Source organism: Lepus europaeus, chromosome 7 (assembly GCF_033115175.1).
Source record: "Lepus europaeus isolate LE1 chromosome 7, mLepTim1.pri, whole genome shotgun sequence".
Lineage (NCBI taxonomy): Eukaryota > Metazoa > Chordata > Mammalia > Lagomorpha > Leporidae > Lepus > Lepus europaeus.
In genome coordinates, this window is record NC_084833.1 from 55,533,173 (window position 1) to 55,741,142 (window position 207,970).

General features: G+C 44.7%; 4 protein-coding genes and 3 non-coding genes across 13 annotated transcripts; 1 reads left to right on the forward strand and 6 right to left on the reverse strand.

Moving 5' to 3' along the window:
- Positions 1 to 17,948: 17,948 nt before the first annotated feature.
- Positions 17,949 to 48,933, reverse strand: WEE1 (WEE1 G2 checkpoint kinase). Its single transcript, XM_062196518.1, has 11 exons — positions 48,326 to 48,933; positions 46,880 to 47,085; positions 46,065 to 46,128; positions 45,467 to 45,639; positions 43,576 to 43,697; positions 32,607 to 32,753; positions 29,085 to 29,180; positions 28,908 to 28,993; positions 24,167 to 24,337; positions 23,929 to 24,074; positions 17,949 to 22,649 (listed from the first exon to the last, which is right to left on the reverse strand). The coding sequence occupies exons 1-11, from the start codon at positions 48,905 to 48,907 to the stop codon at positions 22,496 to 22,498; spliced, it is 1,947 nt and encodes a 648-aa protein (XP_062052502.1). The 5' UTR covers positions 48,908 to 48,933; the 3' UTR covers positions 17,949 to 22,495.
- Positions 48,934 to 68,459: 19,526 nt separating this feature from the next.
- Positions 68,460 to 122,613, reverse strand: ZNF143 (zinc finger protein 143). 7 transcript variants are annotated; one of them, XM_062196524.1, is made up of 17 exons: positions 121,778 to 121,864; positions 111,342 to 111,514; positions 109,390 to 109,508; positions 108,972 to 109,064; positions 106,832 to 106,915; positions 106,229 to 106,312; positions 104,904 to 105,100; positions 103,635 to 103,709; positions 101,584 to 101,703; positions 98,883 to 98,958; positions 98,099 to 98,224; positions 96,445 to 96,624; positions 89,333 to 89,560; positions 86,883 to 87,031; positions 82,261 to 82,422; positions 71,136 to 71,282; positions 68,460 to 69,465 (listed from the first exon to the last, which is right to left on the reverse strand). In XM_062196524.1, the coding sequence occupies exons 3-17, from the start codon at positions 109,499 to 109,501 to the stop codon at positions 69,382 to 69,384; spliced, it is 1,917 nt and encodes a 638-aa protein (XP_062052508.1). In that variant the 5' UTR covers positions 109,502 to 109,508; positions 111,342 to 111,514; positions 121,778 to 121,864; the 3' UTR covers positions 68,460 to 69,381. The 7 variants fall into 7 exon arrangements, with proteins under 7 accessions (XP_062052508.1, XP_062052507.1, XP_062052506.1 ...); XM_062196523.1 differs by having other exon boundaries at positions 109,390 to 109,504; positions 111,221 to 111,514; XM_062196522.1 differs by having other exon boundaries at positions 111,221 to 111,514.
- Positions 122,614 to 128,503: 5,890 nt separating this feature from the next.
- IPO7 (importin 7) lies at positions 128,504 to 198,837 on the reverse strand. Its single transcript, XM_062196526.1, is given in 27 exon segments — positions 128,504 to 130,641; positions 131,772 to 131,888; positions 133,200 to 133,406; positions 135,400 to 135,605; positions 135,697 to 135,917; positions 136,022 to 136,117; positions 139,257 to 139,354; positions 141,111 to 141,236; positions 141,323 to 141,389; positions 144,406 to 144,534; positions 145,982 to 146,142; positions 146,295 to 146,460; positions 147,186 to 147,275; positions 150,666 to 150,782; positions 150,939 to 151,015; positions 151,740 to 151,839; positions 152,423 to 152,557; positions 155,258 to 155,342; positions 155,997 to 156,091; positions 157,855 to 157,867; positions 158,333 to 158,397; positions 158,399 to 158,413; positions 160,853 to 161,009; positions 165,139 to 165,297; positions 167,469 to 167,622; positions 171,134 to 171,215; positions 198,609 to 198,837. Coding segments are annotated over 27 exon segments (3,120 nt in total). The 5' UTR covers positions 198,693 to 198,837; the 3' UTR covers positions 128,504 to 130,543.
- LOC133764952 (small nucleolar RNA SNORA23) lies at positions 143,704 to 143,888 on the reverse strand. The gene has a single exon (XR_009866519.1). It is a non-coding gene; the product is annotated as a small nucleolar RNA SNORA23 (small nucleolar RNA).
- Positions 146,865 to 147,049, reverse strand: LOC133764953 (small nucleolar RNA SNORA23). The gene has a single exon (XR_009866520.1). It is a non-coding gene; the product is annotated as a small nucleolar RNA SNORA23 (small nucleolar RNA).
- LOC133764970 (small nucleolar RNA SNORA30/SNORA37 family) lies at positions 156,975 to 157,100 on the reverse strand. The gene has a single exon (XR_009866535.1). It is a non-coding gene; the product is annotated as a small nucleolar RNA SNORA30/SNORA37 family (small nucleolar RNA).
- Positions 182,333 to 182,856, forward strand: LOC133764439 (phosphatidylinositol N-acetylglucosaminyltransferase subunit P-like). Its single transcript, XM_062198116.1, has one exon. The coding sequence runs from the start codon at positions 182,379 to 182,381 to the stop codon at positions 182,781 to 182,783; it is 405 nt and encodes a 134-aa protein (XP_062054100.1). The 5' UTR covers positions 182,333 to 182,378; the 3' UTR covers positions 182,784 to 182,856.
- Positions 198,838 to 207,970: the final 9,133 nt, after the last annotated feature.

The window sequence follows — 207,970 nt, forward strand, 5'->3', positions numbered from 1 at the left end:
TTTTCAGGGTCTGGAATCACGAATCTGCACGGTCAGCCTGCTCTGGCAATTTTCCTTAAGCAACGCCCAGCTCCTTGGTTGCGGAGCTGCGTATAACCAGTGGTTCTCCACGTATGATCCCCACTCAGCAGCACCAGAATCACTGAAAGACGAGAAATGCTCATGCCCAGGCCCTACCCAGGACTCCTGAGCAGACCCTCTGGGGGTGGGGCCCAGCAGGCATTCAACAAGCATTCCAGGTGATTCCGATGCCCTGCCTGGTCACGTGTGGGCAGCATAGCAAGAGAGGAGAGCCAAAGAGCTGAGTGTGGGACAGAGGCAGACCAGAGAATCTCAACCGGGGAACAAGGGAAGTAAGGACCCAAAGAAGCTGAGCAAGAGTAATAAAGACGGGGGTCAATGTCCTAGAATGTGCTCGGGTCAAATCGGTTCCCTTTGCTGGAGACAACGCCCGGGGATTAGCCCGTGGCTCTGGAGGTCAGAAGTCCAGGTGCGGCCTGGCTCAGCACAGACCTCAGTTTGGAGTCCCACAGAGGCTGAAATCTATGTGCCACTGGCACCTCATTCCTTTCTGGAAACTCAGGGATGATAAAGCTGCTTCCGAGCCCACTCCAGTTGTTGGCAGGATTCAGTTCCTTGAGGTGGGGTTGAGGGCCATTCCTTCGCTGATGGCCAGCCGGGAGCCTCTATCAGCATCTTCAACCTGTGTCCCTTCCTTACTAATGCCCCCTCCATCTTCCAATCAGTGGCCACGGGTAGAATCCTCTGTCACCTCAAATCTCTCTGTTCCCCCTTGGGCCACATCACTTCTACTTTACTCTTCTGTTGCATCTCTGATTCCAGCCAGAGAGAGTTCTCTGGTTTCAGGGACTCACAGGATCAGACTGAGCCCACCTGTGCTAACCCAGGATGACCGACCTATTTTGTTTTTTCAAGATTTATTGGTTTATTTGAAAGGCAGAGTGACAGAAAGAGAGGGAGAGACAGAGAAAGCTCTTCCATCCCCTGGTTCAAAATGGCCTCAATGGCTGGGACTAGGCCAGGCTGAAGCCAAGAGCCCAGAATTCCATCCAGATCTCCCACATGGGTACAGGGATCCAAGTACTTGGGCCATCTTCAGCTGCTTCCCCAGGCATTTTAGCAGAGAGCTGGATTGGAAACACAGCAGCCAGGACTCAGACTGGTGCTCATATGGGATGCCAGCATCACAGGAGGCGGCTTAACCAGCTGCACCCCAACGCCAGCCTCCAGTCGATCTGCTTTAGAGTCCATAACCTTAAATCCATCTGAAAAGTCCATTTTGCTTTGTAAGATAATAGTCATGGTTGTCTGAGGTCCAAATATGAATTTCTTTAGGAGACCTCTGTTCTGCCAATCACAGCAAGGAGTAAGCTCAAGACAGGGGAGGTGGCGATGTCAGAGGAGGTAGCGATTCCCGTGGGAAGGTCTAGGGTGTGTCCTTTGCAGTGAGGAGGGTTGTGGGCAATGTCACTGGGGCCTGGAAGGCCAAGGATTGAGAGGCTGCGTGTCTGGAGGTCAGCCACCTGGACGTTGGAGTTACTGATGGCAACTATGCCGCAGAGGTGGAAGGAAAGGATGTGAATGAACTCAAGTCCTCAGCACCTGACTTTCTCCTCATTGGCCATTAGAATTGCCTGGGGAACCTTGCTAGCATGCCTGTTCTGAAGTCTCTAACAATCCCGAATTCCCTTGTTTGGGGATGGGACCCACACTTTTTTTTTTTTTAATAGAAAGGCAGAGTTGCAGAGATAGGGAGAAACAGAGAGAAAGAGAGCGAGAGAGCGAGCGAGAGAGCGAGAGATCGCTTCCATCCACTGATACACTCCCCTAATGGCTACAATGGTCAGAGCTGGGCTGATCCGAAGCCAGAGGTCTTTTCTGGGTCTCCCACATGGGTACAGGGCCCAAGGACTTGGGGCGTGTTCCGCTGCTTCCCAGGCTCATTAGCAGGGAGCGGGATCGGAAGTGGAGCAGCTGGGACTCAAACTGGCGCCCCTGTGGGATGGTGGTGCCTCAGGCAGCAGCTTTACCCACTACGCCACAGCACTGGCCCCGTGACCCTCACTTCTGATGATAATCAGATCAGGAGCTACCACTGCAGGCAGTGAGAAGCCATTGAACTCTTTCTTGGTTGCAAAGCTGGTGATCAGAACTGTGCTTTGGGGCCAGCGCTGTGGCACAGGCCACGTGGGAGACCTGGAAGGAGCTCCTGGCTCCTGGCTTTGGATCAGCACGGCTGCAGCCGCTGCAGCCATTGTGGCCATCTGGGGAGTGAACCAGCAGATGGAAGACCGACCTCTCTGTCTCTACCTTTCTGCAACTCTTTCAAATAAATAAAATTAAAAATAAATCTTAAAAAAAGAACTGTGCTTTGAATTAAGCTGGGAATGCAATTGCAGTTACGGACAGTTTGAGGGGGTTCACTGAAGCAGACACTGACTTCCATATGTGCTCTTCCTAACATGGATCTGAGGATGCCCCTGTGGTGTCCACCACCCCGCCTGTGCTCTCTTTCCCCCTCCCCTTTCCTACTCCCTCTTCTCTTCACGGAAGAAAGCTACAGGGGCAGATGTTGGGTGCTGGTGCAGCTGTTAAAGTTATCACTTGGGTTGTCTGCATCCCATATCAGAACCAAGGTGTCTGGTTCAATTCTCAGCTATTTTGCTTCTAAGCCAGCCTCCTGCTAATGCACACCCTGGGAGCCAGCACTCTGGCATAGCAGGTAAAGCTACTGCCTGCAGTGCCAGCATCCTGTATGGAAATGCTGATTTGTGTCCCGGGTTCTCCACTTCCAATCCAGCTCTCTGCTAATGTTCCTGGGAAAAGTAGCAGAAGATAGCCCAAGTACTTGGACCCCTACACCTACGTGGGAAACCTGGATGAAGTTCTTGGCTCCTGGCTTCAGTCTGACTCGGCCCTGGCTGATGCAGCCACTTGGGGAGTGATGAAAGATATCACCAGTGGATGAAAGATCTCTCTCTCTCTCTCTCTCCCTCACTCCCTCCCCCTCTCTCTCTCTTTCCTCTTCTCTGTCTGTAACTCTGAACGTCAAATAAATAAAACTAAAAAAAAAAAAAAAAAAAACAAACTTGAAAATTGAGGGAATGGTATTTGACATAGCAGTTAAGACGCCACTTGGGTGGCCCATATCCCAAATCAGAATGCCCAGGTTTGATTCTCAACTCTATTTCAGGTTCCGGTTTCCCTTAGTGTGCACCCTGGGAGCCAGCAGTGATGATTCAAGGACTTGGGTTCCTACCACCCATGTGGGAGATCCAGATTTGAGTTCTGGGCTCTTGGCTTCAGCTTGGCCCAGCCCTGGCTGTTGTTGGCATTTGGGGGAATAAACCAGCAGATGGAAGATCTCCCAGTCTGGCTGGCAGGCTCTGTTTGTGTTGCTCTGCCTTTAAAATAAAATTAAAAATAAACAAATAAATAAATTTTAAAAGCTGAAAACTGAGTTGTCAGCTGATACAACACTAAAACTAATTTTTGAAATTTTGCTATGTGATTTTTGGCATATTACCCAGAAATGGTTCAAATTAAAAATGTCAGCAACAACCAAGTTCCTTCCAATCTCATCTGCTTATTTATACAATGTAATGTTTAACTCCAAGACAACAGACTAATAAAAACATAGGTCCACCAGCTCCAGATGAGAGACATTTTCAGAGCTGGCATTATGGTGCATTGGGCTGAGCTGCTACCTTGTGTGATGCTGGCGTCCCATATCAGAGTATAGATTCAAGTTCTGGCTGCTCTGGGTCCAATCCCACTCCCTGCTAATGCATCTGGGAAAGCAGCAGAAGATCCAAGTGCTTGGGTCCCTGCACCCATGTGGGAGACCAAGATGGAATTCTGGGCTCCTGGCTCTGTCCCTGGCCCAGCCCTACTTGTTGCCACCATTTGGGGAGCAAACCAGCAGATGGAAGATACATGTCTCATCTCTTTCTCTTCTGTCACTCTGCCTTTCAAATAAACAAATAAATATTTATTTTTATTTTTTTATTTTTATTTTATTTTATTATTTTTTTTTTTGACAGGCAGAGTGGACAGTGAGAGAGAGAGACAGAGAGAAAGGTCTTCCTTTGCCGTTGGTTCACCCTCCAATGGCCGCCGTGGCTGGCACGCTGCGGCCGGCGCACCACGCTGATCCGATGGCAGGAGCCAGGTGCTTCTCCTGGTCTCCCATGGGGTGCAGGGCCCAAGCACTTGGGCCATCCTCTACTGCACTGCCAGACCATAGTAGAGAGCTGGCCTGGAAGAGGGGCAACTGAGACAGAATCCGGCTCCCTGACCGGGACTAGAACCTGGGGTGCTGGCGCCGCAAGGCGGAGGATTAGCCTGTTGAGCTGTGGCGCAGGACTAAAATAAACAAATAAATCTTTAAATAAAATCTGTTTTTTAAAGAGGTCTTCCAGGGTGGGTATTTGAACCAGTGGTTAAGATGCCAGTTAAAAAAAAAAAAATGCCAGTTAGGGGGCCAGTGCTGTGGTGTAGTAGGTTAACCCTCCACCTGCAGTGTCAGCTCCCATACGGGCGCTGGTTTTTGTCCCAGCTGCTCCACTTCTGATCCAGCTCCCTCCTGATGTGCCCAGGAAAGCAGCCAAAGATGGCCCAAGTGCTTGGGTCCCTGCACCCAGATGGGAGACAGAAGAAGCTCCTGGCTCCTGGCTTTGGATCGGCTCAGCTGTGGCTATTGTGGCCATTTGGGGAGTGAACTAGCGGATGGAAGACCTCTCTCTCTCTCTCTCTTTTTCTGCCTTCCACATATATAAATAAATTTAAAAAAAAAAAAGATGCCAGTTAGAACTAAATGCCACACCCAAGTGCCTAGGTTCATGTATGGCTCTGCTCCCAATCCTGCACCCTGGGGAGCCATCAGGTGATGGCTCAAGTACTTGGGTCTCTGCCACCCACACAGGAGACCCAGATAGATTTCCTGGCTTCCAGCTTCCTCCTGGCCCAGCCCTGGCTGTTGTGAACATTTTGAGAGTGAACCAGCAGATGTGAGCTTTCTCTCTTTCTCTCTCTTGCTTCCTCTCAAATAAACAAACAAAAAAAAGCATTTTTTAAAAAGATCTTCCCTGACCATTGTACCAAAATAAGTGCACCTGGCCTCTCTGCTCGCTTCACCTGCCATGCTTTCATTCCTGACCTGTAATACACTCGCATCTGCTTGTTGTCTGGCCCTCCTGGCTAGAGCACAAGCTTCATTGTGGTAGAGGTTTTGCCCTGTTCACTTCTGTATCCTCAATACTAGCATATAGCAGGCATTCATTAAATATTTACTGGATGAATGAATGAATGAATGAATGGCTTCTATGGAGCTGCAGTGTCCATTGTGATGGCAGAAATCAGCTGGCGGGGAAAAGAGACCTCAGTGAAACTCTGAACACAGCGTTCATGACACAACGTTCGCTCACTCACTCTCACACACACTGACCTGGGACATATGCAAATGTACAGCAAAGGGAAATGATAATTGTGCTTGTAGAATGAAAAGTACACAACATTAAAGACACTATGCTGGCCGGCGCCACGGCTCACTAGGCTAATCCTCCGCCTTGCGGCGCCAGCACACCAGATTCTAGTCCCGGTCGGGGCACCGGTCCTGTCCCGGATGCCCCTCTTCCAGGCCAGCTCTCTGCTGTGGCCACGGAGTGCAGTGGAGGATGGCCCAAGTGCTTGGGCCCTGCACCCCATGGGAGACCAGGAGAAGCACCTGGTTCCTGCCATCGGATCAGCGCGGTGTGCCGGCCGCAGCGGCCATTGGAGGGTGAACCAACGTCAAAGGAAGACCTTTCCCTCTGTCTCTCTCTCTCTCACTGTCCACTCTGCCTGTCAAAAAAATAAAATAAATAAATAAATAAAGACACTATGTAATGATTTGTTAAGGAAAAGTAGCAGATTGTAAAATGGGACAGTTCCTTTTTAAAAAAAAATATATTTGAGAGGTAGAGTTACAGATAGTGAGAGGGAGAGAAAGAGAAAGATCTTCCATCCATTGGTTCACTCCCTAAATGGCTGCAACACAGGTGGCAGCTTAACCTGCCCCGCCAAATGCCAGGCCCAATGATTCTTTTTTTTTTTTTTTTTTTTTTTTTGGACAGGAAGAGTTAGACAGTGAGAGAGAGAGAGAAAGACAGAGAGAAAGGTCTTCTTTCCATTGGTTCACCCCCCAAATGCCCGCTACGGCCGGCGCACTGCACCGATCTGAAGCCAGGAGCCAGGTGCTTCTTCCTGGTCTCCCATGCAGGTGCAGGGCCCAAGCACTTGGGCCATCCTCCACTGCCCCCCCTGGCCACAGCAGAGAGCTGGACTGGAAGAGGAGCAACCAGGACAGAACTGGCACCCCAACCGGGACTAGAACCCGGGGTGCCAGCACCGCAGGCGGAGGATTAGCCTAGTGGGCTGCAGTGCCGGCCATGGCCCAATGATCCTTAACATACAGTTAGCATCCTGCTATAATCATAGCAATCTCAAATGTATATACGTAGGGCTGATATTAAAAACAAAACTATTTAGTAGGCTGTAAGTGGAATTAAGGGTGGTTTTATAATATTTTTTTCTTCTCTATAAAAAAAAATCTTGTAGTCTTTGTCTTTTTTTTTCCATAAAAGGAACATGTCTGAAGGCCCCAGGCACATTGGCTGAGAAAAATCCGAGCGCAGTGAAGTCAGCGGTAAAGTTCCCCAGAGACTCCCGTGCACAGCAGCTCCCATGGCGCAAGGGGCTGAGCGGGCCTGTGCAGAGGCCGCCCAGAGGCTGAAACCCAGCGGGGAGGGAGGCATGCTGGATTCGCATGACTAATCCCCGAAAAACCCACCAGACTGCCCGTTCTATTTAAGCCCAGGGAAATGCAGAAGTAAATCTACTTGAACCTAACTTGGCTTTAAAAGGAAACCAACTGGGCCCCTGCAGTTTTTGCGGGTGGGGGTGGGGCTTCCGTCACAGTAAGCGGGGAGAGCCCTGCTTCTCCCTCCTGCAGGGTCCATCATCAGGGGCTTCCCACACTTGGGGTTAGCGCCAAATTCTGAATCCATAAACTCACTGAGCAGAGAGTTAGACCAGCTTCTGAAAAAATGTTTATTTATTTATTTGAAATTCAGAGTCACAGAGAACTTCCATCTGCTGGTTCACTCCTCAAATGGCCACAACAGCTGGAGCTGGGCTGGTGTGAAGCCAGGAGCCTGGATCTTCAACCAGGTCTCCTACCTGAGTGCAGGGGTCCAAGGACTTGGGCCATCCGCTGCTGTCTTCCCAGGAGCTGGATTGGAAGTGGAGCAGCTGGGACTTGAACCAGCACCGTATGGGAGGCCAGCGTTGTAGGCAGTGGCTTTACCACAGTGCCAGTCCCTAGACCAGCATTTCTTAATGAACTAAAGCTAGGAACTTTTTAGTAAACATACAAGCCACAGAGCTGTTTATTTATTTGTATGTATTTGACCGAGCGAAAGAGATGTCTACTTCTTCACTCCCCAAGTGCCTGCAACGGCCAGGGCTGGGCCATGGTGAAGCCAGGAGCCCAGAACGCCACCCAGGTCCCCCATGTGGTTGGCAGGACCCAAATACTTGAGCCATCACCTGCTGCCTCCCAGGGTGTGCAGAGTACAGGGGACATGATGCAGGCCCTGAGACATGGGATGCGGGAGTCCTGACGCAGGGACTTAACTGTAGCGCCAAACACCTGCGCACTGCGGAACTTCTTGCCAAGAAAACTGCACATCAGCCTCCAATTCCGAAATCATTTTAGGGGCTCCATGCGCCCTTGAGTCCTATGCACTCCTAGTCCTCCCTGTACTGCAGATTAAGATCCCCGAGGGACCTGAATAAATAGAATGCCTTCCATACAACGTGTGCCACAAGGCCGCTACTTTTCAAGTTTTTGTTAGAATTGTGAAAAAAACCGAACCCATCAGAAGAAATGTTCCCAGAGGGGCAGTGAAGTTCAAGGAATGTACTAAAAAGGTCCTGAGCTCCACAGCCAGGCTGCCCTCCAAATAGCCCCGGAGGGTCCCTGCCGCGCTTGGCTACCCCGGGGACCAGGCACCAGAGGGCGCAGGACTCTGGGGTGCGACGTCCAAGAATCAGGAGCCCCGGGAGCTGGCCCAGCATTTGGGCACCTGCTGGTAGCCTCACGTGCTTTTACGTTTTATTCCCCGGTTATGCCTGGGGTTTCCAGACACGGACTGTCGGCGCGTGTCCGGGTAGTCACCAGTGTGCACCCAGGTGCCGGGGAGGCACTAGGGTACTGCAGGTGCGCGCCCGCGAGCCGCCCCCCAGGGACCCCAGCGTGGGTGGCCGCGCCCACCGGGGCTCCCCGCCCAGTGCCCTGCCCGCGAGCTCCCTCTCCTGGGCACCAGCCCGAAGCGGGGCGGGCGCAGGGCCCTGAACCCCAGCGCTCCGGCCTTGCGCGCCTGCGGACTCCCCACACTCTCGGGACGCGCGCGGTGGTTGGGCCGGGAGACCGCAGAGGGAGGCGGAAGTCGCCAGTCTCCTGGGCTCACGGCCAGCCGCCTCCCCATCCCGGACGGCCCCCACAGCGCCCTCCTCCTCGCGGTGCCCTCCATCCCTGAGATGCACGACACCTGGTCCCGACTTTGGCATCCAAGCCTGGCGCAGGCCGCGCCTCTTCAGACCCGGTGTCCGGCACCCCGTGGGAGCGTGCGCATCTGTGGAACGCACCAACGATTTTGCTTTTCCTGTTTGCCCCGTGTGGGCCTCAACCACACTTGCAGCCGTGCGCCGCGCAGCAGAAAGGGGAGCAGTCCGCAGGCTGCCGGGAGGGAATGGAGGGAAGCGGGCGTCCCAGAGAGCAGCTGGGGAGTGAGCGAGAAAACCGGCGCCCAGAGCCGGCCCCCGCGCGGCCAGAGCCCCTCAAGGGGGAGCCCCCACATCCCCGCAGGGTGAGCGCTCGGCTCCGCCGGGTACTGGAGACGTGGGCCCCGGAGAACCGCAGAGACGGAGCCGATCCACGGCAGGCACAGAGCGACACGTCCCCCAGAGCTCGGAGAACGCGGCCCTGCCCCCGGCTTCTCAGAGCTCGGGGGCCACGGCCGCCTGCAGGGGGCGACATGTTCCTTTGGCACTGCTGGGCTGGAGCGAAGACCAGAGCTGAGGTCATCGGAAAGGAGTGAGCCTGCACAGAAAGAATGCGGGTGGGACACGGAGAGAAGGAACGTTCCCAAACACGGCAGTGAGCAAGGATTAACCATGTAAGGGATGCCCGGGAAAGTGAGTGAAAAGTCGCAGGAAAGACCTTACATTCCAAATACAAACACGTGAATTAAAATGCTGGATATTTTAAAGAAGTCACCGGAACAAGACATTAAGCAAGATAAAACAGCTGTGTTTATGGATATGTGTCAGCGTCCTTGAAGCTTTGAAACAACAGAATAAACGGCAAAGGAAATCCACAGGGGATCCTATACAGAGTACCTCGCTGGAGTCCTGGCTTCCAGTCCAGCTCCCTGCAAATGCACCTGGGGGCGCAGCAGAGGATGTCTCAAGTGCTTGGTCCCTGCCACCCCTGTGGGATCCTGGATGGAGCTCCTGGCTCCCGGGTTCCTCCTGGCCCAGCCTTGACTGTTTGGGCATTGGGGTGCGAACCAATGAATGGATGATCTCTCTTTCTGTCTCTCAGTCTTTTTCTCTGTCACTCTGAGTCTCTCTTTTGCTCTGCCTTTCAAGTAAATAAATAATAAATATGTATTTTAAATTTTTAAATGACCCTTGGTATATCTAGGTGTGGTAAGATCCTCCTATCCCTCTGTATATAGCCTATTGAGTGTGTTTCTCTGGAGAACCCCAATTAATCCAAGCTGTTCCATCTCATAGAGCAGAAATGGCTGCAGTTTCTTCAGAGTACACACCCTCGTGGCCAGCGCTGTGACGTACCGGGTAAAGCCGCCAGCTGCGACACCGGCATCCCATATGGGTGCCACTTTGAGTCCCGACTGCTCTACTTCCAATCCAGCTCCCTGATAGTGCACCTGGGAAAGCAGTGGAAGGTGGCCCAAGTGCTTGGGCCCTGAACCCATGGAGGAGACCCCGAAGCAGCTCTGGGCTGCTGGCTTCAGCCTGGCACAGCTCCGGCACAGCTCCACCACCTACTTGAAGAGCCACCGCCTGCTGCCTCCAAGGGTGTGCCTTAGCAGGAAGCTAGAATCCGCAGCGAGCCAGGACTCAAGCCCAGACACTCGGCTATGGGGTGCAGGCATCCTAACCAGTGACTGAACTGCTACAACAGTATCTCAGTCTCTGACCTCCTTGTCTCCAGTGACCCAGTGACCTTTGCCCTTCTTCCTGCTGGAGCCGCCCCTTCCCTGTTCACCTGCCGAGCCTGTGCTCTCCAGCACCCCCGTCCTCCAACCACAGCCACCGGCGCTTGCCACCCTCCCTTCCTCTCCTCCCTGCCTCCTGTTTGCCTGTGCGCTTCCATCTGAACACACGCTGCACAGCAGCGGGGCGGGGCTGCCCTTGTCCGGTGAGCTGGTGCCAGGACCTTCAGCTTTGCGACTTCTGGATTCTCTGTTACACCACTGAAGTCACTCTCTCCCGGTGTCACCAGACTTCCTTGTTGCTAAACCAGAGGCAACTTCCGTCTGTATCTTCTCAGTCCTCTCTTCTGGGGTGAGTGTCTTCACTCCTGGAAGTCCCTCCTCCTGGTGTCCTCAGACGCCGGTCGCCACTCATTTTACCTTCTTGGATGCCCTTTCTCCAGCTCAGCTCCCTCACTAATTTCTTCCTCCCATCACTCCTGTAAGCGTTGCCACTGCTGGGCCTCTGTCCTAAGTTTACTTTCTCTCTCTCTCTTTAAAAAAAAAAAAAATTATTTATTTGAAAAGCAGAATTACAGAGAGATAGGAGGAGACACAGAGAAGGATCTTCATCTGCTGGTTCACTCCCCAGATAGCTGCAGCCGTCTGGACTGAGCCAGGCCAAAGCCAGCAGCTGGGACTTGAGCCTGCACTCACATGGAATGTGGGCATTGCAGGCAGCGGCTTAGCTGGCTGTGCCACAGTGCCGGGCCCCTAGGTTTACTGCTCTTGTCATTTTAGAAATTATTCTCATACCCCAGGTTTCAACAATCACTCAAATGCCAGCGATGCCCAAGTCTAAACCTCAGGCCTTGATTGCCCATTGGATATCGCCACCAGTCTGCCTCTCAGGGGCCTGGAAGTCGACGCGCCCAGAACTGAAACTTCTCTTCTCTCGCCTGACCTGCCCTTTCTCCTCACGAAAGCACCACACTCTGAGTAAAAACCTGGAAAAACACACAGCAAGACCAGCAGATGTTATCTCTTCCCAAAGCCAGGAGCCTAGAACTCCATCCAGGTTTCCCATTTGTGAGGCAGGGACTCAGGAACTGAGCTATCACCTGCTGCCCCCCTGGTGTACATTAGTAATGAAGTAACACCTTGACAGCAGAGACTCCATTTTAGAGCGCCCGAGACTCCATCTTGAGAAAGCACAAAGCACCCCCCACTGTGAGACTCTGGTCTGAAACTATGATCTAACCGTACACTGCATCCCACTTGGCAGAACACAGAACCTCCCTAGCATGATCGCTCAAGCTTAAAACAGAGGCTGCACCTGGACTAATGTTAAGACTGTAATTTGTCTATTGTCAAGATTGTAATTGATATTAGTTTCACACAGGCCTTAGGTCAGCTTGACCCTAGTAACCAAGTATTCTCCCCAATCCAAGCAACCATGTAGTCCCCCTCCCTCCTGTGGTTTGGCCTTTATAAACCTTGTTGCTTTGAGCTTCTGGGTTGAGAGAGTTCTTTAGGACATGAGCAGGCTCTCCTTTTATTGGTGTGTGGTGTTCCTCTATTTGCACTCGCTCAGGCACAACAGCAGGAAGCTGGACTGGATACGAAGGTGGCACTGGAAGCCAGGCTCTGTGATATGGGTTGCAAGTATCCCCAGGGGTAGCTGAACCCACTGAACTACCACACTTGCCCCAGGAAAGGATATATGAACAGTACTCATTATTACCAATTGAAGAGATATTAAAATGTCTTAGACTTTAATACATTCCATTTTTTTAAAAAAAGTTTATTTATTTATTTATTTATTTATTTATTTGAAAGAGTTACACAGAGAAAGGAGAGGCAGAGAAAGGTCTTCCATCCGATGGCTCACTCCCCAATTGGTCACAATGGCCAGAGCTGTGCCGACCTGAAGCCAGGAGCCAAGAGCTTCTTTTGGGTCTCCCATGCAGGTGCAGGGGCCTAAGGACTTGGGCCATCTTCCACTGCTTTCCCAGGCCAAAGCAAAGAGCTGGATCAGAAGTGGAGCAGCCAGGTCTCAAACCGGCACCCATATGGGATGCCAGCACTTCAGTCCAGGGCGTTAACCCGCTGCACCACAGCGCCGGCCCCAGTACTTTCCATTTTAAAGACTTTGTTTCATTTAAGAGGTAGAAAGAGAGAGAGCTGTCATCTGCTGGGTCACTCCTTAAAGAGCCAAAGCTGAGCTAGGGCCAAAGCTGGGTGGCAGGAATGCAATCCACATCTCCCGTGTGGGTGACAGGAACCCCGTGACTTGAGCCATCACTGCTGCCTACCAAGGTCTGCATTAGCAAGAAGCTGGAGCAGCTATCAAATCCTGGCACTGCAATGTGGCTCTGAGGCATCTGACCTGGGTCTTAACCACTGGGCTCCGTGCCTGCTCCCTGAGCCTTCCTTTTGTTGAGCAAGTTGGTGAATGGAAACGCATTAGAACCTAGTTTCCCCCTAAGGTCCTGAGTCTCTCACCTGTGGCTTCTCCTCCACAGGTGACTTGGAGAGGAAGGGTTGTGCCTGGGCCAGCTGCCCAGCTTGCACCGGCGATGGACACGGCTCATACAGCAGGGAGCAGAGTTGGGTGAGTGGAAACTGCGTTTGCCTGCACATTGAGGAATGGTTTTTGGCTTCATCGCAGCTAGCTTTTTTTTTTTTTTTTTTTTTTTTTTTTTCTGACAGGCAGAGTGGATAGTGAGAGAGAGAGAGAGACAGAGAGAAAGGTCTTCCTTTACCGTTGGTTCACCCTCCAATGGCCGCCGCGGCCGGCGCACCACGCTGATCCGAAGGCAGGAGCCAGGTGCTTCTCCTGGTCTCCCATGGGGTGCAGGGCCAAAGCACTTGGGCCATCCTCCACTGCACTCCCTGGCCACAGCAGAGAGCTGGCCTGGAAGAGGGGCAACCGGGACAGAATCCGGCGCCCCGACCGGGACTAGAACCCAGTGTGCCTGCGCCGCAAGGCGGAGGATTAGCCTGTGGAGCCACGGCGCCGGCCGCAGCTAGCTCTTAAGCTTACTGTAAGAGGCTGGCTCACACGTAAGGCTGGACGTAGGTGTCCTCCTAGCACACTCCAGTAAAATGCCCCAGATCACCTCCGAGCTGTGGGCCCCCAGAGGCAGGTGCCAGGTGTTAGGTAAGTGGACTGGGAGCTTCCTAGGAAGGGAGCAGCCAGCTCTGGTTGCAGAGTTTCCACAACGGGCCCACAGCAAAGCAGTGCCAAGAGGTGCGGCGCTTCTGGGGCACCGCTGTCACTGAGAATGCAGAGCAATCCCAGGTCTCCGAGCCAACGAGGCTTCGGCTGTCATTCATTTAACCTACTCCTTGTGTCATCTGTGCAAGAGAGAATCTTGGAGTGTCGTGCAAGAAAGCCCAAAACTCACCAACTGCTTCGAGAAAGAAAATCAGGGACTGGGATTTTTTGGAAATATTGAGTGTTTCAAGTAGCAGCTGAAGTGTCAGGATTCCGTGTCAGGCTCTCCGCGTGTTGCTTCAGCTGTCCCTGCTACAGCCCAGACGCCCCAGCGCGGCAGTGCCAGGAGCTGCCTGGCCTCACTCCCACCTCACCTGCCCCCAGCAGAGATGGCTGGGTCTCTTCTCCCTCTGCTCCGACCTGGCCTGGCCTGGCTCAGGGGCAGATAGCACTCTCAGAGGTGGGGCTATGCAAAGATCTGAAGACCACTCTTGATTCAATCAGATGTATCACAGGGACCGATTCACATAGCACAGATCTGGCTATTGGGCTCCTAGCTGGGTGACAAGACAATTTCCAGGGTGGAAGAAATATTCTAATTATAATTACAATTAGAAAGTTCAAATTAGAATATGGGTGACTAACCCTCATAAGGATTGCTACATCATTGCTAAGTAAATGCTTTTCTTTGAAAATTTTTTAAAAGTTTTACTTATTTATTTGAAAAGCAGAGAGAGAGAGAGAGAGAGATCTTCCATCCGCTGGTTCACTCCCCAGATGTCTGCAATAGCCTAGGCTGGGTCAGGCTGAAGCCAAGAACTAAGGGCTTCATATGGATCTCCCGCGTGGGTGGCAGAGGCCCAAGCACATGGACCATCTTCTGCCTTCCTAGACCAAGAGCAGGGAACTGGATCAGAAGTAGAGCAGCTGGGACACAAACCAGCACCCACATGGGATCCCGACATTGCAGCCAACAGCTTTACCTGCTTCGCCCCAGCCCCAGCCCCAAGTGTTTTTCAACCTTTCTGCAAAGTACACATAACTCCAGCACTCTGCCTGTGCTAAGTCCACGTACTAGAGTACACAGGAACCCAGCCGTGCCCTCTGCCCTTGCTTTGTCACTGCCTCCAAGGCCCCTCAGCAGTCCACTCTCTGTTGACAATTTTTTCTTTTATCTGAGAGGAAGAGAGAGAGAGAGAGAGTGTGCTAGCGAGCCAGCATCCAGCTGTTGGTTCATTCCCCAAATACCCCAACATCCAGGGCTGGACTGCGGCTGAAGCCAGGAGCTGGGTACTCAGATCCAGGTCTCCCACATGGGTGGGAACAACTTGAGCCTTCACCAATATCTCCCAAGGTCTGCATTAACAGGAGGCTGGGGTTAGGGGCTGGACCTGGGCATTGAACCCAGGCTCTCCAATATGGGACTTGAGTGTCTTAACTGTAGGCCTATCACCTGTGCCTCACCCCACCCCCTGCTGACTTCTAAGGCCTCAGCTGCCTCCTGTGACACCAGTATCCCATCTGGGTGCCAGTTTGAGTCCCAGCTGCTCCACTCCCCATCGAGTTCCCTGCGAATGGCCTAGGAAAGCAATGGAAGATGGCCCAAGTGCTTGGGCCCCTGCACCCATGTGGGAGACCCAGAAGAACTCCTGGCTCCTAGCTTTGGACTGGCCCAGCCCTGGCCATTGAGGCCATCTGGGGAGTGAACCAGCAGGTGGAGGATCTCTCTCTGTAACTCTGACTTTCAAATAAATAATCTTTTAAAAAGAAAAACAAATCAAACCCTTCCCTCTGCGTTCACTCCCTCTTATCATCTCCTGTCCTATTGCTTTCTTCTTCATTTTGCCCAAGGGAGAGCTGGGAAGTGCTGGAGTTGGGAACAGATCCAGCTGCAGTTTCAGGGAAGGGCCCTGGTGGCTGAGAAGGGATTTCCTCCCAAGACCTGTTGCAGAGGAGAGGAGAGGAGAGAAGAAGGAACATGTGTGTTGCAGACTCCACCCACGGGTCCTGGGTCTCATCCTGGGTGAAGCCAGGGCACTCTCTCCCGCCCACCACCATGGGTCACCTGGCTTGTGCGTCACTTCTGTGTGGGCCAGTATGACACCAACCCCACGGCCATGACAAGCAGTGAGGCAGCCCAAGACAGATGGGGGTTCTCACCCCTCTCCATTCACTCTCATCCAAGGAAGGATCCAAAGCTTCTGCCTCTGAGTTGCAGTTGAACTTGACTTTGTGCGTTAGTCCTTGCTGCTGCCTCAGATTTCTGCCATTTCTTGCCTTCTGGGCACTTTGCTGAGGATGGCCTCCTCTGGTTTCGGGGTTCACGTTACACCCCAGCCTCAGCTCACAGCAGCAGTGCTCTTGGGGCTCAGCGGCACACCTGCACGCTGTTGAGGTAGGTGGGGGAGCAGGCATCTACCTGGTCCTCTCTGAACACCAAGGACGAAGAAGAGAACAGCTGCCCTGCCGTGAGGGAAGAGGTGCTCAGCTTCAAGGTCCAGGCCTGCCCTCCTCCCCCGGCCCCCGTTCTCTCTCTAGCGGGCCTCTGGGCATTCAGTGCTGGGAGCCAGGAAAGGACACAAGAGCCGCAGTGTCCGAGTCCCAGGCACTGAGGAGACAGAACCAGGAACACTGTGGGCAAGAGGCTGGTACAGGGGACAAGTGAGCCTGGTGCTCAAGGCAGGGCCGTGAGGCGGCGGTGGCAGCTACTCCAGGCGCTTTATGAGGCTCCAAGGGGGCAGCATCCGGGTGGAGAAAGCCATCCTTCTCTCCTCTTCCTCCAGGGAAAGCCGAAGACCTCTTGCATACCTATTTCATTCGCTTACTCATCATTATTCTGTTTTTTGTTTTTATTTGAGAGACAGAGTGAGTTGGTGTAGTCTTGGCTGAAGCCAGGAGCCCAGAACTCCAACCAAGTCGCTCATGTGGGTGGCAGGGATCCAAGTACTCGAGTCAGCATCTGCTGCCTTCCAAGGTGTGCAGCAGCAGGAAGCTGGATCAGCAGGTGGAGTGGGGACTCAGTCCCAGGCACTTCGCCATGGTTCGCAGGTATCCCAAGCGGCTGTCTTAACCACTGTGCCAAACGCATGCCCCTGAACTTACCTTTTAATTCCATTTTCCATAAATTTCTTGAAGTCCCCTCATATACTCTGAACTTTGAACATTCCAGTCGGAAGGCACAGGGCAGTGGAGTGACACAGCATTCCTCAGGGCGTCACAGCATTCAGGTTCGTGGGACTCAGTTCTAGCCTCCAGCACAGAGGCCATCTGGAAGTTTCTGCACTCCCTAGAACACTTCCAAATATGCCTCACCCACTCCTTCCTCTTCTGCTTCAGACTCAGAGGACTTGCTCTGAATGGGCTGGTGTGTCAGCCAAATGCTTTAGGTTGAGTGCTGACACTGCAGCTGTGTCACATACTTTACCTAAGTATGTGCCGCATGAAGTTTCGGCCGGCACCGTGGCTCACTTGGCTAATCCTCCACCTGCGGCGCCGGCACACCGGGTTCTAGTCCCAGTTACTCCTCTTTCAGTCCAGCTCTCTGCTGTGGCCCAGGAAGGCAGTGGAGGATGGCCCACGTCCTTGGGCCCTCCACCTGAATGGGAGGCCAGGAGGAAGCACCTGGCCCCTGGCTTTGGATCGGTGCAGCGCCAGCCGTAGTGACCATTAGGGGAGTGAACCAACGGAAGGAAGACCTTTCTGTCTCTCTCTCTCTCACTGTCTAACTCTACCTGTCAAATTAAAAAAAAAAAAATGAAGTTTTGACTTCGAGTTCTTATGTGGACCAAATGTCAGCACGTATGTGAAACACTTAGCACACAGTGGGTGATAATAAATGGTAGGAAGAAATCAAAGCCCAAAGAAGATTCCCATCTAGCTGTATCTCTTTCCTCCTTTCCCCTTCCTTTTCTGCCATGTTTCTTTTCTTTTTTTTAAATAGCGATGGTTTTTTAAAAATATTTATTTATTTGAGAGGTGGAGTTACAGACAAAGAGAGGGAGAGACAGAGAGAGAGGAAGAGACAGAGAGAGAGGTCTTCAACCCACTGGTTCACTCCCCAAATGGCAGTACCAGCTGGAGCTGGACCACTCCGAAGCCAAGTGCCAGGAGCTTCCTCCAGATCTTCCATGCAGATGCAGGGGCCCAAGCACTTGGGCCATCTTCTAATACTTTCCCAGGCCATAGCAGAGAGCTGGATTGGAAGTGGAGCAGCCAGGACACAAACTGGTGCCCATATGGAATGCTGGCACTGCAGAAGGCAGCTTTACCAGAGCACTGGCCCCTTTTTACCATGTTTCTTGGAAATGACTCATTGGATGTGCGTTTGGCATAGCAATTAAAACACCGTTGATCTAATGGATGAGTAGGCATAGGCTGGAATTCCAGGCCTGGAAATCCACTTCATACCACAAGAATGTCAAAACTCAAAACACATGCCTGCTCTTCAAGATATTTTATTATGCATATAAAACTAAACAATATGAACTATGATATAATGTCCTTTGAGGTAATTTTCTTCATGGGCTGGACTGGCCGAGGTTTCTTACTCTTAGTTTAAGGATGCTTGGACTCAACATGCCGTCCTTTCCTCGTAACTCTTCCTAGTGCATACATAGATATTTTTCCTTATCCAGAGACTTTTGAACTGCATTGAAAATTAGGGTCATCTGCCACAAAGAAGAAAAAAGTTCAATGTTCAGATGAATGCCTCACCAAGTTTCTGAAAGGGAAATATTGGGAGGGGGACAGTTCCAATGATGTCTTACCCTTCCATTTTTTTTTTTTAAATAAAACTCTATTTCACTCAGCTTCTGAGAAATTGCTAATAAAACCTGGTCTGCAAGAGAAGCTTCTAGATCTACACACTGCAGTGTCAGTGTCAGTGATGCTTTTTTGCAGTTACCCAAATGCCCTCGAGTATACTCTATGAGGCAGTCTACTCTAAATTCCTAGCTCCTGGCTTAAGATTTTCACAATATCCTAAACATTTCTAGAATGCTTTTTTGGCTCATTGTTGATTGCTTTGATTGGCCTTTGAAAATTTCACAAATAAAAATACTCCAAGGACACAACTTACTTGATTTTTGCGATTAAAGTCAGTGAGGTGCTCTGTGGAGAACTGGGTTAGAAAAACCAGCTAGTAAAAAAAAAAAAAAAAAAAAAAAAAACAACACCATAGCTAGTGTCAGAATGACGCCACCCAGGAATGGTGAGGCCACCTAAAGCGTTACCCAAACCCAGCTGCGAGGAATGTGTTTAAACGCCATCATTTCTTGACCTCTGGATCAAAGCAGAGTGACACCCAAAGCTTGAGAACTGGCTCTTCAAGACATCAGCTGGGGCTGGCATTGTGGCATAGCAGGTATAGCCGCCACCTGTGATGCTGGCATCCCACATGGGCACTGGTCCAATCAGCTCCCTGCCTGGGAAAACAGATGGCCCATGCACTTGGGCCCCTGCCACCCATGTGGGAGACTGGGAGGAAGCTCCTGGCTTCAGTCTGGGCTGGCTCTGGCCATTGTGGCCATTTTGGGAGTGAACCAGTAGATAGAAGATCTCTCTGTCTCTGCCTGTCCCTCTCTTTTAAGTAAATAAATGAATCTTAAAAAAAAAAAAAAAGACATTAGTTCACTAAAGGGGCACTGCTTTTGGGTTCTTGGTAGGAAGGAGCTCAGGCATCTGGTTCCTACCTCAGCACAGTCAGTACTGACAATTTTTCTTCTTTACCAAAGTCAACTTGTCAAAAACAAGACAGCCTTGTCAATGGTAAGTAATGGTCTCAAACAGTAACATATGTCTACATTTTAATTAAAATTTCTGGAAAGTTCTTCAGTCTTATTATTAGGACTTATAGCTTGCCCAAACTGTTATGCTACAGATTTTCATTCTGTTACACAAGTAAAACGTGTTCAAAGTGCAGCACTCCACTTCATTAAATTCCCATCCTCTTTCTATCCCCAGCAGGGTCCTGGGCCAGGCCTTGCTCTTACCTGCTTCACTACCATAGTGGCCTTGAAACCAGTCTGAATGTGATCTCCTGCTACCACTATCTTCCTCCAGGGATATCCTGTCTTCTGAACCGTCACTCTACCTTGCACAATCCTAACACAAGCACTTAACACACTTTGCCACTGTCTGTTTAGAATGGTCTCTTCTGTTTTATCCTGCATCCCTAGTTCTATGTTCTACTACCACAGTTAGCAAACAAAAGGCACTTCATTGTTATGTTGAACACAAGGCCAACTCTCCTCTCAGCTTTCATCACTTAAGAATTCCATCTTTGAATACCAAACACCAGATCTTGTTCTTAAATATAGTATGTGAAAAATTTAGTCAATCTTGATGAAAAACATCCCAATTTTTCTTTGAAGCTAGTGCACTAGAAAAATGAGCCTTAGTAACTTGAAGTTAACATACAAACACCAATTACCGTACTCTATAGCTTGGTCTTCGGTGGCTACTGAACTGTGTTACTTTGATTTTGTCACCCACAACCACCAGCTTTCATATCTAACTGCCCCATCTGCACCAATTCCTCTGATGTTCTGCTTTTCTAACATACCATAGGATAACACGTTAAAATAATCAAGCTTGTTAGAAACGTTTGAAGTAGAAATAGACCCTCATTAAGAGCCTGATAATGTAGCCGTGACCAAAGCATCATGATCTTGCAACATTCACTTTTAGCTGCTCATTGCCCTCAGTGATCACTCTATGGTTTAAACTGTCAGCACTTGTTTTTCACTGCAATTTGCACTCTCAATTCCTAAAACCCAGCCTATTTTAGTGAATTCAATTTAATTTAGTGAATTCCTCCCCACCTTAAAGTTCTGTGATGGGGGCAGTGCTATGGCATAGGTTAACCCTCAGCCTGTAGCGTTGGCATCCCATATGGGTGCCAGTTCGAGTCCTGGCTGCCCCTCTTCCAATCGAGCTCCCTGATGCACCTGGGAAAGCAGCAGCAGATGGCCCAAGTCCTTGGGCCCCTGCACCACTGTAGGAGACGCAGATGCTCCTGGCTCCTGGCATAGGCTGTTGCTGCCATTTGGGGAGTGAACCGATGGATGCAAGATGTCTCTCTGCCTCTCTTTCTCAGTAACTCTTTTGAATAAATAAATCTTTAAAAAAAAAGTTCTGTGACAGGCCAAATTAGAAAGTTGAGTTGTAGCTATTATATTCACCCAATGTGAGGTTACTCTGAATTATATTCTATCACATTCCTGGCAAGTCAATATGTAATATGCAATGTGATATAAAAACATTAGGTGTTTGTAATGAAAAGAAAATTCAAAATTGAGGGGTAAATTTTTCTTGAAACCAAAATTTAACTAATATAGGTTAAGGTCCACCAATAAAAAGCCAGTAAGTTTTACATTCCATCAAAATGTGCCCTCTAGGGGCCCATGCTGCGGCACAGCAGATTAGAGCCCTGGCCTGCAGCCCCGGCATATATGGGCACTAGTTCCAGTCCCAGCTGCTCCACTTCCAGTCCAGTTCCCTGCTAATGCATCTGGGAAAGCAGCAGAGGCTCCTGCACCCACGTGGGAGACCTGGAAGAAGCTCCTGGCTCCTGATCAGCTCAGCTCCAGCTGTTGTGGCCATTTGGGAAATGAAAGAGCAGATGGAAGACCTCTCTCTCTGTCTCTACCTCTCTCTAACTCTTTCAAATAAATAAATCTTAAAAAAAGAGTTGTGCCCTTTGCTTTTAGTATTTGATGTACATCATACTCTACATTATAATGTGGCAATAATGGAGGTAAAACAGTAGAAAACAGGCACCACAAAAATTTAGACACTTAAGCTCAGAGTGACTTTTAATATGCCAATCATTGCTTATAAAACACAAGTCAGACAGACAAGTGCAAACATGTTTTAAACCAAAATTAATGAGAAAAGAAGCAGACAAAGAGACAAAGCTTTTCCCCAACATCTGTTAGCCAGTATTATTAGTCAAATGGCTAATTACAGATAAAATATATTTTGTGAAAGACTTGGAACAGTCAGAAGTCGTCTGGCATATCAAACAGCTATATACAGTATCATCAAGATCACTTTATATACACAAATATTGAAGGGCAAAACATTTAAAAACAGACTAATAATACACTCAAGTACAAAACTTGGGAAGAGGAGGAAGGAGACATTTTTTAAAAAAGTCAGGGAAGGAAGTTACCAGAAAAAATTACAAAATAGTAATGATTACACTACATCAATACAGAATTCCGGGGGGAGAGGGGAAGGAGAAAGGTGCATTTTTTCAATGCACTAGCTTCAAAGTTCAAAGAAAAAAAAAAACACAAATAGCTGCTTTTCATCAAGAGCAACTACGTATTTCACATAATTGTTTCAAAGAAGCCTATTAACAACGATGATTGTTTAATGCTACAACTTTACAGCAAAGAAAAACTAAAATAGCAGCAAATTCACAAGGCAATACTTCCACAGAATCATTCCATGGTTCATGCAATGCCTACAAAGTGCTCCCAGTTGGATATACAAGTATAATTCACAATTTTAAAAAGACATATAAGAATAAAAAAAGGAATATAAGAGTGACACACAGGTACACTGAAGGCTGAGCAGTACAGAGTCTCTTAGCATTCTCCCTTTCAAAGGAGGAATGTGTGTAACAAAGCCCTTGAGTCCATTTTTACAGTCACTACAAGGAAAGACACCTTTTATTACAATGCAACAGCAAGCTGTTAGCAGCGCACCACCACAGTGGTTAACCCCGGGAGGATGGTGTAACACCCAACAGTGACTGCCAGCCTACACGAGACACACTGGTGGGTAACACTAATCGAAAGCCTGATAAAGCCATGGTCTAAATACAGCCATTCAGCTGTAATTCACAAATGAAAGTCCCAAAAGGTATTTCAGTAAAACAACTACTGACACCAATCGAGAGAGTAATTGTAAAGTGGGTTCTAGCAGTGATTTCAACCTAGCTTCCTCTTATCACAGTTTTTGGGGGAGGTGGGAAATGAGTAGTTCAGTATATGGTGAGGCTGACAGAGCGGTTCATTTTCTTTCCAATAAGCCGAGATGTTCTATTACTCTGGGTGGTGGACCTAGTGGCCATCCGGTCAGTGAAGAGTGCTCTTTCCTCAGCTGCAGCTTTTGCCATCTGGGCTTTCTTCAGTTCTCTAAGAACATAAAAATAGGACACAAGACTTCACCTACTGTATTAATCCTAGGAGAGATTCTAAGAAGCCAAACACAAACTTTTTTAACAATTGGGAGATGGTCATATGCCATTCATTATCCTAAGATGCAACTGAGGAAAGAAAAAATACATGAAACTTCAGCTTCTACTCAAACAATATAAATTTATGAAATTATTTTGTGCCTGAATTAAATTATCACATATAGGGGCCAGCACAGTGACATAGCAGGTAAAGCTGCTGCCTGTGATGCAGCATCCCACATGGGCACTGATTTGAATCCCAGCTGCTCCACTTCCAATCCAGCTCCCTGCTGATAGTCTGGGAAAGCAGTGGAGGATGGCCCAAGAGCTTGGGCCCCTGCATCCACGTGGGAGACCGGGAAGAAGCTTCAGGCTCCTGGCTTCCACCTGGCCCAGCCCCAGCTGTTGTGGCCATCTGAGGAGGGAACCTGCAGATGCAAGATCTCTCTCTCTAACAAATAAACAAATCTTTTAAAAACAAAACAAAACATACATTTGAACAAAAGGACATAATTAATAAAGATGCTCATAACTACTTTTGGCCTAAACCATATTTGAAATAGAACTCCAATTCATACTTCAAATCTATTTTTACAGAAATAGAGACTCAAAGAAAACTTTACTTCCTACCTGTATGACCTATGACAAGATACCAAACTAGTGACAAGCTTTAATATTTGGTATAAAATGTCTATAATCTAATCTTAATAGTCTAGAATCAAAATGGTATCAATGAATTAAAAAAATTTCAAGTGCAATCTGTGGTTACTGATACTGTCCAATAGTTTTGTCCTTTTCATGAACTTTGTCATTACAACCAGCCTTCTGAAAATGTCAAGTTACTCAGGCCAAATATAGGAAACATTTACTAGCCTAAATGATATTAATTTCACCATTTCATAATATAGGCAGAAGAGAATGCTGCAAGGAAAGCAATTTTGGGTTTGAGTTTGGAAAAAAAACTAACAGTTTCACTTAGTTTTTCCTATAATTTAGGGCCTGGGGACTTTTATCATTTGCAAACATGCTAGTCTTAACATTTTTAAAACTCAAAATTGCAAAGTTTAGAAACAAAACAATTTTAATAGGTCAATATTAATTTAAGGCATAGTCTCTAAACCATCACTAACAGCGTACAAACGACCACATCCTTTACTGACAGCCCAACTCATCTTAATAAAACCTGAGAAGTAATGAGAATAGGAAGTCAAAGAATAAACCAAAAACGCCTCACTTACTTCTGCAACAGTGAATTTTTGAACTTTTCAGCATTCAATTCTATTCGCAACTGTTCTGCACTCTTTCTAGAAGCAGACAGCAGTACGGAATGCTTTACCAGCGCCATTGCTGAAGGTCTTCTCTCTGGATCTGGATGAATCATAACCTTAAAAAGAACAGTAAAATTCAGCTAAAAACATGCAGTTCAATAAAATACTGAACTGTTTTTATAAAGTGCTTCATTTATACAATGCTCACTTTCAGCAATTCCGTAAATTCTTGTGAAAGCACTTGGGGTATCCGAGGCAATCTTCCCTGTCTGATTTCATGCCATTGGTCTCCATTCCTTGGAAGAGGTTCAGCACCAGCAGCACATACCACTGTGAGGGCAAGGGCAAAAATATCTGCTTTTGGTAGATGGGTGTAGTTCTGTAAAATTAAAAAAAAAAATAAGGGAACATAAAAAATAATCAAAATAAGATAAGATTATATCTCAACAATGACTTAGGTGAAAAATAGGACTAAATTAAAATTTCAATGCCACACTTAAGAACCTACTCAGAAAATACATTGTTAAGTTTCATAAAGTAATACACACCCTGGAGGGGGAATTTAACTACCTATCTAAAAGTAAAGACCTCTTTAAAAATTTTTTCATCTACTTGGAAGGCAGAGACAAACAGAAATTATTTCCATTTGCGACTTCACTCCCCAAATACCCACAACAGCCAGGGCTGAGCCAGCTGGAGCCCAAAAGCCTGAACTCCATCTAGGTCTCCCACGTGGATTGGTGGCAGGGGCCTAAGAACTTGAAGTAGCACCTGCTGCTTCCAGGATGCATTAGTAGGAAGCTGGATCAAAAGTAGAGTAGCCAGGACTCCAACTGGCACGCGGACATGGGTGCAGGGGTCACAAACAGCAGCTGAACTCACTGTACCACAATGCTTATCCTGTCTGTCCTTTTATCAAGAGCCTAATTTAACACTCAGAACAAACGCCTGTCTCTCTAGAGATTCAAATGAAGGCTCACTTGCAGGGCTCATTGTGGCACAACAGGTTAAGCCTGTTTACAATGTTGGCATCCAACAGTGGAGGGCCAGCTGGGAGTCTTGCTGTTCCACTTCCCATCCAGCTCCCTTCCTGTATGGTGCCTGGGAAGCTGTGGATGATGGCCCAATACTTGAGCCCATGTTACTCATGTGAATGGAGATACCAACTCCTGGCTTTGGCCTGGCCTAGCCCTGGCTGTGCAGCCATTTGGGGAGTGAACCAACAGATGGAAGATATATCTCTCCCTCCATCACTCTGCATTTTCAAGATATAAATCTTAAAAAGGGAAAAAAAAAAAGAAAAAGAAAAAGAAAAAAGCCACCACATTCCATATCAGAGTGCCTGGGTTTGATTCCCAGCTCCAGTTCCTGATTCCAGCTTCCTGCTAACGCAGACCCTGCAAAGCAGCAGCAATGCTCAATTTTATTTGTTGGCATCCAAGACTCAGGTTGCGGTTGGCTTGGTTTTTTGTTGTTGTTTTCTTTTTTAAAGATTTATTTCTAGCCGGCGCCGCGGCTCACTAGGCTAATCCTCCGCCTTGCGGCGCCGGCACACCAGGTTCTAGTCCCGGTCAGGGCACCGATCCTGTCCCGGTTGCCCCTCTTCCAGGCCAGCTCTCTGCTGTGGCCAGGGAGTGCAGTGGAGGATGGCCCAAGTTCTTGGGCCCTGCACCCCATGGGAGACCAGGAGTAGCACCTGGCTCCTGCCATCGGATCAGCGCGGTGCGCCAGCCGCAGCGTGCCTACTGCGGCGGCCATTGAAGGGTGAACCAATGGCAAAAGGAAGACCTTTCTCTCTGTCTCTCTCTCACTGTCCACTCTGCCTGTCAAAAAAAAAAAAAAAAAAAAAAAAGATTTATTTCTTTATTTGAAAAGAGTTACACAGAGAGGGAGAGACTTAAAGAGATCTTCCATCTGCTGGTTTGCTCCCCAGATGGCCACAATGGGCAGGGCTGGGCCAAGCTTAAGCCGGAGGCCAGGAGCCAGGAGCTTTATCTGGGTCTCCCACATGGGTGGCAGGGGTCCAAGCACTTGGGACATCTTTCGTTGCTTTTCCCAGGCTGTTGGCAGAAAGCTGGATCAGAAGTAGAGCAGCTGGGACCCAAACCAGCACCATTATGGGGTGCCAATGTTGCAGGTGGCATCGCCACAATGCCAGCCCCATTGCTTGGTTTCAAAAAGGAACAGAGATGCTTACAGATTGCTGCTTATTCTAATCAGGATCCACTGTAAGGAACAAGAGACCTTATTTCACTGCTAGGGACTCATGTGTAGGAGCACACTTACTACCTTCAGTATAAAAATGTTAGATCTTGGGGCTGGTGCTGTGGTGCAACGGGTTAACGCCCTGGCCTGAAGCACCAGTATCAAGTGGGCACCGGTTCAAGACCTGGCTGCTCCACTTCCTATCTCTGCTATGGCCTGGGAAGGCAGTAGAACATAGCCTAACTCCTTGGGCCCCTGCACCCACGTGGGAGACCCGGAGGAAGCTCCTGGCTTCTGATCGGCCATTGCGGCCAACTGGAGAGTGAACCAGTGGATGGAAGACCTCTCTCTTTCTCTCTTTCTCACTCTCTCTCTCTGCCTCTGCCTTTCTGTAACTCTGCCTTTCAAATAAATAAATAAATCTTAAAAACAAACATATAAAAAAATGTTAGATCTGATTATCTAAATGCTGTTTGGAAAATAATTGAGAAAATGTAACTAATAGGTACTTGGCCTGCAAAAAGTAAAACATTAGGATTATACTAAGTTCAAACTCTATGACTTTGTGGTAATTACAGTCCTACAATATACTAGTAAGTTGCTCTATTGTAGCATTTATTGATGCTGCTTTTTCTATATTGCTAAACATATTTTGACGAATAATTTATTTAAAAATTTTGTTAATGGGTAATGATTTAAAAATCGTAAACACTTTGTATAATTTCTTTTTTTTTTTTTTTAATTTGAGAGGAAGAGAGACACAGAGATTGTTCCCATCTACTGGTTCACTGCCCAAAATGTCTGTAAGAGATAAGACTGGGCCAAGCCAAAGCCAGGAACTCAATCCACGTCTGCCATGGGGTCGGCAGAGACCCAACTACTGGAGCTATTTATTATATCTGCCTCCTAAGGCCTGCACTGGTAGGAAGCTGGAATCAGGAGCCAGAGCCAGGAATCAAACCCAGACCCTCCGATATGGGATGTGGGTATCTTAACCTGTAGGCCAAATGCCCAACCAATTTAATGTTTTGATGGGGCACTTTCTTCAGAGTGCTAAAACAGCTAGAAAGTATAACTGTCATCATATAATCATCAAAAATATTCCATGCCTATTATTGTTCAGCCTGTAAGGAAGCCTTTTTTTTTTTTTTTAATTAGGCAGAGTTAGACAATGAGAGAGAGACACACAAAGGTTTTTCTTCCGTTGGTTCAACCCCCCGAAATGGCCACTACAGCTGGCGCGCTGTGCTGATCCGAAGCCAGGTGCTTCCTCCTGGTCTCCCACGCAGGTGCAGGGCCAAAGCACTTGGGCCATCCTCCACTGCCTTCCTGGGCCACAGCAGAGAGCTGGACTGGAAGAGGGGCAGCCGGGACCAGAATCCGGCACCCATATGGGATGCCGGTGCTGCAGGCGGAGGATTAACCAAGTAAGCCATGGTGCCGGCACCAGGAAGCCTTTCTAATCTTTGTCTATTATAGTTACAGAAAATCTAGTCTTTTGCCCCAGTTGCACAATAAAATAGAAAACTGAAACAAAAAGGAAATACGTTATATATTCTGAAATTATATTCCCTTCTATCAACAATGTGGTCATAATTTACTTAACCACCCTCCTATTAAGAACTTATTCACACTGTTCTCAGTTTTTGTTTTTGTAGGAGTATTTCTATAAGAGAAATTCTCAAAAATGAAATTTCCAAATCACAGGGTACAAGATTTAAATGTCAACAGATATTAATACTTCAATCTCCAAAAAGGATGTGCCATTTCAAAGTCCCACAAGAGGGCCGGCACTGTGGCATTGTGGGTAAAGCTGTCACTTTTGCAGTGCAGGCATACCATGAGTGCTGGCTGAGTCCTGGCTGTTCCACTTCCAATGCGGTTCCCTTCTAATACACCTGGGAGGGGCCGGCGTCTTGGCTCATTTGGTTAATCCTCCACTGCCTTCCCGGGCCACAGCAGGGAGCTGGACTGGAAGAGGAGCAACCGGGACTAGAACCCGGCGCCCATATGGGATGCCGGTGCCGCAGGCAGAGGATTAACCAAATGAGTTTGGTATCCTGTTACCTTACAGCATTTCTCAAATTATCACTGAAGAAAAGTCACTAAGACTTCAGTTAGGGGCCAGCGCCGTGGCTTACTTGGAATAATCGCATGGGAGACCTGGTAGAAGCTCCTGGCACCCAGCTTCGGATCGGTGCAGCTCTGGCCGTTGTGGCCATTTGGGGAGTGAACCAGCGGATGGAAGACCTCTCTCTCTCTGCCTCTCCTCTCTCTGTGTAACTCTGACTTTCAAACAAATAAATAAACCTTTAAAAAAAAAAAAAAGCTTCTTCCAGGTCCCCCATGTGGGTGCAGGGGCCCAAATACTTAGGGCATCTGCTGCTGCTTTCCCAGATGTATTGCAGGGAGATGGGTCAGAAGTGGAGCTGCCAGGACTCGAATCAGCACCCATACAGGATGCTGGCACTGCAGGTGGAAGTTTAACCTCCTTGCCACAGTGCTGGCCCCAATAAATAAATCTTAAATCCTACCAGCAGTGTATAGAACATCTCTTCTATCACAACTCCATAATAATCTTTGTTTTCATGAACTTTTGCTAGATTAAATATTCTCACCTGTAGATTTAGACTTTCTATTTTATACTTCCATTCCACTAATTATTAGTTTTTATATACCTAGATGTATATTCTTCTATTGACTGATAAATATTACAAAGAAAACAAAATTGTTAAAAGTTTTACCTCCTGTAAAACTTCATTTGCAAGAAAACGACTATCACCTTCTTCCACCTGCGGACTAGAGATCCTTGTTACATGGCCAAGATCACCTGTAGGTATTAAAAAAGTTAACTGTCAGGAGTTAAAAACAAAACAGTCTGTCTATTTTAACACAGTAATGTAGTTACTTTTCTTTCTTACCTATTTTAAACATAACTTTGTTAGATGACCAGTCATCTTCATCTCCTTCTTCAGAGGCAGCATTTGGGATTGAGGTTCGAGATATAAAAATATTACCTGACAAAGAGTTTACAAACAAGGTCATATGTCTATCAGAATCATCCAGAAAGCTTTTTTTTTTTTTTTTTTTGGACAGGCAGAGTTAGACAGTGAGAAAGAGAGACAGAGAGAAAGGCCTTGCTTCCGTTGGTTCACCCCCCAAATAGCTGCTATAGCCGGCGTGCTGCGCCGATCCAAAGCCAGGAGCCAGGTGCTTCCTCCTGGTCTCCCATGCAGGTGCAGGGCCCAAGCACTTAGGCCATCCTCCACTGCCCTCCCGGGCCACAGCAGAGAGCTGGACTGGAAGAGGAGCAACCGGGACAGAATCCGGCACCCCAACCCGGACTAGAAACCAGGGTGCCAACGTCACAGGTGGAGGATTAGCTAAGTCAGCCATGGTGCTGGCACAGAAAGCTTTTAAAAATGCAGATTCAGGGGCCAGCGCTGTGGCGCAGCGGGTTAACACCCTGGCCTGAAGTGCCGGCATCCCATATGGGCGCCGGTTCGAGTCCCAGCTGCTCCACTTCTGATCCAGCTCTCTGCTATGGTCTGGGAAAGCAATTAAGATGGCCCAAGTCCTTGGGCCCCTGTACCCATGTGGGAGACCAGAAGAAGCTCCTGGTTCCAGATCGGTGCAGCTCTGGCCGTTGCGGCCAATTGGGGAGTGAACCAGCGAATGGATGTCCCCACCCACCCTCCCCCCACCCCGGCCTCTCTGTGTAACTCTGACTTTCAAATAAATAAATAAATCTTTAAAAAAAAAAAAAAAGTGCAGATTCTCACATTCTAACCCAAACCCATGGAGTAAAAATCAGGCTGCATTTTCTGGGAATATATTTTGCATCCTGGCACTGATTCCTTGAACATCTAGCAACCTTGTCATCTGCATATTAATCTTTGGGAGTTTTATTAACTTAGAAACAATACAGGACAGTAACATAGTAATTTGTAATGCTGTCAAAAAACAAATTGTAATCTAGTGCTACCTGGCGAGTGTGGGAAAAAAAATGAATCATTTAGCCAGTGAGTTTATTTAACACAATATCCACATCCAAACAGGGCTTTATGGTTCACTGTATTTCCTACTGTATATACACTAATATTTTCTTCAAATCCAAGTATGCTCATGACAAATGTTAGGTTTCACAGGCATATTTCACTTTAACAGTTTTATCAATGTAATACTGAATTACAGGGGCTGGTGCTATGGTGTAGTGGTTGAAGCCGCCACCTGCAGAGCCAGCATCCCATACTTCCGATCTAGGTCCCTGCTAGTGTGCCTGAGAAAGCAATTAAGATGGCCCAAGTACTTGGGCCCCTGCACCCATGTGGGAGACCTGGAAGAAGCTCCTGCCTCCTGGCTTCCAATCAGCTCAGCGCCAGTTGTTGCGGCCATGCTGGGGAGTGAACTAGCAAATGGAAGATCAAGATCTCTATCTCTATCTCTCTCTCTCCCCCGTACTCTTTCAATTAAAATAAATAAATCTTTAAAAAAATACTGAATTACAAACGTTATATTTATTGGATTCATCTACTCAGTTTCACTCAATTTATGACCACTTATTTTATTATGGAATTTGTGAAACTGAAGATTTTTTTTTTTTGACAGGCAGAGAAGACAGTGAGAGAGAGACAGAGAGAAAGGTCTTCCTTTTGCCGTTGGTTCACCACTCAAGTGGCCATTACGGCCGGCGCATTGCAGCCAGCATGCTGCGCCGATCCGAAGCCAGGAGCCAAGTGCTTCTCCTGGTCTCCCATGCGGGTGCAGGGCCCAAGGACCTGGGCCATCCTTCACTGCACTCCCGGGCTACAGAAGAGAGCTGGACTGGAAGAGGGGCAACCGGGACAGAATCTGGCACCCTGACTGGGACTAGAACCCGGGGTGCTGGCACCACAGGCGGAGGATAAGCCTAGTGATCTGTGGCGCTGGCCAAAATTGAAGATTCTAAAACTTCACATCCTTTAACATTTTAAACTTTTGCACCTTGGTCTACTAGTTGTCTGACACTTAATACAGTAACATATAAGTGAGTATAGCTACATCTTACTAATTCACATTTACTGCTATCAGACCAAATATATTTTTCCTTTTGAAAATAAAAATTGTAATGTTAACAGATAAGAAATTCTAAAATTGGGCCGGCGCCGTGGCTTAACAGGCTAATCCTCCGCCTTGCGGCGCCGGCACACCGGGTTCTAATCCCAGTTGGGGCGCCGGATTCTATCCCGGTTGCCCCTCTTCCAGGCCAGCTCTCTGCTATGGCCCGGGAAGGCAGTGGAGGATGGCCCAAGTCCTTGGGCCCTGCACCCGCGTGGGAGACCAGGAGAAGCACCTGGCTCCTGGATTCGGATCAGCGAGATGCACCGGCCGCAGCGGCCATTGGAAAGTGAACCAACGGCAAAAAGGAAAACCTTTCTCTCTGTCTCTCTCTCACTATCCACTCTGCCTGTCAAAAAAAAAAAAAAAAAAAAAAAAAAAAGAAATTCTAAAATTAAAGTTGTATAAAATTAGTTCCTATGAATTAACACATATTTTCACAAATTAAAAAAAAGAAACTCATTAATTTCAACTGAAAACCACCTATCTAAAATGTTGACCCTGAATGAATCAACCGTCAATTACAATTTCTAATTTATAGGAAATATAGGAGAGGAAGGAACAAGACAAATATACAAGGAAGTAACCAGTCAAATCCAGAAGAGTCATCTTGTAAGAAAAGTTTCTATCATTTTTTTAGAAGTGCAGGGGGCAGTGGGGACAGCCCTGTGGCGTAAAGGGTAAAGCTGCCACCTGTGATGCTGGAAACCTATGGGCACCAGTTCAAGTCCGAGCTGCTCCAACTCAGATCTAGCTCTTTACTAATGGCCTGAGAAAGCAGCAGAGAATGGCCCAATCTTGGGCCCCTGCCAACCACTTGGGAGACCTAGATGATGCTCCTGGCTCCTGGCTTCAGCCCAGCCCAGCCCAGGCCTGGCTGTTGCAGTCATCTGGGAAATGAACCAGTGGATCAAGATCTCTCTCTCTCTCTTAACTCTTTCAAAATAAATAAATAAATCTTGAGAAGCAGGTGAGGGGAAAACCTGAAAAAGGAAAATGGATATAGCCAGATGCAATAATTTACACAAATCAACTGTCCACTGGGGAAAACTGTAATGTAGTCGTGCTGAGGTTTTTAGTCTCTCCATCAGACTTCCACTGGACACTATGTCATTCCTGTAAGATGCAGCAATTTTTTTTCCAGCTTTTAATAGGAGTTTGGTTATCTAATTCTGGGGGGTAAAAGGGAAGCTGTAAAGGAAAATCATAAAACAATACTGATAAGTGGGTCAAAGGCCCTTAAGAACCAACAATGAAAAAAACAAAATATACTTTAGTATTCTTATAATGAAACAATTTATTCTCTATAAAGCCCAAAGAACATAATCAGGATCTGTAATACTTACTAGGTTTTATATCCATATGAACCAAGGACATTGAATGAATGTATCTCAAGCCCCGGCCAACCTGCAGGAGGAGGTCCTTCAACTCTACTTCTGTAAAGTAACTCATGATTCTGTAGTTTTCACTTATAGCATCAGCTAAACTTCCACCTAGCAAAGACAGCAAAAATTAATATTATTTTATTTTTCTGAAGCATTCTTATTTTCTTCATTCCATCTTTGAACGACCATAGTCTCAACCAAGAAAGTGATATTTTATAGGGCTTCCTGCCTTCAATCTATTTGTGAAATCAAATTTTTTTTTCTTTTAATAGGAAATTTATTCACATGGGTACAAAATCAAGTTAAAGTCTTTTTCCTTCAGGGTAGGATGTGGCACAGTAGTTAAGACATGTAGGATGACTCCATCCCAGTTCAGTCTGCCTGGGTTTGAGTCCCAACTCCACTTCTGATCCCAGCTTCCTGCTAATGCACACCCTGGGAGGCAACAAGTGAGGGCTCAAATGCTTGGGTCTCAGCCACTCAGGTGAGAGACCAAGATTAAGTTCCCAGCTCCCGGCTTTGGCCAGCTGTTGTGGGCATCTGGGGAGTGAGCCATGAGATGGAAGATTTTTATCTGTCTGCCTTTCAAAGAAAAGGGGGGAGTCTTTCTCATTCAGATATCTCGGCATTCCATCTGCTTTTCTTTCCTAGAGTAAACCAACATTACCACTTTTTAATGTGCTCAACTGTTTACACAATGATAGCACATGTTCATTATCCTGAAGATAATTCTAAACCAATATAAAAACATAACCCATTTTTCTCTCTCTACAGAATCTCCACCGTATGACTGAACAGTAAGTAATACATTAACTAATCCCCTAAACATTTTTGAAATTATTCCTAAGCCCTTACTATTACATACTATGGTCTCATGAATAACCTTGTCCATTGTTCATTTTACACACTTAGCTCGGTCAAAGGGTATATGTATTTATAATATGTGCAAGTACACAGTGTTATACATCACACTTATACCTTGTCCCTCAAAGGAACACTATACCAACTTCTAGTCCCATTATCAATATATAAGAACGCTTTGTTTCACCATATCCTTACCAACAGTCCACAAATTTTCAAAGTAAAAACTAGTATTTTAGTACAGCTTTAATTACCCTTATGATCACATAAATCTGGTTTTAAAGAGTTCATGAAATTATACAGTTAACTGATTTAAACTTTCAGAAAAACTTTGTAAGTTTATACTTTATCTCACACAATCAGAAGTTGTTAAAAAAATATGTTTAGGGGCCGGTGCTGTGGCGTAGCAGGTAAAGCCACTGCCTGCAGGGCCGGCATCCCATATGGGCACTGGTTCTAGTCCAGGCTGCTCCTCTTCCAATCCGGCTCTCTGCTATGGCCTGGGAAAGCAGTAGAAGATGGCCCAAGTCCTTGGGCCCCTGCACCCACGTGGGAGACCTAGAAGAAGCTCCTGGCTTCGGATAGGCTCAGCTCCAGCTGTTGTGGCCAACTGGGGAGTGAACCAGCGGATGCAAGACCTCTCTCTTTCTCTCTCTGCCTCTCCTTCTCTCTGTGTGTAATTCTGACTTTCAAATAAATAAATAAATCTTAAAAAAAAAAAAAAAATCTGTTTAGGGGGCCAGTACTGTGACACACCGAGTGAAGTCACCGCCTGCAGTGCTGGCATCCCATATGTATCAGTTCAAGTCCTGACTGCTTCACTTTCAATCCAGCTGCCTTCCAAGTGCCTGGGAAAGCAGCAGAAAATGGCCCAAGTACCTGGGCCCCTGCCACCCACATGGGAGACCTGGAAGCAGCTCTGGCTCCTGGCTTTGGCCTGGTACAACCATAGCCATTTGGGGAATGAACCAGCACATGGAAGATCTGTGTTTCTCCTACTCTAACTATGCATGTCAAATAAATAAATAAATTTTAAAAATCTGTTTATAGCTTAGGAATAACATAATCAGAAAGTTCAATGATAATATTAGTCACAAAAGGAGGTCCTACAATTTGAGAAAAACTGAATAACAAAATGTCAAATGTTCTTATTTTTAAAAAATATTTATTTATTTATTTGAAAGTCAGAGTTACACTGAGAAAGAAGGAGAGGCAGAGAGAGACAGAGAGGTCTTCCATCTGATGGTTTACTCCCCAGTTGGCCGCAACGGCCGGAGCTGTGCTCATCCAAAGCCAGGAGCCAGGAGCTTCTTCTGGGTCTCCGACATGGGTGCAAGGGCCCAAGGGTTTGGGCCATCTTCTACTGCTTTCCCAGGCCATAGCAGATAGCTGGATTGGAAGTAGAGCAGCTGGGTCTCGAACCAGCGCCTGTATAGGATGCCAGTGCTTCAGGCCAGGGCATTAACCCACTGCGCCACAGCACGGGCCCCCAAATATGTTTTTAAAATAAAAATAAATTGCATATCTAGATATCTTAGTCTTATATATATGTACATAAGTTGTTCAAAACCTGAACTGGTTGATAAAAGAGGTTCTAGGCGCCAGCACTGTAGAGCTGCAGGTTAATGCCCTGGCCTGAAGCACAGGCATCCCATATGGGCGCCAGTTCAAAACCTGGCTGCTGGCCGGCGCCGCGGCTCACTAGGCTAATCCTCCGCCTTGCGGCGCGGGCACACCGGGTTCTAGTCCCGGTCGGGGCACCGATCCTTTCCCGGTTGCCCCTCTTCCAGGCCAGCTCTCTGCTGTGGCCAGGGAGTGCAGTGGAGGATGGCCCAAGTCCTTGGGCCCTGCACCCACATGAGAGACCAGGAGAAGCACCTGGCTCCTGCCATCGGATCAGCGCGGTGCGCCGGCCGCAGCGCGCCTACCGCGGCGGCCATTGGAGGGTGAACCAACGGCAAAAGGAAGACCTTTCTCTCTGTCTCTCTCTCTCACTGTCCACTCTGCCTGTCAAAAAAAAAAAAAAAAAAAACTGGCTGCTCCACTTCTGATCCAGCTCTCTGCTATGGCCTGGGAAAGCAGTAGAAGATGGCCCATGTCCTTGGGCCCTTGCACCCACGTGGGAGACCTGGAGGAGGCTCCTGGCTCCTGATCAGGAGCATCTCCGGCTGTGCGGCCATTTGGGGAATGAACCATCAGATGGAAGACCTCTCCCTCTCTCTGCCTCTCCTCTCTCTGTATAACTCTGACTTGCAAATAAATAAATCTTTAAAAAAAAAAAAGAAAGAAGGTTCTAGAAAGGAACAGATCAATAAATCTTGCCAGACAAAGCAAGCTAAGTCTTAGATCAATTTTGATAAGAACACGGTGGGGCCAGTACTGTGCTGTTACGTTAAGCCTCTATGTTAAGCCAGCATCCCACATGGGCGCCAGTTCCAGTCTCAGCTGCTCCTCTTCCAATCCAGCTCCCTGATAATGTGCCTGAGGAAGCACATTAGCAAGTGCTTGGGCCCCTGAACCCATGTGGAAGACCCAGAAGAAGCTCCTGGTTCCTAGCTTCAGACTGGCCTACCTTCGGCTGTTGCAGCCATCAGGGGAGTAAATCAGCAGATGGAAGATCTTTCTCTGTCTCTCCCTCCATCTGTAACTCTGCCTCTCAAATAAATAAATCTTTTTTTTTTTTTTAACAGGCAGATTTAGACAGCGCGCGCGCAAGAGCGAGAGAGAAAGAGAGACACAGAGACAGAGAAAGGTCTTCCTTCCGTTGGTTCACCCCCCAAATGGCCACTACGGCTGGCGTGCTGCGCCGATCTGAAGCCAGAAGCTTCTTCTGGGTCTCCCACGAGCATATAGGGGCCCAAGGGCCATCTTCTACTGCTTTCCCAGGCCACACCAGAGAGCTGGGTCGGAAGTGGAGCAGCCAGAACTCGAATTGGCGCCCATATGGGATGCCAGTGCTGCAGACAGTGGCTTTACCCACTATGCCACAGCCCAGATCCCCCACAGGTCTATTTTTAAAAGACTCATATTCTTTAAGTGTTTTACTCTACTTCAAAATATTTTTGAAAGATTATTTTAAAATTTAACTTTATTTCAAGAAGAGGTCTTAGTAATCTGAGGCTAGCCAAACCCAAGCCTTGAAATTTTCTCAAAATCATCTGAATTACACAACCACATATTTAGAGGGTTGTTGATATGTGGACAGCTATAAACACTGCTATAGAAAAAGAACAGAGAAGGGGCTGGCACTGTGGCATAGTGGGTACAGCCGTGGCCTTCAGTGCCAGCATCCCCTATGGGCACCAGTTCGAGTCCTGGCTGCTCCACTTCTGATCCAGCTCTCTGTTATTGCTTAGGGAAGCAGGGGAAGATGGCTCAAGTCCTTGGGGCCCCATACCTATATGGGAGACCCAGAAGAAGCTTCTGGCTCCTGGCTTCAGATAGGCCCAGCTCTGGCTGTTGTGGCCACTTTGGGGAGTGAATTAGCGGATGGAACACCTCTCTCTCTCTCTCTCTCTCTCTCTGCCTCTCAAGTAAATAAATAAAATCTTTAAAAAAAAAAAAAAAAAAGAGAAAAGTCTAGCAGGAGATGGTATCTAGCAAATATGAAATAGAGAAAATATCATTGTTAAATTGTTCTAAATTAAATGTGATAACTGAAAAACCAAGGTTAAGAAACAGTAAGTCCTCAAGGTTATGAGATGGCTACATAAATATTTTGAAGGTATGAATAGAAACATTTCAAGAATTGTGAAACAAACTAGCAGCAATGCTCTGTCCTGAATACTTAAAAAGTTCTTTCAAGTATAATGAACTAATGACAACTTGAGCAGTCAGATTTAAGAAATCTTTCACTTATTTTGTTGTTTTTTAAATTGCAGTTCCTTCATCCACTGTTTTTTGTTTGTTTGTTTGTTTGTTTTTGACAGGCAGAGTGGATAGTGAGAGACTTCATCCACTATTTATCACTTCCTTACATCTAAGCTGTGAGATGGCTGGTCTTGTATAATTTTAACAGAAAAAATGAGAACAAACAACAAAAACCTTTGCAATCTCAAGTGCTCCTTAAACTCTAAATTCTTCAACACTTAGATTTTTTTATATAAAAAAGAGTTCGTTACATATAAAGATTTGGCTATATAATAACAAATGTCTACAAGGATCAAGAATCAGACCACAATTTTGGTAAAGGCTGAACAGAAAAGAGACACACGTTGGCCCTTTGTTGAAAATTGGAAGCTAGAGAGGCCGCAAGCTGATCCTATAACATGCTTGTTTCCTTTCACTTGGGGGGGAAGTGGAGGGACAGAGGACCAGCTAGGGAACACAGTGTAACTTATTTCATAGAGAATTGCTAGAGGGTTCCAGCAGTAAACTAGGCTGGATGTAGTGGGAATGGGGCAGGATTACAGAATGCTTTGAAGAACAGCTGAATTTAGATCTCCCTTCTGTATGTGAACATTCCTTTTTGCCAACATCAGACACCAGCACTATGCCCACAGACTGCCCAGTTCTCAGTACCAGGAGCCAAATAGATTTCTGTTCATTATAAATTAGCCAGTTTCAGGTATTTGTTATTGAACCAGGAAAGCACCTAAGGCAAAAAATTTGTACCAGAAATGGTGTTGCTGCTGTGAGAAATCCCTGAAAACATGGGATTGGCTTTGGAACTGGGTAATGCGTAGTGGCTAGAAGAATTTGGATGAACAAGCTAGAACAAGACAAAACCGTCACAAATGGAATGTAGAGAGAAATTTTGCTGAGAGCTCAAAAGGAAACATGAACTGTTGGAAAATTGGCCATGAGTAATTTCTTTAAATTTTATTTAAGTATTTAAGTTTGATATTATACACACATACACCTACACGCACACACATTAAGGAACACAGTGATACTTCCCTCCCTCTCTCCCTTCCTTCCCCCCATGCTCCAACCCATCTTCCTCCTCCTTCTCCTATTGTCACTCTTAATTTTTACAAAGATCCATTTTCAGTATACTTTATACTCATAAGATTAACCCTACACTAACAAATTGGATAAAGAAAAAAACCACTGTTCCTCAACAGCAGAGACAAGGGCTATAAACAATCATCGAATCTCAAAATGTCCATTTTACTCTAAAACATTACATTTTAGGTATCCCAGATCAGAGAACACACATGATATCTGCGTTTTGGGGACTGGCTTATTTCACTAAGTATAATGGTTTCTAGCTGCATCCATTTTGTTGCAGGAGAAAGCACTGCAATTTTTTTTTACAGCTCAGTAGTACCCCATAGTGCGTATATACATTTTCTTTATCCAGTCATCAGTTGATGGACATCTGGCTTGATTCCATATCTTAGCTGTTGTGAGTTGAGCTGTTATAAACACCAGGGGTACACATCACTCTTTCATATGCTGATTTTTTGTGGTTTGGACAAATTCCCAGGAGTGGGATTGCTGGGTCATATGGTAGGTCTGTTTATGAATTTCTAAGGTATCTCCATACTGTCTTCCACAGTGGCTGCACCAGTTCACATTCCCACCAATAGTGATTAGGGTACCTTTTTCCCCATATCCTTGCTAGCATTTGTTGTTTGTTGATTTCTATGAGAGCCATTCTGATGGCTAGTGATCCTGAGCATTTTTTCAAGTGTCTGTTGCCATCTCAATTTCTTCTCTTGAAAAATGCCTATTCATGGGCCAGCACCGTGGCTCACTTGGTTAATCTTCCACCTGCGGTGCCAGCATCCCATATCAGAGGCGGGTTCTAGTCCCGGTTGCTCCTCTTCCAGTCCAGCTCTCTGCTGTGGCCCGGGAGGGCAGTGGAGGATGGCCCAAGTGCTTGGGCCCCTGCACCTGCATGGGAGACCAGGAAGAAGCACCTGGCTCCTGGCTTTGGATCGGTGCAACGCCGGCCGTAGCGGCCATTTGGGGAGTGAACCAACGGAAGGAAGACCTTTGTCTCTGTCTCTCTCACTGTCTATAACTCTACCTGTCAAATAAAAAAAAGAAAAATGCCTATTCATGGCCATGATCAATTTTCGCAGAAATATGTGTGGTAAAAGCTATTCTGATGAGGGCTAAGATAGAACTGAAGAGCAAGGAATTGGAGTAGGAGCTATCCTTATTATACATTTGCAAAGAATTTGGCAGAACTGTGTCTGTGCCCTAGGGCTTTAAGGAAGGCAGAATTTAAGAGTGGTAAACTGGGATATCTAGTGAAGAAATTTCTAAGCACAATATTGAAGGAACTATATGGCTACTTTCTTTTTCTTTTTTTTTTTTTTTTTGACAGGCAGAGTGGACAGTAGAGAGAGACAGAGAGAAAGGTCTTCCTTTTGCCATTGGTTCACCCTCCAATGGCCGCCGCGGTAGGCGCGCTGCGACCTGCGCATCGCGCTGATCCGATGGCAGGAGCCAGGTGCTTCTCCTGGTCTCCCATGGGGTGCAGGGCCCAAGGACTTGGGCCATCCTCCACTGCACTCCCTGGCCACAGCAGAGAGCTGGCCTGGAAGAGGGGCAACCGGGACAGGATCGGTGCCCCAACCGGGACTAGAACCCGGTGTGCCGGCGCCGCAAGGCAGAGGATTAGACTAGTGAGCCGCGGCGCCGGTATATGGCTACTTTCTTTTAAAAAATATCTATGTTTGGGGCCGGTACTGTGGCGTTAATAGGTCGTCACTACCTGCAACGCTGACATTCCCATATGGCGGTCAGTTCAAGCCCCAGCTGCTCCACTTCCAATTCCACTCCCAGTAGCTGATGGCCTGGGAAAGCAAGGCCAGGTGCTTAGGCCCCTGCACCAATATGGGAGACTCAGAAGCAGCTCCTGAATCCTAATTGGCCCAGCCCTGGCCGTGACAGCCATCTGGGAAGTCTATCAGCGGATAGAAGGTTCTCTCTAAATTTGCCTTTCAAATAAATAAATATAAGACAGAGAGACCAAGACATACAGATAGACAGAACTCCCATCTATTGGTTTACTCATCAGATGCTCATAATAGCCAGAGATGGATCAAGGCAAAACTGGGAGACTGGAACATCAGGTCTTTCACATGGGTGGCAGAAACCGGACTACTTGAGCCACGACTGCTGCCTCCCAGGGTATGCATTAGCAGGCAGATGGATTCAGTAGCCAGAGCTGGGAATCCACTGCAAGGCATTCTGAAGGACATCAATAAATTATTAAGACAGAAGCTATTATTAAAAGGGAGGCAGGGGCTGGCACTGTGGCATAGCAGGTAAAGCCACCACCTGCAGTGCCAGCATCCCATACGGGCACCGGCTTGAGTCCCGGCTGCTCCGCTTCCAATCCAGCTCTCTACCATGGCCCAGGAAAGCAGTACAAGATGGCCCAAGTTCTTGGGCCCCTGGCACCTGCTGAGAAGCTCCTGGCTTCAGATTGGCATAGCTCCGGCCACTGCGGCCAACTGGGGAATGAACCAGCAGATGGAAGACCTCTTTCTCTCTCTGCCTTTCCTTCTTTCTTTAACTTTCAAATAAATAAATAAATCTTAAAAAAAAAAAAAAAAGGGGGGGGGGGAGGCAGAGGGGACAGCACTGTGGCATAGTGGGTAAAGCTGCAGCCTGCAGTGCCGGCATCCCTTATGGGTGCCAGTTCAAGACCCGGATGCCCCACTTCTGATCCAGCTCTCTGCTATGGCCTGGGGAAGAAGCAGAAGATGACCCCAGCCTTTGGGCCTCTGCACCCACGTGGAAGATCATGGAATAAGCTCCTGCTTCCTGTTGCGGCCAATTGGGGAATGAACCAGGAGATGGAAGACCTCTCTGCCTCTCAAATAAATTTTTTTTTTAAAAAAAAAGGGGAGGCAGGGCCAGTGCCATGGCTCACCTTGGTTAATCTTCCGCCTGTGGCGCCGGCATCCCATATGGATGCCGGGTTCTAGTCCCGGTTGCCCCTCTTCCAGTCCAGCTCTCTGCTGTGGCCCGGGAGGGCAGTGGAGGATGGCCCAAGTGCTTGGACCCCTGCACCAGCATGGGAGACCAGGAAGAAGCACCTGGCTCCTGGCTTTGGATTGGTGCAACGCCGGCCATAGCGGCCATTTGGGGAGTGAACCAACAGAAGGAAGACCTTTCTCTCTCTGTCTCTCTCTCTGTCTATAACTCTACCTATCAAATAAATTTAAAAAAAAAAGGGGGGGGGAGGGAGGCAGAGTCAAAGATTTTAGATGTTTGGAGACTTGCCATGTAAAGAGTGAAAAGTATCTTTAGGAGAACAAAGTAAAAGATATGGCTAAGAGACCTTTCCCTAGGAGGGTAATAGAGTCAGGTGATACTAAACAAGACAATGGGAAAAACATCCCAAAGGGATTTTGGAAATCTCTGAAGCAAGCTAGGATGACCTTAAGGGAGAGATTTCCAAAAAGGTAACTGAGGTCCGGACATTAGTACTTGCTGCCCAGGGCCACCTAGGACTTTGATCCACCAATTCTAGCACAATACCCTTTAGTCACTTGAGCTGTGACTCAAGTGGGCCCGAGTGCCTCTCAAGCATATGACTTCTCAAACTTAAGCCATAAACCTTGGCAGTGTCCATGTAGTGCTAATTCTGCAGGAATACAGAGTGCAAGAGATGTAGGGGCAGGCTCCCTCCATCTACATTTCAAAGATCACAGACAGGCTGGGTGCCCAGGCAGAGACTTGTAGCAATGGCAGCACTCCCACCCCAGGCTAAGCCTACTAAACCTGGAGCCCAACCCCCAGCCCAATATGCTCATGATGCATGACATGCAATAAAAAATTCTCCAGCTTTAAGATTTTGTATTATCTTCCCCGTCAGATTTTGGACTTACTCAGAACCAGTAACCTGGTCTATTCCTTTCTTTCAGAGTGGGACTGTTTGTCCTATGCCTGTTCCACCATTGTTATCTTAGAAATAGATAACTTGAGTTCCTAGGCTCACAAGCAAAGGAAATTTGCCCGAGGACGAATTGTGCTTTGAACCTCCCCTGTATCTGGCTTAGATTAGACTCCAGACTTTGGATTTCTGAGATGATGATGGATTAAGTTAAGACTTTTGGGACTACTAGAATGATATTAACACACAAGTATTTTGCACTGAGAGAAACACATGAATTTTGTGGGCAGGGGGCAGAATGTCATGATTTGAATGTGTAAAGTCATGTGTTGGAAACTTAATCCCCAATACAGGTGTTAGGAGGCAGGGCTGAAAAAGGGGAAATTAGGTTATTAGGAATCTACTCCCACGAATGGATTAGCGTACTTACCATAGTAATGAGTTTGTTATAAAAGCAAATTCAACCCTCTCTTGTCCTCCCACCTGCCACCATGGGATAAAACAGCACAGTCCACTGTGCTCCTGGCCTTCCCAGCCTCCAGAACCATGAGCCAAATAAAACTTCTGTTCATTATCAATTATCCAGTCTCAGATATTTCTGTTATAGCTTTGGCAAACAGATGACAATACACCTTATTGTATGCCTCTCACACTATGCTACCTGCTAAGGACACATATGTATGTATGTCCAAGTCATTGTCCTCTAAAGAAGTTCAGTTTAATCTGAGTTATAGACACATAAATAGCATGCAAAGTCCTATTAAGGTATGGGCGAGGGGTGCTGGTGCTGTAGCATAGTAGGCAAAGCCTCCATCTGCAACACCGACATCCCATATGGGCACCAATTCATGTCCTGACTGCTTCTCTTCTGATCCAACTCTCTGCTAGTTACCTGAGAAAGCAGTGGAAGATGGCCCAAGTGCTTGGACCCTTGCACCCTGGTAGGAAACCTGGAAGAAGCTCCTGGCTCCAGGCTTTGATCAGTCCAGCTCTGGCCATTGCAACCATTTAGGAAGTGAACCAGCAGATGGAAGACCTCTCTCTGTAACTCAACCTCTCCAATAAATAAATAAAAAAGCTATGTACAGGGGCTGCAGAAGGGACCAAGTTTTCAATCTTTAATTGCACTTCAAATTCATGCCAGGCCTTTGACCTTGGATTTTTAAGAGAGAAAAGAGAAACAGAGCAATATTTGAAATGATAAATTTTCTTTGGTGTTCATTTTCCCAAGCTCACAAACTGAGAGAGAACTATTACATCACTTACCATTACAATATTCATTCTGTATAAGCATATGATCGTCTTCTGCCCAGGCAGAAAAATATCGAACCACATGAGAGTGCTGGCCAAGTACTGCATGAGCATATACCTCTCTCAAAGCATTCTGCCTACAAGAAAATTGCAATCAATAGAAAAATAAATCATTTTTACTCAAGCCTAAACTGAATTAATTTATCTGAAACTTCACAAAAACTTGACTTTTCTATTATTATACTAAAAACAGTTTGCTTAAGACACACGGTTAAAACTCATGAGGGTTTCCAAAGGCTTCCATTAAAGACTGCCAAAAAGAAGACATCTTTTTGGCCCTAGCACTCAGGAAAGATTAAATTTTACTGTAGGGGCCAGCACTGTGGCATAGCGGGTAAAGCCGCCACCTGCAGTGCCAGTATCCCATGTGGGCGCCAGTTTGAGACCTGGCTGCTCCACTTTCGATCCAGCTCTGTGCTATGGCCTAGAAAGCAGTGGAAGATGGCCCAAACCCTTGGGCCTCTGCACCCTTAGGCTCCTGCACCCGGAGGAAGCTCCTCACTCCTGGCTCCGGATTGGCACAGCTCCAGCCGTATTGGCTGATTGGGGAGTAAACCAGCAGATGGGAGACCTCTCTCTCTCTCTCTCTCTCTGTGTAACTCTATCTTCAAATAAATAAATCTTAAAAAAAAATTTTCCTGTGAATTCATAGGTGTCAACTAGAAAAAAGGAAATTTAAGTTAAGGTCAGCATTGTAGCACAGTGGGTTAAGCTGCTACCTACAGGGCCAGAATCCCATATGGGTGCCAGTTCAAGCCCTGGCTGTTCTACTTTCAAACTAGCTCCCTGCTAATGCGCCTGGGAATGCAGGGGAACATGGCCTAAGTACTTGGGTCCCTGCCACTCATGTAGAACCGGATGGAGTTCCAGGCTATAGTCTGGCCCAGCTCTGACAGTGGAGGCCATTTGGAGAGTGAACAAGCAGATGCAGAATCTAACTCTACCTTTCAACTAAATTTAAAAAAAACCAAAAAACCAAAAAACTGGGGGCCGGCAACATGTCGTGGTGGGCTAATAAGCCTCCACCTGCAACACCAGCATCCCATACGTGTGCTGATTAGGGTCCCAGCTGCTCCTCTTCCAATCCAGTTCTCTGCCATGGCCTGGGAATGCAGCAGAGGATGGCCCATGTGCTTGAGCCCCTGCACCCACATGGAAGACCTGGAAGAAGCTCGTGGTTCCTGGTTTCAGATTGGCCCAGGTTCAGCCATTGCGGCCATTTGAGGAGTAAACCAGAAAGAGGATAGAAAACCTCTCTGTCTTTCCATCTGTCTGTCTTTAGCTCTACCTCTCAAATAAATAAATAAAATCTTTAAAAAAAAAAAAAAAAGTTTGTTAGGCTCTAAAATCAAACTACTCACAGTATTCCCCAAATCCAGTAACAACTAGTTAACAAAATTTCAAGGACTTGAGGAGTGAGGGACTTTTCGCATAGTGGTTAAGATGCCTGCATCCCATATTGGAATGTTCTGCTCTACTCCTTTAGTTTCCTGCTAACCTGCATCGTAAGAGATAGCATGTGCTAGCCCAAGTACTTGGGTCCCTGTAACGCACACAAGAAATCATTAATTAGTGCCCAGTTCCTGACTCCAACGTGGCCTACCCCTGGCTATCGTGGACATTTCTGAGGTGAACAAGTACATGGCAGATCTTTGTCTCTGTCCCTTTCAAATAAAATGAAAATAAATCTTAAAAGTTTTTTAATGAAAGTTTTTTTTTTTTTTAAAGGATGTGACTAAATTATTCTAACATCTCAAAAGTCAGGCAAAGTCAGTGTTCAATTACCGAAAACCTTAATGTATTTAACCACACACCAGACCAAAAAGACAAAAGGTTTAGCACATACTCATCAACAGAGCCAGCCAATGGCTTTTTGGATCGCTTAATGGCATAAATGCATCCATCCAGCCTCTTCACACACTTGAACACAGAACCAAATTCTCCAGAGCCAATTTTCTCTAGCTCATGAAATTCTGTTGTATACCGTGACTTCATGTTGCTTTCAGTAATTGTAATCCTCTGTAATAAAAAGCATATCCTTTTACTTAGTATATACTAAATTGATCTTCAGTACAGAAAGATAATTAAAAATGAATCTTAATGAAGAATGGGATGGGAGAGGGAGTAGGAGATGGGATGGTTAGCGGGCAGGAAGGAGGTTATGGGGGGAAAAAACTGCTATAATCCAAAAGTTGTACTTTCAAAATTTATATTTATTAAATAAAAGTTTTCTAAAATAAAAATGAAAAAATAAAAAGCATATCAAATATACATTATAAATATGTAAAAATGACTTTTTGCCATGGTAAAAGGACCATGTGTGAAGTTTAGAAATCATTGTAACTATGTTTAATGCTTATTTAACATGTACTTATCATGTGTTATTATTATTATTCAGCACTAAAAAACCAAATTTTCAGATACAGTAAAAGTAAACTATTTACTTTAGCAGGTCTTGTTTCATCTTCAAATTCATAATCACTGGCTTCCATGTCTTCACCACAGGAACTGAAAAAATATTATGTAATTTTCCATCACTCTGAACAGATTGAGATCCAAAACTTCATCTGATAAGTGTACAATGAAATCGAATTTTAATGGACAAAAACATAAAAGCATTTAATTCTGTAGTCACCAGATTCAGACAAGCTGAAGAAAATGGCTCAGCTTAGACATGCTCACTTGATGACATATCAAAACTGAAGCCTTTCTAAACTAACATTGTCTGCTTGCCTCACTTCTGACACCAGATTTCTTGCAAGATATCCAGGTATTTTATTCTTTCCTTTCCCACACTGCTCCTCCTCCACAGATAATTCATTAATTTCTATCTTCTAGGGGATAAGTGCTAGTAAAGGAAAAAATTTCAAAGCACAAATATCTATGCTGTTCAACAGAAACTAAATTTTGATAAATATACCAAACCAATTTTGGGTGAGGTGAGGGGCCAGCCATTGTGGCGCAGCAGGTTAAGCCTGTGCTTGCCACGCCAGCATCCGGTATTATCGCCAGTTCAAGCCTCAGCTGCTCTACTTCCAATACAGCTTCCTGCTAAACGTGCCCCCTATCAGCCTGGGAGACCTGGATGGAGCTCTGGGGCTCCTGGGTTCTGGCCTGGACCAACCTACCCTTTGTGGGCATTTAGGGAGTGAACCAAGGATGGATGATCTCTCTCCCTCTGTTACTCTGTCAAAATAAATCAATCTTTAAAAAAAAAAATCTTTGTTGGTTTGGGGAAGCAAATTGTTAAATGACTTACTCATTCCAATACACTCTCTTTCTTCGACGACATGTTCCTGAAGAATGAAGCAACAAGGAATCCGGAGTAAAAGGATTAATATTCACTTGAGGGGTCTGTCGTGTGTCAAATTCCCTTTTTCCGGATTTTTCTGTATCCATGAATAGAGAACCACCCCGGAGTTTAACAGAGCTGGAATCAATTCCTCGAGCTTTGGAGAGCAAACTCTAGGGGAGGAGAAATAAAATTTTTAGGATCTGCACCCTGAACAGCCCTCTCAACCCAATTTTCCACCAGCCTTTCCTGGGGCAGAACGCAAAGCAACACACAGGCCTTTGTTATACTGCAAGCAAAATACACTGGCCACAGAACAAGTCTCAAGCTAGAAACTAACTACCTTTTTGGGAAAAGATAACAAAGTGAAATCGGTCTGTAGGCCGAAAAAGAATATTTATGCGGGCTAAAACAGTTCATTTTGGTGGCCAAAAGTTAACCAGCCTTTTTTCAACTCATCTAAAAATAGAAAGCAGCCAGTCCCACAAAAGCTCCCCTCCCCCCTCTGAATAGGGCTTTGGAAGCCACCTCCGCGGGACTCCGCCCCTCATTCCGCCGCGGGCGAGGCGGCTAATCAGCAGTAAAGCTCCCAGGCGCACGTACTCCTCCAGGTTTATGACTAACGGTACCGCGAAAACAAAACGGACGCTGCAGAAGCTCCCCTTTCCCTGCTAACCCCACTGAGGAGGTGTGTCTAAATCTGCTGTGCCCGGACCGCTTTGCAGGCGGCGAGCTGCAGGCACAGCGGCAGGTGCGGCACACCTCCCGAAGACGCCGGACCCACGGCAGGCGGTGCCCCGCGGACCCCAGGAGACACACCAGCTTACCCGACACTCGGGGTCGGGCCAGGGGCGTGCGCGCCGCCAGGAGCCCGCAGGCCAGCCTCCACTCCCAGGCCCCTGCAGACCTCAAACTTTCCCCGGCGCGCCACACCACACCAAACCACAAGTGCAAGGTTTCCTTTTTTTTTTTTCAACCGAACTCCTTCTGCCCGCGCCGCCCAAATTACAGGCCCCGTGGCTGCGTTTAAAAGGCACCATATGGCTCGGGAGTGTCAGGCGGCCGCGCCAGCACCCGGCCAGCATCCTAGCGAACCACGTTAGCGGGCAGCCCGGCTCCAGGAGGGGCGGCAAACCCTCGGCCACCCGGACGGCGCCCTTCTGCCCCTTTGTCAGCCCAAGAAGTCGCCCATTGTGCAGTTACATAATCTTAACGGACAACTTCTGGGCAGGGCCCACACGAGGGGCTGCCAACTTTGGGTGGCGGCGCAGAAGAGCGAGCGGGGGGAGGGGGGTGCGGCCGGGCGGTTATGTAACCGAACCCGGGCCGCGGCGCGCTCGGCCCCGGCGCCGCGGCCTTTTTAAAAGGCTCGGCCGGCCGCCCGGCGCGGGCCCTGGCCGCCAGGCCTCTCACCTTGGGCGTGTGCGGCGTGTCGAAGAGCCGCAGCTTGCGGAAGGTCTTGTGCGGCGGCGTGCCCGGCTGGTCCGGCAGCGGCGAGCAGGGGCCCTCGCTGGCCCTGCGCGACCCGCAGCCCCGCGGCGACGCGTCTCCCGGGCCGCCGCAGCGCACCGGCGAGAACGAGCTGCCCAGGAAGTAGGCGGCCGCCGGCGACTTCACGGGGGACGAGGAGCCGAAGCCCTCCTCCTCCCAGGAGTCGCCCTCGGCGCCGCCGCCGCCGCCCGCCCCGTCCGCGCTCGGGCAAGCGCCGGGCAGCAGCATGTCCACCTCCAGCTCCCCGGGGCTGCCAGGCGCCGGGCCGGGCGAGCGGCGGCGCTCGGGCCCGGGCTCCGCGGGGCTGCGGGCGGGCGGCAGCGGCGAGTCGGGCTCCTGGAAGGCCGAGTCCTCCCCAGTGCTGTGGCCGCTACCCTCCTCTTCCTCCTCCTCCTCCTCCTCCTCACAGTCGCTGCACGGCGAGAAGATCAGCTTCTGTCTCAAGCTACAGGCGGCCCCGGCGCGGCGGGGCGGTGGCGGCTGCTGCCGGCTCAGGAAGCTCATCGCGGGCCTGGGGCCGGGGCCGAGGACCGGACAGCCGGGGTCCGCGGAGTCCAGCGCAAGGCCGGCCCAGGGGGCGGGTCCGCCACGTGCGACTGGGCGCGCCCGGGCGCGGAGGCGGCGGCGGCGGCGGCGAGACTGCGTCGCGGCGGGCTGCGGCTCCGGGGCGCTCCGGGCTCCGGGCGGCGGCGATGGTGGTGGCGCGGACTGCCCCGCACAGGCTGCACAGCCTGGACGCCAAGGCAGGGGTCTCCGCAGGTCCAGCGCAAGTTCGGGCTCCGCGGCTTCCCGCGACCGTTAACCACGTGAACGCCCAGCCCACCAATCCCCGCCCAGCTCCGGGTTTGAAAAAAAAGGAGGGCGCGACGTAGCCCGTGGGGGAGGGCCCAGCTACGCGATTTTGGCGCGAACTGTTGGCTCCGCCCCCGCTCGGCGCCGCGCCTGGCCTGGGCGGGTCCCGGCGCCGCCCGCCTATGAGGGAGCCCCGGCGGCCGGGGGCCCGACCCGGCCGAACCCGGACACCGCCCGGATGGGGCCGGGCCCCGGAGCCGAGGCGGCCTCCTGGGAGGGGCGAAGGGTGCGGGGCTTTCCCCGACCGAAACGAACGCGGCCTCCTCGCCGCTCCTCGGGCTTCCCGGGGTCCGAAGCAGGGCGGGCGGCCGAGGAGCGTCCCTGAGCCCTTACGGGCCTGGAAGAAGCGGGGACCGCGTGGCTTCGGGCAGTGCCCGCGGCGGCCGTCTCCTGCCCGGTGTCCCCCTGGGGCCAGGCCACTGGGCGTTGTGGGCGTGGCTGTGGGCCGTCACGTTCCGTGGTCGAGGTCCGAGCCGCGGATGGTGACTCCGCCTCCGGTCCGTCCGGAGCAGTGCGAGCCGCCGCCGTGGGGAGCCCGCCCGCCGAAGTCTGGCGGCACTGTGGGGGCGGCCTCCGTGCCTCAGTTTCCCCCTGGGGCGGCTGCACGGGGGGCGTGTCGCCGCGAGGTGACCTCCCCCAGGCGGGAAGTCCCCTCCAGTAGACCCAAGGCCGGACCACCGTAAATAGAAGCAGCAGCAGAGGCGGCCCTAGCACGAAGCTAGGTGCCCCCCGTGCGTCCGGGGTGTTTATCTTTGTTTGCCTGCACGTGGACAGCTGTTGGCAAAACCACTGGCCCGCTTCGCTGCAGACTTAAGTTCTCATTGGGGTGGGGGGAAAACCTCTTCTGGTGCTCTACGAAAATGTTACTCAGCAAATCCCTTATTGCTCATACAAGTTTCTTCCAATTTTTCTGTTGTAAATAACTCCCTGAAGAACATTTTTGCATCTCTCTTGTTTGTGGGGTTTTTTATTTTTTAAGGATACATTCCTGGAGTGGGAATTACTGGGTCATAGGATGTAAGCCCCCACACAGTGGCAGTGGATTAGGGCATGCTCATCAGTGGGCATTTAAGCTTTGTTAATGTGGTTTTGTTGCTCTAATTGCTATTACTGGACAGTTGTCCTGGGTCTAACATTTCCATTTTATTTCTGTTGTCTGTTTTTCTTATGGTAGTACTTTATGGCTGTTAACACAGTTGTATGTATTTTCACTTTTCAAAAATTAAATCCATTCAAGCTGAATTTCTAATGAAAATACAGCTTCATGCTTCACACATTCCGTGGGCAGCTTCCTGGTGCACAGCTGAAGATAGTACAGGGTCAACAGCTGTCTCCTTCAGGTGTTTGCTAAGTGATATATAAATGTCTTCTTTTGTGTGTCAAGCCGAACTTAATTTTAAGCTCTTGGAGGACAAGAAGTCTATGCTGGTGCTGGTGCTCAAGGGGCAGCATTCTCTGCTCCAGTGGCCTTCCTCCAACACCTCCCCTCCTGTCACTCTTGATATGGAGAGTTGACATTTTCTCTATATTATGTGAAGTGTCAATACAAAAAAGAACTTTAGAAACTGCTATGTATTGCTCTGTAACTCAAGGGATGTGTGAAAACAGTGTGCTTTCTCAGGGGAGAGGGGTATGAAAGCTCCTTGGGTGCCTGCCCCCAGCTCTCCTGGGGCTCCTGTATAGAATTCTGTCCCCGTGGCTAATCCTGTAATCTCGGGTCCCCCCCCCCCCAGCTCTTTCACAACACACTGCTGTATTTCCATTTCCTTAACAGCCTTATATTTATCTCGGTGTTGTTGATGTCTATCACCTAGAAAAACGAGATTCCTGAGGCTAGGGACCTTCTCTATCTTGTTGATTGCAGCATTCTGATATGGCTTAGTGCTCACTATCATGTGAGCTTAATAAAAGAGCCCTTACTTAAAATATTTTTTGGCTTATTTGCTTCCTTAAATTGTTATGTTTGCAGATTAATTTGCCTATTTAAGATTCTGAACAGAAGATTATAACTCTGTTAAGTTTGTAGAGGTTAGCAGGTATCACACATTTTCTTTCCTTTTTTTTTTTTTTTTTTTTTCTTCTCTGTGGTCTTTGTCCGCTGCTCTTCCCTCTCGTAATAAGAACTGAAGTGGTACACAAGTCCCCTCCTATCCCTTCAGTCCTCAGCCCGCTCCCCCTTCCTAGTGGTAAACAGTCTGAACCCTGGCTTTTGTTTATCAACTCCTACTTTGCCACCTGTCTGCTTCCCTAAACTGGGAAGTTCTTCAAGGAGGCCAAGGTGAAACAGCCTGGGTTCTAGAAGACAAGGGCAGAGCTCCTGGTCCACAAGCCAAGCCTGTGAGTTCTCGGCACACAGGTCCCTGTGCAGAACCTTGAAGGTAAGTTCCCAAAAAGTGTAGAGAGTGGCCATGGGGAAGAAGGAATTGTCACAAAGTTGGAAAGGAGTCTTGGTGCTGGGGCTGCCTCCTCTCCCAAGCCTTTCCTGGATTCTGGAACTTCCTGCTGCCTTGCACACTGACTGGGTATGCTCTGACTTTGCTTACTTGTCTGGCTGCCCTCCCATCCGGGACTGGAACCAAGTTTTGTTTATCTGTAGAGACACCATACACGGCGGTTCATTGGCCTGGGAGAGAGTGCTTAATACACGTTTCAGGAATAATCAAATAAAAATCTAGTGGTCTTTAAAACAAAAGTGCCCAAATGAAGCAGAAACCTGGGCCGTGCGTCCCATGACTGGGACTGTGGCATGGTGTTATGGTTGAACTCCAGCGACGTCCTAACTGAAATTTCAAGTGACTGTACTGATTTTTCAAATTTCACGCTCCTCCAAGTACAGCACACACTGTCCCCAGAGAGAAGTTCCACCCACCTGCCCCAGGATATCTTATTCAAATTTCCAGTTCCTCTCCCCAGCCGGTGTTGTCTCTAACTGGAGTGTTGCTAGGCAACTTTGCAGAATCCACATGTTTGTGGTAATGTTGTAATAACTGAGTAAAACTCTTGCCTCTAGCTGTTGGGAGAACAAACTTAACCTGTTTATCCTCTTTACAAAGACTCGTGACTTAGCCAGTAAAAGGCTTTAATACCACTATTGTCCAGCCATTCTCCCTTCCTTAGCAGCAAAACAGGCAAGGTTCTAGCCCTGAAGATGTAAAATGGAAGTTGCGGATCACTCTGCCAAGTACTTTCAATACAGCACGGGAAGACGTGCCTGGTCTTCTCAGCCTGAGCCTTGCCCTTTTGAACCAAATCCTTCGGAACCAGGGATTTCTCTCAGTGTTGCAGTCTGTAGGAATGTTTCGTAAGACTAGAGATAGATAGACTTTACCCAGAGCTAAATATTTTCTAGTGAATGCTTTTGATTTTGGAGAAACAATCAGTGTTTCTAAATTTAGAACCTACTCTGATTCATCTGTAATTTTTAAAAAAAAAGTCAAATCCGTTTTTCACTTACAAAACAAATAATATACTAACAACAAAAGTTGAGCTTTCTTCATCTTCCTTGTTACCTTTACCTCTCACCTGTGCTTGTTCTCTCCACAAACCTCAGACTACCTCAGCCCAGCTCTGACTGTTCCCAACCGCCGGCTGGCCCCAGCTTTCCAGATCTCAGGCTAGAATGTGGCAACTCCTGGCCCTGCTCCCTGTGTGACCGCTCAGGTACGGATTGGATTTCTCCACCTCGTCACTTGCCCCATTCCCTCTGAAGCAGTTACTTGACCAGTTCACCACAAGTTCATCAGCTCGCCCTGAGAGTACAGGATCGTCGAAGCCAAAACGGGATGGTAGTGTTGTTCCTCGCACAGTAGTGCACGATAATGTTGTACGTGTGCTTTTCATTATAGCAGTGACTTTTTTTTTTTTTTTTGACAGGCAGAGTGGACAGTGAGAGAGAGAGTCAGAGAGAAAGGTCTGCCCCCACTGGCCACTGCAGCTGGCACACCGCGCTGATCCGAAGCCAGGAGCCAGGTGCTTATCCTGGTCTCCCATGCAGGTGCAGGGTCCAAGCACTTGGGCCATCCTCCACTGCACTCCCGGGCCACAGCAGAGAGCTGGACTGGAAGAAGAGCAACCGAGACAGAATCTGGCGCCCCGACCGTAACTAGAACCTGGTGTGCCGGTGCCGCAGGTGGAGGATTAGCCTATTGAGCCGTGGCGCTGGCCTATAGCAGTGACTTTTGAGAATAATCTATACTAGTGAATAGTTATGCAGTCAGGAAATTCACCGCGTGTTTCTTGATAGCCCCCAGACTTGCTTCATATGGGCAGACAATGTATTTGCACAACCAAGATAATTAGAACAGAGAGAGCACTGACGTAATAGAAACTTGAGACGCATAACTGAGGAAAAGTGACTGCTGAGGGCCCCTGCTTTAATGAAGCGAGCATTATTTCTTGTTATGCCTAATTGAGCTGTAAAGGCTGCTACTTCCATCCATGCTCCGAGTATTCCTATAGGGGAATTCACAGGCAGATTCCATTACGGCACCTAGCTGCCAGTCCCTCATGTATATGGATTCTATACAAAGAGCTTGAGGACCTAAGATTCTCATTGGATTTTTGCTTGGGATCATCAGCTGCGAGAGCCCACGCTGTTGTACAGGTTGTGTCTGTGTGTGCATAGGACCTCAGCTGTAGCCAGCCTCCCTAGAGAAAGGAGCCCTTGCACCTGGTTGCTCCCGCTTATCTCAGCAGCTCTCCGCATGATGCAGGCCCCTCATCTTGAAAGATGTGATGGCGGCTGCAACTATGCTAACTACAAGATCTTTCCCAAGAGAAAATGCTGACCACTGACCCAGATAAGGGGGGAGCTCTCCACCAGAGTAGTTTAAAACTGGAGCCTTCTGAAGCAGGTAGCCCAAAGAGTGTGCTTCCTATTCTGTGGACATGGAGTACTCCCCACCCCCCTTATGGAGGCACAAAGGGCCGCTTTTCTCTATATTTGTAAGGCGTTTCAGTAACTGCAAAGGTCATTCCGCAGGAATGCCATAAACGGGGGCTGGTGAGTGCCTCGAAGTGTCCAGGCACTCGATAAACATGTGGGTAATTGATTAATGGCCTCTCCTCTTGGGTTTAGACAGTCCACAGGAAATGACCTGGATGACCATGAGGGCTGCTGGGTGTGTGCTGGCCACACTGTGATGATTTAAACCAGCTTTGTTCAGCTTGCTGAGGCACAAAAGAAGGCATGACTCTTCAGCAGTGAGTCAAGGGGCCTGCCTCATTAGGGGAGGGAAGGAGATAAGACAGACATCCCATGCTGGGCTTTTGTTAGCAACGGAGGCGGTGGGGGTGGCTCTGACTAGGTTTCAGACTCAGATGACTCAGTGGCCAGTCTGAGTTGGCTCTGAAGTTCTGTAAAGGCCCATGATGAGCTCAGGCCTGAGAGATGAGCTCATCCAGTGGGCGGAGAGCACCAGTCCTAGGCGATACCATCAGCTGTCTGGCTATGGAGAGACAGCCACGGGGGAAAAGATCCCGGTGCTGCATGCACAAGTCCTCCGTGCCTGGGGTCCTCTGCTGAGCGTCCCCTGTGTTTGGGCGGTGCCCTCAGCCTACTCCCGGGCGGGCAGGCTGGCCTTGATGAAGTGAGAGCAGGAGAGCGGTGCAGCAGGGTGCTTCTGAGGGAGCTGTGAGGGAGCTGGGACAATGTTGGTGCCTGCGAGGTGGAGTCAGATGCTTCATGCATTTCAGTTCATCTTTATGGGATCTCTCCAAGGCATGTGTGTGTGTGTGTGTGTATTTTACAGATGACGAGAATGAAACCCAGGGAAGCTAGAACCATGCCTGCATGGTACAACCAGCCAGGATTACTGAGACTGTCGCTGAGGTTGTACAATGATACTCCAAAAAGTCCATGGAAAAATGGAATTAAAACGTTAAGTATTTTTCTGGTCTGAAAATTTTTGCGGGGTGGGCGTTGTGGTACCATAGGTTCAGCGGCCACTTGAGATGCCTGCATTCTAAGTTGAGATACCTGGGATCAAGTCCCGCCTCCAGCCCAGCTTCCTGCAAGTGTGTCTGGGAGGTAGCACATGGCTTGGGTCCCTGCCATCCTTTGGGAGACCCAGATGGAGTTCCTGGCTTGTGGTTTCATGCTGGCCCAGCTCTGGCTGTTGCAGGCATTTGGGGAGTAAACTTCCCAGATGGAAGATCTCTCTCTCCCCCTCTTTCTCTGCCTTTCCAATAAGTTAATAAATAATTTTTAAAAATGTTTAAACCTATACATATAAGTGATTTTGAAAAAGATCATGATAAACACATCTTTTAAAAAATCATGTATGGATTCCCAAAATTTTTTCACCAAAATAATCATATCTGGTAGCTTTGGGATCCGCAAGGAGGGAAGGCTTATACTTCCGGGAATGGAGAATCTCTACCTTTACTTCCAGGGAAAAAAAGTCCTTGTCAAGGTCCCTGCAGGTGCCTAAAGGTCAACCAATGAGGATCAGACCTGCCTCAACCTTTAACCCCCATGCCCTGAATCTATAAAAGGAGCTCTCCCAATCTCTGACGTGCGACTTCCCCGGCCCCCGCTCTGTTGCTCTGTTGGGGCCGCCACTTAATGTTGTATGATTATTCAAAATTTCTCTACATACAAACTCTGCTACCTGCAAAAGTTGAGTGGCCTTTCTCCTGGTCTTGGCTGGGATCATTTAAACCACGCCCATCAAACTGTCCCCACAAGGGTCCAGAGACACCCCCCCCTCATTTCCTCTCCTCTATGAAATCCTTTCATTACCTGGTTAATGCCACTCTTAGGATCATCAGTTGCTATTCTCACCCTGACTTGTATACTACAGTGTCTGTTTAAGTGTTTATAGCAGGTGATAATGGAATGAACCAAGGCCTTCAGCAACCAGGCAGTCAGCCAGATGCTTCTCCATCCATTCATGCCTGTCCCTGCGGAGCCCCAAGATACCCCCAGTGGGCCCCGTAGACAATGTCCCCAGTCAGCAGGAAGTAGCCAGAGAGACTCATCGTCTCCCCATTTCCTATCATCAAAAGGTCAGGATGGTAGCTTTGGGATCCGCAAGGAGGGAAGGCCTATACTTCCGGGAATGGAGAAGTCCCTACCTGTACTTCCGGGGAAGAAAAGTCCTTGTCAAGGTCCCTGCAGGTGCCTAAAGGTCAACCAATGAGGATCAGACCTGCCTCAACCTTTAACCCCCATGCCCTGAATCTGTAAAAGGAGCTCTCCCAATCTCTGACGCGCGACTTCCCCGGCCCCCGCTCTGTTGCTCTGTTGGGGCCGTGGAACCTTGTCTGGGAGCGGAACCCCAATAAAAGCCTGTGAATTAATTGATTTGTCTGCCTGGGAAGATTTGTTATGCGCCGGACACCTTGCAATATCCTTTAAAAAAAATTTAAAGATTTATTTATGTATTTGAAAGACAGGCAGAGGCAGAGAGAGACAGAAATCTTCCATCCACTGGTTCACTCCCCAAATAGCCTCAATGACCAGGACTGGGCCAGACTGAAGTCAAGTCTTCCACATGGGTGCAAGGGCCTAAGAAGGGAGCTGGATCAGAAATGGAGCAACTGGGACTTGAATCATCCCATATAGGATGCACGTGCTGCAGGTGATGGCTTAACCCACTATGCCACAGCGCTGGCCCTTACAATTTTTTAAAAAATTATTTTATTTATTTGAGAGGCAGAAACCAGGAATGGAACAGGCCAAAGCTAGGAGCCAGAAACTCAATCCAGGTTTCCCACATGGGTGCCAGTGACCCAACTACCTGAGTCATCAACTGTTACCTCCCAAGGTATGCATTAGCAGGAAGCAGGAATCAGAAGCAGGGTTGGGACTTGAATTCCGGTCATCTGATATGAGATGAAGACATCTCAATGGAGGCCTTAACCCCTAGGCCAAATGCCTGCCCCCAGACTTACCTTTTAACTCCATTGCTCACAAACTTTTTGAAGTACTTTTATATTCCTACTGGCTTTGAAATCTGATTCTTCCAGCGGTGGGGTAAGCTGAAGGGCGAGGATTAAGTAAGAGACTTGGTGGAGATAGGGCTGCCATGCGCAGCTGGTGGGCCAGTGGGCTCAGCATCTTGAAGTCCAGGGCCCTGTGCCCTGAGAGCAGGGCCCACAGCCTGATGGTGTCAGCATGGAAGTGGGGTCTGGATGCAGTCCCACATGCATCTTTGCCTTTTTGGTTTCAGCATAAAACCTGAATGTCCAAAATCACAGGCTGGTACCATCCTATGTCAGGGAAGTTAGCGGGAAGTGCATTCTTACCTACTGTTGGGGTGGGTGTGAGGTGGTGCCATTTTTAAAAGATTGTTCTAATGATTTATATTATAGTTTAAATACTCATACTCTGACCTAGCAATTCTATTGAAACATTTGTACAGATTTACAAAAATATGTAAAAGCATGTGTTTGATGTACTATTCATTCAATCATTTTTTAAAAGAGATTTATTTATTTATTTAGAAAGTCAGAATTGGGGGGACGAGCAGAGTGAGAGAGACATCTTCCGTCTTCCATCTGCTGGTTCACTCTCCAGCTGGCCGCAATGGCCAGGGCTGGTCCAGGCTGAAGCTAGGAGCTAAGAGCTTCACCCAAGTCTTCCATGTGGGTGCAGGGGCCCAAACACTTGTCTTCTGCTGCTTGTCCCAGGCCATTAGCAGGGAGTTGGAATGGAAGTGGAGCAGCCGGGACTTGAATCAGCACCCTTATGGCATGCTGGCATCGCAGTGTGTTTAATGAGATTCTATCCTGGGCCTGGCACCTGCTGGGCAGTGGCAACACAGCAGTGATGTTGAAGTCCTTACCTTATTTTGAAATGTTTGAGGCCTCTAGTGGGGGTAGACAACACATAAGTAAACACATACACATACACTCACACACACACACACAAATGTCCAGTAGTAATAAGTGATATAAAAGGAGAAAGCGCAGGGGCAGCTGTCTGACCTCGCAGGGGAGGCCCAGATTAAGATCCCTCCCTCCCCCCCATACCACATTGGAGTGCCAGGGTTCATTTCCTGGCTCCAGCTTCTTGCCAGTGCAGACACTAAGAGGCAGCAGGTGGTGACTCAAGGAATTGGGTTCCTGCTATCCATGTGGGAGACCTGGATTGTGTTCCCAGGTCCCGGCTCTGGCTTCAGCTTCAGCCCCAGCCTCAGCTGCAGCCAGAGTGGGCGTTTACTGAGTGAGGCAGGCAGATAGGAGCCTCTCTCTGTCTCTCTCTCTAGTTCGCTCTCATACAAATTTTTTTAAAAAACAGATTTATTTTATTTATTTGAAAGAGTTACAGAGAGAAGTAGAGACAGAGAGTTCTTCTATCCGCTGGTTCACTCCCCAATTAGCTACAACAGCCAGAGCTGAGCCTATCAGAAGCCAGGAGCCAGGGGCTTCTTCTAGGTCTCCCATGCGGGTGCAGGGGTCCAAGAACTTGGGCCATCCTCTGCTGTTTTCCCAGGCCATAGCAGGGAGCTGGATCGGAAAAGGAGCAGCCAGGACTTGAACTGGCAGCCATATGGGATGCCGGCGCTGAAGTCCAGGGCTTTAACCTTGTGCGTCACAGTACAGGTCCCATAATACAAATATTTTTTAAAGCAAGCAGAGTGAGGGATTAAGAAGTAGTAGAGGGCTGGAGGGAGGTGCTGTTTAGGGAGTTCAGGAATGCTTTCCTGAGGGGACAGCGTCTGCGCAGGAACCTGAATGAAGGGAAGAAATCTGCCCAATGGAGATGGGCAAGTTTATGATGGCAAAACTTGGCGTCACTTATGTCACCAAAAACTGCACTGCCTATGGAATAATGAACCAGAGCTGTAGTATGAACAAAGTGGAAAGATGTCTATGAAATAATGGGGAAAGGGCCGGCGCCGCGGCTCAATAGGCTAATCCTCCGCCTGTGGCACCGGCACAACGGGTTCTAGTCCCGGTCGGGGCGCCGGATTCTATCCCGGTTGCCCCTCTTCCAGGCCAGCTCTCTGTTATGGCCCGGGAAGGCAGTGGAGGATGGCCCAAGTCCTTGGGCCCTGCACCCGCATGGGAGACCAGGAGAAGCACCTGGCTCCTGGCTTCAGATCAGCATGATGGGCTGGCAGCTGTGGCAGCCACTGGAGGGTGAACCAATGGCAAAAGGAAGACCTTTCTCTCTGTCTCTCTCTCACTGTCCACTCTGCCTGTCAAAAAAAAATTAATTAAAAAAAATAACAATGGGGAAAGGGGAATTGCTAATGTGGAATAATTCCATTAAAAAGCAGTAACAAGAAAACAACCTAAAACAAACTTTTTTTATTATTTATTTATTTATTGGAAAGTCGGAGTTACACAGAGAGAGAGAGGTCTTCCATCCGATGGTTCACTCTCCAATTGGCAGCAGCGGCCGGAGGTGCACCGATCCGAAGCCAGGAGCCAGGAGCTTCTTCTGGGTCTCCCACGCAGGTGCAGGGGTCCAAGGACTTGGGCTATCTTCCACTGCTTTCCCAGGCCAAAGCAGGGAGCTGGATTGGAAGTGGAGCAGCCGGGGCTCAAACCAGTGCCCAAATGGGATGCCGGTGCTTTAGGCCAGGGTGTTAAACCCACTGCGCCACGGCGTCGGCTTTTTTATTTATTTATTTATTTATTTTTAAGGGAAAAGGTTTATTGTCAGGTGGGGGAAACCTGACAGGCTGTCTCCCTGTGCACGAGAGAACGGCAGCCTGAAAAAAAAAAAAAAAAAAAAAAAAAAAAAAAAAAAAGCATTTATCACAGGGGAATATATCTAGAGAAATATGCAAAATTGTCAACGAGTCTAACCCTGAGGGTTGTTGTGTGGATTACAGAGGGAGCAGTTGGAGGACCCGGAGCCTGCTCACTGGAGGGCCTGGAGGAAAGCCTGGCACCACCCCATGCCAGGGAGCCAGCCCCTTGCCTCTTCTGCCATACTCGGAGTTCCTGTCTCTTCCCCGTCACCTGGGCCTGGGCCATCTTTCCTGCAGCCCTTTCAGCCTCCTCTGGCTTTGCCCTTGGGAAAAGGGCCTGTGCTTCTGCTTCCCAAGCCGCCGCATCAGTGAGACTGGCCCTCCCACCTGTCCCAGACAAGCAGCCTTGTGCTCTGACGCTGATAATAAAGACCCTCTGGCTCTGCACAGCCCACTTCTGAGTGCAGGGGACAAGCCATTGTACCTGGTTCTCAGCTGCAGAATGCTGGGACTGCTCACATGGTACGGCCAGTGTCACTGAGGCACCTGCCACCCATTCAAGGCTTTTCAGAAGGCAAGCCTTGTTTCATTCATTATTTGTTTGTTTTTAAAGATTATTTATTTGAGAGGCAGAGTTACAGACAGAGTGAAAGATAGAGATCTTCCATCCACTGGTTCACTCCCCAAATGGCTGCAACCGCTGGAGCTGAGCCAGTCTGAGGCCAGAAGTCAGGAGTCAGGAACTTCTTCCAGGGCTCCCAGATGGGTTCAGGGGACCAAGCACTTGGGCCGTCTTCTGCTGCCTTCCATGCCATTAGCAGGGAGCTGGATTGGAAGTGGAACATCCTGGATTCAAACTGGCACCCAGATGGGATGCCAGCACTGCAGGAGAAGGCTTAACCTGCTACGCCACAGCTCCAGCCCCTCGTTCATTGTTTTGCTTTCATGCCCACTCTCACCCTCCACTCCCAAGCTCTGCTGACTTCCAGGGCCCTGGGTACAAATGTGCTTGTCAACCAATTGTTAGAAACAACACAAGCACACAGAAAAATGGCCAGGGTCCCTGCCAGCCACGTGGGAGACCCAGATGGAGTTGCAGGCTCCCAGCTTTGGCCTGGCCCGCGCTGAATGTTGCAGGCATTCCTGGAGTGGACCTGTGTGTGGAAGATCTTTCTGTCTCTTTCTCTCAGTGTGTCTTTTCCTTTCAAATAAATTTTAAAAATTAAAAAACGTATAGGGGTTCAATAACTGATATCCCACAGTGTGGTCTGACCGGCTTTGAATTTGCACTAAAGAAAAGCAGTCTGGGGGCCGGTGCTGTGGCGCAGCAGGTTAATGCCCTGGCCTGAAGCACCAGCATTCCATATGGGTGCCGGTTCAAGACCCGGCTGCTCCACTTCCCATCCAGCTCTCTGCCTCTCCTCTCTCTGTGTAACTCTGACTTTCAAGTAAAATAAAAAAGACGTTGTTGCTGTCAAAATAAATAGATAAATAAAAACTTTAAAAAAAAAGGAAAGAAAGAAAGAAGGAAAGAAAGAAAGAAAAGCAGTCTGGGAACCAAGATTTTCTGTCTGCCTTCCTGCTAGCTCCTACCTCCCACCCCTCTGCCTTCCCTAAACCAGAGGGAGGGGTTTTCTCCAAAGTTCTTTTTTCTCTTTGGTTCCAGAAGGGGTGCAGTTGTCTTGAGCAGCATCTGTATGACCTCATCAGTCTGGAATCTCATTTTCTTCCACCGGAATGCAGATTAACTTACAGGAAGGAAGAACAAAGTGGACGCCACGTCCAGGGCCCAGATGAATTTTGTCCCGGGTCAGTGTCTGCTTTTCGGCCCCGTTCATCTCCCCTACAAATAATTTACTCCACCTCTCCCCAGGAAACCCCTACCTCCGTTTCTTTTTGTAGCTCAAAATGTTATTTAAGCTTCCACCATTTGGCCCTTCTTTGAGTCTCATTATTTTGTGTGAATCCCATGCACAGATGCACACAATTAATTTGTGTGTCTTTTTTCCCATTAATCCAGTTAATCCATTGTCACTTTATTTCAGACGACTCAAATATCAAACCAGAAGGCAGAGGGGAGGTTTCTTTTGCCACAAAGCTCAGAGAAAAGAGTGTCCTGGCCAAAGTTCAGGTAGTTCATGTCCTAGAAGGAGCCATGTGGCCGTGGATTGCGCCTGGCCTTCCACAGCGCCTCCTGCTGGTGGCCAACCCCAGCGCCCGCCAGCTGGCTTTTCATTCATTAACCGCTTTCCTTTCTTTTTGGCTTTGCGATACCTCCAAGTCTCCGCAGCTTCATAATAGTGAAGCCCACTTTTGCAGGGACGGGGCGGGGGGGTAGAGGGTGCATTTTTCTGTTGCTCCTGCTTTTGTGGTTAAAGAACATGAAGCAATTTCAGGAAGTCAGAACAGCCCCAAAGCAGTGGGGAAACCTGCCGGAGCAGTTTTACACGGGTAAGGCTTCTGGTGAGTGGGGGACTGCTCCCATGTGGGGCCTGGGGCCCTGCAGGGCCCTCCACTGCACAAAAGCCCTGCTGCTGGCTCGGAGCCAGAGGTCTCCGTTGGTAAAAGACAAGCGAGCCGGGGCTTTCTCAGAGAAACTGCAGGATTGCGTCCAAGTTCCTGAGACTGAGTCTGCAGCCGGCAGGAGAGCAGTGGTTTGCTCCCTCACGTTCTCGGGCTGGGGGCCCTGGGGCTGGGGGCCCCTGCATCCACCGGGAGACCCTGCAGACATGGGGCCACCAAGGGAACACGTAGGGGCCACAGTGGAGCCCTAAGTGTTCTCATTGTCTTCTACTCGAATGCAGAAAGGCTGGCCGAGAAACCTTTTGCCGGCTGAGTTTTCTTTTGTCTGTGGGTGCAATCATGCTGAATTTGGAGCATGCCTCGCTCTTAGCATGACCCCGTGTCCTTGCATTCTAGCTCCGCTCTGGCAGCAGAATGAGGCTCTGTGCAGAGAACTGAGGGTGCCTGTGTACTTAAGCCAGGTGAGTTCCGAGCTGGAGGGAACAGCTGGAGACCACCTGTGCTCCCCTGCTGGGCCTCCAAGTCACGCATGGGGGCAGAGAGAGAGGGGCTGGCGGGAGTGCACCCCTCAGTAGGACAGGCCATGGGATCTGTGGGGCTCAGGACAGAATGAAACCACGAGGCCTCCTGGTCCAAAAGCAGGAAGAAAGTGCTCTTACAGGTAGCCATGAAGCCAGGTGCAGACAGGCAAATGTCAGGGATGGACAGCAGTCAGATGCATAGAGATGGAAAACAGAACAGGGCTGTGCGCAGGGGTCGCGCTGTTGTTCAGGGGTTCAGGTTTCCGTTTGGGGTGATGGAAAGGTGTGGTGATGATGGCCACGTAGCAGTGTGAACCCTTATTGCCCAGGAAAGGCGTGTCGGCGGTGGTTAGGAGTACATCTGTGTCATTTATGTGTTACTACACATGTGCAAAGGTAGGCGTAGTGTTTTCTCTCTATTGTAGTTTCTTTCTTGACTTATAGTGGGTTTTGTTTGCTGTTTAATTGTTGTAAGTAAAGAAAAACTTCAAAAATAAGCTTTTTTTAAAAAAGATTTATTTATTTATTTGAAAGAGTAACAGAGAAAGAAGGAGATGCAGAGCGAGAGAGAAGTCTTCCATCTACTGCTTCACTCCCAAGTTGGCCACAATGGCCGGAGCTGCGCCAATCTGAGCCAGGAGCTTCCTCTGGGTCTCCCACTTGGGTGCAGGGGCCCAAGGACTTGGGCCATCTTCCACTGCTTTCCCAGGCCATAGCAGAGAGCTGGATCAGAAGTGGAGCAGCTGAGACTCGAACCAGTGCCCATATGGGATGCCAGCACTGCAGGCGGTGGCTTTACCCGCTATGCCACAGCGCTGGCCCCCCCAAAATTAAGCTTTAAGTATGAATTCTACCCTTCATTTTTGTATTAGGCAATTCCTTTTTTTTTTTTTTTTTTTTTTGAGGCAGAGAGACAGAGGGAGAATGCAAATGCCTGTGATGGCCAGGGTAAGCTGAAGCCAAGGCCAGGAACTGGGAACTTGCTGCAGGTCTGCCACCTGTATGCAGGGACCTAGTTACCTGAGCAGCACTGCGGTCTCCCAGGGTCTGCATTAGCAGGAAGGTGGGCTTGGGAGCCAGAGTGGGTAGCAAACCCAAGCACACTGAGGCAGGTGGCTTCACCACTAGGCTGCCTAATAATGGCCCTGCAAAGCCAATTTTATGTTTTTAAATATTTATTACCTTTAGTTATTTGAAAGGCAGAGAGAATGAGTCTTCCGTGTGCTGTTTCACTCCCCAAATGCCTGCAACAGCTAGCCTTCCAGATGTGCAGTAGCAGGAAGCTGGGACAGAAGCAGAGCTGAGACTGGAATCCAGCAGGCATCCTGAGCAGCTTAACCTGCTGTGCCACAGCACCCACCCCTGCCTGCGATGCCAACTTTAAATGCAAATATCAAGGATATCTGACCTTCATTTGGAATTACTGGAATTACGCAATTTGAATTGGTGTGGCTCATCTCACACTGGCTAGAAGATAAAACACAAGGCAGGCTCAGGAAGGCAGGGTGGGTGAAAAGAGAATGCGTGGGCACAGAATCTGATGAAACAGCTCTCCAGGATGTGGGGAGCGGTGGGCCTTGCAGCTGGTGCTCTCTTACAGGAGTTCTCAGAGCTGCCAGGTTCCTCCTCCTGCCAGGTGTCTCCCCTTTCCACAGGCCTGCCACCCCAGCCCACAGCAAATGGACTACCCCAAATGTCTTTTTTTCCTCCATGTTTGTTTGAAAGTTAGAATGATAGATTGATCTGATTCACCCCCAAGGCCAGGACTGCGCCAGGCCAAATCTAAGAGCCAGGAAGTCTGTCCTTGTCTCCCACATGGATGGTGGAGGCTCATGTACGTGAGCCATCACCTGCTGCCTCACAGGCATATTAGCAGAGAGCTGGATTGGAAGTGCAGTAGCTGTGACTCAAACTGGCACCTGGATGGGATGTGGCCATTCCAAGCTGCAGCTTAACCTGCTGTGCCACAATTCCTGCCCTTCAAGGATCTTTAAAATTGAGAAATTAGGGCCGGCGCCATGGCTCAACAGGCTAATCCTCCGCCTTGCGGCGCTGGCACACTGGGTTCTAGTCCCGGTCGGGGCGCCGGATTCTATCCCGGTTGCCCCTCTTCCAGGCCAGCTCTCTGCTGTGGCCCGGGAGTGCAGTGGAGGATGGCCCAAGTCCTTGGGCCCTGCACCCACATGGGAGACCAGGAGAAGCACCTGGCTCCTGCCTTCTGATCAGCTTGGTGTGCCAGCCGCAGAGCGCCGGCTGCGCCGGCCATTGGAGGGTGAACCAACGGTAAAAAGGAAGACCTTTCTCTCTGTCTCTCTCTCACTATCCACTCTGCCTGTCAAAAATAATAATAATCATAAAATAAAATTGAGAAATTGGGAGAGGGGTCATTGTGGCACAGCAGGTTAAGCCACTGCCTATGGCACTGGCATTCCAGGTGAGCCCCCATGGCACTGCAGCCCTTAGCATACCTATGGGACTTCACTTACAAAGTACAGCTTTGAAGATAAAGATAAACCCAAGGCCAGTGCATGGAGCTGCCACTCACGTGCCCCGGCTATTCCATTTCTGATCCGGCTCCCTGCTAATGTGCCTGAGATGGTCTTTGCCACTCACGTGGGACACCAGGATGGAATTCCTGGCTCCTGAGGCTTTGGTCTGGCCGTTTTGGTTGTTGCAGCCATTTGGGGAGTGAAGCAGCAGATTGGAAGATCTCTTTCTCTCCATCTGTCCTCCCTTGCCCCTTCAGATAGACTGCCTTTCTAATAGAGGGGGAAAAAAATGTCCAGACTGCACGAACTGGGTATTTGGTGTAACGGTTAATTCACTGCTTAGGACACCTGCATCCCATATTGAAGTATCTGGTTCGAGTCTGGACCCCTCCCCTCCACTGCAGTTTCCTGGTCATGTGCACCCCAGGAGTCAGCAGCTGCTGGCTCAAGTGCTTGGGCCCGTCACTCCTGTGGGGGACTCAGATGGAGTCCTTGGCTTCTGGTTTCAGCCTGGCCCAGCCCTGGCTGTTGTAGACATTTGGTGAGTCAATCAGTGGGTGGAAGGTCTCTGTCTCTGTTGCCATCCAAATAGAATGAAAAAAAAAAAATTAAATTTCAAGAATGCAACCACACTACATTAAATTTCAAGAGCTGGGCCTTGTTCACAGCGTGCTGGCCACATACACACCAAGCCAGTCCTGTTCCTCAGAGGGAAGAAAAGGGGGTGTTTGGCTGGAGTGTCCTCATCCTGGCCAGGAAAGCCGGGTCAAAAGGTGCTCCTGGTGGAGGGCTGCGGCAGCCTGGCTCTGCTTGCCCTGTGCTCCCCTACCCTCCTGGCCCAGATTGCAGCTGGGCATCATTCTTCCCACTACTGCTCCCTGGCCTGCGATCTTATCTGAACCAGGAAAAAGTTTCCTTGGGTTGATAAATGGAATCCAGCACGTAGTTTCCCAAGTTGCTGACCCAGTCCTATGACTGCTATCCAGGAAGGCAGGCGGCGCCGAGGTCTGCGAGAGGCCACGCGCGAGCAGAGCTCCCCTCTGGGCAGCTGGTGCTGTAGATTAAGGAAAGTTCCTACAAGGAGTGCAGACGGTAGGCAATGTGCTTTTTCTCTGTAGTGGCTGCAGGTTGAGCTGGGCCGGGCTTGGTTTGAGTATCGTCAGGTCATGATGCAGAGGGTCGTGCCCCAGTTGGCTCTGTGCCCTGAAGTGTACTCATTTCTTGGGGGGAAGAGGGGCTGAACCCTGGAGGATTCCCTTCCACATGCTGCACTGGGAAGAGCTCCCACGGCAGCTGGCCTCTTCCCTTGGGGGAAATATACCACCTCCTATGTCCCTGAGGTCCCATTTGCAGGAAGGCAGGTCGGGGACAACCAGCAGTGCCCTGAGCCCTTCTCTGGGCGCCAGTAGGAACGCATTTTTTGAGCCAAGGGGTAATTGAGCAGGATAATCCAGCTCAGCCCTGCCCAATCCAACTGGCAAAGAGGCTCCTCCTGCTTTATTGCTCCATTGTTCTGTGGATTCATCAGCCAACCCCAGTTGGCTTCTAGATGGCCAAGGGAGACTGACGGCTTGGGCTTTGGGCCCAGGAAGCACAAGCTGCGCCAGGCAGAGCAGCTCCCCATCAGCAGCAGGGACCTGCTCTGGGAAGCTGGAGTCTCACTCTGTGATCCCACATACTCTGGTCTTCCTTCCCACCATGCTTCAGCAGGCCTCACACGGGAGTTCTGTGTTTAAATGTTTTTGCCAAAAACGAAGGCTAGGTGACCAGGTCTTTTCCTAAAGCTGTCCGTGAAGGCTTCAAAGGGAAAGCAGCCAATCCCCTGCTCGACCCTGAAGGGTTTCCTACTTCAAAGGACTAAGTCTGACCCTCTTGAGCAAGAGTTCAGAGAACCTGATCAAAGATAACATTTCCATTCATTAGAACAGCACAGTATTTTCCCCCTTTGTACTGCAAAGCTTGAGGTGAAACAGCCACATTTCAGCTTTCTGGCACGAGATCAGTGAATGGCAGTGCAGGAGCGCACACTGCACGGCAGCTCTTTTAGTTAAGGTTTTTTGTTTGTTTGTTTGTTTTAAACTTTGTGGACTCCGCTTAATTTCTGATGCTAGGAAATGGTTTTTTGGGGCCAGCTTTGTGGCCCAGAAGTAAAACCGCTGCCTGAGACGCCGACATCCCATGAGTGCCAGTTTGTGTCCCAGCTGCTCCGCTCCAAGGCAGCTCCCTGCTAATGGCCTGGGAAAAGCAGTGGAGGACGGCCGCAGTGCTTGGGCCCTGCACTCAATGGCAGACCCGGAGAAGCTCCTGGCTCCTGGCTTTGCCCTGGCTCAGCGCTGGCTGTTGTGGTTATCTGGGGAGTGAACCAGTGGATGGTGGACCTTACTGTCTCTAATTCTTGTCTGTAACTCTTTCAAAATAATAAGTAAATCTTAAAAAAAAAAAAGAAAGAAAATAGTCTTTTGAGTGCTCAGGCTATCAGGTAATCAGAAATCACTAACGCTCATCTTGGTCATTTAAGGAGGTAGCTGAGGTGCAGTGAAACACCACGCTGGACCTGGGGTCAGAGTCACATATAAAGGCCTGGTAGTTAAGACGCCTGAATCCCACATCAGAGTGCCTGCATTGGATACCAAGCTTTGGCTCCTGCTGATGCAGACCCTGGGAAGCAGTGGTGATGGGTCCCTGCCATCCACATGGGAGACCCAGGTGGAATTCCTGGCACCTGGCTTCAGTGTAGCCCTGGCCCAGCCCTATCTGTTGCAGGCGTTTGTGTAGTGAACCAGCAGATAGGAGTGTACTCTAATTCTTAAATAAAAAAATATTAAAAATCAACCAACCACACAAACCTAGGAGCAGTAAATCTCATTATCTCACAAAACTGCTGTGAAGACATAAAAATATGCACAAGTACTGACGCTGTGCCTTATGTACAACATACTCTCAGTACCTGTGTACCGGGCTATAATTTGTTACATGTGTGACATATTCTGCAACATTCTCTCTCACCCCCGCACCGATTTAATAAAACAAATATAAAGGTTTGACATTTAAAAAATTGCTGTATTCAAAATTAATAATAAACTTTAGGGTAAATAAGCTTTAAAACAAAAGTACATAAGCAAAAATAAATAATTTACACCAACCCACTAACCTAATTTTCAGAGTAAAGCCATTTCCAATTACAGCATTGTTATCCCGGGCACCAACCTTTGGTCAAACTTTGATAGTTCATTATTTTTTAAAAAAACAGTAACAAAAAACCGTAAGTAAAATCTTTAACAAAACCCAAACACTGTATTTAATTTTTTTTAATTTTAAATAACTAAACTTCATAATTTTATACATAATCCAATGTAATGCTAATTTCAGCTTGAAGAGAGCTGGTCTTTAACAGGGACTGGAAACAATGAATGAATGATCTTCAAACCATGAGATACAAATAAAAATGGGTAAGTATATAGTGAACAAAAACTGTAGATACTCTACCAACTCTGGGAAATGGCTGAAGGCTTTCTATCCTTTATCATTCATGATGGCTTCTGGAATTATGATCGCTTGACATGTAGAACCTTTGACATTTCAGATACTATAGCCTTTATTTTTTTCACAGTAAGTTAAAATTCCATCCTAAGACCCTGTAAGACTTCACTGGTCTTGCAAATAGACTCTAGGAGTTTGTGGTCTGATAAAAGAACAACATGAAAATTGACTGTGCTGCCCTAATTTCATACTTCCTTGTACACAATGAATCAGTTTGGGAATCTATTCCAAGGGTTATATACACAAAAGTGTTAAGAATAAAATGTTCTCCACTCTTGCATAAAAACGTGTACAATGTATCAGGCATGGAAAACTCCCAATGTTCCTGGGCCCGGGCTTCATGGACTTCTGCTGCCAGAGATGAGAGGCTCCTCCTGGTTTGTATTGCTCCACTGTTCCTCCGATTAATCATCCAACCCCGGTGTCTCTCCTTGTTGGATCCTCGATGCTATTCTGATGGCTTCTTCCAGAGATGGCTGCTCTCCAAGCTGAAACATCAACACACACATCAAACACTCACAACTCAAAAGCCACAGTGACAATAATGCTAAAAAAATGTTATATACCAAAAGTTAAATTTTTCTCTAATTTTCCGACACCTACTGTCAGGGCTGGCATTGTGGCACAGCAGGTAAAGCTGCCAACTGTGATGGCAGTATTCCATATGGGTGCCAGTTTGAGTCCTGGATGCTCTACTTCCAACCCAGCTCCCTGCTAATGCACCTTGAAAGCAGTAGAAGATGGCCCAAGTGGGAGACTGGGAAGATGCTCTTGCTTCTGGTTTCAAACTGGCCCAGCTTCAGCTGTTGTGGCCATTTGGGGAGTGAACCAGTGGATAAAAGATCTTTCTGTCTCTCCCTCTAATTTTGCCTTTCAAATAAATAAATTTTTTTAAAAGATGCTGCTGTTGACCCAATCGTTAAAAGCACAAAACCAAACTTCTGCAAGGCAGAATAATGGAGGTTCTTTATTTAGGGTTTTGATAAATTTTTCACATGGATGTAAGGGACAAAAGATGGTCACTTTGGCCAATGGGGATAGACAGCTTTGCTAAGCCTTTTGTTGCCTTTTTTTTTTTTTTTTTTAAGATTTACTTATTTATTTGAAAGTCAGAGTTGCACAGAGAGAGGGAGAGATACAGAGGCAGATGAAGAGAGAGAGAGAGAGAGCTTCCATCTGCTGGACTCCCCAGAGGACCAAAGTGGTAGGGCTGGGCCAGGCTGAAGCCAGGAGCTTCATCCAGGTCTCCCACATGGGTGGCAGGGACCCAAGTACTTGGGCCATCCTCTACTGCTTTTCCCAGGCCATTAGCAGGAAGCCAGATCAGAAGTGGAACAGCTGGCCCCAAGTCCTTACCTTCTATACCTACCAACTAAATAAAACCAAAGGTTTCTAGATTCTCTGCTTGAATCCAAGGTCTTCTCAGGGAATGGCTCCTTCTAAGTCTTGTAACATTCCCTAACTTTTTCCCCACTAAGATTTATTTATTTATTTGAAAGGCAGAGTGACAGAAGAAGGAAAGACAGAGAAAAGGGAATATTCCATCTGCTGGTTTGCTCCCCCAAATGGCCCCAATAGCAAGGGCTAGGCCAGGTTGAAGCTAGGAGCCAGGAATTCCATCCAGGTCTCCCCAATGAGTGGCAGGGGAGCAAGCACTTAGTCCATCATCCATTGCCTTCCCAAGAGCATTAGCAGGAAGCTGGATGGGAAGTGGATCATCCAAGACTCAAATTGGCACTCTAACATGGGATGCCAATGTCATAAGTGGTGGTTTAACCTGCCGCGCCACAATGCTGCCCCCAACATTCTCTGCTTTACCATGAGGCTGTGCAGGGATTCTCAGAGGACTGATTTAGGATCTGTTTACATCAGCTTCACCTCCAAGGAATAGCTCTGAAGTGCTTTATGGAACCCTGCTGGGTACACACAGGGATGCATATCTGAAGATTTTTTTTCTTGCTATGAATACCTCTAGTCTACAATAGTAGGAAACAAAGCGTTAGTCTTGAGTCCACCTCACATACAGCAGTTTCCTTGTACTAGGTTAGGGGACAGGTTAATCTACCGCCTGTAACAGTCTTACACCCAGCATACCATACAAGGGTTAGAGCTCGAGCAGCACTGCTGTTGCCTGAGGACAGCCTGCCTTTCCACTCACCTGAACTGCAATCTGGGTGCCATTGGATGTCGCCACTAAGGTCAGAGGTCTGGTTTCTGTGGTTACTAAGTGATGGCTGTGCTGTTGGTGCCCCATTTCTGAAGAGGCAGTATGGAACGCTGCCAAGTCTTGGGCCACAATTGCAACCTTTAGCAAAGCAAATTGAAAAAGCCAGGTTAAAGTCCACTTATTGCAAGAGATTGCCCATCTTTTAAAATGTTATTTATTTATTTAGAAAACTATTATTCCCCCCCTCCAGAAACCTTTTATTTAAGGAATACAAACTTCATGCACTTCTTAAGTATTCTATTTTCAATTAACTTTATACATATGTGATTAACTATAGTAAGTAAACAGTTCAACAAATAGTATGAAAGAAAAAAAAGAACTGTTCCTCAACAGTCAAGACTAGGGCTGTTCAAAGTCATTGCATCTCAAAGTGTCAATTTCACTTCTATAGATTACCTTTTAGGTGCTCTATTAGTAATCACAAATTCAAAAGAAGGGGCTGACATTTTTCCCCATAGGATTTATTTATTTGAAAGGCAGAGTGAGAGAAAGAGAGGTAGAGACAGAAATTTTCCATCTGCTGGTTCACTACCCAAATGGCCCCAATAGTCAGGTTTGGGTCAGGCTGAATCCAGGAGCCAGAACTCTCCTGGGTCTCCCATATGGGTTGCAGGGGCCAAGCATTTGGGCCATCTTCTGTTGCCTTTGCAACAGAAGTGAGACAGCTAGGACTTGTTGTTGCAAACAATGACTTAACTTGCTATGCAACACCACCAGATCCACAAATGTGGTTTTTTTTTTTTTTTTTTTGACAGGCAGAGTGGACAGTGAGAGAGAGAGAGAGAGAAAGGTCTCCCTTTTGCCATTGGTTCACAATCCAATGGCCGCCGCAGCTGGCGCGCTGTGGCCGGCGCACCGCACTGTTCCAAAGGCAGGAGCCAGGTGCTTCTCCTGGTCTCCCATGGGGTGCAGGGCCCAAGCACTTGGGCCATCCTCCACTGCACTCCCGGGCCACAGCAGAGAGCTGGCCTGGAAGAGGGGCAACCGGGACAGAATCCGGCGCCCCAACCGGGACTAGAACCCGGTGTGCTGGCGCCGCTAGGCGGAGGATTAGCCTGTTAAGCCACGGCGCCGGCCCACAAATGTAGTTTTAAACAATGTATGTAGGCCGGCGCCGTGGCTTAACAGGCTAATCCTCTGCCTGCGGCGCCGGCACACCGGGTTCTGGTCTTTGTTGGGGCGCCGGATTCTATCCCAGTTGCCCCTCTTCCAGGCCAGCTCTCTGCTATGGCCCGGGAAGGCAGTGGAGGATGGCCCAAGTCCTTGGGCCCTGCACCCGCATTGGAGACCAGGAGAAGCACCTGGCTCCTGGCTTCAGATCAGCGAGATGCGCCGTCTGCAGCGGCCATTGGAGGGTGAACCAACGGCAAAAAGGAAGACCTTTCTCTCTGTCTCTCTCTCTCTCACACTATCCACTCTGCCTGTCAAAAAAAAAAAAATAAATAAAAATATTAAAAAAAAAAACAATGTATGTATGGCATAGGCAACAACTACTTCTGTTAAAAGATATTGTAACGTTTTACTCAGCCAAATTCAGAGAAATGCTTAAAAACTAAAATCTGGGGTAGGTATTTGGTGCAGAGGTTTAAATTGCCTCATGGGACACCCACATCCCATATCAGAGTGTCTGGTTTGAGTCCCGGCTGCTCTGCTTCCAGTCCATCTCCTTGCTAATGCAAAGAGGCAGGAGAGGATGGCTCAGGTATTTGGGTCCTTGCTATATACATATATGTGGGAGACCCAGATGGAGTTCCAAGTTTCTGGCCATGGCCTGGCCCAGCCTTGACTATCGTGGGCATTTAGAGGAGTGAAACAACAGATGGATGATAAGTCTCTCTGCCTTTCATATAAAATGAAAATAAATACAAATTTTAAAAAATTAAAATTGCTGTTTACTAGGACATTAACCCACTAAAAATGCCATATTCTTAAGCTAGATATTTATCTTAGATCAATTCCAGTCTATAATCTAGTAAGGAAGACAGATTTTAGCCCAGCAATAGCAAAACAGTTTACACTGGACTAACCTTCCTGCAGATAACAATTATAAACTTTTGGCAAAAATACAAAAAGTGGGTGCAGTGTTGTGGTGCAGCAGTTTAAGTGCCGGCTTGAGTCCCAGCTTTTCTGCTTTTGACCCAGCTTTCTGCTAATGTGCCTGGTAAGGCAGAGTAAGACAGCCCATGTGTCTGGGCCCCTGCCACCCATGTGGGAGAGAAGGATGGAGTCCCTGGCTCCTGGCTTCAGCCTGGCCCAGTCCTGGCCACTGGGGCCATTTGGGGAGTGAACCAGTAGATTGAAGATCTCTGTATCTACCTCTCTCTGTCACTCTTTTAAATGATAGTTTTTAAAAAATTACAAAAAGCAACTGCTTGAAGGCCCTGGAGAACAATAAAAAGCAGGAAGAAACTGGCGGGGAATCTCAAAAGGAGGGAGTCACTCTGGGTGACCTCTACCTTTAAACAGATTTTCTGCCGAGGTAGAGTTCTACCCCGACTTTTCAGCATGCAGCAACTTACTGGATCAGATAATAGAGTCCAGGGTTACTAGAATAGCTATACCCTGAGAAGGGTATCCCAGAGGGTGGAACCCCTAAAGCCCTGGATAAAGTCTGAAGTCCTTTGGGCCCCCAGACTACAAATGTATGCAGTTTCCAATAAGATCCAAATAAGCCTGGCAGAAAGCAGCAGCTGGAGGTCTAAAAAGCTAGAGAAGAGATTTCAGTACCACTCATCACAAGAAAGACAGCATTTCAAGTTTCAGTCCTAGCAAGTTTGTGGAGGGAAGTTGGTTAACACCTTAGACTTTATAGTGAAACCCTAAACACCATGCTTTAAGAGTAAAGATTGTCAGGACTAGAGATTTACCCTAAGACCTTACTAGGTGTAGTAAAACTGAGACAGACCTGCCTTAGAGTATTAAACCAAGCCAAGCCTCTAGAACTGGCAGAAAAAACTACCTGAGAGGGAAAAAAAAAATCAACATTCTTCAGAGAAAAATAAAAATTATCAAGGTATCATCCACAAAGTCTAAAACGCAATTTAAAAATGATAAGACATGGGGCCAGCGCTGCGGTGCATTGGGTTAAATAAAGCCCTGGCCTGAAGCGTCGGCATCCCATATGGGTGCCGGTTCTAGTCCTGGCTGCTCCTCTTCTGATGCAGCTCTCTGCTATGGCCTGGGAAAGCAGTAGAAGATGCCCAAGTCCTTGGGCTTTTGCACCCACGTGGGAGACCCGGAAGAAGCTCCTGGCTCCTGGCTTCAGATTGGCGCAGCTCTGCCAGTTGTGGCCATCTGGGGAGTAAACCAGCGGATGGAAGACCTCTCTCTCTGTCTATCTCTCTCTGTAACTCTGTGTTTCAAATAAATAAAATAAATATTTTTTAAAATGATAAGAGAAGAAGAAAATATGAATGGGAATCAAGAGAAAATGAAATAAATAGAAATAAACCTTGAGATGACCAAAATGTTGGAATTAGAAGACACTGATTTTAGTGCAGCTATTATGAATATATTCAAGGGCTTAAATGAAAAGATGGCCACCAGAATGAATGAACACAGGAAGAATTTTAGCAGACAAAATTATTTACAAAGGCAATTCTACAACTGAAAATAACAGTATCTAAAATTAAAAATCATCTGAGTGGGCAACAAGAGACAATGAAAGCAAAAGAAAGGGTCAAATTAACTCACAGATTAGGAGAACCATGAGAAAGATTTAAAAAACTGAACACATCTCCAGCAACTTGTGGGACAAAACCAAGTTAATATACATATAATTAGAGTCCTAGAAGAAAAGGAAAAAAATAAAAATATTTTTGATGAAATAATGGCCAAACTCTTCAAATCTAGTAAAGAAAAAAAAAAAGTCACTAACTTAGAAGGTTAGCGTGTAAACGCAAGGAAAACCACACCATATTAAAATGTTAAAAAGAAATGTAAGGAGAACATCTAGAGAAAAAAAAATGACACAGGGAACAGTGATCTGAACATAGCTGACTTTTCAGCAGAAATCATAGACAGGGACAATTTAAAGAACTGGAGGAAAAAACTACCAACCAAAAATTCTGTATTCAGCAAAAAAAAAATCCTTTAAAGCAAAAATACATAGGGCCAGGGTCGGTGCTGTGGCTTAGTGGGCTAAGCCTCCACCTGCGGTGCCGGCATCCTGTACGGGTGCCAGTGCTAGTCCCAGCTGCTTCTCTTCTGATCCAGCTCTCTGCTATGGCCTGGGAAAGCAATAGATGATGGCCCTAGTGCTTGGGTCCCTGCATCCACGTGGGAGATCCAGAAGAAACTCTTGGTTCCTGGCCTTGAATAGGCTCAGCTCCAGTCGTTGCAGCCATCTGGGGAGTGAACCAGTGGATGGAAGACCTTTCTCTCTGTCTCTTCCTCTCCGTGTCTGTAAATCTATCTCTCAAATAAATAAAAAATCTTTTTTACAGATACAGAGAGGCACAGACTAAGCGGTCTCCCAACCACTGGTTCACTCCCCAGATGGTCGCAATGGCCCGAACTGTGCTGATCCAAAGCCAGGAGTTTCTTCCGGGTCTCCCAAGTGGGTGTAGGGGCCCAAGCACTTGGGCCACCTTCTGCTGCTTTCCCAGGCACATTAGTAGGGAGCTGGATTGGAAGTGGAGCAGCCAGGACTTGAACTGGCACCTACATGGGATGCTGGTGCTGCAGGTGGTGATTTTACCCACTATGCCACAGTGCAGTCCCTTATAAACTGTTAATTTAAGGATGCATACTGTAATCCTTACAGCAACAAAAAAGATTAACATTAAAGGTATAATCTGGAAATCTTTAGAGGAATTAACATGAAATATGAGGGGTGGGCATTGCAGTGCAGTGGGTTAAGTCGTCAGTTGTGATGCTGACATCTCATATCTGAGTAGTCGTTCAAGTCTCAGCTACTCTACTTCTGATCCAGCTCCCTGCTAATGCACTCGGGAAGCAGCAGCAGATGGCCCAAGTGCTTGGGCTCCTGCCACTCACACGGGAAACCAGGATTGAGTTCCTGCCTTCTGGCTTCAGCCTGACTCAGAACTGGCTGTTGTAGCCATCTGGGGAGTGAACTAGCAGACAGAAGATCTCTTTTTCTCTCTCCCTCTCCCTTCCTTCCTGTGTCACTCTTTCAAATAAACATAAAATTTCTAAAATAAATAAAGTGAAACATGTATGCACCTAATAACTAACATTTGAAGAAAAAAAACCCACCAAAACTAACAGAACTAAATGGGGGAAAAAATACAAATTCCATACAGTTGGAGATTTTAATTCTTATTTCTCAGTAACTGATCGAACACAGAAGGAAAAAAATTAAAAGCTATAGGATATTTGAACATCACACATCACAATTGAGCACCTGGACCTAATTTATGTCCATAATACACTATACCCAAGAAATATAGAGTACACATTCTTTTCAAATATACATGGAATACAATTGAAAATGGGTGAGCGACACATAAAAACAAGTTTCAGTAAATTTCAAAATAATGACTCTTGGGGCTAGCGTTGTGGTGCAGCAGGTAAAGCTGCTGCCTGAAGTGCCACCATCCTATATCCAGCTCCCTGCTAATGGCCTGAGAGAACAGCAGAAGATGGCCCAATGCTTCAGCCCCTGCCACCTACGTAGGAGACCCGTGGACTGAAGTTAAAGCAATTCTTGAAAAAAAATTTTTTAAACATTTATTTATTTGAAAGGCAAAGCTACAGAGAAAGAGAGAGCGAGAGTGTGTGAGTTATCTCCAACTTGGCCCAGCTCTGGCTGTTGTGGGCATCTGGGGAGTGAACCAGTGGATACAAACTTTCTTGGGGCCAATCTTGTGATAATTATTAATAATTAAGCCACATGCAACACTGGCATCCTATATAGGTGCTGCTCCACTTCTCATCCAGCTCCCTGATAATGCATCTGGAAAAGCAGTAGGAGACCACCCAAGTGCTTGAGCCCCTGTACCCCTGTACCCAAATGAAGCTCCTGACTTCAGCCTGGCCCAGTCCTGACTGTTACAGTCATTTGGGGAGTGAACCAGTGGATGGAAGATTTCTCTGTCTCTCCTTCTTTCTGTAACTCTGCTTTCCAAATAAATAAATGAATCTGTTTTGAAAAAGATAAATAACAATGACATATCTAGAAAAATACTAAATATTGAGAAATTAAGCAACATACATCTAAAATTTAAAATTAATTTTATTTATTTATGACAGATATTGCTTATTTGCTGGTTCACTCACCGACTTCCTATAACAGCTGGGGCTGGGCCAGAGCCAGGTTCTGAGAACTCCAGGTCTCCCATGACAGCGCAGGGCCCACTATTTGGCTTATTCTCTAGTGCCTCCAGAGTCTACACTGGTAGGAAGCCAGAATCAGGAGCTGGAATCAAGCACTAAACCAAGGTACTCCACTAGGGGATGCAGGTGACTTAACTGAATGCCAAGCTCCTACACCAAGTGACATTAATGTAAATAACCATAAAAGAAATGACCAGAAAAACTAGAAAATATTTGGAATTCAAAGAAAGTTAAAATAATATATCTAAATTTGTGAACTGAAGTTAAAGCAATTTAAAATAAATTTTTTTTTATGATTTATTTATTTGAAAGGCAAAGTTATTGAAGGTGGGAGACAGAGAAAGAGAAAACAGTTATTGTCCATCCATCACTGGTTCATTCCCCAAATGATCACATGGCCGGGACCAGGCCAGGCTGAAACCAGGAGCCCAGAACTCCATCCAGGCCTCCCACATGGATACAGGATCTCAAGCACTTGGGGCATCTTCCGCTGCTTTCCCAGGCACATTATCAGGAAACTAGATCAAAAGTGGAGCAGCTGGGACTTAAACCTGTGTATACATGAGATGCTAGTGTCGCAGGTGGCAAGTTAACCCACTGCATCACAACGTTAGTCCCAGCAATTCTGTTTTTTGTTAAAAAAATCTTTTTTTAAAAAAGAATTATCTGTATGAAAGGCAGAGTGACAAAGAGAGGGAAAGAGAGATGGAGTGCTCTTCTATTCACTGGTTCACTCCCTGAATGACTACAATAGCCAGGGCTGGGCCAGGCAAAAGCCGGAAGCTAGTAAGTCCATCTAGGTCTCCTATGTGGATGGCAGGAACTCAAGTCCCTGAGGCATAATCCACCACTTGGAAGACACTGATGTGCAGGGATCTGGATTGGAAGCAGAGGAGCCATGACTCAATTCCAGGCACTCCAATATGAGATGTGGCATCCCAAGTGGTGGCTTAACCCTCTATGCCACAATGCCTGCCCCTAAAGCAATTCTCACAGAGAAATTTGTAGCTATAAATTTTCATATTAGATGAGAAGGTTTTAAGTCAATGATTTTAATTTCCCTTTTAATAAAGAAGAAAACATTAAAACAACAGTCAATAGAAAGAAGGAAATATTATGAACAAAAATAAATGAAATGAAGAAAAAATGAGTTAATATAGTGAAAGACTAATAAAATTCATAAAGTCCTACAAAGATGATCATGAAAAAATGCAAATAATCAATACCAACAATGGAAGAGGGATATAATTTCAGATCCTATAGATATTAATTGGATAATAAAGAAATATAATAACTCATTTCAATAAATGACAACTCAGATGAAATGGAAAACTCCTTCAAAATAGGTATAAGAAGAAACAGAAATCTGTAGTAGTGTTATATGTGTTAAAAATGAACAAACAAACTTGAATTCATAATCAAAAAATTCCCTAAAAAAGAAAATTCCAGTGGCCCAGAGGGAGTTAAGCTGTCGCCTTCAACACAGGCATCCCATGTTGGAGAACTGGTTTAGTCTGGATCTAACTCTGTGTTAATGGAACCTGGGAAAGCAGTGGAAGATGGCTCAAATACCTGTGCCTCTACCACTCATGTAGGAAACCAGATAGAATTTTGGACTCCTGGCTATGAACTAGGACAGTCCCAGCCACTGGGGCCATTTGGAGAGTGAACCAGAAAATAGAAGATTCCTGTCTTTCCCTCTCTGTCACTCATTCTTTCTTTCTTTCTTTTTTTTGACAGGCAGAGTGGATAGTGAGAGAGAGAGAGAGACAGAGAGAAAGGTCTTCCTTTTTGCCATTGGTTCACCCTCCAATGGCCGCTGCGGCCGGCGCATCTCGCTGATCCGAAGCTAGGAGCCAGGTGCTTCTCCTGGTCTCCCATGCGGGTGCAGGGCCCAAGCACTTGGGCCATCCTCCACTGCCTTCCCGGGCCATAGCAGAGACCTGGCCTGGAAGAGGGGCAACCAGGATAGAATCCGGTGCCCCAACCGGGACTAGAACCCGGTGTGCTGGCACCGCAAGGCGGAGGATTAGCCTGTTAAGCCACTGCGCCAGCCTGTCACTCTTTCAACTAAATAAGATAAAATTTTTTTTCAAAAGATTTGTTCTTTATTCGAAAGCAGAGTTTCAGAATGAGAGGAGAAAAGAGAGAGAGATATATATATCTTCCATCTATTGATTCACTCGCCAAATGGGTGCAACAACCTGGACTGGGCCAGGCCACAGCCAGGAGCCAGGAGCTTCTTCCAGGTCTCCCACATGGGCGCAGGGGCTCAAGCACTTGGGCCATCCTCCACTGCTTTCCCAGGCACATTAGCAGGAAGGTGGATTGGAAGTGGAACAGCTGGGACTAGAACCGGTGCCCATATGAGCACCATATGAGTGAACTACCAGATGGAAGACCACTCTCTCTCTCTCTCTCTCTCTGCCTCTCCTCTCTCTGTGTAACTCTGACTTTTGAATAAATAAATAAATCTTAAAAAAAAAAAAAAAAAAAAGAAGTAGTGGAGTAGCCAGGACTTGAACCATGCACTCTGATATGGGATGCAGATGTCCTAAGCAGCGACTTAACTACTGTGACACACACTTGCGCTCTCTTATCAAACTCTTAAAGAAGAAATAATGCCAACCTACACAGCTATCAGAACATACCACAGAAGGGAATACCTCCCAACTTGTTTCTGATGCCAGCACAACCCGGATATTGAAATAGGAGTCTGGGGTAGCCATCTGGCAAAGTAATTAAGATGCAGCCCAAGGGGGGGCTGCCTCTGATTTTTATATTTTCTTTCAAATTATTTATTTATTTATTTATTTGAGAGGCAGAGATACAGAGATAGAGACAGAAAGACAGACAGAGGTCACATCCATTGGCTCATTCCCCAAATGTCCACAACAGCAGGGACTGGGCCAGGCCAAAGTCAGGAGCCAGATACTCAATCCAGGTCTCCCATGTGCAGGGGGTGGTAGGAGTTTAATTACTTGAGTCATCCTTATCAGAAAGCTGAAGTCAGGAAGCTGGGTATTGAACCTAGATACTCCCAATATGGGACACAAGCTTAACTGCCAGGTTAAATGCCTACTACCCTATGAATTTTGGAATCCACTTATTTGTACCTTCAGCCTGTGTGAATTTTGATTTTGATGATATTAAGCATGTAAATGAATCTTGGATGGCTGACAGCTCCTTTTGTAGACTTTCTCTGAACAGGGCAAAGTAGCTGCAGTAAGACTATTTATTTATTTGACAGGTACAGTTACAGACAGTGAGAGAGACAGAGAGAAAGTTCCTCCCTCTGCTGGTTCACTCCCCAAATGGCCGCAACGGCCATCGCTGCGCCGATTCGAAGCCAGGAGCCAGGTGCTTCCTCCTGGTCTCCCACACGGTGCAGGGGCCCAAGCACTTGGGTCATCCCCCATTGCCCTCCTGGGCCACAGGAGAGAGCTGGACCGGAAGAGGAGCAACTGGGACAAGAACCCGGAGCCGATATGGGATGCCAGCGCTGCAGGTGGAGGATTAACCTAGTGCACCACGATGCTGGCCCCAACTGCAGTAAGACTTAAAAATACCTTGTACAGGGACCGGCACTGGGGTGTAGCAGGTTAATGCCCTGGCCTGAAGCACCGGCACCTCATATGGGCAACGGTTTGAGACCTGGCTGCTCCACTTCCAATCCAGCTCTCTTCTTTGGCCTGGGAAAGCAACAGAAGATGGCCCAAGTCCTTGGGACCCTGCACCCACGTGGGAGACCCAGAGGAGGCTCTGAGCTCCTGGCTTTGGATCGGCGCAGCTCCAGCCATTGCGGCCAACTGGGCAGTGAACCATCGATTGGAAGACCTCTCTCTCTCTCTCTCTCTCTGCCTTTCCTTCTCTGTGTAACTCTTTTAAATAAATAAATAAATCTTAAAAAAAAAAAAGTGGATTATCTGTGGGGACAAGAACTGAGTTGATACAGGCAGGAGTGAGAGGAAGACTTCTTACTGTACATATTTTTTGATTTTTAAAATACTGATATAATGGTGCCGGCACTGACATATTGGACTAAGCCTCCACCTGCAACACCGGCATCCCATATGGGTGCTGGTTCTAGTCCCAGCTGCTCCTCTGTGATCCAGCTCTGTTATGGCCTGGAAAAGCAGTAGAAAATGGCCCAAGTACTTGGGTCCTTGTGCTGGCATGGCAGACCTGGAAGAAGCTTCTGGCTCCTGGCTTCGGATCGGCCCAGCTCTGACCTTTGCGGCTGTTTGGGGAGTAAGCCAGTGGGTGGAAGATCTTTCTCTCTATCTCTCCGTCTGTCTGTAACTCTTCCTCTCAAATGAATAAATAAATAATCTTTAAAAAATTAAAGATTACAAATCAAGTCTTTTGATGGGTTTGTCCCTGCCTTGTACTGACAGTTTTTTTAAACAAAAATGTTGATATATTAAATAAAGTAAATTTTGCAAATGAATTCATTTCCTAAGTACATGGTAATGATGATGACAGGAGTAGCTACCGGTAATAAACACTTAACATTTACCTAGGTTAAGTACTTCACACAATTTATCTTATTTAATCCTGGTATCAACCCTGAGAGGGATCCAACTATCATTCTAGGTTTATAGGTAAGGAAAAAGGAGGTCTGAGGATTAAATAGCTAGAAGTTGAAAAAATGGGATTCAGTCCAAAGTTTGTGTGCCCCACCACTGTGTACTACAGCGTATCTGATTTGATGCTGTTATGTGTAATGAATGATAAAAAGACAAGAAGTAATTACCTGCTGCCCTTCTGTACCCTCAGCAGTAACCATAGCAACCGAGTGTGTTCCTGATGAGGAGATGACGGCGTCATGAGCGGGGACTGTGATGGGTGTGCCATCCTGTGTTACCATTGTGATGGTATTGCCAATGGCCTGCATGTCAGCTTGAGATATGTTGACCTGCAATATAATGCATTTTAAAAATCAACTGATGTTTCTTATGATATATGCCAATCTTAATTAAGGTCTAGGCCTAATCCCTGTATAAATTTACCCTCTGAGAACAACAAATAAGCCTTTTATACTGGGATAAACTCTTTCAGTCATCAGAAAAATTAATGAATCTTAAATGTATCTCTTCCATGTTACAAATTTAGATCCTTATTTTTTTATTACTTCAATTTCTGCAATAAGCCAACTTTTCTCCAGATATCCAGTCTAACTCTTTTCCAGCCATCCCCTACCTTGACACCTTCTGAAACAAATCTCATTATGCCCCTGCTCAAACCCTCAGTGACTCCTATCACCCAGAGCTCAAGATCACTTCTGTGGCATTCTGAAACGTCCACGATCTGGCCTTTATCTACTTCCCCAGACGCATCTTCCAGCATTTCCAAACACGCATCTGATACTCCAGCCGTAATTCATCATTTGTAGTCCCACAGAGTGTCATATTCTATTTTTGTAACTGTCTTTCCCTTCACTCTGCCTGGCAAGCTCATGAACATCTTTCAAGACCCAAATGAATGTCTGTCTGCTATGGGGAATGCTAAGATTCAGGAAGAATCATTTACTTTGGTCCACAGAATGCCACAGAACTTTATCTATTCATCAATTATATACCTCTCATTGTGAGCAATTATTCATTTTAGAAATATCTCTCTCTGGGGATTGTATTGTGGCGTAGGGTGTAAAGCTACTACCTGCAATGCTGGCATCCTATATGAGTGATGATTGGCGTACCAGCTGTTCCACCGCCTAACCAGCTCCCTGCTAATGGCCTGGAAAAAGCAGTAGAAGATGGCCCAAGTGCTTGGGCCTCTGCACCCACATCAGAGACCCAGATGAATCTCCTGGCTTCAGCCTGGCTGAGCCCCTGCTGTTGCAGCCATGTGGGGAGGCAAACAGTGGATGGAAAATCTCTCTCTCCCCCTGTTTCAAAAAATTAAATAAATCTTAAAAACAAACAACAAAAAAAGAAATATCTCTGCTCTGCTGGATTATTATACCTTCCTTCCTGTACTCCTCATACTGTCTATCAAATGTTTGCCATAGGGCAGATGTTCAATATATGTCTGCTGTTTAATCAGGAATGGCATGGGAATCTAATTCCTAAAGAAAATGGGAAGATTAAGTCTAGAGGAAACAGAAAATTCAAAGATGGTTGTTTTAGAAAAATGAAGAAGGATTTTACTTATTCTGATGGTCAGAAAGGAGTCATGAATGGATGATACAGGAATGATTCTAGTCTGATAAACCCTAGAATTATCCCACAATGGGACAGACTGCCTCTTACAGAGAAAAACTGCCTAATCACTAGGGGTATCTTGGCAGTGGCTGTTTGAGAGCTGTTATAGAAAGGGGAAGGAGGGATATTAGATCAAAGGACCTCCAGAAGGCCTCTGTGTGTGATGTTCCAGTTCAAGAAAAAGTGTTAGGACTAGGCCGGCGCCGCGGCTCACTAGGCTAATCCTCCGCCTTGCGGCGCCGGCACACCGGGTTCTAGTCCCGGTCGGGGCACCGATCCTGTCCCGGTTGCCCCTCTTCCAGGCCAGCTCTCTGCTGTGGCCAGGGAGTGCAGTGGAGGATGGCCCAAGTGCTTGGGCCCTGCACCCCATGGAGACCAGGAGAAGCACCTGGCTCCTGCCATCGGATCAGCGCGGTGCGCCGGCTGCAGTGCGCTACCGCGCGACAGCCATTGGAGGGTGAACCAACGGCAAAAGGAAGACCTTTCTCTCTGTCTCTCTCTCACTGTCCACTCTGCCTGTCAAAAAAAAAAAAAAAAAAAAAAAAAAAAAAAAAAAAAAAAACCAATAACTGGGTTAGGTAGGGCCAGCATTGTGGTACAGTGGGTAAAACTGTAGTCTGCAATGCCAGTATCCCATTTATGCGCCAGTTTGAGTGCCAGCTGCTCTACTTCCAATCCAGCGGGATCCCTGTTAACGTTCCTATGAAGCAGCAGAAGATGGCCCAAGGACTTGGGCCCCTGCACCCACAACGGAGAGCTAGAAGAAGCTCCTGGTTTCTGGTTTTGGTCTGGTCCAGCCCTGGCAGTTGTGGCCTCTTGGAGAGTGAACTAGTGTTTTGAAAAACTCTCTCTCTTTCTGTCTTTTCCTCTACATCTATGTAACTCTGTCTTTTAAATAATCAAATCTTAAAAAAAAAAAAAAGGGTTAAGTGGGCCAAGGGTGTAGCACAGTGTGTTAAGTAGCTGCTGGTGATGCCTGCATTCCATATGAGCTCTGGTCAGAGTCCCGGCTACTCCATATCCCACTCCCTGCTAATGTGCCCAGGAAAGCAGCAGAAGATGGACCAACTACTTGGGCCCCTGCTACCCACTGAGAGACCTGGATGGAGTTTCTGGCTCCTGGCTGGTTATGGCCATTTGGGGAGTAAGCTGGTAGATGAAAGCTCTGTCTCTTCCTCTAACTTTTTCAAATACATAAAAATAAATCTTTTTTTTTGGACAGGCAGAGTGGATAGTGAGAGAGAGAGACAGAGAGAAAGGTCTTCCTTTTTGCCGTTGGTTCACTCTCCAATGGCCGCTGTGGCTGGCGCATCGCGCTGATCTGAAGCCAGGAGCCAGGTGCTTCTCCTGGTCTCCCATGGGGTGCAGGGCCCAAGGACTTGGGCCATCCTCCACTGCCTTCCCTGGCCACAGCAGAGAGCTGGCCTGGAAGAGGGGCAACCGGGATAGAATCCGGCGCCCCGACCGGGACTAGAACCCGGTGTGCCAGTGCCGCAAGGCGGAGGATTAGCCTGTTAAGCCACAGCGCCGGCAAAAATAAATCTTAAAAAAAAAAAACTGGGTTAAGTAAATACGTCTAATCTAGCAAGCTAGTCAGTAGACAAAGAGAACTGTGTGGAATTAGTGATGCCAAAGTGAGGGGGTGGTAATGAGTGGCATGATATGGGTGCTTTGTATTTACCAATTCTGAGTATGTTTGCCTTCTAGTTATTATCAGCATTTAATAACTATCAAAGCAAGGGTCAGATTAATTACAGAAAGTAAAAAACTGAGAAAAATGGAGAAGAGCATTCTCCATGGAAGAGGCAGACAGGAGAGTAAGGAAGCTTTCATAACCATGTGATTATACCAGGTACTACTAAGACAATGTAGATAGAACGTCAACATGAAATCAAGGCTGAAGTATTTTAGGCTATTGGCATCTAAAAAATGACAAGTTTGGCTATCAGAAAAACGACCACAAAGTGCTAGTATTGTGGCTCAGTGGGTTAGGTTGCCACTTGCAATGCCAACATCCCATATCCAAGAGTCAGTTCCAGTCCCAGCTGCTCCATTTCCAATCTAGCTTCCTGTTAGTGTGCCTGGGAAGGCAAAGGAAGTAGATCAAGTTTTTGGGCCCCTGCTAGAGGAGACTAAGATGGAATTCCTAGCTGCTAGCTTTGGCCTAAGCCTGAAGTGTCGCAGCCATTAGGGAAGTGAATCAATGGATGGAAGACCTTTCTCTTTCTTTGTCTTGCCTTCTCCCTGTCATTCCACCTTGCATGTAAAATATATAAATCATGAAAGAAAGAAAGAAAGAAAGAAAGAAAATAAATTATCATACACTGTTCTTTTCCTGGGGAAATCAAGATACCTGTGCTATCAATTCTGTGAAGCTAGCTAGATGAGTGAACTTCTGTGATTCCTCGTGAGAAGACTGCCATACTTTGGAAATTTTACAGAATTGCCCATCACTGACTTCCCAGGGTCATTCAATGAGAATACGTGGCCTCATTATCTCAGGTGAGATTCTGTTGATTTCTCAGTCTCACCTCCAGGATCGAATCAGCCACCAAATCCTATTCCTCTTTTGAACTGTTTCACCTGGATCCATTCCTTTTATTTCTTTACTTTTTTTAGAAGATTTATTTATTTGAAAAGCAGAGCAACAGAGGTAGAGGAAGAGGAAAAGAGGGAGAGAAGGGACGGGGTGAGGGAGAGGGACGCCATGTGGGTTTCCCATGTGGGGGCCATCATCACTGCCTTCCCAGGCACATTATCAGGAAGTTGAATCAGAAAGGGAGCAGCCAAGATTGGATCTGGCACACTGATATGGCATGTGGGTATTGCAGGGGTAGCTTAACCCACTCTGCCACAGTGCCAGCCCCGTGGTCCATTACTTTTCAAGCTCAGTCTCACTGTGATTCTGACCTTCACTGTCTCCCTTTAGGGCTGTAGCAATAACACCATCTGGATTCTAAACAATCACCAACATTTTCTCTCTACTCATCTCTCTGCAAGTATCTCTTACAGCAGGCTACTAAGAAACTTTAGGAGCTTTGCCTCTGCCTAGAGGCTAAAGTCCAAAGTCTGTGCCTTGACAGTCAAGGCTGTCCTCAGGGGAGACCTGGCATACCTTTCAAGATCAGCTTCAGGGAAATGTTAATTTGTTTGGCTTTCGGTGGATACTTACATGCTGAGTCCCATCTTGGGATATAAGTGTAACTTGCTGACTCAACCCAGACTGGGTTACTGTAGCTACTTGTGTAGACACAACATCGTCCCCATCTACACCTGTAACATAGGTGATCTGGGACCCTTTAAGAACATCTTCACCTTGACCTGTTCAAAACAAATGATTCATTTATTTAACCAACCAACCAACCAACCAACCAATATATTTAGAAAACAGAGGACATTTTAAAGATACAGAAGAAAATTATATAAATTAAGATGTGAACACACCTATATTCTAAATAATAAAAATAGCTTCCAGGACCTTTCAATTTCTCCACCTCCACATTTATAAGCCCAAACAACATTAAAGCAGATCTAATCAAATCTTTCCATATCAAATTTAAGTGTTCTAATTTTCAGACAACTCTTGTTCTCTTAGTTGGAGTAATTACTTGATTCTGAACATGTGTGTTGGGAGCAGGGAACTGTACAGAAAAACTGGCAAATAACTCTTCCAATAGAGCAATTATGCACAAAGTTTCTGCAGTCACTTAAGAAGCTGTTAAAAGTGATAAGACAATCTTCATAAACATTAACCACAAACCAGAATGGTTTGTAAACACAACCTTCTAACTTAGTCTTTAACACAGGTGATGGATTGCAAGTCATCAGAACACAATGACATCACTGTGTAAAGAAACCATACAATGGCGTATTATCTGGGGTAAGGTTAATCATTTAATAAGTGACAGAAAAGGAACCCCCATCCACTTCTTTATTTCATAAAGAGCCAGCAAGTAAACAGCAGTTAATAGCCCATTACTGCTGTGCCTGGTAACTGGAGAGATTATAGATCCTTCTCTTTTTCCCATTACTTTCCACCACCAAGGAAAAAAGAACACCAAAAACATTTTCCCCCTTCAAAGAAGCACTTAATATGATAATCTAGAGTATTTCTCAAAGTCAGTGGTTAATGTTAGCACTCACGTGCCTGAGGTCAGCAAGGGAGAACTGCTGTGCCATTTATTATTTTGCTTCTGTTTGTTCTGTCCCACAGTTATTTATATTTTATCATCCCAACAGATTACAAAACGCAGGGATCATGTGAAAAAGGAACATAAATCCACCTCTCTTATTGGAAAATGATCTTAAATTTTTGAAACAAAAGGTATATTATAGACTATCTTAGAGAAAACAAGGACCTCTGATCTGAAATACCAACATTTAAGAGACTTGAGGAAACTTGAAAATAGAAGTCTTATAAATTAAGTTTGACATCATTAAATCCTGTTTTCTAACTAAAATGATCCAGCAGTTGTTTTAATATCTTTTCATTTACTTTTCTTTTAGCAATTTTCAAGTATACAGTACATTACTAACTATAGTTACCATGCTGTATAACAGATTTCCAGAACTCACTCTTCCTGTCTAACTGAAATTTTGTACCCTTTGACCTGTATCTCCCCAGGTGTAGTATCTAACCATGCACACTTGCATTGTTTGGGCTAGAAAATAACACCTTACAGCCATCAGGATTGAAGAAACTGTTGTTTTCAGTCAGTCACCTGATAAATACCTGAAAACACAAACTAGGACTACGGGGAATCATTTGAACAGGTGATTTATTTTTCCCCTTATTCTGCAATTGACTTTTTTCATCTAAATGTCTTTCAGTGCTTTAGTATCTGTTGCCAAAAATGAGAAAAGGTATCATCTTCTAATCATCAAATTTGCTTCATTTAGGAGGTATCTCAATGAACGCTGTTTTTGTGTTTTAGAAAAACCTATTTCCTTTAACCTATTTACCTATGCTTAATTATTTAATTAAAGTCACTGAAAGTAGTTCTCTAAAACATTTTTCCAAGAGTTTATTCTTACTGAAATGAGTAATTTTGTCTCTTAGAATATAATAACAGCATCTGAATCAATGAAGATTTATCTGGGAGTGCTTCTCCACTCATGAATTCAGACCAACATCCTTAATGGATGCAAAGAGTCTGGCTGCCTCTGCCTCACGCTCCAGCCTCATCTCACACCACCTTCCCAGGCAGACCCTCTATCCCAGCCAGGCTTCTTTCAGGATCTTCAACTTGCTGTGCTCTACCCAACCTCATGGATTTTGGCATGAGTCATTCCCTTGATTTGAAGGTTCTCTTGCCTTTGCTCCATTTCCCCTTCCACCAACCCTTACTTCCTTACCTAATTGAGCTGTCCTACTCACCCTCTAGATCTGTCTCAAAATCACTTTCTAGGGAAGTGACCTCCCAGACCACACCAAATTCTCCGCTCATATATATTCCCCAAAGCACCAAGTATCTTTAATAGTACATATCACAGTTATAAAGCCTATGTTTATGTGATTATATGAATGACACTTTATGACTGGAGAAAATGGTCTGAATCATGAATTATGTTCATTACTATTGATTCTCAATCTTAAATAAAAAAAATGATTAAAACTGTCACCTGGTGGAGGCTCGAAGAAGGCTTCCTGTTCCTCCTCAATGGGCTCAGTGTCATTGTGGGCTGTCCGTTTGTGCATGGCCAGTGTAGAGATCTGCTTGTATGTTTTCCCACAGTGGTTACAGTTGTATGGTTTGGAGTGAGTGTGAACAACATGATGTTTGTACAAACTGGAATATTCTGTAAACCTTTTGTCACACCCAGGAACTGTACAAACATATGGCTTTTCCCCTAAGAATGCAAAAAAAAATTAACCTTTTACATATGCAGGTATAATCATACCATTTCTCTCTGAGAAGGGAAAAAAAAAAAGACTCTAAAAATAAATTGCTGCCAAATCCCTTCTTATCCTACTGTACAAGACGACTGCCTACCAAAAAGCAAAAACAAAGAAAGAAGACTCCCTAACTATGGTCTTGATTTGTGTCTCAATGCTTGATCTAGTGGCTAAGATGCTGGCTAAGACACCTGAATCCTATACCAAATTACATGGGTTTCACAACTGACGCACACTCCCAGTTCCGGCCTCCTGCTAAATGCAGTCTCTAGGAGGCAGCAGTTGATAGCTTAGATGGTTCCGTACCTGACACTCAAATGGAAGACCTGGAATGATTTCCTGACTCCTGGTTTCAGTTTGGCCCAGTCCCAGCTGTTTCAGGCAGTTGGGCAATAAACCAGCAGATTGGAGCTTTCTGTCTATCTCCCACTGCCTCTCAAAATAAGTAAAATACAATTTAAAATAAGGTGGTCTGCATCCTAGGTATTGTCCTTGTGTATCAACATCTCTTAATTTAAAAGTGCAAGTGGGGCCAGCGCTGGGTGCAGCAGGTTAAAGTCCTGGTCTGAAGTGCTGACATCCCATATTGGTGCCAGTTCTAGTCCCGGCTGCTCTCTTCAATCCAGCTCTCTGCTATGGCCTGGGAAAGCAGTACAAGATGGCTCAAAGTCCTTGGGCCCCTGCACCTGTGTGGGAGACCCGGAAGAAACTCCTGGCTTCAGATCAGCTCAGCTCCAGATGTTGCAGCCATTTGGGGAGTGAACCAGTGGATGGAAGACCTCTATCTCTGTCTCTACCTCTCTCTGTAACTCTGTCTTTCAAATAAATAAAACAAATATTTAAAAATAAAATAAAAAGGGCGAGAAAAGTTAGGATGGAGATGTTGCCCAATTTAACTCTACCTTTGATGAAATGGGAATTTACTATTTCCTGTAACTAGAAAATCTTTTTTTTTTTTTTTTTTTTTTGGACAGGCAGAGTTAGTGAGAGAGAAAGTCAGAGAAGAAAGGTCTTTCTTTTGCCATTGGTTCACCCTCCAATGGCCGCCACGGCCAGCGTACTGTGCTGATCCGAAGGCAGGAGCCAGGTGCTTCTCCTGGTCTCCCATGGGGTGCAGGGCCCAAGCACTTGAGCCATCCTCCACTACACTCCCGGGCCATAGCAGAGAGCTGGCCTGGAAGAGGAGCAACCAGGACAGAATCTGGCACCCCAACCAGGACTAGAACCCGGTGTGCCGGCGCCACAAGGCAGAGGATTAGCCTATTGAGCCGCGGCGCCGGCCAATAACTAGAAAATTTTAATGATACCATACTAATAATGATAGTAACAAATGCAATTGTAAGTAACACAGCTTACCTTAAAGGTTTTATAAAAATTAAAAAATAAATTTTTCTAAGAAGTCTGTTAGACATAGTTGTACATCAATATATCTAAAAGGACACATATATTTCATTTAACTTTGCCTGATTTCTTGCATCTAATCAAAAGTTATTCAGGGGACCAGCGCTGTGGTGTAGCAAGTAAAGCCACCACCTGTGATGCCAGAATCCCACATGGTGCCTGTTCGAGTCCTGGCTGCTCCACCTCTGATTCAGCTCCCCACTAATGCACCTGGGAAAAGCAGTGGAAGATGGCCCAAGTACTTGGGCCTTGCACCCACATGAGAGACCCGAAAGAAGTTCCTGGTTCCTTGCTTTGGACGGGCCTAGCCCTGGCCGTTGCGGCTATCTGGGGAGTAAACCAGTTGATGGAGGACCTCTCTAACTTTGCCTTTCAAATAAATAAAATAAATATTAAAAAAAAAAAAAAGCTATTCAGTATTCACTAATAACAAGTAGGCAAAATAAAGAGAAGTAAAAACTGTAATTCTTATTCCATGAAATAATTTGAGTACACCATATGTTGTACATACATTTTTAGAACATTGTATCATAGAAAATTTCAAATATACACAAAAGTATGGAGACACAGTACCCATGTACTGATCATCTAACTTGAACTGTTAATTTTTGGCCAATACTGTTTTATTTATTTACTAAATATATTCCTCATCTTCCTACCCAGAATTATTGTGAACAGTTCGGAAGGTATATCTGAAAGATGGGTCCTTTATAAAGAAAATGTAAAGTAAAATAATAATTTAATATCATAAAGTATCTAGGCACTGCTAGTGGTGATAGTGTGGTGACCTAAAGCTGAAAATAAGCTGGCACAAGTGAACCTAACTGTAGTTCAAATGAACACTTTTAGCCACTGGGAAGGGGCTGTGGTGGGGAAGAAAATAAATTCATTAAAATAAGTTACCTATGTGTTATCTGAGTAATGCCCTCAGTCTTGGGCTAGGCAGTGGGATGGGGAACACAAACACATCTAACTTTTTTTAGTACGTTTGTTCACTGTAGTGGTATGAGAGAAGCAATTCTGAAATTATTTTAGATGTAACAAAAGCCTTAGCAAATGAATAAATGCTTCAATGCTATTGGACACCAGGGTTCCCACTGTGGAAAAGGGGGCATAAAAATATGCAATGGAGGAAAGAAAAATGAGCCCTGTGGGAAGAACTGGACTTGGAGATATTAGTGGGAACTCACTCATCAGTTCTAAAATGGGGATAGATATGTATGTCCTCATTCTCATTTTACACCTTTGTTGGGTAAACTGCATCTTTTCCTATGGTTCTTAAAATATCTGAAAGACAGAGTTACAGAGAGGTAGAGCCAGAGAGAGAGAGAGAGAAAGAAAGCAGCCTTCCATCCACTGATTCACTCCTCAAATGGCCACAATTTCCAGAGCTGAGCTGATCCGAAGCCAGAAGCCAGGAGCTTCTTCCAGGTCTCCCAGAGGGGTGCAGGGGCCCAAGCACTTGGGTCATCTTCTACTGCTTTCCCAGGCCGTAACAGAGAGCTGGATCAGAAAGAGAGCAGGCAGTACCTGAACTGGCACCCATATGGGATGCTAGCGCCACAAGCAGGGGCTTTAACCCACTGTGCTACAGCGCCAACCCCCTCCCATGGTTCTAAAAACAGTAAAACTACTCACAAACAGTAAAATATCATACTTATGTATGTCTTACATATAAAGTAACAGGAGATTGCTTCCTGTCTTCTGCCCAGTCCCTATTCTCAAAGCAGGCAGGTTAAAATTCTTATCTTGGTAGATGGTTGTGGGGAAGGTGTTTAAGAGAATAGAAATAAATGGCAGCCAACTTCAACTTGGAATATCAGCCCAGGCTGGAGCAAAAAGCACCACTAGGTGGCATCAAACCACAGTCAAGTGGGAGTGAATGGTGGAAGGGTGAGACAGGCACTTGGAGAAACAGAGTACCCAGTTAGGGTGCCTGTCTGCACACTATATCAGAGTGCCTAGTTCAAGTCCTGGCTACTTCACTTCAGATCTACTTCCTGTTATTGCACACCTGCAAAGTAAGCAGGTGATGACAGGGGTGTCTGCCATTCAGGTGGAAGTCCCAGATTGAGTTTCAGGTTCCTGGCTTTGGCCTGACCAGCAACCAGCTGTTGTAGGCATTTGGGGAGGGAACCAGTAGATGGGAAGATCTGTCCTTCAGATAAATGAAAAATAAATTAAAAAAAATTTTTAAAAGGTCATTAAAAAATATAAATGGCTGGCTTGAGCTTTTAAGCTTCCTATTGGCTAGCTGCATAGCCTCACATGATCAACCAGGCAAAAATTGACTGCATTTTACATGTCTGAATCCCTTTACTTATGGCATAACATGGGCATTTATTGTATCCTTTACTTATTAGCCAATCTTTTCTTCCAGCCCAAACATACCTGTTGGGTCAGATCAATATTTATGATCACTCACTGAATCTCTCTGCTTCAATGATTCTCAACCATGTCTGCATATAAAGGACCTGGGAGGCTTTTCATATATCATGGTGCCTGGGCCTCATCTCAGTGCAGTTATGTCATAATCTATACAGACAGGATCTGGGGAATCAGATCCTATTCTAAAAGGGTGAAGCCCATCTGTAGCCTTATTTAGGAGCACTGCTATACAAAAATGTTCCAAATACCATACTTAATGTAGGCATGTCTCTTACCAGAATCTAATCTATATAAAATGTACTAGATGGCATGTGTTCATATAACCAGTCTATATTTAATTGTTGTAAGCAGGAAAATATTTTATCAACCCATCCAAATGTCCTGCAAATTTTCCCCAAAATGTCACAAAAAGACCCAGGCACATGTGTTATAATCCACAAAGAATGTCTTTTTTTTTTTTTTTTTTTTTTGGACAGGCAGAGTGGACAGTGAGAGAGAGAGACAGAAAGGTCTTCCTTTGCCGTTGGTTCCCCCTCCAATGGCCGCCGCGGCCGGCGCGCTGCGGCCAGCACACCGCACTAATACGAAGGCAGGAGCCAGGTGCTTCTTCTGGTCTCCCATGGGGCCCAAGCACTTGGGCCATCCTCCACTGCACTCCCGGGCCACAGCAGAGAGCTGGCCTAGAAGACGGGCAACCGGGACAGAATCCGGCGCCCCAACCGGGACTAGAACCCGGTGTACCGGCGCAGCAAGGCAGAGGATTAGCCTATTGAGGCGCAGCGCCAGCCAAGAATGTCTTTTTAAGAAGCACATAAAACATCAATTAATTATTTAACAGTCAATGATCTCATAAGTGGGTTTATGTGTAAACTCAATGATACAGTACAGCACCAGATAGGAATTTTGTTTTCCTTCTATACTGTAAACATGTACCATAATTTACAACTGAACATCTTAGGGCTGGCACCATGACACAGTGGATAAAGTACAGTGCCGGCACCCCACATAGGTGCCAGTTCAAGTCCCAGCTGCTCCAATTACAATTCAGCTCCCTGCTGGTGCACCTGGGAAAGCAGTGGAGAATGGCCCAAGTACTTGGGTGCCTGCACCCACGTGTGAGACCTGGAAGAAGCTCCCGGCTTCTGGCCATGGCCTGGCCCAGCCCTTGCCTTTGAGGCCATTTGGGAAGTGAACCAGCAGATGGAAGATCTCTGTGTCTCTCCCTATCTCTCTCTCTATAACTCTAACTTTCAAATAAATAATCTTTATAATAAATAAAATAAAAATGAACACCTTAAAGAAATAAAAGGAATGTGAATTAAATTGGCAAAATATTGATTTTTCTAATATACAGCTTTCTTTTCTAGGCTTCTGAGGTTTTCACAGGATTTTAAAAGATAATTAACAGGGGCTGGTGCTGTGGCATAGCGTGTAAAGCCACCGCCTGCAGTGCTGGCATCCCATATGGGTGCTGGTTCAAGTCCTGGCTGCTCCACTACTGATCCAGCTCTCTGCTATGACCTGGGAAAGTAGTGGAAGATGGCCCAAGTGCTTGGGCCCCTATACCCATGTGGGAGACCCAGAAGAAGCTCCTGGCTTTGGATTGGCACAGCTCCACAATGGCCATCTGGGGAGTGAACCAGCAGATGGAAGACCTTTCTCTCTGCCTCTCCTTCTCTCTCTGTGTAACTCTTTCAAATAAATAAATGAATCTTAAAAAAAAAAAAAAAAGACAATTAACAGGGGCCAGCACTGTGGCATAGTGGGTTGGGCCTCCGCCTGCAGTGCTGGCATCCCATATGGGCACCGGTTCAAGTCCCAACTCTGCTTTCCAATTCCAGCTTCCTGCTAATGCACATCTTGAGAGTCAGCAGGTGATGACTCAAGTAGTTGCGTCTGTGCCATCCATGTGGGAGACTAAGACTGAATTCCTAGCTCCTGGCCTTGGTCTAACTCAGCCCCAGGTGATGCAGGCATTTGGGGAGTAAAATAGTACATGGAAGATCGCTGCCTGTTTCTGTCTCTCTGCCCTTCAAATAAATGAAAAAAAATTTTTGACAAAAGAATTATTACAAAATGAAAAGACAACCCAATTAAAAAATGAGCAAAGGGACTAAGCAGACATTTCTCCAAAGAAATGGAGATACAAATGGCTAATGAGCACATTAAAAATATTTAACATTGGAGCTGGCACTGTGGCGTAGTGGGTGGAACCACAGACTGCAGTGCTGGCATCCCATATGGGCATCAGATTGAGACCCAGCTGCTCCACTTCCTATCCAGCTCTCTGCTACGGCCTGGGAAAGCAGTAGAAGATGGCCCAAGTCCTTGGGCCCTTGCACCTACGTGGGAGACCCAGAAGCTCCCGGCTCCTGGCTTAGGATTGCAGCATCTCTGGCAGTTGTGGTCAAATGGGGACTGAACCAGCAGATGGAAGACCTCTCTCTCTCTCTCTGCCTCTACTTCCCTCTCTGTGTAACTTTTTCAAATAAATGAATAAATAAATATTTTTTTTAAAATTTAACATCAAGAGCAGTGGGGGGGGGGGGCAGTGCTGTGGCATAGTAGGTAAAGCCACTGCCTGAGTGCTGGCATCCTATATGGCATCCCATAAAATTCCTTTATCTCTACCTGGCAAACTTAAGGATACAGCTTAAAAAGCCAAATTCCCCTATAAAGCATAATGTTTCTCTCATACCCACAGAAATGACTGCTCCCCTCTCCGTTCCCATAGAACCTTGTTCATATAATGGAAAACACTCAGCAGCAACTGTGTCTCCCATCTCACCCAGCTGAGCCATCCCTGGTAATACCTCAGCTGTCTCCGAATCACTGCTGCCTGGCAGAGAAAAACTCAATCAATACCCAATAACTGTATAGTACGTCAATGCCGGGATGCTAAGGTGAAAATTTTTAAGTTGCTTAATCCCTTTCCACCATGCCAAGTGGTAGGAAAGGTGAAAGAAATTAGCAAGACATGGTTTCTGGAGAAGGCAAGAGTTAAACTGAGCCTTGAATGATAAAAGACCAAAAGAGCAGAGACTGTTACCTGTGTGTATCCTCACATGGTTTTTATAATTAGTTGCACTGGCAAATGCCCTCCCACATCCTGGTTCTGTGCAGTAATAAGGTCTTTCTCCTGTATGTGTTCTAACATGGACTTTCCTGATATTTGATGTTGTAAAGGACCGACCACAGCCTTCAAAGGGACACTTAAAGGGCCTTTCTCCTGAAAATATAAAGAGAAACAAATTAAGCAGTGCAAAAATATGTAGAAAATTGAAATGTCTTATTCTTTGGTTTTGCCTGGGATTACTCTTGAGGCTCTAGCATTCTTGTGCTGAGTTTCCCTTTCAGGCACTTACTTTATCTTTTTTTCTGCAAAGAACATGTTCTACTACAAATTTAAATTTACATAAGAAGGCCGGCGCCGTGGCTCACTAGGCTAATCCTCCGCCTTGCGGCGCCGGCACACCGGGTTCTAGTCCCGGTCGGGGCACCGATCCTGTCCTGGTTGCCCCTCTTCCAGGCCAGCTCTCTGCTGTGGCCAGGGAGTGCAGTGGAGGATGGCCCAAGTCCTTGGGCCCTGCACCCCATGGGAGACCAGGAGAAGCACCTGGCTCCTGCCATCAGATCAGCGCGGTGCGCCGGCCGCAACACGCCTACTGCGGTGGCCACTGGAGGGTGAACCAATGGCAAAAGGAGGACCTTTCTCTCTGTCTCTCTCTCACTGTCCACTCTGCCTGTCAAAAAAAAAAAGCAGAGAAAAAAACAGAAAAAAATTAGACGCAAGAATAAGTATTAGAGTAACTCTAGAATCCCCTAAAAAGTTTACCTCCTATTTTATGTACTCTATAATACTTGGAAGAAAACTTCAAGCTTGGGTGAAATCAAAATAGTTACTGAACATAATACTTTTCTAAAATCTAAGCTTATGAAACGAATACTCTGTCAATTATATTCTCTTCCTTCATGCAACCTTGGAACTCATACAAGAAGTAGCAACATCAAATTAAGAATGAACTGGGTGGGGTTGGCGCTGTGGTGCAGCAAGTTAAAGCCCTTGCCTGAAGTGCCGGCATCCCATGTGGGCGCCGGTTCTAGTACCGGCTGCTCCACTTCTGATCCAGCTCTCTGCTATGGCCTGGGAAAGCAGTGGAGGATGGCCCAAGTCCTTGGGCCCCTGTGCCCGCTTGGGAGACCCGGAAGAAGTTCCTGACTCCTGGCTTCGGATCGGCATAGCTCTAGCTGTTGCAGCCATCTGGGAAGTGAACCAGCAGATGGAAGACCTCTCTCTGTCTCTCTCTGTAACTCTTTCAAATAAATAAAATAAATCTTAAAAAAAAAATAAGAAGGAACTGGGTGTCATGGTTTCTAGTCACAGTTCAGCTACTAATCAGATATAAAATCCTAGGTAAGTAAGCTTATTGCTCAGCTAATACTTGAAAACTAAGAGGGTTGCAGACCATGGGCATCGTTAATGTTTTCTGTGACATGGACCCTTTTATGAATCTAACAGTTATGGGTCCTCATCGTGGAGAGAAGCATGCATGCATCAGCAACAAACCACAGGGAATCTGAGAAGTTTAAGAGAAGCTCTTGCTGCTCATTCCTTAAAGCCCTTCCTGAGACTCCTTCCCCAAGTAACCTCTCTGTAGATTAAGAGTTCTTGGCCTAGATATGACATCTGTTCACACTAGTACCTGTATGAGTTCTGATATGTTTCTGTAGATCTCCTGAAGTTTTGAAAGATTTAGTACAGTTATCTTCTGAACACCGATATGGCTTTTCTCCTGTATGAGTTCGGACATGACTTTTTAACCCATAACCTTTAAAAAAAAAATTAAAAATAAATTTAATTACACAACACCCCTCTAAACATGCACACTGAGTTTAAGTTATTGAGAAAGATAGTAATCACCAAGGATACAATGCTGGACAAATACAACAGAATAACTATTAAAAGTATAGAAGAATATGGACAGCTCAGGACTGCCAACACCGGAAATTCAATAGTTTCATCTGTTTAGAAGAGGTTATGTATATTTCCTGCTTTTCAATTTTTCAATTTTACTAGGTGTTTATAACACAAACCCCAAAAGCTTCTGGTGGAATCAAGACAAGGAAGGAGTCCTGACCCTGCCAGATGTATCCCCTGCTAAGTCCCAGCTCTCCATGCTTCCCTAAGGTCTGTCTCAATGTTAAAATACTATGTTAGCTTCTAAAGCTTAGTTTTCCTTTTTCCTGATAAAAGAAAGCAGAGTGTGGTATGAAAAGCACTGAACACATTAGGCACAGACAGGTCTGTGAAGTAAAGGGGAACAGGGAAGGTCCAGGCGAGCAGGACAACAGGCAATCAGCAAATACTGAAAACCAGGTCAGGGCTTCTGTAGAATGTAGTCAAGGGCAATGGGTCAGTTCCTGCCTCTGGCCCATCTTCACTTGATCCTATTAGGAACCAAGAAACAAGGAAAATTTATGTTTTACCTGTTGCAAACGCTTTCCCACAGCCTGCATGCTCACACTGATAAGGCCGGTCTCCTGTATGTGACCTCTCATGAACCTGTTATTAAAACGCAGACATGATTTTATTTCCTTTACCCACTCCTCAAGCATATGGTCTCAACACAGACCTATTTCTCCCCCTCATCACTGACTGATTTTGTTGTATGCTGCTTTTTTAAAAATGTACTTATTTGAGAGGTAGAGAGAGAAAAAGGGACACATAGAGATAGTCAGAGAACTCCCACTTGCTGGTTTACTTCCAAAGTGCCTGCAAGGGTGAGCACTGGGCCAAGCTGAGAGTGGTAGCTGGAAACTCAATCTAGGTCTCCCATGTAGGTGGGGAAACCCAACTTCTTGAGCCATTACTACTGCCTCTCAGAGTCTGCATTAGCAGGAAGCTGGAATTAGAAGTAGAACCGGGACTTGAACCCAAGTTGTCCAACGACAGATGTAAGCATCTTAACAGGCATCTTAACCACTAGGCTAAACACTCACTCTGTTGCAAGCTTTTCTTAAAAAACAAAAGATAAATTTTCACAAAAACTATAGCTCAATGTAGAACTAAGTGTTAGTACTTAGTTTATTTTTTTTAAAAAAAGAGGAGGGTTAGGCGTTATGGCACAGTGGGTTAAGCCACTACTTTGGATGTCTGTATCTCACGTCAGACTGCCAACTTTTTTTAGAGAGAGCTGGATCAGAAGAGTAGCCAGGACTTGAACTGGTACCTATATGGGATGCAGGCACCACAGATTAACCTACTGTGCCACATCGCTGGCTCCCAGAGTGCCAATTTCAGTCCTGCTACTTCTATTCCAATTCAGCTTTCTGCTTGGCTAAAGTATTTAGATTTCTACCATCCACGTGTGAGACCTAGCTGGAGCTCTGGGCTCCCCACTTTGGCCTGGCCTAGCCTGGCTATTGCTGGTATTTGGGGAGTGAATCAATCAATTAATCTCTCTCTCTCTCTCTCTCTCTCTCTCTCTCTCTGCCTTTCAAATCAATAAAAATAAGTAAATATTTAAAAAATTAAAAAAAGGAAGAGGGGCCAGTATTGTGGCACCGTGGGTTGAGTTGCTGTCTGCAGTGCTGGCATTAAGTATGGGTGATAGTTCAAGTACCAGCTGCTCCACTTCTGATCAGCTCTTTGCTAAAGTCCCTGGGAAAGCACCAGAAGATGGCCCAAGAGCTTGGGCCCCTACATCCATGTGGGAGACCTGGTTGAACATCTAGGATCCTGGCTTCAGCCTGGCCCAGCCCTGGCTGTTGGTGCTATTTGGGGGGTGAACCAGTGGATGGAAGATATCTCTCTCTCTCTCTCTCTCTCTCCATAATTCTGATTAAATACATAAATCTTTAAGAAATAAAAAATTAAAAAGGACAACAGCATCTGAGCTTTACATTTTTCTATACTGTTTTCATGAACATGTACGTAGTAAGAACTACGGGCAGAGTGCAGGGAGAGGCTATACAAGTTAAGGCTGGAAAGTGTGGAGCTGCTGTTAAGGGGCTGGATCTGAAGCAAGGCTCTATGGCTGCCTCATGGTATGGCCATGGGCACTTGTTTTCTCCAAGCTCCAAAAACCTGTTTGTAAAGTGCGGATACAACAGTGTCTACCGTGCAGGGTTGCTATAAGGATGAGTCATCATAACAATCGTCAACGTTCACTGAACCTTTACTGCAAATCAGGCCACTTTGTTTAGTTCTTTACATGGACAGTACTAAGTTAATTCTCACAACTATTCTGTGAGGGAAGTGCTTTTATGATACAGTTTCATAGATAAGGAAAATGACATGCCAAGGTTACATACTGACAAGCAGTGGGGACAGGCTCTATGGTCACTACTCCACATATGCCAAGGGCACACTTTGCAACACACTAATTTGTGCAATAATCTTAGCTATTAATCATATTATGAGTATGTTCTGTTGTGTTTAGGTGCAATTAAAATAAAAATATTTAGCCCAAATATTTGAAAGACAGGACATATGAGTGCCAATATTTGTCAGATTCCACAAAATTACTGTTAACAGAGTGATTACTCATACATCCCTCATGTAATTATGTAAGTTTTGTGTATGACAAAGTGTATTCAGAAATACAGAGTACCAACTAATGTGCCAGGTATTATGCTGGATGTTAGGAAGATAACACAAAGATGAAGAAAATACCATCCAAGACCTTAAAAAACTGACAGGTCCTAAAGTCTGTATAGGCATTTGTGTGTTTGTATGAGTGTGCATGTCAGTATAATAAGCGAGCGCCAATAGTGGTGCTTGAGGGGCTAGTGGTGTGGCACAGCAAGTAAAGCCTGTGGTGCTGGCATCCAATATGGATGGCAGTTAGAGTCCCAGCTGCTCCACCTCTGATTCAGCTCCCTGCTAATTGCCTAGAAAAAGCAGCAGAAGATGGCCCAAGTGTTTGGGCCCCTGCCACCCACATGGTAAACCCAAAAAGCTCCTGGCTTTGGACCAGCCCATCTCTGGCCCTTGTAGCCATTTGAGGAGTGAACCAGGGGGTGGAAGATTCTCTCTCTCTCTCTCCCCTCCTGCCCCCCCACAACTCTGCCTTTCAAATAAATGAATAAATCTTTTTTAAAAAAACACACTGGTGCTTGAATGCTGTATCATGATACTGTTTCATGTCTTAGGTATAACTAGACACAGCATTTCTTTGATATATACCTTAAGATGATGAGCTGTCGTATACAATTTTCCACATCCATCATATTTACATCGAAACGCCTTCTCTCCACTCTGCTGAGTTTTAGCAGTTACTCTTGTTGCATGTCCTTGTAAGACAATCTAGATAAGACAAACAGTAATATTTAAATTGTTTATATACAAATAAGATAGATGAAACTACTATTTTCAGAATAAAACAGACAAAATTGTAAAATGGGTTTCCAGTCTCAGGTCATCACTTTATTAAGATTCTGTCCCGATAAGTCAGAAACTCTGTTTCATGCATGGACTTGGTAATTCTGCAGTCAAAAGGAAAGCCATGGGAGTGCACATCTGGAGCTCACAGATCTAGTCCACTCTAGAAAATAAGCCAAGACATACCTCACTTGTATGAAGATATCCCCTGACAAACTCAAGGGATATTTCTATATCTTTATTTCCTTTGGGACATATGCCCCACAAACAATGTCAAAAGCATTGTTAACTTCCATAACACTTCAGAAGATATCAAAATAAGGGAATTAGGTCATTGGAGTTTTCAGTAGGAAACACTACAATCCCTATGAGCCAGATCTGTAGCCAGATCGGTATTCAGGAGATGATCATTTTTCTGATACACAGTTTAACCAGCATTCAAACAACAGCACCCAATTTTCAAAGTTTCTTAAAGATGACCACCTGTTTTAGAAATTAAGAAGTCATAAAGATTGAAGAATGACTTTCTATTTTGTGAGCCATGGGATAATGGTGTTGCAGTGGTCTATCTGTGTTAACTGTCACACAAACCTCGAAAACGACTCTAATGGAGGTGTTTTAACATTAAAACTTCAGGAGCCGGCACTGTAGCACAGTGGGTTAGCACCCTGTCCTAAAGCACCAGCATCCCATTTGGGCGCCAGTTCTAGTCCCGGCTGCTCCTCTTCTGATCCAGCTCTCTGCTATGGCCTGGGAAAGCAGTAGAAGATGGCCTGGGTTCTTGGACCCCTGAGCACCCATGTGGGAGACCCAGAAGCAGCTCCTGGCTCCTGGCTTTGGATCGGCGCAGCTCCAGCCGTGTGGCCTATTGGGGAGTGAACCATCGGATGGAAGCACTCTCTCTCTCTCTCTGCCTCTCCTCTCTCTGTGTAACTCTTTCAAATAAATAAATAAATCTTAAAAAAATTTTTTTTAAAACTTCAAAATAATGAAGCAAAGATCATCATGACAAAGGAGATGCTAGATACCACAGGCTGAAACAGAAATCTGCAAATAAGAGGCATAACAAAATAAACACACTAATGGCTTGTTCCCAAAAAGCTGTTACAATCTCTGGTTTCTGTTAAAGGGAAATTCTTGTTTCCATAGGAGTTCCTGCCACACTACCACTCGCATATCAACGTAGATTTAGCAAATAAAAATTTCATAAATACAAAAATACAAAAAAGTAATAGGAAAAAAACTAAATTTTATAATTCCTTGTTTTAAAGTTTTATTTATTTTTATTTAAAAGGCAGAACAAGAGAGAGGGACAGAGACAGAGAGAGATCTTACATCCACTGGTTCATTTTTCAAATGTCTGCAATAGCTAGGCTGGGCCATGTTCAAACTAGGAAACTAAATCTCCATTTGGGTCTCCCAAAAAGGTAGCAGACACCCATGTACTGCCTACTGCCTCCCAGGGTTCACACTAATAGAAGCTGGATTGAAAGTGGAGCTGCAGTTCAAACCTAGGTACTCTAATATGGGATACAGGTGTCCCAAGGGGCAATTTAACTGCTGGAACACAACACTTGCCCCTGAAATCCCCATTCTGGTATATATTTTTTTAAACTGCCTTAGATTCCAGAATGCAAGCTGCACTGAGATTTCTTATTACTTTGGTGCTGTTTTGCATATATTTTAATGAACTTTAGGATGTGAGAAAGTTGCCCATACATACATCATTTTGTGGAACTGGTGAGATTTTCCTGTACAGGTATTGAACCCCCTATTCTTGCTTTCATCCATAAAAAAACATAGAAATGCTAAGGGATATTATTAAAAAAAAAAAAAAAAGAAGCAACTTTACATACCTGCATTTTTTTCTCTTGCTCATTTTCTCCAATCATTCCAGTACCTGCAATACCTTCACTTCCATCAATTGACACCTACAGAAATAAAATAAAGCTTAAGAACATTTTACATTTTGATAATGGTTTAGGTGGTAAGTACATGGAGATTCATTGACATTTATTTGTGTGCCTCCCTGAAAATTTATACAAATTGTTAAAAAAAGGCTTTAAGTTATGACAGATGTACGTTCAATGCAGGAAGGAAAATCAGTATTTTTGATGTGGAATTTGAGACTTTCCTTTTTCTAATCTCTAATTTCTACTTTTTATTTTTTTAAAGATTTATTAATTAATTTATTTGAAAGGCAAAGTTACACAGAGGGGCAGGGAGAGAAATTTTCCGTCCACTGTTTCACTCCTAAAATGGCAGCAATGGCCAGCGCTGGGCCAGGAAAAGCCAGGAGCCAGGAGCTTCTTCTGGGTCTGTCATGTGGGTGGCAGGAGTCCAAGGGCCTGGGCTATCTTTCACTGCTTTTCCAGGTGCATTAGCAGGGAGCTGGATTTAAAGTAGAGCAGCCAGGACTAGAACTTGTGCCCAAAGGGATGCCTGCACTGCAGGTTTAATTTGCTGCACTATGGTACTGGCTCCTCATTTCTACTTCTTAATTCATAATTAATTCCACCTATAGATTATTCTTTCTTTTATGACACTCATCCTTGAATATCTCTTTTTGCAAATAACCTGCTATCCATTTCTTTTCTATAAGCCCTTACCCCATTCCCTTATTTCCTTATTTTTCCTCCAGTATGTCCTTTCACATGTTACTTTTTTTTTTTTTTTTTGGACAGAGTAGATAGTGAGAGAGAGAGGGACAGAGAGAAAGGTCTTCCTTTTTGCCGTTGGTTCACCCTCCAATGGCCGATGCGGCCGGCGCATCTTGCTGATCCAAAGCCAGGAGCCAGGTGCTTATCCTGGTCTCCCATGGGGTGCAGGACCCAAGGACTTGGGCTATCCTCCACTGCCTTCCCTGGCCACAGCAGAGAGCTGGCCTGGAAGAGGGGCAACCGGGACAGAATCCGGCGCCCCAACCGGACTAGAACCCGGTGTGCTGGCGCCGCAAGCGGAGGATTAGCCTGTTAAGCAACGGCCACACATGTCACTTCTTTTAGGTTCCATGCTGACTTTGACCCTGAATTATTAGCTTCTTGATAATTTATGCTTTTTTATTTTTTTCATGAAAAATAAAGAAGCTATTGTAGGGATGTTATTAACACTGTGAAATGCTGTACCTTTGCTGCATACTGTTCCAAAGCACTGATGGTGTCGGGGTCAATTGTGGCATCCCCAGTGTGCAGACCAGCCACTGTTCCATCTGCTTGAATGGCCAAGATGGTGTCAGACTGTGGAACTTGCACCGCATGGTGAATATAAGCTGTGGTGCCATCCTCCAGCTGAACTGCCTGTAATGCGCTCTGGTCGTAACTGTCTGAGGGATTGGAAGAAAATAGCAGTAAATTAAAGATAATGTCATCATCTGCTGCCTTCCAATCAGCATTAGCAGGAAGCTGGATTAGAAGTGGAGCCAGAACTCAAGCTAGCACTGATATGGGATTGGGGCATCCCAACCATTAAGCTACTGCACAATAGGCCTGCCCCAACTTCATATTTTAATATATTTTTTTTGGACAGGCAGAGTTAAGAGAGAGAGACAGAGAGAAAGGTCTTCCCTCCATTGGTTCACCCCCAAAATAGCTGCTACAGCTGGTGTGCTGCGCCGATCCGAAGCCAGGAGCCAGGTGCCTCCCCCGGTCTCCCGTGTGGGTGCAGGGCCCAAGCACTTGGGCCATCCTCCACTGCCCTCCTGGGACACAGCAGAGAGCTGGACCGGAAGAGGAGCAACCGGGACAGAATCCGGTGCCCCAACCAGGACTAGAACCCAGGGTGCCGGCGCCACAGGTGGAGGGTTAGCCTAGTGAACCACGGTGCCAGCTCCAACTTCATATTTTAAAAGAAGTTTCTGAGCCGGCGCCGCGGCTCACTAGGCTAATCCTCCACCTTGAGGCGCCAGCACACCGGGTTCTAGTCCCGGTCGGGGCGCCGGATTCTGTCCCGGTTGCCCCTCTTCCAGGCCAGCTCTCTGTTGTGGCCAGGGAAGGCAGTGGAGGATGGCCCAAATCCTTGGGCCCTGCACCCCATGGGAGACCAGGAGAAGCACCTGGCTCCTACCATCGGATCGGCACAGTGCGCCAGCCGCAGCGCGCCAGCCGCGGCGGCCATTGGAGGGTGAACCAACGGCAAAAGGAAGACCTTTCTCTCTGTCTCTCTCTCTCACTGTCCACTCTGCCTGTCAAAAAAATTAAAAAAAAAAAAAAAAAAAGTTTCTATTGAAGTCCTTCAGGGACCAGGGATTTTTGCTGTTCTACCCTGTTACTGAACAGTTCAAATTATGAGACATTTTTTCTTAAACTGTGTCCAAATCTGCCACCTTATTTCTTCAACGAACAAACACAGTTCTTCTTTCAAATGACCACCCTTCAGCAGCCAACAACAGGTCTTATTTTCCCCACATTCACACTTCTCCCTCATTTTGTTCATATTTCCAAAGCTATTTTACCTTTGGAGGTATGGTGAATAAATGCTGTGGTTCCATCTTCCAACTGCACTGCTTGACCATCCTCTAGACGCAAACTGTCCCCTGCTCGAGAATGACACTTACATTTAGATTCCAAGTTTTCTGGCCTGTTCTGGTTTACTCATTTTATAGAACATCATAAAAAATTGCTTTTTGAATCTTTGAACATGTAAATAATTTCAGTAAAGCTGGTTGGAGAAAGTGTTTAAAAGTTAAAAGGGTACTGGAATATTTATTTTAGAAATACTCTCGTATATACCAGACTATAAAGAGAGTTGAAAGAGGAAAGAAGAAAATTAGGAACATGTAGGGTTCAGCTCAAATAACAGAAACATTCACTCAGGATTACTGCCCATTTAGCTCCATAGTGCAGTCCAGTAACTTCTTTTCCTTTATCTTTGAAATAAAGTGTTGGTTAAGTTAAAATAAAATGGTGTTTAGAATCTCTCTGTGGCATCTATTAATCTCACTTTTCAGAAAATGACTAGAGAGCAGAACCAAGTTTAAGTAGTAAGATGGAGCTGAAGGCAGCAAATATTCGATGAGAATTACGACGGTTTCCTGTGCTACAGCTTAAATACTTACTACTTTTAGGTATGGGTACATGTTGAACATAGGCAGCAGAACCATCTTCCAACTGTATGACCTGACCATCTATGAGTTTTCCATCTGGAACAAAAGAATCAAGCCAATAAATCAGCACAAATTAAAAATGTAAACTTTATATAATTTCAAAATAATATCAACTATAAAAACATACACTACTTAAGCTCATGTTCATCTTGATTCTTCCCTCTATGTTCTGAAGCAATTCAATAACACATCCAGTGATCCTACAGAAAGCAGAAAATCCTCCCTCAGCCATCCTTCCTCCCCTCCAATTTTCAATCAGACAAGTTCAAGAGGAAGAGTGGCTCATCACAGCAGGCTACTTGAGTTGAACCTCCATATACCTTTCAGGGCCACTAAGGATCAGTGACCCTGACTTGTGTAGAAACTGAAGCTGGGGAGACAGTTATGTTACTATGTGAGACTAGCTGTCATTCTCATTCCTAGGGGCTGTAAGATCCTTGTCTATATATACTTGTGCTCAGTAGGTAACCTCAAAAACAAGGAGTTTGAGAACTGGGCTAGAGTAAACACTGATTCAGAGGTAATATTGTATTAGCAAAATCAAACATCTTTACTCTCAGTGTATTTTCTTTTTTTTTTTTTTAAAGATTTATTTATTTATTTGAAAGTCAAAGTTACACAAAGAGAGAAGGAGAGGCAGAGAGAGAGAGAGAGAGAGCGGTCTTCCATTCACTGGTTCACTCCCCAACTGACCACAATGACTGGAGCTGTGTCAATCCGAAGCCAGGAGCCAGGAGATTTTTCCAGGTCTCCCACGTGGATGCAGGGGCCCAAGCACTTGGGCCATCTTATATTGCTTTCCCAGGCTATAGCAGAGAGCTGGATCAGTAGTGGAGCAGCCGGGACTCGAACCGGCACCTATATGGAATGCCGGCACTGCAGGCGGCGGCTTTACCCACTACGCCAGAGCGCCACCCCTCTCAGTGTATTTTCTAAAATCATTAAATAATAACCTGAGGTAAAAACCAGAAGAAAGATCTCACTAGACATAGGTCAAAAACCCTCTCCTCCTCCTCCTCACTATCTAATGAATTTGATACCCTAGTACCTTCCAAATACCTCAAAGGTGCTATTAATTTATTAAAAATGGGGCTGGTGCTGTGATGTAGCAGGTTAAAGCTCTGACCTGCAGCTCTGGCATCCCATATGGGCACCAGCTCAAGTCTCAGCTGCTCCACTTCTGATTCAGCTCCCTGCTAATGTGCTTGGGAGGATGGCCCAAGTCCTTGGGCGCCTGTAGCCATGTGGGAGACCAGAGGAAACTCTTGGCTCCTGGCTTCAGATCATCTCAGCTCCAGCTGTTATGGCCATTCGGGAGTGAACCAGCAGATAAAAGACCTCTCTGTCTCTACCGCTCTCTGTAACTCTTTCAAATAAATAAATATGGTTTTTTAAAAAAATTTGTATGAGAGTGAACTAGAGAGAGAGACAGAGAGAGCAAGCTGGCTCCTATCTGCCTGCCTCACTCAGTAAACGCCCACTTCTGACTGCGGCTGGGGCTGAAGCTGAAGCCAGAGCCAGGACCTGGGAACACAATCCAGGTCTCCCACATGGATAGCAGGAACCCAATTCCTTGAGTCACCACCTGCCGCCTCTTAGTGTCTGCACTGGCAAGAAGCTGGAGCCAGGAAATGAACCCTGGCACTCCAATGTGGTATGGGGGGAGGGAGGGATCTCAATCTGGGCCTCCACTGAGGCACAGTTGCCTCAGAGCTCTCTGCTATTGCCTGTGAAAGCACTGGTAGATAACCCAAGTCCTTGTTCCCTGCACCCACGTGGGAAACCTGGAAGAAACTCCTGGCTTCAAATCATTGAGGCCATCTTGGGAGTGAACCAGAGGATGGAAGATCTTTCTCTCTCTCTGTATCTTTACCTCTCTCTCTGTGTAACTCTTTCAAATAAAATAAAATAAATCTTTAAAAACATTATCAAAACAAAATTTAAGTGAGCATGAAATGATTTAAAATTATGACATACAACACAGTATGCTTAGGAGAGACTGGGAATAAAGTATAGTTTTTAGGTACTCCAACTGTGGGTCTATGAATTGCTGGTATTAATTAACAAAACCGGCTATATGTGGGGCACATACCTTTAGAATTGTGCTGTATATAAGCAGTAGAGCCATCTGCAAGTGTTACTGCTTGCAAGCTGACACCTTCCATGTTTTCTAAATTGTCACCATCTATTATAAAAAATAATTATTTTCTTTAGACAACTACCGTATGTGCATGCTGACTAAATTAACTCTAAGGGGGTGAAGGCTAGACAAGCGGCAAGCTGCTTAGCATAGATTCAAATGGGCTTTCTTTTAGCATTTACAAAATTGTTTCCCTCCCTGTTGTACCCACCATCCAAAATCAGGTAAAAATGTCTTGGAAAGGCAGGACTGTGTTGTATTCAGCTAAATGAAAAACAAGGAACTAAGCACAGTGTTGCAAGCTTTCATTTTTCCTTCAGATAAATGGTATTTGCAAACCCACAGGATCCCTTCAAACACCACTACTCACCTGCTACAGTTACTGCCTCTGTCAGGCACAGGGTAACATGCTGAGCCTCCATTCCTCCTCCAGGAAATTCTGTCATTCCCTGAGAATCTCGATTTATTTGGGCTAACAACATTTTCTACCTTAAAGAAAAATATAGGCATTTGAGAACAAAGAATAATGCACACGAAATGAAAGTTACAAAGAAAACCTCAGCCCCATAAACAAATTCTGAAGGATATAAATGATGCTTGAAATAAGATGAAATTTTACTTAATATGTAGGGTAAGAGTATTAGAACTAAGAAAAAAAAATCTCTCTTAAATCTTAATGAAGTGGCACTAATGAGAGGGATTAGAAGGGCATAAATGCTCAGAGCAGTTTGCTCAGCACGCCCTCCTGGTCTGCTTTCAGTGTCCTTTATTTTCCCTTAGACAAACACTAAATATGTTAATATTTTATAATCTAAAATGTTCATCTTGTCTTGGGTAAGGAAAGCAAAACATTGCCAGGCAATTGTGAGAATTACAGAGAGGAGAAATTCCTGGGGCCGGTGCTGTGACGCAGCGGGTTAACGCCCTGGCCTGAAGTGCCAGCATCCCATATGGGTGCTGGTTTGAGTTCCAGCTGCTCCATTTCCTATCCAGCTCTCTGCTATGGCCTGGGAAAGCAGCAGAAGATGGCCCAAGTCCTTGGGCCCCTGCACCTGTGTGGGAGACGCAGGGGAGGCTCCTGGCTCCTGGCTCCGGATCGGCGCAGCTCCAGCTGTTGCGGCCAACTGGGGAGTGAACCATTGGATGGAAGACCTCTCTCTCTCTCTCTCCCTCTCTCTCTGCCTTTCCTCTCTTTGTGTAAAATAAAATAAAATAAATAATTAAAAATAAATCTTTGGCTGGCGCCGTGGCTTAACAGGCTAATCCTCCGCCTTGCGGCGCCAGCACACCAGGTTCTAGTCCCGGTCGGGGTGCCAGATTCTATCCTGGTTGCCCCTCTTCCAGGCCAGCTCTCTGCTATGGCCCAGGAAGGCAGTGGAGGATGGCCCAAGTCCTTGGGCCCTGCACCCGCATGGGAGACCAGGAGAAGCACCTGGCTCCTGGCTTTGGATCAGCGAGATGCGCCGGCCGCAGCGGCCATTGGAGGGTGAACCAACGGCAAAAAGGAAGACCTTTCTCTCTGTCTCTCTCTCTCACTATCCACTCTGCCTTTAAAAAAAAAAAATCTTTAAAAAAAAGAGAGAGAGGAGAAATTCCTGACATATAACTCTTAAGACTTCTAACAAAATTGACCTTGTCTGAAAAGAGAATGCAATAGGGCACTAAATATGGATAAAATACATACCTCTAGACAGAAATAGTTGGATAGGTTTCATAGTTATAAAGCACTTTTCAGATTCCAATAAGTTCTTGGACAGTGTTAAATGGAATAGTCCCAAAGGGCCACAGAAGTTCTTGGGCTCGTCTAGCCTCCTTAGATCACCAAAGCTGTCCAGCAAACTTTCATCTCTCCAAAGTGACTATTTAACACACTTTCCATTTGCCTTCATTTTTCTGCTCCTCCAACCTCACCTTCAGCAAATTAATCAGCCCTCCCTCAACTTGACAGAAAATTAAACATATACAAGTCATCAGAAAGGCCTGAAACAAACCTGTCATTCCACTATACTATCATACATTATTTCTTCTTTTTCTCCTTCCTTAAGGCAAAATAAGACTAATGCCTCCAGACTGTTCTCTGCGGAGCATCTGGCTTTCCGGGTGGGTGGGTGGGGGCTGCAAACAACCCACCCTGCCCCTGCTTCCAGTTCCTTCTCAACAACAATTTTAAAACAACAAAAATAAAAAAAGCAAACTCTCACCTCTTACTCAGCTTCTAGCCCTCCTTTTCTTCTTCTTTTTTTTTTCTTTTAATATTTATTTATTTATTTGAAAGGCAGAGTTACAAAAAACGATGGAGAGGTGAAGAGAGAGAGATCTTACATCTGCTGTAATGGCCGGGAATGGGCCAAGCCAAAGCCAGGAGCCTAAATCCATCCAGGTTTCTCATGTGGGTGCAGGGACCCAAAGACTTAGGCCATCTTCTGCTGCATTCCCAGGTATAGTAGCCGGCCCCTCTCTTTCCTTATCATAGCTAATTTCTTTCAAAGTTGTTGCTTTAAAAAACAAAAAACAAAAAGACGTTGCTAAGAATACTTCTTGATTTCCCACTACTGTCTAGTTTCTATCTCTAACTCTACTGAAACTTTTAGGATGTTAATCTCTACTTTCATATAAAATTCAATGTATTTAACCGAGAAATAAAAACATACATTCCCAAAAGCATCTGTACAAGAATGTTCACAGTTGGGACCAGCATTGCAGCGCAGTAGGTTAATCCGCCCACCACCTACAATACCAGAATCCTACATGAGTGTCTATTCAAGTTCCAGCTGCTCCACTTCCAATCCAGCTCCCTGCTAATGTCCCTGGGAAAGCAGCAGAGGATGGCTCAAACACTTGGGCCCTTCGACCCACATGAGAGACCTGGTTGGAGTTCTAGGCTTCTGTCTTTGGCATGCCCTGGCCCCAGCTGTTGTGGGGAGTGAACCAGCATATGGAAGATCTCTCTGTCTCTCCTAACTTTTTCAAATAAAATAAATCTTTTTTAAAAGAATGTTTATAGTATGATAATTCTGAATTGGAAAGAATCTAAACATCCATCAAGGAAGAAGAGCTAAGCCAGTTATAATAAATCTCTACAGTATAATAGTACCTATACAACAATCAAGAGGAATAAGCTGGGCCGACCTTGTGGCGAAGTGGCTTAAGCAGCTGCCTGCAATGCTGGCATCTCATGAGGGCCAGTTCCAGTCCTGGCTGGTCTCCTTCAGATCCAGCTCCCTCCTAATGCACTTGGGAAATCAGCGGAAGATAGTGCAAGTGCTTTGGCCCCTGCCACCCACACTGGAGAACCTGATGGAGTTCCAATCTCCTGCCTTTGGCATAACTCAGCCCCAGGAGTTGTGGCCATTTGGGGAGTGAACCAGTGGATGGAAATCTACCTCTTTCTCCCTCTTTCTCTCTGTCACTCTGCCTTTTAAACAAGCAAATCTTTAAAACATTGAAATCCAGGCAGTTTTTTTTTTCCCCCATAATATCTATTTTCTATGAATTTTTGAAGACTCCTAATTATGTATGGATTTCAAATTTTCCTTGCACCAAAATAAACTATTATTTTAATTCTACAAACTTTTTTTTAAAAAAAGTTATTTATTTGAAAGGCAGAGTTTACAGAGAAGGAGAGATATCTTCTATCTGCTGGTTCACTCCTCAAATGGCTGCTTTGGCTGGGGCTAGGCAAGGCCAAATCCAGAAGCCAGGAACTCCATTTGAGTCTCTCCCATGGGTACAGGGACCCAAGTACTTGGGTCATCTGCTACTTTCCCAGGTGCATTAGCAGGGAGCTAGATGGGAAGTGGAGCAGCCAGGACTTGAACTGGCACCTATATGGGATGCTGGCATTGCAAGCAGCAGTTTAACTCACTGCACCACAGCACTGACCCCTCCACAAACTCCTTATCTAACTGCCAATTGGCTCTGGTCACCAACTTAAGTTACTTAACTGGTAGGTTATGCCTAGGAGGGAATGTTTATAAGAGATACTTAAGAATGAAGATGCTGTACATAGACATCCTACTTCAAATTCTCATTTTACCACATATTGTTTATATGACTAAGGGCAAGTTATTAACTGCTCTGTGACACAGTTCCCTTCTCTGTAAAAGGCTAATTGCATCCCACAGAGAGCTACTGAGGACAACTGCACCTTGCATTTATACATTGTTGCCATTAATGCTTCCTCATAGTTTTGAGATAAATGAGAAGAGATTATACTTGAATGTACCTCTGTCTTATTCCCTATTTTTCTGGTATTACTACAAGGTACTGCCATACAAGAAAACAAGGAAAAAAAAAACTTTGGTGATGAGTTATTTATGAGGAATGTTCCTCGTTTTTCTTTATTAAAAAAAAAAAAAACCTTTGCAGAGATATAAATTGCATACCCTAACATGTATCCATTTAAGGTGAATAATTCAGCATCTTTAGTATACTCAAACAGTTGTGCAATGATTACTACAGCATAAATTCAGATTTTTTTTTTTTAAAGATTTACTTATTCATTTCTTTGAAATCAAGAGAGAAAGAGGGAGAGAGGGGATGGGAAGGAGACAGATATCATTCTCCACGTATCATTCATTGCAGCACTACAATTCAATGCAGAATTTCATTCTATCATATGAATATGACATTTTATTTGTTCCTCACATACTGATGGACATTTGGGTTGTGTCCACCTTTTGACTATTATACATAATGCTTGTAGAGACATTTGTATACAACTTTTGTGTAGACAAAGATTTCATTTCTCTTGTGTATATATACACTGAGGAATGGAATTCCTGGGTCATGTGGTAACTCTATGTTCAACCTTCTTTTTTCTTTTAAAAGATTTGTATATTTGAAAAGGAGAATGACAAAGACAAAGAGAGAGAGAGAGAGAGAGAGAGAGAGAGAGAGAGAGAAGAGACCGAGGAGAAGGGGAGGGAGGGAGGGAGAGAGAGAGAGAAAGAGAAAGACAGAAATCTTCAATCTAGCCGGCGCCGTGGCTTAACAGGCTAATCCTCCGCCTTGCGGCGCCGGCACACCAGGTTCTAGTCCCGGTCGGGGCACCGATCCTGTCCCAGTTGCCCCTCTTCCAGGCCAGCTCTCTGCTGTGGCCAGGGAGTGCAGTGGAGGATGGCCCAGGTTCTTGGGCCCATGCACCCCATGGGAGACCAGGAGAAGCACCTGGCTCCTGCCATCGGAATGGCGCGGTGCGCCGGCCGCAGCGCGCCTACCGCGGCGGCCATTGGAGGGTGAACCAACGGCAAAAGGAAGACCTTTCTCTCTGTCTCCCTCTGCTGTCCACTCTGCCTGTCAAAAAAAATAAAAATAAAAAGAAATCTTCAATCTGCTGGTTCATTCCTCAAATGAACACAATGGCCAGGATTAAGTCAGGTTGAAGCCAGAAGCCAGGAGCCAGGAACTCCGTCTGGGTCTCCCACATGGGAATCAAGGGCCCAAGCACTTGGGCCACCTACCACTGCCTTTCCAGACCCATTAGCAGGAAGCTGGAACAGGAATGGAGTGGCTGAAATAAACTGGCACTCTGGTATGGATGCCAGCATCAAAAGATGTGACTTAACCCACTGTGCCACAAAGCCAGCCCCCTTTACTTGTTGAAGAAGAATCAAACTTTTCCAAAGTGCTACAGCATTTCACTTTCCCACTAGCAATGAATAAGGGTTCCAATTTCTCTACACCCTAGATAACATTTATTTTCAGTATTTTTTTTTAATTATAGCAATCTGGCTTAACAGGCTAATCCTCCGCCTTGTGGCGCCGGCACACCGGGTTCTAGTCCCGGTTGGGGTGCTGGATTCTATCCCGGTTGCCCCTCTTCCAGGCCAGCTCTCTGCTATGGCCAGGGAGTGCAGTGGAGGATGGCCCAAGTGCTTGGGCCCTGCACCCCATGGGAGACCAGGAGAAGCACCTGGCTCCTGCCATCGGATCAGCGCAGTGCGCCGGCCACAGTGCGCCTACCGCGGCGGCCATTGGAGGGTGAACCAACGGCAAAAGGAAGACCTTTCTCTCTGTCTCTCTCTCACCATCCACTCTGCCTGTCCAAAAAAAAAAAAAAAAATTATAGCAACCTAGTAAGTATGAAGTGGTATCTCACTGTTGTTTTCGTTTGCATTCTCCTAAAGGCTAACAATGTTGGACAACTTTCCACATGCTTAATGATCTTTGGTAGGGGCCAGCATTGTGGCACAGTGGGTAAACATGTGGATAAAGCACACTTTGTACTGCTGCGACACTGGCATCCCATATCACAGCACCAGTTCGAGTCCTGGCTACTCTACTTCTGATCCAGTTTCTCTTTAATCACCTGGAAAGACAGAAGATGGCCCAAGCAGTAGGGCTCCTGCCATCCAAGAAACCAGGATGGAATTCCTGGCTCTTGGCTTTGGCCTGGTCCAGATTCAGGTGTTGAGTCATTTGGGAAGTGGATCAGCCACTGGACAATGTCTCTTCTGTGCAGCTATGCCTTTCAAATAAATCTTTTTTAAAAAATGACCTTTGGCATATTTAGGTCTTATAAGATCCTTTCCTTACATTAAAAACTGAGAAGCCTTTCTATTGTTGAGATGTAAAAGTTCTTTATATATTCAGGATATATTAATCCTTAATCAGATACAGGATTTGCAGTATTTTCTCCCATTCTGTCTTCCTGTTTAGTCTAAGTGATGGAAAAAGCAAATCTCACCTTAGAAAGTCTTCAGATTTTCTATTTGGGGGAATAATTCTACTCTGAATCAGTGTACTTTATTTTCAAATCACCTTCTCAGTCTCACCCCATTTTCAATAACCCATGAATATTATAATAGCTTTGAAATACCAGAATTTTTTCAATTTGAAAAAAAAAAAAAAACTTGAATCACAATAAAAAGTGCCAAATGTGGTATTTCAATTATAAATGTATTTAAGTAAAACCTTTTAACTTTATTCATTCAGTGAGAATAAGACCATTTAAATACTTATTTTTATCTTCACTTTATTTGAAAGGCAAAAGAGAGAGGGAAAGAGAGATCTTCCATTTGCTGATTCACTCCCAAATGCCTGTAATAACAAGGGCTGGCAGGAGACTGGAACCCAGTCTGGGTCTCTGAGATGTGCAGCAGAGACTCAAGTACTTGAGCCATCACCTGCTACCCTCCACAGTGCTCATTAGCAGGAAGCTGGATTGGAAGTGAAGCCAGGATGTGAACCAGGAACTACAATATGGGATGCATGGTCTTAAGTGGCATAGTAACCACTGAGCGAAATAATTTACCTCTCAATCTTTAAATCAAAGTAATAGGTGAAGGGTAGGAGTTCAGACCAGCAGTTAAGATGTCACATTCCACATCACAGTACCTGGGCTGGATTCTTGGCTCAAGCTCCTAACCCCAGCTTCCTACTAAAGCAGGACGCTGGTGATGGCTCAAGTAGTTGAGCTCCTGCCACCCGCACAGGAGACCTGAATTAAGTTCCTTGCTCCCAGTTCTGGTCACAGCCCAGCCCCACCCATTGAAGGCATTTGGGGAATGAACCAGTGGATGGGAAGGCAGTCAAGGCTCTCTTGAGGTCTCTCACTCACTTAAATGAACAAAATAAATTTAATGCAAATAACAATCCTCATTCACACATTTTAGTGCAGAGGATCATTTTTTATAGATCTTACAATATGCTTCAGATTAACTGGCACTAAAGAACAGTAGTAAAAATGTTTTTCAAAATTAGTCACTGTTTCTTTTTAATGATTTATTTATTTATTTGAAAGGCAGAATTACAGAGAGGCAGAGAGAGATCTTCCATCTGCCGGTTCACTCCCCAAATGGCCACATTGGCTGGAGCTAAGCTGATCCGAAGCCAGGAGCCATACTCTCCCACGCGGGTGCAGGGGCCCAAGGACCTGAGCCATCCTCCACTGCCTTTCCAGGCCACAGCAGAGAGCTGGATCGGAAGTGAAGCAGCCAGGACTCAAACCAGTGCTCATGTGGGATGCCAGCACTGTAGGCTGTGGCTTTACCTGCAGTGCCACAGCGCCAGCCCCAGTCACTAATTGTTTTTAAGATCTGCAGACACTGGGCCGACGCCATGGCTCACCTGGTTAATCCTCCGCCTGCGCCAGTATCCCATATGGGCGCTGGGTTCTAGTCCCAGTTGCTCCTCTTCCAGTCCAGCTCTCTGCTGTTGCCCAGGAGGGCATTAGAGGATGGCCCAAGTGCTTGGGCCCCTGCACCCACATGGGAGACCAGGAGGAAGCGCCTGGCTCCTGGCTTCAGATCAGTGTAGCACCGGCTGTGGTGACCATTTGGGGAGTGAACCAATGGAGAGAAGACCTTTCTCTCTGTCTTCCTCTCTCACTGTCTATAACTCTACCTGTCAAAAAAAACACAAAATCTGCAGACCCGAGTGTTTGCATGCCAAAGAGGACAGAGGAAAATACAGTATGGAAGCACTGGGCACATCCTTTCTGTGGAAAATAACTACTTCCACTGAACATACTTGAACATTTCTGTATACCTTTAGAGTTTTTAAGTTTCATATTAGCAATTTAAAACTGAAAATGGAAAACTTAACACAACATCAGTGTAACTAAGAGTTGACAAAAAAGTGCCTACCAGTTGTAGCCAAGCTGAGCTAGCTAGCTAAACTATAAACACACTTTATAAGCAAAAGATTGCTCATAAGAATTTCTTTCCAGGTGGCTAAAAGAGACACCAAAACCTAAAAATTTCCTTTCTCAGGGCCGACGCCATGGCATAGTGGGCTAATTCTTCACCTGCAGCACAGGCTTCCCATTTGGGTGCCAGTTTGTGTCCTGGCTACAAGTCTTCCAATCCAGCTCTCTGCTATGGCCTGGGAAAGCAGTGGAAGATGCCCCAAATGCTTAGGCCCCTGCACCCGCATGGGAGACCCAGAGGAAGCTCCTGGCCCCTGGCTTTGGACAGGCCCAGCTCCGGCTGTTGAGACCATTTGGAGCATAAGTCAGCTGATGGAAGATCTCTATTTCTCCCGGTCTCTCTACCTCTCAAATAAATAAAATCTTAAAAAAAACAAACAAACAAAAAAAAAACCTTTCTCTTAAAGACTTACCCCTTCTTCCCACCAAAGTAAGAAAAAACCCAGCTAGGGCCGGCGCCGCGGCTCACTAGGCTAATCCTCCGCCTTGTGGTGCCAGCACACCGGGTTCTAGTCCCGGTCGGGGCACGGATCCTGTCCCGGTTGCCCCTCTTCCAGGCCAGCTCTCTGCTGTGGCCGGGGAGTGCAGTGGAGGATGGCCCAAGTGCTTGGGCCCTGCACCCCATGGGAGACCAGGAGAAGCACCTGGCTCCTGCCATCGGAACAGCGCAGTGCGCAGGCCACAGTGCGCCTACCGCGGCGGCCATGGGAGGGTGAACCAACGGCAAAAAGGAAGACCTTTCTCTCTGTCTCTCTCTCACTGTCCACTCTGCCTGTCAAAAAAAAAAAAAAAAAAAAAAAAAAACCCAGCTAGGGCCAGCGCCCTGGCTTAACAGGCTGATCCTCCGCCTTGCGGCGCTGGCACACCGGGTTCTAGTCCCGGTCGGGGCGCTGGATTCTATCCCGGTTGCCCCTCTTCCAGGCCAGCTCTCTGCTATGGCCCGGGAAGGCAGTGGAGGATGGCCCAAATCCTTGGGCCCTGCACCCGCATGGGAGACCAGGAGAAGAACCTGGCTCCTGGCTTCGGATCAGCGCGATGCGCCGGCCGCAGCGGCCATTGGAGGGTGAACCAACGGCAAAAAGGAAAACCTTTCTCTCTGTCTCTCTCTCTCACTATCCACTCTGCCTGTCAAAAAAAAAAAAAAAAGAAAAAGAAAAAACCCAGCTAGCTAAAAGTAATCATATTGGGACTGATGTGTTACAGTGGGTAAAAGCGCCACTTGCAATATCGGCATCCCCATATCCAAGTTCCAATTCCAGTCTTGGTAACTCTACTTCCAATCAGGCTCCCTGTTAATGTGCCTGGGAATGTAGTGCATAATAGCCCAAGCGCTTGAGCTGGTTCCTCTAGGCAAGAGCCAGGATGGAATTTTGGGCTCCTTTTTTCAGCCCGCCCCAAATCTCATTATTATGGATATTTGGGAGTGAATTAGCAGAAGAAAGATACTGCCCCACCTCTGTTGGTCTACCTTTCAAATAAATAAATAAATCTGTTAAAAAAAAATCCTTTAAAATAAAGTATACAAAGGAAGAAGGCCACAGGCATCCTGTTTCAAAAGTCGCTGTTCTGATACAAAGCAAGGGGCAAAAGTATTCAAAATTAGGTAAAAACTGATTTGAGCAACATTTCCAGTCCCTCCAGGAAATAACTAGATAAAATCACAAAAACTAAAAAATGATGAAAATCTCAGAACTTCAGGAGTCAAAAAGTTCTCCTCAAATGATCATAAGCTGTACACACATTATAAATAATCTAAGGCTAAAGTAACATTAAAGGTACAATTCCCCCAAGCAGCTAGGTCATCTTTCTGTGAAAAACAAGATATGGCCTGCGCTGTGGCTTAGCAGGTTAAGCTGCCATCTGTGGCACCAGGATCCCATTTGGGCACCCATTCCAGTCCCTGCTGCTCCACTTCCAATCCAACTCTACTAATGTGCCTGGGAAAGCAGCAAAGGGTGGCCAAAGTCCTTGGGCTCAGGAACCCACGCGTGAGATGCAGAAGCAGCTCCTGGCTCCTGTCTTTGGATCAGCTCAGCTTCAGCCAATGCAGCCATTTGGGAGTGAACAAGCGGATGGAAGATCGATCTCTCTCTCTCTCTAACTTTCAAATAAATAAATCATAAAAAAACAAAAAACAAAACAAAACAAACAAAAAAAACACAAAAACCTCTCACTTCAAAGCACTATCCCAGTGGTCCAATGGTCAGTAACAGCTACGAACATTCTGCAAATTACACATCTGACAAGGGAGTTCTACCTGCAGTGTATAAACTTTAAAATTGGACTTATGATACAGCATTTCTCTAGCAAGCACATGAAAAAAAGGCTTGACATTATCAGCTACCAAAAAAAAAAAAAAAAAAGGCAAATGAAAAGCACAAGAGACAAACTGCATATCCACTAGGGTGGCTATAATCAAAGGCTGATAGTAAGTCTGGCACGGATGTAGAGAAATTGGAAACTTTACACATCAAATGGAAGAAAAGGAAAATGGTACAGATTACTTGGGAAAAGTCTCACCGTTACACAAAAAGCTCAACAAAGAATTATCATATAACACAGCAATTCTACTCTTAGGTATCTATACCCAAGAGAAATGAAAATGTATGTTTACACAAAAATTTATACATAAATGTTAGCAGAAGCATTAAGTATAGCCATAGGGTGGAAATCGCAATGCCCATGAAAAGATGAATGGATAAATAAAATGTGGTATGAAATACTATTTGTCAACAAAAAGAAATGAAGTACTGATACATGCTGTAACATCCATGAACCTGGCAAATCACAAACACCCAACTGTATGATTCCATTTATGGGAAATGTCTAGAACAGGCAAATGCAGTTTACGGTGGGGGGTGTGCATCGAGGGATATGGAATGGGGAGTTTCGGCTAATAGGTAGTTTCTTTTTGGAGATGAACGGGTTCCAAAATTGACTGTGGTGATGGCTGTAGAAATATGAATGTGTATGTTAAATTATCTCATTATCACTGTAAATGGTGAATTCTAAGTTATGTGACATCAATTAAACTTAATTTTTTAAATGAAGGTTGTTGAAAAAAAGAATCCCAAATATTCAAAATACGCCAGGATAACATTATACATCCAATCAATGTTTTGGGTGATCTACTCATGTTATTTTCTTTACCACATTTAACAATGAACTTAAACTAGTACCCTATAAGAAAAAAACTATGAAATACTAATCAGGTTTTTGTCAACTACAGCAAACACGCACCTTTTATTAAAGACAAAGCCGACTATAACGTGAAACCTACAATGTCTCACCATATCCCCAAGTTGACTATACCGGCTGATTAAGAAAAGTCCAAAAGCTGAGCTAATTTTAAACAAATAATGGGTCTGCAATGATGTTCTTCCCTACTCTCTTCGTTATAATGTGCAAAAAAACAAAGAGGGAAGGGAAAAAACCTGGCTCACGTCCCACTATAAAATAAATATACAGACTTGTTCACTCTGGCCAAAACTGGGGAAAAGGAATTATAATAAAATTGGCAATTTTTTATATTCTATGGCAGGCCTCAGCGACCTTTTAAAGTACGCAGGGGAAACAAGAAATCTGTCCACGATCCTGTTAGGAGAAATTCTGGGTGCGACCCGGAGGCAGGTCCCAAGCGGGCCTTGGGCCAGCCCTGCCGCCGGCGCCAGCCGCGAACCGTGGGCCCGGAGTCCGAGCTGGAGAACTCCGCCTCGGCGTGCCAGGGGACTCGCTCCGCGCGGAGGTCAGGCCGAGCAACGCCACCAGGCTCCCGAGGGCTCCACCCTCCCCGCCTTCTCTCCCTCCCCTCAGCGGTCCCCTGAGGGGAACAGGCGGGGCGCAGTGCGCGGAGACCAGGCGGGGGGAGGGGGTGCGTCCTCAGCGAGAAAAGCTCCGCCGCCCCAGAGTGGCCGCCGCGGGTTATTAATAAACTCCCTTCTGCCCAGGCGCCGCTACCGAGGCCGGCCGTAGGATCGGCAGGGCCTGTGACTAAGGCTTAGGAGCCGGAGCTGGAGCCCGGGCCCAAGCGGGCCCGCGCCGCCGCGCTGAGGGCGGCGGCCGGGCGGAGAATAATGCACACTGGGTAAAAACACATTTATATACGAACCTCCGAGAAAATTTTCCAACAATTCCTTCGTCCGACCACCATGCACCAGGACAGGAAACAGCCGTCCGGCCCCCAGGCCCCGCAACCCGCATAGCGAAACTGAGACCCGCCCCCATCCTCCATTGGGCTGCCACTACGTCACTCACTGGTCGAGTTCGGCTTGCCATTGGCCCACAGCTAGCTGACGCAAAAGGAAACCGCCTTAGCGACGTCCCCTCCTCTTGACGTCAGCCAAACCTGGTCTTACAACCCGCGCTTGAATGGCTGGCGCCAAGTGCTGAATCAAAGCTCCTGTATCTGACTGGTTCGCAGAACCGCTCATCCCAGACCGACACCGCCTTACTGACAAGTGAATTATGCTGATTCTGGGGCCCCAGCGGGAGGCGCCATTTTGTAGCGAGGGAGGGAGGCTGGTCCTTGTGATCACCCGTGAGGGAGAAGGGGTGACGGGCGCCATTTTCCCCGCAGGGGCGAGGAGGCGGCCTTGGAACTCCCGGTGGGCTTGCCGGATCGCGTTCTGGAGAACGGCTGGGCTTAGCCTAGCGATTGCTGAATGTTCGGTTGGGAGGGTAAAGGAAGTGGGAGAGTAGGAAAGACCTGACCGCTCCCTTGAGGCTTTTGCTGCCGGCTTGAGGCCGTTAGTCTGGGGCGAGGGCTATGCTTTCTTGTTTGCTGTATGCCGGTGACTGGCTTCCAAGCCGTCCTGTGCTTCCCCACTCACCGTGGGCTATCACCATGCGGTGGGAGGGTGATCCTTCGTCTCCTGCGGAACCTTCGGCGGAGCTTGGCCGCGGGCCGGCGGGTCTTGAACTTCGCGCACAGGCACTATGAATGCTTCTGAGCCTTAATATATTTCCGGCTCAGGATTTGAAGTTGTTTGAAGTAGTGTCACTACGTTCTTTTGTATGTTCTTTTCCTTTTGGGGCTTGGCAGACTAAAACAGGGTGGGGAAAGCATTCAGTCGGGCTCTCTATACCCATGTGTACGCATTAGTTGTGGCAAGTGTGATAATGTTTCTTTTCCGTCTGAATCCAATCCGTTTCTAAAATACTGGAAATACTAGCCGTGTCGGGGTATTCGGTAGATGCTCATTTGCTTTGGCAGCCAGGCCAAGTAAACAGATTTGTTAACTTGGGCGTGCAAGGTGTGGTTGAGTTGCTGAAACAGTGAGGAGGTTGACCCGTTGGAACAGATTTGGGTTCTGCTTGGGAAAACAGCAAGATGTTTGATTTAGTGTTTGCATTTCAGATAATTATGAAGTGCATAGGCGGTTAAGTCAAAAAGATATTTAAAATAGCCAGTCCTGTCAAAGATTGCCTCCCCCCCCCCCCACCTTTTCCTGATTAAGCTGGCCCTAACCAAGGCGTAGTTGCATAATTCATACCCAAATGCCGTTCCAGGGACATATATTGTTCAGATGACCTATGTTTAGGATTAGGTCACTTGAAACTGGAGGGTTTTGCTCTTTGAATACTCTTTCCCAATAGGTAGATAACCTTTTAAATAGAGTTGAAGAAAGTCAAGTTTTTTAATTTATACTGCCTGTATTTTCTGGGTATTTTATTTATTTATAATAGACTTTTTAAAAAAATATATATTTTTAATTATTTGAAAGAGTTACAGAGAGAGGTAGAGACAGGTAGAGACAGAGAGGTCTTCCATCCACTGGTTCATTCCCCAGATGGCCACAATGGCTGAAGCTACGCTGATCCAAAGCCAGGAGCCAGGAGCTTCTGGGTCTCAAGTGGATGCAGGGGCCCAAGGACTTGGGCCATCTTCCACTGCTTTCCCAGGCCGTAGCAGAGAGCTGGATCAGAAGAGGAGCAGCCCAGATGGGTATGTTTAGACTTAATGAGAGGGTGAGACAAATCTTCCATCTGGTGATTCACTCCCCAAATAGCTTCAATGGCAGGAGCTGGGCTAGTCCGAAGCAAGGAGCCAGGAGCTTCTGGGTCTACCACGTGGGTGCAGGGGCCAAGCACTTGGGATCAGAAGTGGAGCGGGTCCCCTATGGGATGCTGATGCTGCAGGCAGCAGCTATACCCACTTACACCATAGTGCTGGCCCCTCCAGTAGTTCCTAGATGTAATTAAGTCTAGTTTTCAGCAGTGGTAACATAATGGACAAGGACATAAACCACACCCATTCTCGCTCATTGCCCAAAAGAGATAAAAATTTATTCCTTGTCCTTTAATCTCAATTTGGTCCCACACCCTATTGCCTTCATAACTCACCCCTGCATTTTTTCCAGGTTCCCAAGGCCCAACACAGCCACCTGTAAGACCTGTGCTAGGAATTCACCTCCACCTGCTACCCCCACCCACAACCCTAGCTCTTTTTTTTTTTTTAATTAAAAAAAATTTTTTTTATTTTTTTGAAAGGCAGCGTGGATAGTGAGAGAGAGACAAATGTCTTCCTTTGCCGTTGGTTCACCCTCCAATGGCCGCCGCACTGTGCTGATCCGAAGGCAGGAGCCAGGTGCTTCTAGTCTCCCATGGGGTGCAGGGCCCAAGGACTTGGGCCACCCTCTGCTGCACTCCCAGGCCACAGCAGAGAGCTGGCCTGGAAGAGGGGCAACCAGGACAGAATCCGGTGCCCCGACTGGGACTAGAACCTGGTGTGCCGGCGCCGCAAGGCAGAGGATTAGCCTAGTGAGCCACGGCGCCGGCCAACCCTAGCTCTTAAAATATAAAAAGGCCCGGCCCCTGGGGACCCAGGCATTCTGCCACATGTTCCATCAATGTGGACAGCAGCAGTTGGTCACCACGTCTGTGAATTTATTTTCTCTGTATAAATTAAGTCTGGCTATAGATTCATACACTGCCTCGCTATTCTGTGCCGCTTTTCCTAACATTTTTGGTGCCCCACGTAAGGTGGCACCAATCTGCGCTTTTCTTAACAGTGGGTACTTCCAGAAATAAAAGATTTCAAAATCATTTCCGAGGGGAAAAATACTTGAGACAAAGTGAGAAGTTTCTATTTTTGGAAAGTTAAACTATATCTCCAAATGAACTGAAACTTTTTTTTTTTTTTTTTTTTGACAGGCAGAGTGGATAGTGAGAGAGAGACAGGGAGAAAGGTCTTCCTTTTGCCGTTGGTTCACCCTCCAATGGCTGCTGTGGCTGGCGCATCTCGCTGATCCGCAGCCAGGAGCCAGGTGCTTCTCCTGGTCTCCCATGCGGGTGCAGGGCCCAAGGACTTGGGCCATCCTCCACTGCCTTCCTGGGCCATAGCAGAGAGCTGGCCTGGAAGAGGGGCAACCGGGACAGAACCCGGTGCCCCGACTGGGACTAGAACCCGGTGTGCCAGCGCCGCAGGCGGAGGATTAGCATAGTGAGCCGCGGTGCCGGCTAAAAATGATTGTTTTTGCACATAAACATCTCAGAGCCACTTGTGGATTATTTTTCTATTTTTTTTAGAAGATTTATTTATCTGAAAGAGGTACAGAGAGAGGAGAGGCAAAGAGAGAAGTCTTCCATCCCCAGTTGGCCGCAACAGCCAGAGCTGTGCCGATCTGAAGCCAGGAGCCAGGAGATTCCTCTGGGTCTCCCACGTGGGTGCAGAGGCCTAAGGACTTGGGCCATCCTCTACTGCTTTCCTAGGCCACAGCAGAGTGCTGGATCAGAAGTGGAGCAGCCGGATCTCAAACTGGTGCCCACATGGGATGCCGGTGCTTCAGACCAGGTGTTAACCTGCTGCACCACAGCGCCAGCCCAGTATTTTTTCTGAATCATGTTCTTTTTCAAGATTGTTTTGGCTTTTGTATATCTCCAAAAAAACAAAAATATTTATTTTAAAGTTGGTTACAGGGAAAGTGAGAGAGCTTCCATCTGCTGGTTTACTCCCCAAATGGCTGCAATGGCCAGGGTGGGGCCAGGCCAAAGCTAGGAGCCAGAAGCTTCTTGGTTTTGCACAAAGGTGCAGGGGCCTGAACAGTTGGGGCAGCTGCCTTCTCAGGCACATTAGCAGGGAGTTGGATCAGAAGTGAAGCAGCTGGAACTCAAACCAGCATCCATATGGGCTACCAGTGTTGCAGGCAGTGGCTTAACCCACAATACTGGCCCCATCCTTAGTATTTGTACATTGATTTTAGGGTAAGTATGGCAATACCTGTGGTTAAAAAAATTGGTAACCATTTTGTAGGGATTACATCAAATCTGTAAGTCAATTTGGGTTGTTGCCATATTCACAATATTGGCTTCCAATTCATGAATATGGGATGTCTTTTCATTTATGTAGCTCTTTCAACACTGTGTTGAAAAACTTACTAAATTTCAGTATTTTTACTTAAAATGGTGGGGCCAGTGCTGTGGCAGAGGGTAAAGGCACCGCCTGCACTGCTGGCATCCCATATGGTGCCAGTTCGAGTCCTGGCTGCTCCATTTCCTATCCAACTCTGCTATGGGCTGGGGAAGCAGTGGAAGATGGCCCAAGTCCTTTGGCCCTTGCACCCACATGGGACTCTTAAGAAGCTCCTGATCAGCGTAGCTCTAGCCATTGTGAACCAGTGGAAGGAAGACCTCTCCTTTCTGTGTAACTCTTTCAAGTAAATAAATAAATCTTAAAAAAAAAATGCATTTTCTTAAATCTCATGTATTGCCACTACATGGAAATACAACTGGTTTGTGTATATTTTCTCTTGCCTAATTAACCTGGCTAAAACATATACAGTATAGTGTTGAAGAGGACATTCTTATTCTTGATTTTAGGAAGAAACTTTTTTAGCCTTTCACCAGTAAGTATATTCACTTTAGGATTTAGTAGATGTTGAGAAAGTTCCTTCTTTTTCTCATTTTTTCTTTTGAGAGGCAGACAGATGGAGCTGTCTGATGGTTAAAGCTGGTAGTTGCAAACTAAAATTTAGATCTCCCACCCTTGGCAAGAACCCTATTGAGCTATCACTGCTGTCTCCCTGGGTCTGCATTAGCAACAAGCTGAAGCCAGGAGCTAGAACTGGGTCTCAAACCCAGGCAACTCCAATATGGGACACAAGCATCTTGTTGCTAAAAAAGAAAAAAAAATTTAGAGAAACTTTAAGAGATTCTAATAGGAAGCATTTAGAATATAGGGTTTCAGGGGCCAGCACTGTGGCTCAGCAGGTTAACTCCCTGGACTGAAGTGCTGGCATCCAATATGGGCGCCGGTTCGAGACCCAGCTGCTCCACCAGGAAGAAGCTCCTGGCTCCTGATCAGCACAGCTCCAGCCGTTGCAGCCATCTGGGGAATGAACCATCTGATGGAAGACCTCTGTCTCCTCTCTGTGTAACTCTGAATTTCAAATAAATAAATAAGTCTTTTTTTTTTTTTTTTAAAGAATATAGGGTTTCAAATATTTAGTGTAACTGACCAATTTAGTTGCGTATACAAAACATTATAAACATACAAAGGATAGGGATTATTTACTTGAAAGGCAGAGCTAGAGAGGGAGAGGCACACAGAGATCGATCCACCCGCTGGTGCACTCCCCAAATGGCTGCAATAGCCAGGGCTGGGCCTGACAGGAGCCAGGAGCTGCTTCCAGTTCTCCCATGTGGGTGCAGGGCACAAAGCACTTAGGTCATCCTCCACCTCTTTCTAAGGAACATCTGCAGGGAGCTGGATATCAGAAGTGGAGTGGCCAGACTTCAGTCAGTTCCCATGAGATGCCAGGATTGCAGCCAATGGCTTTACCCACTACACATAGCATCAGCCCCTAGGTTATTAATTTTATACTTAGGCAATGCCTATGCTTAAGTTGTGTTAGATCTTAACAAAGGTATAGTTTAGTCATATTAACTACAACTTTTACTTTGCACTTGCTTCAGGAGCTACATCTTGGGTTGAACAGCCTGGCCAACCCTGCTCTATACTCTGGTCTCTCCACATATAATTGTCATTCTTTTATTGTAACTTCCCTTAATATTGGCAGGTAGGTTTTTAAAAAATGGATGGCTTCTGCTTACAAAAAGTGACTTAACTAATGTCTACCACTAATAAAGACAAATACTGGAATCCACACAAAATCAGAATTAAATAAAGAAGTTATAGATAGTAAAACTACAGGAAAGGCTATTTAAAAAAGATTGAGGGGAGGTTAAAAATTTTTTTTTTTTAATAGGCAGAGTAGATAATGAGAGAGAAAGGTCTTCCTTTATGCCGTTGGTTCACCCTCCAATGGCCGCTGCGGACGGCGCATCTCACTGATCTGAAGCCAGGAGCCAGGTGCTTCTCCTGGTCTCCCATGCGGGTACAGGGCCCAAGGACTTGGGCCATCCTCCACTGCCTTCCTGGGCCATAGCAGAGAGCTGGCCTGGAAGAGGGGCAACCGGGATAGAATCCGGCGCCTCGACCGGGACTAGAACCCGGTGTGCCGGCGCCGCAGGCGGAGGATTAGCCTGTTGAGCCACGGCGCCGGCGGAGGTTAAAAATTTATAACCACCTAATTTTAAGACCCTTTATACCTTCCAAAGGTCTTCTCAAAGTCCCACAGTCTCACTTAAAACCCAGACCCAATAAGATTAATGATCTATAATAAACTATAATTTGATATTAAATTATTAAAACAGGTATATTTGACATATTAGAAATTATTGTTTGAACAGTAGTTAATTCTAAGGTCTTATTTCAAGTTAAAATCTGTAAATGTAGGTTAGTCTGGATTATACAAGACAAGAGGCAGTTAACATTTAATCTCAAAGACATGCTAATACATTCTCTTGAAATAAAACCTCAGCAAATGAGAATTCTCATTCTGTGCATGGGAATGACTAAAACCTTTATTAGATATGGTTTTTCAATAACAATGTGAAAATTGGAATTACTAATTCCAATTGCAGTGAATTTTGAAATTTTAAGAGAAGACTAAATATTAGGGGACAAAGGTAAAGGAAGACAAGAATATTAATACTATTCAATATCGCCCCTCTGTACACAATGTTGCATATATACAACTACTCCATTTTTATTTTATTGATTTTAGATAATAGTGAAATCCCCTTAAGCAACCTAGGGTATACAGTTGGTGTCCAACTTGAGGAATGGGGGGAATAGCAACACACTTGATTTCAACAGTTTTCATCCACACATTTTTGACAATTTTTTTTCATTTTTTTGCCAAGATTTTAGTAGTAAATTCATAAATATAGGAAATACTTTCACTCCTTCAGTGTAAAATAGAAAACCAAACAGTGCCAACAGTAGTGGCTTAATTATTGGTATACAAGAAAAACACAACACCAATGGGTTTTAATTATGCATTTTAAATATTAATATGTGCATTTCATTTTTACAGTTATAAATTTTCTAATCTGTTTTAGACAACAGCATGTAATAGTTTTTAATCCACTGAGATGTTGCTTTCAATTTGAAATATTGTGATATACATGTATATAAAAAATAACCCAATGTATGACTCATCTGACAGATGTTTAAGATCAATAAAGGCTTATTTTTGAGCATGCAATTAGGAAGAGAGGGAAGCAAGCCAACCTCTCTACACTGACTTGTTGCTGGCTTGTTTCTGCAGTGGCATCAATAGTGGTTTTTGGAGGGAACCATGTGCCTTTAGCCCATATAGTTAAAATCTGACACCACAACAAAAGAGGGGTTAGAGGAAATGGGAAGAGTGGGTGGGTGTTTAATGTCAAAATTTCAGTGTGCATTTTGCACTCTTTCTAGGTAAAGGATAAAAACAGGCCAATGAAGAAAAAAATTTTCTAATTAGAAAAAAACTAATCAATTCAAGACATAATAGCCGAATTAAGTTCTTTTAATAGATTGCATATATAGATGTTTAGCCATACTCTTAAGATCAACTCTTTAAGAGTAGAACTTTATATCCAATTTACATGCTTCAGATATCACCTTTCTTATTTGTTACAGTAAGGTCTCATATCCAAATATCCACTTAAACACTGAGAGCTTTAAGAAAAAAACAGGACACAGAGGGAGTTGCCATTTTTAGCAGCAATGAAATATCACTAACCCCTTTTTACATACCGAATTCAAGTCACTATCAGAGGTGAGTGCACCACAAAGTCACCAGGTACAAAATTGCTAGTTCATTTTTAAATTAATAACTTGAAATTACCCCTACCCCCCACCCCATTACATCCCCTTCCTTTTATAAACAGCAAACATTTTGCTTTTATACATAGGCTAGCAGGCTTGTTTCAATATGAAAGTGCTAATTCATTTACAGATTTTTAAATCAGTCATGTAGTGCTACAATAAATGTCCAATAATCTACATAGGAACAATCTTTGATGAATGAAAATGATAAAGATTGAATAAGGCTATCAGATTACCTTATCTTATTTACATATAAAGTATACTCAATGGTGAGGAATAGACAAATCGGACAAATACTCATAGGTGTAAAAATTACATCTACCTTTGAGTTTTATACTGTAAATGAGACATTTTAAATAGTCCTGTAGCCCATGCTTATTTTTTCCTCAGAAAAAGAAAAGCTGCCTTCATGACATCCCCTCTTGTTTCAGATTTCCACAGTGTCACTTGAAGCTTCAGAGTCAGGATCTTACTTTCTTCAAAAATAAAGAAAATGCCAGCCCTACCTCCCCCATTACTCCCCTCCCCCCAAGAATCCCTCTGGTTTATTTTCCAGTGCCAGGTTGCATGATCAGGTCCCACCTCCTGGGGTTTTGTTTTGTGTCCATCTATTGATCAATGAGTTTAGAGTAGATAACATAAACCAGTTCTGGAACCACTACTAGGAGGAACACAAGCTCTTCACTACAATCACACAGCAGGAAAGAAAATGATAATTCAATTCATCCCTGGTGCCGGGCCTCCAAAATTGAAAGAACTTGGCACAACTGGAGCACTGAATTTGTACCCTCCGTGCTTCTCAATCATTTTGGATTCTAGAAAACAAATAAATGAAATTTTAATAGGGCATCTGATCATCTTACTTCCTTATGGGGAAAAATAAGGAACTGTGATGATATTAACAATCAAGTATCTTAACCACCAACACTAGCCAAAGTTGGTCTCAATTTTAACTCCATATGAACAGGGACAAGGGCATATGCTGTGTAGAGAAGATAATGTTGTGAAGATAATGTTACAGACTTCTTAACCAATTTTCACATCTCATTGTTAAGAAAAAAAATCATTAAGTACTCCATATTGAGTCAAATATATTAATAAGATCCCATTTCTAACAGGAATTTTTAGAATTTAATAGCAAGCAAAACAAAATACTTCAGAATGATAATATTTATAAAGATCTTTCTTTGAATAGTACTCTAGAGCTTGCTGCATGTTAAGGCCTGTAGAAGAATCTGTAGACTCTGGCTGGCACCACGACTCAATAAGCTAATCCGCCAGATTCTGTCCTGGTTGCTACTTTTCCAGTCCAGCTCTCTGCTGTGGCCCGGGGAGTGCAGTGGAGGATGGCCCAGGTCCTTGAGCCCTGTATCCTCATGGGAGACCAGGAGGAAGCACCTGGCCTGGCTTCGGATCAGCGCAGTGCACTGGCTGCAACATGCCAGCCGTAGAGGCCACTTGGGGGCTGAACCAACGGAAAAGGAGACCTTTCTGTCTCTCTCTCTCTCACTGTCTAACTCTGCCTGTCCAAAAAAAAAAAAAAAAAAAAAAAAAAAGACTGTATAGAATCTAAAACTGTTTTAAAAATGAATACTGAACTGTTTAAAGATGAAAACACATAGGATTTTCTTAAATCTGAGAAAAAAAAAGTTGATTTGTAACATTTTTTAAAAATTTTATATTTTAACAACTTTCTGTGATTAAACTCACAATGAGCTTAAGTAAATCATTAAAATCACTATACACTGAACAGTTTTCAGCTACACTTAAGAATCAACAAATGGAAGCCAAAAACAAAGGTCATTTCTCTTGTATTAAATCTCTCAGATTAGAGTTCATCTCCTCCGCTTGCACTAGCCCCATGTTTCATGTTAAGTCCTTTCTTGAAATTTTAAAGCTGCACTGCCATTAACTGTATTAGAAGGGTTATGGTTTAATAACATACCATGGGCTGCTCTCCTTTGATCAGCCAGAGTTGCTATGTCTTGTAACTGTTTCCTTTGTTCTTCATTAAGACCATGAGTCAGAGCCTGATACCACACAGGATTACGGTTTTGAATAGCTATCAAAATGAGGGGGAAAAAACAAGGGAAAGAGATTACTAAGAAGGCCTGATAGTTCCATTCTATTCTGTTCTTCCTATACCACAAGCAAAACTGAAATTTTAATCTATTTACTATTTTTGAAATACAATATTTAGGAATAAAGTATCTAATCCTAACTCCTATCTCTACCAAAAAGGATTCAGAGTCATAAATGACAAACTTAGGTGACTTCAGGAATACAGTTAATCCAAATATTTTGTAAAATTCAGAGTTAAAGCAACTTGAAACTGGTCAAAGCTATGTTGGTCAGAATCCTCAAATCCTTAAATTTGAGAAGTTAGAAACATGGGTAGATGCAGGAAAAAACCTTTCTTATATATAACTATTGTCTCTCTAAAGAACAGCAGCAGCTTGGCAGTTCTTATGTTTAAAACACACTTTGATAAATTATTGCTTAAATAATAATCAAACTCAAAACTGTGAGAAAAACATTCTCAAAATGTCACAGAACTAGGAGTTAAGCATCCCATATGGGTACCTGTCCCAGCTCCTCCACTTCACATCCCACTCCCTGCTAACGCACATGGGAAGGCAGCAGAGCACGGACCAACAACTTGGGCCCTTGCCATCAACATACTTCCGGCTTTGGCAGCTATTTGGGGAGTGAACCAGTGAATGGAATATCTCCCCTTCTTCCTCTTTCTCTGTAAATCTGCCTTTCAAGTGAATAAATCTTTTTTTTTTTTTTTAAAGTTGGCTGCTTCTAAGGCAAGCAGCCAAGAGACTGGTAATCTGAAGTAGGAAAGAATTAGCACTTGGCAACTTAATTTACTTTTTGGAAGGCAGAGTTAGAGGGAGACAGCAGAGAGAGAAAGATCTTCCATCTGCTAGTTAACTCCCTAAATGTTCACACTGGCCAGGGATAGGCCAGGCTGAAGCCAACGGGCTCATCCAGGTCTCCCACATAGGTGGCATCTTCCCCTGCTTTCCCAGGCATATTAGCATGGAGCTGGATCAGAACTGAAGCAGCCAAGGATTCAAACCAGCAGCTATGTGAGATGGCAGCACTGCAGACAGTGGCTTAACCTGCGGAGCCACAAGACCAGCCACTGGATGACTTTTTTGAACTACTCTATTTTCCTATAATATCAGTTTTCTAAAATTACAAACTAAGTGTGAAATAAAAGTTGAGGGAAGAATACTCAAAAACACTATGGCAATATTAGAAACCATGCTGGTTACTTTGCCTAACAACCCTTTTCTTTCAGGGGCAGGCAAAAGAATAGACTTGTTCAATAAATGCATCTATATATAACAAGGTGACTTACTTTGAAATATAGCTTTAAATATCTGATACTCATCAACAGGGTTATCTTCATCATCAATGATTGTGGAATAGCCTTCTAGAGCAGTTTCCTCAGCATCATCTTCTTCCCAGTCCTCATCATCTCCATCTTCACCTGCTTGCTTAGCCAGAATCTCCAAATATTCTTGACCATCTTCATCAATATCATCCTCATCACTCCCCAGTTCCTCTGCCAATTCATAAAATAAGTGCCATGTAACACTGAAATATTTTGTAACTGAACAAAGTGAGTGACAGTCATCTTAATGCTCAGTAAATTACAAGCCACAATGAATTCAACCACGGGTCAGTGTTTAAATAAATGTTAAGCGGAAAACAGAAATAAAAATTCTCACAGTCAAGGAAACTCAACCACAACTTAATATACTATTCATGGTAGCATTAAGTAGGATTTCACATTATGAACATAAGATTAGAATGCTGAGTCTAATGCTACATACCAAATACTCAAAGTAAAATAACAGTCACAGAACTTTTTGTGAGATGTTTTTACAAAGACTGTCACACAAAGATAGTTAAAAATTTTTTAAGAAAGAGCTTCAGCTTGCTACTTGCTACAAATGCTTTATTTATTTATTTATTTGAAAATCAGAGTTACAGAGAGAGAGAGATCTCCATCTGCTGGTTCACTCCCCAACTGGCCGCAAAGGATGGAGCTGTCCTGATCCGAAGACAGGAGCCAGGAGATTCCTCCGGGTCTCCCGTGTGGGTGCAGGGGCCCAAGGACCTGGGCCACCTTCTGCTTGTCTCCCAGGCCATAGCAGAGAGCTGGATTGGAAGTAGAGCAGCTGGGACTCAAACCGGTGCCCACATGGGATGCCAGCACTGCAGGTGGCGTCTTTAGCTGCTATGCCACAGCACTGGGCACCCACCAAACGCTTTAATGATTGGGGCTGGAGCTGAGGCTTGGCCACTGCCAAAGCCTAGAGTCTGAAACTCAATCTAGGGCTCCCATAAGGTGGCAGAAACTCACTTACTTACTTAACAAACCCTGTCTCAGAGTATGCATCAGCAGGAAGCTGGAGTCAGAAACTGGACTCAGGTACTCCAATGCGGGATGTGGATATCTTACCCACTAGGCTAAATGGCTATGTCACCTATCTTTGTAACCATTACAATAATAATAATTTCTTTAAACCAGTATTTTATAATTTTATACTTTTGTAATCTTTTGTCTTAGCACCTAATTAACGAGATTTTATAGTGCAGGTACTCTAGTATGTTTTAGCACTAACAGACATTTGCAATATATTCAGAACACATTAAAACCATAAATCTTGTATTAATTTTTATGTATGTATTTTATGTTAACTGTAATGAGATGTGTACGTTCTTTAATGCTATTAATTCTGTTAAATATTACTGAGTGTCATGTGCCAAACACTGTGTTCAATATCAATGATTCTCTCTTATAATGCTCACAATTATCAATGTATTTCTACTTATCTTCATTTATGAGATGCAGTTAATGTAGAACTATTTTATTATCTCCCTTACAGATATGTTCTCAACTTTAGGAAGCTCTCTCTCCTACATGAATCAGTACCTTGTGTACATACAATACTATTTGGATTTTTCTTCCTTTAAGTTTTTAAAAATTTATTTTAAATGCAAAGAGAAACATGGAGAGTGCTTCCATTAACTGGTTCACTCCCCCACTGACGAGAACAGAAAGGGCTTGGCTGGCCTACGCTGGGTTAGGTATTACATCTGGCTTTCCCATGTGGGTGACAGGTACAAGTACTTGAGCCATCATCTGCTGCCTCCCAGGCACATTAGTAGGAAACTGAATCAGAAGCAGACTTGGGGCTTAAAATACATCTTTTTTGATTTGGTATTTTAATGTCTAGAAATGCTCTACATGTTGGAGAGACAAAGTTCCTGCCTTTATAGACTTCCTGCCAATGTGGCCGGGAGTGCAGTGGTCCAAATACTTGCAGCCCTGATACCAGTTTTGGTAGACCTGGATGGAGAACCTGGCCTACCCCTGGCTATTGCACCCATTTAGGGAATGAACCAACAATGGAGACTCACTCTCTCTCTCTCTCTCTGGTGCTTTGGCTTTCAAATTAAAGCAAAAACAAAAACATACAAAGAAAAAAACACTCAAATGGTATTCATAACTAAACAAGCTTTGGCCTCTTCCATTGTAAATTCCTTACCAGTTTCATCATCATCTTCAGCTTCATCATCATCATCACTGTCATTCTCATGTTCTGCATGGCAGGCATATGCTCTTTTCAATCCATTAAATAAAAGGATAAAAGCTGGCAAAATCTGTCCAGAAACCTGATTTAAAACCTGTGGTATTTGTTCCATATCAATAAGAGCACACAGGCCAAGAACACACATCTTTCGGTCATGGAGCCTAAAAAAAATAAATAAAATGACTTCTACCGTTCTGTTTTTTAAATCTTAATAACCAAAATTTCTTATTAATTCCAAATTACATCACTTACCCCAAGAAACAGTCAACATCATTAAGCCACTGTGTAATAAAATGATTTGTAACTGGTTCAACATTATTAGGGAAGCGAAGATTTTCTAAGGTATTAAGTAGTAGGTGTGGGTTATAATATAAAGCTGCAATTGCAACTTGCAGACACATTGTTCTAAGTTCACTTGTCTTAACTTCTCTTGTCAGCCTCTCTAAAGCTGCTTCCACGAATAAGGGAATGCACTGTAAAGAAAGATAGCAAGACACAGGAAGACTGTAATTAATAGCATTCTAACTATGTCCCCTTGGAAGTCTGAAATATGAATCATTATGTTAATGTCACTGACCTGGTCAATGCCACGCCCTTTGCACTGCAGAATGATGACCTCTAATAACTTTGCTGCGTGACACTCTGCATCTTCTCCCGCAACTCCTGTAAGAACCTGGTCAATAGAGAATCTAACTTATAACAAGGCTTCAGGAGACTTTTAAATGACAGAAACAATTTCCCCCCCTTTTTTTTTTTTTTTTTGACAGGCAGAGTGGACAGTGAGAGAGACAGAGAGAAAGGTCTTCCTTTTGCTGTTGGTTCACCCTCCAGTGGCCGCCGCGGTAGGTGCGCTGCGTCCAGCGCACCGCGCTGATCCGATGGCAGGAGCCAGGTGCTTCTCCTGGTCTCCCATGGGGTGCAGGGCCCAAGCACTTGGGCCATCCTCCACTGCACTCCCTGGCCACAGCAGAGAGCTGGCCTGGAAGAGGGGCAACCGGGACAGGATCGGTGCCCCGACCGGGACTAGAACCCAGTGTGCCGGCGCCGCAAGGCGGAGGATTAGCCTGTTAAACCACGGCGCCGGCCACAATTTCCCTTTTCTATGTGTAGACTGAGTATAGGGTCTTATGATAGTATTAATTACTGCAATATTCATTATACAGATAATACACTAAAGCTCTTGTGATGATTTGTAGTTGTTATAATATAGCACTGTTATACTGATCTATGTAATGAAAGCACCAATCCCATAGTGCCATTATGGACTACGGCATGCTGATAACCAATCACTTCTCATACAAATTCTCAGGGATATCTGGCGCTTATGAAAAGAACTACAAAAAATTAAGATCTGACATGTCCAGGAATGCCCATTTTCTATAAAATTCCAGAAAATGAAAAAACAATGAGTTGGGGGCAGGAAATAGAATTCAGAGTCTATTGTTGGCAAATGTTACCTCAGACAAAAAAGAAACAACGTGGACTTGATGTGCTAGTTACCATTAGAGGACTGGATATAAGGACAAGTATTGTGGAATAAGAAAGTTTATGGCGGGGCCGGCACTGTGGCGTAGTGGGTAAAGCCACTGCCTGCAGTGCCAACATTCCATATGGGTGCAGGTTCGAGTCCTGGCTGCTCCACTTCTGATCCAGCTCTCTGCTATGGCCTGGGAAAGCAGTAGAAGATGGCTCAAGTCCTTGGGCCTCTACACCAACGTGGGAGACCCAGAGGAATCTCCTGGCTCCTGGCTTCGGATCAGCACAGCTCTGGCCATTGCTGCCCACTGGGGAGTGAACCATCGGATGGAAGACCTCTCTCTCTGCCTCTTTCTCTCTGTGTAACTCTGACTCTCAAACAAATAAATCTTTAAAAAAAAAAAAAGAATATGGCATAGATACAGCTCTATTCTCCAAGTATAAAATACTTTATATTCAATAGACTAAAAAATTAGATGATTATTGTATGACTAATTGTTAAGAGAAAAGTATCAATGAAGGACAAGCGTATCTGAAAGATTAATGGTGGTGAGTGTTTGGCAGAGTGGTTGAGATCCAATTTCTATTACAACTTCCTATTAACATGCACCCTAGGAGGCAGCAAGGTGTGAGTCAAGTAACTGGGTCCTTGCCACCCACGTGGGACAAGTGGATTGAATTCTGGACTCTTCCTGGCTTCATCCCTGGTTGTTGCAGGCATTTGAGGAGAACAGATAGAAGATCTGTTCCATCTAAATTAAAGTTTTAAAACAAACAAACAAAAAAACCAAAACACCATGGAGCAAAATGATGTTTAATGGCATGCTTCCTGTCAATACACATTGCTAGAAATTCAAATGCTACCAATTATATTGCCTTTCATACCGATGGACCCTAATTCAATTTTTGTGTCCCAGCTAAACTGCTTTTTTATTTTTTTAAGATTTATTTATTTTACTTGAAAGTTACAGTTACACAGAGAGGAGAGGCAGAGAGAGAAAGAGAGGTGTCTGATCCGCTGGTTCACTCCCCAGATGGTCACAACAGCCAGAGCTGAACCAATCTGAAGCCAGGAGCTAGGAGCTTCTTCCACTGCTTTCCCAGGCCATAGCAGAGAGCTGGATCAGAAGTGGAGCAGCTGGGACTCAAACTAGCGCCCATATGGGATGCTGGCACTGCAGGCAACAGCTTTACCCACTATGCCACAGTGCTAGCCCCGCAAGCTGAACTGTTACTGAAAATTTATCCCCCACTGTGTGTTTTTTAAAATAACATTTTTTAATAACATTCTTAAAAATAAACAGTAGGGGTGGGTGTTTTGCCTAGAAGGTCAAGACACTAGATGTGACATCCACATCCCTTATAAGAGTATCCAGGTGATGATTCAAGCAGTTGATCCCTACCACCAGCATGGAAAATCTGGACTGAGTTCCTAGCTTGGAACTTTGGCCTAACTCAACCGCAGCCATTGCAGGCATTTGAGGAGTGAAGCAATGAATGGGAGTTGTTTCCATCTCTTAAACAAATAAATAAAAATTTTAAAAAACAACAGTATTCCCCATACATTTATCCTTTGACTTCTCAGAAACAGCACAGAACTTTTAATACCTTACATTATTTTATTTCCTAAATACTGTTATTATGCAGCATCCATTAAGCTCATGGTTTCCAAGCATTGCCTTTAAAATGTCTCTGTCATTCTTGATCACTTAAAAATCTCACACAAATTTACACCCATGTGGGAGACCCCAAGGAAATTTTGGGCTTCTGGTTTTGGTCTGGCACAGTCCCAGCCATTGTGGCCATTGGGAGAGTGAACCAGAAGATGAAGATCTCTCTCCTCCCTCTCTAACTTGAGGGCCGGCATTCCATGTGGGCCCTGGTTCGAGACCTGACTGCTCCATTTCCAATCCAGCTCACTGCTATGGCCTGGGAAGGCAGTAGAAGATGGCCCAAGTCCTTGGGCCCCTGGCTTCGGATCGGTGCAGCTCCAGCCGTTGCGGCCAATTGGGGAGTGAACCAGTGGATGGAATACACCTCTCTCTCTCTCTCTCTCCCCTCTGTGTAACTCTGACTTTCAAATAAATAAATAAGTAAATCTTTAAAAAAGAATCAAACATGTATAACATCAAGAAAATGTCAAAGTATAGACAGAAGACATACTTACAAAGACATTATTGTGTCTAGGGACCAGAAATTAATTTTTTCTTATCACTTCTAAAGTTAACAATTCTGGTAGACCACAATTTTCACCACAATGTGGATTGCATTTCTCTTCACAATTTCATACATTTTATAGCAACAGTGTCATTAAATGTTTTCCAAAAATGACCTACCTTTTTGCACATACTGTATATCATTTCAAGATACTTGGTATCAGACAGAAGAGTATCTGTATCAACTGTTACATAATTATGCAGAAGAGGCATCATATCTGTATTAATAAAAAGCATCAGTTATACATCTTCAGAAATACAAATGCTTTATCTTTTTGCATTTGAAGAGTGAATCACCAGGTAGAAGATCTATATGTCTTTCAAATAAATAAAATTTAACAGTAAGAAGTACTTTAAAATAAATAAAAAGGTTTTATATATGTATATATATATATATATATGAATGAGACGAGGAGAAGACATTGTGGCACAATGGGTTAGCCACCACCTGCAATGCTGGCATCCCATATGGTTGCCAGTTCGAATTCCAACTGCTCTACTTCTGATTCAGCTCCCTGCTAATGTGCCTGGGAAAGCAGTGGAAGATGGCCCACATGAGAGACCTGAAGAAGATCCTGGCTCCTTGCCTCAGTCTGGCGCAATCCTAGCTGTTGCAGCAATTTGAGTAGTGAATCACTGGGTGGAGTATCTTTCTCTTTCCCTCCCTACTCTGTCTCTCTTTATAACTCTCCCTTTCAAATAAATAAATCTAGGCTTTTGACCTACCAGGTATTAAGATACCTACATTCTGCTTTGTAGTATCTATGTTTAAACCTGACTCCAGCTTCCTGCTATCATGGATCCAAGGACACAGCAGAGGCTGCTAAAGTAGTTGAGTCCCTAATGCCCAGGTGGTTGACTAGACTAAGCTCCTGGCTCCCAGATTCAGCCTAGTCCAGACTCAGCTTTGTGGACATTTGGGAAGTGAATCAGCAAGGGGAACAGCCTCTATGTGTGTCTGTATCAAGCAAAAAAAAATTTTTTTTCATATTAAAAAAAGGAGATGGGGAGGGCATTTATCATAGAGGTTAAAATGTGTTTACCTAGTTCAAGTCCCAATTCTGTTCCTAACTGCAGCTTCCTGCTAATGAATATTGTGAGAGGCAGCAGGTGATGGCCATGTCCCTATCACCCACATGGGAAACTCAGACTGAGTTGCTGGCTTCAGTGAGGGCCTAGCCCTTGCTATTGTGAACAGCTGGGAGTAAACCAGTAGATGGGAGACCAGTCTTCTGTCACAAAAATAATTTAAACATGTAGCATCGTTTACAATATAGTTTTCCATAAACTTTTCAAAAAGCACATTTATTTTCATTTCACTTGAAAGGCAGACAAATGGAGCTCTTGAATCTGGTGGTACACTCCCAAAACAAGGCCAGGCTGACACGAGGAGGCCAAAACTCCACCCAGGTCGCCAACACAGGTGACAGGGACCCACTCACTTAGGCTATCACCTGCTTCCTCCCAGGACACATATTAGTAAGAGGCTGGATTGGAAATAGTGGAGCCAGGATTCAAACCAGGTACTTGGACATGGGAAACGAGCATCCTAAGCAGTGAGTTAACCAGTGAAGCAAATACCTGCCTCTGTATAAATCGTTCTAAGGATCCTTGTATACCCGAATTTTTTTCACCAAAACAAATTTATACTTTACTTCCATTTCCCATAAAGTTTTTAAAGTTCCCTATTTTATTCAACTGTAATTACAGGAAGAAATTAGTTGACTGTTAAATTCTTTTGTAATTAGTAAAGATCATACACATACTTTTTTATCAGACTGTTGTTATGTTTATGTTAAGAAACTAAACATAGTTTGAAAAAAAACACAGCAATCAACACCAGGTGTCTTGAGTGAGCACAACTGCCACTAATAACTTATCTAAACAATGAAGCAACAGTAACATTCAAAAGCATAAGTTACAAAGTAATCAAAGTGGTGGGACCCTCAGAAGTTCCATGCTAATTTGACTTACCTGTAAAGTAATCAAAGCCATCTTGCTGAAAGACCTCAAATACAAGGGGCAAAAGCTGCCACATCTGTGGAGACACTTGTTGACATGTCAAACTATGTGCTAAGGAGAAGATCTCCTCATAGAATTCTAGAAGAGAATACGGAGTCAACACTGAGAAATTCTTACTCATGTGAAATCACACTAAATTCTTAGTAAAATCAGAGGTATAATACCTAAGACATGTTGCTGTAAAACAGTACCAATAACCTGTAAGCAGATTCCCTCAAGCTGCTGGGTTATCTAAAAGAGAAGAAAAAATATAATCACATGGAGTTGTGAATAAATTTATAAAATACTCCACAGTGTAATTCAATAAATTTAAATATAGAGCTAATATTGTTAAGAAATAATTTCTCTTTTTAAAAAACTATTTTAAGAATCTTTGAAATGACATCTAATGGCTGTTGTGGAACAGTGGGTTTGGACACTGCCTACAACAACAGCACCCCATATAACTGGTCCCAGTTTCTCTACTTCTTATCCAACTCCCTGCTAATGTGCCTAGGAAAACACGAGAATATGGCCCAAGCGTTTGGGACCCTGCTATCCACATGGGAAACTTTGATAAATCACTCAACTCCTGGTTTTGGCCTGGCCCAGCCCTGGCCATTGGGGAAGTGAACTAGTGGATGAAAGGTCTGTCTCAACCCCTATGATCCTCAGTCAACTTTGCCTTTCAAATAAACAAATATTTTTAAAAATAATATTGTTAAAAAATAATTTCTCTTGGGGTCTGTGTTGTGGCATAGTGGGTTAATCTGTCACCTGCAGCACCAGCATCCACATGGGTGCCTGTTCAAGTCCTGGCCGCTTCACTTTCATTCCAGCTCCTTGATAATGTGCCAGGGAAAGCAGTGAAAGATGGCCCAGGTGCTTGGTCCTCTGCACCCACGTGGGAGACCAGGAAGAAGCTCCTAGCTCTGGCTTCAGCTTGGTCTATCCTGGGCAACTGCATCCATTTGGGGAATGAACCAACAGATGGAAGCCCTCTCTCTCTCTCTGTAACTCTGCCTTTCAAATAAATAAAATAAACCTTTAAAAAAATTTCCCTTAAAAAATCATTTTAAGTCTGTTTTCAAATGGCTGGTATTGTGGCACAAGAGAGTTAAGCTGCCAACTGTGATGCTGGCATTCCAATGGACATCAGTTTGAGTCCTGGCTGCTCATTTGTGATTCAGGTTCTTGCTAATGTACCTGCCATCTATGTGGGAGACCTGGAAGGAATTTCAGGCTCCTGATTACAGCCCAGCCCAGCCCAGCCCTGGCTACTGAGGCCATTTGGGGAGTGAACCAACAGATGGAACATCTCCTGCTTTCTGTCTGTAACTCTGCCTTTCAAATAAATAAATAAACGTTTAAACAAAGAAATGAACATATTATAAAACTGTGAATCAATCTGATATTGCAATGTAATGAAATTGGGGTGGTGTTGACGTAGTGGGCTAAGCTACCACCTACAATGCTGGCATTCCAAATTAGAATGAAGTCCCAGTTGCTCTGTGATTCAGTCCCTACTAATGTGCCTGGAAGGCAGCAGAAGATGACCAAAGTGCTTGGGCCCCTGCCACCCATGTGGAGACCTGGAAGGAGTTCCAGGCTCCTGGCTTAGGCCAGGCTGTTATGACCAATTGGGTTTTTTTTGCAGGGAACAAGTCGATGGAATCTCTCTCTCTCTCTCTCTGTTCAACACGATGCCTTTCAAATAAGTATATCTTAAAATTAAACAAGACCGGCCGGTGCCACGGCTCAATAGGCTAATCCTCTGCCTTGCGGCGCCGGCACACCGGTTCTAGTCCCAGTCGGGGCGCCAGATTCTGTCCCGGTTGCCACTCTTCCCGGCCAGCTCTCTGCTGTGGCCAGGGAGGCAGTGGAGCATGACCCAAGTGCTTGGGCCCTGCACCCCATGGGAAACCAGGATAAGCTCCTGGCTTCGGATCAGCGCGGTGCGCCGGCCATAGCACGCCGGCCACGGCGGCCATTGGAGGGTGAACCAACAGCAAAGGAAGACCTTTCTCTCTGTTTCTCTCTCTCTCACTGTCCACTCTGCCCGTAAAAAAAAAAAAAAAAAAAAAAAAAGAATATAAATTTAGAATAACGCTGTCTAGATTGGTTGAAGTTACAATGACTTAATGAGAAATTATCAGAAACAAGGAATCATTCTAACCAGTCCCAGTAATTCTTAAGTAACCACCATTATTCATAGTTTAGTGAATCATGGAATGCCACCTCAGTCTCCAAGTCACTCAAGAGTGTCAAGATACAAAAATTTACTCTTAGCTGTCAATATGGTCCTCAATTGGACCTGAAATTTCTGAAGCGCATTAGCATGTTAAAAGGGGTAGAAATGGGGATATCATCTACTAATCAGATTTGAAAGGCATCCATTTCAAAAACATAATATCTCCTTGTTAGTTCTAAAGCCATTTGAAGGTTCTGGTCACTTTTGAACTTCACTTCACAAAATAGAGAAGTACCCAGCAAGCCTTTTTTAAAAAACACAATAGGTTAATACAATCACATTGCATTACTCCAAGCCATTTCTATTCCCAGCATTTTGTGTATGGGAGTTTGGAGGCTGGCCAGTGGTGGTTATGTCCAAAGAGACAGCACTAGACCAGTACTATGATCCCATGTTATTCTTTGGCTGCATGATATTATGTGTGAGTAACAACATCTGAATGCAAAACACAGACAGACACTGTTACCAGACATAGATTAAAGCTATGCACACATTATAGCAGCCATTTTAAAGTTCACATTAAACAGTCACCACTAAGATGAATTATGGCTGTGAGAGTGAACATAAGAATATTCCAATAAAAAAATCAAGTTATCCATTAAAAGATAGAGAAATCAATATAGCTTTAAAACATACCCGTGCCCTCATGTAGCCTAGATCACTGCTGAAGAGAGGAAATACATGATTCTGCAACATGTATTTTTTCTGATCAGCTTTTCAAATCAATAACTCATCTGATAAAATACTAATGATATTTCTATAATGTCTTTTCCCTATTTCTAATTATAACACAGAATAAAATAATAGTTTACTAAAAATCTCACATTTTCAGGGCAATTTGAAATCCTATGGCTTAAGAAAGTAGGAAAATTGTAAAATGTTAAAAAATTTGGATGGTGACCAAGAGGTATGTTATAGTTTTCCCTATTCTTTATTTTTCTTGTATGTTTTAAATAATGCAAACGGCTAATGTAATATTGCCTGAAAAACATGTGCAACACTAGATCATTTTCTTACCTCTTTATGATCTTCAACTACACTAAGAAGTGTGTCAATTGTATTCAAAATTCCCATAGCAGTGACTGCTTTGTCATCACTTCCTTCTTCTTCTGGCCCCGTCTGGATTACCTGGTTAAATGTCATTGCCTACATCAAAGAGAATTAACTTAGGTTTGTTACTGAAGCATTATAAACATGTTTTGGTATAAGAGTTTTAGTTTTAAAAATGTTCTCATTATAGGGGCGGGAGTTTGGCCTGGTGAAGACCCCAGTCAGAGGGGTCGCATTCCGTATCATAACTTCTGCAGTCCTGGCTGTTATCCCAATTCCAATTACCTGCTAATGTGCACTCTAACAGAAGATAGGACAAGTCATTGAGTCTTTTTTTTTTTTTTTTTTTTTTTTAAGTGGAAAGTAAAATAGCAAGGTTTATTAGGGAAGGGACAGGGGAAGGGACGTAAGAACGGATGGACACCTCTCCAGACAGAACTTGAGAGAGAGTGCCCAGTCGCTTGGACAGGGGGAAGAGCGAGGATACATGGTTGACTGGAGTACACCTGGCCAGGCCAGGCGGGCGGCTCAACAGCGAGGCAGAGGGCTAAGTGCCAAGTCACTGAGTCTTGATACACACATGGGAGACCTGGATTGGGTTCCTGAGACCAGCATTCAACCTTGGCCAGTCCTGGCTGTCACAGGAATTTGAGAGAGTGAACCAGTTGATGAGAATTATCTGTCCTGTTCTGCCTCTCAAAAAGATAAGTTCCCTTTGTGGGGGCTGGCATTGAGGAATAGCAGGTAATGCCACTGCCTGCAACAGCAGCATCCCATATGGATGCTGGTTGTCCTGGCTACACCACTTCCATCGCCCTGCTAATGGCCAGGGAAAAGCAGCACAGGATGGCCCAAGTGCTTGGGTTTCAGCACCCACATGGGAGACCTAGACGAAGGTCCTGGATCCTGACTTCAGCCTGGGCCTGCCCGGGCTGTTGCGGTCATCTGAGGAGTGAAGCAGCGGATCAAAGATCTCTCTCTCTCTTCCTCCTTCTCTCTCTGTAACTCTTTCAAATAAATCTTAAAAAAAAAAAAAAAAAAAAAAAAAAAGAAAGAAAAGAAAAAAGAAAAAAGTCCCAATTTTAGAAGTGTGTTGTGGCGGGGCCAGCGCCGTGGCTCACTTGGTTAATCCTCCACCTGAGGTGCCGGCATCCCATATGGGTGTGAGGTTCTAGTCCAGGTTACTCAGTGTGCTGTGGCATAGCACGTTAAGTTGCTGTTTGGGATGCCCACATCCTATACTGGAGTGCCAATTTGAATCTCACCTTTTTTTTTTTTTTTTTTTTTTTGTTACCCTGCCTGAATGAAGCTCCAGGCTCCGTCCTGGCCTAGCCCTAGCCATGAGTACATGCGGGGAGTGAACCACCAAATGGAAGGTCTCTCTGCCTCTGTCTCTATAACTCTGCCTTGCAAATAATAAATCTTTTTAAAAAATCTGTCAAGGCCTTAGAACAAGACATTCTACACTGTCAAATCTAAAACATTTGCTGTTAAGTCATACCACTAATTAAAGTGTCTTCATCACTGTTAGTTTTAAACATACCAAATGTTGTGTCATTTCTACTGCAATAGGAGTAACTTCTTCGCTATATTCACAAATCATTTTCTGAATTACATTGGTAAGATCATCATTTTCTGTTTCTCTTATAATATGAAGAAGAGCCTGCATTACAGGTCTGATGAATGGTGTGATGTATTCTTTAGCTGTAGAAGGAAAGAGATTTAAAAATCTGATGACATACATCAAAGAGTGAAAAAGAAATACTTTCACATATAAACTAAGTTTCTTGAATTATGCTTTGTGTAATTTTTTACATGTAAAAGCTTATACTATTTATGACATAAAAGTCCTTTACCTTTTTCTTGATTGCTTATCAACACTTGAAGAGCTATTGCAGCTTCCACTTTCACAGGCATTTCTCTATCATCAATCAGACATCTCCTTGTTAGTTCTAAAGCTGTTTGAAGGTTCTGGTCACTTTTGAACTTCACTTCACAAAAATAGTGAAGTACCCAGCAAGCCTTTTTTAAAAAACACAATAAGTTCATACAATCACATTGCATTACTCCAAGCCATTTCTTTTTATTTTTTTTTTAATTTTTATTTATTTTTTAAATTTTTTGACAGGTAGAGTGGACAGTGAGAGAGAGAGACAGAGAGAAAGGTCTTCCTTTTGCCATTGGTTCATCCTCCAATGGCTGCTGCAGCCGACGCCTGGCGCTGATCCGAATCCAGGAGCCAGGTGCATGGGCCATCCTCCACTGCCTTCCCGGGCCATAGCAGAGGGCTGGCCTGGAGGAGGGGCAACCGGGACAGAATCCGGCGCCCTGACCGGGACTAGAACCCGGTGTGCCAGTGCCGCAGGCGGAGGATTAGCCTATTGAGCTGCAGCACCAGCCTCCAAGCCATTTCTATTCCCAGCATTTTGTGTATGGGAGTTTGGAGGCTGGCCAGTGGTGGTTATGTCCAAAGAGACAGCACTAGACCAGTACTATGATCCCATGTTATTCTTTGGCTGCATGATATTATGTGTGAGTAACAACATCTGAATGCAAAACACAGACAGACACTGCTACCAGACACAGATTAAAGCTACGCACACATTATAGCAGCCATTTTAAAGTTCACATTAAACAGTCACCACTAAGATGAATTATGGCTGTGAGAGTGAACATAAGAATATTCCAATAAAAAAATCAAGTTATCCATTAAAAGATAGAGAAATCAATATAGCTTTAAAACATACCCGTGCCCTCATGTAGCCTAGATCACTGCTGAAGAGAGGAAATACATGATTCTGCAACATGTATTCCATCTGATCTTTATAGATCTTTTTCTGTAAATAGAAATAGCAATTATTTATATGCAGTTCCAAATACAAGCACCTAAATTCCCAAAGAGACATATAATATGGTTTAAAAACAACTAAACATTAAACACATCCAATAGAACAAAACTAGTCATAAAATCTAATATATAAACAATCCTTAGATAAATACAAATATTTAATTTGTGTTCCACTTTCCACTATGTACTAGCCTTGAGACATAAGTGCAGTGAATAAGGACAAAAATTTTTTATAAATTAATAAACATGTCACAATGTTTGTTCTGAATCTTTGAACTTCAGGACCTGCAACCAATATTCTTATTTTAGTACTCTATCACCAAAAATACTTGAATATATTGTAAAATGTTAACACTGAAAAATAAGTTACAACAAATCTTTTTTTTTTTTTTTAAGATTTATTTATTTGAAAGGCAGAGTTACAAAGAGGCATAGGCAGGCACGTGGGGGTCTTCCATCCATTGGTTCATTCCCCAAATGGCTGCAAGCCAGGAACCGGGAGCTTCTTCCAGGTCTCCCACACAGAAGCAAAGGCCCAAGGACTTGGGCCATTTTCTACTGTTTTTCCAGGCCATAGCAGAAAGCTGGATACTAAGTAGAACAGCCAGGAATTGAACCACTGCTCATATGGGATGCCTGCTACACCACAGCGCTGGCACCACTACAAATCTTAATGGCAACAGTGTCTTATTTATGGTACTATGGTTAATTTTATCGCTTACCTTATAAAATTTCTTTGATGGAACTTTTATAATAGAATAACCTAGTTTGTTCAACTATAAAATAATATTAAAATATCAAAATAACATAGCTTGAGAAAAATTCAATTACAAACTAATAAATTTGATACACAAAAAGCTACTCTCATGAGTATTTCCTGTTAACCAGTTTTTTACAAGAGTTCCTTGAACTAGACATTAAAAACTGATAAAGGTACCAGTATTTTGGGCCCCTGGCACCCACAAGGGAGACCTGGATGGAATTCTGGTCATTTGTGGAGTGAACCAGCAGATGGAAAATTTCTTTCTCCCTATCTCCCTATAACTATGCCTTTCAAATAAATAAAATAAATCTTTTAAAACAACAGAACAATGGGGCAGAAGCTTGGCACAGTGGCCTAATCTGCTATTTGGGATGCATGCATACCATACCATGGTGCCTGGTTTAAGTCCTGGCTATTCCGCTCCTGATCCAGCTTCTTGTTATTGTGCACCTGAGAGGCAGTAGATAATAGCTCAAGTACATGAGTCTCTGCCACCCATTTGGGAAATCCAGGTGGAGTTGAGGGCTACTGGCTTCAGCCTGACCCATCCCTGCCTATTGCAGCCATTTGGGGAGTGAACCAGCAGATAGACCATCTTTGTCACTGCCTTTCAAAGAAAGTGGGGGGAAAAAAAAAACTTAAAAAAAAAAGACAAACTTTAAAAAGAGGCAGGCATTTAGCATAGCAGTTACAAAGCTGATTTAAACTGTATCCCGAATCAGAATGCCTGGCTTTCTAGGACCAGATGCGCTTCAGATAACCCGGGAGACAGCTGAAATGGTTCAAGCAGTGAGGTCCCTTCTACCATGTGCCACCCCTATGAATAAAAGGCAGACTAGGAGACAGAAAAGAAACAGAGATCTATCTGCCAGCAGTAGCCAGGGCTGGCACAGGGTAAAGCTGGGAACTCCATCAGGTATTCGAAAAGAGGCAGGAATCCAACTACTTGAGCCATCATCTAATAAGCATTAGCAGAAAGATGATTCAGAGCTGATGCTGAGACTTGATCCCAGGCACTCCAGTATAGGACGTGGAAGCCTCAAGCACTAGCTTGACAAAATAAATGGGCCTAAGCAACTACTGCTAAGAATTATTTTCATCTATTTATTTATTTATTAGTCTGACAGGCAGAGTGAGACAGTGAGAGAGAGAGAGAGACAGAGAGAAAGGTCTTCTTTCCGTTGGTTCACCCCTGAATTGGCTGCTATGGCCGGCGCGCTGCGCTGTTCCAAAGCCAGGAGCCAGGTGATTCTTCCTGGTCTCCCATGCGGTGGCAGGCACCCAAGCACTTGGGCCATCCTCCATTGCCTTCCCGGGCCATAGCAGAAAGCTGGACTGGAAGAAGAGCAAGCAGGACAGAACTAGCACCCCAACCGGGACTAGAACCAGGAGTGCCAGCACCGCAGGCAGAGGATTATAGCCTAGTGAGCTGCAGCACCGGCCAAGAATTATTTTTAAAAAGCAAACAAATACATCTAATACGGGATCCTAGATAAGATCATGGACCAGAAGAAAGGATACTGATGGGAAATCTTTCGAAATTTGAAAAAGGTTTCTATTTTTAATTTTTATTTTAATTTTAATTTTTTGACAGGCAGAGTGGATAGTGAGAAAGAGAGAGACAGAGGGAAAGGTCTTCCTTTGCTGTTGGTTCATCCTCCAATGGCCACCGCGCTGCGGCCGGCACACTGAGCTGAGCCAAAGCCAGGAGTCGGGTGCTTCCTCCTGGTATCCCATGCGGGTGCAGGGCCCAAGCACTTGGGCCATCCGCCACTGCACTCCCGGGCCACAGCAGAGAGCTGGCCTGGAAGAGGGGCAACCGGGACAGAATCCGGTGCCCCGACCGGAACTAGAACCCGGTGTGCTGGCGCCACAGGCGGAGGATTAGCCTATTGAGCCACAGTGCCAGCCAAAAAAGGTTTCTATATTAAGTTATAATATCATATCAGATTCATTCCCTCATTTTGATAATTGTGCCAGTCCTATGTAAGTTATGAATGTTAAGAGACTAGGGGTTGGGGGATATAGGCTTGTGTTGCAGCCCAGCAGGTTAAGCTGCAGCCTGCTATGCCAGCATCCCTTATGGGCAACTGGTGCAAGTCCCTGCTGCAGTCAATGACTAAATATTTACTTACACTTTGGATAGCTACCATTCAGGTACATGAATGTTCATAGGTGCACTGTTCACAAAAGCCAAGGAGTGGAAACAAAGCAAGTGCACATCAACTGATGAGTAGATAAATGTCTCTCCCTCTCTGTAACTCTTTCAAATAAAGCCACTCACAAAGGACTATGGTTTGTTTCACTACATTTTTATAAAATGTCCAGAATTAAATCCACAGGAAAAAAAAATGTAGACTGAGGGAAGCCTCAGGCTCAGAAGTTTAGGGTAAAATGTAGATGACTATTAATTTATACAGGGTTTACTGCTGGAGTGTTAAAATGTTTTGGAATTAGATGGGGTAATGGTTGTATAACTCTGTGGCTAGACTAAGAATCATCAAGTCGTATTCTTTAACTGGACAAACTGCATGGTTTGTGTATGGTATCACAAAAAAAAATTGTCAATTTAAATAAACTAGTTGCATATATGCATACATATAGAAGAAAAAATACCTTCAAAAGTATTTCAGCTAAAGAGCCAATCATATGCAAGGCTCCATCTTTTTTTCGAGGATCAGCATTTGGTTCTGTAAGAATCTGGTAACAAAATCCCATAGTCTTTTGTAGTACCTAAATTTAAAAAAGGTAAGTAATAATTTACTGGATATTCCAATAGTCCTTAAAAACATGCTAACAAAATGATTCAAAATATTAACATTTGAAAGTGTACATTTGAGTAAATTGTAAGTTATACTGCTAAAGTTAAGTGAACATTAAGTAACCTACTTCTTTCCTTTTACTACAGGCTGTAAACAGAAGTGTCTGGGCAGCAGTGGTAGGAGAAATGAAATCTTCAAATACATCTAGAAAACAAATTCAAAGTGAAGATAAAAGTTTAAAACATTCTCATATAGCCTAATTTACAAATAATATTCTGTAAATAAAACCAGGCATTTAAAAAAATTGCTATATCCTCACATAAATGAAATATGAAAATGAACCCAGATATCTATATAACTTTGTAAAGCCTAATTCCATTTCATTAGCAAATTAAATGTTAACTAATCAATTTTTAATAATTTTCTTTCATACAAAACACTACTTATGAGAGAATTTTCATAATAGGTTCATAAAAGTCCAAATTATAAGAATTCTGGAAGATTTGGGTAGGAAGACGGACATAATCCCAACATTAGCAAAATCACAGCTCTTTAGTTTCGTGTAGACTCCGGGTTCCAGTTTGTATTCTCTCAAGTCCCACGTATAAGATTACTGACATAGGATCCAAAAGTGTATTTAGATGCTTAGTGATAAAGGCGTAATATTAAATATCTAACAGTTTTGGCCTATGCCATAGGCACAGCCAATTATAATAAATAATAACTATTGCATTTCTGTCAGCTAAAAATAAAGATTATCATTATTAAAATGCCATTATAAGTAAATAATCCCAAAAGGGTCTAAACAAAGGACATACTACAGTAAAACAACAGACGGTTTTTCTAATACTATATCTAAGGACCCTAGAATGGCTCTTTTTGTCTTAACTGCTGACATATTGTTTAAAGAAAAATGAAAATTCCTTACCAAACTTCATGCGTATATATTCATAAGGGTCTTCTTGCCAAAGTTCCTCATCAGCATCTGTATAGCACATCAATGGAAAAATGACATCTTGGATAATGCCCTGCAATTTAAAAATTAAGAAAGTAACAGCCTTCAGCTTTCAAGTTTAAACTGTCAAATTTCATTTAAGTAGGAAAATGAAAGTATAATATATATTTGATGCTTAACATCAAACTTTAATAATGCATTCTAAGAACAAGAATCAAACTTTGGTTTCTACCCTCTGTGTACAAGTTAATTAGCAAATAGCTAAGTAGTTAAGTAGCAAATAAGCATTCTGAGAAAATACAACATGAAATTTTATCTATTAAATCCTATAACTATAAAGGAAATGTTACTCAATTAACTTGGTAAATCAATTTGATAAAATCCACTGCTAACTCCAAATTGTATTATTAAAATGTTAACTGAAAGTAAAAACTTAAATGCAAGTTTGAAAATAACAGCTGTAGGTTTGAAAAACAAGCAAAATACTCATAATTTTATTTCAAAGTGTCACATCACTTCTGCTATGTTATCAATCACAAGTACTAGACTAAGTAACACAATAAAGTAAAATATGTAATTTTTACAATCTTTAGTGTCAACTAAAGCCATTTCTATTTTATTTGCTAGAAAAACATTTCAAGATAGAAAATTATTACTTGTATGTGAGGCTTCAGATTCTTCCAGGTAAGAGCATGGGAAACTCCTTGATTAATATAATTTAATGTCTGCTGTAAAACTCGAGGAGCCATATATTGCTTCTCCTTGTACTGATATAATACCTTCAACAAAACCTTTGAAAGAAAAATTTAGGTCAAACAAGGTTCAAACAGAAAGCGTAAACCACTTATAAGCCAGTAAAAACAACTGACACTTAACAATGCTCAGGTCATCACAAAATAACCACCAAACTCTTCTTAAGAAATTATTTGGGGGCCGGTGCTATGGCACAGCAGGTAAAGACACCTCCTGCAATGCCGGCATCCCATACAGGCACCCATTTGAGTCCTGGCTGCTCCACTTCCCATCTAGCTCTCTGCTATGGCCTGGGAAAGCAGTAGAAATGGCCCACATCCTTGGGCCCCTGCATCCAGCCATGTGGGAGACTCAGAAGAAGCTCCTGGCTCCTGGCTTTGTATTGGCACAGCTCCAGACGTTGAGGCCAAGTGGGCTGTGAACCAACGGATGGAAGACCTCTCTCTCTCTGCCTCTCTTTCTCCCTCTGTGTAGCTCTGACTTTCAAATAAATAAGTAAATCTTTTTTTTTTTTTTTTTTTAAAGCGCTGTGGCATAGCAGGTAAAGCTTCTGCCTGCAGTGCCAGTATCCCATACAGGCACCAGTTCAAGTCCCAGCTGCTCCACTTCCAATCCAGCTCTCTGCTATGGCCTGAGAAAGCAGTAGAAGATGGCCCAAGCCCTTGGGCCCCTGCACCTATGTGGGAGACCCAGAAAGAAACTCCTGGCTCCTGGCTTTGGATCGGCGCAGCTCTGGCAGTTGTGGCCAATTGGGGAGTGAACCAGTGGAAGATCTCTCTCTCTCTCTCTCTCTCTCTCTGCCTTTCGTTCTCTCTCTGTGTAACTCTAATTTTAAAATAAACAAATAAATCTTAAAAAAATAAATAAAACAAATAAACAAATAATTAAAAAATTATTTGTAGGAGAACATATTTCCAAGGTATTTAACAAAAAACAAGATCAACTAACAATGTGTCAAAGAACTAGTTTCTGACTAAGTAAAAACTGCATGCTACCTATTGAGCAAATATTCTCAGACAGTCCTATATTGTCAGTTATCTTCTAGGAAAACCTTACCCAGACCGATTTAGCTAAGTCAGGAGTTCCAAATGTACTTGATTATTTCAGGACATGAATTTTCAAACTGGATCTTCAGACTTATGGTAGCCTCTAAGACTCTTTCAGAAGTCTAGCAGAGTAAAACTATTTTCAAAATAGTACTAAGATATTATTTTCCCGCTCCTCTGCATTTTACTGTTAGTACCAAGAATGGTACTAACAAGAATCAAGGGAATGGAACTGAAGTCACCACATAGTTTTCTTTAAAAATGTCCTTAATGAACTAGAAAAATGATTAGTAAATAATACATACACATATATGTACACATATATAAATATATCCCATCTACTACATAACACAATACAAAGACTGAAAGGAAAGCACTTGTGAGATTGCAAGTTGCAAGAAGTCACTTATTCCATAAAACACTACTATATACTTGAAAGAATTGATGGACAAATGATAGCTGACAATATGTATGTTACTGGTGTGAAAATCTGAGCTTTCAAGAGATCCCATCATTAGTCTGACAGCTTCCCAATATTTTAAGATATTTCTAATGAGATTGGGATGATATTTCCAACTGTGACTTTCTTTTCAAATTGTATGATACATTTTAAGATTTGGAAAATCTGCATTAACTAAAAAGAATCAACATTTTTAAAGTGACCAGTGCAAGGTGTTACAAATGCATATATGGATCATTCAAACTGTAACAAAGACTAGTAAGTTTTAATCTAACACAATGCAAAATGGTTGCTGTCATAGTTTCAAACTCCACCTTGATTCTTACAACTTTTGAGAAAAAAACTATTGGGACTGGCAGTGTGGTACAGCAGGTTGAGCAGCCAACTGCAATGCCAACATCCTTTATCAGAGTGCTGCATTTGAGTCCTGACTGCTCCATTTCCGATCCAGCTCCTGGCTAAGGCATCTGGGAAAGCAGTGGAAGATGGCCCAAGTGCTTGGACCCCTGCCACCCACATGGGAGACCCGGATGGAGTTCCAAGTTCCTGGCCTCTCGTTCTAACTCTGCCTTTCAAATAAATATATTTTTTTAAAAATTTTAAATTAAAAAATTTTTAAAAATTTCATTTAACAGAAAGGAAGGAATGAAGAAGAAAAGCAAAGAAAAAAGTAGTATTGTGGAATTTCCATTAAGAAATAAATTTGGGGGCAGGCACTGGGGCACAGCAGGTAAAGCAACCATCTTTGACACCGGCATCTTATATGGGTGCCAGTTTAGGTTCTGGCTGCTCCACTTCTGAGCCAGCTCCCTGCTAATGCAGCTGGAAGAAGCAGAAGATAGCCCACACGCTTGAGTCCCTGGCATACTTGTGGGAGAATCAAAAGTTGTTCCCAGCTCCCAGCTTTGATCTGGCTCAGGCCTGGCCATTGTGCCATTTAGGGAGGGAATCATCAGATGGAAGATTTCATTCTCTCTTTCTCCCTGTAACTCTGCCTTTCAAATAAATCTTTTAAAAAACAAATAATTTTATTTCTGTTATGGTGAATACCACTAGGTAAAGCTGACAAAATTGAAAATCTGTTGGGGTCTTTAGTAATTTAAAAATATAAAAAAAGAGATCACTAGACCAAAAATTTGAGAAGCACTACAGGGTTCAAAGAATACTCTTTAAGTAATAAAACCCATTGGAAATAAGGCAGATCATACTTGGAGACGCTATTCTAGACTTACTTGCTGGACACCAACAGCAAATGCCTTCAGAAATACTTCAGCAAATTCATTATACTCCTTGGAAACATTGCCAGGGCTTCCATATCTAAAAAAACATCAAATGCAAATCAATGAGTTTTCACCTCACCCCAGTTAGAATGACTCTCATTTAAAATCAAACAACAAGTGCTGGTGAGGATGAGGAGAAAAAGGTACCCTAACCCCACTGTTGGTGGGGTAAACTAGTACAGCCACTGTGGAAGACAATATGGAAATACCACAGAAAGCTGAAAATAGATATACCATATGATCCAGCGATCTCACTCCTGGCAATTCACCCAAGGGAAATAAAAGCATGGATATTTTGAAATGCAATGATTGTTTACAGCTTTGTTTCTACTATTAAGGAATAGTGTTTTGTTTTGTTTTTTTCCTTCATACCATCTGTCCAACTCTTTACTTAGTTTATGGTTAATTTTACAAGTATAAAGTAAAGTAGATCACCATAAAAACTAAAATAGGGAATAAGAGGAGGGGGGAGGAAGGATTGGAGTGTGGGCTGGAGAAAGGGTAGGGTGGGAAGTATCACTATATTCCTATATCAGTACATAGGAAATACTTGAAATTTGTATACCTTAAATAAAATAAATGAATAAAATTTTTAAAAATTAAAATATTGTTTCTCTTTAATTATTTATATTTATAGTTGTAAAAGCAAAAGATTAATAAATTGAATTACCCTACATAGATAGCAGCTTACCTCTCAAAGAGCCTTGCTAAAATATGTAAAGCCCACTTCTTACATTTCCACCATGGTAACTCAGGTCTATCATCTTCTTCAACTTGAAGTGTTTCCTTTTAAAGATAAAAAACTATTTAAATACAATCCAGGAGGAACAACATGAGACCCACTTCAAAAATGTTTTGTTTCTTTAAATGTGAATACTCAGGGCATCCTATTCAGGCACTGGTTCGAGTTCAGGCTGCTCCACTTCTGATCAAGCTCCCAGCTAAAGCGCCTGGGAAAGCAGAAGATGGCCCAAGTATTTGGGCCCCTGCCACCCATGTGGAAGACCCAGAGGAAGCTCCTGGCTTCAGCCTGGCTCAGCCCCGGCCATTGAGGTCATCTAGGGAGGGAAACCACTAGATGGAGGATCTATTTCTCTACTTCTATCTTAGCCTTTCAAATAAATAATCTTTTTAAAAAAAAAAAGGTGAATGCTTCTCCTGTGTTGACCTTTTAAAATAACTGGACAGACATTTTGCAGAGCAAGTCCCCAGTGGCTGAGACGTCAACATCCCACACTGCAGTGCCTGATCTTGATTCCTAACTCCAGCTCTTGAGTACAGCTTCTCACCCATGCAGACACAGGGGAGCAGCAATGATGACTAAACTAACTGGGTTTATGCCTCTTGTGTGAGAACTGGATTGTATTCCCAGCACAGGCTTTTGTAGCTACTAGTGTGCATTTCAGAGAAAGACAGCAGATGGGAGCCCTTGCTTTCTACCTCTCAAATAGTTTGCTTTGGAGGGGTAGGCATTGTGGATTAAGTTGCTGTTTGGGACATCTGCATCTCATATTGGAGTGTCAGCTGGAGTTCCGTCTATTCTGCTTCCAGTCTAGCTTCCTGCTAATGCACCTGGAAGGTAGAAGATGTGGGTCCCTGGCAACCATGAGGGAGACCTTGATGTTTTGATCTAGCCTCTTAGCTTCAGCCTTGCTATTTTTTTTCCCCTCTCTGTCCGATTGAGTGTCAACTGCCACTGGTACAATCCCAGGCAAAGATACAATCAGGATTTTCTTTCAGCACCAGCTACCAAATCCTGGCCCACTGCCTAGGGGAGGACCTGTGAAAGTGCTAAACACATTATTTTTTAACTAAAGCTTATTCAGGAGAAATTATATTAACTCTACTCATGTCTAAGTTTAAACTATAAATCAGAAGGGTTTTATTGAAGATCAAATAAGATATATAATAGCACTTAAAAACATATCTGGTATTAAGAAACTTATAAATCCTCTACCTGTATAGAAAACAAATTATACAGAAAAAGTATGATAACTTTAAGACTGTGATTAAATGTTAAAAAAACTAAAAAACTGAATACTAAAAGCCACTGAATTGTGTACATTAAAAGGGTAAATTAAATAAAGTATATAAATCTCAATAAAATTATTCCTCAAAATAACTACGAGTATTGACAACTTATAATCAAGTTTTTCCTCTATAATGGGCATATGACAAATCATGGTGTTAAAGCCTAGCCATGAACTCTTAATTTAATTAAGAAATGGGAATTAAGAAACAGAATTAGGATGAAATAAACAAATACAGAGAAGGGGCCATCATTGTGGCACAGCTGGAAACCCACACAGAGTTCCAGTTCAAGTCCTAGCTGTCTACTTCAATCCAGTTCCCAATAATGTACCTAGGAAGGCAGACAAAGATGACAAGTGCACAGGTTCAAGTTCCAGGTGCTCCACTGATCCAGCTCCCTGCTAATGTGACTAGAAAAGCAGCGGAAGACGGTCCCTGAACCCATGTAGGATACCTGGCTCCTGGCTATGGATTGGCCCAGCTACAACTGTTGTGGCCATTTGGAGAGTGAAAACAACACTTGGAAGATCTCTCTCTCCCTTTCTGTCTCGGCCTCTCCATAACTTGCCTTTCAAATAAATTTAAAAAAATCTTTAAAGGGGTGGGGTGGGGGGAAGGCAAGTACTTGGACCCCTGACCACCCATGTGGGAGACCTGGATAGAGCTCCTGGCTTCTAGTTTCAGTCTGATCCAGCCCTGACCATCACAGCTATTTGGGGGACTGAATTAATGGATAGATCTCTTTTTCTATCTCTCCCTCTTTGTCACTCTACCTTTCAAAAAATACAAACACACAAAACAAAAAAACTTATCAGTAACTACCCAAGTTTTTACTTACAATATGCACATATGTAAAGAAAAGGTAGATCTAGAAAAAAGCATAAATTCTTTAAAGTTCATAAAGAATGTTATAGGAAATACCATTACAATTCTCAAAACATCATTAAATATTTATAGTCAATAAAACATGACAGCATCAGAAACTTACATAGGTACATCCTGTTCACAACAGTCTTTAAAATTTCTATCCACTCTGTCAGGTTCTGTTGGTTTATCAGCTCCCAGCGGTAGTGTATACTAAATAAAAGTTAATAATTAATATTTTTAAATTCTTACTACATAAAATCCCATTTCCTGTTACTCTTCAAAGTACCTAGTAAAAATATTTCATTCAATCCACATACCCACATTAGTACATAGGCAAATTTCTTTGGTTAGTTATTTACCATGGTAAACAGAAGCAGTGAGTACAAGCACCTTTACAGTATCCCCAACTTACTAGGATTATATGTGATTTTCACCCTAAGGCATGCTTACTGTAGATTTCCAGTAAACACCTTTTACGAAGGTGAAGAAATTTCTATTCTAGGATTCTAACAGGTCTTTTTTTTTTCTTTCTAAAAAAAACCAGGAATGGGTGCTTAATCTTATCAAAAGCTCTACCTGTTAGACATAAAGATAATTACAAGCCTTTTATTCAATATTATATAAGGGCCAATCATGAAAAATAAGTTCTTAGGGCTGGCATTACGGTGTAGCAGGTAAAGCTACCATCTGAGACTCCCGCATCCCATATGGGCGCCAGTTCAAGTCCTGGCTGCTTTGCTTCCAATCCAGCTCCCTGTTAATAGCCTGGGAAAGGCAAAGGAAGATGGTCCAGTGTTTGGGCCCCAGCTACCCAGGTGGGAGACAGGATGAAGCTCCCGGCTCCAGGCTTTGGCTTGGCCCATTCCTGACTGTTGTGGCCATATGGGGAGGGAACCAGTGGAAAGGTCTCTCTCTCTCTATTTTCTCTCTCCCTATCTGTAATTCTAACTTTCAAATAAATAAATAAATCTTTTAAAAAAATTTTTACTACTGATCCATTCTTACATTTCTGGTATAAATCCTATATAACTCACTAGGATGATAAAAATCACATGTTATTTAGAATGTTTGGACATCCATTTTCCTAAGGGGTACAGGGTTATATTGTGCTATCAGTATAATCTCAAAAACTAAGTAGAAAAGACAAGTATTTATTTTGCCTATTCACTGGGATAGTTTTCAAAAAGGACTGCTGAAGCAGCCATTTTACTTAGCACTTAAGACACCTGTTAAGATGCTCACATCCCTCATTGTAGTGTCTAGGTTTCATATCTACCGTTCATGACTCCAATTTCCTGCTAACAAAGATCCTGGAAGGCAGTGGTACTGGCTCCAGTAATTGGGTTCCTCTGGGGCTGGTGCTATGGCGTAGAGGGTAAAGCTGTCACCTGCAGTGCTGGCATCACATATGGGCACCAGTTCGAGCCCTGGCTGCTCCACTTCTGATCCAGCTCTCTGCTATGGCCTGAGAAAGCAGTAGACCTGCACCTGCATGGGAGACCCAAAAGAAGCTCCTGGCTCCTGGCTTCAGATCAGCACAGCTCTGACAGTTGCAGCCAGTTGGGGAGTGAGCCAGCTGATGGAAGATCTCGCTCTCTCTCTCTCTCTCTGCCTCTTTCTCTCTCTGTGTAACTCTGACTTTCAAATAAACAACTAAACCTTAAAAAAAAAAAAAAAATTGGGTTCCTCTGCCACACAACTGGAAGACCTTGATTAAGTTCTCAGCTCCTAAGCTTGCTCCCTGGCCATCCCAGTAAATCAATAAAATTAAAGGACTTAACCAGAGGAGAGTTTACCATCTATTTGTTTCTCTCTCTGTCTCTCAAATTATTAATTTTTTCTTTGACAGGCAGAGTCAGACAGTGAGTGAGTGAGTGAGAGAGAGAGAGAGAAAGGTCTTCCTTTTTGCCGTTAGTTCACCCCCCAAGTGGCCGCTACGCATGGCGCGTTGCAGCCGTCACGCTGCACTGATCCGAAGCCAGGAGCCAGGTGCTTCCTCCTGGTCTCCCATGCGGGTGCAGGGCCCAAGGACCTGGGCCATCCTCCACTGTACTCCAGGACCACAGCAGAGAGCTGGACTGGAAGAGGAGCAACCGGGACAGAATCCGGCGCCCCAACCAGGATTTGAACCTGGGGTGCCAGCGCCACAGGTGGAAGATTAGCCTAGTGAGCCACAGTGCCAGCCTCAAATTATTAATTTTGACAACTGTTATTTTTCTAGCAACCCACCCACTGAATCTAGATTCAAAAACCATGGAAAGCAGCAGATTGACATTTTATATATAAAAACTGCTTTCTAAAAATTACCTGAAAGAGGCCAACACTGTGGCATAGCTGGTAAAGCTGTCGCATGCAGTGTCAGCATCCCATATGGTTGCCAGTTCAAGACCCAGCTGCTCCACTTCCCATCCAGCTCTCTGCTATGGCCTGGTAAAGCAGCAGAAGATGGCCCAAGTGCTTGGGCCCCCTGCATCTGCATGGGAAACCCTGAAGAAGCTCCTGGTTTCAGACTAGCCCAGTTCTGGCAATTGAGGCCACTAGGAGAGTGAACCAGCATATATGGAAGACCTCTCTCTCTGCATCTACTTCTGCCGCTGCCTCTCAAATAAATAAATAAATAAATAAATATTTTTTTTTTTTAAAAATTACCTGAACAAGAGCATAGAAGATCTTGAATATTTGTTTCTGGATGAGGACAGATTGATCAGACTGATCAGAAAGCAGCTGGATGAAACGATCCTTTAGAACCGGCAGAAAATGCTGCATTGCTGCTACCAATGGGCTCCGCTCCTCTGGTTTCTTGTACCTTTGGATAGGAATACAAAGAATACAAACTAATTCTGTAAGAATTAATCTCTGCAATCTACATCTACATCTGTATGTGTGTGTGTGTATTTAAAATATTTGTTTATCTACACAAATATAACCTCAAGTAATAGAATCTCTAATATTTACTTAATATCTATTAAGAAATAATCCTTAAGGCCTCTAATTAGTCTTTCCCCTTTTATGGCTGAAGAAACCGAGGTACAGATGTTAAATATCTTTCCTAGTGTTATTCATCCAGGTAAGACCTAGGCAATTTTGATCCAGTCTGCCCTTTTAACCAGGTTACTATGTTATTTCTAGTTGTGAATAACTATACAAGGAGGAGCTACAAAGACTGGATTTTAAACAGTAACAGCTGATGAATAACCAACAGCCTTAAGGAAGAAATGGCAGGTAGGAAGGCAGAAAATTTTATTTCTAAGGGTATTAAAATGACTCTTCTAACTATTTATGATCTTCACCGATTACATCGTTGTGGTCAATATTCACACATTTCATAGCAGACATAATTTGACTACTGGGTGCTACTACACAAATTAACAGCTCTGTTACATGACAATTGAACCTCTATTACATTCCTAAAATCTGAAAAGCTGTTCCATTTTGCTCCAAGGATTATGGATTAAAAATTACTGATATAATGGAGACATTTCTGCATATAGATTACTAAGCATTTTAACAGTATTGTTAATAAGTATATTAAAAAAAATCAAACTTATAGGTGTAATTATGGAAAAGGAATTCCTGCTTCCATTATTGAGTCAACAGACTAGATTACCACAATACAGATTTATTGGTTACAGAAATCATGATTTCAACAGCCACAGCTTATCTTTTTGGAACAGATGATTATCTAAAATGTTTTAAATTGTTTTTCCAGTGCCAGTGTAGTGGTGCAGTAGGTTAAGCCACCACAAGTGACACTGGCATCCCATGTGGACACCAATTCAAGTCCTGGATGTACAGATTTTCAAATCAGTTCCCTGCTAATAATGCACCTGGGAAAGCAAGGAAGCTGATTCAAGTACTTGGTCCCTTAACCTACATGGGAGACCCAGATAAAACTCCTGGCTTCGGCTTGGCCCAGCCTTGGTTGTTGTAGCCATTTGAGGAGTAAACCATCAAATGGAAGACCTCTATCTTTCCCCTTCTCTGTAACTGACTTCCAATAAATAAGTAAAACTTCTGAAAAACACACAGAGGGGGCCAGCACTGTGGTGCACTGGATTAAAGCCCCCGCCTACAGCGCCAGCATCCCATATGGGCATCAGTTTGAGTCCCAGTTGTTCCACTTCCAATCCAGCTCCCTGCTATTATGCTTGGGAAGCAGAGGATGGCTTAAGTACTTGGGCCCCTGCACTCAAGTAGTAGGATCTGGAAGAAGCTCCTGGCCCTAGGCTCCTGGCTTCAGATTGGCTCTGGTCCAGCTATGGTGGCCATTTGGGGAGTGAACCAGTGGATGGAAGACCTTTCTTTCTCTCTCTCTCTCTGTGTCTCTACCTCTCTCTATAACTCTGTTTTTCAAATAAATAAAAATAAAACTTTTAAACACACACACACCACATTGGTTTTCCATAGCAATCCCCAGTTTAATTTATTGGCAACCTTCTTTAAGAGAAAATATGTTAAGAATTGAATCTCTATGTACATTTTTCAAAGGTAGAAGGAGAGTCTTTTTAAAAGCTGAATTATTTTTCCTACTGGGTGAAATAAGAACCAAAGTAAAATGACCAGAATGAAAAGTTCCAAGAAAAATGTTCACAATAATAGTGACTATTGAGGCTAATAACACAAGTAACTGATAAATTATAGAGTTTAATGTGCTAATGAATTACACTTTCTATACATTTTTAAAGGTTATCTGTACCCTTTGTTGAGTTGATGAAACATAACTTATAAAAGAACGCTGCTTGTAATCTTCAATATGACTATATAAATAATTATAGAAAAAATTATAATAAAGTGAGAAGAACTATATTATCCCTTAATCCACCTATGTTCATATACACTAACATGTGAATGCTCATTCTGATAGAATTTCTTCTTTCCTACTTCCCTCACTACACTAAAAGTGGACTGGCAGTCAGTGCTAATTAGTACTGTAAGTACCCCAAAATTTTTTGAAAATGTGATTAACAACAAAAGGCTACAAGGCTGTAAAGTATCAAATTGGTGAGCCATGGTCATAGAAATCCTTATGTACTAATCCATCACTTTTCTTCAAGAAAAAAATCCCCAATGGTCCCTCAGTATTTAAAAAGATTAATCTAGGTGCCGGCATTTGTACAATAAGCTACCGCTTTCAAACTGACATCCGTATCAGAGTGCTTGTTCAAGTCCTAGGTGCTTTGCTTCCAATCCAGCTTCCTGCTAATGTGCCTAGGAAGGCAGTGAAAGATGGCCCAAGTACTTAGGCCCCTGCCACACATGTGGGAGACCCGGATGGAGTTCTGTGCTCCTGGGTTCAGCCTAAGTTCAGGGCCACTGCAGCCATTTGGAGAGTGTCCTTTTGTTCACTCTGCCTTTCAAATAAAAAAAGCTTAAAAACAAAATCACTTCCTTTTCTCATTGTGTCATTCAAAATCCTCTTTAACAGAATCTGAATATACTACCACTACACTATCATTCCTAACCTCTCATCAGAAATTATCCACACCATTAAGTGATCTCTTTACAATCCACTACATATATAGTGTCTCATTTCCACCTCTGTACCTTTCTTTTCCTGTTCCTACTACTCCATGTGGTATGACATGCCTTCTTCCTCTTCAAATGCTCCTTCAAGCCTCAAGCATTCCCTGAGGATCTACACTCCTGAAGGTACCAAATGAATGCCTTAAAACTGCTTCAGTCCACACAGATCCCTTGTAAACACCTTGTGCTCCACAATCAAACACTGGCTGAAAATGAACTGGAATTCCAATATTGTAGCAGCCTCCTAAAGCTTCCATCTAAAAATCCCAGTCACATTCTCTCCTGTTAAGATTACAGGACAGGAGAGACTTGAACTTCCTCAGTGACATTAACAGCTTATTGTTGTTATTCTCTCTAATTTTAGTCACTCACTTACCAGAACTACAACAACTGGCACTCTGACAGAGGTTGGAGCAACAGCTGGAACATTCCTTAGCAGGAAGATGGGTAGCTGGTGGGAACACAAGAAAACACCAGTACCAATGTTGTAAATGGTATACTCTCTCCTGCTCAGAATAACAGCAGCAGTTCACCAGCTACTTTGAGCTGGGACCCAAAAATGGTATCATTTATTGGAGGCTAACCACAAGTCCCAGAACTAAGGGGCTCACAATGGCATCTGTGTAGCTGTTAGGACTGGAAATAATGTCATCATCTTGGTGTAAAAATCTTCCTCGTGCCTTCCTCGTAATTTTCCCATATCAAAACTTTCAAGTGCCTATCAATTTAATTTCTATCAATACACACTTAGGAGAAAATCACTTCAATGTTTAGCTTAACACTCAGTGCTATATCTCAAATCACAAAATTATATTTTTCTTTCTAATCCCTGAATCCAGACCTAAAGTAATCCTTTGTGCTAAAATCTTTCTTGCTCAAATATGCAAATAATAAACTACGTTTGAATCCTTCAAAACACACTGATGAAAACAATCCTGAAATTCCAGTATATTCTTCTTAAAGACTTAGGAGATAAATTCTTAAAATTTATCAAGATCCCATATTAGGAGAGAACTTCATAGAAAGAAAGCCACAAGTAGTAAAAAGCTCTAACGCTCAATTGCACTCTGATCACCTTAACATTTAAGAAGAACTTACTGAAAAAGGACTTTTATCAACACCTATCGAAGTGCACAACTTCAGATAACTTAAGTTTCTGAATAAGTATAGAGACAGTCATTTTAAAAACAGGACACAAGGAATTTCTCAGTGGAATCTGAACAAACTGCAGAATTAGAACAAGAATGCTATTTCAAAAAGAAAATACTAAAATAAAAGAAAATACTAAAATAAAGTTAATATATAATTCAGTATTTTTATTATCTCAACTGTAAGTTTAAGTATGGAAATGGGCTTAAATTTCCAACTTTTCCCACTTCTCCAACTCCACAGGAATTGGGAGAGACACTTACTCATAATTTTTCACAAGCTGATAAAGGCAAAGAAGAATTCCTAGCCAACAAGCACTGTTATCAGACTGAAGATAAAAGCCAATCTTATCCACAATGGCAGTCCAGCGATTTGGATAATCGTGTTTGATGATGTGATGAATGCACGTAGTAAGCTGTACTCTGAAAGCCAAAAATAAATAGTAAGGAGGAAGAAATGCTGCAGAGTTAAAATTTTGCTAAGGCACACAAAGGAAAATGGCTGTTCAGACAAAACTTAATTTAAAATACCATCTGATCGGCACCACGGCTCAATAGGCTAATCCTCTGCCTTGTGGCGCCGGCACACAGGGTTCTAGTCCCGATCGGGGCGCCGGATTCTGTCCCAGTTGCCCCTCTTCCAGGCCAGCTCTCTGCTGTGGCCCAGAGTGCAGTGGAGGATGGCCCAAGTGCTTGGGCCCTGCACCCGCATGGGAGACCAGGAGAAGCACCTGTCTCCTGGCTTTGGATCAGCACGGTGCGCTGGCCGCAGCGGCCATTGGAGGGTGAACCAATGGGCAAAAGGAAGACCTTTCTCTCTGTCTCTCTCTCACTGTCCACTCTATCAAAAACAAAAACAAACAAAACAAACAAAAAAACCATCTGATATGTGGATGTATACAGAGTATAGATGATCTGAAATAAGACACTCAGCAAAAAACGATCCATTCCAATGAATTTAAAAGCATTAGGGCCCAGCACTGCTGGCAAAGGGGGTAAAGCTGCCACCAGAGGAGCTGGCATCCCATGTGGGTACCAGTTTTTTGTTTTGTTTTAAAAATTTATTTATAAATATGTATAGCTGCCTTTTTGTTTTTTTGACAGAGAGAGACAGAGAGAAAAGGTCTTCCTTTTCTGTTGGTTCACCCCCAAAATGGCTGCTGTGGTCAGCGCGTTGCGCCGATCTGAAGCCAGGAGCCAGGTGCTTCCTCCCGGTCTCCCATGCGGGTGCAGGGCCCAAGCACTTGGGCCATCCTCCACTGCACTCCTTGGCCACAGCAGAGATTTGGCCTGGAAGAGGGGCAACCGGGACAGAATCCGGAGCCCCGACCGGGACTAGAACCTGGTCTGCCGGTGCTGCTAGGTGGAGGATTAGCCTATTGAGCCGCGGTGGTGCCGGCAGCCTTTTTGTTTTTTAAAGATTTATTTATTTGAAAATCAGAGTTACACAGAGAGAGGAGAGGAGGGCAGAGAGAGAGAAAGGTCTTCCATCTGTTAGTTCACTCCCCAAATGGTCTCAATGGCTGGAGCTGCGCTGATCCCAAGCCAGGAGCCAGGTGCTTCTTCCAGGTCTCCTACGTGGGTGCAGGGGCCCAAGGACTTGGCCATCTTCTACTGCTTTCCCAGGCCATAGCAGAGAGCTGGATGGGAAGAGGAGCAGCCAGGATTAGAACCGGCGCCCATATGGGATGCCGGCGCTTCAGGCCAGGGCGTTAACCCGCTGCACCACAGCACCAGCCCCATGGGTACCAGTTTTGAGTTCCGGCTAATCCACTTCCGATTCAGCTCCCTGTTATCCACTTGGGAAAGCAACAGAAGATGGCCCAAGTGATTGAGCCCCTGCACCCAGGTGGGAGACATGAGAAAAGCTCTGGGCTCCAGGCTCCTGGCTTCAGCTGAACCCACCTCTGGCCTCTGGCCATTGTAATCATTTGGGTAGTGAACCAGCAGATGGAAAACATCTCTGTCTCTCCTTCTCATTGTAACTCTGCCTTTCAAATAAATAAATGTAAAATAAAGAAAAAAAAAAAAAAAAAAAGAACCCAACCAATATGCGGCAAATGCAGGTCCACTACAAAAATGACAGCTATCTGGGGCCGGTGCTGTGGCGTAGTGGGTCAAGTTGCCACTTGCAGTGCCGGCATCCATATGGGCACTGGTTTGAGTCCTGACTGCTCCACTTCCGGTCCAGCTCTCTGCTGTGGCCTGGGAAAGCAGTAGAAGATGGCCCCAGTCCTTGGGCCCTTGCACCCACGTGGGAGACCCAGAAGAAGCTTCTGGTTCCTGGCTTTGGATTGGTGCAGCTCTGGCTGTTGCAGCCAATTCGGGAGTGAACCAGTGGATGGAAGACCTCTCTCTCTCTCCCTCCCTCTCTTTCTCTGTGTAACTCTGACTTTCAAATAAATAAACAAATCTTTAAAAAAACAAAAAGGCAGCTATCTCCCTCACTCTCCCTCCCTTTCTAAACCCTGACTTTCACATAAATTTTTAAAAAATAAATAAGAGAGCCTTGCTTTTCTGAAATTATACATGTACCACTCCCAAAAAAACCTTTTCCAAATCTGCAACAATGTGTAAAATTTTGAAAGACATACCTGATTAACTCAGGAGAATGGATAATGGCTTCTACAATATTTTCTCGAATACAATGTCGATCTTCTTCTGGAATAGTATAAGGAGATATATCCCCTGGTGCCGTTTCCCGATCAGGCCAATATTGTGTTATCATATTTTTCAAATAGATAACACCTAAAATACAGATCAGTTTGACAAAATAATTGACTTTTAAAGCACTGCTTGTATAACCTACAGTGTTTATACCTCAATTATTTCTTTCATGTCATTGCTAGTAAAGCTATTAATGAAATAATATATTTAGTTATAATAGAAACGCAAATCTAACGGTTATAGAAATCATCTAGTTACTAAACCCTTAGCCAAAAAGAACCCTGCAAACACACACAAACAAAATCGCTATACTTTTATATTCACCCTGTTTTCTATAGGAGTTAAATTAATTTTATCAAATCAGATTTCTAAACGAAGCCTCTAAAGACAAAACTATTGCATATCAATAAATACATTCTACAACCAATCACGCAAACTTGGTAAATTTTTGTCACTAAAAAAAATCATAGTATATAAAGGTTCTTAAGTCTATAAAATAAAGTATTCCAATCATATATCACATAAGCCCAAGTTACTTTATGGAAGAATTTGCAGTGCTCCAAATTATAGATTATTACTTTCTATAAGCTATCATACAGCTACTTTTGCACACTGTTATTGACAAAGTTAACAAAGTGATCATTTCGTAAAATCTAGATGGCTAATAATGCTTTTTACTCAGCCCTCTCTGAGGCGGAGGTCATATATGTGTAAGATGTATTGTAAGGAGAAATTATTTTAGTTATTTCCTAAATTTTGCGGGATAGCCAGTTCCCATCAAGCATCCTGTACCTACTTGAACAAGGATAACTGATAGAAAAATGATCATTTATTCTATTCCCTTTTATCTTAGCAATTACATTAAAAGGGATTAACATTAAAATACTCTTCAAAAAAGCTTTAAGATAAACAATATGGGAGCCAGCGTTGTGGCATAGTGGGTAAAGCCACTGTCTGCAGTGCAAGGCATCCCATATGGGCACAGGTTTGAGCCCCAGTTGCTCCACTTCTGATTCCAGCTCCCTGCTAATGTAACTGGGAAAGCAGCGGAAGATGGCCCAAATATTTGGGCCCCTGCACCAATGTGGGAGACCTGGAAGAAGCTCCTAACTTCAAAATAGCTCAGTTCCTTCCGTTGTGGCCATCTGTAGCTCTGCCTTTCAAATAAAATACAAAAATCTTTAAAAAACAAAAAAAGATAAACTATATGTATAATAAAGAATGTAATTTTTATTCGTTATTTCCAAATCAGAAAGGAGAGCAAAATTAAGAGATGGTAACAGTCTCTGTCTCTGGATGCATTCCCCTCACAATAAATAAAAGAATGAGATATATACTTATTTGATTTGGTGTTGATAAGATTTCTATTCCAGGCCAGTGCCGCGGCTCACTAGGCTAATCCTCCGCCTTGCAGCGCCGGCACACCGGGTTCTAGTCCCGGTCGGGGCACCGGATTCTATCCCGGTTGCCCCTCTTCCAGGCCAGCTCTCTGCTGTGGCCCGGGAGTGCAGTGGAGGATGGCCCAAGTGCTTGGGCCCTGCACCCCATGGGAGACCAGGAGAAGCCCCTGGCTCCTGCCATCGGATCAGCGCGGTGCGCCGGCCGCAGCGCACCAACCGCGGCAGCCATTGGAGGGTGAACCAACGGCAAAAGGAAGACCTTTCTCTCTGTCTCTCTCTCTCACTGTCCACTCTGCCTGTCAAAAAAAAAAAAAAAAAAAAAAAAATTCTTAAAAAAAAAAAATTTCTATTCCAACAAAACAAAAACAATTCAGAACTGCAATGCAAGATTCTCACAATTCAGTCTACTCCACTGAGAATGTCTGCAGCTCTACTAGAAAGACAGGAAGGTAGCAGAAGAAATTACCATGTGCCAGGAACTACTGGGTATCTTTTAATTGTTTCAAGAGTCTAATGTTTGAATTAATGATCATATTTAAAATTTCTTGACCAATTCCGTAATTTTTATTCTAATTCTATATATACTGGAACAACTTTCTAGTATAATTTAACTTCCAAAACACATAATCAAATGTCTAAAATGTATTAAGATCCTTCTTAAATGCCAAATATTAACTTCTTAGTTAAAATTAGTGATTTAGTGTCCAGCATTGTGGCATAGTAGGTAAAGCTGCCACCTGCAATGCCAGCAGCCCATATGGACACATGTTCCTGTCCCAGGTGATACACTTCCAATCCAGCTCCCGGCTAATGACATGGGAAAAGCAGGGTAGGATGGCCCAAGTGTTTTGGCCCCTGCCACCCACATGGAGGAGCCAGATGAAGCTCCTGGCTTCAGCCACCTGGGGAGTGTATCAGAGGATTGAAAATCTCTCTTTTTCATTGTCTCTGTCTCTCCCTCTAACTCTTTCAAATAAACCATTTAAAAAATTTATTTAAATGAAAAGCTTTTTAATATAAACATGGGAAAATGTAAACTTCATTAGTAAAAGAAAAATGAGACTCAAATATTCAAAGAAAACCTTTTCTACTAAATTAAAAACTTAAAAAGAAAAAAGATGTATTGCTGAAAGGGTCAAGTGAAATCACTATAATATTTGGTATAAAAACGTCCCATTACTGTGCTATTTCAATAACATTGGCTGTTAAAAAATCATAAGCAAAATATTCACTAATTTCATAAGCACCTACAGTTTGCCAGGCAATGTTTAGGCACCAGGAATACAATTACTAACAGATCTGAGATGAAATTCTGTGTCTAACACTTGAGAAATGGTTCAATGTATCTGGCACATTATGATATAGGAGCCACTAAAATATGAGTGTGTAAGACTAAAATTAGGGGCCAGCGCCATGGCTCACTTGGTTAATCCTCCGCCTACAGTGCCGGCATCCCATATGGGTGCCAGTTCTAGTCTCGGTTGCTCCTCTTCCAATCCAGCTCTCTGCTGTGGCCCGGGAAGGCACTGGAGGATGGCCCAAGTGCTTGGGCACCTGGACCCGCATGGGAGACCAGGAGGAAGCACCTGGCTCCTGGCTTTGGAAAGGCGTAGCTCTGGCTGTAACGGTGTTTGGGGGGTGAACCAACGGAGGGAAGACCTTTCTCTCTGTCTCTCTCACTGTCTAACTCTGTCAAATAAAAAAAAAAAAAACTTAAAAAAAAAAAAAGACTAAAATTACATAAAGAAAAGGAAGATGCTTACTATCCAACATTAAGTGAAGAGAGTAAAAAAGATTTAACATAGGAGGTGAAGTAATAGCAAGAAAAAAAAATCATCTGTTTTTCTGGGGTGGAAAAATTACTGGTACTTTAGATTTCCTACAATAAAGTAAGGGGCCAGCGCTGTGAAATCGTGGTTAAAGTCGCTGCCTGCAGTGCCGGCATCCCATATGGGTGCCGGTTCAATACCCAGCTGCTCTACTTCTAATCCAGCTTCTCTTTCACTGAATATCAAATTATTCCTTTAAATTTTGTCACCAAATACAATCACTACTGTTAACATTGAGAACAAATGGGTTCTCAAGAAAGACAGGCAATGAAAGGCATCCCAAAATACTTCTGCTATTCAATTTATGAACCTTTTAAACAATATATTTACACAAACTTAAGAAACACAATACAGAAAACTTGCCTGCCTGTCTCACAGGTAAATCCAGTTGTTCTGACATAGTAATCTGCAGCAGTGTTGAAACAAAATTCAGAGACTTGTGTGCCTAAAAACAAAAATGGTACATTTTAAATTTCTGCAAATAAATATACTAAACAGTTCCAAGGAAGGGCTTGTTGCACAGTAGGATAAGAGCCACCACTTAGGGGGCCGGTGCTATGGTGCAGCGTGTAAAGCTGCCGCCTGCAGTGCCGGCATCCCATATGGGCGCCAGTTTGAGTCCCGGCTACTCCACTTCCAATATAGCGATCTGCTATGGCCTGGAAAAGCAGAAGATGGCCCAAGCCCTTGGGCTCCTGCACCCACGTGGGAAACCCAGAAGTAGCTCCTGGCTTCGTATCGGCGCAGCTCCTGCCGTTGCAGTCATCTGGGGAGTGAACCAGAGAATGGAAGACCTTTCTCTCTCTCTCTCTCTCTCCCTGCCTCTCCTCTCTCTGTGTAACTCTTTCAAATAAATAAATAAATCTCTAAAAAAGGAAAAGAAAAGAAAAAAGAGCCACCACTTGGGATGCTGCATCCCTTGTCAGAATTCCTGGAATCAGGCCACACCTCTGCTTCAGATCCAGTTTCCTGATAATGTGCCTAGGAGGCAGCAGACTATACTCAAATACTTGGATTACTGTTCACATCAGAGACATGGATGGAGTACCCAGGATCCTAACTTTGGCCAGGCCTGGCCCAGCTAAGGCTGTTGTGGACATTTGGGGAGTAAAGCAGCAGATGGAAGGTCTCTCTCTCTTCCCTCCTTCTGTCACTTGGCCTTTCAAATAAGTAAAACATTAAAATAACAGAGGCCAGCATTGTGGCAAAGTGGGTAAAGCTGCTGACACTCCATATGGGTACCGGTTCAGGTCCCACCTGCTCTACTTTCCATCCAGCTCCCTACTAACAGCCTCGGAAAGGCAACAGAAGATGGTTCAAATGTTTGAGTACCTGCAGCCCACATGGAAGACCCAGAAGTTGGCTCAGCCTGGCTATTGCAGCCACTCTGAAAGTGAATCAGTGGTTGGAAGACCTCTCTCTGTCTCTCCCTCTCTCTCTAATGCTTTCAAACAAACAAGTAAACATTTAAAATCAAATATCTAAAGAACTTCAGTATGCTTCCATTGCTTGGCTTACACAGAAAGCTCTTCCTACCTGGTGCCAGACTTATTTCCCATCAATCCTCCATGTTGAACTTGAATGAATTTGATGATGTAAAAATTTTTTGGATGTTCATATTTGCCTTCATTGCACTTCCCATTTATCCCAACTGGCATCTTAACCTACACTGGTAGCAGCTCAAAAATAGTTATATTCTGTGATATCTTTCTCCCCACTTTGGTATTAATTTCTCCATATGAGATGTTCTATTAAGTGGCTAAACACATACTAATGAATATAATCTAACAGTTTAAGTGTGGTTTCCAAGATGCTAAAGTTTATTTGACAGGTTGCTATTTTTAACAGCATGTTCAGTTTCTGAAAATCAACTATACCTTTATAACTTTTCTATATACATGTTGTATTTTAATAGGAAGTTACAAATTAATAGCTCTAGGAAGCAAGTGCTCATGGTCAAGACACCCACATCCCACATCAGAATGCCTGACTCCAGCTTCCAACCAATGCAGACACTGAGTGAGACTGCTCGAGTTACTAGTGGGACAACTTAATCATGTTCCTTGCCCCTGGCTTCTGCCTACCACAAACATTATGGGCATATGGTAAGAGAACCAGTGGATGAGGGCACTTGCTTAGCCTGGTTTTTGTCCCCTCCATTTATATAATAAGGGATGTCATTAGTTTATTATAAAAGAGATATGGAAATTATTTACATGATGAAAGACTTTACAACTTCAATGGATGGGCCGCTTCATGAGAAGGCATTTCAATCGAGATTTTGGCCTACATTATTTCCCAAAATGTCACCATCTCTAAATACAAAATAATTCTTGACATCTAGAACTACTTTGGTACCTCTGGAAGAACTTTATCTCCAACTTCCACATTAACTGAATCTCTCCATCCTTTCCTCTAGAGCTTGACGCAACTACTACTACTGTTTATTGCAATACTTCTTGAATTTTTCTGGAGTATAATGCTTCCCTTGGTTATGATTTCGATGGCAATCCTTCAACCAATGCTTAGTCAAAGAGCAGAAGAAACTTCCTAAATGCTTGTCCTGCCATGGTTCCTGTGCACAGCTCTCACTCTGCTCTCAAACTGCCACCAAGAAGAGACCCACACTCCAAGCCTTGGGGGAACATGTGAAAAGACCGGCTCACTCTCTCTTAAATCAATGATTTAAAATTAAAACAAACAAACAAAAAAAAAAAACCACCCACACTCTGGCTATGGAAAATGGATTAGGGTAATGTGTTAGTTCATTTTTTAAAACTGAAAAAATAAAAATCAATAGCAAAACATAAACACGCGGTCCACCTCAGGTTTAAGGTATGTGTGGGGAACCTTTTTTCTGCCAATGACCATTTGGATTTTTTTTTTTTTTTTTTTTTTTTTGGACAGGCAGAGTGGATAGTGAGAGAGACAGACAGAGAGAAAGGTCTTCCTTTTTGCCGTTGGTTCACCCTCCAATGGCCACTGCGGCCGGAGCATCTCGCTGATCAGAAGGCAGGAGCCAGGTGCTTCTCCTGGTCTCCCATGGGGTGCAGGGCCCAAGCACTTGGGCCATCCTCCACTGCCTTCCCAGGCCATAGCAGAGAGCTGGCCTGGAAGAGGGGCAACCGGGACAGAATCCGTCGCCCCGACCGGGACTAGAACCCAGTGTGCCAGCGCCGCAAGGCGGAGGATTAGCCTGTTAAGCCACGGCGCCGGCCCATTTGGATATTTCCTAACATCATTTACAGGCCTTGCAAAATTATCGACTTAAAAATTAGCCTGCTGGGGCCAGTGCTGTGGTGCAGGAGGTTAATCTTCTGCCTGTAGTGCCAGCATCCCATGGGGTGCCAGTTCTAGTCCTGGTTGTTCCTCTTCCAGTCCAGCTCTCTGCTATGGCCTGGAAAAGCAGTAAAAGATGGCCAAAGTCCTTGGGCCCCTGTACCCATCTGGGAGACCTAGAAGAAGCTCCTGGCTCCTGGCTTCGGATCAGCTCAGCTGGGGCAGTTGTTGTTGTTTGGGGACTGAACCAGCAGATTGAAGACCTTTCTCTCTCTGTAACTCTCTCTTTCAAATAAATAAAAATAGGTCTTTGGGGGGAAAAAAAGGTAATATGAATCAAAAGGACAATCTCCTAGAAGAAGTAAGACATGAAAAACATGTGTTTTTTTTAAAAAGATTTATTTTATTTATTTGACAGTGTTACAGAGAGAGGTAGGGACAGAGAGAGAGGTCTTCCATCCGACGGTTCACTCCCCAGATGGCCACAACAGCCGGAGCTGTGCCAATCCGAAGCCAGGAGCCAGGCTTCTTGCAGGTCTCCCATGTGGGTGCAGGGGCCCAAGGACTTGGGCAATCTTCTACTGCTTTCCCAGGCCATAGCAGAGAGCTGGATTGGAAGCGGAGCAGCCAGGACTCAAATCAGCACCCATATGGGATGCCGGGTGCAAGCAGCAGTGATTGAAACAGAGGTACTAACCCTTTCTAGTACTCTAACTATATCTGAATACAATTAATCATTAACACTTTTTTCAAAGCATCTTTTCCCTAAATGCTTTTATTCTTCTTCCCTGTATCACATCTCACAACCTCTCACACTATCTTCCCTCTTCTTCACCAATTTAACACATCAAGTCCTATCAATTCTAAAATTCTTGCTTTAAAAAAAAATTACATCCATGGGACCAGCACAGTGGCACAGCAGGTAAAGCCACCGCCTGCAAGGCAGGCATCCCATATGAGCGCCAGTTTTGAGTCTTGGCTGCTCTACTTTCGACCCAGCCCTCTGCTATGGTCTGGGAAAGCAGTAGAAGATGGCCCAAGTGCTTAGGCCCCCACACCCGCGTGGGAGACCCGGAAAAAACTCCTGGCTGTTGTGGCCATTTGGAGTGAACCAGGGAATGAAAGACCTCTCTCTCTGCTTCTCAAATAAATATATATTTTTAAAAGAAAATCCACTTACTCCATTCCTATTAACACCAACCTAGTCCAGATGATCCCTCTTAATTATTTGTACCCACAACAATTACCCATTTAGCAGCCAATAATCTCTTTTTTTCTTTTTAAATACTTACTGCTGAGCAGACAGATAAGAGTGAAAGTTTCCACCTGCTGGCTCACTACCCAAATATCCTCAATAGCCCAACTCAGCCAGAAGACAGGGCAGGAACTCAATCCAGGTCTCCCACCAACTCAGCAGGAACTAAACCACCTGAGCCATCACAGTTGCCTCCCAGGGTCTGCTTTGGCAAGAAATCAGAGCCAGGAGCTAGAATAGGGAATCAAACCTAGACACTCATTTCAATGTGGAAGGCAGGTGCCTTAATTGCTAGGCTAATCACTCACTCTGCCCTCACAATCAAGTTTCAGTTCTTTCCCCAAAGAACATAATGCCATTTAAGAGTTTGATCATGTTGTGACCTTCTACCTACAAAATCCTTCTCTCCCATGCTCCACCAGTTAACTGGCTCATAGCTTTGCATTCTTTGAGTCTCAGTTTAAATATTGTTTCCTTAGAGAATCCTTTCCTATTGTTCAATCTAAAGAATGGCCCTTAACTAATCTCATAACTTTTCAATCTTACATTAGGTAGCTGGAATCAGGAGGCAGAGAAAGGAATTGAACCCAGGCACTCTGATGTGAAACATGTGGGTGGTGAACCAGTGTCTTAATCACTAGGCTAAATGCCCATCATGCTATAGAGTCATTTGTAAAACCACCCTACGGAATCAATCAATAACAGCTCAAAAACATGTTGAAAAGACCAGCCCCCCAGAATAAAGAGCATGTAATTCTGGTGTAGGAAACATATCAAACCGGGGGCTGGTGTTGGGGCATAGCGAGTTAAACTGTCCTGACATGCCAGCATTCCACACAGATGGCCAGTTTGAGTCCCAGGTGCTCTACCTGCAATCCAGCTGCCTGATAATGGCCTGGGAAAAGCAGCAGATGGACCAAGTGCTTGACTTGGGCCCCTGCCACCCACATGGGAGACCTGGATTGACCTCCTTGCTTCAACCTAGGCCACCCCAGCTCCAGCTGTTGTGGTCATTGAAGCAGGTCAAAGAGCTCTGTCTCTGTCTCTCCCCATAACTGATTTTAAAAAAAATAAACAAATCTTTAAAACAAACAAAAAAGATCAAGAGTACTCTAGGCCAATGAAAATGTTATATATGTGTATGTATGTTGGTTTAGGTGGTGGTTACTCTAGTAATATAATTAGGTAAAAACTTACCATCTGAGTTTTGTACTAAATGCAAATTATTAACTTAAAAACCATCAAGGGGACAGTACAGTGGTGCCTGCAGCACCGGTATCCCATATGGACTCCGGATCAAGTCCTGCCTGTTACGCTTCCAATCTGACTCTCTGCAAATGTACGTGGGAAGGCAGCAGGAGATGGCTCAAGATTTTGGGCCCTTGACACCAATGTGGGAGACTGGCTTCGACCTGGTCCAGCCCCAGCCATTGAGACCATTTGGGGAGTGAACCAGTAGATGGGATCTCTCTCTCTCTCTGTAACTCTGCCTTTCAAATAAACAAATCTTAAAAAAAAAAAAAAAATCAACAAAACTATTACCCAAATGTTCACAGCATGATTCATAATAGCACAAAAGTGGAAATAACCTATATGAATCTACATGTCCAACAACTGTAGAATAAATAAAAAGAATGTAGCATATCCATATATAACAAAATACTATTTGGCAACAAAACAATGAAGTGTGCGGCTGGCGCTGTGGCGCAGCAGGTTAAAGCCCTAGCCTGAAGCACAAGCATCCCATATGGGCACCAGTTTGAGTCCCAGCTGCTCCTCTTCTGACCCAGCTCTCTGCTATGGCCTGGGAAAGCAGTAGAAGATGGCCCAAGTACTTGGGCCTCTGCACCCATGTAGGGGACCAGGAAGAAGCTCCTGACTCCTGGCTTCGTATTAGCACAGCTCAGACGATTGCAGCCATTAGGGAGTGAACCAGCGGACGGAAGACATTTCTCTGTTTCATCCTCTCACTATTTGTAACTCTGCCTCTCAAATAAATAAATAAAATCTTAATAAAAAAAAAAAAAACAGAATAGGCAAACCCATAGACTGATAGTTGCCTATGGCAGGGATGTGTGTGAGTAGAATGGGGAAAGATACTAATAATACTAATGGGTGCCTGGCGCCGCGGCTCAATAGGCTAATCCTCCGCCTTGCAGCGCCGGCACACCGGGTTCTAGTCCCGGTCGGGGCACCGATTCTGTCCCGGTTGCCCCTCTTCCAGGCCAGCTCTCTGCTGTGGCCTGGGAGTGCAGTGGAGGATGGCCCAAGTGCTTGGGCCCTGCACCCCCATGGGAGACCAGGAGAAGCACCTGGCTCCTGCCATCGGATCAGCGTGGTGCTCTGGCCGCAGTGCGCTACCGCGGCGGCCATTGGAGGGTGAACCAACGGCAAAAGGAAGACCTTTCTCTCTGTCTCTCTCTCACTATCCACTCTGCCTGTCAAAAAAAAAAAAAGTATAAATAATGAATATTTTTTTAAAAATTGGGGGTGGCTTACTAGTGTCTTCTGTCAAATAAATAAATAAATAAATACTAATGGGTATGGATTTTCTTTTTGGAGTGACAAAAATGTTCTAAAGATTGTGGTGATGATTGCATAATTCTGTGAATATACTAAAAACCATTGAATTATATAGTGGATAAATTCAATGAAGTTTTTTTTTGTTTGTTTTGTTTTTTTTAAATTAACAAAACAGGGGCCTGCATTGTGGTGTAGCACGTGAAGCTGCCATCTGTGACACCAGCACCCCATATGGGCGCTGGCTGAGTATCAGCTGTTGCACTTCCAATCCAGCTTCCAGCTAATATGCTTGAGAGAGTAGCGGAGGGACCCCTGTCACCCACATACATGGGAGACTCAGATGAAGCTCCTAGCTTCGGACTGGCCCACTTCCAGCCATTGTGGTCATTTGGGGGAGTGAACCAGCAGATGAAGATCTTCCTCTGACTCTCCCTCTCTGTAAAACTCTGCCTTTCAAATAAATAAATCCTAAAAAAATAAATAAAAAATAAACTTGTTCACTGCCTTTACAAACACAAAAAAGTATGAACATTAAAAGTACAGCTGATAAGAAATCTGACCTAGAATAAAGTAAGAAAGAGTATTTCTGTGAGTACAGCACAAGGAAATTCAAGCTGATACCCATCTACCTGTCCCATACAAATTGTCACCTCAGCTGAAATCACAAAAGCATAAAGCTTTACATTCTAAAGAAGGTAACATGTGGACTTAAGGTAATACTAAATACTGGGCAGCAGTGTCTCAAGAACATTGAGACAGAAAGCGGATTAGCAATTGCCTGTGGCTGAGGATTAAATGGAAGATGAATTATAAATTAGTATGAGGCGGGCCGGCACTGTGGCACAGTAGGCTCCTGCGGCACCAGCATCCCATATGGGCGCCAGTTCTAGTCCCAGCTGCTCCTCTTCCAATCCACTCTCTGCTGATGACCTGGGAAAACAGACGGTGGCCCAAGTGCTTGGGCTCCTGTACACTTGGGAAACCCTGAAGAAGCTCCTAGCTCCTGGCTTAGGATCAGCCCAGCTCCAAACGTTGCAACCATTTTGGGAGCAAACCAGCGGACAGAAGACCTTTCTCTCTGTGTCTCCCTCTCTGCTGCAGCTCTGCCTCTCAAACAAATATTTTTTAACAATAATCAGAATAATGTCTTTTTTTTTATTAAATGTAGCTTCTTTTATTTATTTTATTTTATTTTTTTAGATTTACTTACGGGATGCTGGCGCTGCAGGTAGCAGCTTTTACCCACTATGTCACAGCACTAATCCATTAAATAAAATCTTAAAAAAAAAAAAAATTAGCACAAGGCATATCGTTAAGATGGAAATGTTGGGGCCAGCATTGTGGTGTAGTGGGTAAAGCCGCAGCCTGCAGTGCCAGCATCCCATACAGACGTCGATTTGAGTTCCGTCTGCTCCACTTCCAATCCAGCTCTCTGCTATGGCCTGGAAAAGCAGTAGAAGATGGCCCAAGTCATTGGGCTCCTGGCTTCAGATCAGCACAGCTCCGGCCATTGTGGCCAATTGGGGATTGAACGAGTGGATGGAAGACTTCTCTCTCTCTGCATAATTCTGATTCTCACATAAATAAATCTTTTTTTAAAAAAGATAGAAATGTTAAAAAAAAAAAAACTGGTTAGTGGTGACATCTGTACAATTTTATCAATCTACTAAAAATCACTGTCAGTTAAAACAGGTAAACTTTATAGTGTACAAATTATACTTTAAAATGGGGTGGGGGGAGGATGCAGATCCACTTAAATAAAAGACATACATTAACCCTTCAAATTAGGAAAAACTGGGGACTGGCATTGCAGAGCAACAGGTTAAACCACTGTTTGCAACGTCTGCATCCCATATCGAAGTGTTGGTTCAAGTCTCGGTTACTCCACTTCTAATCCAGAGCCCAGCTATTGTGCCTGGGAAACAAGTGGATGATGGCCCAAGAATCTGGATCTCTGCTACTCACATGGGAGACACAGGTAAAGTTTCTGGTTCCTGGCTTCAACCTGGCCTAACTCTGGCTGTTGCATTCTCATCTGCAGAGTGGCCCAGCAGATAAAACTCTCTCTCCCTCTCATTCTGCCTTTCAAACAAGTAAGTAAATCTTTCTTTAAAATTAAAAAGGCGGCCGGCGCTGTGGCTCAACAGGCTAATCCTCCACCTTGTGGCGCCAGCACACCAGGTTCTAGTCCCGGTCAGGGCGCCGGATTCTATCCCGGTTGCCCCTCTTCCAGGCCAGCTCTCTGCTATGGCCTGGGAAGGCAGTGGAGGATGGCCAAAGTACTTGGGCCCCGCACCCGCAAGGCAGACCAGGAGAAGCACCTGGCTCCTGGCTTCGGAGCAGTGAGATGCACCGTCCGCGGCGGCCATTGGAGGATGAACCAACGGCAAAAAGGGAAGACCTTTCTCTCTCTCTCACTATCCACTCTGCCTGTCAAAAAAAAAAAAAATTAAAAAGGGACTGGCGTAGTAGTGTAGTGGGTTAAGCCACTGTCTGCAATGCCAGCATCCCATATGGATGCTGATTCCAGTCCCGGATGCCCCACTTCCAAGCCAGGTCTCTGTTGACGTGCCTGGGAAAGCAGTGAAGGATAGCCCAAGTCTTTGGGCCCCTGCACTCATGTGGAGACCTGGAAGCATTTCATGGTTCCTGGCTTCAGTCTTGCCCAGCTCTGGCCATTGCTGCCACTTGGGAAGTGAATCAGCAGATGGAAGATCTCTCTCTCTCTGCCTGTGCCTTTCCTTCTCTGTAATTTGACTTTCAAATAAATAAATAAATCTTTAGAAATAAAATTAGGAAGAAAAAAATTACTTTAAGCATTGGTTAGTTTCCTTTTTTTTTTTTTTTTAAAGATTTTATTTGAGAGGCGGAGTTACAGACAGTGAAAGGGAGAGACAGAGAAAAAGGTCTTCCATCCGATGGTTCACTCCCCAAATGGCTGCCACAGCCGGAGCTGCACCGATCCAAAGTCAGGAGCTTCTACCAGTCTCCCACAAAGGTGCAGGGGCCCAAGGACTTGAGCCATCTTCTGCTTTCCCAGGCCATAGCAGAGAGCTGGATTGGAAGTGGAGCAGCCGGGTCCCCGTGCCGCAGGTGGAGGATTAGCCTACTATGCCACTGGGCCGGACCAAGCATTACTTAACTTCTAACAAGTTTCTGGCATTTCTTGGTTCAGCAAGCTATCACATATTTCTGCATATTTTATGGGAGTTAAAAAGTAAAAATATCCCTAGCATCAATCTTTATCAGAAAAACTCTGAAATTTGAGTAACTGTGGTATTATTCTCAACAGTTTGTAAGCGCAGATTTAGGCCTCAGTTAATGTAATGCCACAATAGATCTTCCATATGAGTCAAAGTAAAAATGTAACTTCTGGGCTGGCGCCGCGGCTCACTAGGCTAACCCTCCGCCTTGCGGCGCTGGCACACCGGGTTCTAGTCCCGGTCAGGGCACCGATCCTGTCCCGATTGCCCCTCTTCCAGGCCAGCTCTCTGCTGTGGCCAGGGAGTGCAGTGGAGGATGGCCCAGGTCCTTGGGCCCTGCACCCCATGGGAGACCAGGAGAAGCCCCTGGCTCCTACCATCGGCCACAGCGCGCCTACCGCGGCGGCCATTGGAGGGTGAACCAACGGCAAAAGGAAGACCTTTCTCTCTGTCTCTCTCTTACTGTCCACTCTGCCTGTCAAAAATTTAAAAAAAAAAAAAAAAAAAGTAACTTCTGTATACTGACTAACTACAAACCAGTGTCCTCTTAAAGCTCCTGGATTCTAGCAGACAACCAGGGGAACACAAACAACACACAAGTCATTATATATCATTAATTAGGGCATATACATATTTTTGACAGTTAGAGAGAGAAAGGTCTTCCTTCCATTGGTTCACCCCCCAAATGGCTGCTACAGCTGGCACACTGTGCCAATCCGAAGCCAGGAGCCAGGTGCTTCCTCCTGGTCTCCCATGGGGTGCAGGGCCCAAGGACTGGGCCATCCTCCACTGCCCTCCCGGGCCACAGCAGAGAGCTGGACTCGAAGAGGAGCAACCGGGACAGAACCGGCACCCCAACCAGGACTAGAACCCAGGGTGCCGGCGCTGCAGGTGGAGGATTAGCCTAGTGAGCTGCGGTGCCGGCAGGGCATATACATATTAAACTCCTAATACTCAAATCAAGAAGCTGCTAACTATAACGTAAAACCACCTTTCTAAACTTTATACCTTCAGGCCTCCCTCTCTCCCTCACTCTTTCCTATTTATTTACCCGCCCGAGCCCGAGCCCGAGCCCGAGCCCGAGCCCGAGCCCGAGCCCGAGCCCGAGCCGGGGCGCCTCGCTTGCTCTCCCTCACTCTTTCCTATTTACCCACCCACGCCCAAGCCGGGGCACCTCGCTCGCTCTCCCTCACTCTCCTATTTACCCGCTCCCGCCCTCCCCCATAGGACTGTAGCTTCCTGGTCGGCACTTGTGCAGAGGATGGTGCGTTGAGGTGGCTGCCAAGCTGTCCACCGGAGCCCTGGTGGGCGTCTGAGGGACCTAAGATGGACTAGAGCCACAGGAAAAATGGTGGAAAATTCACCGTCGCCACTGCCACAAAGAGCGATCTATGGTTTTGTTCTGTTCTTAAGCTCCCAGTTTGGCTTCATACTTTATCTCGTGTGGGCTTTTATTCCTGAATCTTGGCTAAACTCATTAGGCCTGACCTATTGGCCTCAAAACTACTGGGCAGTTGCATTACCTGTCTACCTCTTGATTACTATAGTCATTGGTTATGTACTCTTGTTTGGCATTAACATGATGAGTACCTCTCCGCTCAACTCCATTCATACAATCACAGATAACTATGCTAACAATCAGCAGCAGAAGAAATACCAAGCAGAGGCCATCCCAGCACTGAGAGATGTTCCTATTAGTGAAGTAAACCGAATGTTCTTTCTTTCAGCCAAAGAACCTTATACTAAAAACTGAATCGAGTGTGAACAGATGAACATCAAGCAAATGCATCATAAGTTCCTAACATAGTAATTTTGACCATAATTATTTTGACTGTCTCTCACCAATACTTGGTATTGAGATATAAAAAGTTGTAAGTTGATCTTCTCTAGATTAAGCTCAATTACTGCTGCAAGTGTTCTCAATATTAGTAATTAATGGATGAAAAAAATAAACTTTATACCTTCATTATCGTCATCAACCTAGATGATCTCAAGATTTAATTGTAATTCAGTTCATCAAAATTCTTCAAGTCTCAACTTTATTACCAATCTCCTTTAATTTCACATCCCTTACTAGTACTTTCAACATGCCAGACACGATACAGAAAAAAAGACCAGTGCAAGGTTATGTTGGGAGGTTAATTCCACTTGGACTAACTAGTTTTAAGATTTAAAAGTTAAGGGGCTGGCGCTGTGGCGCAGTGGATTAACGCCCTGGCCTGCAGTGCTGGCATCCCATATGGGCGCCGGTCCAAGTCCTGGCTGCTCCTCTTCTGATCCAGCTCTCTGCTATGGCCTGGAATAGCAGTAGAAAACGGCCCAAGTCCCTGGGCCCCTGCACCCACATGGGAGACCAGGAAGAAGCTCCTGGCTTCAGTTTGGCACAGCTCCAGCCATTGCAGCCATCTGGGGAGTGAACCAGAGGATAGAAGATCTCTCTCTCTCTCTGCTTCTCCTTCTCTCTGTGTAACTCTTGCAAATAAATAAATAAATCTTTAAAAAACAAAAAGATTTAAAAGCTGAAAGATTTAAACCAAAAGAAATGAGAAAAAGTTTTAAACAGGGAAAGAGTGAGATAGAGGTGTCAGCACTGTGGCATATTGGGTAAAGCCATTGCCTAAAGTGCCAGCATCCCACAGGGGTGCGGTTTGAGTCCTGGCTGTTCCACTTCCTATCCAGCTCTCTGCTATGGCCTGGGAAAGCAGTGGAAGATGACCCTGCATTACATGGGAGACTTGGAAGAAGCTAAAGCTGTTATGGCCATTTGGGGAGTGAACCAGCAGATGGAAGACCCTCTCTCTCTGCCTCTGTCTCTCTGTAACTCTGCCTTTCAAATAAATAAATAAATCTTAAAAAAAAAAAAAAGTGAGAGTTCATTAAGAGAATGGAAGAGAATAGTGAAAGACAAAAATGAATAGCTGAACTGTGACATCAAAATCTAGTAGTGAAAACTTTTCTGAAAGTCTGTAAATGATCAGATCTATAATATAAAAAGAAGTTCTGAATCAGAATGAAGGATGTAATTTGAGACTTGATGAATATAAAACACAATGAATGAAAAACTATTACTACATCAGGTACTCGTGGTACCAGGCTCAAACACCTATCCACCACTTCAACTCCATAAGCAGTTTCCCCACTTCTTACTCTGCCCTCAAAGTTACTCTTACAAAAGAGGAAAAAACTAAAAAACACACATCAGCAAATTTCCCTAAATAAACGTTTTTCCTTTAAAAAAAAAAAAAAAAGATTTATTTATTTATTTGAAAGTCAGAGTTACACAATAAGAGGAGTGGCAGAGAGGTCTTCCATCCAATGGTTCACTCCCCAGATGGCCGCAACGGCCAGGGCTACAACAATCCGAAGCCAGAAGTCAGGAGCTTCTTCTGGGTCTCCCACATGGGTGCAGGCGCCCAAGGATTTGGGCCATCTTCTACTGCTTTCCCAGGCCATAGCAGAGAGCTAGGTTGGAAGAGGAGCAGCTGGGACTAGAAACAGCGCCCATATGGGATCTGGCGCTTCAGGTCAGGGCATTAACCTGCTGTGCCACAGCGCTGGCCCCCTTTTTTTTCCTTTTTTAATAAAAGATTTATTGGCTGGTGCCGCGGCTTAACAGGCTAATCCTCCACCTTGCGGCGCCAGCACACCGGGTTCTAGTCCCGGTTGGGGCGCCGGATTCTATCCCGGTTTCCCATCTTCCAGGCCAGCTCTCTGCTATGGCCCGGGAGTGCAGTGGAGGATGGCCCAAGTCCTTGGGCCCTGCACCCACACGGGAGACCAGGAGAAGCACCTGGCTCCTGGCTTCGGATCAGCGAGATGCGCCGGCCGCAGCGGCCATTGGAGGGTGAACCAACGGCAAAAAGGAAGACCTTTCTCTCTGTCTCTCTCTCTCACTATCCACTCTGCCTGTCAAAAAAAAAAAAAAAAAAAAAAGATTTATTAATTTATTTGAAAGGCAGAGTTACAGAGAGGCAGAGGCAGAGAGAGAAGTCTTCTATCTTCTGGCTCACTCCCCAAATGGCTGCAACAGCCACACCCAAACGGATTCAAAGCCAGGCGCCAGGAGCTTCTTCTGGGTCTCCAACGTGGGTGCAGGAGTCCAGGCATTTGGGCCATCTTCTATTGCTTTCCCAGGCTATAGCAGAGAGCTATTTTGGAAGTGGAGCAGCAGAGACTTGAACCAGCGCCCATATGGTCCTGAAAGCATAGGCTTAGCCCACTATGTGAAAGTACTGGCCCTAAAAGATTTTGTTAAACCAGTATTTCATTTTGGTTAGCCTTTAACCTAGACTTTTTAACCATATTGCCGTGGGCAAATTCAATTCTAAACTCTTTCCATTTCAGTTTCCTCTTTATAAATTGATAATATTGTCTCCAAAATTAATCTAAGGAATAAACTGTAAGGTCACCACAAAACACACCAAACACCTGAGTTAGAGGAAAGGTTTACAGTCGGGTGGGGGAAGCCCAATAGGCCATGGGGAGAGAGTAAGAGGGTAAGAGAGAGGAGGAGAGCATAAGAGAGAACAAGAGCCCTAAATCACTCTTAACCTGAAATCTTAACCTGACACCTTATGGGCAATTCTACTCACAAACTGCATTCCCCAAGGTTATTAATTCCTTAAAGATCTTTTCCCCAAGAAAGTTTACTTTAACCTCACTCATTCCAAAAATCAAAACTCCTCTTCCTTTTCCAATAGTCTTTTTTCACTTATTGCAAAAGTAATTCATGCTCACTGTTAGAAAATTTGTGGGGCACAGCAGGTTAAAGCCCCAGCCTGCAGAGCAGACATCTCATATGGGTGCCAATTTGAGTCCCAGCTGTTCCACTTCTAATTCAGCTCCTTGCTGATGTGCCTAGGAAAGCAGAGGAAGATGGCCCAAAACCTTGGGATTCTGCATGCGCATGTGAGATCCAGAAGAAGCTCCTAGGTCTGGATTGGCCCAGCTCCAGCCATTGCAGCCATTTGGAGAGTGAACCAACAGATTGAAGACTCCTTTCTCTGTCTCTACCTTTCTCTGTAATACTGCCTTTTTTTAAAAAAAAAAAAAAAGATTTATTTATTTGAAAGAGTTACACAGAGAGAGAAGGAGAGGCAGAGAGAAAGAGAGGTCTTCCATCTGATGGTTCACTCCCCAGTTGGCCCCAACGGCCAGAGCTGTGCAGATCCAAAGTCAGGAGCCAGGAACTTCTTCTGGGTCTCCCACATAGGTGCAGGGGCCCAAGGATTTGGGCCATCCCCTACTGTTTTCCCAGGCCATAGCAGAGAGCTGGATAGGAAGTGGAGCAGCTGGGATTAGAACCAGTGCCCATATGAGATGCCGGCACTTCAGGCCAGGGCGTTAACCCGCTGCGCTGTAGCACCGGCCAACACTGCCTTTTAAATGAATAAAAATAAATCGTTAAAAAAAAGGTTGTGAAATCTATGTAAGAAAAAGGAAAACTAAATTAACCATAATCAACCAACCTTACCTCTCTTCTTCATACACTCTTTTCTTGACTTCTCTACTCTTACCCATAATTCTCCAGACTACTTTTTCCTGTTTCTCAAAGTGTCCAAAATGGGCACAGCCCAAAGTCCAGCCTTCTATCCCACTCCTCACCTGTGGATTCTGCTCCTTTCTCTCTAATCACATGCAGAAGAAAACCACTGCTCATTGCTGCTTCTCTAAACTTCAATTCCACACTCCAACTGCCTGCTAGACCATTTGTACTTGTACCACACTACTCACAGACTTAAATCTCAACTTATGTTTTCTCCAAAATCAGCTTCCCCTCTAGACCCACATTTTCCAATGTAATCATCCACTTTAAGACCACAACATTTAGTTGTTTCTCTGTACTGAAATGAAACCTGAGAACTTTAATTAATATTGGACTTTAGAGCACTTAACAAAGAAGCTTAAGGATCATACCCCCTCAGATTTTTACATGAAACAAATACAATATGAATTTCAAGAGTCAAGGAATTTCCACCTTTCCTTTTACTAAGGAATCTGGAGGCGCCAGTGCTGTGGTGCAGCAGGTAAAGCAGCTGTCTGCAGTGCCAGCATCCCATATGCGCACTGGTTCAAATCCCAGCTGCTCCACTTCTGATCCAGCTCTCTGCTACGGTCTGGGAAAGCATCAGAAGATGGTCCAAGTGCTTGGGCCTCTACACCTACATGGGAGACCCAGAGGAAGCTTGTGCTTCCGGCTTCGGGTCGACCCAGCTCCAGTCTTTGTGGCCATTTGGGGAGTGAACCAGCTGATACAAGACCTTTCTCTCACTCTATCTACAACTCTCAAATAAATAGCGGCTCAATAGGCTAATCCTCCACCTTGTGGAGCCGGCACACCAGGTTCTAGTCCCAGTCGGGGTGCCGGATTCTGTCCCGGTTGCCCCTCTTCCAGGCCAGCTCTCTGCTGTGGCCACAGAGTGCAGTGGAGGATGGCCCAGGTCCTTGGGCCCTGCACCCCATGGGAGACCAGGAGAAGCACCTGGCTCCTGGCTTCGGCTCAGCGCGGTGTGCCAGCTGCAGCGTGCCAGCCTCGGCGGCCATTGGAGGGTGAACCAACGGCAAAGGAAGACCTTTCTCTCTGTCTCTCTCACTGTCCACTCTGCCTGTCAAAAAAAATAATAAATAAATAAAATCTTTTTTTAAAAAAAGGTAAGGTTAGGCCAGCGCCACAGCTCAATAGGCTAATCCTCCGCCTGAGGCGCCAGCACACCGGGTTCTAGTCCCGGTTGGGGTGCCAGATTCTGTCCCGGTTGCTCCTCTTCCAGTCCAGCTCTCTGCTGTGGCCAGGGAGTGCAGTGGAGGATGGCCCAAGTCCTTGGGCCCTGCGCCCACTGGGAGACCAGGAGGAAGCACCGGGCTCCTGGCTTTGGATCGGCGCGGTGCGCCAGCCGCAGAGCGCCGCTGGAGCAGCCACTGAGGGGTGAGCCAACGGCAAAAGGAAGACCTTTCTCTCTGTCTCTCTCTCACTGTCCACTCTGCCTGTCAAAAAAAAAAAAAAAAAAAAAGGTAAGGTTATTTTGATATGAAAAACCTTCAAACCCCATGCACATACATGTTTTCAACTAGAGAGTTTGTAGAAACTTCACTATAAATTAGCTAGAGATTGAAAGAAAAAACCCACTTTAAATTACTCATTAAATGAGCCACTGACAGAAACACTAAATTATATATTCACCCATTATATCTGAAAAATGAAAAGTATTGTTTTCTTACAAATATTAACATAGCATTATCTTTCTTTGGGATCTTTAACATACTATGTCATTGAATAACTTCCTATTTAACAGCCACAGTATCCAAGGTCTTTCCCTCTAGGAAATTCAGAAAGGTATCTATTTTGAAGTATTCTTAGTTAATGAATGTTACAAACTACAGACAACTTTGGCTTCCAAAAATATACACTTTACCCATGTTTAATTTCTATGTTTCCAGACATGCCAAACTTCCCTATAAATGTGCCACTAATTTGCATATTTCCAGGTCTAATATTTCCAGTAAACATTTTATCACTCCTTTAATAAATGAAATTAATCGTGTATAAATAAGACCGACCACTACAGCAGTAACGTAAACATCTGTGCAATCCAAAACATGACTAAGAGTAGTTTAAAAGGTAAGCACAATGGGGGGCAGGCACAACAGGTTAAGCTGCTGCTTGGAATATCTACACCCCATATAGGAGTATGGGTTTACATCCTGGCTCCTCCACTTCCTACCCAATTCCCTGCTAATGCACCAAAGCACCTGGGAAGCAGAAGAAGGTGGATTTTTTTTTTTCCTTTTTAAAAAGGATTTATTATTTTACTTGAAAATGAGAGTTACAGACAAGGAGAGGCAGAGACAGAGACAGAGAAATCTTCCACCACTGGTCCAGGCCCAAGTCAGGAGCCAGGAGTTTCATCTGTGTCTCCCATGTGGGTGCAGTGGTCCAAGGACTTGACCATCATCCATGCTTTCCCAAGCATGTTACCAGGGAGCTGGATAGGAAGTTGAGCAGTCGGGACTTGAACTAGCGCCCATGTGAGCTGCTGGTGCTGCAGGCCCCTAGATGAAGGCTTCAAGTACTTGACTGACTCCAGGGTCCAGCTTTGTGGCCTGCCTGGGAAAGCAGCGAAGATGGCCCAAGTCCTTGGGCCCCTACACCCATGTGAGAGACCCAGATGAAACTCCTGGTTCCTGGCTTTGGATTGGCCCAAATCCTGCTCATTTTGCCAATGTGGAAAGTGAACCAGTGGGTGGAAGACCTCTCGCTATGTCTGTCTGTCTGTCTCTCTCTCTCTATATATATATATATATATATAAAATTCTGCCGGGGCCAGTGCTACGGCATAGCAGGTAAAGCCGCCACCCGCAGGGCCGGCATCCCATATGGGTACTGGTTCCAGTCCTGGCTGCTTCAGACTGGCCTAGCTCCAGACATTGCAACCATTTAGAGAGTGAACCAGCAGATGGAAGACCAGACTCTGTCTGTTTCTGCCTCTCTATAACTCTGCCTTTCAAATAAATAAATCTTTAAAGAATTGAAAATAAACACAATGGGGGCTGGCATTATCAGAGGCTTGGGCCCCCAACTGCAACATGGCAGGCATCTCATATAAGCATCTGTTCTCCCATTTCCTGACCAGCTCCCTGCTAATGCACCAGGAAAGCAGTGGAAAATGGCCCAAGCTCAGGGCCAGCATTATGGCGAAGCAGGTTAAGCCGCTACCTGCAATGCAAGCATCCCATGACAGGTGCTGGTTTGAGACTCAAATGCTCCACTTCCAATCCAGCTCCTTGTTGACACGCCAGAGAGAGCAGAGGAAGGTGGCCCAAGCACTCGGCCCCTCCACACATGTGGGAGATCCAGAAGATGCTCCTGACTTTTGGCTTCACCCTGGCATGCATTGAAGCCATTTGAGGAATGAACCAGCAGAAGAATGCTAGCTCACTCGCTCATACTCTCTCTCTTCCTCTGCGTAACTCTGCCTTTCAAATAAATAAATCTTTATATTAAAAGAAGTGCTTCGGCCGGCACCGCGGCTCAACAAGCTAATCCTCCGCCTTGCGGCGCCGGCACACCGGGTTCTAGTCCTGGTCGGGGCGCCAGATTCTGTCCCAGTTGCCCCTCTTCCAGGCCAGCTCTCTGCTGTGGCCAGGGAGTGCAGTGGAGGATGGCCCAAGTGCTTGGGTCCTGCACCCACATGGGAGACCAGGAGAAGGACCTGGCTCCTGCCATCGGATCAGCACGGTGCGCTGGCCGCAGCACGCCAGCCACAGCAGCCATTGGAGGGTGAACCAACGGCAAAGGAAGACCTTTCTCTCTGTCTTCTCTCCCTCACTGTCCACTCTGCCTGTCAAAAATTTTAAAAAAAAAAAAAAAAAGAAAAAGAAAAAAGAAAGAAAGAAAAAAAAAGTGCTTCAATCCCTGCACCCGTATGGAAAACCCAGATGAAGCTCCAGGCTCCTGGCTTCAGCCTTGTCCAGTCTCAGCTGTTGTGGACATTTGGGGAGTGAACCAGTGGATAGAAGACCTCTCTCTCTCTCTCTCTCTCTCTCTCTAACTTTGCCTTTCAAATTAGGAAATAAATCTTTAACACAAAATATGACAAACACAATGGAGGGGCCGGCGCTGTGACACAGTAGGTTAATCCTCCAACTGCAGTGCCAGCATCCCATATGGGCACTGGTTCTAGTCCCAGCTGCTCCACTTCTGATCCAGCTATGGCCTGGGAAAGCAGCAGAAGATGGCCCAAGCACTTGGGCCCCTGCACCCACGTGGGAGACCCGAAGACGCTCCTGGCTCCTGGCTTCATATCGCCCCAACTCCGGCCATTCTGGCCATTTGGGGAATGAGCTAGTGGATAGAAGACCTTTCGCTCTATCTCTCCCTCTCACTGTCTGTAACCCTACCTCTCAAATAAATAAATATCTTAAAAAAAAAAAAAAAAAAAAAACATCAGTAGAGTGGGGTTGTGTTAGATGTAGTGGCTAAGACTCTCTTTGGGACACCTGCAATCCATACTGGAGTATCTGAGTTTTAGTCACAGTTCTGTTTCAGATTCCTGCTTTTTGCTAATGTGTATGCTGGAAGTCAGCAGGTGATGGCTCAAGTAAGTACTTGGGTCTCTGCCACCCATGTGGGAAACCCAACCGAGTTGTCAGCTCTGTGCTTCAGCCTAACACACAATCCAGCCTAGGCTGTTGTGGTCTTTTCAGAGCGAAACAGGTGAGAGACCTCATTCTGTGCCTGCCTTTCAAATAAGTAGATATAAAATATCAAGAAACATCAAAACCAAGCCTACGACTTTTTCACATAAAGCATGTAAGAAACTAGTATTTGCCTACATAGCCATTTTACAGCACATTAAACTTAGGAGAGGGTTTAAATTTTAAATGTGTCCTAAGTAAGCCTTCTCATTCTACTTAAGGCATATTTCTTGGCTACAAGTTTAACAGGGGAGGTACAACTAATATGCAGAGTATATCTGCCTTAAACAAAGTCAGATTTAATAGTTTCCTCATCCAAAACTTACACAGAGCTCTATTATAGCTCTGACCACACGTAAGTAGTCTACTTCTAAGTACTCAGATCACTGCCTAGCACAGACATCAGCTGTTAAATGAACCAGACTGGGACCTATCATCTAGAATAAATAATTTTTTTTTCTGCATTACATTTAAAGCTTCAGTTCAAATGTGAGCTTCACAAAAGCCAGGACTTTGTCTTGTGTGCAGTATTAGATCCTCAGCATTGAAAATGACAGCTGCCACACACTAAGCACTCAAAAAAAAATTTTTTTTAATATCACAGAGAGACCAAAGGCAGAGAAAGCAAGCTGTTATATGCTTGGTCATCCCCCAAATGCCAGAAATGGTTGGGGTTGGGTAGAACCACCACTGGAAGCCAGAAACAACGCAGGTGTTGCACAAGGGTGAGAGGAAGTCAACTCCTTGAGCCTTAACCATTGCCTCTCAGGGTCTGCATTAGCAAGAAACTTAAGTCAGGAGCTGTTGCCAAGTATAAAACCCAGGTACCACAATGTGGAACATGATGTGGGATGCAGGCTTCTGAACTGCCAGGCCAAACAACAGCATTCACAATTTTTTATGGAATAGAAACAACTTCAGCAAACACTCCAGCATTTCTACAAAATGGATCTTGATCTAATCATCATATTCCCACTGGAGATGAAAATTATTTTAAACTAAAATGTAAGAGAGAGCACAAGATTAGATGCTAAAAGATGAGCTGTAAGTTCACACAGTGCTAGATTAGAAAAGGGAAAGGCCAAAGTAAGCTTGAGTATGGGGAAATACTTCCTAGAAAAAAAAGGCATTTAAAATAGGTCTGATGACTAACGGATAGGAAAAAATTAGGTGATAAGAACTTTAAAAAGTTTAAGCAGTATGAGGAAAGCTGTGCCTATAGAAGGTTTCTGTTAAAGAACACTAGCAGCCAAAGGAAGAAAGCCAAGAGACTGGTGTCTATTATATCGAGATGCCAAAACCCTTCAGTTATCTAACAATGAAGAAACAAGTATTGCCATGTTTGTCTTTGTGTGTGCATCTTTGATCCCCAAAAGCAAATAATCTCTGGAACATAATACTCCACTACTTGCTAAATAAACGACTACCAAAATTACATACTTTAGATTACCTATGCAAAACATATTTTAAAATTCTGCTTCTAGATATGCGTGTCAATCTAAGTACAGTATTTAAATGAAGTGACAGATCACTGTAACAAATCAATTTTAAAATTGCTTTAAAAAAAAAGATTTATGGGGAGCCAGCGCTGTGGCATGCTGGGCTAGGCATCTGCCTGCTGTGCCAGCATCCCATGCAGGTGCCAGTTCATGTCATGGCTGCTCCTCTCCTGATCCAGCCCTCTGCCTATGGCCTGAGAAGGCAGTGGAGGACAGCCCAAGTGCTTGGGTCCCTATACCGATGTGGGAGACCCAGAAGAAGCTGCTGGCTCCTAGCTTTGGATTGGTTCAGCACCAGCCATTGTAGCCATTTGAGGAGTGAGCCAGTGGATGGAGAACCTTTCTCTCTTGCCTTTCACCCTCTCTATCTCTCTCATTCAAATAAATAAAATCTTAAAAAAGAAAGAAAAAAAAAGATTTAAAGGGCCAGTGTTGTGGTGTAGCAGGTAAAGCTGCTGTCTGCACCGCTCGCATCCCATAAATGCCAGTTCGAGTCTCAGATGCTCCACTTCCAATCCAGCTCTTTGCTAATGGCCTGTGAAGGCAGCAGAGCATGGCCCAAGTGCTTGGGCTCCTGCATCCATGTAGGAGACCTGGAAGAAGCTCTTGGCTCCTGGCTTTGGACTGACCCAGCTCCAGCCATTGCGATTTATTTATTTATTGAAAAGCAGAATTTACAGAGAGGGAGAGACAGAGACAACGAAAAATCTTCCATCCACTGGTTCATTCCCCTGAATGTTCACAACTGAATGTTCACAACCAGGAGCCAGGAGCTTCATCCAGGTCTCCCATGTGAGTGGCAGGGACCCAAACATCTTCCACTGCTTCTCCCAGACCATTAGCAGGAAGCTGGATCAGAAGTGGAAAAGCTAGGTCTTGAATAGGCATAACCTGCTAAGCCACAATGCTGACCACAACTGTAAAGATTCAAAGATGAACATTCTCATCTGCTGGGTCACTGCTCAAATGCCCACAATAGCCAGGGCTCTCCCATATGAATGATAGGGACTCAAGTACTTGAGCCATCATCTGCCGCCCCAGGACTACCAGGAAGCTAGATTAAAAGCAAAGCAGTCAGAACTTGAACTGGCACTCCCATGTGGGACATAGGAGTCACAAAGGTTTTAACCCCTGGACCACAACATCTGACCCAAAGATGAATATTCTTTTTTTTTTAAAGATTTATTTGAAAGTAGAGTTATACAGAGAGAGAGGCATAGGCAGACGGAGAGGTCTTCCATCCACTGGCTCACTCTGCAATTGGCTGCAACGGCCAGAACTGCACCTATCAGAAGCCAGGCGCTTCTGCCACGTCTCTCACACAGGTGCAGGGGCCCAGGGACTTGGATCATCTTCTACTGCTTTATCAGGCCATAGCAGAGGGTGGGATCAGAAGTGAAGCACCTGGGACTTGAACTGGTACCCATACGGGATTCAGGCACTGCAGGCAGCGGCTTTATTTTATCCGCTATGCCACAGCGCCAGCCCCAAAGATGAATGTTCTTTTTTGTTGTTGTTGTTGTTGTTGTTGTTGTTGTTTTTGACAGAGTTAGACAGTGAGAGACAGAGAGAAAGGTCTTCCTTCTGTTCGTTCACCCCCAAAATGGCCACTACGGCCAGAGCTACGCCGATTCCAAGCCAGGAGCAGGCGGAGGATTAACCAAGTGAGCCATGGCACCGGCCCCAAAGATGAATATTCTTAACATTTCTATTATTCAAGCTCCTATTTCTTCATTCAACAACTATTTACTGTGAGCCTATTATGTGACAATTTTTTTTCCTTAAGGATTTATTTATTTATTTGAAAGGTAGAGAGTTATAGAGAGCAAAGAGAGGTCTTCCATCCTCTGATTTACTCCACAAACGGCTGGAGCTGGGCTCATCTGAAGCCAGGAGCCAAGAGCTTCTTCTGGGTCTCCCATGCAGGTGCAGAGGCCCAAGGACTTGGGCCATCTTCCACTGCTTTCCCAGGCCATAGCAGAGAGCTGGATCGGAAGTGGAGCAGCCAGGACTCAAACCAGCACCCATATGGGATGGCAGCACTGCAGGCGGCAGCTTTACCTGCTACACCACAGCACGGCCCCAACAATTTCCTTTTTACAGCAATGCTACCTACTAGCAATCTCACTGTCCAAACAATCACTTTCCATTCAGATGTATAACAATTGTATAACAATTAAGAAACTGGACAAGAAACAAACAGCATGTCAACTCGATTGTGATAATAAACTGACACATATGTAGTTGTTCAAATAATAGGGAAAGGACTTAGTAGGTGCTAAACATTTTACTGAATTTTCTACATCATCTCACTTCACACAACACAATGACACAGATACTATTTTCATTACATAAGGAAACTGGTGCTCAGCAGTTAAATAACTTTCACAGGGTGGCACCGTGGCATAGTGAATAAAGCCACCACCTGCAGCAAACCCGTATGGGTTCGATTCCAATTCTGATCCAGCTCTCTGCTAATGCACCTGGGAAAGCAGTGGAAGGTGGCCCAAGTATTTGGGCCCCTGCACTCACTTGGGAAACCTGAAAGAAGCTCCTGACTCTGGATAGGCCCAGCTCCGGCAGCTGCGGCCATTTGGGGAGTGAACCAGTAAATGAAAGACCCCTCTCTCTGCCTTTGCCTCTCTGAAACTCTGCCTTTCAAATAAATAAATAAATATTAAAAACAAAAACAAAAACTTTCATATGTTAGTAGATAGACAGTTAGATCTATGTAAGTACAGTCTACCTTCTATGTCCATTGACTCCACATCTTCAGATCCAATCACTGATGGAAAATATTCAAGAAAAATAATGCGTCTGTACTGAACAACTGTACAAACTATGTTTACTCATCATTATTCCCTAAACAATGCAGAATAACAACATTTACATAGCACTTACATTGTATTAGGTATTATAAGTAATCTAGAGATGATTTAAAGTACAGGGGAAGATGTACTTAGGATATATGCAAATACTACCCCATTTATGTAAGGGACTTGAACATCCAAAGAAACTGGTATCTGGGGCAGTAGAATCCAGGAGCCAAAACCCTGTGAACAAGGGACAATGGTGCAGAACTTTTTAGTAGTTAAAAAAATAAATTATCGAATGTCTACAGGACTTGCAATTATATTTCCGGGAATGTCTGGCCATGTAAAGATATTTAGAATTAGGGTGTTACAAATTAAGTTCCAAAATTAAACCCATGGTTACAAAAAAAGCCATCAAAATATATAACATACTACAGAATAAATAACTGGGGAATACTCAGATACGTGTCAAATATACCTACCAAAAATAGAGTCCTTACTGTGGTTCCTATCAGTCTAATGCAATTTCCTTAATTTTATCTATAAGTAATATTTAAAAATTACAAATACTCCAACATCCCTGAAGTGGACGTGGTATTTAACACTAGACTGTAATCTATTATTAACAGGAAGTCAATAAAGTCCAACATTGGCATATCAAGAAATAACAGTAACAAATGAGATAAATTACTGACCTTATGAAATACAAAAACTATAGTAGAACAAAAATAAGTAAAACATGTATGATAAATCAGTGCTATAGACAAAAATAAAGTGAAAGATAGGGAGTGTAGCTGTCAGGGAACTCCTCTCATTGACAAGGAGATATTTGAACAGATATCAGGAAGTCAGAGAACAAGTCAGGGAGATAACTGAATGAAAAAAGGCATTGAGGCAAGAGCCCTGTTTTATTCTGAACTATCTACACAACAAATACCTTGATAACACTGACAATTTTTGAATCCAATGGTTACTTACTTCTCTTAGTGAAGAGATGCATTCAGATGCCAAAGATCTTTTCTTTTAGCTAAATGAATCAAAATACAGCCTCAATGGAAATGATGGCTTATCTTTTCCAGATCAAGAGCCTCTGCAAAGTAAATACTACTTCCTCATTCTTAACTATATTCTAGGTCTTTAAAACTAACCTAGGATCTGATTCCTAAGGTTCTGGAATAAGAAATTCAAGCAAAAAAGTATTCAAATTAAAGATGGGAGAACGAAGGAAGTACATCAAAACACAATAAAAACTAGAGATGAGAGGAAATATTCTTTAAATTTACCATAGGAAAATTGCTAAAATATCTAAGTGCAACAATTGAGAAATTTGCAAAAAATGCAAACAGCTAACAAGCACAGAAACAATGGCCAGATAACATATTTGACAGAAAAGGATTAGCAGTATTGCTACTCCATAGTATTCTAAAAGAGCTGCTTAAGGTTAAGCAAAACAGGCTTTGTTTGATTATTTATCTTCCCAAAACTAGTTGGTGAAATATTTACTCCAGGTCTCTATTAGAAGGTATTAGTGCATGTAACTTCACACATAATACCTGCTTGGGAGAATAAATTGATCTCAAATTTTCAGCCAGTTATTTATCCAATATCCATACAAAGCAATCAACAAATCTCTCAAGCAATAATTTTCAAAATTAATAATTACAAGCAAGTATATTTAGTCAAAATAATATATCATTTTTAAAAAGTACTGGCTAGTCATCATAATCAAACTTTTGATTTCTAGGCTTATGCCTGCATAAGCAAAATAAACTCATATCTACCTCCAAAACAAATCAAAACAAAAAGTGATCCACTAACTCCCTCCAGAGTGTAGTAATTATTCAAGGTAGGTATATGTTTCAATTCATTACAGCCAAAAGAAATCCTCGCAAGGTGACTCTGAGCCTAAGAATTTGAGCACGCAATTGTCACTCTTACTATAGTATAATGATGAATCATTAACATATGAAAGATGACTTCATTTTGAAATAACTTCATTCAGGAATTCACCTGAACTCTGCTGAGTGGTCCTGAACTTATCCTTAAGTTCCTTGACAGCAGGGATCTCTAGTTAAAGATGTTTAAGTAATAATAGTCCTGCTGCTTCTTGCAAGCCAATAAAGTCTAGAAACAAAGATTGATGCTGAAGATAGCACAATAAAATATCCATGTAATAATGCTGCTCGCCATAGGGGAGTCCCCCCAAAAAATGAAGGGAAAAAGAAAACCCTCAGCCCATGGAGTATCCGAACTGTGTGCAGCCCGGTACATTTCAGGACACTCAAACTTACTCTGTGGCCTAATTTTGTGAATGGGAAAAAACTCAGCATCAAGAGGTTAAGAGAACTGCCCAAGGTCACTCAAGCAATCAGTGGTGCAGCTCTACCTAGAAGGGTGCACTTCACCTGACCCCTTGCACATCACCCTGCCTCCCCGACGAAGAAATGATGACAGAAGGGCAGGGATCAGACTCCTGTGGGTATCCCGCACTACCCTTGCCTTGGCAAGGCTCGTCTCTGAAAGCTTCCCCTAGCAGCTCAGCCGGAGCGGAGGAAGTTGTACCCGAGAGACCGGCCACCGATCAGCCCCGCGAAGTGACAAGGCTGACAGGCGCAGCCCCTAAACGACCCGGCTGAATTCCCAGGAGCCCCTCTAGACCTGGCGCCGGGGTGACTGTTCTCAGAAACATCTGAAAAAACCTCCCAGAGAATCTCGCCCCCTCCTGGCGCGAGGAACGAGCTGGGAATGAGCCAGAGGGCGGCTGGCCACCAGAGCCGGCCATGTGTCCAGCCCGTCACGCCCGCCTCGCTTCAGCCGGCTCCTCAAACCTAGCCCGCAGTCAGCGGCCCAGCTCAGGATCCGACGCACAGGCAGCCCTGGCACCAGCCACCGCCGCCACACCAGACCGAGGTGTCCCGGCGTGGCACTCGCCTTCAGGTCTCAGCCCCACCCCTCCGGCTGGGCCGCTCGGCGTCGCGCTCCGCGCCTCTGGCCAGGCCGGAGGGCTCGGCCTGCCACCGTCTGCCCTCCCGCCCGCCGCCGCCGCCGCCGCCACAGCCAGCCGGGCGTCCTTACTTCATTGAGCTGGCGCTCCGCGGCCTCACGTAAGGCTGGGTCCATGGTGCCCCGTAGGGCCTCGATAATGGTGTTGGGGTCCATGGCAGCGCGGACTCGGTCAAACCCGGGACTCCGGTGCAACTGGGCCAGGAATAGCGCCACTCACTGCGCACATGGACCCGCCGCACTCCGCAGCGGCAACCGGCGCGAAAGGAAAGAGAAGCGCCAAGGCCCCGGATAGAACCTCTTCGCCTCGGCGTGGAGGCGGGAGATGCTCTGGCCACTTCCTGTCGGCGCGCCCGCGGGGCACCTTGGGAAATGTAGTCCACAAAACGCAGTCCTCAGCCCACGTGGCTTTTTGAGCTGTTGCTCTCAAAGATCAGTCTTGCTAAAATATCAAGTTCCACAGAAAGCACATTATAATCGTGGATTACAAAAACTTCACATAATAATCCTATGTGACCATAAAAGGAATCTCATGTAATGTGTGATGCAAACCATTGCTAGTAGCTGCGTAATTGAAGGAAACTTTTGAAAAGCAATTTGAAATGTATTTCTAAATGCCATAAAAATGTTCCCTCTTTGACTCAACATTTATAATATTTAAATATTTCGGGGCTGGCGCCATGGCGCAGTAGGCTAATCCTCCACTTGCGGCGCCAGCATCCCATATGGGCGCAGGGTTCTAGTCCTGGCTGCTCCTCTTCCAGTCCAGCTCTCTGCTGTGGCCTGGGAAAGCAGTAGAAGATGGCCCAAGTCCGCAGCCGCATGGGAGATCAGGAAAAAGCACCTGGCTCCTGGCTTCAGATCGGCACAGCTCTGGCCATTGCAGCCAATTGGGGGACTGACCCAGCGAAACGAAGACCTTTCTCTCTGTCTCTCCCTCTCACTGTCTGTAACTCTACCTCTCAAATAAATAAATAAAATCTGTTTTAAAAATATTAAAAATAATAATAATAATTAAATATTTCATTCATATTCATAAGAATTTATTCTAAAGAAATATTGTAATGAAAGATTAAATGAGCTTTATGTGTGAAAGGTATTTATTACACTACATATTTGTAACTATCAAATACTGAAATTATGCATTTTCATTGATTATAGAAATTTTAGCTAGGATTTTTTATAAATGACCTCTAAATGCAAATAAAAGCACAATCCCTATTAAAACTCACCTCTGAGGCAGGCCCTTGGTCTTATGCTAAGATGCCTGTGTCCTACATGGGAATGCCTGGGATCTGCAGCTGCCTCTGGCTCTTGGCTCCATCTTGCTGCTAAGGAGGGCCCCAAGAAGCAGTGGTGATGGCTCAGATAGGTGGATCCCTACTACCCATGTGGAAGACCTGAATTGAGTTCCTGGCTCCAAGCTTTGGCATAGGCCTCAGCCCAGCCTTGGCCATCTCAGACATTCAGGGAATGAATCAGCGGGAAGGAGCTCTCTGAATCTTTATTTCTCTTCCTCTCAAAAATAAAATAAAATAGGAATGGGCATTGTGGTGCATTGGGATTGCCTGGTTTGAGTCCCAGCTACTCCACTTCTGATCCAGTTTCTTGCTAATGCCTTGGAGGCAGCAGATGATGGCTCAAGTACATAGGTCCCTGTCACCTACATAGGAGATCCAGATGGAGTTCCTGGCTCCTGATTTCATCCTGGCCCAACCCCCACTGCTGCAGGCATTTGGGGAATGAACCAGTAGATAGGAGATCTCTTTACCTTTCAAATAAAACAATAAATCTTTAAAAAATAAATAATCAAAAAGTTACCATATTTGAAACACTCAGTTTCAGAAAGATAAATAACTTGCAGTAGGTCACACTGATAGTAAAAGGTCTAGTTTATCTAGGACTTCAAACTTAAGATTTGTCATCAAAGTTTTCATTCTCCCTACTGAATCACTCTGCCTCTCATGAGGAATGTGAAACAATGAGGGAATGGGTAAGCAAATTACAAGAATCCAGTCAATTAAATATTGCACAGCCATTAAACATTACCAATACAAAGGCTGGCACTGTGGTACAGTGGGTTAAGTCACCACCTTCAGTGCTGGCAACACATAGGGGCACCACTTGGAGTCCCAGCTGCTCCATTATGGATCCAGTTTGCTGCTAATGGGCCTGATAAAGCAGCAGAAGATGGTCCAAGATCTTGGGCTTCTGCACCCACATGGGAGATCCGGAAAAAACTCCTGGCTCCTGGTTTCAACATGGCCCAGCCCTAGCCATTGCAGCCATTTAAGGAATGAACCAGTGGATATAAGATCCGTCTTTTTCTTTCTTTCTTTTTTTTTTTTTTTAAGATTTTATTTGTTTATTTGAGAGGTAGAGTTACAGACAGTGAGAGGGAGAGACACAGAGAAAGGTCTTCCATCCACTGGTTCACTCCCCAAATGGCCGCAAAGGCCAGTGCTGCGTCGATTCGAAGCCAGGAGTCAGGAGCTTCTTCTGGTCTCCCATGTGGGTGGCAGGGGCCCAAGGAGCTGGACCATCTTCTACTGCTTTCCCAGACCACAGCAGAGAGCTGGATCCGAAGTGGAGCAGCCAGGACTCAAACCGGCGCCCATATGGGATGCCGGCGCTGCAGGCAGAGTATTAATCCACTGTGCCATGGTGCAGGCCCCATGGAAGATCTTCCTTTCTCTCTCTCTCTCTCTCTCTCTCTCTCTCATTTCTATCTCTCCGCCTTTCAAATAAATAAAATCTTTATAAAAATTACTAACATGATATACTTCATAGCAACACAAAAGCATTTATGTAAGAATACAAATACAGAAAGGCAAGAATAGAAAATGAAATAATTGACTTTCCAGGGTGATGAGATTTTAGATAATTTCCTTTCAAACTTATAATTGTCATAATAAAGTTATAATATACTTAAAATTATAGGATTTCAAACACAGTTTATTAAATGATCATTTACTGTCCTTAGTTTACCAAAAGGAGAAGATTGGGTACACAAAAGCCTTTCCCACAATAGTGGGCTTTGCAATATTAATACCTCTTACATGCCAGTCACTGTGCCTGGAAGTGAGGCATAATTATTCCTCATTTATAAATGAACCACTCAAGGCTCATATAAGCTACTTAAATTGAGAAAAGTCATAAAATGTTCATAAGAATAACCTGAAGAAACTTCTATCATTGTGGTGATATAATCTGTATAAGAATTTACCTCTCACCGCCTTACTCCCGAATGTGACAGCCTTCAGAACAAGTGCTGTGCTTTCTTCACTTTCGCCTTGTATCATAGAACCAGTAGGGATCCAACAAATATTTTTTTTTAACTTTTATTTAATGAATATAAATTTCCAAAGTACAGCTTATGGGTTACAATGGCTTCCCCCCTCCCATAACTTCCCTCCCACCCGCAACCCTCCCCTTTCCCGTTCCCTTTCCCCTTCCATTCACATAAAGATTCATTTTCAATTCTCTTTATATACAGAAGATCAGTTTAGTACATATTAGGTAAAGATTTCAACAGTTTGCCCATATAGCAACATAAAGTGAAAAAACTACCATTGGAGTACTAATTATAGCATTAAATAACAATGTATAGCACATTAAAGACAGAGATCCTACATAATAGTTTTTTAAAAAAATTAATTAATTTTCTATGCCATTTCCAATTTAACACCGGGTTGTTTTTTTTCATTTCCAATTCTCTTTATATACAGAAGATCAATTCAGTATATAATTAGTGAAGACCTCATCAGTTTGTACCCACACAGAAACACAAAGTATAAAAATACTGTTTCAGTACTAGTTATAGCATCACTTCACATTAGACAACACATTAAGGACAGATCCCACATGGGGTGTAAGTACACAGTGACTCCTGTTGCTGACTTAACAATTTGACACTCCTGTTCATGGCGTCAGTAATCTCCCTAGGCTCTAGTCATGAGATCCAACAAATATTTTAGTGGATAAACGAAAAAGGAACAATGGGGCTGGCACTGTGGCACAGTAGGTTAAGCCTCTGCCTGCGGCTCCGGCATCTCATTTGAATGCTGCTTCGTGTCCCAGATGCTCTTCTTCCAATCCAGCTCTTTGCTATGGCCTAGGAAAGCAGTGGAGGATGGCCCAAGTCCTTGGGCCCCTGCACCCTTGTAGGAGACCTGGAAGAAGCTCTAGGCTCCTGGCTTTGGATTGGCCCAGCTCCAGCAGTTGCAGCCATTTGGGGAAGTGAACCAGTAGATGGAAGACCTCTTTCTCTGTCTCTCCCTCTCTCTATCTGTAACTCTACCTCTCAAATAAATAAATAATGAAAAAGGAATAATGAACTAGAAATGACCTTTGGTGATGGAGCCAGAATTAAAACCTCATCTTTGGGGCCAGCGTTATTGGTGTGGCCTATTGGGCTGCTGCCTGCAAAACCAGCATCCCATGCAGGCACTAGTTCAGGTCTCAGCTGCTGCATTTCAGACCCAGCTCTCCGCTAACACACCTGAGAAGGCAGAGGAAGATGGCCCAAGTGGTTGGGTCCCTGTACCCATGTGGGAGACCCTGATTCCTAGCTTTGGCTTGACCCAGCCTTGGCTGTTGCAGCCATTTAGGGAGTGAACCAGCAAATGGAGGATCTCTGTCTCTCTGTCTCTGTCTCTGTCTCTCTCTATCTGTAATTTTGCCTTTCAGGTAAATAAAATAAAATCTTTAAAAAAAATTTTTTTTTAAATCCTCATTCTTCATGATTCCAAATACAGTCCTCTTTGTGCTATTACCTATCCATTTTAGATCCAAGAATTCACTTGTTGATCATAGAATTGTAAGGATAACAGAGTACAATGCATGCAAAAACACCTAACTTATAGAAGGGAGCCATAAAATGTTAATTCTCTCTCCTTAAAACTGAAAGGGAGAAGGAGTGGCAGTGAAAAATAGGATTTTTAAGCTCTAGTGATGGGAACTGAGAGCTAGCAGGGCATGCAGATTTACAGCCAAGCTTGTAGAACTTGAGCTTTGCAGAGTCCAATACTCTACCTTGGGAACCAGAGTTCCTGCATGCACAAAAAGAACATGGCCCTCAGGAACTAGCAGGCAATGATTAGCACCCTCAACTTACCTATAGGTTTAATTTTATTTTATCAAGTTAGTGACACAGAGAATGTGATTTATGAAACTGGAACTTTCAGTGTAAGTGCCTCAAGGGCAGGGACCATGTCTGTCTTCTTGTGGCAAAAACAGAAATAAATGGGTGCTCAATAAATATATGAAGACTGCAGAGAAAACTACTAGTCTAAGCACAATTGAGTAAACTGAACACACCCTCAAACCCCAGCTCCGTGGCAGAGGTATCTATGCCTCATTTGCCAAAGTTAAGGATGAGGAATTCAGAATAGTGTAAAACAGTTTCAGAGCTGGTCTTGAGTAGGATGGGAGGTGAGATAAGAAAAAATGTGAGGTTGGCGCTGTGGCGTAGTGGGTAAAGCCACCGCCTGCAGTGCCGGCATCCCATATGAGCACTCATTTGAGTCCTGGCTGCTCCACTTCTGACCCAACTCTCTGCTATGGCCTGGGAAAGCAGTGGAAGATGGCCCAAGTCTTTGGGCTCCTGCACCCACATGGAAGACCCAGAAGAAGCTCCTGGCTTCAGATCGGCACAGCTCTGGCCGTTGTCGCAATTTGGGGAGTGAATCAACAGATGGAAGACCTCTCTCTCTCTCTCTCTCTACCTCTGCCTCTCTGTGTAACTCTGACTTTCAAATAAATAAATAAATCTTAAAAAAAAAAAAAAAGGTAAGGGTGATTGGGATAGCTAGCTGATGATACACACAGTAATATTATTGAAGCAGAAAACACAATGCTGCTTGCAGGTAAAAGAGGGATAAGGAAAGCTTGAAGAGTGATCATAACAGTTATAAGGGAATGGAAAGAATTAGTCTTCTCTTTATAGCCCTCCATTGGAGGCTACGGTGGGAGAAAGATAGAAATGAGATCCCTGACAATGTGTCCTACACCTAAAGTCACCCTGGGCTGATCTGTTTGAAACTTCCTATTTCAAATATTCAAAAAAAGTTTAATTTTTTAAAAAAGATTTATTTATTTATGTGAAAGGCAGAGCTACAGTGAGAGAGAAAGAGGGAAGGATAGAGAGAAAGATCTTCCACCTGCTAGTTCACTCCCCAAATGGCCACAATGACCAAGACTGGGCCAGGCCAAAGCCAGGATCCAGGAGCCACCTCCGGGTCTCCCAGGTGGGTCTAAGAGCCCAAGCACTTGGGCCATCCTCCAGTGCTTTTCCAGGCACATTAGCAAGGAGCTGGATTAGCATGGGACATGGAGCAGCGGGGACTCGAATTACACCCATACTGGATGCTGGCACTGCCAGCAGCAGCTTAACCTGCTGTGTCACAGTGCCGGCCTCTCAAAACATTTTTGACAAACTTTTTCATAAAATTTGGAGTGAGAGTTCGACCTAGCAGTTTAGACTCTGGTTGGGATGTCTGCATCACATATCAGAGTGCCTTGGTTCAAGTCCTCAATCCAATTCCAATTCCAGCTTCCGAATAACATGCAGCTTCAGAAGCAGCAGATCATTGCTCAAGTGGTTGAGTCCCTGCCACCCAAGTAGGAGACCTGGATTAAGTTCCCAGACCCCAGCCTGGCCCACTCATAGCCACTGTGGGTATTTGGAGAGTAAACAAATGGGAGCATTCTCTCTCTCTCTGTCTCTTAAACAAACAAAAATTTTAAAAATCTTTTTCATGAAATTTAGCTTTTTTCACTAAAGGTAATTATTTAACTTGCAAATAAATGGTCTTCATTCTTATATCCAAAAAACAAGATTTTTACTCTAAACAATTTCAAATGTAGAGGGATAAATATTATTGAAGTTAAGAAAAGTGTTAACAATTCTGTTCTGAGGCATGTGCAAATTGCATTGCCTTACATAAAACTTTTTATCTCACTGCCCCTCACTTTTATTTTATCATCCTGTAAAATGAGTAAAAAAATCCTTTCCTAGGCTACCAAAATTATTCTGGAGATCAAATGAGATTTTGAAGTAATTGTAATTTTCAGGTTTAGTATAAATGTAAATTGTTGTTGGTATTCAGAAAAGGCTGAAGAGAAAGGACAATAAGAAAGGAAGGAAGAAGAGTTAAACAGAATGAAAAAATGAGGACTTCCTGCAGAGCACTGTTACCAGTAGCTGCAAGTCTACACTTCAGCAGCTTGATACCATGTGTGTGTAAAGCTTTGTATGTAAAAACAAAAGATAAAAGACACCCTAGCCCTGTACATTGTCACTGAAGACTACTTTATCATTGCATTTCTTTTAAGTATAACGATCTAAACAAAATTGAAATTCATGTCCTAAGCAATATAAAAATTTTAAACTTCAGCTTCATCAAAAAAAAATCTACATACCAACAAGCACCCATTTAAACTTACAGTTCAATGATTTTTCACAAAGTTGTACAACTGTGTAATACCACCTCTGATAGTTCATTTTAGGTGTCAGTTTGAGTGGATGAAGGATTATCCAGAGAACTGGTAAAGATTTATGTGTGAATGTGTTTGTGAGGGTGTTCATAGAGGAGATTAGTATTTGAATCAATGGGCTGAATGGAGAAGACTTGTTCTCAGTATGGGCAGGCACCAGCCAGTCTACTGGGGATCCGGAGAGTACAAAAAGGTGGTTTCCTCTCTCTCCCTGGGAGCTGAGTTACTTCCTCCTCTCCTCTCCTTGGACAACAGAATTCCAAGTTCTCCAGTCTTTGCCCTCATACTGAGAGTTACACCCCAGCTTCCCTGGTTTTGAGGTCTTGGAATTGAAATGAGCTGGGATCTCCAGGTTGTGGATGGCCTGTTGCAGAACTTCTCAGCCTCCATAATCGCATGAACCAATTCATGTAGTTAATTCCTTCTTTACCTATCTACCTATCATTGCTTTGGTGTCTCTGGAGAACCCTAACACATCACCATAATCAACACAGATAACATGTCAAAAATCCTTGCCCATTCTAATGCCTTGAAGCATTTCCCCTATATTTCCTTTTTTTTTTTTTCTAAAGATTTATTTGTTTATTTAAAGGCAGAGTTACAGAGAAAGATGAGAGAGAGAGATTTTCCATCCACTTTTTCACTCCCCAAATGGTCACAACAACTGTGGCTGGGCCAGGCTGAAGGAGCTTCTTTTTGGTCTCCCACCTGAGTTCAGGGACCCAAGCATATTAGCAGGGAGCTGGATTGGAAGTGGAGCAGCTGGGACCAGTGCCCATATGTGGTTTTTGTTTTGTTTTTGACAGGCAGAGTGGATAGTGAGAGAGAGAGACAGACAGAGAGAAAGGTCTTCCTTTTTGCTGTGGGTTCACCCTCCAATGGCCGCTGCGGCCGGCTCATCGCGCTGATCTGAAGCCAGGAGCCAGGTGCTTCTCCTGGTCTCCCATGCAGGTGCAGGGCCCAAGGACTTGGGCCATCCTCCACTGCCTTCCCAGGCCACAGCAGAGAGCTGTCCTGGAAGAGGGGCAACCGGGATAGAATCCAGCGCCCCAACCAGGACTAGAACCCGGTGTGCCGGTGCCGCAAGGCGGAGGATTAGCCTGTTAAGCCACGGCACCGGCCAGTACCCATATGTGATGCTAGCACTGCAGGCTACAGCTTAATCTGCTGCACCACAGCACGAACCCCCGTATATATTCTTATAGTAGTCTCCAAGTTTCAGGTCTTACATTTAGATCCTCAATCCATTTTGAATTGATTTTTGCGTATAGTGAGAGGTAGGGATCTGATTTCATTTTTCTGCATGTAGATACCCAACTTTTGCAGCACCATTTATTGAAGACTGTCCTTTTCCCAATACATGTTCCAGCACCTTTATCAAAGATTATTTAATTGTTTATTGCAGCACTATTTGTAACAGCCAAGAAATGGGAATAATGTGTCATAAACACACAACAGAATACTACTCAGCCATAAAAAGATTGAAATTTTGTCATTTGCAACAACATGGATAGAACTGGAGATCACTAAGTGAAGTAACTCAAGCACAGATAGAAAAGTGTAACTTGATCTCATTCATACGTGGAGTCTAATAAACAAAAGGTAATATCATAGAAGTTAAAATTATGATAGCTCCTTCAGGTAGGCATTAGTCATAGCAGTTAAAAAGCTACTTGGGACACTCATATCCTATATCAGAGTGTCTGGACTCAAATCCTGACTTTGCCCCTAATTCCAGCTTCCTGATAATGTACAGCCAGGCGATGGCTCAAGGACCTGGGTCCCTCCCACCCATGCGGAAGACCTACATTGAGTTCTGAGCTCCTGGCATCAGCCTGGCCCAACTCAAGCTGTTGTAGGCATTTAGAGAGTGAACCAGTGGTGGGAAACCTCTCTGTGTCTATTTGTCTCTTTCTCTCTGAGTTTCAAACAAATAA

Coding starts and splice junctions, on each gene's coding strand:
- WEE1 (XM_062196518.1), bottom strand. CDS start 48,907: ATGAGCTTCCTGAGCCGGCAGCAGCCGCCACCGCCCCGCCGCGCCGGG. Junction 32,754..43,575: donor ACAGAATGAATATTGTAATG/GTAAGTGATGTA, acceptor TGTCTTTGCTAG/GTGGAAGTTTAGCTGATGCT. Junction 22,650..23,928: donor AAAAATTCACTGTTGCAGAA/GTAAGTGAGGCG, acceptor TTATGTTCTTAG/AGAACTGAAGAAAGCCCAGA.
- ZNF143 (XM_062196519.1), bottom strand. CDS start 121,819: ATGGTGGTCGGACGAAGGAATTGTTGGAAAATTTTCTCGGAG. Junction 103,710..104,903: donor TGGAACAGTATGCAGCAAAG/GTACAGCATTTC, acceptor TTATTTCTGTAG/GTGTCAATTGATGGAAGTGA. Junction 98,959..101,583: donor CGACAGCTCATCATCTTAAG/GTATATATCAAA, acceptor TTTTAATAACAG/GTTCATGAGAGGTCACATAC.
- LOC133764439 (XM_062198116.1), top strand. CDS start 182,379: ATGGTGGAAAATTCACCGTCGCCACTGCCACAAAGAGCGATCTATGGT.